General features: G+C 42.9%; 3 protein-coding genes across 8 annotated transcripts; 1 reads left to right on the top strand and 2 right to left on the bottom strand.

The window, feature by feature from the left end:
* Window positions 1-627: 627 nt before the first annotated feature.
* On the top strand, window positions 628-168011 carry PCLO (piccolo presynaptic cytomatrix protein). Its single transcript, XM_063134321.1, has 23 exons — window positions 628-1912; window positions 9704-14735; window positions 15145-17153; window positions 31229-33434; window positions 40886-41022; window positions 59521-59602; window positions 75939-76064; window positions 97513-97621; window positions 98537-98604; window positions 100638-100852; window positions 103852-103902; window positions 106540-106670; window positions 109110-109136; window positions 112349-112442; window positions 117161-117232; window positions 121508-121688; window positions 122298-122492; window positions 123658-123840; window positions 126800-126953; window positions 131593-131660; window positions 161995-162129; window positions 162985-163130; window positions 166869-168011. The coding sequence occupies exons 1-23, from the start codon at window positions 680-682 to the stop codon at window positions 167007-167009; spliced, it is 12795 nt and encodes a 4264-aa protein (XP_062990391.1). The 5' UTR covers window positions 628-679; the 3' UTR covers window positions 167010-168011.
* A 13665-nt stretch (window positions 168012-181676) lies between these two features.
* On the bottom strand, window positions 181677-197197 carry LOC134403822 (poly(U)-specific endoribonuclease-like). Its single transcript, XM_063134316.1, has 7 exons — window positions 197176-197197; window positions 192200-192299; window positions 191715-191826; window positions 189980-190101; window positions 189780-189892; window positions 185770-185923; window positions 181677-182033 (listed from the first exon to the last, which is right to left on the bottom strand). The coding sequence occupies exons 1-7, from the start codon at window positions 197184-197186 to the stop codon at window positions 181770-181772; spliced, it is 876 nt and encodes a 291-aa protein (XP_062990386.1). The 5' UTR covers window positions 197187-197197; the 3' UTR covers window positions 181677-181769.
* A 6466-nt stretch (window positions 197198-203663) lies between these two features.
* A4GALT (alpha 1,4-galactosyltransferase (P1PK blood group)) lies at window positions 203664-244759 on the bottom strand. Of its 6 annotated transcripts, none has more exons than XR_010025838.1 (4): window positions 243997-244015; window positions 234590-234745; window positions 225951-225986; window positions 203664-203888 (listed from the first exon to the last, which is right to left on the bottom strand). XR_010025838.1 is itself a non-coding variant. In XM_063134315.1 (4 exons), exons 1-4 carry the CDS (start codon window positions 244151-244153, stop codon window positions 203785-203787), a joined length of 252 nt encoding a protein of 83 aa, XP_062990385.1. In that variant the 5' UTR covers window positions 244154-244759; the 3' UTR covers window positions 203664-203784. The 6 variants fall into 6 exon arrangements, 4 of the variants coding, with proteins under 4 accessions (XP_062990385.1, XP_062990384.1, XP_062990382.1 ...); XM_063134315.1 differs by lacking the exon at window positions 234590-234745 and adding an exon at window positions 244061-244759; XR_010025837.1 differs by lacking the exon at window positions 203664-203888 and adding an exon at window positions 217926-218934.
* Window positions 244760-288358: the final 43599 nt, after the last annotated feature.

Here is a 288358-nt window from a genome sequence, read left to right on the forward strand (position 1 = left end):
TACCTTTTAAAACCTTTTGACTTTTGTGAGTTACTATGATCAGTAATTAAAAAGAAAATAAACATGGCCTGCCCTAATGATGAGCAACAGGGTTTTTTTCTTTATTAAATCATAAGTTATTACACTCTCCTTTTCAAAATCACACTTTGAAAAGGTTTTCTGTACTGAGGTTTTCGCAGTATGACAATGGAACCAGTTAGCTAGGGAGGTTGTGGTCTCTCCCACACTAGAGGCCTTCAAGAGGCTGCTGGACAACCATAGGTCAGGGATGCTTTAAGGTGGATTCCTGCATTGAGCAGGGGGTTGGACTCGATGGCCTTATAGGACCCTTCCAACTCTGCTATTCTATGATTCTAGTATTCAAATGTATTTGCAATTACTGTACCTATTTCAGTCCAGATAATTAATCAACTACATCTTTTTAATTCACAGAGATTTCTAATTTACATTGCTAAAAATGATTGCCAGGATATATGTATATGTATTTAATTTCAGAGCTAAACAGATTGGAAAAAATTGTAAAGTCAAGAAGCTGTTTACAACCATAAATATAAATATTACTGTTTTAACATAAAATGTATACTTTAATAATATGATGCTATTTGTCATATTATAGGTACAGGAATGGCTGTGCTTAAACTGCCAGACACAAAGAGCACTATCCGGACAGCTTGGAGATATGGACAAAATGACCCCTCCTGTACTTTCGAAATCATCACCCAAACTATCAACTGCTCCTCAGAGCCAGGCTAAACCTGCTGAGTCAACTCACCAACAGAAGACTCCAACAAGACCTGTTCAGACGCTGGAGAAAACAAAAAAAGATCCAGAAATTCAGAAGGAAGATCCAAAGCTTCAACAGGTCAAGTTAGCAAAGGCAATTTCTGCTGATAAAATCCAAGAGAGTGTTCCTAAGGATGATTCAAAGCCTCAGCAAGAAAAGTTGGCAAAAGCAGCATCTTCTGATCAAATTCGAAAAGAAGAGCCAAAACTGACCATGAAGCCATCTGCTGATAAGATTTCAGAAGATATTCGAAAGAAAGAGCCAAAGGCAGATGTGTCAAAAATATCGGATAACATTCAGAAGAAAGATCTAAAATTTCAAGAGATAAAATTGGTCAAAACTCCATCTGCTGATCAGATTCGGAAGGAAGATCCAAAGATCCAGCAGGTGAAATTGGTCAAAACTCCATCTGCTGATCAGATTCGGAAGGAAGAACCAAAGATTCAGCAGGCGAAATTGGCAAAAACAATATCAGCTGATCAAATTCAGAAAGAAGATTCAAAGTTCCAGCAGATGAAATTGGCAAAAACACCATCTGCTGAACAGATTCGGAAGGATGTTCAAAAGGAATATCCAAAACTTCAGCAAGAAAAAATGACAACAGTACTCTCAGATGGTGAAATTAAGAAAGTTGATTCAAAATTTCAGCAGGCAAAACTGGCCAAAATACCATCCACTGATCAAATTCACAAGGAAGACTCAAAACTACTTCAATCAAAAATCGTGAAGGCAACCTCTGCTGATCTTCTTCGAAAGGACGATCGGAAAATTCAGGAGGAAAAACTAGTAAAGGCACCTATGATGGATTTAACTTCTTCCAAGACCAGTAGTGATCAGACACAGTTGGCAAGAACATTGGAGGATGGTACCAAGTTTCCACTCTCACAAGAATTATCCACATTTTCTGAGACCAAACATAAACCAATAGAGGAACAATTTACTGAAGGAAAGCTGGAAGCCAAAGTGCTTCCAGAAAAAAGGAAGCAGGAAAATTTGAAAAAGGAGGATTCAGTAATGGATATTCCAGAAACCATCTCCAAAGATCAAAAATCTCAAAAAGAAGAAATCTCAGCTCTGCCAATATCATTGCCAAAGCCTGATCATGTGGAAATGCTGAGAGAAAAAGCAGTAAGTGTTTTACTTTAAGCACTTTAATTTGCATTTATCTTAGTGAGAGATATGTTAAGTACATGCTTAACTCTTTAATTGAAATAAATGGACAATTAGTTAAAAGTGCTTTAATTTTGTCTGCATTGTGCCCAGTTTCTATAAATGGCTAGTCTTAATTCACACCATCTTTTCTTTTGACATAGAATAGCATAAAATACAAGAATTGGTTTCAGGACTTAGAGTGAAATGTACAAAACATGCACAGCTCTGTAGTTATTTAGTTCATGCATTCACTCTTGCCTTTTTCCAGAACAGCTGTGTTCACTAAAAATAATAAAAACAATGTCAATGTTTTGAACAGTTCTAAAATATCCGGAACTGGCCACTGTCTGCAATCTTGTAGACTATGGGTGGACCTTTGATATTGCCTAGGTAAAAATAACACAATTTTAAAATGCTTGAAGGTGTTGTTACCCTCTGTTATTGGCCATATACAACATCCTATGAGTAAACCTTGATTAAAATTCACAGATTTCTGTTTTCCATTGGCTCAGTTCATACGACATGCTAACCAACAGTGGTTTAAGTAGTCAACTGTTAGTTAAATAGTCAACTGTTGGTTATTGTGTCATCTGTCAAGCAGAAACCACCCCAGAGTTGACTGTTTTCCCAAAATAACCAACGGGGATAACCAACACTCTGCAGAGTTGACTATTCACACAACCGTTGGTTAGCGTGTCGTCTGTCGGGCTCCATGGACTATTTTGCTATGTCAAGTTGAGTATTTTGCCTACCTACAGAGTCCTCAGGCAAGAGCAGCCAAAACAGCACCATCCGCTTTGCTACAGCTGTCAAAACTCGGTTTCGAAATCTGCCTAGCAACAGATGATGACCGCCTCCCTATCCTGTCCTCATTGCGCTCACGAAATGAGCACCTTCTGCCCCCCCCAAAAAAAGCAGTTGACGTTTCACCCACAATCCCTTAGGATAAGTCCACACATGCCACAACTGCCCAGGGAATGGGGGTGGAGCAGGGCTGAGCAGGAAAGGGGGGAGGAACGAGCAGCTGCTTTGCCATGACATCCTACTGTCCCAGTGGCTGCAGCTCCATGCGCATCTTCAAGTGCTCCCTGCAATAAACAAGCAACCCATTGGTGAGTGCATGGAACAGCAACGCCTGCCCCGGATCCACTCTGCATGCACCGCTGCAACCCCCTGTTGTTGGCCTCCACCGATCACAGCTGTCACGTCCTGCTTCCCCTCTTTCCTTTCCCCAAGACACCTCAATTCCCCCTTTCCTCTTCATGCCTCTCCCACACAGTTGCCCACTTGCCCTCTGGATGCCCCAGCCCCTGTCCGCCCCTTGCCCTCTGCGATCTGTCCTTGCACTGTCCCACCAGGCCGGGCAGCCACCCTGATCCCCCCTGCAATCCTCCTTTTCCCCAAGCCCAGCGGAAAGCCCATTCAAATGGCACACATGGGCAAGCCAGCCTCGCACAGCCCCCCACCTTCCCCTGTTCGGTGCTTCCTTCCTGCTCCTTCTCTTCCCTGTCCATTCAAATGGTGCATGTGGGCAAGCAGCGTCTGGCCAGCGTCTGTTGTGTGAAACTTCTGGAAGAACGCATAAAGCTTTGATGGCCCTGCATCCCCACTCTTCTATCAACCCCTTCCCTGCCCCAATGTCCATGGCAACTTCCCACAACTATCTCCAGCTCCCTAATCTGTACTCCTCCACTACTGCAAAGGAGCCCCCCTGCCAGATGACCTGTGTAGCTTCTCACAAACACCCAAGACTGCCACAATCACAAGCATGGATCCCACCACCCAGGACATCTCCGAAAGCCAGACTGAGGAAATGGGAAGACCTACCCTCGGGACAACCCCCACCAAGTGAAGAGGCCTTTGGTTCTCTTGTGGAGACCATCCAGGAGGCCAAGAGTAGGATCAGAGCCTTGCACTGGTCTGAGGTAGCGATGGGCGCCTTCATAGAACTATGGGGCAGCCCCAAGGCCCAGGGCATCATGGCCAGTGCAAGGCATGACAACCTCTACCCCCAGCTCTCCAGACAGATGAAGAAATGTGAATACAGTCACACACCCAAGTAGTGCAAGGACATGGGCTCAAGAAGAAGTTCAAGGTGATCGTCACACACAATAAGAGATGCCGGGTAGAGCCACGCACCATGCCCTTCTACGGTGAGCTGGCATGGCTTTTGAAAGCGTGCCATGATGTCATGCCAGGATACAGCGCAGGCTCACACTCTGGTGTGAGTGGCCCCCCAAGGGGCAGTCCTCAGCTTGGGATGACACCTCCAGTGGCCCCAGCCATGGCAGAAGACCTTCACCCACCCACCCACACTCCTCACCAGTATGCCCCTGGGGAAGGGTGCATCTGACCCATGCCCACCCTTGCCCATGGGCAGGGGCACAGTCAGTAGATCGTCCAGGCCCTCTCTGCTTCCACAGTGACCTTGTGGGGCTTTCAGGTCCCTGGTCTCCTCCAGCAGCACTTTTTCTGCCACCCTCTCATCCAGTACCAACAACCCAACAACTTTCCTCAGTCACTTTCAAGGAGACGGTCAGCCAGGGTCTGTAGGCCCACAGCCCATCTTCCCACAGATTCTGCAGAGGGATGACCTCCCAGGGCCCTCACGCCCACAGCTGCCCCCCACGGATCCCCTGCCATGCCCTCATGGCTACAGCTGGTGCAGAAGGAGAAGTGACCATCTGGAGCACAGGCTGGGGCTCTAGGAGCAGCCTTCTGGGAGGTAGTGTGGGTGGCTTTCCCTCCAGGAGGAGATGGAAGTCTGCCCTGAGATCATCCCTGCCGGCCCTGCACTGCAGGCCACAGTGGCACCCAGGCAGCTCAGCAAGGATGTGGAGCAGGAGAGCACGGGACGCACCCTCCTGGACTTGGACTGGCACATCCTGGACTCCCTTATGCAGACCGTGGCAGTTACACCTGATCTCAGAGATGAAATGGAGTGCATTGTCCTAACTGAGGTGGCTTAGGTCCTGCCCCCTGAGCTGTCACCTTCCTGCGAAGAGCTGCAATGCATCTTTATGCAGCCAAGCAATGACACCTTTGTGGAGTTCACTGGCAAGAAGGGGGACACATTTGCTGATGGGACTGCAAGGCCATGGCCATGGCCAAGGAGATGAAAGACAGTGCACAGCAGCAGGATGAAGAAACGCATGAGCTACAGGCCCTCAAAGACGAGCCGCCTCCGCCGCCTGCTGCCAAGGACCACGCAGCCCCTCCGCGAGATGCCCAGAGGTGTATCCGTATGTGCAACAAGTGCAGACAGGCTGCATGTGGTGAAGGACCTGGTCCAGCCACAGAGGTCACTGGAGGAAGAATCCACGAGCTGTTCACGTGCATGGTGGGCGAAAAGGAGAGCAGATGCATCCTGACAGTCTAGGCGACACGCATGGCTATGCAGAGCATGGACGGCTGTGCTCAGGTGATAAGGGAGTCGGGGGCGTTCCTGTGTGCAGGCCTGCAAGACCAAGGGGAGGCCATGGCCAAGGCGATGGCTGCCATTGACGAATCGTTGAACGAGCCCTTCGGGACCGCATGGCTGCCGTGGACCACCAAATAGAAGCAATCCATTAGCTACAGCCTTCCAAGGAGCCTTTCATCACGGCAGACTGCTGCAAGCTCCCTACATGCCTCCGTATAGATACATGCTACCACAGCACTACCTCCCTCCACCTCCTGGCCCTGCATCTGCTGCCACCACCACCAGGGCCTGCTGCGATGACAGGGGAGAAATGGGAGGGTGCACACCGCCACTCTGGAAGCCTACTTAAGCACACCCACACCATTCCGCAAAACTTGGAAGGTGAGGGTGAGAAAGGGCATGGGCCCAATGTTTCACAGGAGGTGGGCTAGGCCCCCTATTCCCCCTCCACTTGCCTTCTGCTCTATCCTCTCTGCTGAGGTGTACGGCCACCACACCCTGCCCCCTCCACTATTATGCCGCCTGGCCCCTATCTCCCTCCATTGCTGTAGCAACTGCTTTTGGGCAGTGGATCTGGGTGCTTTATTCAAGTGGTCTGTTGGTGTCTAAGCAGGTCTGTTGAGCTGGAAGCTGGTTTTACTCTATTGTTTAAAATGGTGTTTTAAGGTATTTGCTTATTGCTGTTTGTTTGTTTTATCAGTGATTGTAAGCCGCCTTGAGTGCCATTTTTGGCAGAAAGGTGGCATACAAGTCAAATAAATAAATCGATAAACCAAATTTGGGGGATTTGCCAAACAAGATGGAGTAGCTGCTACAGGACCATCACATAGTGATCACCTCCATATAGAGCAGCATTTCTTTGCTCTCAGCTAAACTCCTCTTGAGTGACTGGAACTTTCATCTCAGAGTTGTATATTCCACAGGTGCAAGAATAAAGAGATCACTGCTAACTATCAAAATTCTTTGCTTAGAAAAAGAAGGAGCAATTGCTATGATATTTCAGGACGTGCAATATTCTGGAGATGTTTAATGAAGGTTTAAAAAATTGAAATTGGCTTTTATTAATTCATAAAACAGACAGCATAGCATTATACAGCACAATCATTATACATATTTAATTAAATTAGTTACCCAGCAAAAGCACCCAGCATAACACCACACATCCAAGAATGAGTTAAATATCAAATAGATTAAATAGATTAAATAGTATGTAGGATCTAGTTTCAGATATCTTCCAAATGCCAATGATTTAAAAAGGAGCAAAACAAGAATATATATTAATTTTTATATCATGATTATTTTTCTAGTATTCAATAAAAGGTCTCCGTCCCTCGATAAATGTGGGGATAAATGAAGATAAAATTAACCTAAATCTATTGTTTGGTAAAACAAAAATATACTATATGTATTAATTAGTTATAGGAATCCCTTATTTTACTATTCATGAATTGAGCTGCCATAGACATTATTAGCACGTAGATATTAAATTACAGTTACTGTAATGAATTACTTAATGAACTTTCCCCCTGCCCGGATATGATAGAAACTACATTATAAAATGAACATGTGCTGTTGTATAATTCTCATAGATAAAGAAACAGCTTATCTGTCAGGAGGTAGAGATTTGCATCCAGGTTCAATCCCCAGAAACTCAGGCCTTAGCTAGGCCTAAGGATTATCCCAGGCAAATAGAGGGGTCTTCCCTGCCTGCTCCCGGGAACAGGGATGGTCCCGGGATATAGGGCCTGGTCTAGCTATGGCCTTTGTTTAAAAGGATCTCAAGCAGCAGGGATGGGAAAGACTGAGGCGCTTAGAAAGCATATGCTTGTCAGCATTAGCAATGCCAGGCTGGATAGACCAGTGGTCTGACTCAGTATAAACACTTTTACATGTCCTTCGGTTTATATAGCCGGAAGGAGAAAAAAAACTTTTCCTGAAATATAGGGTTTCTGATGCCAACACTGAGAATTACTTGCACAGAACAGAAAACACAGAGACATATTTCCTCACAGAATATCATTATATGGCCTACTTATTTATTTCACTGAAATAGTTTTAAACCTTTACTGAAACATTTTAAACCTTCATCTCACAGATGACAGGGCAGTGTCAGAAAGAGTGACCTAAGCAGTGCATCAGGACTTTTAAAAGTTTCAGGGAATCTTTACCTGAAGATTCTTTACCTGAGACATCTTTACCTGAGACAATGCAGACATGGGCTACGCATGAGGACAAGCCTGACCCTACTATTAGGCAGAGTGTGGTGGGCACCTAAACTGATGGGTGCTGGGACAGGAGACGGCAGTATCCCCCAGGTGTTCTCCCTGAGCACACACATTCCCCCTCCCTAGGGTGACCATATGAAAAGGAGGACAGGGCTCCTGTCTCTTTAACAGCTGTATTGAAAAGGGAATTTCAGCAAGTATCCTTTATATATATGAGGAACCTGGTGAAATTTCCTCTTCATCACAACAGTTAAAGCTGCAGGTGCCCTGCCCTCTTTTAAATCTGGTCACTCTTGTATAGCTCTCGCAGCTTTAACTGTTGTGATGAAAAGGGAATTTCAGCAGGTTCTCCATATATACAAATGACACCTGCTGAAATTCCCTTTTCTATGCAACTGTTAAAGATACAGGAACCCCGTCCTCCTTTTCATAGGGTCACCCTATCCCTCCCCTGCACCCCCACCCCACCCCCCAGGGCTGCTCCATTTTGCTGAGCTTGTGTCTCCGGGCTGGCAATGCTTGCTTGTTTCTAGACTGAACTAGCTGGTGGGCTCATCTTCTTCCAACAGGCAAGACTTCTGGGAAGGGCCCCAGCCTGAGTGAGCAGACACAGAAGCAGCCAGCTCAGATGAGCGGTCAAGTGCAAGTCCAATCAACTCCTGTCTTATCCTTCATTTCAGGCAATACAATTAATAGCACTTTAATTAAAATTGTTTTAAACAATCCAAATTTATTTAGTTATATTTCCCAACCTATGCCCCTCCCCACATAATAGATTGGGTTACACCAGTGGTTCCCAATTGGTGGTCCGTGGACCCCAGGGGGTCCGCATTACCCACCCAGGGGGTCCGTGGCACCATTCACATATTAGCTCTGCAAGGTCCGTATTTTAATAAAAGAAAATACGCTCAATGTTGAGCCAGATTTGAGATTAAAAGTAGGAAATATTGAACCGGATGTGGAAGGGATTGTTCGGGACAAAAAGGAGCATGATTTCTCCCATCACATTTAGGTTTCGTAGCAGCTAGACATGTCATAATTTGTTCAATTGTAAACTAGATGTTAGAAAAATTAAATTCGTCTTTATATTCCTAACTAAACCATTGTCATTTTTTCATGGTAATATCACAAATATCACAAATTTTATGGTCTGTTGTTTAGTATACCTAAAATCCTTTGCTTATTAGGGGCTACCCCTTATTTTCTCAAAAAAATTGCTTCACACAGGTAACTACCACAAAGCTAACAAAATTTTCAAAAGCAGGGGGTCCATGGCTTGGCATTTTAAACACAAGGGGTTCGCAGTACTTAGCTAATTGGGAACCACTAGGTTACACTACATATCCTTATTTTATTATCACAGTAACCTTTTGTGCTAGGTTAAGCTAAAAGGCAATAGCTTACCCACAACCATCCAGTGAATTTTATTGCTGAAGTGAATTTGACCATGGGTCATAGAATCATAGAATAGCAGAGTTGGAAGGGGCCTACAAGGCCATCGAGTCCAACCCCCTGCTCAATGCAGGAATCCACCCTAAAGCATCCCTGATAGATGGTTGTCCAGCTGCCTCTTGAAGGTCTTCTGTATCCAAGGTGCCTCCTCTGTACTATCCCAGCCTTAACAGATTTACCCATCATTTGATGCAATTTGAATAATTCCTGCTATTTCTAAATAGTCACACCAAAATTTTGCACTTATCGATTGTATCCAACTGGATCTCGTTAAGGCTACAATCCCAATGTGAGTAAGCTCCATTGAGTATAGTGGGACATACTTTCAAACAAGCGTGCATAAGATCGCACTTTAAAACTCTTTTTGAAAGATTTTGAGAATAAATAATTTTCCTATTTTCACTACAAAGTCAGGGCAAAATAATTGCATCGAAATTGTTACAGAAAGCATAATTACATTTAATTGGAAAAGTCATAATATCAGTGGCATTTTGTATTGTTTACGTACCATTAGATAATAAAAGTAGAGAATTTCCCCCATTTCTAGTTTAACATAACTCCTTTGCTTTTATCATAGTCATCACATATGTAAGTATTGTTCTTGGTGGGTAATACTATTATTTAATTACCCTGACATGATGAGTCTTAACGTGTGCATATGTATTTTAGGAGAAAGAAGATGACAAATCAGATACATCAAGCTCGCATCAGCAAAAAAGTCCACAAGGTCTAAGTGACACTGGATACTCGTCTGATGGAATCTCAAGTTCTCTTGGTGAAATTCCCAACCTCATTCAAAGTGATGAAAAGGAAGTGCTGAAAGAAGCTTATAAAAAGGAAACTCTTTCACAGGAAAGTAGCCCAACCAGTCCCTCAGATCTTGCTAAGCTAGAAAGCACTGTTTTGTCAATTTTGGAAGCTCAAGCAAGTACTCTTGCTGAAGAAAAGTCTAGAAGGACCAAAGACCTTTATAGTGTTTATAGTGAAGAGACAAAAGACTCACATAAAACAAAGCCCCTGCCGATCACACCAGAATCTTACAGTTCAGATGAAGAAGATTTGGCAAAACAAAATATTCATGGAAAAGATGCAGGAGCTCCTGAAGAAGGCAGTAAACAAACTGTAGCATCTCGGAAGGGGTACAAACAGCAGGCAGAGCTAACAGAAGATGCATCAACCAGGAGGCAACGTTACGACTCTGTAGAAGATAGCAGTGAAAGTGAGAATTCGCCTGTTCCACAAAGAAAAAGACGGACTAGTGTTGGCTCTTCAAGCAGTGATGAATATAAAGCAGAAGACAGCCCCGGTTCAGGCGATGATGAAGATTTCATTCGAAAACAGATCATGGAGATGAGTGCTGATGAAGATGCTTCAGGTTCTGAAGATGATGAATTCATCAGGAATCAGCTGAAAGAAATCAGTACCAATGAAAGTCAGAAGAAGGAAGAAGTTAAAAGTAAAAAAGGAACTGGTGGAAAACATAAGAGGATGACACGCAAAAGTAGCACAGGCTATGAAGATGATGCTAGCAGACGCCATTCTTGGCATGACGATGACGATGAAACATTTGATGAAAGCCCAGAAACAAAATACAGGGAAACAAAAAGTCAGGACAGTGAAGAAATTTCTGTAACTGGAGGAGGAGGTCTCCGTCGTTTCAAAACTATAGAACTTAACAGTACAATAACGAATAAATATTCTGAGGAATCTGAACAGCCGAAGAGAAGTCTTTATTTTGATGAAGAACCAGAGTTAGAGATGGAGAGTCTCACTGACTCACCAGAGGATAGGTCAAGGGGAGAAGGATCTTCGAGTTTGCATGCCTCCAGTTTCACTCCAGGTACATCTCCTACATCTGTGTCTTCCCTTGATGAAGACAGTGACAGCAGTCCCAGTCACAAAAAAATGGGTGGAGAAAGTAAGCAGCAGCGGAAAGCCAGACATCGGACACATGGTCCTCTTCTTCCAACTATTGAAGATTCTTCTGAAGAAGAGGAACTTAGGGAGGAGGAAGAACTGCTCAAAGAGCAAGAGAAACAGCGTGAACTTGAGCAACAGCAAAGGAAGACCTCTAGCAAAAAATCTAAGAAGGACAAGGATGAGCTTAGAGCCCAGAGAAGAAGAGAACGGCCAAAGACACCACCAAGTAATCTTTCTCCTATTGAGGATGCTTCTCCAACAGAAGAATTGCGCCAGGCAGCAGAAATGGAGGAACTACATCGATCTTCCTGTTCCGAATATTCACCAAGTATTGAGTCAGATCCTGAAGGTTTTGAAATCAGTCCAGAAAAAATCATCGAAGTGCAGAAGGTTTATAAGTTGCCTACAGCTGTCTCTTTATATTCTCCCACAGAAGAGCAGCCTGTTGGCTTTGTCAAAGAAGACAGCAGTCAAAAGAGTTTAAGAAGTGCTGAAGAGGTATATGAAGAAATCCTGCACACCTCCCACAAAGCCAAGCCATTTCCAGATGCAAATGAAAAAGATGAAGTGTTTGAAAAGGAGCCTTTATATGGCGGCATGCTAATAGAAGACTATATTTATGAATCTTTAGTAGAAGATGCTTACAGTGGGGCTATGGAGACGAGCCTCATAACAAAGCAAGATGAGTGTGATGACTTTAGCCAACAGAAAGACAAAGAGAGAAAAACAAAGCCTTCAGATGTGATATATGGAGAACCTATGCAAAAATCTACAGACATACAAAAAGACTATTATAGGATAGAGCCTTTGCATTCAATTATGCCCCAAGAAGACATTGTGTCTAGCTCTTACATCATGCCAGAAAGTCATGAGATAATCGTATTGGATAGTGTGGCACCAGCTTCATGTGATGAAAAGCAGCTGCTGAATGCAGATGCCGCTTATGAGGAACTTATGAAGCGGCAAAGAATGCAGTTGACCCCTGGTTCCAGTCCTACTCAGCCAACTCCTGAGTTGATTTCTGTCTCAGATACGAAGACAAGCACATCTGGAGAGGCTTCACTGACGTCAAGCACTACTTCAGCAGTGTCAGACATATCTTCAGTGAGCTCTGTAGTGTTTCCCATCCCAGATGTTAAAATTACTCAGCACTTTACAACTGAAGAAATAGAAGATGAATATGTCACAGATTATGCCCGGGAGATTGAAGAAATAATTTCTCATGAAACATCCATATTGACGTATTCAGAGGCCTCAGAAAGTGCCACCTCTGTTTTACCATCAGATACATCTTCCCTTACATCATCTACATCTTCAGTTTACACCACTGGTAGTTCCTCGCCTGTGGCTGGACCAGATGGAATGGCTTCAGGTTACATAGAAACAGTGGATGCTATTAGCAAGTTATCAGATTCTGAAGGAACCAGTTCGTTGACCCAGGTTCATATAAGTTCCAGAAAAGAGAACTCTGAACCTACTGTGCTCCCCTCTAAGGAGACACTTGTAGCTAAAAGTGTATCTCACAGGCATCAGGTGGTGGTTCCTCTGCCTGAAATTGACTCCTTTGCGTCAACATCTGTAGAAACAAAGCAGAAGCCCTTTGCTGCCTTGGAAACATTCCCTTCAGAAGATGACCAAGCAAGAACAATTGTGGCGAAGTTTGATGTTGTGAAGGGGCTTTATGAAAATGAACAGGCAAGAGTCCCTGTTAGCATAACGACAAAAGGTTTAACACATGCTATGTCTGACCAGAGATTTACATCTACAGTTTCAGTTTCAGAACCAGCACCAGTATTATCCTCTGTTACTTCTACTATGTCTGTGTTGCCATCTGCAGCTTCTGCAGCTCCCACTATTGCATCCAAAACAACCTCCTTTTTCAGAAGCTCTTCCTTAGACTCTCCTGCTCAGCCATCTGTACCACTACCTCCCCCTCCACCACCACCACCACCACCTCCCCCTCCACCACCTCCACCACCTATTCTGCCTAAGCCAGCTATGTATCCTAAAAAGAAGCCACTGGCTAAGGCTCCAGTAACAACACCTCCCACCCTGGTACCATCTGTCATCAGTGTCAAAACAGTACAGACAACATCTGCCACAAAAACCAGTGCACCACCTGTCACAAAAATATACACTGCAACACCTCCTCCTGTCCCACCCAAACCAGCTTCAATTCCAGCAGGACTCGTGTTCACACACAGACCTGCTGAAGTAATAAAGCCTCCTATTGCTCCCAAACCAGCCATTCCTCAGTTACCAACAACTATCCATAAACTAGCAGAAATACAGCCAAAGCCAGCCGGTTTGCCTTTAACCAGCAGTATGACTTTGAACTTAGTTTCCCCTGCTGAGTACAAGTTGACATCCCCGACATCCCCATTGTCTCCACATTCTAATAAAACTTCCCCAAGGTTGTCCAAATCCTCTCAGGAAACCTATGTTGTTATCACCTTGCCCTCTGAACCTGGAACTCCGACAGAGTCTATTACCAGCCAGGCAATCACCACTTGGCCTTCAGGATCACCCCTTAAGGAACAGGCTCCTCAAATTGTGCAACCCTTTTTCACTCCATCGATGAGTTCTCTGCAAATGCAAAGCATAGCTGATCAAAGCAGGTATGTTCCAAGTGCTTTGCAAACTATTTCTTCTATGCCTATCACTGCACGGCCATTTTTTGAGATAGTCCCTAGTTCAGCAACAGAGTTAATAACAACAGAGGTGGCCAGGACTACAGTGTCTTTGGTCAAAAATGCCGGCTTAGGTAGTGTTTCCATAACTATACCCCCTGAACCGGCACATATAATAGAAACACCCAGATATAGAGAGAATGGAAGATTCCATGTCTTTGGCGATGTTATTGATCTTCGCACCTTGACAAAAATGGACATTGAAAGTACAGACAGCTGTATGGACCTTTCTTCTGCTCCAGCAGATATAAGAAGGCAAATTATGACAAGTGACACTTCTGGGCGGCCAGTAAGCACTGTTCAACCAGCTATCATAAATCTTAGTACTGCATCAACAGCTGATCCCTCCTTAGCTCCAATCTCTGAAACAATTACAATAGTGACTGGTACAACTACTGTAAGTTATTCTACAAGTACAGAAAGTCTTGTAGATCTGGGGCATGCAATGACAACTCCACTGCAGCTAACAACTTCAAAACACTTTGAGCCTGGACCTAGGATAACAGGTAGCCCGGCACTCTCTGCAGACAGAGATGAAGTGCCAATAAATCTGTCGTTTAGTACTCCGGCAAATGCAGTTACATGGGCCACTACAAAGCCTGTTACTGTACCTCCTGTGGGCGTAACCAATGGTTGGACTGATGCGTCCACTGTCCATGAATCAATGGAGAGTGGAGTAGTTGACCTCAGCACCGCAAAATCCCACAGAACTATGGTGGCCGTGGATGAAACAACTTTGGGAACTGTTACCACTGTAATAGAAGACGATGAAAAACCTGTGGACCTGACTGCAGGGAGAAGGGCTGTTTGTTGTGATGTGATTTATAAGTTACCATTTGGCAGGAGCTGTACAGCTCAAGCACCTGCAACAACGTTACCTGAAGATCGTTTTGGTTACAGAGATGACCACTATCAGTATGACCGCTCAGGGACCTATAGTTATAGAGGAATTGGGGGTATGAAACCTTCAATGTCAGATACCAATTTATCAGAAGCTGGACTTTTTCTGTACAAAACCAAGAATACATTTGAGTACCAAGTTGGGGCAACTGATGTAGCAGTAGACTTAACCTCTGGCAGAGTAACGACAGGTCAGTATGACAAGGCATCAGATCTTACTTTGAAATATAGTAATGGTGTTGCTCATCTCATTTCTGGATGAATTACTTTAATTTTATTTTATTTTTCCCTTTTTTGTTATGCTCTGTTGGACAGTGCGGCAAACTATGCTGGGATATACACGTGTATTTTTTTTGTTTTTGTTTCTTCATTTTACATAAATTATTTTGTGCAAAGAGGTGCCTGCATGTGCCTGCATGTTCAGAAAATGCTTTTTTCTTCCCCCTGCGCAGCTAAAGTAGATCATTAAATGAAGACTTGCATGCAGTCCCCCCCTGCTTTTCCACTCATTTAAATCACCCTCATGGGATGGCTTTCAGAATCCACAAACAAGGGCTTTGTTTTCTGGAACTGGACTATAACTCTGCCCTGTAATTTCAGGTGAAATTGTGGATTACTCAAGCAAGATTACTGGTCCTTATCCAGAGACTCGGCAAGTGATTTCTGGCATTGGGATCAGTGCGCCTCAGTATTCCCAAGCAAGAATAGTGTCATCTCTAGGATCTCCATATGGCCTTGGAAGTGTTTTAAGATCATCCAATGGGATTGTTTATTCATCAGTGGCGACTCCAGTCCCATCTACGTTTGCTATCACCACTCAGCCTGGTTCTATTTTCAGCACTTCGGTCAGAGACCTGTCTGCTCTTCATACAGTTGACACAATGCCCTCATTATCAAACTTGCAACAGACCCAGGCACTTCCAAGATCATACAATTTCTTGACAACTGCAGCCTCTGAAAAAGATGGTGCAATTACTGGTATTGACATTGACCCAGGGTTGCAACCTCTCCCTTTAGAAGCTATTACCACTGAGCCAACCAACTTGATGCCTGTCTTCACCACAGCTTCTGAAGCTTTTGTAGATGTAATTGAGGATGAAGCTACACTCCTCATGGCCCCTGAAGAAGGCAAACAACAGCATCTTGATTTAGAACGTGAGTTGCTAGAGCTTGAAAAACTGAAGCAGCAGCGCTTTGCAGAGGAACTGGAGTGGGAACGTCAAGAAATACAGAGGTTCAGAGAACAGGAGCAGTTCATGGTTCAAAAAAAGCTGGAGGAATTGCATTCTATGAAGCACCACCTTCTGTATCAGCAAGAAGAAGAGAGGCAGGCTCAGTTCATGATGAGACAGGAAACGCTAGCTCAGCAGCAACTACACATTGAACAAATCCAGCAGCTTCAACAGCAGCTTCATCAGCACTTAGAAGAGCAAAAAATACACCAGATCTATCAATATAATTATGATCCTTCTGGAACTGTGTCCCCACAAACAACCACAGATCAAGTTATGCTTGAAGGTCAGTATGCTGCAGCCGACAACCAGTTTTGGACTGGTGATGAAGCCACCACCACTGCATCTGCTGTACTGGGGATTGAAATTCCACAGAGCCAAGCCTGGTACACTGTTCAGTCAGATGGTGTTACTCAATACATTCCCAGGCCTGGCATGCTAAGTTCCGTTTCAGAGATGTCTCTCAAAGACATTGATGTGAAAGAAGAAAAACAGCTGAAAAAGAGAAGCTCTATGCCAAAGCTGCGTGGCCAATATGAGGAACTTGGTGAAGCCATGGAAGAAGAGCCTAGGTGTCTTAAAAAGATAGTGGAGAGTGGAGTTCAAACTGATGATGAGGACAATGCAGACATGGGCTACGCAGACAGGAGACGGAGAACTAAAAAGAGTGTTGACACAAGCGTTCAGACGGATGATGAGGACCAAGATGAATGGGATCCTACCAACAGATCAAGGAGGAAGACCCGTGTGGGGAAATATGAAGGTACCACTGAGGTGGAAAAGTCTAAGCCTTTTTCCAAAGTCTCCAGTATTGCGGTGCAGACTGTGGCAGAGATTTCTGTACAAACAGAGCCTGTAGGGACAATAAGGACCCCGTCAGTAAGGGCCCAGTTGGATGCAAAGATAGAAATAATAAAACACATTTCAGCTCCAGAAAAGACATACAAAGGAGGAAGTTTGGGATGTCAGACAGAAACAGATTCAGACACCCAAAGCCCCCCATACAACACAGCCACCTCCCCTCAGAAAGATAAAAAGCGCCCCACACCATTAGAAATCGGTTATTCATCCCATCTCCGACCAGAACCCACACTTCAGGTAGCCCCTTCCCCTCCCAAATCCCCCAAAGTTCTCTATTCTCCCATTTCACCTGTTTCTCCGGCTGCAGTGATAGAGTCAGCCTTTGTACCTTATGAAAAGCCTATTGCTGAAGACATTAGTCCTCAGAAGGTTCTGCACGCTGATGTCACCAAGATTCCTCAGCTGAGCCCAAAGTCTGCCAAGGTGATGCAGCGTTCTTTGTCTGATCCTAAGCCTCTGAGCCCAACAGCCGAAGACCCTTCCAGAGCTCATTTCCAGTACACTGATGGTTTCCTGGTAAGAACTCTTCCTTCTTTAAAGTATGAATTTGTTTCGAGGGACATTCTGCATATCATAATAAGCACTGTTTCATTAACCTGACCTCTGTGTGTGAACAGTTTAATGGGCAATTTTTCATCGAGTGAGTAATTCACATGAAATTACTCACTTCACATTCCCATGATCAAATCCTTCAAAGAGCCAGTGTGGTATAGTGGCTAAAGTGTTTGACTGGGAGACAGGAGATCTGGGTTCTAGTCCCCACTCTCAGCCTTACCTACCTCACAGGGTTGTTGTTGTGAGGATAAAATGGAGAGGAGGATTATGTACGCCACCTTGGGTTCCTTGCAGGAAAAGAGGTGGGATATAAATGCAAAAATGAATTAAATAAATAAAATAATTCTGGAAGAGAAGCTCTGGTATGTTAGAAATCTGATAGGGAACGTTTCTTTTCTTTTTAAGTAGACTTGGAGCTGCAAGGATAGTACAGCACAGTGCTGCTTCAAAATGGAGAGAGAGATGGGCTTAAATGGGAATTAACTGCAAAGTCTATGTAATATGTAAGGCACAATGCTATGCATGTTTAGACAGAAAAAATGCCTACAACTCCCAGCATGCCCCAGCCAGCCATTGCTGGCTGGGGCATGCTGGGAGTTGGCCCTTTTTCTGTCTATGCATGCATAGGATTGTGCCCTTAATGTTGAAAAAGGATTTAGCCATTTAAATTGTTTATATTTATTTTCTTTCTGAAATTCAGCCTCTCCTTCAGTAGCTTCGAATGCAGTAAGATTTCTCTCTGGGAAATGTGGGTATTCACCGGGGAAGAGAACGGTTTCCCCTCACCTTTGCCCTGCCTTTGTGTGTGTGATGATAGGGCAAGTAATTCAGGACAATCTCTAAACATATGCTATGAACTTGACTAATGTTATCACATTCAAGACATAACAGCTGAAAAGAGAGGTTGCAGACTGCCTGCTCTATAGTGGTGCCCTTTTATGGATTTTATGATCTTCCACCTTCTTTTTGATTCACCGTACAGGTGGATAATACTTTATATTACGGCTCTCTTTGCTTCTGGTGTCCCTGCTCATCAGAGTTAAGTAGGGATGTTCATTTCATTTCATTCATTACATTTATAGTACACCACAGCCAAAGCTCTCTGGGTGGTTCACAAAAAAATGGACAAATCAGCAATGGAATGAAATGAGTTCAGATTTCTATGAATCTGACCCACAGATTCTGCAGGCAGTCTCTGCAGACTTACATTCTGGAATTTTATGTAAATATAGTTGTAGAAAAATACGTAAAAACACAAAACCAAAATTCACCAGCCAAAAATGCAGATTTCTTTCATAGGCTAAAGCATGAACAGGCACATTTTGGAAGGGGATGAGATTTGCACATTTTCACAAGTGCGAATTTGCGCAAATTTGCACAATTGGAAAAAGAAAATGATACTGTCAGTGAGGAACAAAAGGCACCTGGTAATTCAGACAGAACAGAATTTACAATCTGCAGGCAGAACAGATTTTCCAAAATCCATACGTCCCCACTGTTAAGTTATGCTCACTTGAGTTTGTTCATTAAGTGAGCTAAAAGGCCATCAAAATAAAGAACAGAAAAACACTTTATTTAGTCATTCACATCAACCATTTATAAACTTATACAGATCAAGTGCCTTAGTATGAGCAAATAAAAATGTAAAACCATTTGAAAAGGGAATATGTTTCAGTAATGCTATATACTATTATTGAAGTTCATCATCTTTACAGTCCATCTGCCTCAAAGTAGTCATGTAGATTTCTGCTGACACTTTTCCAAATCTAGTTACTGATGATGATGATGATGATGATGATGATGATATAATTATTTCTTACCCACCTTTGATGGATCCAAACATAAAATCCTGAGCTAAAACCACACAGGCCAGTTATATATTCTGCTTTAAAAAGTGCCCAGGAAACTGACAAATATGATACAATGGTACATTACAGTAAATAATGAGCTAGAGCCTTCCAGATGCATTGTCTGAGCTCATGGAATATCTAATGGTTTTCATTCCATAACTGCAGATTGTACAGTGAAGAAAAACACAAGTCCAGAGATAATTTTGTAGAATAGATTGTTCTAAAGTCACCTTCTATCAATATGGCTTTATTTCTCACGTGGAGTACTTTAGAATGGACGAGATATTTTTGCTGACAGCTCAAATTGAAATAAACATTAGTGCTAAAGTAACTACAGATTTTCTGCAACCACAAGATTTTAAACTATTACTATTTTGGAATTTGTTCCATCAAACAAATCCTCTCAAGATAATCATCGGTCCCTTGAATAATTTTAACAGCCATTCTTATATGAGCAACTGTTTTAGTTTTTATAACTCTGGTTACTCCTTTCATTAATCCGGTTATGATATTATTAGGGAAATAATTATCTTAGGTTAATATACTTTCCATATTATAGACAGTGATATCTTAGAGACAGTATTTTTTCTAGGGAAGCCTGGTACACTGTCCACACACGATGGGGTTAATTTTGACTTGTTAACATAATTTTCATGTGAACAACTTTCACTTTTTTCATTTATAATTTTATACCAGTGTTTATATTGGCTGAATATTTTGTCGTTATCAAGCCAATGGCAACGCAACAACAGCCACGGTTTGTGTATATACCATTTTGTTGTTAAGATCTCTGGGCATAGTGTGACACTTAAAATAATTATGTTACTGATTCAGGGCATGAATAATTTTCCTTCAATTTGTGAGTTGGAAAGCTTTGCCCAGGTCCAAACACATGGTACTCAGTCCTTTATTTGAAACATGATGCTAAAATGACATTTGATTTGCATATTATGCTGAAGTAATTGGAGCAGAAATATTTTATATCTTAGGAAGCGAGGCTTACAGATACTCTTCCCTGTCTTTTCGTACCAAGGCCAATGTTTGGTTGATTCTGAATGGGACTTTAATTGTGAATATCAAGAAATTAGTGAAAACATTTGACATTCATCCACCATTGCAAAAGTATTAACATTCCTAATCAGCTCATTCAAGTGTCCAAACATCTAATAAAGGCAAGACCATATTGCTTCTTTTTAATGTTATCACTATTAACTGACTCATTAAAAGTAGAGATTCCTCCTAATTATAGCATTTTGCTTCGAACAAAGAAATATGGCTACAGAAGCCATCTGTCTCTTAGACTGGGCTCTATGTAATTAATAATCTTTATACAATTAGTAGCTGAGGAACTATTCTTCTGGGAAACCCAAGTCTCAAGGGAAAGTGCCGAAATCTCTGTTGGCACAGCTGCCACAGTTCAGAAATAGGGCATACTTTTGCTATATTAATATCCTCTGAGAGAATACTTGTTAGGGGAGAGTCCAATTTGGAAACAGGGAAAATATTTAATACTTCCCATTTGGGTGTGTATAAGTGCCCCTGCCCATTCTCCTACCCACTCACACATGCACAACACACAGAGAGAGAGAGAAAATGGAGATTTTTTTTCCCTTACATTCTTCACACGGACAAGGGCTAGCAAATCCTAGAGCAGAGATCAAGTTAAGTGCTTTTAAGTCTCGTTGATTTTGGAGTTGGCAGATATGAGCATATCGTTAACTTTCCCATTGAAATAAGCGGGGCTGCAAAGTCCTTCACTTTGGCTGGACTTTCTTGTATGTGTTTATTTAGATTTCCTCCTCCATCATGATCCTGAATTCATTAGGCAGGTTACAATTCACTACTTGCCCCACACCACCACTTGATGCGGCCACCTTGACGTACTTCATGGGCAGGAGTGGGCCAGCCCTGCTCCATCCAGGCTATGGTTGCCATATTCTGAATCCACAAAACTGGGACAATTTTGGGGGGTGGGGTAGGAGTTTTTTTTAAAAAAAAAAACTGAGCAATATATAAAGGCCTAAGGAAAGCCCAATTTTTGCAAAGCCCAATTTTTTTTCAACTAAAACATCAACAACTGTAAAATCAGACATCTTAAATTCACTGCAACTTCCTTCCAAGTAACAGATTTGAGGCTTGCAACCCAAATCCAAGGAGGTGGATTTTTGAAGGGTGTTTTTGGGGAGGAGTGTCTTTCCCTTCCTTTCTCCCCTCTCTCCTTTCCTCTCCTTCACCCCCTCGTCCCCCACTCACTCACTCACTCCTGTCCCCCACAAAACTCTCTTTCTTCCCCCACAAATAACCCAGCAGCTCCGCCCCGCGCTTACCCTAAAGGTCTGACCACAACCCGCCAAGCTCACCAAACTCCTTTGCATTGCATGGGACTCAGGTAGCCTGAGGAGAGCACGTGCGCCTTTCCTCGCTGTTGTTCCTCTTCTACGCAGCCGCAGGCGCAATAAGGTGAGTCTCGGTGAGTGACTCAGATGAGCCTGTGGAGGAGCGGTGATGCTCTGGAAAAAGTGACGGACTGATGCGTCTTTTTCTCTGCTGCCGCCGCTCCACTAAACAGGCTCAAGGCACCATTTTGGAGGTCAGAATTTCTCCGGCCAGCTGGACCAGTTATCTGGGATTCTTGCCCAGCCGGTCGGGACATTTCAGAATCTCCTGGAAATCGGGACATTCCTGGTTTTCCAGGACATATGGCAACCCTAATCCAGGCCCTCATCTCTAACTGCCTTGTTGACTTTTCTTCTTGTCAACTCAAACTCAGTGGATTGGACCCTAATTCCCCCCTCCCCCAGCAGTTCCCTCCCCCCATCCCCCATTGTTCTGGAAAGCCCCTCCCCACCCTCCAGAAAGGCTTTTAGTGGTGCACAAGCAGCTGAATGGGGAAAGAAGAGACAGTAAACTTTCCTTCCATGAACTTCCTTAAGTTAACTAAGGTTAGAATCCAAGCCAATATGTCCAAAACTGAAATTATCTTCTTTGCATCCACCCAAGCCGCCTTCTGTCCATTAGGCTCTCACATTATTACTATGTATGCAACCTTAATAGGGCATTTGCCTTTAAATGTGACCTAGCAATGTTTAAAATAAATTAAATAAAATTCCATTGACAATGTCACCGTCCACCCTGTAGAATAGGGATGAATAGGGCTTTATCATTGATATTCCTTTGATCCCTATGTTCAGGCCACCACCTTCCTGGACAAGGAATATTCCTTAATAAGAGCGCAGAAATATTCTTCCCCTCCACTCTCGGCAAAAACTCTGCTTCATGCTCTCATTGACTCTCACCTCGACTACTTCAACCTTCATCTTCCATTGTCTCATCTCTATTCAGATCTCTGCTGCAAAACTCTCTCTCTCTCGCTTGTCTGTTTGACCACATGAGGGCCTTCTGTCTTGGTCCCGGGTCCAGCACTCAGTCTTTGTCCTTAATCAAAGCCCCCATTTGGCCTTTCCCAAAATCTCTCCACTTGTATCCCATCACATGACCATTAGTCTTCCAGCACCTCCACTGTCAGCTGCGTGTAGGTCTCCTTTACCTCATATACATCCACCCTTTTTTCCCTTGCTGCCCTAAATCCCTGGAATTGCTTCCCAGAATTCCTCTCTTTCTTTCTTCACATCCCTCCTCAAAATCCAGCTTTTCTATTCGACCTTTGTCACAGATGTTTATACCCCATATCCTACAGTTAATTAAAATAAATGCACATTCTTTTCCTGGCTGCCTCCATTTCTCCTTCCTTCCTCTCTTTCCTCTTTTTTTTCAAATTATAAGCTCCTTTTATACTTTGTAAAGTGTCATGCATATTGATGATAATTAAAATATTTATTCCAAAATCCATACTTTGATTAGTCCAACTCAAAGATCACCATGTAAGCTTCTGGCATCTGCAGATCTCTTCATCAAGCAAAATGTTACAAAAATCACGTTGGCAGGAGTGGGGTTGCAGAATGGGGGTTAAGAAAGACTGGATGTTCTAGTCAGGATATATGCATGGTCAGAGTTTTAAGATGTTATGGAGGAGGAGGAGGAGGAGGAGGTGTTGCAGACATTTAAGTTCGGCTCTGCCAGGTGATGTTTCAGGCTTCAGTGCCACTAGGTCCACTAAGAAGAAGAAAGTAGCAGGCAATTGTAAACCCACCCCTTTTAAGAATAAATCATATAATCATAGAATAGTAGAGTTGGACGGGGCCTATAAGGCCATCAAGTCCAACCCCCTGCTCAATGCAGGAATCCACCTTAAAGCATCCCTGACAGATGGTTGTCCAGCTGCCTCTTGAATGCCTCTAGTATGGGAGAGCCCACAACCTCTCTAGGTAACTGGTTCCATTGTCATACCGCTCTAACAGTCAGGAAGTTTTTCCTGATGTCCAGCCAGAATCTGGCTTCCTGTAACTTGAGCCCGTTATTCCGTGTCCTGCACTCTGGGAGGATCGAGAAGAGATCCTGGCCCTCCTCTGTGTGACAACCTTTTAAGTATTTGAAGAGTGCTATCATGTCTCCCCTCAATCTTCTCTTCTCCAGGCTAACCATGCCCAGTTGTTTCAGGCTTTAAGGTACACAAGACTCTTTGTTATTTTTACTGCAATAAACTAAAATGTCTACCCTCTGGAAATAATTAAAACAAATAGTAATACTTTCAAAAAAAAGCCAACAGCTACATTAAAATGCATTAACTAGATTCCCACACACACACTCGTTAGGATCTCTTTTGAAACTTTATTGCAGGCTTGGTTTAGGATGTAGCTGACAGAGTGGCTTTCAAAGCAGAGGTGAGGTTTAAGTAGAAATGCCCAGATTTTTATGTGATTCCATCTGGCCATAAGGTTACTGTGCCCCACTTCCCTGCAGTTCCACATCACTGTGGGAGTGTGATAACACTCAGCTTACTACATGGCCACAGGATACTGGTGTGGTACATACAATACTTACATGTGGCAAGTTTTTAATATGTTTCCTGTGTGCCTCTTGTAATCCTCCCTTTATTCCTATTAATAGATAACAGTGACACCAGAAGGGTCTCTTGTTTACGCTGCAGAATGTATCGTGAATAAAACACACTATAAGATACATTGGTAGGCAGTCATAATTATTTGATGCTGAAAATGTGTTTGGACATCTAAAAAGAGTTAAGAACAATATTTAATTGTCTTTGGGAGAATTTAGTCATCCTTTGGCAAGTTCTTGCTGAATCTGTGATGACACAAGACAGCTAAAACATGAATAATTGCTGAACAATATTTTGAAGAGCCATGTAGTGGATCTAGAGAAATAACTATGTTCACATGATGAATTAGGAAAAGGGGGTGGAACACGTAAAGAGTTTCACAACCTTAGGAGTTGCTCAAAATTTATCTTAAATAGTGAACTATGAAATGGTAAATGTATGTCCTCCTCTATTGTAATATTGTTTAATCTTTATTTAGGCACTGAAAATAACACAAAAGAGCATTAGAAGTGATAGCTGATACAGTTTGTATTACCATCTTTCTGTGGAATTTTAGTGTATAAACATTTATATCTGTGGGTGCCACAGAATGGTGTTCGTTCTGAGTCTTCCAAAACCCTTTACTTATATTAATCCCTTCAGATATCTCAAATGGGATAGCAGGAGATGGCAAAAAATCCTCCTTTCTTAATTTGCCAAAATCCACATTCAAGGAACTATTTAGTTGGCTACTGTCCAAAATCTGTTCCTCACTCAATAATGTATCTGATAGGTCAATAAGGAAGTTTGGTTGCATCTCTATAGAAACCTCCTGCTTGTACTTCGACTTAAGGGAGAGAATTTTTTGCTTCTTAGTAAAATCAGTTATCTTTGTTTGCTTTGTTCCTATACTGGCTTTTCCATATCTTCTGAGCATATCGTCTCCACAATTACAATTTCTGCTGGCATCCATAGGAAGTGATAGAGACGACAGAGCACTAATATTCATTTCTAAAGGAAGACGTTCCTCCAGTAGCCCTGGGCACCGATTGTTCCTTTTAAATTCAGTCATAGGAGTTATAGACAACGGTGTGGTCCTCTGTATCTGCTGTAAAACCGGCGGAGATAATGTTATGTCCAGAATTTCCCCGTCATTAGAGAAAGGCAATTCCATTATGCTCCTAATTTAAATTAGCTCTGCCCGCTCTTCCTGCTGTATCAGGGCTGCAGCTTCTCCTTACCGCCGTGTGTCTTCACAGTCAGCAGCTTCGATAGATAACACCATCAGATCAAGCACTGTTTGTAGAATGTTTCCCAACAGTGGGGGAGAGGAATGCAGAGGAGTCTGACAACTCCGAGCTGAGCAATTAAACAAATTCCAGAGGCTAGCTTTCCTCCTGTAAAAAGCACTAATAATAATGCCAAGATAAAATCGAACTTCAAACAATAGGGTAAAAGAATAAATAAATGAATTAAGATAAAAAGAGTAAAATTAGGCGAGCTAACAGACTGCGTGTGTGCTGCCTCGCCCAACCGGAACCGGAACCGTCCACAGAATGGTGTTTTCTGGGGGAGGTTTTGATTAAACTTTGGGATACCTCATACGTGCATATGTACATCATTTGATTTCTCATAACTAGATGACTGGAAGCTGAATGTGTGAAAAGCCTCCACTGAAAACCATTACATGTGTGAACTAATCCTTAGGGTTTTTTTATGGAGGTTTGTGTTGCCATAGGACTTGGGGTGATGGTAGGGTGACCATATGGAAAAGAGGACAGGGCTCCTGTATCTTTAACAGTTGCATGGAAAAGGGAATTTCAGCCCGTGTCATTTGTATGCAGGCAGCACCTGGTGAAATTCCCTCTTCATCACAATAGTTAAAGCTGAAAGAGCTATACTAGAGTGAGCAGATACAAAAGAGGACTCCTCCTGCAACTTTAACTGTTGTGATGAAGAGGGAATGTCAAATGTTTTGTTGTTTATTCGTTCAGTCGCTTCCGACTCTTCGTGACTTCATGGACCAGCCCATGCCAGAGCTTTCTGTCGGCTGTCACCACCCCTAGCTCCCCCAAGGTCAAGTCTGTCACCTCCAGAATATCATCCATCCATCTTGCCCTTGGTCGGCCCCTTTTCCTTTTACCTTCAACTTTCCCTAGCATCAGCCTCTTCTCCAGGGTATCCTGTCTTCTCATTATGTTGGCCAAAGTACCTCAGTTTTGCCTTTAATACCATTCCCTCAAGTGAGCAGTCTGGCTTTATTTCCTGGAGTATGGACTGGTTTGATCTTCTTGCAGTCCAAGGCACTCTCAGAATTTTCCTCCAACACCACAGTTCAAAAGCATCTATCTTCCTTCGCTCAGCTTTCTTTACGGTCCAGCTCTCGCAGCCATAGGTTACTACGGGGAATACCATTGCTTTAACTATGCGGACCTTTGTTGTCAGTGTGGTGTCTCTGCTCTTAACTATTTTATCAAGATTTGTCATTGCTCTCCTCCCAAGAAGTAAACATCTGATTTCTTGGCTGCAGTCAGCGTCTGCAGTAATCTTTGCGCCCAGAAATACAAAGTCTGTCACTGCCTCCATTTTCTCCCTCTATTTGCCAGTTATCAATCAAGCTGGTTGCCATAGTCTTGGTTTTTTTGAGGTTTAACTGCAACCCAGCTTTTGCACTTTCTTCTTTCACCTTTGCCACACCTACTGAAATCCCCTGTTCTGTACAACTGTTAAAGATACAGGAGCCCTGTCCTCCTTTTCTAGATGACGGTATCATAGGGTATGAGAACAGAATCCACATAACCAATACTGGAGAAAATGGTGTGCTCTGGATTATCCAGTTGTTTATTTTGGCTAGCAGGTGGGGATGCTTGAGGTTTTCAATTAGTCTGCATTTCCTGAACTAATACATAGATCAGAACCTTTACTTTTCGCTCTTCTTCAAATTAAAACTCCATATTTTAGGATATATTTGTATTTCAGTGTGTGTGTTTAAAAATGGGGAGATTAATGCAGAAACAGGGCAAGATAGAATTAAGAATGATCTATGCAAAATGTATACAGACCAGAAATCAACTGGCCTGTCCATCCCTAGTAGAAGATTCCTGGTCATGGCTTATGGAGCATGTAGATCCTTTCCTGTCCAACCACAGGAAGTATGTCTTCACTAAAGTTGCATGTTTCTTTCTATTCCATTATATCATAAACCCTGACCAGAAAGAAACATGTGATTTTAGAGAAGCCACAACAACCAGACAAAGATTTATACATTATTCGTATTGGAAAGCTGGCCGTTAGCTTTCCATCTGTAATCCATCCATTTCTTTGCTTACTGTTTTGGAATTCTAGGTGAGGGAAAGAGGTTTTTTTTTTATATTTATTTATTTATTACATTTTTATACCACCCAATAGCCGAAGCTCTCTGTTAGTAAAACAATCTAGTTAGTAAAACAGTCCCTTAACAGCTGCAAAAGCCATAAAAACAATAGAAAGAGCAACACAAAGGAAGTGATTAGGCAGGTGCCTAAACTCAAATAAGCAACTCAATATGAAAGACTCCAAAAACCATTATGAGTTATTCTGTGGCCCTTATTAAAGCATTGCCGTTACACAAATGAGAAGCAATGGGATGTGTGAGCATTTTCTATTGCATGACTGGTTCCTGTAATTGGATAGATGCCTTCTGACCTCATCAACGGTTCTATCAACTTGGAGAAGACATAATAAGCAATATTAAGTGTTTCTAGAAAGACTGTATATACTGTATTTCTTCGATTCTAAGACGCACTTTTTTCCCATATAAACATCTCTAAAAACGGGGTACGTCTTAGAATTGCAGGTCAATTATTATTTCTTAGAATCAAAGCATTTTTTCTGTTGGTGGTACTGAAATTAGTGTGCGTCTTACAATCGATGGTGTCTTACAATCGAAGAAATACGGTAATATATGTCAAAAGCTTGTATATCTATAGATAGATAGATAGATAGATTTCTATTATTAGAATGTGTCCATATATGTTGATTTTAAGTTGGCAAACACAAAACAGTGCTAAAGGTTGGGTTTTGTGCATCCCAAAGCCCATTCTCTGATTTCAGAAGGTTTGTCAAAACACTATTGTATCATGAAGGCTAGAAACAGTGTTGCTGTAAAGAAAAAGAAATGTAGAATAGACAAAATAATCTTTAATTGGGTCAAATACCACTGTTTAAAATTTGCAGGCTTTCCAACCAATACAGGATGCTTCATCAAACATTCAGAATGAAAGACAAGATACATGGATAAGGAACAGTTACATATCCAGCTGGCATTTTGTCACAGTTGATCAGAGATAAAATGGTTGAGAAAGCTGGAGTTAACTGGATTAGAATTCAGTTGGGTTGACCCACAGGAGAGAGCACTCCGGTTTTAAATCATTTGGGAATTATCAACATTTATATTGTGCTCAAAGTTCTTCACATACATTATGCTAGCAATTCTTTCAACAGTCCTTAAGATTTAGCAGACTTCTTGCCCCCACATTGTAGATGGGGCTGCGAAGGAGACAAAAAACCTTTTAGTGAGTTCATAGCCAAGATGAGAACTGACTAGTAAGTAGGACAAATTCAGTTTTGTCCCAGATATAAATGGCTCTGGGGTCATTTTTGGAGTGAGAGAAGATATATTTCGGCGATCACTTGAGAAACTGCTTTAAAAATTACTGAAATGCTTTTCTCAAGTTTCATAGATAATTAATAAATATTCTCCTACAATATCAATCAGCATCTCTGTTTCCTATTTCAAACTGGAAAAAGAAGAGAATTGAAAACAGCTAAATGTCCATATAAATTGGCCAGCTAGACTACCTCAAAATGATTGATAATTTGCTTTAGTTACCGCTGCACACTGAGAAAAAAAATAGTTTCTTTGATTTGTTGGTGTAACATAGGGTTTGGGCAAGGGTGATGAGCACTTAAAAGCAACACTAAATTGCATTTATTAAAATGTAAAAACATGCAGAAGTCAATGGAAAGTAGACGAAAGGATTAAACAGAAGGAAAATGGCAGTAAAATGTGATGACAGCTTATTTCAAGATATGTGACAAATGCCATTGCATTAATTATCATGAACTGTTAAGGTTAACTAAGGGGAAAAGAGAAAGATTGTAAGGTTGGTTGTTGTTTTTTCTAATTTACTAATTAACACGACATCAGAATTTGAAAAAATATGTTATTAAGTAATTTATCAGCAAATCTTATTTACGTTGGTATTTGATTTCAAACAATTCTGTTTAGAATTAGCATAGTGATAAATTACCATTGTATTAGAAAGTAGACTTTTTCTAGCATGGGGAAGTGGCAGGAGCAGAAGTCAAGTTACTGGTAGTATTTTCTGAATTCAAGTGCTAATACTGGATTTAAGTGATGCTAATACATCAGCTAAAAATGCAGCCATCTACTGTTAATGAATGCAAAACACATATGTTTCAGTCCCACTATACCTATTTACCCATTAAATTCAATGGGTTTAGTTCTGAGTAGACATAGAATCATAGAATTATAGAAGAGCAGAGTTGGAAGGGGCCTACAAGGCCATTGAGTCCAACCCCCTGCTCAATGCAGGAATCCACCCTAAAGCATCCCTGACAGATGGTTGAATGACTCTAGTGTGGGACAACCTCCCTAGGTAACTGGTTCCATTGTCGTACTGCTCTAACAGTCAGGAAGTTTTTCCTGATGTCCAGCTGGAACCTGGCTTCCTGTAACTTGAGCCCGTTATTCTGTGTCCTACACTCTGGGAGGATCGAGAAGAGATCCTGGCCCTCCTCTGTGTGACAACCTTTTAAGTATTTTAAGAGTGCTATCTTGTCTCTCCTCAATCTTCTCTTCGTCAGGCTAAACATGCTCAGTTCAGTTTAGTTCTGAGTAGACATGCATAGGATTACACTGTAAAGCAAAACGTTAATAACAGTGAAATGAAAATTAGAGGTAGCAAGGGAAGTGGTGCCAGGCTGATGCCCTGGATTTCTCAGGGAGGTAATGACTTGTTTCTTTGGTTGATCAATCTCTTTGAAGTCCAGCGCTCTTGGTTTTAACCTGTTCTTTTTTTACTGTGATGAAGCATATCAGAATGTCTTCATGGTTTTTAGAAGAGATTCTTCATGGACATAATTCTGAGTTTCATCATTACAAAATTCTCAGACCAGTATGCTCTATTTAATGTCAGCAGAGACTCACACACACACACAAAGTAATCGTAAATAAGATTTGTCAGCAAAGGCTTTGATAGTTTATATTTAGAATTATGTAGAACCATGTCCTATTGAAAAATTGCCATTTGCTACTTTCTTTTTTAGATGTTGAAGATTCTTTCTACAATGTTCTCATTTATGCAAAGTGTTTTACAGTTGTTCTGTATTACTCAAGGCCTACATGACATGTGACTCACCAAGTCAAATGCAAACAATCAGTCATATATGGTAGCCCACCAAGACCTCGATGACCTTATAGCATAGGAGCAGCCCTGCTGGACCAAACCAAAAAGCCTTCTAGCCCAGATGCCTCCAGTCCATAAAAAGTTTGAAAGCAATAGCCTTCCCTTGTGACTTGCACCTTGGTACTAGTATGCAGCAATACACCAGTACCCTATCTCTAAACAAGGAGGATCAATTTAACTGTCATGGCTAATAGCCATTGATAGATCTGTCCCCTATGAATTTGTCTTGTTTTCTTTTAAATCAGTCTAGGACAACGATGAAAACCTGTGGCAGTGAATACTATGAATGAATAATGTGTTGTGTGAGAAAGTACTTTATGTAGTCTATACTGAATTGAATGCCAACCAATTTCACTTTGTGACCCTGAGTTCCAGCCTTATGGGAGGGAGAAAAATATCTCCATTTCTTTTTTAAAAATCATTCATAATTTAATGAATATACTGCGTTCCCCTTTAATTGTCTTGTTTTCAAAAATCTAAATACTTCCAAGTGCTTTGGTGTTTTTTTCTTGTAGAGAGCCGCTCCAACATTTCAGTTACTTCGTTTGCCCTTTTCTGCGTTTTTTCTAGCTCTTTTCTTTTTGACCAGAGCTGTACATAGTCCAATTTTGCTGCCTGCTTGGGACCACAAAAACATCAGAATTGTCAAACACCTAGCAGTCTAAAGTGTATGTGAGTGAGTTGCTTTTGGCTTGGTGAATCACAAAATGTGCTGGGCTAAATTGTGCTGGCCCGTTTCTCTAGAATAATCAACCTGTATTTTTTTTTCATGTGCTGCAGACTAAGGGATCTCCAAGTGCAGCAGCATCAGGAATGCAAAAGAAGGTCAAGAGGACTCTGCCCAACCCACCTCCAGAAGATGTTGCAGTAGGAACACAATCTGCCTTCACCACTGTGGGCTCAGTTTCACGTCGAAGGATCTGTAGAAGCAATACCATGGCAAGAGCTAAAATCCTTCAGGATATAGACAGAGAACTGGATCTGGTAGAACGAGAGTCAGCCAAGCTTCGGAAGAAGCAAGCAGAGCTAGATGAGGAAGAGAAAGAAATAGATGCAAAACTTCGGTATCTAGAAATGGGCATCAATCGACGAAAAGAAGCATTGCTAAAAGAAAGAGAAAAGAGAGAGCGTGCCTACCTTCAGGGAGTAGCAGAGGAACGTGATTATATGTCTGACAGTGAAGTCAGCAGCGCCAGGCCTACCAGGATAGAATCTCAGCATGGCTTGGAAAGGCCACGGACTGCACCCCAAACAGAATTTGACCAATTTATACCCCCACAGACCCAACCAGAAACTCAGTTTACAACTCCTACAAGTCCTTATACTCAGTATCAGTACTCTTCGCCTGCCCTTCCTACTCAAGCACCAAGTCAGTACACCCAGCAGTCCCATTACCAGCAGCAGCAGCCTTTATATCAACAGCAGGTTTCTCCTTATCAGACCCAGTCTGCATTCCAAACTGTGGCAACCATGTCCTTCACACCCCAAGCCCAGCCACCGCCAACCCCACAGCCTTCCTATCAGCTCTCATCACAGTTGATGGTGATCCCACAAAAAACCAGGCAAACTTCATTATACCTGGAGCCCAAGATAACAACCAACTATGATGTGATTCGCAATCAGCCTCTCATGATAGCACCTGCATCTTCTGATAACACTTATGCAGTGTCCCATTTAGGTAGTAAATACAGCACCTTGGACTTAAGGTTGGGGCTGGATGAAAGAAGCAGCATGGCCAGTAGTCCCATCTCGAGCATATCTGGTGACTCTTTTTATGCAGACATTGACCATCACGCATCCCGTAATTATGTACTGATTGATGATATTGGGGACCTTGGTAAAGGAACGTCCTCACTTAGCTCTGCTTATGGTCTACATGAGAAGGATCTGAGCAAAACCGATAGGCTTCTTCGAACTACTGAGGCCCGGAGGGTGCAAGAAGTCTCAGATTTCCTCGCACCACTGCAAACATCTTCTCGATTGCACAGCTACATGAAAACTGAGGAAGACCCAATGGAAGATCCTTATGAACTGAAGCTTCTAAAGCATCAGATCAAGCAGGAGTTCCGAAGGGGTGCTGAAAGCTTGGATCACCTGGCAGGCCTTTCACAATATTACCATGCGGATACAAGCTACAGACATTTCCCCAAATCAGAGAAATATAGTATAAGCAGGCTTACCTTAGAGAAACAAGCTGCCAAACAGCTCCCAGCAGCCCTCCTGTACCAGAAGCAGTCAAAACATAAGAAGGCCTTGATAGACCCCAAATTGTCAAAATTTTCACCCATTCAGGAAAGCAGAGACCTGGAGCTTGATTATTCAAGCTACTTAACTTCCAGCACATCATCACTGGGGGGCATAACCTCCAGAGCGAGGCTACTCCAGGATGACATCACATTTGGGCTTCGGAAAAATATCACAGACCAACAGAAGTACATGGGGCCAACACTGACACATTCCCTTGGGACAAGCCTTGGGGCTGCACTGAGTGCAACAATGAGATCCACCTTGCAAGATGATGCTGACAAACCCTACGGCAGTAGCAGCAGATCCAGGCCTTCTTCCCGTCCATCTTCAGTCTATGGGCTTGACTTATCTCTAAAAAGAGATTCTTCAAGCTCTTCTTTAAGACTGAAAGCCCAAGAGGCTGAACCACTGGACGTTTCCTTCAGCCATGCAGCTCCCTCTGGAAGAACTAAACCCACCAGCCTACCTATAAGTCAGAGTAGGGGACGAATCCCAATAGTAGCCCAGAACTCAGAAGAAGAGAGTCCCTTAAGTCCCGTGGGCCAGCCAATGGGAATGGCACGAGCTGCAGCTGGGCCATTGCCACCTATATCTGCAGACACTAGGGATCAGTTTGGATCAAGCCATTCATTGCCTGAAGTCCAACAGCACATGAGGGAAGAGTCACGTGCTCGAGGCTATGACCGGGACATAGCGTTCATCATGGATGACTTCCAGCATGCCATGTCAGACAGTGAAGGTAAACCAGACTTCAGACTGCTTTATCGCTCTCACAACACAAATCCTTATTTCTATGCATGTGTCTAATTTCCTCATCTTTCGGGGACTACTACTACTTCTTTTTTTTCTTTCCGCATTTTGTGTGTGTATATATGTGCGTGTGTATATATATATATGTATATATATTCTTTTCAGTTGGTCGACTGAACTGTATGCTCAGATTCTGGGTGGGTATATATAGATAGACTTGCATGTTCAAGTCATTTTTTTTCCTTTTAGTTTGCGTGTGCATTTTTCTCTATTTCTTGCTCTTTCTACTTTCTTAAAAGCGTTTTGGCTGGGGTTTTCAGAAGCTTTCATTCAGGATTGGTTTATCTTCTTCCAGTATGTTCAGTGGAATACATCTTCACTGAAATCAACTAAGGCTGAAAATACCACCCAAAATATAGTCTTTATAACAATGTGACCCATCCTGTTCCCAATTTATCCTTATAAGAAGCAATCCTCTGTGCAATAAGCTTGTTGAGAAATTTCAGCACCTTAACGTTTCCAAGAGCCATAGAGCACAGTTTACAAATAAAAAACCTTTATGAAAGGTATTCCCTTATATAATTCAATGATAAATTATGATTTTCAATCCTGATAGTAGAAGAAGCAATAGTGTTCTGATGAGGTATTGTATCTTTGGAAACTTCATTATCACACCTTTATAATCACACCTTCGTAAAGTGTATTGTTTTGGTTGTGTATGGACTACTGTACATTAAAAACTATGCTGATATAAACATGTTTCTTGTTCAGATGGACAGAGCAATTAATATCCTCACTAATTACATACATATAATTTTAATCCTATCCATATGTATAAATTACCAAACATGAACCATAACCAGTACTTTTGCCATATAAGTGTATTTGTAAAATGACTGTTTGTGAAGGATGCTACACAATTGGCAAAGTCCTATCTGTTCTTCCAAGTATTGAGAAAAATCTGAGAGGTGGAGGGAGTTAGGAATTTGTAAAATTGAGGAAGAGAACTGCTTTTTTTAAAATCCCAAGTAAATGTACAAATAAATGGTGATGGGAAGTTCACAGGCAAGTGCAAACTCTTGTCTCACACAGATGCACACTAAATTGCATGGTGCAATTATGAAATGCTGCTTTTTCAAAAGCAAAAGAAAATGTTATGCTGATGTTAAATATTAAAGTGTACATTATGTATCAGCATTGTTGGACTTGAGTAAAGTTCTAAATATTTTGAAAACTGTTTTAGAAGCAATTTCAACAAGAACTTTTGAAAGAATGAATTTTACATGTTTCTTACCTGTTTTTTTCTTTGTATGTGCTCTGTTGACTTTTTGTGCTTATTATTCAATAAAAATACAATGCATGCACTGTTCTGTTTGCTAATAGCAGTGATTGCTATAAAACAAATGGTTGTATTAGTCTGGAGTATCATGATAGCTATAATTTCCTAGCATTTTCTTCTTAACTTCAACGTCATTTCTTCAGAAAAAAAATGTTCTTATCTATAAAAATCACTCTGAAGGAGAAAACGCATTGGAAAATGTGATGCAAAGCTACTTTTCATATCTGTGATCTGACCTTTGTTCTATCTCAGAGAAGTATAAAGAGATGAAGTTGAATCCAAAGCAAGCTAGTTGTATTTTGATCCCATTGAGATCAGTGGGATTTAGATTAGCCATGACTATGTTTTTGCATTGTTTTCCATAGGATCTACATAGGATTGCTCTGGTTCCAACTCATGTTCTTTAGATTTGTAACTAGGTTTTGGCTATTTTATTTTTTAAGGTTCTTTTTAAATGATTTTACATTATCTTATGTGAAAAGATGTCTAAAATGCCCATTATGGAAATATCTATTCTCCCAGATTCTGCAGAGATTAAATGTAACTGTTAACAGATGCAGGTCCTCTTTCAAGATGAAGTCCTTATCCCAAAGTAAACCACTTCTCAATATAGTCAAGAAATATTGGAGAGGAATAAGGAGAAAAGAGTTTATGACCACAGTCATATCACACAAAAGTATGAGGGTCGGACTCCATTTTTAACCACACTCCACCCCACCTTTCTCTGTCTCTTTTTTTCTCTCTCTATTTCTGAAAATGTTGAAGTCATGGGGAGGATTTTTTTAATTCCCTCTGTAAGACACCCAGCGTAATTATTTCTTCCATTCCTTATTAAAATTATTGATCTAAAGTATCTTTTACATAAAGATTGACACCTTCAATGCCATCAACAAGCAATCTTCTTCTTCACTGTTTTGTTGGGATTAAGGAGACAGGGCACACTCCAGGCCCTTGGTACACTGCAAGAATATAGTCTGCATATCATATTTATGAGTCTCCAACAACTAGCCCATTTAAACCACGCTTAAGCATCTTTAGATCTCAAGAAGAAGTTCTTCTTGTCTTTACTACATTGGACATCCCAGTTTTCCTCCTTTCCTGAGGTTGTTGAGGCTCTAATACAACTGTTCTTCATTTACAAAATCATATCTGTAGGTAGTCCTGATAGAACAAAGGGGTGAGATAATAGATTGGCTGAAGAAAGAGAGGAATTAAATCAATCTTTGTATGTCTTTTTTCTTCTTTCAAAATTTGCTCAAAATCCCCAACTATATTTCCAAAAGATTTTCTTATGGTATAAGCCAGGGGTGGACAACATGTGGCTCTCCAGATGTTTTGGCCTACAATTCCCATCAGCCTTAGCCAGCATAGCAAATAGTGAGGGATGATGGGAATTGTAGGGCCAAAACATCTGAAGGGCCATAAGTTGCCCACTTCTGTTGGAAGCCATCCATCTGTTGTCCTTCCATGTAAGGTCACCAAGAAGCGTAGCATCTACATATACTTTTTCTGAAACAAAAAAGGAGGAACTTGGACCATTCTTCTCACTTGCATTTGTCAGATATAACAACATGTAGCACCCACTGGAATTTAAGCAACATTTGCTCCTGCAGTCCTTTTCATGAAAAATAAATGTTTACAATAACACCTTTGAAACCATAACTTATATTGTGGGTCTGTTCACACAACATACTCACCCACACACAGTGCGGCTGTTCACACAACATGCTAACCCACACTCAGTGGTTGACTGTGTGTTGTTTTGAACTATGGGTTTTCGTCTTATCTGAACACAGCTAGAGTTGGTTAACCATGAAGTGTGGCTTACTTCCTTGAGAACTCGTGGTTTGATGTTGGGTTGTACTGGGTGGCTAACAAGCCCCACCCTGCATGGTTAACAAGCCACCCTGGCTGCATTCACACAACATGAAAACCCACCCGGCAGAAATAATGCTACGTGATGTAAAGTCTGCAAATCCACAATTGGTCGTGTGAAGTCCAGCATCTATTTCTGTACTTATTATTTATTATTTATTTATTTACTTGGAGTTCATTGTTATCTTCATGGCAGATAGTGGAAAGTGTGTTCATGCTACAGCAGCAGCAGCAGCAGAACTCAAAGGTGATTCCTAGGATGACGCAGTGATAATGTCAGATACATTTTGTGGATACATTTTTAGTAGCAAGTACTGTATACCTTCTTTCAACTCAAGTAATATGATATTATTGATGGTATTGGTTCCTATGATCAAGTTAGGATCTTTTTTTTTAGGGTGCACAACGTGACCCACAGATATTGAAAGCTGTGAAGAAAAACCACGTGTAGGAAAAGGAAGTAATACAACCTTCATAACAGAAACAAAATGATTAACTACAAGTTTACTAGGCTAACATTTTAATAATATGCCATTGTATTTGTTCAGTTTGGTCTCCTGAGTAAATAGTGTCTTTAAGCAGATTAGAGTTTTGGGAGATGTGCGCATTCATCACAAACAAAGGTATCTGAAAAGTATCAAAGATACAGCGTGCCGAAATACTGACCGATTTACTACTAAGCCTTTGTACGAAGAGCCAGGTCATACTGTTCTACACTCCCCACTTTCAGAATGTTTGCAGGATCAATTCACTTATGACCAAAGAGCACTGTATTTAGATTGTAATATCTCTTTATTTACAAGTAGACAAAAGAAAGGGGCCTAAGTCAAGCACCCATGACAGATAGTGCTAGCCTTTAAAGCAGCACCAGTTTCCTGCAGAAATCATGTGTTTGGAACCCCCCAGGGCCTTTGTTTTCAGCTTTGCCACAACTTTTTCTCCTTTACCGGCTTCCAATTTGTTTCATGCCAGCACTTACCCAAGTAAATGAGGTATCTTCAATAGCTAGTAACCGCCAGTCATCAAAACTAGCCAGTATCTTTAGCTAGTAAGCATACAAAGCTCCACAGATAATCACTTCACTTATCACAAGAAGTTAGTATTGTCCAATATATTCATTTTATTGTTACTTTACAAGTGTGACTTTAATTGTGGGGTGTCGAAAGAATGGCACACTCATATACAGCCCTGCAAGCTGTATAGTTAAAGTAACATATGACTAGTTCTCAGCTAAATATGCTTTTCAGCCTAATCTTACACATAGTAAGTGGAAGTAAGCCCCCACCCCCACCCCTGCCATTAAATGTGCATAGAATTGAAGCCTTAGGGAAATCACAGCTGTAACCATAGATTCTCGATCCTCCCAGAGTGCAGGACACGGAATAAAAGGCTCAAGTTAAAGGAAGCCAGATTCCAGGTGGACATCAGGAAAAACTTCCTGACTGTTAGAGCAGTATGACAATGGAATCAGTTACCTAGGGAGGTTGTGGGCTCTCCCACACTAGAGGCATTCAAGAGGCAGCTGGACAACCATCTGTCAGGGATGCTTTAGGGTGGATTCCTGCATTGAGCAAGGGGTTGGACTCGATGGCCTTGTAGGCCCCTTCCAGCTCTGCTATTCTATGATTCTATGATTTCAGATTTCCATTATGATTCAATTAGGAAAAGGCCTGTGAAATTTGACATATGGGGTTTTATGTATTTATTTATTTATTTGTTGCATTTTATACCACCCAATAGCCGAAGCTCTCTGGGCAGTTCACAAAAATTAAAAATATTCAAAGTATAAAACAAACAGTATAAAAGCATAATATAAAATACAATATAGAAGCACAACCATGATAAAAGCAGAAGCAGTGCAGAAATACAATTTTAAAATACAAAGTTAAAACAGCATAAGTTTATAGACTGTTAAAATGCTGAGAGAATAAAAAGGTCTTCACCTGGCATCTGAAAGAATATAGTGTAGCCATCCAAATGGGTGGCCATCACTACATCTTGTGGTAGTGAATTCCATAATTTAATTTAACTATGTGCTGTGTAAAGAAGTCCTTCCTTTTATTTGTCCTGAATCTCCCACCAAACAGCTTCATGGAATGACCCCAATGGGTTCTAGTATTTTGAGAGAGGGAGAAGAATGTCTCTCTGTCCACATTCTCCACACCATGCATAATTTTGCACACCTCTATTGTGTTTCTTTTTTGCCTCCTTTTTTCCAAGCTAAACAATCCCAGTTGCCGTAACCTTCCCTCATAGGAGAGATGCTCCAGCCCCTTAACCATTTTAGTTGCCCTTTTCTGCACTTTTTCCAGCTCTATAATATCTTCTTCTTTTTTTACGTGTGGTGACCAGAACTGTCCACAGTATTCTAAGTGTGGTCACACCTTGATCTTGTATAAAGGCAGTACGATACTGGCAGTTTTATTCTCAATTCCCATTTTTAGTGTTTTTCACTTTGTTGGGATTTGACTTGTATCACTGCTCAGTGAATTGTTTGCTGCTTGAACGGACTCACAAAACTGTTGTCTGGTATACATATCTGTGCATCTCCCTTTATTTTAATGGAATCTATGTTTATTTTGCTTCATTAAAAGATAGCTTATTGGAGCGTATTACATTGCTAAGAATTATATTGTTAAAGCTTAGTAGGTCTTAGCCTGGTCAGTTGCTGGATAGGAGAATGTTCTGGAAAACCATGTAAATCTGTCTAAGCACCCTGTAGGAAGATCACATTTAGAGCAATAACAGTGATAGGGCATATAAACAAACCTTGAAAGCTGCTACTTCTAGTAGTGCTACTTATTTATTTCATTTATATACCACCCCATAGCTGAAGCTCTCTGGGCGGTTTAAAATGTTGAACATTAAAAATCAATATACAAAATTTAAAAGCATCAAAACAGGCAACAGTCAAGAACAATATATATTTAAAACAACTATGAACTCTCAGCCAGGCCTAAATATTAGGCAAAAACAACAACCCACCACTGACTTCTTTGCTTATTAAAACAGCCCTTCATGAACCTTCTCTGCCTAGAAGCAGCTTGTTGGGGTTTAATTGCACATGGCTGCATGTAAGGGTGAAACAAAACACATTTGGAAGGTGGTGGAAGTTATTGAACACACATCAATAATGTGCAAAAATTCTGCTCTGAAAATAAATACCTTAAAATTTAGTGAATTTGTGTTTTTACACTTGCACTTACAATGTATGTGAGTCTTCACCCTTATACTGTAAGTCAGGCAAGTCACACTCCGGAGTAATTTAATATAATCTGTTAAATAGATTTGATTTACAGGACTAGGTTTGAAGAATTGTCTGGTTTAGAAGACTCCAGGTGCATTCAAACAATTCAACAGTGCATCTTGACTAGAGATAGTTTTGCCAGGTTCTCACCCAGAAAGAGCTCCATACAGTCTGCACTCTTATCATAATTTGCCCCAAGGGGACACATCGTGTGCACTCAGCAGCCAAAGAAAGAGAGAATGACCACTGCAAGAGATGGGGGAAGCAGAAGTGATTGGTTGGATCACTTGAAAAACTGGTGATTAGAGCACTTTGAATTATATATTGATTTATATTTCTGCCCTGTGCCACAGGCTCAAAACAGAGACATTATAAAAATAAAAATATTAAAGCCACAAACCAACACACGTAAAGACAGAAAAAAGCTCTACATCTACCAGCATTAAAAAAAATAACTTCTTTACTTAAAAGTTTTGCATCATTTTCAGAAAATGTCCAGAATCAGACTTTGGTGGGCTTGAAAATGGGGAACGCTTCAGAACTTGGAAGCATCTACCAAAAATGGTTCTGTTTTCTGCTGTTATATATATAAGGCACAATAGACGTGCCCCATGCAGACATTAGACACTGTGAAGGAACTGAGGGCAGGGTATAGTCTATAAGGAGGGATGCAAAGTGTTTTGTGAAGTGACCTACTAACAGAAAAATCTCAGAAACCTATGTTGAACAGAATATTTAAGAAACCAAACAAGGCCAACGAATTTCTTATAGCCTTCTGACATAACAGCTCTTAAGGCTATGTCTTCTCTATCGCTTCCTACTAACCTGAGTTTGTCTGCTTCCACTCTTGCCTGCTACTTTTGCTTTAAAATGCATGGCCAATTATTAACTGCTATATGCATGTTGACTGCGCACACCGGACTATTGCTCTTCTCACATCTCTGGCTCAGAACCTATGACGTGTCCTTGGTTTTCAAAGCCTACCACCTGCGCCGGGAAGAAACAGATTGGTTCGACAAGCCCCGGGAGACTCGTTTGGAGAATGGACATGGTTTTGACCGAAGACTGCCAGACAAGCTAGCCCATTCAAGACCACCAAGTCAGCATCAAGACCAAGTAAGAAGGCTATGTTTTAAACCAATGATATACTTTAAGAACATTTTTTATTCATGCTATCTCCCATAGTTCATTATACACAGGCATAGTTCATTATACCACTCAATTTGTCAAAGTGAAGTTTAAGGAAACTCCATTCTCCCTCTCTAATACTCATTGTAAAGGCAAAGGAAAATAGTATAGCTTTAGTGGTTGCCTGAAAGACCTACAACTATAGCAGGACAAATTGAAAGCATTTTGACAGATATAGTTCCAAAAGTTGAACCTTTTCCCCTCCTCCCCACGGTAAAATTAATTGAACTACTGATAATTTGCTGCCTTTTATGGGCATTCTAAACGTGCCATTTTATTTGCAGCAGCTGCTGAAGTCTACCTACTGGTAGAGTCAGTCCTGAACCACAGTGCTATCTTCACAAGCATTGTAGAGTGAGGTAGTATGTAAAAGTCTCTGCAATCCTATAAGCTCCTTGATGAGCACATGTACACCATCCAGAAATTACTCAAGCATAGGGTGACCATATGAAAACGAGGACAGGGCTCCTGTATCTTTAACAGTTGCGTAGAAAAGGGAATTTCAGCAGGTGTAATTTGTATATATGGAGAACCTGGTGAAATTCCCTCTTTATCACAACAGTTAAAGCTGCAGGAGCTATACTAGTGACCAGATATAAAAGAGGGCAGGGCATCTGCAGCTTTAGCTGGTGTGATGAAGAGGACATTTCAGCAGGTTCTCCATATATACAAATGGCACCAGCTGAACTTCCCTTTTCAATGCAACTGTTAAAGATACAGGAGCCCTGTCCTCCTTTTCATATGGTCACCCTACTCAAGCAACTCAAGTAGCTAGGGTTAGTGCTACTCCAAATGATCATGAGATTTGATTTTCACTGCAAAGATTTCCATTTCAGGAGGTTAAAAAATGTACACACACAAAATACTACCCTCCACTCTTATGTAACACCTGTTGGCCGCCATTTTTTTCTCCCAGTCTCCTGATGCTTGGGAAGGAAGGGAATGTATCCCCTTTGCTGAGGTAAGTGAAAGTTCGTCAGAAAAGAAGAGTTAATTTCACAGGGACAAAAATGTTCATGAAATCCCCCCTCCTTTTCGCTAAACAGGTCCATAATCATGAAGAAAATTGCATTTCTGACACTAGCCCTCCTCAGAGGTTTAGAAAGTGTGTAAGCTCTTTATGTGGGGAAGGGAAGTAGGCACAAATAGACTAGCTCCACACATGCCCTCCATCTGCATTTTTATCAACCTTGATTTGTAGAGTATGACTACAGCAGAGAGACATCTCCATCCATCAGGAGCTTTCCATGTGATTCATAGAATCATGGAATCATAGAATAGCAGAGTTGGAAGAGACCTACAAGGCCTGCTCAATGCAGGAATTCACCCTAAAGCAACCCTGACAGATGGTTGTCCAGCTGCCTTTTGAAGACCCTAGTGTGGGAGAGGCCACAACCTCCCTAGATAACTTGTTCCATTGCCGTACTGATTCCATTGTCATACAGATAGCCTCCATAGATAGAGGAACTAAAGTATCAAAGGGGACAAAAATGAAGACAGAGGGCAGAGCTAGCACAATTATACCTGCTTACCCTCCTTGTAGAGCTTATATGCACTCTGAATGGCTAAAGAAGGCTACTTTAACACATTAGTTTTGTACAACATCCCATGGTTGGAAAATCAAGGATGTTGTACAAATTTAATGTGGGAATGTGTCGTACATGCAATTTGTTTCACCATTTGGAAGTTTTTTAGTGAACTGTTGACCTTAGTGAAGAGTCGACTGTTCCAGGCCATAACGTCTATGCAAACTATACGTATGACATACTTGCATAATACATTGTTTACATACAGGAATAACTCAGTGGAGAAGGTCCATGTCTGGAGAATGTAACATGCAAAGCAGCTGGCTCCATAATCATCCTGTGAACTCTAAACTCCCTTGAGAGATACAGAGTAGAATCAGCACTGACCTAAGATGTTGCATTTTATGACCCAAGAATTTTACCACAGAATCTCTTGCAATACCAGAGAGGATGCTGGAATAAACCCTTGACACCAAAAGTTCTCCTGACACACAAATCTAAGGTCACATGGCTGCATCATTGGCACTCCTAAAAATATTGCCATCCCCCCATACTACTGAGCCAATAGGCTCCAGCCTTACTCACCTCTTCACTGGCCACTTCCAGCCAGCTAACCAATCCCATCCCACCTCTGTTTTGTTTTCCACTTGACTCATATGTTCTGAAGTTACTGAGCATGGCCAGTCCTCATTGGGCTTTGTGTGTGTGTGTTGGGGGGGGGGGTGTCTCCTAGATATTTGTTTGTACTTCTGCAAACAGTGGGGCTCCTTCAAGCCTGTTGATACATTCGTCTTCTCTTTGGATCGTGCTTTTTTGATCAGCACTCACCCATGACCTTTGCAAGTAGGGGTACTTCTAAGTGAGAACATAATTTAACTCATGTGGCATCTTTTTTGTTGCATGATATTAGCAAATTCTACTCAGCATATTAAGTTTGTTCAACTTCCACATCATACATCATGCTTCACTCAGTTTCCCAAATGTTGGGTGGGTGGGTGTTTTTTTAGTAATACTGACCCAAATTCTATCCTACACTTACCATCATAGGAAAATGTAAGTACAGTGCTCAGACTATAATAAACTAAAACAAAGTTCCAGTTCAAACATGCAGGAAAAGTACATAATCCTGGGCCAGCCAGTTTAGATTATAGTGATGGGCTGCTTGTTTGAAAACTTTTTAAAAAATGCTTCCTATACATAGGAGGCTAGCGTGACAAAGAGAACAGTTTCAGACTCGCTTTCTTCCTGATGAAATATCCATATATAGGAAATGTGCTTTTGTAAAAAAATTCACCTGCTGCTCAAAGTTGTAAAGCCTTCGGTGAATCAGACCATGTGATTTTTCTGCAAATTTAAAACAGGCCAATAACACCCCTCTTCTTGAAAGAGCTTTTCTTTGGCTTAATTTGTATTCACGATCCCTGTCTGTTAGAATTAGCGCTGTGCCGAAAAATTCTCCCATATATTTTTCTGACCGTTCTCATTCAATATTGTACAAAAGAAGTTGCTTTCGAAAAGACATGCAATGCTGAAGAAAATTTTGGAGAAATTGCCATGGGTTGGTTTTGGGTTTCGTGTTTTTGTGCTTACCTGACTTCGGAGGTGGCCAAGGTGTGTGTGCAAGTGTCCGGCCTTTCATTGTACAATCATCTCTCTGGAAGCCTACAGCTTCCTTGGCTTCCCACATTTTATTTAATCCCACAGGTTTCCCATTATTTTATTTATTTATTTATTTATTTATTGCACTTATATACCGCTCCCATAGCCAGAGCTCTCTGGGCGGTTTACAGAAATTCCCATCAGGTGGTAAATCTCATCAAGAGGTAATTCCTCTCATAGGTCTTGTTCATATTATGAAGTACAGGCAGCCTGCGAGGCTTCAAAGCAATGGAGAAATGTGTAGTAGAAATAAAACACATGCACAGCCCCCTCAGCACTCTCACAGTGATTAGTAAGCTCAAAATGCCACAAAAATACATTATAAGACATCCTGAGAATGAGGCAGAACCATGGAAGCCTCATTCATGGAAGAAGAAAACGTTCAAGATATTGGAGAACAAATTTTGTCACTAGCTCCACCTCTTTCCAAGGCCTAGAAACAACACTGCTCCCTCACATCTGCATTGTGGTGGGTGCAAAATGGTAGGTGGGGGGCAGCCTACACAACTGATGCTGTTGCCACTTGTGGCAGCACAAAAAATCTAAAAAACCCTCTCACAATAAAAGAAACAAGCTGTACTACAACCCCTGCCAATGATAACCCCCTATCTGTTGAGATTTCTCCTTCCCCTGGAGAAATTCATTGAAACTGTCCCACCCCAATTTCTCTGCCCATAAATAGGGTGGGGGATTTCAAGAGGGCACTTGCACACATTTCTAATTAAAATCCTGTAATTAAATCCAGAATTTATTTTCTGTCTATACTAGGCTTTAAACCTCAAATCCAACACACAGTCCCATTTACATCAGTCTGTGCAAGCACCTTCCAGTAAAAGAAATGAATTTGCTCAATAATGTTTGGCCAAGAGCATTCACCAGCCCAGATTTGCCCTGAGGCCGCAATAAATATGCAGTTCAGCAGACATCAGAGCCACCAAATGTCAAGCCACTGACCACTCCAGCCAAAAAGACAACACTGCCGGCAACTTGTCTTCTCATATATTTTCCCCTAAAGCTGTTTAATCTAACAGATCCAACTTGTATTTGAACTAGGGATGTGCTCCGCTTCTAATCGGACCGGCGAATTAGAAGCGGAGCGGGGGGCTTCGCCTGCCCTTAAGGCGGAGGCAAAGAGGATTGGGGGGCCAGCGGAGCGGGGCGAAGAGGATCGAGGTGAAGGCAGATCCTTCACCTCGATCAGGAGCTCCGCCAGAAAGGTAAGTGGGGTTTACCAGGCCCTGCCACTGTCACTGTCGCCCATGCGGCGACAGCGGCAGGGCCCGGTAAAAAAAAAACCCTCCTCTCCCTTACCTGCGTCCATCCGCGGTCCGTCGGCTTCTTCAATTGAGCCCGCGGTTCAACCAGGAAGTCTAGGCCGCACTTGGCCGACATCTAATCACATGGGCCCTAAACTGGGACAGTAAAGTGCAGCTTAGGCTAAAGAAGTGTGGCAGATTATCTAAAAGTGCAGTTGCCTGTCCTTTCTGCAGCATGAGAAACTTCCATAAGATGCTACAGATGAGATGGGCGATATTAAATTAGAGTATATTTGCAATGGACTTGCTGATAAATTCCCATTGTACCCTATTAAACCTCTTGACCATTTGGACTTCCTGTACACTTGAACCATTTCCTATGCTGGAATTTCCTACACAGAGTTTTGTGATAGAGCAAAGTTCCACTCTGACCAGAAACTGGGCTAGAATAACGAGAACCGGTAAAGACAGAAGAACATCCAAAACAGCTGTATCTCCTTTGTTTTCAGGCAGGCCCATTGCTTTCAGTTCCATTCAAGAAATAACATAGGAGTAATTCTAGGATATTTCAGACGGAAGAATGTCAACTTTACATATCTGGAGGCCTTCAGGGCACCAAGGAACTGCCAGTACTGCTGCTCCACATCAAAACCACACCTCTTTAAAAAGACAGAAGAGTAGCTCTACAGTGATGTACACCAGCAGATATAGTGCTGCTATTTATTTATTTATTTATTTATTACATTTATATACCGCCCCATAGCCAAAGCTCTCTAGGTGGTTTACAAAAGTTAAAAACAGTGAACATTAAAACAGTATACAAAATTTTAAACCATCAAAAATATAAAAACTACAGTATAAAACAACAGTATCCATTTAAACAACAACAGTTCTGGGGTTAGGATTCATTCCTTTTAAAAAAGTAAGTTAGATTTTGTGAGCTCTCAAAAGAAATGGAAGAAGCATAGGGGAGATGCAGAACAACAATTTGATGATGATCTCTCTGTTGATGCCCCATATGAAGTGAGTGAACGAAGAATAGCAAATATCTATGTTTAGTCCTATGTAGAGAAGACCTATTGAAATGAATGGGACAAGTAGGTCTTGACTAACTTAAATCTAATTCATTTCAATAGTTATACTCTATCTAGAACTAACATTGGACACTACCCCTAGTGAGGCAGTATGTCCCCCACATGCACACAAACACAGGGTTATTCAAAGAAAATGGTGGTAGGAAAGGCAGATATAATAGCAACCGTTGTCGAGTCAGACCTTTTGCCCTAAGGCCCTAAGGACATTCATTTCCTAGCAGGTCCAAGCACCCCAGAGGGCCTTCTGCACCTGAGCAGCTGATGTCAGGGCCTGTTATTTTTTTACATTTTTAAAAACATTTTAGGGCCCAACACAGAGCAGTGCTGAGCCATGAGGCTGAAGCCACTACCACCTTTCTTCAACCCAGAATGCCTCTAGGCCCCCACTGTAGTATCATAATGTGGCACTTTGTCAGAGGCATTGTGGACAATGTACGATGGTGGCTACAGCAGCAGTAAAGCATGGTGGTCCTCCTCTCAGAGCCAGAGGAACTAGAGAGCAGCATGCCTAGAGTGCCCACCTTGGGCATGTCTACACCAGGGGAGGGGAGGGGGAGGATCTCGCGATATGCTGATTGTGAGATCCTCCCCCTCAGTCCACATGTGGCGTGCAACATCCTGGGAGTAAGGAGGACATCGCGCCCACCATTTTTTTAAAAAGAAAAGGTAAGTGTTTTTTAAAAAAAATCCCCAACCCCGCTCCCCTCCTCACCCCCAATGGGCACGGAGTGCTTGAAGAGCTCCATGCCCTGTGCCCGGTTCCTGGCTCCTCGCATTTACTTGCAAGGAGCCGGGACGAAACTGGGATGGCCGCCCACACATCCTGCAATCTTGGGACGATCCCGAGACTGCAGGAAAAATCAGGCTAAAAGCCATCCCGGTAATCCTGGGGAAATGGAGGAATCATCCCTCCCTGCCCCAGGGATCCCCTGTGTGTCATGTGGACGCACAGGGATGATCCCGGGGTGATCCCCAGGATAAGACATCATCTAGACATGCTCCTTGTTTCCTAGCTCTGAAGAGAGTTTGATAATATGCATGGGCTGTGTCTGGGATCTGAAACGGCCTGTTAAAGCCTGCAGCCTTTATGTCTGGCAGTACTGAATTAAATCAAGGATGGCCTACTTTTGGCTCATCACCCTAATTCATCCCATTTCATCCCATCCCAGCACACCCCTAATAGCCATCTGAGTGCATCCCTATTTACTCAGTACTTGTGGCTGGCTTCTGTCTTTACAGAGGAACAACATTATATACTACTGTGTAATATCAGCATGTAATGCTAAATTTGGACACTCTGAGGTAGAGAAAGTATGTCAGGGAGGGAAATTCCAGGTCCCAATCTATGGGCATGAGAGTCATAACTGCCAAGAGCACCTGTATTTTAATTATTAGCCCTGCTCCTATTCCTTTGACAGGACCCTGAAAAAATCCCAATGTATTAGGTGAAGTTTTTGTCATCACACCTGGAAAATATTTCCTCACTACTTTTCTGTAGGCCAGGTTGCTGTTCAGGGCCAGTATAATGGTGGCAACTTAACTGGAAACCCATTCATTTAGACTAGGGGTAGGTCATCTGTCCCTCCAGATATTGTTGGACTCCAGCTCCCATCAGCCCTGGTTAGCATGGCCAATAGTGAGAGATTATGGGAGTTGCAGTCCAGCAACCTCTGGGGAGCCACAGATCGTCCTGATTTTGACCTCAGTTTAAGGTGCCGTTCTCATGTGTCTATACCTCCTATAAATAGATGAACAGGTTAAAACATTTTAAATTAAAGGCCTGGTTCTAAATTCTCTATGTTCCAAATCACCCATCCCGGCAGTCATCTCTTCCAAATATGCAGAATTATCTTTATGACCCACTGCTGTGTGTATAAATCTTTGACCTTTTTCAGATGATATGTTAAACCATGGGGGTTAATCATTTTGAGCTAAACATTATGGCTTAGGGTATCATATGAGCCATTCCTAACCATGGTGGCTACACAACCATGGTTTACACATGCTCACTAACCATTTATTGCAAAAGGGCCTAGCCATGGCTTATCGTGTTGTCTGATGAACGGGCCTTTTATCAATCTGGAGCGCTAATCCAACTTTAATATTAGAAAAGAACGCTTCTAAAATCAGCCAGCCAGCAAAACAGGTGAAAAGTAGATAAACTGCAGTGTCCAGAAAGTCTCAAATATTCCTTGCAACTGCTCAGATTCTAATCACCACAGATTTAGCGGCTGCAGGAACTTTTCCCTCCCTCCCTCAAACACACGCACACACACCTAGCTTTGGGATGGGGTGTTCCTCACAGCTTGAGAACTATGGGTTAATCTCTCCCCTATTCCTGTTGATAACAGAAAGTGCGCTAAGGAAAGTGTTATGACACTGTTAGAATGAGACAGCTCTTCTGAACGGATGGAATCTACACCTCTCCTTTACTTTTCATTCCGTTCTTCTTTCAGTGGAGAAGCAGCACTCTCATTATGAAAGAGGACAGGCTACTGGGGCTACGATCGATGGACTCCTTAAATGCAATGACAGTGCCCTGAGCAATACAAGGGCTTCAGACCCTTTCTAGGCTGCCTAGGAGCAAGCATTGCTCTCGCTCGCTCTCGCCCTCTCGCTCGCTGTGTGTGTGTGTGTGTGTGTGTGTGTTTGTGTTCCTTTCCTCCAGAAGTAAATTATGTCCTGAATGATCCATTCTCTCCAAATCCATGCAGTGGACAACTTGACGGACTGGTTCCAATTTTGTGATTAAATGAGAGGCTTGTTTCTAAAGACTTAGGCCTAATCTACACCATGTAGGATATTGCACTATGAAAGTGGTATATAAAAGGCAGGAGCCACACTACTGCTTTATAGCGGTATTGAAGTGCACTGACAATTGTTGCGGCCCATTGACACATACCATATACCGCTTTCATACTGCTATATCCTGCTTGGTGTGGCTCCTGCCTTTTATACACCACTTTCATAGTGCAATATCCTGCTTGGTGTGGATGAGCCCCTTCACTACAATATTGACATACACGATTCATGTACAGAATATCCTTTAAGATAGCTGAGGGGAGATAGCTGCAGTGAATTACCGCCCAGAGAGCTTCGGCTATTGGGCGGTATAGAAATTAAATAAATAAATAATGCTTTCCTACACTTTGGAACAAATAATGACCTCCAGTAATTACCACAGTCTCCTCATGGAAACAGAGCAACTCCCAAACGTATTGGAAAATAAGGCTTTTTCTAAACCAGCGGTTATCCTGGGCTGATACCTGGGATTGCTCCTGTGAGTCCAGATGATGCCCAGGGGATTCCAGGCTCAAGGAGGGATCATCCCTCCATGGCCCCGGGATAAAGCCCAACACTTTGGGCCTGCTTTTTCTTGCGGTCTCAGGCTGAGCCCAAGACCACGAGCATGTGGCCCATTTCTGTGGCTTTCCCAGCTCCGCATGATTACTCGCGAGGAGCCGGGAGCCGCCTACGGAGCGCAGCGCAAGCACTGCGCCCATTGGTGCTAGGGTGGAGGGAGCAGGGAAATTTGGTAAAATTAAAAAAAAACCACTTACCTTTGCGCAGGATCGGTGGACCGCTCTAGCCTCTTTAAAAAAAAAAATTAAAATGGTGGGTGCGACGGTTCTCTTGTTGAGGTCGCCTCGCCTGACATGTAAATGAGGGCAGGATCTCATGTTATTCACAACGCGAGATCACCCCTCCTCCATCCTGAAACATGCGGTAGGTCTAGCAAAGGCCTAAATCCTCCTTTCAGATGTTATATACTACTGTATATAATCAATATATTTGACCCATTGGGATAAAACTGATTTTGTTTTATTGTAGTTCAAGGGGAAAATGTAAATATAAAATTTGTTTCTTGAAGAATTCTTCCAATCACTTCTTCATGCATTAGGCATCACAAATTAGAAATATCCATCAAGAATACAAATCTGAGCCAGGATGTTCCAGCCAAGAGCCAAGCCTTGCCTTCTATTGAAATAGAACTTGTTCCTACCCTAAGTAATAATAATAATAATAATAATAATAATAATAATAATAATAATAATAATTTATTTGTTACCCGCCTCTCCCTACGGATTGAGGCGGGGTACAACACAAATGCAAACGCCATAGAATACACATAATTAAAATATTTAAAACTAATACATTATATTATTAAAAGGCATCTTAAAATTCAGCTGGGTAGGTCTGCCGGAACAGATCAGTCTTTATAGCTTTCTTAAAATCCGGAAGACTATTAAATTGATGAATCTCTCCCGGCAGGTCATTCCATAATCTGGGAGCGGCAGAAGAAAAGGTCCTCTGGGTAATGGTTGTTAATCTAGTTTTTGCTGGCTGAAGTAGATTCTTCCCAGAGGACCTGAGTGTGCGGGGTGGATTGTACAGGAGAAGGCGATCCCGCAGGTAGCCTGGACCCAAACCATGTAGGGCTTTAAAGGTGATAACCAACACTGCCCGGAAACTAATTGGCAGCCAGTGAAGAGATTTTAAAACTGGTGGCATATGTATAGGCATACCATGTATTTTTTATACAAAAAACTTTTGATGGAATCTTGCAGAATTTGGGCTGCAGGAATTTTACAATCCATTCCTGCAACACAAACAAAGCTGCCCTGGGGTTTTAGCTTTGGTCGCCTTGGTGGATGATCTTCTCCGGGAACTGGACAGGGGGAGTGTGTCCCTGCTGGTTCTGCTGGACCTCTCAGCGGCGTTCGATACCATCAACCATGGTATCCTTCTGGGCTGCCTTGCTGGGATGGGTCTTGGAGGCACTGTTTTACAGTGGCTCCATTCCTTCCTGGATGGACGGACCCAGAAGGTGGTACTGGGGGACTCCTGTTCGACTCCTTGGCCATTGGCCTGTGGAGTCCCTCAGGGCTCTGTTTTGTCCCCCATGCTATTTAACATATACATGAAACCGTTGGGAGAGGTTATCCAGAGTTCTGGCGTGCGGTGCCACCAGTACGCTGATGACACCCAACTCTACTACTCCTTTCCACCCAATTCCAAGGAAGCAGTTTCTGTGCTAAACCGCTGTTTGTTGGCAGTAATGGATTGGATGAGGGCGAACAAATTGAAGCTTAATCCAGATAAGACAGAGGTGCTCCTGGTCAGTCGAAAGGCAGATCAGGGAATAGGGATTCAGCTTGTGTTGGATGGGGCTACACTCCCCCTGAAGACGCAGGTCCGCAGCTTGGGTGTACTTCTGGATTCAGCCCTGAGCCTGGATGATGCCCAGGTTTCGGCGGTGGCCAGGAGTGCATTTGCACAGTTAAAGCTAGTGCGCCAGCTGCGCCCGTTCCTAGAGATGTCGGACCTGGCCACGGTGACACATGCCTTAGTTACATCCCGATTGGATTACTGTAACGCGCTCTACGTGGGGCTGCCTTTGAAGAGTGTTCGGAAACTCCAGCTGGCTCAAAGAGCTGCAGCCAGGTTGTTGACCGGGGCTGGTTACAGGGAGCATACAACTCCCCTGTTAAAACAGCTCCACTGGCTTCCAGTCTGTTTCCGGGTACAATTCAAAGTGCTGGTTATGACCTATATAGCTCTATATGGTTCGGGTCCAAGTTATTTGAAAGAACGTATTCTCCCTTATGAGCCTGCCTGTGCTTTAAGATCTTCTGGAGAAGCCCTTCTTTCAGTCCCACCTTCTTCACAGGCACGCTTGGTGGGAACATGGGAGAGGACCTTCTCGGTGGCTGCTCCGGTGCTCTGGAACTCTCTTCCCGGGGAAGCTAGGCTGGCTCCCTCCTTGATGGGCTTTCGGAAGCAGGCTAAAACTTTTTTGTTCAAGCAGGCCTTTGGAGAATAATCCAGCCCTCCATCTATGTTAATGTTTTATAATTTTGTTGTGTATTTTTTAATTGTTTATGGTTTTGTTTCCCTCCCCCCCCATGTATATTTTAACCTTTGTAAGGCCGCCTTGAGGCCCAGCATTGGGCAAAAGGCAGGATAATAATAATAATAATAATAATAATAATAATAATAATAATAATAATAATAATAATAATAATAAACCTGAAAGGCAAAATCCTTCTCCTCCATGTTGTACAATGAAAACTAATTATATCTTTTGCACTATTGGAAGCAATCTGTAAAGCAAAAGGCTTATGTGCCGACCAAGATAAGAAGAGTGAAAGATGGCAACAAGATAGTTAAATCTCATCAGTTGTTCTATGAAAGGCTTATCTGATACCACAGCATAAGGACACAAGAGTGTTCCCACAATATATTGCTGTCTTAAAACACAGTGTGGGGCATTCCCTCGAACACCTTAAAGGAAAATCCAAGTGTTCCCATGGTCTCCTGAGTACATTTTTTGCTGAGCTGCATATGTGTATTGCACTTTCTCACATAATGTTTTTGGATAGAGGAGAGAATCACAAGAACACTCTGGGCATGTCTACACCATGCCTTATCGTGGGGATCATCCCAGGATCATCCCACATGACACACGGGATCCCGGGGACAGGGAGGTATGCTTTAGGGTGGATTCCTGAACTGAGCAGGGGGTTGGACTCGATGGCCTTATAGGTCCCTTCCAAATCTACTATTCTATGATTCTATGATCCCTCCATTTCCCCCGGGATAACTGGGACGGCTTTTAGCCTGATTTTTCCCACAGTCTCGGGATCGTCCCGAGAGCGCGGGAGGTATGGGTGGCCGTCCCAGCTCCTCGTGAGTAAATGTGAGGAGGCGGGAACCAGGCACAGAGCTCTTTAGGTGGGTTGGCGGGAGCGGGTTTTTTAAAAAAACAACAACTTACATTTCCGATGGAGTGCACAAATGCTCATCTTCTGTAAAAAAAAGAAAAGAAAAGAAAGAAAAGAAAGAAAGAAAGAAAGAAAGGTGGATGCGACATCCCTCGTTCCTCCCGGGATGTCGTGTGCACCGTCTGCACAAAGGAGACAATCTTGAGATCAGAAAATTGCGAGATCCTCCCCTCTTCCAGAATGCCAGGAGGTGTAGACATGCCCTCAGTTTTCTGCCATTTTTTGACCACTCTCAGAAACATTCTCTATTGTGTAGACTAACTTCATAATGCCAACCACCACTGAAGCACCATTTCCTACAAGCTATAAAAAGATATTATTGATCTCTGGGTACCAATAAACTCCAAAAGCTTATATTTATGCTTATGTACCACAACGATTTATACTGATTGTAAAACACTGCAGGTGAAAGTAATGGAAATATAATAGGCTAAGGCAAGTTCCTATTCTTTTCTTGGCTATGCCTGAATAAATTTGTAGCCTTCATTTTTTAAAAAATGACAAAATAAATTATACAGTAAATTACAATTTATGGAACCTAAAACTGAATTTGCATAAAAATGAATGGTTTTAAACTTACTCACTGCTGGTTTAAGGATAGAATTCCTTGCTTTTTTAAAAAAAAAATCTCTATAAATATTGTATGGAAGGAGAATTTGTGATATTAAAACCCATTTACATTAATATGTTTCAGGCAACACTTGAGAAACAGTTTTACTGAGATGGTTGAGAATTTATATTAAGAGGAAGTTTAACAAAGCAGTACATTCCCAGTGACCTAATGCCTTACTAAAACTAGCCCCTTCCAAAAATCGGGGAGCAGATGGCACAGATTACAAAAAGTTCCTCAAGTGTTTCGTGAATTTTAAAATATAGTAGAGAAGTTAAAAGGGGGTTGCATGGTTCACTGTTCTAAATTGGCCCTTCTCAAAGCCGATTTTCTCCTTTTTTTTTCTTCTTTTTTTTAAAAAAGAGAGGTTATCTAGATTTTGGTCCAAGCATTTGCTTGTGAGGTTTAGTTAGACCATCAGGCTGCTATTGAAACCATAGGAGAAGGGTCATTAAAAAGAAGGCAGCATAGTTTATCATGCTTCATATGAAATTATTTTCAGATATTCTCACATTAGCAATCAATCTCGTTAATGATTTCTCACATTACCCTACGCCTCACATTTTTAAACAGCACAGGGCAGTCTCCAGACTGTTTAAATTAGACTGATGCCTTACACCGTAGTCCCATTGAAATAGGAACAGACACATCTGTCAAGTTTGATTCTGCTCAGTTTCTCATTTTCCCTACATGAAGTGAAATCTGTCTCATTTCCACATCAGTTTGCAGATGTCTTAAAGTGTGCTTGAACATTCATATACATATTCATGTCCATTCATCTATGTGTTACACATTATTGTACACATTTCCAAATAAGCATTTTTGTATGTAGTTTACTGAAAGTAGTTTTCCTTGACATTATGTGGTTTCCCGCACCCTTTCCCCCTAATAAGCACATTTTTGTATATATATTTTCAAATTTGCGAACCACATTGCAAAATTCAGGAAAGTGGAAATATTGCTGTAGCGCTGTGTTCTGGTTCATGCATAGGTTTGGGAAGCACAAATTTTTGGCAGTATCCAATCTTTCCCTTGTGCTGGTGAGAATGACTGCCATCACTATGGGAAGCTAGCAACTGCAAACTAGCCAAAACTAGCATTTCCAGAATAGAACAAATCAGCGAGTTTTCAGAAGGGACCTTTGCTGACCTGCCCCTTTCAGGGAATGCTAGTTTCATCTTGTCTCTGGCGTTGCTGTAAGAAGAGCCAGATTCCCATTGTGCTGGCGGTCATTCCCACCTAGTGGGCCCTGGTGGATTGCCAGCATTTCATACTGTCCTTCATAAATTTGCATTAAAATGCAAACCCAGCTAATTTCTTACCCATCTCTACATACCATTCAGACTGATTTGCTTTAGATTCCTCATAAGTCTCTAGAACGGTTTCAATGGAATCAGCTGTTCTGATAGAGGAGACAAGGTGTAAATAGGGCTCCGTCTTAAGTAGTTGTCTCAGGGAGTTATCATATTTGCCAGACCACTTAATACGGGAGGCTCTGAAATCAACATCATTTAGTGGTGTTGATTCTGTATCTGCATACATTTTTAGATCTCTTAATTTCCAAGTCTAGGGCCAAGGGCAAATGGTCACTCTCTGTACGACAGTCAACCTTAAAGCCAGCCGTGACTGATAACAGATTGTAAGATATCATAACGTAATCAATTGTGGATGCTCCAAAGTTGGATAAAAAAGTAAATTCTCCCAGTCTGTCACCCTCCGTATTCCCATTAACAAGGATCAGATCTAAATTATTAATTATGTTCAAAAGGCAAAAATCAGCATAATTACAGCCATGATCCTTGAAGTACCTGTTTAAAAATAGGTGACCAGGATCAGGTTCAGGGGGCATCATATGAAAACGCGAAAAAAGAGCTTCATCATTTTCACCTGTCCTGGCATTAAAATCACCAGCAACAATAATTGAGGCTTCAGGATAAAGCAGTAGCAAACTATTAATATAATCCTCTAATTTAAGATACATCATTCTAATTTGTGATTGTAATCGATAGACATTAATAATCAGAAGAACATTTAAACCAAATCTAGTTATCAAAGCAGTGGCAAATTGAGAAAGAAGCTTTACATTAGTAATAGAGGCATGTAACTTGTTGAAACAACGATACCCAGTCCACCTTTGTAACGACCGCCTCTTTCACTCGGGGTTGATTTAAGAATAAAGGACCTAAATCCATCCAAAGACAACTCCTCCTGGGACCATGTCTCTTGGAATAGGAGTATATCAAATTTAGTAACATACTCTACAAATGTCAAATCTCTGACTTTGGTAGACCAGCCTGCTATGTTCCAAGATAGCAACTTGATAACATTAACAGATCCAGTTGTAAAATTATCAGCCCTGTCATCTTTCGTAATAGCCACTTCTGAATAAGTTTGGGAATATTCCTTGGTCCCAAGTCAGTATTTATTCTGCCTGACTGATCTACCACACCAAGATTCACCCCACTGATCATAATTAGCTTCCTTAGCATATGCCTGGGTGGGGTCACCATTAAACCACTCACTTGTAAGGGCCAGCCTCCTCTTTTGCCTCTCGTTCACAGTGTCCACCCCATCTCTATACCCTCTGCGCTTCCTCCCATTAAACCTATGTGACCTGTTTCTATCTCTAATCAACACTGGAATTTGATTACCTTGATCATTTCTCATGCTGTCTGAGGCCACAGCTAGACCTAAGGTTTATCCTGGGATCATCCAGGGTTTGCCCCTGCCTGAGCACTGGATCCCCTGTGTGTCACCTAGATGAATAGGTTTGACCCCTGGACAATCCAGGGATAAACCTTAGGTCTAGCTATGCCCTGAGTCAAATTTAATATTGGATACAACAGGTATCCTGCCTTCCAGAGAACCTGTTCCTCGTGCTACAGAGTATAACTCCTGTCTGTTAAAATCTGGTCCCCTTTAGATTGCAAATAGCTCAAATTCAGTTGTCATCCATTACTAAAAGCTTTCATTGTACGGTAAGACTGAAATAAGACACATTGCCAAATTTCTCCTTGCCCCGAAACTATATAAGCATAGAAGCCAACTTTCAAATCAGGGCTTCGCAGCCTTAGACATAACCAGGTTATATTGATTGCAGCCACTATTTCTCCAATGGGGAAGAAAAGATCTGAGACAGCAGTATACTTTAGCAACTATTAAGCTGCTTAGATAAGTAACCATTCATTTCTGCTATTGATATGCCCTGTGCCCTTGAGTTCTATTTCTAGTATTCGTTCAATAGCTTCATTATAAATTGCCCCCGAAATGTAGACATATATTGCAGAGATGGTGGGGCATTTTTGCTGGGATAAAAGCAAACCCTTCGATGGGAATGAGGGCTCCAAAAGAGAGAGTGATGAGTGGAGGAAGCATTGGATTCCCCTGTAACAACTGTTTAACCACCATGGAGTAGTCACAGTTGCTATGTCTGCACAGGGTCATTATGCTAACTATCAGAATGGCTTTATCCCAGCAGGTAAAACCATTCTGAGACAGTTCCAAAGAGTTCTTTTTTCCCCTTGAAGAGGATTCTCTGGAACAAAAAAACTAACCCATAACAAAATGGTTAGTCTTTAAGGTGTCATAAGATTTTTGTTGTTGTTTCTCTCTTCAGTAAAGTCAAGTAATTCTTGCATACTGTAAGTGGTATAGATTCCATTTTTAACTGCCCAACATCCATTGGCCTTTAAACAACCACAGTACGGCAAGCCAGCGTTTTGTGTTTTGTGTTTTTTACATGACTGGTCTTGATACTGGTGATTAGAAACAGAATACATTGATTAATTTATTTTATTTGCAACAGAAGACTTTGAATTTATTTTTATTTTAAAATCTGTCCTCCTTCTCTTCCCACTGAACATCTAAAGTGTTAATAAACAATAATTTAAATATATATAAAATGCATGGATGTAATAAAAATAGGCATAATCATAACAGAATCCACAGCAACAGCAAAATTAGGTCACAGAGTAAACCACAGGAAAACAAAACAAACTCCAAAGGCCCCCCCCATGCCTCCCCCCCCCCAAGCTTACAGCATGGTCAATATTCAGGAGTGAGGAAAACATCCTAGAGGGAAAGTATATGTGACAAAAGAAAAGAAAAGGTTCTATCAAATGTGACTCTGAGTGAGCCTCTTTGGAGGGGGCAGTTTCCTATTGGAAGAGGCAATCCTGCAGAGGGAATTCTTGGTTATAGGCCATTTAGAGCTTTAAGCAGCCACATGAGAACTTTGAATTGGGCCCAGAAGTAAATAAGGAGCCAGTAAAGTTGACAAAGTAGAAGTGACTGAAGCTGGTGTTTTATACCAAAATGTTTCACATTTTAAAATGTGTGTGTGTGTGTGTGTATTTAAAAAGATGTTAAAGCTATAAAAAATTAAATTTTAGCATATATATATATATATATATATATATATACACTGGTTGTCCTAATTGTGTTCATTTGTTTCATTTTTTGAGTGTGAAGTGTTACATGTACATAGTTCTGCATTCCTTTATAGAAGCAAGTTTGGAAGGGGTCTCACCTTGGGGCATTTGCGAAAATCACCATGGGGTTTGAGAACATGCTTCGTTTTAATTTAGCTTGATTGGCCCAGCAGTGCAAGAAGTGTGAAGAGCAGTCTGCTCCGTCACATTGGCTTGTGATGCTTGAAGTTTCCCTGTAACAAGGGATGTAAATATGTCACTGGCCCTATCCATATGATCAGGTTACTTCAAACATTACTGGGAGCAGCTGCAGTGCAATGATTATCATTGTCATGTATAACTCTACTGCTCCTGTATTGAGAGCAGGTGATGCAGGTAATCAATCAGAAACAGATTCAGACTCAGAAGATGCCGAGCCAGTGGGGGAGGAGGTTCACACAGGAGAGGTTTCAGCTAGTAATCTGCCCCCTCCAGAGTCTATCTCTTCAAGGCCAAATTCTATGCCTTCAGGGGACAGGGAGTCAGCTTCCGGGAGTGCATTCAGAAACCTTACTAGATGCTAGGAATCACCAGAAACTAAAACGTTCCACGAGGTTAGCGGCAAAGAGACAGGCGGACAGATTGCATGAGAAATCGCCCACACATCAACCACCTTGAAGTTATAGATATTTGAAAAGCCTTTTCTTTTCTTTGAACGGACAATTGTCTTGCTTAATTTGCATAGTTTTTGCCTAAGGGGGAGTTTCACAGAAAGCGTCTAGTTTGTGTTACAAAAGTGTTTGTTACTTGCAATAAAGCTTTGTAAATTGCCTAGCACTTAGCCTCATTCGTCTCCCAGAGAAAGCTAGAGCAGCTACCATACATGACAATCATGTTGCTGCAAGTAATACAGGTACCAATCCTAACAGGTACCAATTTCAAACCCTGATTTGAAATCAGGGTTGCTGGTGGGGTAGGGAGGTGGGGACACTTCCAAATGTTTACAAGACTATTGCTTTACTCATAAGTTATTATGAAAACAGACATAGTTTGTCTTTAATGAGCCTGCATGTTTTATATTCTTTAGATTAATGGGAAGCCTATCCAATACATCTTTCCCCATGCAAGGCTGAAACTACCAAGGGACCCAAAGGATCACTCAGTTTCAGGTAAAGCAAACAAGAACGTCTGGCTTTATTAGAATATTTGTTATATAGCATGCAAATTAAATATGATATGACCATCTGTCTATATAGTAAGGGATTGTGTTCATCTTGGATAACTGACAACATTCAGTGATAACAGAACATAATGGTATTTATTCGGCACTAGAATGCTTTCTTAAAAATAAGAAAGATGCCACAAGAATGGTGCTACTGAAGAAACAATGTCTGGGTACTGTATATTTGTCTCTGTTCCCTCTTTTCCATTGATTGGAGGCTTAAGGCTACATAATCTGAAGAAATCTAATCTTCTGGGATTTTTGTTTATATGCCTCTACATTACTCTGAAAATAGGTCAAGACTCCTGGGATACTTAAGTGCTCTGGAAAGTAATGAATTCTTCTGGCATCAATCCGATACACACATACCTGGGAGTAAGACGTATTGAGCAGAGTGGCAATTACTTCCAAGTAAACATGAGTAGAATTCCACTGCTATACTATTTAGCAAAGCCGGGGACATAATATGTGGATTACTGATAGTAGATCATAGTCCTTATCAGGAATCATCAGCAAAACTGCTTTGCCCACCCCATAACTCCTCTCATTAGGAAGTGGATGCAGGGCAAATAAAACTGTGACTTCCCCAATCTCCTCGTTATCTCCAGTTGTGATTGGAGATAACAGGAGAATCCCCCTGCATTCTGCACACCCTCCATTGGGATCTCCATTGCATGCAGTTCCAGGGAGGGGTTGAATCTCCCTTGTTGTTAAAGAAAGAGGCCCTAGTTTATCCCAAGCTCTGGTGGCAGTGTCTTTATTCCGTACTTCCTTCTCCACTCACAACAAGTTCCAGGCATATTTGGGGGGGGGCAGGAAAAGAAAGTGGGTAGTGGCATTTAAAATGCAAGTCTGTGTTGTGCAACACCTGCATTAAAAATGCTGAAGCTGATTCTTAGTTATGTGCTCTAGTAAAATGCTATAGCACTTGTTAATAAGTCTGATGCTTCACAATATACTCTCCCACTTTTCTTTCTTTCTTGTGAAAAGAAAGGCTATCGATTTTGAATTAAATGTTTTCTTCTTTGGCAATATACACTATTTGTCTTCTGCCAGAGGCATCTAATTCAAGCCTTCAAGGTTTTCTGGCAGAACAATTGGGATACTTTTTTCCCCCCGCAGCTATACAAAATTATAATGGTGGATGTCAAAACCTGTTCCTGTGCAGAAGTAATTACTGTATTAAATGGAAAGTAACATCATGTTTCCCTGCCTAGCTTAATGTTGTTGTTTTCCCAAGATTTGCTGGCAGAAAACATCAAGAATTCATTCTTCTCATCCAATGCTTTCACCAGTTACTTTTCTTTCTTTATATTTCATGGTGGTTTCAACTTCACATGGCATTTTTCATGTATGCAAACAAGCAAGCAAAAATTAATAAGCAAATAAATAGTTGGGGGGGGGTTTATGTGAAATGTTAGGGGGGTTATAAGAAATCACTTTCTCCTGTATAGTCTGCCCCAGTCTCTACATTCTAAGGGGAAGAGCTTGCTGACCGCACTGAGGTCCTCTGAGGTTCATTTGATTGTGGTGCTCAGTAGGGCCTTCCCAACTGTGGCACCCACCATGTGGAATGATCGCCCCATTGAGAACAGGTGGCCTCTTGGTGCAGGGTGTTTCCTCCAACAACTAAAGAGACACTTATTTACCCAGATGTTCCCCTGACCACTAGCATTGGCCTTAGCTAGACCAGGCTATATCCCAGGTGATACCCGGGATTGTACCTGTGCATCCATATGATGCACAGGGGATCCCGGTATCAGGCAGGGATCAACCCTCCCTGGCCCCAGGATATAGCCTACCCCTTCAAGTCCCCTTTTTCCCATTGTCTTAGGCTGAGACGATGAGCATGTGGCCCGTTTTCACGGCTTTTCCCGGCTCCGCGCGATTACCCACGCAGAGCCGGGAGCCACGCATGGGGCGCAGCACTCCTCAGGAGCACTGTGCCCATAGGGGTTTGGGTGGGGGAGTGGGGAAATCTTTTTTTTTTTTTTTAACACCTCCCTTTAGTCGCTCATGCGCTTGAGCGCAGCCAGCCCTTTAAAACTAAAAAAAAATGGCGGGCACGACGGCTCTCTTCTTGAGCTCATTGCGCCTTGCGTGTAAATGAGGGCGACATCCCGCGATATTCACATCGCGGGATCTCCCCTCCTCCGCCGCGCATTTACCAGTAGGTCTAGCAAAGGCCATTATTAGCCAATCCTGGTTATTTGAATGAGGTTATATTGTTTTCATCATTGATTTATTGATTGGCTTTCATGTATTCTATTATGATTTTATCTTGTCAACCACTTTGGGATTTATTTATTTTTTAAAAAAATGAAAAGCAGTACAGAAATTCTCTGAAATTAATCAATAAAAATGCCTAAGTACTCTTAGGCGCCTACAACTCCCAACATGTCCCAGCCAGCCATGCTGCCTGGGGCATGCTGGGTGCTGTTTTATTTATTTATTTATTTATTTATTTCATTTTTATACCGCCCAATAGCCGAAGCTCTCTGGGCGGTTCACAAAAATTAAAACCATTAAGAACATAATAAAACATCCAACAATCTAAAAACCCAAATACAAAATACAATAGGCTGTAGGCCTTCTTTCTGTCTAAACATGCATAGGAACACACCTGTAATGTATTTAAATTAAGGTGATCTTCATAATTTTAAATAAATTTTAAGAACAAATGTGTCCTTCCTAGCCAGTTCTCTTGAAGCGAAAGGTTGCACTCATTGGTTGGAAGACTGATAACTGGATGCAGCTCTATTTGCGAGTGGAGAAGGAAGTACGGAATAAAGACACAGACACCAGAGCTTGGGATAAACTAGGGCCTCTTTATTTAACAACAAAGGAGATTCAACCCCTCCCTGGAACTGCATGTGAAAAGTGTGGGAACCAATATATCCTAATCTCAGGCTACTTGCCCGGTTTAAGGGCGAGCCACTCTCTTAAGCCAGGAGTTAGGTAACCCGGCCCCTTTCTTATATGACACTTCGAAAGTGTGGGGACACCACCCCACGTCATTCCCACGCAGAGCTGTAAACCCCTGAGTAGATGAGGCAGGAGGATCTCCAAAGGCATACCATATCCAGACACGTGAGCCATGAAACTCATGAGGAGCAGGAGCTCTGGCTATGCCAATCCCCTAAAAGGTGCCAGAGTGGTCACCGTCCCTATTTTGGGATAGCAAATTCCCGCACATCCTGCTGACAAATTGACTTATTTATCTGCCCTCCTTAAAACCTCAAGTATATAGTAGGCAATACCTTAAAAAGGAAAAAAAAATCCTACTCAGCCCTCTCCCCAAAGGGAGCCACTGGCTAAGTAACTGGGAAACCAGTTACTCTGGATGGAGATTGATAAATGGTCTTAGAAGGTCCCCATAAAAGTCCAAGTGCGTAGTCTTGGAGTCATCCTGGACTCCAAGCTAACAGGGAAGCCTAGGTGGCTGCAGTGTCCAGTAGAACATTTTATCAGCTTAGGCTGTTATGCCAGCTGCGATCCTATCTGGAGTAGATGGAAATTGCCTCAGTTATCCATGCACTACTGATGTCCAGGCTGGACAATTGTAATGCACTGCCTCTGTGTCCTTCCAAATCCCAAATCTTCAGGAGTTTTGAGATTTGTATTTGGTCTGCTTCAAGGAAGTCCTGCTTCAATTTTGACATCTCGCGAATCTATCCAAATCAACCAATTTCAGCCCATTTGGCTGGATCGAAAACACACCTCTAAAGCCTATGCATGTAGAGACAGATGTGTACATGTCTTCAAGTAGTATATAGAGCTACACTGTACGTTTGTGTTTTTCAGTGTGAAAAGGGGGCCTTGCCCCTCTCGTGTCTGTTCATTGCACCTTTCAGCAGCTACTCTGGTGACATTTTTGAAAATAAGATCTTCTTTCCAATCAGTCATTCCAGCAGAATGATACCATAACACCACATAGTCAATCAGATTTGCCTACCTGATGGTTTTGTCATTAAGCCAATTCAGAGTGAAGGCCATTACCAAAAAGATGCTCTGACTTTATGTGGCTATCCACTACAGATTGTTGTGAGATAAGAAGCAGAGCCTCAAAAGATAAAAAGGTAATGGACTGGTTGAGGGCTAACAAACTGAGACTCAATCCAGACAAGATGGAGGTACTGTTAGCGGGTGGTTCATCTGTCCGGCGAGGTGATGTTTGCCCTGTCCTGGACGGGGTTGCACTCCCCCTAAAGGATTGGGTCCGTAGTTTGGGGGTGCTCTTGGATCCAGAACTGTCACTTGAGGCACAGGTGAACTCAGTGGCAAAGACTTCTACTGTTACTTTCTACTGTTAGTTTTTCCCTACCCTGTGCCTGCTTACCCTACCCTGTACCTGTTTGCATTCTCTTCCCCTCCTTATTGTTTTACTATGATTTTATTAGATTTTATATGATTTTACTATGATTTATTAGATTGTAAGCCTATGCGGCAGGGTCTTGCTATTTACTGTTTTACTCTGTACAGCACCATGTCCATTGATGGTGCTATATAAATAAATAATAATAATAATAAATAAAGAGCACCTTTTATCAGCTTAGGTTGATATACCAACTACGCCCTTATCTGGACAGAGATAGCCTAGCTACAGTTATCCATGCTCTGATAACCTCTCATTTGGATTACTGCAATGCGTTATACGTGGGGCTGCCTTTGAAAACGGTCCAGAAGCTTCAGCTGGTACAAAACAGGGCAGCACGGTTACTAACAGGGACTGGCCGACAAGACCACATCACGCCAGTCCTTTTCCAGCTTCACTGGCTGCCAGTCCAGGTCCGAGCCTGATTCAAAGTACTGGTATTAACATTTAAAGTCCTAAACGGCTTCAGGCCAGGTTATTTGAAGGAACGCCTCCTCCCATATGTACCTGCCCAGACCTTAAGATCATCTACAGGGGCCCAGGGAAGTGAGGCAGGTGGCTACTAGGAGGAGGGCTTTCTCCGCTGTGGCACCCCAGTTGTGGAATGAACTCCCCAGAGAGGTCCGCCTGGCGCCTACACTGTACTCCTTTCGTCGCCAGCTGAAGACCTTTTTATTCTCTCAGTATTTTAACACCTAATTTTAACTTAAATTTAAATTTTACCATTTTAACTCCGTATTTTAATCTTATATCTATTTTGCTACGTGGTTTTATCCTGGTTGTGCTTTTTATACTGTATTTTGTATTTGTGCTTTTAACCTGTTGGTTGTTTTATTATGGTTTTAATTTTTGTGAACCTCCCAGAGAGCTTCGGCTATTGGGCGGTATAGAAATGTAATAAATAAATAAATAAATAAATAAATAATCTGAGGGGGGAAATAAGCTCATATAGGAGGAGCTGAACTTTAAGGTGTTTGGCTTCCTTAACCTAGCTCTTCTTAGAAGTATTTCTATTCACTGTTTTACCATTTTTGCTGGTCGTAGCAGATTTTAATATTTTACTATTTGCCAATAAATTTAATAAGAATAACAACAGTATCCTTAGCGACCAATGTGGATTGCACAAATTTCAATTTCTGGTATGTTTTTAAAAGTAAATATTAATAGGTTCATTGTTTGAGTGGTGTGGTCAGCTTTGTTCCAGCTAATTTGTTAGAGCTTCTTAGGGAAAACACAAATATATTATTTAAGTATTCTGTAAATTTATTTATTTATTTGTTTATTGCATTTTCATACTGACCAATAGCCAAAGCTCTAAGTTTTAAAAAATAACAATTGCTTGATGAATAGGGACAGAACAGCCAGAGCTGTTCCATGTGTGTTGAGGCATACGAAGTATGATGTATGTACAATCTACTTACTCTTTTAAGTTTCAACATGAGTTTTGGTTTGTATTCTATGAAATCATTTGCCGATGGTAACAGGGGCTTGGTGGTTGAAGATTAGATAGCAAGCATGATAGTTTCATAGCCTGGGGAGCTCAGTTAAAAACATTTTCAATTAATTGCCAGTCCTCAAGCTTTGAAACATCTTTAAAGGATTTTATCTAAAATGTATAAAATTCCCTTTGAAAAGACGTTTCTCCAATAAGAGTTTCCATGATAATCAGTAGGTCAAAGTTAAGAAGAATTTCTGTAGAATTCATTGATGCTTCTGGCTAACTGGGTTTCTAGCAACATGATCAGTAAACTGGAGAAGGGGAGGGAGGGTGGACAAAGATAAGAAGCCTATAATTATCAAAGGAAAAATGTATTTTAAAATTGTGGTTATATTGCATACCCTCCAACACTTCTCAAATGAAAATATTTCCAGAGGGAGAAAGAGGGAAAAGCTTGTGCTGTAATAAATTTATTAGTCATTAAGATGGCATAAGACTCTTCATAGTTTCAAATGAAAATAAGAGACACTAACACGCCTATTCTCATCAAGAATTAGTTTCCTGGTACATATCCTAAAGTTAATTTACCCTGAGAATTAGAATGCTTGATCAAACATTTAATCTCATACTGGGACCTAGTTACAGTTATTCTGAAATATATATTCTAAGAACATAAGAAGAGCCCTGCTGGATCAGACCAGGGGTCCATCTAGTCCAGTATTCTGTTCACGCAGTGGCCAACCAGCTGTCGGCCAGGGACCTACAAAGCAGGACACAACGCAAAAGCACCTTCCCACCCATGTGCCACATCAACTGGTTGGCTTACTGCCTCTGAAACTGGAGGAAACACATAGCCATCAGGACTAGTACCCATTGATAGCCTTCTTCAAGAATTTATCCAACCCCATTTTAAAGCCATTCAAATTGGTGGCCATCACTGCATCTTGTGGTAGCAAATTCCATAGTTTAAATATGCGCTGTGTGAAGAAGGACTTCCTTTTATTTGTTCTGAATCTCCTACTAGTCAGCTTCATGGGATGACCCCGGGTTCTAGAATAACTGTAACTAGGAATGCTCGCAGGTTTCATTCAGATGGTGAACTGACTTGATTCACCCTTCCTAGACTAATATGCAAATCAAAACACAGTTATCAAACTTCTCCAAATTTTGTTACACAGCTCTTGGCTCACAAAACTATGAAAACATACATAAAATACATATATTAGGTTAAAATGCACACAAAACATGATTGATTGATTTTAAGAAATTATAAACTACATCTCTTTCCCAAAAAAAATGGATTTCAGAGCAATATACATGAAACAATAAAAAAAATACAGTATCAAAACATAAGACAATAAAAATACAGGGAGCTTCGGTTATTGGGTGGTATAAAAATGCAATAAATAAATAAATAATAAAAACATTTGTAGTCCTACTATATTATAATACTAGTACAAAAGAAAAGAAAAAACTCACATAGGCAAACTTTTCATCTTTTAACATGATAAATATTTAAAGCATTTTATTATCTATAATCATAATTCTTCCTGACTTTTCATAGTGACATGTTACAAAATCATGTCCGTCTATCCAAAAGTTATTTCTCAATGAACAAACAAAACCATGTATTATGTAACCACCTGGAAGATCTCATTATACTTGGCTTCATTTTGCCTGTTATATAATATCATTTATTCTATTTTTGATTAGTTCATGCACCATCTATGCACAAGAGGGAGGTATCTGCAAGCGTGAGGAAACTACGTGGGGGAGAATATGTAAACTTGCCAAGGAGGAGTGAGTGTGCTCAATAGCCACAGAATGCTTAACCAACTGGGGCGTGGGGGCAACAGAAAAGCAACCGGGAATGGAATAGAATATTCTGAAGAGGGGTAAGGCTGGCAGAGCAGAACACTGAACAGGAGCAGTCTACACTGCAACATTTTGTTCCCGGCCCCACATTGATATGTTAATTTCATAATGCTGATTGATTTTATCTTCCTACTAGCTGTACCCTGCCACGCATCGCTGTGGCTCAGTCTGGTTAAATTGAAAAGAAAGAAAAGACAAAGCGGATGTTTCTAATATGTTTAATTTCACAATGCTTGTGGATATACAATATTTTTAGTTGTTCCATTGTCTGTGTAGATATAGAGATTGTCTGGTTTGCCGACTCTAGAACACGCAACATATAATTGTCCATGTGAGAAGCAATCTGTGTCTAGATCTAAACCGCACAATTCTAAAGATTGGCCCTGAGCTTTGTTGACAGTGATTGCAAACGCCAATCGAATTGGGAATTGCAATCTCTTAAATTGAAATGGCATATCTGTTGGAATCATAGGAATGCGAGGAATGAGGACATCTTCACCTTTGAAAGGTCCTGTCAAGATTGATCTCCAACTATAACAATTGCCACTTCGTCTATAGTTGGAGCATTGAATCTTCGCACATGTTCTCCAGCAGGAGTTTTGTCAGCATGAATAACAATCTTATGTGTATCAGATGGCATCATGTCAATTGCTGTTTTGAACAAATGTACTAAATTGTTTTTTTCGTGAAGTAGCTGTTGCAGTTTTGAAACGATGGACCTTTTTATGCCAGTATAAATTCCGCAGCATGCATTCAATTCATCATTGCCATCACCAATGCAATACATTTGTAGGAATTTATGTTGACTATCTTGAAACGGAAGGAAGGAGCCGGCTTTATGATAAATTTGTCCTTTGACTTTGAAAGTTGGCATAAATGGAGCTGTGATGATTTCTGCGCCGAACGACGTCATTTGAAAGCATGAGTTGTATTTCCTCTGTTGGAATCATAGGAATGCGAGGAATGAGGACATCTTCACCTTTTAAAGGTCCTGTCAAGATTGATCTCCAACTATAACAATTGCCACTTCGTCTATATTTGGAGCATTGAATCTTCGCACATGTTCTCCAGCAGGCGTTTTGTCAGCATGAATAACAATCTTGTGTGTATCAGATGGCATCATGTCAATTGCTGTTTTGAACAAATGTACTAAAAAATTTTTTCCATGAAGTAGCTGTTGCAGTTTTGAAACGACGGACCTTTTTATGCCGGTATAAATTCCGCAGCATGCATTCAATTCATCATTGCCATCACCAATGAAATACATTTGTAGGAATTTATGTTGACTATCTTGAAACAGAAGGAAGGAGCCGGCTTTATGATAAATTTGTCCTTTGACTTTGAAAGTTGGCATAAATGGAGCTGTGATGATTTCTGCACCGAACGACATCATTTGGAAGCATGAGTTGTATTTCCTGATGTTAGATAGGAAATACTTTGATTCTGCGGTATATCCGGCAAGCAAAGTTTGTAATGGCTCTGGTGGTTCTCCAAGTTGAGGCAGTTTAATTTTTCCAGCAGCGCAACACATTCCTTTTGTTTCTCCATTAAATTTAAGAGCCTTGCAATAAGGACACACTTCAGTCATAGTGCCGATGAGAACATGCCTCCTCAAACTATAATCATCAGCTGGGTTGTACCGGAATGCAAGGCTATTGTAATCATGTGATTGTTTACCACGGAGTCGTGTTTGACGCTGATGTGCTGTTTCTCGTTGACGTCTTTCAGCCACTCTCAGCCTGTCGCGTTCATTCTGTTGAGAACAAAGCAGATCTGAAGTTGTAGAACGCGATTGCCGTGCTCGCAACCGTGCATCCTCAAGTCTGGCTGAACGTTGCTTGGCTGGTTCCTTGGCACATATTTGAGGCATTCTTTTTCTTTTTTTCTCATTTGCTGATGCCCGTTCTTCCTCAGTGTGATTTGCAATTTCTCGTCGCAGTGCTTCCGCTCCGCGAGTATGACGACCTAAGTGTGATCTTCTGCGAGGCATTATTTGGATGAAGTAAAGCAGATTGTTTGGTTTTTTAAAAAGGATGTTTTTACGGTGAGAGGGTTAGCGGAAACTCCTGGCAGTTACCTTTCTTCAGAACGTGTAACTGTCACAGGTGTGACATCTATATTCACTCAGCCAATTGTGAGAAAACATGCAAATAGGAGAGGAGTCAGAGGCAGCGGATTGGCCTACTGGTTGGCGATGTCACAATGATCAGCAGGACTGGTTTTGAGGAGGCCTATTTCTTCGATTTTAAGACAAACCTTTGACCCCATATAGAACATAGTTACATAACAACGCTCGCATATTCGAATGCAACGTTGTGTCAAAATTTCAAAGCAATCGGTGAAGAACTTTAGGAGATATAACGTCTGTTTCGAACGGACATTTACATTTTTATTTATATAGATTGCCTGAATGTCAGAATGTTCTTTTCCAAAATTGTGCAAATTCTTGCTGAGGCCAGTAAATGGTATATTAACATACTGTACTTTATACTTCAATCCAACACCTTTCACGTACGCTAATACTGCAATCATTACATCTATTGGCATCGTTATATTAGTTACCTTTACTATCGCTTTTCCACTAACTGCTTCCAATATATCTGTATACTGGAACATTGCCGCTGAATAAGTGTGATGTCAACCTTCTCTACTATGATACTTCATCATATTTTCTTCAGCCCCACAGCATCACATGTTAGTTGGCAAAATCAAATCAAATAGCTCTCAATCAAATTAACACAAGGTGTCATCCTCATATCAATATTCCAAATACATTTCCAGAAATATTTTGACAGTTGTTTATTAAGATCTCTATTCCATGTTTACAATAGATAACTTATTATTTTCTTAATTATCAGTCACCCTTCCAAAACAGTGACCCAATGTGGTATACAATAAATTCCTAATATAATAAAATAAAACATCATAAAACCAGAGTATAAAAATATAGCCCACCACAAAGCATAAAGTCCTGCCTGAAGAGGGAAGTCTTCACTCATACCCCACCATCTGCTGACCAAGAGTGGCCCCTCCAAATCTTAACATAAACACAGAAATGTGTTCAACTGCCATAAATGATGTTTTGCATGAGTTAGAACGCAATCCTATTAAGATAGCAGAGTATCTGATGCAGGGCGTCCAGAATACAGAGATGATTGTTGTCCCTGTGCTCCAGCCACCCTGCATTTTTGCTAGATGGGCAATTTTGCCCATCTAGCCATCTGAAAAGTAGGTAAGGCAGGTCCTTTTAGGGGTCTGTGTAATGCAGCTTTCCCGGTCTCCTCCCCTCCCCGCCCCCAGGATCACCCCCTTTTCCCTGTCTCTGTGCCCTGTTTCCAAGCACAGAGACTTAGCCAGTGTGGAGAGACCTGCACCAGCTACAAGGGAGAGGAGAGCATAGTTTCTTGGCTCCGAGGTCAGAGCCCTGGTTCCGACCTCAGAATCCAGAAACCAACCAATCCTATGACCCCGCATACACAGTCTAGGGTGCATAGGATTGCTCTCCAAATTATTAATCAGGTTCATGTAATTAGATTTTCTTTGGCATTAACTTTAAAAATCACACACACACACACACACACACACACACACACACACACACAGCATCTTCAATCCCAACACATATAATTTGATATTTAAAAAGACTATCAGCTACTCACTGAAAGTTTAGAGTAGTAAGTGGGCATCTTGGTATTTCGTAAGGGTCAGCCCACACATTATCTAGGTGGACTCATGGTGGGTGGCAACTTTTAACTTTCTGTGCATTAATTACTATACTGTAGTATAATTAATTCCAGTTATTATAATTACAGTACAGAGTCTTCAGCATTAGATGTTAGTATGCTTACCTAGGGAGGTTGTGGGCTCTCCCACACTAGAGGCATTCCAGAGGCAGCTGGACAACCATCTGTCAGGGATACTTTAGGGTGGATTCCTGCATTGAGCAGGGGGTTGGACTCAATGGCCTTATAGGCCCCTTCCAACTTTGCTATTCTATGATCCTATGATTCTGTGTTAAAAACAGTATCATAGAAATTGTTAAAGGAGATGAAGATCAATGAGAAGATTAAATATGGATGCTTAAAAACTTTCCAAGCCTTTGTGTTTGATCCAGACTAAGTTAGTCATAGAATCATAGAATAGCAGAGTTGGAAGGAGCCTATAAGGCCATTGAGTCCAACCCCCTGCTCAATGCAGGAATCCATCCCTGACAGATGGTTGTCCAGCTGCCTCTTGAAGGCCTCTAGTGTGGGAGAGACCACAACGTTCATTACGAATCCACGGGAGTTGGGGCAGTCAGTGATTTATGAGGCACCACTCACCATGCTATAGGGAGTGACAGCTTTATATATTCCCTGAATTTGGCATCAACTGAGTCAGCCCATGTAAATTTCCTTTTTCCAAAAAAACCGTACCTGAACTGAAGTTTTTAACGAGCTATGCTATCAGGCCACTGAAGAAGATCACAAGTCGAAACGCTTTTGGCCTTCACTCACAGACATTGTGGAGCAGCTTTATTATTGTATTACTGTTGTCTGGATGCTTATTATCTTTGTGTGTATGCCTCTCAAAAGTATTCCACATTTTATTCTTTATATATGATTGTTTTTGTTATAAGTTTATTGTTTCATTATTTCCTTAACTTCGTAGCCACTCATTGTACTGCTCTAACAGTCAGGAAGTTTTTCCTGATGTCCAGCCAGAGACATGCTTTAGTCCCATTGAAATCAATGAAAATTAAAGTTAGTCAGGACTAATTTGTCTGGGTCCAGCCCTTGACTATGTGGGGAGCTGGTAACATTTAGGGCCTTGCTAGACCTACCTGATAATCCAGTGGGGAGTCGGGGCGAGGCCGCGCTGCAGCTAGCATGCGCCGTTGCCCCTAGCTAGACATAACACGCGACGGGGTAAGGGAAAGCCCTGTCGCGTCAGCCATTTTTTAAAATTAAAGGGGCCATGTGTGCAGGAGCACACCAACGGAAAGGTAAAGCTTTTTTAAAAAAATAAAGGGTTCCCCACTCCCCCTGCCCCTGATTCCCCCACACACAATGTCTGATGCCCCCCCTGCCCGCTCGCTCGCCCGTCCTCCCCCCGCTCGCCATGTCCGCCCCTCGCTTGCCATGTCTGCCCCCCACTCACTTGCCCATCCCCAATCTCCTTGCCCTGGCCCCATTCTTCTTTACCCCCCATCCGCCATGTCTGATGCCCCCCCTGCCCACTCGCCAGCCCCGCTCGCCATGCCCGCCCGATCACCCGCCTGCCATTTCCGATGCCCCCTCCGCACGTCCCCGTCCATGATCTCCCCACCCTGGCTCCGCTCTTCCCCCTCTCATCTCTCCTGCCGGGCCCGCTCTTTCCTCCCTGGCCCCCATCTCCCCGCCCCATGATTTAAAAAAAAAACCCAGCCCGATGGGCACAGTGCTCCTATGGAGTGCTGTGCCCAGTGCGCGGTTTCTCCCAGCTACTCACAAGTAAGCAAGCAGCCGGGAAAAGCCACAGAAGTAGCTAGACCTTCCGCAGCCCCGGGTTGAGCCCGGGGCTGCGGAAAAACTGGGCCACAAGTGGATCCGGTTATCCTGGGTCAAGGGAGGATTTAGCCCAGCCTGACCCCAAGATCCCCTGTGCATCATCTGCATGCACAGCAGGGAGCCCGGGCCTCGCACCGTCTAGCAACGGTCTTAGACTATGGCTACCCAATGAGCTGAGCTTTACCATACACTACAAGAAAGTATAGGGTGTGTAGTAGTGATGTTCATATCTGGTGCACACCCTTCCCTCCACCATATTTAGCATGTGAAGTGGCTACATCACCTTAAGTTCCATAGGCATGGAAGTCTGACTTGTGTGATCTGACTCCATAAAAATGGAAGGGAAGATTGCATGAATCAATGGCTGCATATGACAGCTAGCGCCAGAAGAAAGCACGGAGCAATTACTGTTCGATTATATGCTACAGTGATCATTCTGCTGGGGTTGGGTTGCTAATTCATAAATTGAAATTTAACAATTTTAACTATTATAATAAGGATGGGGAAATCAGCCCTTAAGGTCCTTAGATAAAAGTCTGAATCATCACATTTGTGATGATGGCTTTTATCTCAGGAACTTAAAGGCCAATTCTCCCACCCCCATATAGGGAACATTTTTAATTATAAAGATTGCAGGCTAGTTTAAGCACACATCAATTAATAACATATTGTTACTTAATCTCTTAATGGAATAAAACTAGCATTGCCAATTTTGTACAAGTGAGAGATTTGTGCAATTCTATTTTCCTTTCTGGGACTGTAGGGGAGTTTTACACTGCTCTATTCAACTTCTAAACTTTTCTTTTTTAAAGTGAGAAACATTTAAAAGCCATCTTGGTTTTGCATCTAATCTACTTGACAGCATCCTTTTGCTTGCCAGTGCTTCAGCTTCGCTTGTCAATGAACAAAAGGCAATACAGTTTTCTCTTAAGGCTAAGACAAATTTATTTTATTTATTAAAACATTTGTATCCTGCCCTATATCACTAAGATCGCAGGGCATCATACAGATAAATGTCAGGTGCAAATATGGCATGGAAAGAAGGCTTTAGGATGCCCCAAATACATTTCATGAAAGACATCTTCCCCCCGCCCCTTCCCACAACCCACTTAACTGTTCTGAATTAGCTTTGGCTATCAACGGTATAGAAATATAAATGGTAATAATAAATACTGACTTTCACAGACTTGCAGTGGCCTCTGGGACCCATTTTTGTTTGAAAAATAGTCCTTCCCGCAAGTAAAAATTGATTTGGCTATGTGATGAGGCCACTACAGGCAAATAAAACCAGGTCAGTGAGGGTCAGTAAAGTATCAGGGTGAAAGTATTCAGCTCCATTTCCCCTCAGTCATTCTGTAGCCACAGATTGCGAAATCACTGTTCCTAGAAGAAAGGCTGTTTTCAAACCGTAAAAAATGAAATCGATGCAGCATTTAAATGGTGCTTCACTCTCTGATGTACTATCTAAATGCCAGGCATTTGAGGTCACCTGAATATGTGCTGTGGAGTGCAAACACTTTCACTCACTTTAGCACCAAGTCCATTCACACATTTTGTTTGCTTTTTTAGTGAAGAGCTCCATTTTATTTTAAGTATATACTTAAAAATCTAAGGTGTGATTATGGAGGTGCCTACATTGGGATCATATCAGTGCCACCTTTTTCTTTGCTCAAGGATTTTAACTTGTTGAATTGATCTGCAGATAAATTTATTTGCTGCCTTCTTATATTCTGATAATGTGATTTTATTGCTTTGCTGCTGCATTTCTAATATTTTAATGAAAAAAATAAACACATCACGGTATGGTGAGAGGTTTGCCCACAATTTCACACAAAATTAAAAAGTATCTTTATTTATTTATTTTATTTATTTATTAAATTTATGCCGCCCCATAGCCAAAGCTCTCTGGGCGCTTTTCCCAGTTGTAGGATGTATTCCACACACACTGATGTTATGTTTCTTTTTCTCTCTTTTAAAAAATGTAATGTCCCAGCTGTGTGTTCCTTTCTGCTAGCCCGCAGTTGGCACCAAATTTATAATCGAGTCAGAGAGGTGGTCAGTTTATGTGCCAAAACACATTTGTAGCTTCTATCAGGAGAATAGTAGGAACACTGATTGCACAAATACATCATTTGGCCATCTCCGTTCTAGAAACTTCTATATGGGAGCAATGGTGTTTGCCTTCCCAGTGCTTTGGTGCAAAGTGCCCCCAAATCATCAGACATTTCAGGGTGCAGAGCAACAGTGCAACAATTTGAACCGATGACTGTAATACCTGTCTAAGCAAGCCTGTAATGGCCAACACTTGCATTTGAACCCCCTGATCAATACTAAATGTAAGTTGGATTCTACGGAATTGAAATTCCACTTCAGAAGTGATGGACAGAAGAAACTTAACTACATCAACAGCCTTCTGAAGGGGATTAGGATGATGCAGAAGCACCTCTCCATCAGTAAAGGAGAATTCTGTTGGCAGGAGGACATCCCACCCAGAAGCCCCTGGTACACCTGTCGAAGTGTCCCCAGACATAAATCTACCACCATTGGAAGATTCTAAGACCCTCTTTAGATGACATGCTAAGACATGGCGATTAAGCATTTTGAGCTAAACATTATGGCTTAGCATGTTGTGTGAATCATTCCTAACCATAGTGGCTACAGAACCATAGTTTAAACATATTCACTAACCATTTGCTGCAACTAACTGTGGCTTAGCATGTTGCCTGAACAGGCCCTAAAATAGGGTCTTCTAGGGATGGGGCAGGACAGAAGTGATGTTTGAATTACTGGAGCTAAATCCCCTTTGTCCACTGGGGAGACTTCATGACTGCCCCCACCACCACCAGACTGGACGTAGTGTACGTAAATTCCATCCCTCATTGGAACTAATGGGAGGAAAGAACAGAGAATCGTGCTGGATTGGTAAGTGGGAAACCATCCCCATACACACACTTCCTGCCCTGGCTGGTGAGAGCCAGCAGGCCTTTTAAAAGTAGCTGAGGATTTTGCAACCCTCTATTTTATCCATACATTTTTCATGCGCTTGTATTTTCTTTTCTGAATGCAGGCAACGGACTTGGGATCCGAGTTGTAGGTGGGAAAGAAATTCCTGGAATCCATGGAGAAATTGGTGCTTACATTGCTAAGATCCTACCTGGTGGAAGTGCTGAGCAAACAGGGAAACTTGTGGAAGGTACAGTGATTCCTCTGTGTTTTTCAGTATTCCTCACGAGATGTGCAGAGAGTTCACTTACTCTCAAGACAAAACATAGGAAGACCTGAGAAATCAGTGAAGGGCAAATAGGTAAATCAGCAAAACGAGAGACTGGGGTGGAATCTACACTAATGGTTTAAAACATTAAGGAAGGGTTGTGATAACTTGTTGGGTCACATGACACTATGTTTATAATGTTTTATCATCGATGTATTTACCTTCCTTCTTTCGTGGTATTTTTCCGTTGTTATGTTTAAATAGCATTGCAAGTCTTCTTATGTGCTCCCTTACATCGTTATTGTTTTGTCTTACTAAATTTTCAAGCCTTGATGGTCAGCCAATCACTTTCCTGGGGGCGCAGATACTTCCTTTCGGCGCCTAAAACTAGTTCACTATATGCTCCAAAGGGCTTGAGGGAGGAAATTTAAAAAATCATAAATCAACGATGACCCAATCTGATTAAAATTTGGTATTCTGAAAGTCCTCATTAAGACCTACCACTGTGCCAATTTTGAACTCTTTATCTTTAAAACTGACACAGATGTGAGCATTTGTTTAATTTCCATTAAAAAAATCATAAAAAACAATGGATGACCCAATCTGATTCAAATTTAGTATGCTGAAAGCCCTCCTTAATAGCTATTGTGAACCGCCCAGAGAGCTCCAGCTATTGGGCGGTATAGAAATGTAATAAATAATAAATAATATTACTGTGCTGATTTTGAACTCTTTATCTTTAAAACTGATGCAGATGTAAGCATTTGTTTAATTTCCATTAAAAAATCATAAAAAATCAAGGGGGGTAGGTGGGAGGCGAAGCCAGGAGATCAGGAAGTGGGCAGAGCAAAGAGACCAGCCACAAAGAGGAAGTGCAATCTACAACATTAATACAAACAGTGTGTCCTGCTCTAATCAAGGAATACCAGGAAAGGTTAGTAACGCGACATTACTGGAGTGTGCCCCGTTACGTTTAAAAACAAAACAAATTAAAACGTTTCCAGTGGTAGGAAAAAACGTAATAAGCACTAGTGTAGATCTACCCTGTGTGATGAGATCCAAAGCATGAAAGACCTGAAAAAATAAAGAGAAATGAGTCATGGGAATTTGGTAGTTTCATTTTGCCAAGACAGGGAGCAGATAATGTCTTCTAGGCTATATATCCCAGGGCAATTGGAGAGATTGCAGCTTGGATACGCATTACACTCACCATGTGAAAAGTAGCCCTGTGTAGCCATCTACTGACTGCTAATAATTTTGAAACCTCCCCAGGAGACAAACATAGAAAGCTGATTGTAGCTGTTGGCTGCTTTTCTCCTTCAGTTGTTTATCTATGCTTCTCTCATCAATCCTTAGCAGTTAATGGTCTGTGTTCCTCCATCTCTTAACCTCTAGAGAAAATTAGCTACTAAGGTGAGGCTAAAGAAGCAGAGAAGTGACCATCAGCTTCTCCTTTGGTGTGGGTGTGTGATTTAGATTTTAGATTATTCAACTGTATGAACAACTGGTTGTTTTAGTGGAAAAATTATACCATGAGATACAAGACGTTGCAAGCAACCATAAGCGGTTTCTAGCCCTAAGGCTGAAATATTCTTTTCTTCTACATTTTAAGAATTGGTCCAGGACAAATAAGATTACATCTTGCAGTAGATTAAAGCAACGGTTGATTTGATAAACTCAGAAAAGCACAGAAGATCAGAACCGTATTTGTCACAAGAAATATGTAGGCTTTGAAAGGCGAGAAAGAGTTTGCCCAGAGTCAATACAATACAAGTCAGTTGCTTTAGACTTCATTACTATTTTCACTTGGTTGTTTTTGCAGAAGCTACATACTATTCTGTTATGAATATAATTCAATGTCTTGTTCTATTGTCATAAGAATGTTTTATAAAATTATACTTTTTTTTGGTACCAGGCGAGTATTATTTATTTTCTCTATTTCCCTATGTACCACTTGGCTAAGAAAAAGTCAATATCTTTTGTTTTACTTCAGATCTCAGGACTGAGTCCTGACATAGGCCTTAGCTAGACCTAAGGTTTATCCCGGGGTCATCCCGGGGTCTTCCCTGCCTGCTCCCGGGATATCCTGTGTGTCATTTACATGAACAGGGATGACCCCGGGACGATCCCGGGATAAACCTTAGGTCTAGCTAAGGCCGTAGTTAATGAGTTTCAAGACTAAACCCTTAACCACTGGCTGAGGGTGTAGGGAAGGTTGTGCGGCTCTAAAGATATTTAGTGGGAGAAGGTGACTTTAGCTATGTGTGCAATTGATGTAGGGTAATATCTTGTACTTGGTGTTCCATTGTTAAGTTTGCCAGGAATTGCAATTCACAGCCAGCAGTTAAGAAGAGGTTTTACACCACTGTCTGCTTTCACCAACAAGCCTGAATGATGGTGGGATCTTATATGCTAGGAAAGGTACTAAATGCAATTTGAATGCGGCAGCAACCAACGATCTTTCTCAGTCGTGTGTTTGGTAACCCCCAATCCCACAGTAATAGTAGGCAGGTCCAAACCATTTGTGACCTACCAAAGGGAATGTAGTCCTATCAACCTTGTATGGCAACCCTCTAGTGAAGAAACAAACCTGGTTCTGCTGCCTACCTGTGTAGAACTTCAAAGACGGGGGTCAGGCACCTAGCAAGCTACAACAAGTATACTGCATTGGCTTGATAGGCTACATGTTGTTCAGACCAAGTTCAAGCAAAAGCGTAGGCTTGTTGTTATTTGTGTCAACTTCTTTCTCTCAACCCTAGCTCCCATTTTGTTGTTTGGGTGGCTTAATTTATGACTGCACCAGAATGGTTGGGAGGATTAACTTCCCACTAATCTCTCTGTATTTGTCTTAATGATTTATGGCGCCGCCTGTGCTCACTCTCCATTCTTTTGCTTGCTCTGTATAAACAGGGAAGAGCTAGCTCACAACATATCTCGGAAGTGCAGGCGTGAGTATGAGTCTCAGCAGAATCTGATGATATCACATGGTGTCCCCAACCCAAAAGCAGATTGTATTATAAGTAGTATGGGAAACCCATTTTCTCTCTGGAAGGAGTCTGAGAAGAGCTCTTGCATTGAACTACTACATGATTTAATTAATTTAATACACCCGTTACATGACGTTGTATTGTATCAGTCAAATAATGTTCTCCCCCAGCCCCCATTATTAGTTTAATTTCATTTTTCAGAAACAGAATGAATATTGCTTTTAAAAAGGGGGAAATGTGTTGTCCATCTTTAGATTTAAACTAGGGTGACCATATGAAAAGGAGGACAGGGCTTCTGTATCTTTAACAGTTGTGTAGAAAAGGGAATTTCAACAGGTGTCGTTTGCATGCATGCAGCACCTGGTGGAATTCCCCCTTCATCACAATAGTTAAAGCTGCAGGAGCCCTGTCCTCTTTAGTATCTGGTTGCTGTAGTATAGCTCCTGCAGCTTTAAATGTTGTGATGAAGGGGAAATTTCAGTAGGTGCTGCATGCATACAAATGACACCTGCTGAAATTCTCTTTTCAGCACAACTGTTAAAGATACAGGAGCCCTGTCCTCCTTTTCAAATGGTCACCCTATTTAAACATAAGAAAATATGCCCCAGTCTATCCTCCTCTCATAGCTGCCCAGAAATTAAAGGTAATCCTGCCAAGTTGGGCACACCTGGGGCGAGTTTTCTTATCCAGGGTTTTTAAGAAAAGGAGTGGAGGAACCACTTGGATGCAGTTCAGTTAGGGTGACCATATGAAAAGGAGGACAGGGCTCCTGTATCATTAACAGTTCTATTGAAAAGGGAATTTCTGCAGGTGACTCATTTGTATATATAGGGAACCTGGTGAAATTTCCTCTTCATCACAACAGTTAAAGCTGCAGGTGCCCTGCCCTCTTTTGAATCTGGTCACTCTAGTATAGCTCCTGCAGCTTTAACTGCTGTGATGAAGAGGGAATTTCACCAGGTTCTCCATTTATACAAATGACACCTGCTGAAATTCCCTTTTCTATGCAACTATTAAAGATACAGGAGCCCTGTCCTCCTTTTCATATGGTCACCATAGTTCAGTATGTAAACAGATAATGGTGGGATTTCTTTTCTGTGTAGCCAAAGATGAAGGATGGTATTGCTTGCTTTAATTTTTTATCTCAGCCTGTTCATAATTCTGTTCCTATTACAATGGCCCAGTTTGCACATATCACTAACTCATTGTTTATTTAATCCATACTTTGTTCCCCTATCCAGGGTTTGTCTGGCAGACCACTGAGACAAACCATGGTTTGTTTTCTCAATCCCTGGGTTTGTATCATTTATCCTTCACCTGCTCCCTCCCTGTATCCCAAATGCTTTTGCAGTACTCACATGTACAATGGCAGAGGGAGTTTTACTGCACTTGCCTGCAACCTATGTAGTCCAGCAAATCAACCTATGAACAACCCACAGTTCTGGATTCACACATAACAACCCTTGGTTTAAACAACCCAGATTTCACAACCCAACAAAAAATGATGAATTCTCTTTCTGGATTGCTTGTGGATAACAAACTCTGCTTTACTAATGTGCTTTCATTCACACATCACGGCAACCCAGAATTCAACAAGCCATCCATGGGTTAACATTATGTGCAAATCAGGCCAATATATCTGCTACCAGTATATCCCATCAGCCTTGCATCATATGATACAAGGACCTACTGGTTAGGGTGACCATATGAAAAGGAGGACAGGGCTCCTGTAATACAAAACAGTCGTATTGAAAAGGAAATTTCAGCAGGTGTCATTTGTATATATAGGGAACCTGGTGAAATTTCCTCTTCATCACAACAATTAAAGTTGCAGGTGCCCTGCCCTCTTTTAAATCTGGTCATCCTAGTATAGCTCCTGCACCTTTAACTGCTGTGATGAAGAGGGAATTTCACCAGGTTCTATATATATACAAATGACACCTGCTGAAATTTTCTATGCAACTGTTAAAGATACAGGAGCCCTGTCCTCCTTTTTCATATGGTCACCCTACTACTGGAGAGACTATTCCCCCTCCTTACTGGTTGAAATTATGAATTAATCCAATCTTGGTTGTTCACATATGTAAAACTGATATATCCACTTTTGACATATGTAAGCCTAGTCACTTTACTTTAAAAAAATATATGGGTACTTGTACATGTAAACAACCCAAATAGCACACTTGTGAAGTTCCAGATAATCCTGGATGTCTTGTTGAACATTTGCAAAGCTGGCAACATGACTCCCAGGTATCAAAACATAATATGTTTTATATAGTGTCGGTTGGTGTTTTGGGGAGGTGCTAATAAAATGACACTTTGTCTGTCATTTCAAAATACCATCCAGGACACCCCTTGGGTTGCTTGGAAGTTGGTCAGATTTTCTTATTGAGAAGATCAGTAATGGTGGACATGTTTCCCTCAACACTAGCTTACCAATCTTGCATGGGGTTATTCTGGGGCATGTACGTTGTTCATGCAGGGCAAATTGAAGCCAAAAAGGATGATCTGCTGCGTCACATGCACTGAGTGTACATCGTACCATGCTTTGAAGATCTCATGAAGGGACTCCCTTGCAGACAAATCAGTGGAGAAGTGAAGGTAGAGCATTTGGAAATCACTGCCCTTGCGTATATGAAGGATCCACAACATGGACCCTGGTTCCCAGATATGAACCATCTTTATTGATATAAAAAGCCTGGCCCCAAATATATTGCAGATATTAACCCTTTGGCATTTGAGCAAGAATGGGAGGGAGGCAGAGTTGTAGAAGGTGAACAGGGATCAGTTAACAAGGCCCTCAATGTACAGTGTATTATGAACTATACCACAACACAAAACTTCAGTAGTTGCATTGGCTGTGCAGATACAACATCTTTAATACTAAGAATTCAGAATTTCTGAAAATTTAGAAAACCAAATAAACCCACACAAAATGATTCATTTTGAAGGTTAAAAATACTGTGTTTCTCTCCCACACAAAAGTAGCTGAAGGAAGGTTGACACCTGTTCATAATTTTATGGATTGTTCATGTTTTGGAAGCTCTGTCCATAATAAGAAAGAAACCTGGGCAGTCTGTTGCATGAGTTATTTCTCATAACAACTATACTAATGGACAACAATCAATCTAACATGAATGATGTATCAAAAATGATATATTTGCCCCTTTGATAGCCTGAAATAATCAATACGTCCTCTAACCAGGAAACTTTCTCACAGTGCAATGTTATGTGTACAAAGGAAAAGAGGCATTAGGGACCTGAACTCTATAACATTTGACAATTAAATAATATTTCTGTGATTTACACTGCAATTCTACACATACTTACATGGGAGTAAATCCTACATGGGACCAATTTATGCAGAGGATTGTGCTCCATATAACAGTGAGTATATGCTGACAAAAATAAACCTTTGGGTCCCACTGTCCATAACTTGCAATTTTAAAAGGTGTCAACCTCAAGCCGAAACGAGACCAAGGCCTTAGCTAGACCTAAGGTTTATCCCGGGATCATCCCAGGGTCATCCCTGTTCATGTAAATGACACACAGGATATCCCGGGAGCAGGCAGGGATGACCCCGGGACAATCCCAGGATAAACCTTAGGTCTAGCTAAGGCCCAATACTTCTCATCTGCAAACTCTAGGTGAGAAAGATCTAAGAGAAGCTGATATACAAACCAAACTTGAACATTGTAAAAAAAATGAAGAAGAAGAAGAAGAAGAAGAAGAAGAAGAGGAGGAGGAGGTTGAAAAAATTAGAAGTCAGTTATTTTAGATCTTTCTTTCAAGTTTTATCCATATATTACATTTAAGGCTTATTTGAAAACAACTTTAATCTGTCGATATATTAATCTACAATGACTCAGTTGAGATCTTGCATCTTTCTTGGGAGAATATTGGAGTCATGGTTGCATTGATACAATAATTACTTTTTTTTCTAAATATCTAGCCTCCGACAGATGGAACTAGAAAATGAAAAAGTTTTTTTTTTCATTTTTAACATATACTATGAAATGAACAGCTTATGTAAATTAATGTATTAACAAATATTTCAAACAGCAGATTAAACAGGAATTTCTCTTTAATGCCTTCAATTGTGTTCCATTATGAATCCTGTTGTTATCTCGGCTGCAGTTTTGGAAAGGAAAATTAGTTTCAAAGAAACAGATTAAGAGAAGAAGGAGGAGGAGGAGGGGGAGGAGGAGGAGGATAAAGAAGAAGAAGAAGAAGAAGAAGAAGAAGAAGAAGAAGAAGAAGAAGAAGAAGAAGAAGAAGAAGAAGAAGAAGATCCAAGAAATTCTGTGGGAAAGGCCACATCGTATTTCCTATTTGAAGCACATTCGCTAAATAGTACTAACCCACAGGAAGATATAGATCCTTCTACATGAAGCTTTTATTGTGCGTTCATGATTGCTGTCTCATGGTAGTTTGCAGGTCATTTATATGACTTCCCCCTCCTCCAGGACATCTCCCATGCTTTCCAACCATTATTGCATATATATTTTTTCCTAATGGGGAAAGTCTGGTATTATTTAGTAATGCCAAATGAGAGCCTCATGGAATTTCACAATTCTGCTATACAACAGCACCATTTAATGGTTGTATAATAATACGTACAGAATGGCAGAGAAAGAAAAACCCAAGGGAAAAGCATGTGTAAAGAGCCACTCTTAATCCTGCAAAGAATCCGGAAGCAGAAGCCTCAGTAAAAGATGTAGGATAAAAGCCTCTTGTAGAAATGCGGTAGATGTGTGTTACAACCTGAAATTGATGTACAGCTACATAAATCCTGGTTTATAATTCTTGTTTTCAAAACAAGCACAGCCTATAATTTGCTGTATCAACAATGGTTTGTAGTGAACCAGGAAGAAAGTAATTAAGTGGGGTCATTGAGGAGAGGATTGAGCATTGTTGCAAGCATGTGGGCTCATTCCCATAGTTTTGTGTGAACACAAAACACATAGTTTTGTGTTTTGTGTGAACTGAGCCAAAGAGTTGACACAAATCAGGAAGGTACTTGTTCTTTACAATTCCTTGCCATTTCACAAGGTTTCCCCACGACCACTTTGAACACCCGGGTAATATTCTCAAAACTGGCACATATCTGGAGCATCCTTCTGCCAAATCAGATCACCTCATAATTGTCCTAATGGGGATGGAGGCCTTAGCTAGACCTAAGGTTTATCCTGGGGTCATCCCTGCCTGCTCCCGGGCTATCCTATGTGTCATTTACATGAACAGGGATGACCCCGGGACGATCCTGGGATAAACCTTAGGTTTAGCTAAGGCCGGAGCGTAAACGTTTTACTGTTAGAACTGACTTCATAGGCACTTATTCAGAGAGATAGTAGTAGGGTTTGTAAGAGAACCGCCCAGAGAGCTCCGGCTATTGGGCGGTATAGAAATGTAATAAATAAATAAATAAATAAATAAAGAGAGGGGGAGGATGTTCATTATTAAACCAGTCAAATGGGGGCCTTTGGGTTTTCAATGACATGCAACAAGGGCAAAGGGAATGTGAGTAAAATAAACTGTCATTATCCAAAAGACATGAACAGTGATTGTTTGCATCAGTTGTCACAACGCTGTCACTTTTTTCATAAATCAACAACTGCTTTGCATTTTCATATTGCTGAAAGATGTACGTGTCAAATGCCAGTCTGATCTGCTTTAAATAGGGTATTTGATATTTGTTGTCTTGTGCAATTTTAAGAAGAACAACTCACTGGGGACTTTCTGCCATGTATGGTAGGAGAGGCTTAATGTTTTTTTAAAAGGTGGGGAAATGAATTGGAGTCTTGATTGAAAGAGACTTTCAGAGAGAATGATAATTAATTGTTATTTGTCATTCTGATGATAACTGTAGTCTTCTTAGAAGCACTCCAAGGAACAACGGAATTATTTCTACAGAGAGTTTAATGATGATACGCCCAAGGAACAGCATGTAGCTACTTGACTTGCATAGATGTTGAAAGAGCTACAGAGACTTCTGGATTTATGATGTTCCTGAATAAAATATAACCCTTTTCCTACAGAGATATTTATTAGACCTGAAGTGAATATTCTCAGTGGCCCTTGTTTTCTACCGGTCCACATGCTATAAATTTAATTGCAGTGCAACCTACTTTATTCCATTGGCATGGGAGAGATCTCAAAGGATAACTTTACATAGATAGAAGCACTGTTTACAGTGACTTATAGTAGTGATGGATGGAGGGTATATTTATCATGTCGTCTAGGAGGCTGTCTATATATGTTAAAAGCCCTGTGATAGCTGCGCAGTGGCGCTGCATCAGTTATATGACACAGCAGCCACCTCAAAGACACCACAGCGGCTTTCCTGCAAAGCTCCACATTTAAAAGTCAGGGACTTAGGCTAATCTCACTTCATTTTTGAGGTGGAGGTGTTCCTGGATGGAAGGCAACCCGTGATTGGTCGCCAGAAGCCGAGGCAAAGGGCAGGGAGCAGGCTGGTGAGGCAAATATCTACCGGAAAGCCCATGCTGCCTTCTGCATCAGGATTAGCCACCACTCTGCAGCAGCAAAAGCATGGGATGTGTGTGTGTGTGTGTGTGTGCAAAAGCAGCAACAACCAAGCACCATCAAGGCAGCCCCTGTTTCTGGTATTCAGGGGGTGATTGCCATTGCTTTTATAGCCAAAACAGCACCACCTATTCAAACAGAAGACTAGAGGTTACCCTGAGGTTTGCACAAGTACAAAACAAAATTTTTAGGGGGGGGGGGGAACTAAGCAGAGGAGCCCAAAAACAACCCAATGAGAACAATGGAGGGGCTGGAATTCTGAACAGGGCACATTCCCCAATGCCACATTTTGATTCATGTCCCATTTGCTAACTATAAACCATAATGGTTAACATGAAAACAGATGTTATGGAAATGAAAATGGGATGGTTGTGCCTTACTTATAAGCTTCTCTGGAACACCTGGTTGGCTACTGTTTGGCCACATATATATTTAATTTTATTTATTTCTATACAGTCGAAGAGCCAAAGCTCTCTATCCATACCACAAACCGAAACTAGTTTATTAGTTTCTGGAACGCTCTTCCAGAACATTTGCGAACTACAAGTTCAATCGCAGTTTTTAAAGTTCAGCTAAAAACTTTTCTTTTTTCTAAAGCTTTTAGAACTTGATTTTGATCTGACTTTTATACTGTTAGTTTGGTGCATTCTCTTCCCCTTCTTATTGTTTTATTATGATTTTATTAGAATGTAAGCCTATGCGGTAGGGTTTTGCTATTTTGTTGTTTTACTCTGTACAGCACCATGTACACTGATGGTGCTAAATAAAGAAGAAGAAGAAGAAGAAGAAGAAGAAGAAGAAGAAGAAGAAGAAGAAGAAGAAGTCCATTTTCCATAGGAAACCTGAGAACTGTAATCTTTTGAGGCAGCTAAAGACTTCTAACAATGCAACCTTATACATGTCTCCCTAGAAGTAAGTCCCATTGACTTCAGTGACGCTTATTTCTAGGGAAGTGGGTATAGGATTGCAGTCTAATTCTTCTTTGTTTCTGCTAATTGCTGTAATATAGCAGGAAATTTAAAAACTGGGGGCCTTCCTAGACGAGGGTTTAGCCCGGTGCGAGGCCCAGGCTCCCTGCTGTGCGTGCAGATGACGCACAGGGGATCCCGGGGTCAGGCCGGGCTAAACCCTTCCTTGACCCGAGATAACCAGATCTGCTTGTGGCCCGGTTTTTCCACAGCCCTGGGCTGAGCCTGGGGCTGTGGAAAGTCTAGCTAGTTCCGTGGCTTTTCCCAGCTGCTTGCTTACTCGTGAGTAGCTGGGAGAAGCTGTGCCCATCGGGCTGGGGGGGAAATCATGGGGGGAGATGGGGGCCGGGGGGAAAGAGCGGACCCGGCAGGAGAGATGGGGGGGAAGACCGGAGCCAGGGTGGGGAGATCACGGACAAGGGGTGGAGGGGGCATCGGACATGGCGAGCAAGCGAGCGGGGGGGTGGACAGGTGAGCAGGGGGTGGACATGGTGAGCGGGGGTGGACATGGCGAGCGGGGGTGGACATGGCGAGCGGGGGTGGACATGGCGAGCGGGGGTGGACATGGAAAGCGGGGGGTGGACATGGAGAGCGGGGGTGGACATGGCGAGCGGGGGTGGACATGGAGAGCGGGGGTGGACATGGAGAGCGGGGGTGGACATGGAGAGCGGGGGGGTGGACATGGCGAGCGGGGGTGGACATGGCGAGCGGGGGTGGACATGGCGAGTGGGGGGTGGACATGGAGAGCGGGGGTGGACATGGAGAGCGGGGGTGGACATGGCGAGCGGGGGTGGACATGGAGAGCGGGGGGTGGACATGGAGAGCGGGGGGTGGACATGGCGAGTGGGGGGTGGACATGGTGAGTGGGGGGTGAACATGGCAAGCGGGGGTGGACATGCGAGCGGGAGGTGGACATGCGAGCGGGGGGGTGAACAGGCTAGCGGGGGTGGACATGGTGAGTGGGGGTGGACGTGGCGAGTGGGGGGTGAACATGGCAAGCGGGGTGGACATGCGAGCGGGAGGTGGACATGCGAGCGGGGGGTGAACAGGCTAGCGGGGGTGGACATGGTGAGTGGGGGTGGACGTGGCGAGCGGGGGGTGGACATGGTGAGCAGGGGGTGAACTGGCGAGTGGGGGGCGAGCAAGCAGGGGGGCATCAGACATTGTGTGTGGAGGAAATCAGGGGCAGGGGGGACCGAGGAACCCTTTTAAAAAAAACTACCTTTTCGTTGTTGCGCTCCTGCACACATGGCCCCTTTAACTTCTCTTTAAAAATGCAGGACGTGACAGGGCTTTCCTTTCCCCATTGCATCTGACGTCTGGATAGGCGCGACGGCCCGTGCTAATTGTAGCACGGGCTCGCCGCGCCTGAAGGCCGGATTACCAGGTAGGTCTAGCAAGGCCCTGGGTTGCTTGCAATGATCTACATTTTGTTTCTATGTGTGTTTATTAGGTTCTTCCTTAAAGGGGGAAGGATGTCCACCCCCGCTCTCCACTATGAATATGGAGTTTTCATATGAAAATGAGAATTCTGACTGCAAAAATTGGATTTTGTTGGCTCTGCTTTAAATAATATCAATATAATATCAATATAATAGATGAGGAATGAGTGAAGAAAGCATCTGAGGATAGAAACATGTTGACATACTTTGCTAATAAGCAGCTGCAGTGTTTTTGTGACGTGCCCTATAAATCTTCAGCTGGCTAACTAAACATAAATAAAACATGCATGGAATTAGTGGTGATGGCAATCTCTCCCTTTATTTCCATCCTCTTTCCACCTTCCTGTGTGCTGGCTTTGGGTGCTCATCGATATCAGTGACATGGTTTTAATTTCCATGTAGATCTATATGATCACTGTGCATATATTTATTTATTTTATGTATTCTGATGTTAATGTAGCACCCGGGTGCACAACCATTTTGGACCCAAGGGCCACATCAGGTGGTGTCAGGGGATCACGCAAACTAAGCATTCACACTAAACACACACACACACACACACACACAAGGAAAGAGTTAATTTGCTACTACTGGCAAGAAAAACCCTTCCCTTATCTGTGATCTCTTTCTAGTTTAGATCTAGCAAGCTAACTCCTTCCTTATCTAAGAGCCCCCAAGCAGTGCCACCAGAACCTGCTTGACACATGTGGTCCCTGGGGTGCACTTTTTGCATCCCTACTTTAGCGTTTTGGCAAGTCCATCTGTAAGCAGTAGGCGCTCCACCAGGGTGCACAGATGAGTGTTATGATCTGAATTTGGCTGAATTGTGAGAGGGAATGCATGGAGGAGGGTTCTAAAAAACACACACCATATTGCTTGACTGTAGGGTGGGGAATTATGGAGCTTAAGTTGAATTGCTGAGAGCAGTCTGTTTGTTAAGGTAATGACTCTAGCCAAGTCTATTGGACATCCAGTAACTACTGATTATGGACATATATTAACTTCACCTAACCTACTTCACAAGTTTGTTGTATTGACATAGTATAAAAGGCTTACCCTCTTTAATTTCTGTCTGTCACACAGCTCTGAAAGACTGCCCACTGTTTCTTTGCAAGGGAGAAGGATGGGCACTTCCTAGGGTCCACCCTCTCGTGACATCTTAGGCACCCACCAGCTCTCTCAGCGTCACTATAGCAGTATGGGTGATGAACGCCTAAATAATACTGCTATAATGCCAATTGAAAAGGAACTATCAGAAACCCTGGACCTTGAAACTGCAGTCAATTGTTTTTCAAGAGTGCATAAGAATCACCACAATCATCTTCTTTAGAGGTACAGTGCCCCATGACATTCTGATTAACAAACTAGCTAAAAGTGGGCTAGATGGAACAACTATTAGGTGGATCCACAGTTGGCTACAGAATCGGGCTCAAAGAGTACTTCTCAATGGTACCTTCTCAAACTGGGTGGAGGTAACAAGCGGGGTACCGCAGGGCTCAGTCCTGGGCCCAGTGCTCATAAAGATTTTTATTAATGATTTGGACGAGGAGGTGCAGATGACACAAATTTGCAAATTTATCAAATTTGCAGATGACACAAAATTTGGTGGGATAGCTAATACCCTGGAAGACAGAAACAAAGCTCAAAGTGATCTTGATAGGCTGGAGCGCTGAGCTGAAAACAACAGAATGAAATTAATAGGGATAAATGCCAAGTTCTACACCTAGGAAAAAGAAACCAAATGCAGAGTTACAAGATGGGGGGATACTTGGCTCAGCAATACTACAAGCGAGAAGGATCTTGGAATCGTTGTAGATCACAAACTGAATATGAGCCAACAGTGTGATGCTCCTTTTGCCCGTAGTGACGATGTCAAGTACGTCTCTATGAGGAACCTTTTGGTTTTCAGCAGTGATGTAGTGGTAAATTTTGAAGTGCAGGCACTCCTCATAACAGTCCCCATAGCCACACCTCCAAGGGCAGTCCAGAGATGCAGGCAGCTGTGTTGATCCCGTTCTCGTAGTTTTCATCTCCACTAGGAGCACATCTTATGTAAGGCGAGTAAGTCTTAATTGCCTATTCAAGACCAAGCCATCCCCAAAATACATTACAACAGGGAACAATATATATTCTTGCTGGGAAAATTCACTTCCCAGCTAAGCAAAGAGAGAACAGGGAAGCCTGAGTGGGAATGAAAGATGATGCCAGTGTCACTGCTAATAACAAATCACAGGTGTTGCGTCCCTGTGAGCTCTGGCTCCACCACACCACTGTTCTGCATCAGATCCTGTGTCAGTGCAACAGGCTGGACCACACAACCCCTCCCAGCTTTCTGATTTTCCAGTTGTTTCATTTTGGAATATCTCCTATTGACAGCAGCGACGCAACACAAAATGTCCATGCAGCAGAGCCTGAGCCAAGAAGGCCATTTTTATTATGAGGAACAGACTGTCCATTTTAACGAGCATGTGTACCCGGCTTACATTAATTGTTGTAATAATGGAACATGTTCTCTGTGGATGCGAATGATGAATTGGAGAGGAAGTTAAAGTGTCTGCGGCAGTAATGAGCTCTCATGTGATTCATGCCCAAGAAGTAGACAAAAATAACATTAACACACTGACTTCCATCAGTTTATTTTTAACTCTCAAAAAAAAAAACTTGAAGGAAAGAAAATGTGCTGCAAAGAACCTAGAACTGCATGTGAAATGTTATTGGATCCAGCGCCTCGCTGCCATGATCATGCTGGATAGGGCTCCCTGAAGCTGGGAGTCCATCAATATCTGCCTCTGCCTTAGAATCATAGAATCATAGAATATCAGAGTTGGAAGGGGCCTACAAGGCCATCGAGTCCAACCCCCTGCTCAATGCAGGAATCCACCCTAAAGCATCCCTGACAGATGGTTGTCCAGCTGCCTCTTGAAGTGTGGGAGAGCCCACAGCCTCCCTAGGTAACTGATTCCATTGTCATATTACTCTAACAGTCAGGAAGTTTTTCCTGATGTCCAGCCGGAATCTGGCTTCCTTTAACTTGAGCCTGTTATTCCACGTCCTGCACTCTGGGAGGATCGAGAAGACATCCTGGCCCTCCTCTGTGTGACAACCTTTTAAGTATTTGAAGAGTGCTATCATGTCTCCCCTCAGTCTTCTCTTCTCCAGGCTAAACATGCCCAGTTCTTTCAGTCTCTCTTCATAGGGCTTTGTTTCCAGACCCCTGATCATCCTGGTTGCCCTCCTCTGAATATGCTCCAGCTTGTCTGGAACTACCCCTGTGGCTGTGAGTTGAGGACATAATCAGCAGTAGTGGACATGCAAGGAAATCTGCCATTTTTGATCTTATTGTTGAGGAATACATCAGAAGATTCCAAGGAACACCAGCTCACTCCAGCCATCCTAAAGCATTCCGAGCTCCCATTCAAAATTGTGTACAAAATGTTAGGAGAAATATGTATGAAAATGCATTCAATTTTCCACGTGGACTTTAAAAAAAAATGCCACCTACTGCAGAAAAAAATGGGTCAAACTGAATTTAAGATTGGAAAATGAGAATCTGAAATTCACAGATTTCTCCATGTGTACTTTCCAGACAGCAATAGCTTTCTGCACATTAATTTAAGCAATAAAATACTTTACTTCTGTATTGTATGTACATTCACTTCAGTTGAAGTTAAAACTACTGCTCTCTGCCTTATGCTCAGGCTGAAAATAATACTAATGATTATTGTGTGTTTCTACCAAATGCTACCCATGCAGAGTTTTCAAGTATAATAGCTGCATGAGTTAGGCACTAGTATTATTTTGCATATGACAAATGTACTTTAGTCTTGTACTATTCAGCATCCTAAACACTCCCGTATACTACGATGTAAGGACTTGTGTGTGTTTTTCATAACAGGCATTACGTGTAACTTGATGGTCAAATCTGTGAAGATGAAACATTTAGACTGACAATCTCTCAACAATAATTGTCACGACACAGGCCTCACACACCAGGCCTTGTCGCACACAAAGAGCTCATCTACACCAAGCAAATATTCCACTATGAAAGTGGTATGAAAGCAGTATATAAAAGGCAGGAGCCACACTACTGCTTTATAGTGGTATTGAAGTGCACTGACAACTGTTGGGGCCCACTGACACATACCATATACTGCTTTCATACCACTTTCATAGTGTTATATCCTGCTTGGTGTAGATGTGCCATGGGACCCAACAGTTGTCAGTGCTCTTCAATACCACTATAAAGCAGTAGTGTAGATCCTGCAGTGCGCTTCAATATCACTATAAAGCAGTAGTGTAGATCCTGCAGTGCACTTCAATATCACTATAAAGCAGTAGTGTGGCTCCTTCCTTTTATATACCACTTTCATAGTGGAATATCCTGCTTGGTGTAGATGAGGCCATACCCTCCTCAAGCCAAGCGCCACCACTTGAACAACCTGAGGGTCAGGTAAAACACAACCTTTCCCTCATATGAGAGAGTAAAGGCTAGAATCTGAAAAGGTTTTACTGTGTATGTAATAAGCTGAAGGTTATATACAATAGTAACTGTAGAGCAGGTGATAAACCCAAGCAGACACATGGTTTGAGGTAACAAAACAAAATAAAATGTTTTTTTTTGTTTAACAGATCTTAGTTACTTCAAATTCAAGTCAACCTGCTTAATCTACTAGTTTTAATAAAAGCAGTAATCTCATCTCTTAAAATCTTATCTCCTTTCACTCTCCACACCACTGACAATCCTAACTGACACTCCCAACTCCCAACCAACTAACCTATAATTCTCAAGATCTAGACTCCCCCATTTATACTCCTCCCCCTTTCATAGCATCATCAGCCACACCCACTCAGTCCAACATTCTGCATTCACTAGACATACAAAACAAGACATACCTAAGGGAACAGAACTGTGGGGTAATGCCACAGTCACTCTATCTGGCTAAATGGTTATTCTGAGTTTTCTCCTCTGTAAGATTAAATTTAGCATATTAATTCTTGTAGAACAGTATATAAACATGACAAGTATTGCTTGCAGCTCTTCAGCAATATTATACTTTGGGGTAGTAAGGTTAAGAGAAATAATTTTAGAGTTGTGCTTTAAAAGCTTCTTCTGCATGTCTGTGTAATACCTGTTTTCGTATATTCAGTGCTGTAAGTATAATAGTAAATACTTGCAAGATATGACTTTTTAATCTTAAAAACACAATTATTTCAGATTTGGGAATATCAGCCTAATAATTTCCAGTGCTCACCTTTGTTTTGACTTTATTTTCCCCCCAAGCTATTCCTGCCTTAAAACATTTATGAATTTCTAGCAATGTCTTGTTTACTTTTTGTTCTCCCATTTATTATGTGTACAGGTCCTCAAAATAAACGTAGGATCCATTAGGCAATCCTGTTTTATCTGTGTAAGTGGAAGCAGATCAAGGAGTTGTGCTTTTCTTTTTGTGACAATGCAGTGGGGTTTGGTTTTGCACTGTGGCTTTAATTAGCTAGTTAGGACACAGTTCACCAGGAAGTTCTCCTGCACAAGCACCACAGAAATGAATGGGAACTGCACAAGAGCATGGTACGATTGTGTCCTATATAGGCTGGCCTGGAATAGACCTATTATATTTGTAGCCCCAAGGATTATATCACGACTCCTTGACTCATGCAGCTGTTAAAACAAATGTAAATCCTGCATTAAGGTCATAACTTCTGGTGTGTTTTAATCTATCCATCCACACCTTTGTAAAATTTATGAACACCTTTCAGCCCCAAAACATCCCTCAAGGTAACATACTAATTAAAAAAGGAGAAACAATCATCTTTCATGCCCCATTGAGTTAGAAAAAATAATAATCTTGGTGATCCTAAAGTAACATTATAACAAATTTAATACACAAATTAATAATACACAGTGTGGTGTAGTGGCTAGAGTGTCAGACTGGGAGTCGGGAGATCTGGGTTCTAGTCCCCATTCAGCCATGGAAACCCACTGGGTGAGTTTGGGCCACTCACAGGCCTCTGCTAGACCTACCTTAAAATCCGCGATAGTGGAGGGGAGGGCCCACGATGCAACTATCGCGGGCTGTCACCCTAGTCTGGACATCAGACGTGACGAGCTTCAGGAAAGACCTGTCGTGTCCGCCATTTTTTTTCATAGTTAAAGGGGCGATGCGCACGAACGCTCGTGCACTCAGGTAAGAGGTTTTTTTAAAATTAAATTCATTTTCTTGCTCCCCCCCCTCCCTCGATGGGTGCAGCACTCCTGGGAAGCGCTGTGCCCCGTGCGTGGCTTCTCCAGGCTACACACAAGTAATTGCGCGGAGCCGGGAAAAGCCATGGAATGGGCTGCACGCTCATGATCTCGGGCTCAGCCTGAGACTGTGTGGAAAAATCAGGCTGAAAAGGGTAGGCTATACCCCGGGGCAAGGGAGAGTTGATCCCTCCCTGAGCCCGGGATCCCCTGTGCATCATCTGGATGCACAGGGGCAATCCTGGGTAACAGCCCGGGATATAGCCTGGTCTAGCAATGGCCATAGACTCTCAGCCCACCTCACAGGATTGTTGTTGTGAGGATAAGTTAGAGAGGAGGAGGAGGATTATGTACACCGCCTTGGATTCCTTGCAGGAAAAAAGGCAGGATATAAATGCAATAATAAATAAAATAAATAAATGAAAACTAGAGAAAAATCATCTTTAATATCCCTTTCAGTTAGAAAAAAAATAGTCTCAGTGGGCCTTGGTTCAGAAAATGCCTACTCTCACAGAACGATCAAGTATTTCCACCTTCAGGATATACAAATTGGGCAGAACTGGCCAATATTTTTTAGCAAGGATGCCATAAGGCATAGCTGACTATATAAAGTAGGGCTATCCAGGGCACACAAGTACATATGCTGCCCTTCTTCAGTTCGCCTAAATGTAACTTGCCCAATAATAAGACTTAACATTTGTCTGGCATTTTCAAATGTTCAGTCTGTTTCATGTACATAACCTTACAACAACACTGTAAGGTATTATCCCCAAGTTCCAAATTGTGGGTTCTGGGGACTGACGCTCAAGGAGAGTAGTTTGTCTACAGCCAGCTAGTGAGTTTATGGTGGAAGCTAGATTCGGACTTGATTCGTAGCTCAGTCTCTTAGAGTATAATGCTGACTTCCTGATGTTGACTGGTGGAGTGAGTTAGGGGATGGGAGCTATACCATCAAGGGTGCTCCACCATGGTGACTCTAGTAGTGTTCCCATTGGAGGTAATTGGTGCAAGGCCCTGAAATAAGACGAGATGAGAAGATGAGCTGGGTTTAGATTCGCTGGGTCCAAATCACCCTGTTCGCTGAGATAGGCCCATTCCAGACCTGTTAACTACAGTCTGTACCCCCATTGCTTTCAGTGGGGAGAAAGTTTTAAATCGAGCAATCCACCACGATGAAAAGCCCAGCAAAACTGCCCCCACACATCTTCAGCCCTGGCTGGTGGGAGTCAGCAGAGTTTGGTATGTGGCAGAAGCACTGCCTCTCTGCTCCTCCACAGCTCCACTTAGAATGGTTCTGACTGCTACTACGCTACACCAGCTCTAGTATAATTTAGCCAGGAAGTAGGCAGCAATAAAGCTAAGCAGAACGAGGCAATTATAGAAGTATTACTCTAAACCACAGCAAGGCTCTTGTGCCTTCATGCTCCGGTCCAGGAGTTCTCCTGCTTCCTTCCACTTGTGGCATCTGTCCTGCATGTTGGCCGTCCACGAAAAAGGACATCCTTAAGACCACCCTTACCAGAATCAAGCAGTGGGGGAGGTGGAATTTTCCAGGACGACACCATTTCAAGGGGCAGGGGAGGATTTATAGGCTTGAGTGCTCCCCATGAAAAAAAATCTCCCTGAGTATAGAAACATAGCATATTAGGGAGAAGGCTAAACCAATTTGTTTCCTCCCTGACATGCCACTTTTCTACATGCAGGGATTTCTGTTCATGGAGGGCATTTCCATTGCAACGTTCTCACCTGCAGCCTCAAGGGGTGCAGTCTAGTCAAAAGTATTACCACTTAATTCTTCTGCATGGATGCTCTGAGCCTTAAAGAGTGTCAAGGAAATGATTGCCTGAGTAGGGGAAATGCCATAAAAAGTTGACTGACCACTGTCTCGATTCCAAAAGAAAAAGTCCAGAATCCGTATCATCTTTATGAGGCCAACTGAATAGTCACAAAATACTGTGCAAACTTTCGAACTCTCCAGAATTCTTCATCAGGCATGGTGGTAAACAAAGTAAATTGGGGAGGGGGAGGGGCAAGCAGAGAGGCTCAGGTTCAAGACATGGATTCAGCATTTGGTTACAGTCTTACAATGGAAAGTGGGAGGAAGACTGAAATTGGGCTTTCCCAGGTACTGAGATGGTATCAGGTTGCACCTCTTGCATGTGTTTGTGCTTTGCAGAAGATGTTTTCACTATTATGTTACCGTTTTATGAAGAATACACTTTAAATAACATGCATGCTCAGTTGAGCCATAAAAACTCAACTGCTAAATATTTCTGACACATCAGAAGTCCATAAAACATTATGGTCACATGTGGTTTGATATCCATTCATGGGTGTTTCTCTCCTTCTACAAAACTCAATGTACACCAAACTCATCTTCACCTTCATTCATATATAAAGATTGTCTCTGCAACAGAGTGTGTATGAGTAATACAAACTCTCTCTCTCTCTCTCTCTCTCTCTCTCACACACACACACACACACACAGAGTCACACACTTTTCTGTTTCATGTTCTCCTCACTCATATATTCAAATATGGGCTATACTATCACCAGAATCATGTGATAGTCTAAAATTAGTTTAGACTAGAATGAACCAATCACTCTCAGGCCACAGCTAGACCTAAGGTTTATCCCTGGATCGTCCAGGGGTCAAACCTGTTCATCTAGGTGACACACAGGGGATCCAGTGCTCAGGCAGGGGCGAACCCTGGATGATCCCAGGATAAACATTAGGTCTAGCTATGGCCTCCATTTTTAATGGGCAATATCTCATACCACATGATTCAGAATGTTGTAAAGCTCAGTTCTACATCACCACATGATGTTCCGTCTCTCTGTCTCCTTCCAGTTTCTTCTTATCATAGGGGAATCCATTTCAGGCTCAATGACCCCATATCCCATCCATGCTTCTCAGACCTGCTTTCTACTCACCCCCCATTATCCTGTTCAGTGTTTTGGTGGAAATATTCTGTTCTTGGATAATTCTATGTTGACCTAAATAGGTATGTTGAGCCTAGTAGCCTATATAGGTAAGTTGATGTTTATGCTGGTTGTTGTTGTGGTTGTTAATCTCATCAGTGTGCAGTGAAAAGGCATTGATAATTTAAAGTATTAAAGACCCATTGAAACTGGGCTATTCTGGATCTCTGTTCAAAACTTTTGGTTTAAATATGTTTAAGAACCTTGATCTAAGCAAGGCGATGAAAGAATTGTGTTTCACCTTGTTCTGTTCTGCTGCCCTAGGGATGCAGGTCCTGGAATGGAATGGCATTCCCCTGACTGCCAAAACATATGAAGAAGTCCAGAGTATCATCAGTCAACAGAGTGGGGAAGCAGAAATATGTGTAAGACTGTGAGTTTTTCCCCATCTTTCTGTTTCCATTATTTTTGGCTTTTCATGGCTTTTTTATTCACAATTATTAAGGTGGAACCTTTGCTAAACTGAAACATTTTATACACTTTTAATATAAAAAGGTAAGGAGCTTGACACACGTATTAGAGGAGGATTTCTTTGTTCCTTACGATAAGCTGATTTTAAAAAAGAAGAGTTAAGAGAGACTCTGGGTGCAAGCCACATTCTGTTGAAGTTGATGGCTGTGTTTCCATGGATTTTGATGGCTGTGGATTGCAACCTCTGCTTTCCGTTTGATGTCAACTTTTGTGTGTGGGGAGGGGAGGGCGATATACAAATTCTGTTTGTGATTGGAAACCCCTTCCGTGAGTTTGGAAGGGTGATTAAATGTAAGGGTAAAAACAAACATTCATAATCCTTTGATGAAAGAATAGTGTGGTCTTGTATTACACTTAGAACAAGGGAGTTCTGAGTTCAAATTTCAGGGGAGTCATAGATTCCTTGAGCAATATTCAGCACGCAGCTATGACTTAAGCTTAATGATCTGCAAGATGGGAAGAAGAAGAATGCACAGGACTGCTGTGAATGAAAGATAACTGGTTGTAAGGCACTTTGTCAGTGCTGTAAAAATTATAGGTAACCAAATAGTACATAGAAACTATAAATCATCTAAGCGTTGTGGAAAGTGTATGTATTTCAATGTAAACCTGCATTTATTCCATTAAAGTTTTCACCTTAAAAGTGTCATTTTTCTCAGCTCTTCAACAGCATCGCAAACATGTCTCAGCCAAGAAGGGACCATGCTTGGGAGCTGTTTTCTACCATAATTCATGTCTCATTTATATACTCTAATAAAGCCATAAGGGTGTATCAAAAGAGTTCCTTTTGTCTCAGGCTTGTCAATGCTTCCTTTAGGGATCTCAGCATGCTGTCAGATGGTGAAAATCCACAACATCTAGATTTGCTTGAGCCAGGAAAGCCTGGTAAGTGAAAACCATTTGCTTTTCAATGACTCGGGCCACAAATGTAAATTTATTCTAATTATTAACTACAGTAAAAGGCAATCAATATGACCAACAAGATCTTATGGGGAAAGTTACAAATGTGGAGCTTTTTAGATTATATATATATGGCAAAAAAGTAGGGGTGTGCACGGACCCCCCGATCGGCCCCGCGGGCTGATCCAAAAATTTCAGATCGGCCCGCGCCGCTCTGCCCATAGTCTGCTCCTCTTCGCCGCGGAGCTCCGGCTCCGAATCAGAGCTCTGCAGTAGAGGGGAGTGGTGCCAGGTAAGGGCCCCCTCCCTCCTCTCCCTTACCTGCAGAGCCCGGTAAGGGACCAAGGGGGAGGGGGGCCTTACCTGTGTCCGTCTGCGGTCCCTCGGGTTCTTCAATTGAGCCCGTGGCTCAACCAGGAAGTCTGGGCCACAAGTGCGGCCTAGACTTCCTGGTTGAGCCGCGGGCTCAAGTGAAGAAGCCGAGGGACCATGGACAGATGCAGGTAAGGGAGAGGAGGGAGGGGGGTTTATGGGCCCTGCCGCTGTCGCCACATGGGCGACAGCAACAGCGGCAGGGCCCGGTAAACCCCACTTACCTTTCTTGCGGAGCTCCGGATCGAGGTGAAGGATCCGCCTTCACCTCGATCCTCTTCGCAATGCTCCGCCGGCCCCCCAATCCTCTTCGCACCCCGCTCCGCTTCTAATTCATCGGTCCAATTAGAAGCGGAGCACATCCCTACAAAAAAGCATGAACATGACAGAGGGGTATAAAATTATGCATAAGGTAGAGCAAGAAGCTGGGGTCATCTGATGAAACCGAATGGTGGGAGATTCAAGACAGAGAAAAGGAAATGCTTCTTCACACAGCACATAGTTCACCTATGGAACTCAGTACCACAAGATGTAGTGATGGCCATCAACTTGGACAGATTTAAAAAGGGATTAGACAAATTCATGGAGTATCAGTGGCTACTAAGTGGATCTGTTATTTGCTGTGGTCCATTATCAAACAAACAATTTAGTGCAATAACAGCACTGAACATCTTAAATTCATGTGTTTTAATTTAATATTTTTAAAAAGCTAAGAAAAATAAAATAAGAAGGGCCCATATGCTCTTGATTATTATTAGGGCTGTGCCCAAAGCGGATTGGGGTGATTCAGACCTCTCTAAAACAGATCTGAGGCAGATTGGGAGAGGTCCAAATCTATCTGAGGTGGATTCGATTGGTCCAAATCGATTCGGATCGATTTGGAAATTCGGACATTTTTTTTCAATACCAGCACTTTGAATCGGGCCCAGACCTGGACTGGCAGCCAATGAAGTTGTAAAAGGACTGGCGTAATGTGACCTCACCGGCCAGTCCCTGTTAGTAAACGGGCTGCCCTGTTTTGTACCAGCTGAAGCTTCCGGACCGTTTTCAAAGGCAGCCCCACGTATAACGCATTGCAGTAATCCAAATGAGAGGTTATCAGAGCATGGATAACTGTAGCTAGGCTATCTCTGTCCAGATAAGGGCGTAGTTGGTATATCAACCTAAGCTGATAAGGTGCTCTTTGCCACTGAGTTCACCTGTGCCTCAAGTGACAGTTCTGGATCTAAGAGCACCCCCAAACTATGGACCCGATCCTTTAGGGAGAGTGCAACCCCGTCCAGGACAGGGCAAACAATACATTGCATTTATCACATGTGATAAATGCAAACATCCTCTAGTTCAAGGTAAAAAAACATTGGTGAGTGGCAGATCAGTTGCTGAATGTTCATGGTAAGGGGTATTGTCTGTCAATAAAACATTGCCAACACCTTAATACCAGTAGCCTAGTGTCTTTAAAATTATTTAACCATTACATGTTTAAAATGGCTTGGATCCATAGGGCAGTTGCTGTTGATCTTTTGAGGTTGTTTGATCCCCATTTTGCTTCAATGATTGGGAATGTTATTAGTATGAATTGTCTTCTTTCTTTTTTGCCCCGTGCTATCATAGTTGCGAAAACTGAATACAAAATCTTTTGCTTGCAGTGGATAAAACAAAGTCCCCGGGTGTTGATCCTAAGCAATTGGCAGCAGAGCTGCAAAAGGTTTCTCTGCAACAGGCCCCATTAATTGCTTCCTCAGCCATGGAAAAGGGGTCCCATGCACATTCTGGCACTGCGTCCGCCACCTCTAGTTCCATTCCTAGCCCCGGTCAGCCCGGGTCTCCCTCAGTCAGCAAGAAACGGCACAGTAGCAGCAAGGTATGAATTTATTTTGTTTTTCATTGATTTATATTTTTCCATGTATGGATCCGAAACAGGATATATGCATATGTATATAGAGATAATAAGTAGTGTAACAATAAGAAAATAACACTGGAGGTCTAAAATTGCATGAGAGGATTAAGGCCATAGCTAGACCTAAGGTTTATCCCTGGATCGTCCAGGGGTCAAACCTGTTCATCTAGGTGACACACAGGGGATCCAGTGCTCAGGCAGGGGCAAACCCTGGATGATCCCAGGATAAACCTTAGGTCTAACTGTGGCCTAAGAGATGCCCAATGACCCATTAAGAGCTTCTATGTGGTTTTGCTGCATGAAAGCATGTTACTTTGTAGCTTCGTTGGCTTTGCTTCTTCTTGGTTATGAGTTACCACTCATGGAACCTGTTTGGGGTTCCCTTGTACTTTTGAATTTGAGCATCAAAGTGGGGCTGTCATCCACAAAATGCATGCAGGTTTCATCCCGGCCTTAAGTACTGAAAGTGCTTCAAGGGGAGAAGAACATTAATTTGACAAAGCTTCAACGTCTGCAGAAAGAACGGAACAAAAGCCAGCAAATTACACAGCACAGAAGGGAGTCAACCTTTTGGTGCAAAGTACCAACCACATCCTGTGCATGCCTGTTTCTTCTTTTATCATTTGATGAATGATCATGTTGCAACCCACATTGTATTAGGTGCCTAATTATAAATGTCCTTTGAGAGCAATTAGTTGCTCGTTGCCACTTGCAAAAGAACAGGTGGCACTTTTAATTAAAGTAGGCATCCTTAAACTACTTCCTCTAGAGTGGTCTTTTTGATGCCTGCCATTTTAAGGGTTGTAGCTTTGAAGTCATATTCAGTCCCACTGAGTCGATCTCTTCCACCCCACCCACCTCAGAATAAAATTGCTGTTTTTCTGCTCCTGCTTCTCAATTATACTAGCCTTTCAAAATATGTTTACTTCTAGATTGACATTCTTTTTTTATGTGGTCTAGATAGGCTTGATGTGATCAGCTGTCATTTGGCCTTTACCTGGCTAGGAATGAAGTTGAGTTGAAAAGATATACAAGTATAACTTAAAACAAGATGGAAGGGGGGAGTGGGTTGGTGTATAACCAACCCACTAAGAAAGGGCTGTGCAAAAATGTCATACAAGCCAAAACCTAAATTGAATAGCCCCACTTTGGAAGTATTCAGAGCACTTTGAATTAATCGAATCCAGAGTAGTCCAAGGGAAAGAGGATTTTGGAACCACTGATTCTGAAGTGTGTTTTGCTTTTGCTTCTGGCCAATTTGTTCTATTTTTGGACTTCCAACAAGCATTTCCAAGCTCTCCATAAATGGAAAACAGCAGAGAGGGGAAAGGCAGAGGACTAAGAGCTTTTACTTCTGGTTGTAATGCTTTTGAGAAGGATGTAGAAGGAATTATATCAGACGAATTCTGTGACTTGGGCGCAAGAAAACAACAAAAACATTTTTTAAAGTCTCATTGCTTTTATTCATAATATCCAAATGCTGCACCTATCCTTCTGATATTTTGCAGGGAACTTACCTACGAACACTTCTTTGTTTTATGTCCTGTTCACACCAATTTTCTAAAAAATGACAGCGAAAAACATATACATATACATATACAAAATACATATACACAGACACAGACACACACCTCTCAACATTTAAAGGCACCTTACACACACACACACACACACACTGCACCTATCTGTCTGTGATTTGGAAAGCTTCATTCCTTCAGGAGGGGCTGCTGTGCCTTTGAATGCCATCAAATTCTGCCCAAATTTTAAAATGTTATTTATTTTCTCTTTATACCCAAAGGGAAAGTTGTCCAAAGCTTCAGAAATTGAGGTGAGCCAAGGCTCCAGTCAGATTTCAGGTGAAGGCAAATGTTAGACTGAGGCACTGAGACGAGGCACCCCACTATCCAAAGTAATGAGACCATTTCTGAAGCCATACTCCCCCTCACCAAATAAATAATACATGTATTTCCATGTACAGGTCAATAAAACCAGCAGAGATTTGCGCTTCAGTTATGGACACTGACATTCAATGCCATTTCATTTCAATATTTGAGACCATTTCACAATTGTTCTGCAATGACAGTTAGCATCTGAAAGTATTTGGCTGCTGACATGCAGTGGTATTTAGGCTGGGATTCAAAGAACTGTACAAGTAATTCTACAACCCGAGGGGCTTTGGACCTATGCTTCTCAAACATCAGCTGTCCATGCCATTTAGTAAACCACTTTCAAATCTGAAGAGACTTTTAAAAGCAGTTTGGGATATGACATTATGGGGAGTGTCCACCATGCAAGGAAGAAGAGTAAAAAATCTCACATCACATTCCTAAGCCCTTGGATGCATGCAAAGTATTCTGGGGTCAGTTAGAAACAAACTCAGCCCATGTTGTTAACTGCCTGGGAGAAGAGAAAAGTCTTAACCTGGCACAGAAAAGATAACAATGTTGGTGCCAGGCGAGCCTCATCGGGGAGATCATTCCATAATTGGGGGGCCACCACTGAAAAGGCCCTCTCCCTTGTTCCCATCCTCCAAACTTCTCTCAGATAGGCACTCAGAGGAGGACCTTAGATGTAGAGCACACTGGGCGGGTAGGTTTTTGTCGGGAGAGGCGTTCCGTCAGGTATTGTGGTCCCAAGCTATGTAAGGCTTTGTAGGTCAAAACCAGCACCTTGAATTGGGCTCGGAAACGTATAGGCAGCCAATGCAAGCTTTTGACTTGTGTCCAATAAGATGCCAACGAATCTACAAAAGTTGAATTTCGATGTAAAGTATTACGTTCAAATTTTTTTTGGTAAATTTCATATTTTTGTCAACTTTCAAATTTTTGTACCGCCAAAATCAGTGCAATCATAGCCCCGTCACAATCCAAGATTCATTCTTAGGGAGATTATCAAAATTCATTCATTCCTACTGACAGTTTATACCTGTATCTCTGTGTTCTGTTTTGTTTTTAATATGGCAGCCTACTGAAGTGGCAAAGTCTGGTTCCCATCCAATAACTGGAGAAATTCAGGTAGTCTAATATTACATGTCGGCATTTGTTTTTGTATGAATGTGTTATGTGAAAGATGACTACATGTGTAACATAATTTTTGTTTGTGGGCCACCTTGTGCTGCGTAGAAGCCCGCGCAAGATAACGGCCAAAATTGCGCAATTTGTAAATCAATGCGAAATATAGATTTATTTATTTATTTATTTATTAAAAACTGTTCATTATAGCTAGTAGAACCACTGATAGCTGATATGAATCAAACTGCTGTTTCTTGAGGAAAGGAAAAGTTGGGAATTATTTTTAAATTCATAGTGTACTATCCAACAGTGCATGTGTATGTAAATTATTGTGTGATTTTTCCAATATAGAGTTCCATCTTTCCTATGCTATGATGCAACTAAAAGTATGATCCAGTCATGGGGAAGAGTGAGCATCTGCCGCCCATACAATTATTCCAATGACATAGTTGCATTCTGCTGATTTTATTACGATTGATAGTTCCATTGCTGTAGGTATTTGCAGTGGGAATAACCCCGTTGGTTTTAGTGTCTGGGATACAAAGAACTGCACAACTAGTTCTATTATACACCAGCCGCATCATGATGGCAAACCAGTTTTGAAACCTTATGATATGATGCAGAGATCTGCTGCTCAAAGAGAACAGAGTCAAAACTCCACGCTGGACATGTCCATTCCTTAAGCATGTTGGGGAGTTTTGAAGGGTAACGATGCAATTCTATGTACATCTCTTTGGAAGTAAGTCCCATTGAGTTCAGTAGGATTTACTCCCAGCTAAGTGCATCTAGAATTCCAAAGTAAAGGTAGCTTTTTGGGGTCTCAGGGCCTTGCTAGACCTATCAGTTAATCCAGAGAGGAGAAGGAGCGAGGCCGCGCTGCAGCTAGCGCAGGTCGTCACCCTTTTCTACACGTAAGATGCAATGGGGTAAGGGAAAGCCCCGTCGCGTCCTCCATTATTTAAAAAACTTAAAGGGGCCATGTGCGCAGGAGCGCACCAACGATAAGGTAAGTCTTTTTTTAAAAAAAATAGGGTTCCCCGCTCCCCCCTGCCCCGATTTCCCCCCCACAATGTATGATGCCCCCCACTCACCCCCTTGCTTGCCCATTTATTTATTTATTTATTTATTTATTACATTTTTATACCGCCCAATAGCCGAAGCCCATCCGTCTGCTCGCCCACCCACTCACCCCCTCGCTCGCTACCCTCGCTCACCCATCTGTCCACTCGCCCACCCACTCACCCCCTCACTCGCTCACCCCCCTCACTCGCCCATCCATCCGCTCGCCCCCCACTCGCCCCCTCGCTCGCTCACCCGCTTGCTCGCCCGTCCACCCCCCCGCACGGCATGTCCACACAACCCCGCTTGCCATGTCCACCCCCCCGCTTGCCATGTCCACCCCCCCACTCACCTGTCCACCCCCGCTCGCTCGCCCACTCGCCATGTCCGATGCCCCCTCTGCCCACCTGTCCGTGATCTCACCCCCCACCCCAATGGGCACAGCTTCTCCCGGCTACTCACGAGTAAGCAAGCAGCTGGGAAAAGCCACGGAACTAACTAGACCTTCCGCAGCCCTGGGCTCAGCCCGGGGCTGCAGAAAAGCTGGGCCACAAGCGAATCCAGTTATCCCAGGTCAAGGGAGGGTTAAGCCCGGCCTGACCCTGGGATCCCCTTTGCGTCGTCTGCATGCACAGCAGGGAGCCCGGGCCTTGCACCAGGCTAAACCCTCGTCTAGGAAGGCCCTCAGTCATAGGCTTGGATCTAAAAGTGGATGAGTGGAAGACCCCTGTCACGATTGAGCTTTCCTGATTTCTCCCACCCACTACAGCCTCCTGCACATCCCACCAAAATCTGCTCCTGAGGGTCAAGGGAGTGGCATGTGATGGAGCATAGAGAGGTGCCCTGAGCAGGCTGTAAGGGAATGGGAAAATCAGAATTTGGTGGGACTGCCTTGCATAAGTGGAGACACAAGCAGGCAGGCAGGCAGGCAGGCAGGCAGGCAGGCAGGCAGGCAGAAAGATGTGTTAAAGCGGGTGGGGAACCTTTTTTTCTGCAAAGGGACGCCTTTTCCACGGGGTAATCTGTTGGGAGCCAGATGCCAGTGGTGGGCAAGACTGCAGGTAGTAGTGAGTGAGCCCAAAGGTGGGTGGGGGTCTCTCTCTTTCTCTCTCTCTCTCTCTCTCTCTCTCTGTGTGTGTGTGTTTCGGTCCCTCCTTGTCTTCTTTCTGCAACCCCATCCTCCCTCTTCTCCCTCTTCCTATCCACCCAGCAAGCTGTTTGGGAAAGGACAGCTCTTTCTTGTCAAAGCTCTGAACTTGCTGATTGCAGAGGGATTTTAATGTTAAGCTGAAGGATGCAGGCTGCCCAGCAATGCATTAAAGTGACAAAATCTTTGTGTCAACACAACCTACCACATGCCTACACACATAGTGCAAATTATTTGTTAAACTTGGGGGGGGGGATATATGCCTCAATTTTCCTTCTCTGGAGGTAAAGGTTATGAGACTCTTTTTAAAAAGCTGCATTAGTGAATTTTAGTGTCGGACCGTGGTAAAATGGTATATTCAAAATATCAGTTTACAGTGGCATTATTTTGATAAATCGGAGGAAATGGTTGACACCAACTAATGTTCTCCTTAGCTTCAAATCAACTATGACAAGCACCTTGGTAATTTGATCATTCACATTCTTCAAGCAAGAAACCTTGCTCCCCGTGACAACAATGGCTATTCTGACCCTTTCGTTAAAGTCTATCTTCTACCAGGAAGAGGGTAAGTGGAGGGGAAATTTCCACCACTGGCAACCATTAGAGCAACAGGTTTCAGATTTCTACCTTCAAGAAGCACTTTCCACATGAGCTGGTCTGCATGCTCATTTCCCATGGGCCTTACTGTCACCCTTTAATTTATTTATTTATTTATTTATTCATTACATTTTTATACCGCCCAATAGCCAAAGCTCTCTGGGCGGTTCGCAAAAATTAAAACCGTAATAAAACAACCAACAGGTTAAAAACACAAATACCAACTACTTTTAAAAAAATGGTGAGCAAGCTGTCTTTCAGAACAGCTTGTTTGCCTGTACTAATCTTCTCCAACAGAAGTTTGAAAACTGCTGCAAAGTATATACATACAGACTTTAAGAATTAAGCCATGCAATTTCAGAGGACAATGAGAAAATCACAAATATTTAAGGAATATTAGGACTCATCTACACCGAGCAGGATATTCCACTATGAAAGTGGTATATAAAAGGCAGGAGCCACACTACTGCTTTATAGCAGTATTGAAGTGCACTGACAACCGTTGGGGCCCATTGACACAGACCATATGCCGCTTCCATACCGCTATATCCTGCTTGGTGTGGCCCCTGCCTTTTATATACCGCTTTCATAGTGCAATATGGTGTATATGAGCCCTTAGACTGGGATTGCTGGGAACAAGGGGAGGCTCTAACTTAACCTCACAGTCCTAAGTAAGATTATTGTTTCTTTGCTGATAATAGTTAGGTTTGCTAGAAGGGGTGGTGAGAGTGGTGTTTATTTATTTATTTATTTATTTAAAATAATTTATTTTATTATTAAAGTGTTAAAGACTCCCTTCCCCTACCTATAATGATGAAGAACACTGGAGGAAGGAAGAGGGTGTTTGAATGAGTGAGCATGAATATGTATGGGTGTATGTATGTATGAGATTGCGTTTCTATGTGTGGGCCTGAGTATGCGCATGTGAAAGTGTGTGTGTGTGCGTGCGCGCACATGTGAGTGAGTGCAAATCTGTGCGTACAGAGGTGGAGCCTCTGATCCGCCACCCATCACTGCAAAAGGTTGCACTCCCCTGCCGTAGCTCAATCAAACCAGGAACAAACTGTAGATAATAATAATAATAATAATAATAATAATAATAATAATAATAATAATAATAATAATAATTTATTTCTTACTCGCCTCTCCACTTCGATTGAGGCGGGGAACAACAGTGAATATAAAACACGTTAAAACTGATTAAAAACATAGCATACATGATTAAAACATCCTAAAAACATCCTAAAATTTCACTGGCTAGGCCTGCCGGAAGAGATCAGTCTTTATTGCTTTTTGAAATGCTAAAAGACTGTCAAGTTGACGAATCTCCTCCGGCAGGCTATTCCAGTCTGGGAGCAGCAGAAGAGAAGGTCCTCTGGGTAATACCCGTCAGCCTAGTTTTGGTTGACTGAAGTAGATTCTTCCCAGAGGACTTGAGTGTGTGGGGCGGATTGTATGGGAGAAGGCAATCCTGCAGGTAGCCTGGACCCAAACCATGTAGGGCTTTAAAGGTAATAACCAACACTTTATAATTTGCCCGGAAACTAATTGGCAGCCAGTGAAGAGATTTTAAAATTGGTGTAATGTGGTCACCCCTAGGTGTACCAGTGACCAACAAGTGCAGCGTTCTGCAGACAACTTAACAAACTCTATAACAGCCCTGAGGAAGAGCGCAGTTTGTGTTCGAAACGCGTAGGCGGCACCTTGGCACTGTAAATAAACTTTTGTAAATATTTCGTTTTGAAGATTGCCTGGTTCTACCTTTGCCTTTGGCTTCTTTTTACTGTACCAGTGACCAGCCTGGCTGCTATATTTTGGACTAAGGCCGTAGCTAGACCTAAGGTTTATCCCAGGATCATCCGGGGTTCATCCCTGCCTGAGCGCTGGATGCCCTGTGTGGCACTTAGATGAACAGGTTTGACCCCAGGACAATCCTGGGATAAACCTTAGGTCTAGCTACGGCCTAATTGAAGTTTCTAGACTAGGCACAAAGGTAGCCCTATGTAGAGTACATTGCAGTTTTTGAACTACCTGTACTGTGAACAAACGAAAGTTTCCTATAGTTGGACATGACTAGAAACTGTTCAACGCCATTAACAGAAGCTGTAAACATCCTCCCTGCATGTGTGAAGGAAGAGAGAAGAAGAGGCTCATAGTTACAATGCAATGGTCTAGCCTTATTTCTAAATTTTTGGTCTAGGTTACTAATAGTGATTGCTGAGTATTTTTCCATCTTGATCTACCTAGGCTACTTATTGCTTCTATTTCTCATAATTCTGATATTTGACCTCATTTTGTGCTGCATGAACTGTTTAAAATCTCTTCTTTTTCCTGGTTTTCTCCTCTTCTGCTTCCTTAATCGTCCCATCACTCTTCAATGCATTGTTTCTTCACTGGGTCCTTGCAGCCAAGTTATGGTTGTCCAGAATGCAAGGTAAAGTGCACTGTCTTTCTATTGACTCAGTCTCTGTCTCAGGCTTCTATGCATGGAACAGATAATATATCCCATACTTGTAACTATAGATTTTCCTAGAATTCCAGGAACTTATGAAGTAGGTGACAAAAATGTATTTCCTTCAAGGATGATTTTGCTACTCATGGAAATGAAACGGAAAAATCCAAAATAGGCAACAAATTAGTGCAGTAGCATCTACAGAGGGAAGACATTAGTACGCCAGTTATTATTTCAAGGATTGCAGTTTCTCCTTCCTTTCAAATATGCAGAAATAGTGCACCGTGGACCTGTCTTAATGGCAAAACCCTCCTGAGAAATGTTGTGAATCTTATCTACACTCTCTTGGCTCCTTTTGACGTAGCTCAGATGATTCACCTGAGGAAAGAACTCCAGATTTGCTTTAAAATTCACTGAAGGCAAAATGCAGTGATCGTCTAGAGATGAGTAGAACCTCATCGTAAGGGATTTGAAAGACCCCATTGACTTCTCCAGACACTCTTCAGAGATTTTGCCTAAGAAAGAATCCCAAACTTGTTTTGATTTTTTTTTCTTTTGGTGGAATTTCAAAAGCCTGCTTCTGTTATGCTGATACAAATATTGACCGGTGCTCCCTTTAGACAAGGCTCATTGCAATCACTTACCCTATTTCTCCGATTCTAAGACACACTTTCCCCCCCCCCCCCATATAAACATCTCTAAAAATGGAGTGCATCTTAGAATCGCGGGTGTGTCTTAGGGGTTGTTTTTTTCTGTTGGTGGTACTGAAATTAGTGTGTGTCTTACAATCGATGACGTCTTTCAGGGCCTTGCTAGACCTACCTCATAATCCAGTGGGGAGTCGGGGTGAGGTCACGCTGCAGCTAGTGCAGGCCATTGCCCCTAGCTAGACGTAACATGCAACGGGGTAAGGGAAAGCCCCGTCGCGTCCTCCATTTTTTTATTATTAAAGGGCCATGTGCGAAGCAGCGCACCAATGGAAAGGTAAGGCTTTTTTTAAAAAAATAAAGGATTCCCCGCTCCCCCTGCTCCTGATTTCCCCCCCACAATGTCTGATGCCCCCTGCCTGCTCGCTCGCCCATCCTCCCCCGCTTGCCTTGTCTGCCCCCCGCTCGCTCACCCATCCCCGCTCGCCATGTCCGTCCCCCGCTCGCTCACCCGTCCCCGCTCACCATGTCCACCCCCGCTCGCTCACCTGTCCCCAATCTCCTTGCCCTGGCCCCATTCTTCTTCCCCCCGGTCCACCATGTCTGATGCCCCCCCAGCCCACTCGCCAGCCCACTCACCATGCCCACCCGATCACCCGTCCACCATGTCCGATGCCCCCTCCACAAGCCCCCCGTCCGTGATCTCCCCACCCTGGCTCCGCTCTTCCCCCCATCTCTCCTGCCGGGTCCGCTCTTTCCCCCCGGCCCCCATCTCCCCCCCCGTGATTCCCCCCCAGCCCAATGGGGGGTGCGTGGCTTCTCCCAGCTACTCACGAGTGAGCGAGCAGCTGGGAAAAGCCACGGAAGTAGCTAGACCTTCCGCAGCTCCAGGCTCAGCCTGGGGCTGCGGATAAGCTGGGCCACAAGCGGATCCGGTTATCCCAGGTCAAGGGAGGATTTAGCCCGGCCTGACCCCGGGATCCCCTGTGCGTCGTCTGCACGCACAGCAGGGAGCCCAAGCCTCGCACCGGGCTAAGTCCTCATCTAGCAACAGCTACAATCGAAAAAATACGGTATTACTGCAGCTAATGAGTGCATATACTTGCCAGCTAATGCACATATGCAAATCATTGAGGAGAATTTTCACTTTGTACTCCACTTTAAACTGAAGATTTCCATTTTGCTTTCTTTTTGTTGTGGTGGTCGTGGTGGTCGTGGTGGTCGTGGTTTTTGCTCCAGCATTTGATTGATCTTTTCTTGTTCCTACTCTTTGTCATTCGCATTATGTATCTTATCTCATTGCTAGACAAATTGTGATTTTCACTCAACTGATAGTAATTGTAATGTCAGTGGGGCATATTACATTTGAACTGTCATAGGTAGCATGGATGGCACCATTTGGCTTTAATTGTTTGCCAAACATAGAAATCTGGTGAGTGGCCATCTGGTGTATCATATCTGCTTCCATTTTCCTGTTCTCAATGCAGTTATGACATCCTCCCTAAGAGAGTGCTGTTGCTGGAGCAAAGTTGTCCTACCAGAGAGCACTCTATTTGCCAAATGAGAAGAGATATGAGCTTCAGAATGGCCAATTCCACCCTTTAAAGGGGAGTCCTGAAAACAATGAAAATCTGCCAAAGATAACATTTAAAAAATCTATCCTAAAATATGATTATGGTAAAAATGGGGGCAGGGGGAGAACACCCAATACATCTATTGGTATTCAACTTTCTTTAAAATGATTGTGCTCAAGGTTTAACCTATTTGGGCTCTGAAAATGTCATCACTTCTTGGCATTTTCTTACCTAAGGTTTATTATATTAAAACGACCTTGTTGCATGATATCTGATTAGTTTAAAGTGGTGTTGCGGTGCAGTGTGTGGTCTGGTATCAACATCCTGTGGTGGCAAAGGAATTTGTAGAGGTTTGTCATTTGTTCAGCTTTCAAGACACAATAAAGTACGTTACAAATCAGATAATTCAACAAAACCTCTGAAATGGCCTATAGAAAAACAACGCAGCCTGGTTTCCACTCCGGCTTTAAAAGATCGATATTAAATTAGTGTTTCTATCATTAAAAGCATAGTGCTTGTATCAGAGCTTTCCCTTTCATGGTTTTCAGGGATAACTCTCCTATGATTAAAGACGATAAAATAATACAATGGATTAAACCCATCTCAGCCTGATAGCTGGAAGGAAGTTTTTCAAGAAAACAATTCATCACCATTCACTATTATAATGAGAACTGCTTCCGTAACCAGACAGAAGCAATTTGTAAATACAACACAGATATTTGTGTTGTTGTCAGTCAGCTGAGAAGTTTTTTTAGTAGGCAGGATTCAAATGTGTAATTTTCCATTCTGAATTGGGAGGATATTCAGAAGAAGGTCATCGTTTACCCTGAAGCAGTTTGACTGTCATTTTACTGTGCTGGCCTGAATGATTGGTTTATTTATTTTTATCAGATTCATTGAAAATGTTTCTGCACTGGAACAGGTGGAGACAAGTAGAAGTAATGACATGTTCTGTTCCTTTGTTCCACATCAGTGTCGAGAACAAGAGGAGGACGAAGTATGTGCAGAAAAGCTTGAATCCTGAATGGAACCAGACAGTCATTTATAAAAATATCTCCATGGAGCAGGTGTGTGACTATAAGGGATATTCCATTCCAGGTGTGGACAAATCATGCTCAGGATCAATTCAAGAAACTGAACGTTCTGTAATAATGCCCCACATTTCCAAGAGATTTTCTGTTGGTCCAACTTCTCTTTCCGAAGCATTCTGATGGCATAGTCAGGAGAACTACAGTCTGAAAGCTGAGGTGGAGAGGAAGATAGTGCATTTAATATAGGGAACCACAGAGATCTTATATCTTTGTGCAACATCAGTGCTCAAGTAGGGCATTGTCAGGATGGGGCCTGATCTCCCTGGTGCAGATTACAAATCAGACTCGGAGGCTAAAGAAGGAGAAGACCAGCCAAGACAGGAAGCGGGGGAGGAAATTCTCAAAGACTTTCCAGGAGTCAAGGAGGAATCTCCCAGGATCATATCAAGCAGGAGGCCCAGGTTCAGACATCATCTTCTCCCTTCTCTCCCCACCCCTACTCCCCACCACTGGGAATTCAATCTTCGTTGGAGGGGGAGGGAGCATCAGAACTGACAGATCTCAAAGTCTGCCGCAGGGTCAAGCAGGCGGAGTTGAGAGGAGGACCACCAGACTAGCCACACAGCAGAAGTTGCAGCTTGAAGACCCTCCCCAAAGGAGGTCTTCAGTGAAAGCCTGTTGGGCTTTGTTTGACTAATTAAGCTTTGAGGATAGCTCCTAGCATTCAGACTTCCTTCAGGTGTAAAGAGGTGTCTATTTGCTGAATAGAGGTTTTGTGGATTGTACAACAGACTGCTTCATTGTCTCACATCATAGTTGGAGGCCTTGGAATCACCACAGGCATTGACAGTGTACCCCTATCAATAACCACTAAGAAGTAAACCCCATTGAGTTCAATAAGGCTCACCATAGGATTGCTCTGTAAAACTAATCTAATCATTGCCAGATTTTTTTGTGACCCTAAATAGTTTGGGCAAAATCGTATTACCATACCATACCATACATCTTTATTGCGATCGATAGATCCATGAAAAAACAAGAATCAAACATGAAACGTCAGACAGTTAGAGCTATTGTCCACTTTCGTCTAATACACAGAGAGCTCTAATCCTGGCCGCCACTGTGAGAAATTTAGCAACAGCCAAAGTTACTTTTGAGGACTTATCTTCCAACAGAAACTTAACATAAAATTTGTCTGAACTGGAGCGCCCATAGATCGGCCACCCTTAATAAAGCTTCAGTCAGTTCAGCAGCAGTAATACATTTTTTCTTTACTAAAGGGGGAATGTTTATACCGTCTGCCATCAAAGTGTTTAATGCCAAGTCTGCAGCCCAGCTTTTATATGCCTCCAACATCTGGATAGGGGGATTAACATCTGAGATAGATAGGCTACAGACAAGGTTTTTGAAGACCCTTCTTCGACTCCCAAAGTGTGTCCCTAATTCTGTACTTTTGTTGGAAACCGGGGAAAGCTCTCTTTCGCTTAGGACTTGGTGGTCTGCCTTAAAATTTTGGATGGAAGTTAATCTTTTTGGAAGGGGCTCAGGTCTGCTTCCATGTCTGGCTCAGGACTACTATGTGAACAGCTGGTCCAAGCTTCTTGCCAGGAAGGCAGCTTCAAAATCTTATTGATTTCACAGAAAGAAATCTAAGCATGTGCTTATCATGAAACCAAAAGAAGTTAATTTTTTCCAGATTTTGGATAGATCAGGTACTTAGTTTTCTGACTTCACTATACAAAGGCATTTGTTGGAAAGTAAATCTATGTCAGCTTTACAAGTTGTTCAATATCTGGTAATAAATGAATGATTGAATGGGGGAAAGTAAAATATCTACCATCTGTATGTGTGTAGTGGAAAGATGATTACTGAAGTAAAAAATTATATATGTGTAGGTTCCGTTTTGACCGGATGTTCTCATGGGGCCAGCATGGCAGTCCATGTGTAGCATGGGATCTGACCTCTGAAATATCATCCAAACAGTCCCAGTATCATTTTCGGATCTTGCTCCTTTTTCTCCTTGTAACTATATTCTTCTGAAATTAGTTTTAATATGAATGAATTTTAATAAGATTTAATATATCTAGGACAAAGTAATTTAACTCATTAAAGAACAATTGAGCCAATTGACTGCAGATGTTATCCAACAATAATAAAGTCTTTAAAACATTATTTTATAAAAAGTTTAAAAGAGAGCACAGAGTATTATATAATTACAAAATTACTGGCTTTTAGAAAACTTCAGAATTCTTTACCTCCCAGCAGCATTTCAGGGGACTATCCCATATTTTATTTATTTATTAAAGGATTAATAAAGTTCCCTACATCCACAAAATCACAGGGCAGTATACACAACACCAAAAAGAAACAAATCCAATCTAAAAACTATACACACTGAAACACTTTTTTTTTTGCTTGACACAGAGACCCATCATTCCCACACCAACTGCAATAGATCCAATGATGAATTTACAATAATAGATCCACTTGTGAGTGGTCAGGGTGCCCCAGTCGAAGTGCTCTGAGCTTGGGCTGAATCCCTTTCCAACGGGAAATATACTATTTCAAAGAATCCAAAGGCAAAGTACGTTAAACATTTCCTTTGGAGGCATTCTTCTGTCCTGAGACTGTGGTCCCTGGTGCTTTTTATTTCAGCTTGCTGACCTAGGGTGGAAGGAGCCCCACAGCTTCTGCACTGTCTGAGAAGTAGGACAAGGTGGGGTGGGAGCCAGTCATTCAACCGAGGGGAAACATTCAACTGAGGCTGACTAACTTTTGAAGAAAAATCTGATTTGGATGCCATTAAGTACTGGGGAGAAGGGTACTTATTATATTACTTATTTATCTCATTTATATCCTGACTTTCTTCCCTTTTATTTTATCGCCATAACAACCTGAAATTGGCCCAATGTTATCCCGATAGCTTCATGGCTGTGTGGGAATTCAATCCGGGCCTCCCAGTCCATGTCCAACATTTCAGTCACTATGACGTATCAGGTCTCAAGATAAATGGTAGGGATGTGCTCCGCTTCTAATCGGACCAGCGAATTAGAAGCGGAGCGGGGTGCTTTGCCTCCCCTTAAGGCGGAGGTGAAGAGGATTGGGGGGCCGGCAGAGCGTGGCGTAGAGGATCGAGATGAAGGCGGATCCTTTGCCTCGATCCAGAGCTCCGACAGAAAGGTAAGTGGGGTTTACCGGGCCCTGCCGCTGTCGCTGTCGCCCATGCGACGACAGCAGCAGGGCCTGGTAAACCCCCCTCCTCTCCCTTACCTGCCTCCGTCCGCGGTCCGTCGGCTTCTTCAATTGAGCCTGCGGTTCAACCAGGAAGTCTAGGCCGCACTTGCGGCCCAGACTACCTGGTTGAACCGCGGGCTCAATTGAAGAAGCTGACGGACTGCGGACAGAGGCAGGTAAGGCCCCCCTCCCCCTTGGTCCCTTTTCAGGCTCTGCCGCCATCGCCACACAGGTGGCGACAGCAGCAGGGCCCGGTAATCCCCCCGCCCTCCTTTCCCGGCCTTACCTGGTGCCACTCCCCTCCACTGCGGAGCTCCGATTCGGAGCCGGAGCTCCGCGGCGAAGAGGAGCGGAGCGAAGCGGGCCAATCCAAAATTTTCGGATCGGCCCGCAGGGCGGAGCGGGGGGTTCGTGCACACCCCTAATAAATGGCTGTTTACCAAGTGGTACATATAACCATTTGATAAGTTGACTAGCCATGCCTTGTGTCAAAAGTTTTTTTTTTTTTAACGTTAGGACCCTGTTGTTTCTTTTTCTAAAGAAAGACATGTAGCCAGTTCTCACCATGTTAGTTAAAAACATTGTTAAGACAACATGTAGTTTGGCCCTGTGCTGTGTTGCCCAATGGTGAGGAGAATCAATGGTACCTCTCCTCTGTCTCCCCGGATTTCTGATTAGGTGCAAAAATGTGGTAAAAATACAGTGACAATGTTCTCACTACCTGATATAACAATAAAGATGTCCAGGTTTCCAACTATTAAGCACAACATGTCAAATTATCTCTTAGCAAATGTTTAGCCATGTGGGCGATCATTTTGTTCAAAGTGTTATATCTTTAAGTTACAAGAACAGAAGAAAATATGCAAGATAGCAAATCTTTTGTGATGCATATGACTAGGAATGCACAAGTCATTTAATGAAGCAGTATTCGGAACAGATCAAACGACAATCGTTATCTTTTTCACAAATGCTATGTAATGCACACAATGTGCTGATTCATTCCGGACGTCTGAGGAATCCTGTTAAGCTTCACATCAAGAGGAGTTGATATGCTATCCTCAGACGTAAAATAAAGTGGGAAGGAGATCTCTGAAGCACTGTCTGAAATGTTCTTTTAAACTTACTCAGCCATGCCTTACTGTGAATACCAATGCATTTTGACTTTGCCTAGAACACAGTAAAAACTACTCACTGGTGCTGAGCGCTGCAGGAAGACAGATAGATGCTATCAACTTTTTAAAAGTCACAGGGTGGACTTTACATTGGGAGCACAGCCAATCTTGAGCAAATAGCTCTTCCAAGTTCCACAGAACCTAGGCTGAGCTCATCTGTCTTGATATCAAATTTCAGCTTTACCTGTAATGAATTTTCCAAGTCCAAGGTTGATATGGGGGGACAATAATTGCCTGGCTGTCATATTGGGAAAAAAACCAGGGGCAACAAATAGAGCATGTTTTATGGATTGGATGCCAAATTCATGATGGGGGCTGAAATTAATTATCTCTTGATTTTAACTGCAGCTGAAGAAGAAAACCCTGGAAGTTACAGTCTGGGACTATGATAGATTCTCCTCCAATGACTTCCTTGGCGAGGTGAGTTCCCCATTTTTATTGCTTCACTGCCTTCCTACACCTGACTTGATAGTCAACTAAGGGTAGATTCCCATGATACATTTTTCATCCAGAGAGTAATTCTAGTATTTCCTAGCTGCATGCTACTGTGGAGAAAGATGGGAGATCAGATATATTTGGCAGCAGTGCCTATGAAATATCTCCAGTTGCTGCTATTGTGAGAACTGGTGCTCAGTCCAGACATCATGCTAAACAAAGGCCTTAGCTAGACCTAAGGTTTATCCCGGGATCGCCCCGGGGTCATCCCTGTTCATGTAAATGACACACAGGTGATCCTGGGAGCAGGCAGGGACCACCCCGGGACGATCCTGGGATAAACCTTAGGTCTAGCTAAGGCCAAAGTTGAATGGAACTTAACTATGGGTTGGTGTACTAGTTAAATTGACACCTTGGTTTGTGATTAGATGGCAAATCAGAATTGGAAACTATGGTAACCCTGGCTTGGTGGGATGCTTGCATTGACAAACGGTAGATATGGCTGTCATTCCCTCTCCCTCACTTTCCCTTATGCCTGCAATGTTCTCGAAAACCACCCTTTTCTGAGAAGCTTTTGCCTTAACCCTTTAATCCTCTCCACCTACAAAAGCTAATCCTAAACGTATGTAGCTACACCCAGGCTTATTCCTCCCTGTTATATTTTCCTCCCGCTTTCTTCTCCTTCCACTGATGTCTCCTTCTCTGTCAAAATTTAGTTTAAAAACTCAAATAGGGACATGTTGTCTTGCTTCTGTTACTTGTAAATGCTATTGTGTATTAATGGAGCAGCAATAATATTGATTATTACTCCAGTCAAGGAAGCTCGTAGTCTTGGCTTTATATTTGACTCCTCACTCTCCTTTATTCCTCATATTGAGGCAGTAGCTAAATCCTGTCATTTTTTTCCTGTATAATATTGCCAGGATTCGATCATTTTTGTCTGTCTCTTCTGCCAAGACTCTTGTTCATGCATTGGTTATTTTTCGGTTGGACTACTGCAACCTTCTTCTCACTGGCCTTCCTTCTTCTCACATCAGTTTGTTGGTTTCTATTCACCACTCTGCTGCTAAGATCATCTTCTTGGCTCGCCGCTCTGACAATGTTACTCTACTTCTGAAATCTCTTCATTGGCTTCCAATTCACTTCAGAATCCAATATAAACTTCTCCTATTGACATACAAAGCTTTTCACTGTCTAGCTCCTTCCTATCTTTCCTCTCTCATCTCACACTATTCCCCCACTCGTGCTCTTCGCTCCTCTGATGCCATGTTTCTTACCTGCCCAAGGGTCTCTACTTCCTTGTTTGGCTTCGTCCATTTTCTTCCGCTGCCCCTTACGCCTGGAACGCTCTTCCAGAACATTTGCAAACTACAAGATCAATTGCAGTTTTTAAAGCTCAGCTAAAAACTTTTCTTTTTTCTAAAGCTTTTAAAACTTGATTTTGATCTGACTTTTATACTGTTAGTTTTACTCTACCCTGTGCCTGTTTGGTGCATTCTCTTCCCCTTCTTATTGTTTTATTATGATTTTATTAGAATGTAAGCCTATGCGGCAGGGTTTTGCTATTTTATTGTTTTACTCTGTACAGCACCATTTACACTGATGATGCTATATAAATAAATAATAATAATGATGATGATGATGATGATGAAGGTGACAATGACAGGAGAAACAACAACCCATTGGTCTCCAAATAACCACCAGCACTTGGTCTCCAAACAGCAGCCTTGATCAATAAGGCCAAATATCAGGGGAAATTGGAAAGGAAGAAAAGAAAGATGATTTTAGCTCTCCACCAATTTTTTTTTTCTAGAACTGCCTTTGTCATTGTAGAGTTTACAGACCATATTTCTCAGAGCCTATTAGCATTCTCCATGGTTTTCACCAGAGAAACTCCATTGTTTTGACCAGAGATACATGTGATTAGTCAGACCAGGATCAGATTCCTTACATCATTAGATATTTATTAAATAACTAGCTGTACCCGGCCACGCGTTGCTGTGGCTCAGTCTGGTTAGATGGAAAAGAAAGAAAAGAGAAAGTGCACATTTCTAATATGTTTAATTTCACAATGCTTGTGGGTATACAATATTTTTTGTTGTTCCATTGTCTGTGCAGATATAGAGATTGTCTGGTTTGCCGACTCTAGAACACGCAACATATAATTGTCCATGTGAGAACCAATCCGTGTCTAGATGTAAACGGCACAATTCTAAAGATTGGCCCTGAGCTTTGTTGATGGTGATTGCAAACGCCAATCTTTGCAGCTGGACACGCATATTTGTAGTTAATTTTAACGTCTTTACGTGTCGCCACAAAGTAGAGTATTTCAGGCAAGCATTTATTTCGTCCGCTGGTGTCGAGCGAGGAATTACAGGTAATGTTTGCCTGAAATCTCCTGCAAGCAATATTAATGCATTCCCAAATGGTCTGATGTTTCCACGCAAATCTTGCAATGATCGATCCAGAGCCTCGAGCGATTTTTTGTGCGCCATTGTGCATTCATCCCAAACCATAAGTTTGCATTTCTGCAATACTTTTCCCATGCCGGATGCTTTGGAAATGTTGCACGTGGGAGTTTCAATGAATTGCATGTTCAATGGCAATTTGAAAGTGGAATGAGCAGTTCTTCCACCTGGTAGCAATGGCGCACCTATTCCAGATGATGCAAGAGCTAAGGCTATGTCATTTTGGGATCGAATTGCTGCCAGAAGCAATGTAATTAGGAACGTTTTACCAGTTCCTCCTGGCGCATCTAAGAAGAACATTTCTCCAACCCCATTATTGACAGTTTGCATTATTTGATTGTAAATGTCATTTTGCTCAAGCGTTAGCTTAGGAATATTTGATTGCACATACGACAAAAGATCACCCATGTTGTAATTTTGTTCACGACGCAATTCTACATCGAACGAAGCAGGAGCAGATCGATTCGGTGATGGCATTCCCAATTGATTGAGAACTTTGTTCGCGATTTCTAAGCACAAATCTTCAATCATTATCAACGCTTCGTTGTAGATTTCTGCTGTGAAATCCATGTTCATATTTGAATTTTCCTTGCGTATTCGACGGAAAATATCTTCAGCCATGTGCGATTTATATTTCTCCCATAACTCTGTTGGAGATGAAGGAGAGCAGGCGGTCAATATGATTGCAAACAATGCACGAATTTGATTTGGATGTGACGTGTTGTACGCATCATTAATACATACATCCCAGTGTTGTTCGTTCTCCAATAAATTCAGAGCTTGACATGCACTGCGGAAAGTGGCATGTGTAACTCCGTTGACAATTCTCAATTGCTGGAAAGACGTTGGACCGGGCACATTTACCAACAGCATGCGAAGAAAGAAGCATTCATCTTGATTGGGATGCATGGTGTACAGCCTGCCTATCGTAGTGTCTTTGAATATGCCAGGTTGTCCGTTGACTCGCTCTCCTCATTTGCGTCATTCAAATGATTTTCTACTCACATTCCATGTGTAATACGTAGGCACTTCCGAATACAGCAGTGTTTTTGCAAACGCGTCATTTTGACATAACGTGAAGAAAGCAGTTAACGTTGTAGCCAGTGGATTCAGGGCTATTTGTTGCACATTTGCAGCTGTGAAATAAACGTGTTGTCCATTTTCTAGATGTACTGCTAAGTGAACAACAGCTGGACTTTGTTCATGTATGGGAAATGAAAGAATTCGCCATACAGCTTCATTGCTGCTTATGTATCTTCCAGCCTGACCAGCATGTGTTGCTTTTACATCCAACAGATGGCGCTGTTTTTCCAAAAAAGCATGTTTTTACCTGTCACAGGTGTGGTGAGGAGGTTAGTGGGTTTTGGCCCCTCTGCTAGGCCGGAATCTCCTGGCAATTACCTTTCTTCAGAACTTGGAACTTCCATAGAAGGCCGCAGTTCCGAGAAACATCGCTAGATGGTGCCAAATAGGAGAGAACATGGAAATAGGAGAGAAGGCAGAGGCAGTGGATTGGCCTACTGGTTGGTGATGTCACAATGACTTCTCTCCTATTTGCATATGTGGCTTGGAGGAGGCCTCTGGGCTTTTATATACCCTATTTCTTCGATTCTAAGACACACTTTTGTCCCCATCTATAATATAGTTACATAAAAACACGCGCGTATTCGATTGCAACGTTGTGTCAAAATTTCAAAGCAATCGGTGAAGAACTTTCGGAGATTTAAGATTAGGAACAAATGAACATTTACATTTTTATTTATATAGATTTGCTCTCTGTTTCACCATATAGGTATTAATTGAGCTATCTAGTGCCTCTCAACTGGACAATACTCCACGGTGGTATGCTCTGAAGGAACAGAGTGAAAGCATTGATCATGGGAAATCCCATTCTGGACAGAGCAGCCAGCAGACCCCAAAACCATCTGTCATCAAGAGCAGAAGTCATGGGATTTTCCCTGACCCATCAAAGGGTAGGAAACTATTAGTATGTGTATTCATGTATCCTTCTTCACAAGCTATCACCACCCCATGCCACCATGCTGTGCATTTCTCCTCCCCTGCTTCTGACAGCCAATTATGTGAGACAACATAATGCATGTCTTATTATGTGAATACCCCCACCTCACATAATTGGCTGACAGTGGCAGGAGAGGAGAAATGGGGGCAAAGAGTCTCAGAGTGGCAGCAGTTCCATGTCTTCTGTAATTTCCAATACTGTCCTACTAGAAAAAGAGGACTGTTTATTGCTTTAACAACTGCCCACCCCCACTTCCCGTTAATCCTCCCAATTTATTGGACTGACGCCATTTGCTGAGTGCGAACACCTGCCACAGAACCATCAAGCTGAGGCGGAGCATTGTTTCTGAGCCATTTAAGTCCTTCTAGCCCCTTAGAGATATCAGCAGACCCACTACAGGGCAGTGGGACATCCCACTAGAGGTGTCCCTAAAGGGGGCAACACCAAAGAGGATGTGCCCTTTGGTCTGCCCCTTGGGGACACCAGGAGGACAAGGGTGCTATTCTTTCTTTCTCCTTTTCTGCCTGTGCAGGGTATTAAGTGTTATGTTTCCGCCTACCAGACATGCAGGTGCCCACCATTGAGAAGTCCCACAGCAGTCCAGGAAGCTCCAAATCTTCTTCTGAAGGACACCTGCGTTCTCATGGACCATCCCGCAGCCAAAGCAAAACCAGCGTCACTCAAACCCACCTTGAAGACGCTGGGGCAGCCATCGCCGCTGCTGAAGCAGCTGTCCAACAGCTCCGCCTTCAACCAAGTAAAAGACGCAAATAAAATTCCTCAGCATGGCAGCTTAATGTTCATCTGTTGCCTTTCCTTTTCTCCTGACCCCTCTTTGCTGTCCTTTCCCTGCTGGCCTTTTCTTTCTGCTCTTGGCACACCGTGTGTTCCACCTGTTCCGTGTTCTTTCTGTATGTCTGTGTGTAAATACATAGAAATGCAATATAGTCTTCCTATTTAGAAATCCTCTTTTATTTACATAGAATGCCTTGAAACTGGCTGTTTCTCTACTTCTGTCTCCATTTGTTCAATAGTCTACAGTTCTGCACATCTGGTGGGAAAATTGTGTTGTGTGTTTTTGCTTCAGTGCCACTAAATACCTCAGCCCTAATCCAAACTTCATATAGTTGGTTTCCAGCCTCCCAGTAAGATTACACAGTTTACCTACAAAAGCAGGTTGCTAACATTAGACAGCAAATGAGAAAGATCAATATATATTGGACAGCACCACAATTTGGGACTCCAAAGCCTTAAGGCCATAAGAGTTTCCTTAAACTGGCTTAGTTTGTACTTGTAGATGTTTCTACTCTTTTGGCAGGATTATTAAAAGCAACAACCTTGAGATGTTTTCTTAAACCATAGCATTATTGTAGTACATACAAACAATACAATATAGGCTGTTACTGAGGAAATTAGATATTGGTAATGTTAACAACTATATCATTAGCTTGACTGGAGTCTGCATTATAACAGGGGTGGATTTGGGTGTGTGTTTTTTGTTAGACTGTGAAGAGGTTTAAGAATTACAACTCTTCCATAAACCTCCATGTGTAAATCATCCTCTCACAGAAATTACAGGTTGAGGATTTAGTCACTGGCAAATTAATATAATTCAACCGTGGTATCATTGTGTTTGTCTTCATGATTATTTGGTGTGTCATACAGTCCCCACTGTGTAATGTAGAAAGCAGGAATAAAACCTCCTTCGCCTTCTTCATCCTTTTTTTTAAAATTAAAAAGAAACAGCCAGTTTTAATTACCCTTTAATGCTGTGCATGTGATGTCTCTTTGGTGTTCAAAGACACGTACCTATTTAAATACAGAAAAGAAAATTCCCCACTTCTGTTTGCATGACTAACATTTAAGCTGGTTCCATCTGAGGATACATACTCTGGGTTTCCATTTCACCCACACTGCCACAGCAGCACATAAAAGCGGTCAGTCTAATTATGCAAGGAAGCAGCACAGACACAGCATAGCAGGAGTCCTCTCAATTCAAAGAACTCAGTCTGACAATCTGCCTCCACCAGCCAGTGACAACAAAGACCAAAGCCAACTAGCCCTCAGAAAAGTGATGTCCGATGGACCAGTCAAACCTGAAGGAGGTGAGCAGAAAGACATGGCCAAGAAGATAGCCTTAACCAAATGCCTTCTTGCCATGTCTGCTAATTCATTGCACATCGAAGTTATTTCTTCAGCCCCTCTCTGCAATGTTCAGTTTTATTGAAAAATCCTGTCTCAATCTTATGGCTAATTTGCAAGCCCCTATTTTGAAAGGCTGTGCTAAGTCTAAATTATAGAAAGTTCTGATATAGGGAAACTCCGTGGTCTCTAAAAATTGGATTAACTGTGCTCACATTGCCTACTAAATGGCATGCTTTCAACCTGATCTGCTGGGGCATGACCAAACCATTCTTTTTGTATGATTACAGCCTATCGTGGCACACTGGAATTTCAACTTGGACACAGCATTGTTGTTGTTGTTATCATTTGCACATTTATTATGTCTTCATATCTGAGAAATTGAGTTCAGGGTCTGGAGGAATCCACAGCAGGAAAAAAGAATAAAAAGAAAGTGTTCATATGACACATAACTGTCAAGAGTTTTCTAGCTTGTCTCAGAAAGAGTCTAGGTCTTTACTGTAGGTTTTGTGGTATGTTTAAGAATAGTTCATTGGAAGCTGAAGACAGAGGCCATAGCTAGACCTAAGGTTTATCCCTGGATCGTCCAGGGGTCAAACCTGTTCATCTAGGTGACACACAGGGGAACCAGTGCTCAGGCAGGGGTGAACCCTGGATGATCCCAGGATAAACCTTAGGTCTAACTGTGGGCAGAGACTAGTATTCCATGGAAGCAAATGCTGAAAAGGATAATATCTACTCTAATTTTTATTTCAGTGAGGCATTTCAGGCATAGTAATTTGGAGCAGTTGGAAGGATGACTGGTGTCTTTCTTGTTCCTACCTCTTCTCTATCATGTCTGAAGGAGAAGTGTGTTTTTTTCTCTGTCCAACCCAGGAAGATACTCAAGCTGCCTGCTATGTGTTTACATTGGGAGCTTGTATATCTCCTCAGACTAGAAGATTCAAAAATTCTCTTTTGGACATGACAATGAAACCCAGGGAGCAGAAAGCACAAGTTGACCATGCTCCCTCTGCCCTCCACTTGTTATCCCATCAAAAACAGCTCTGAGAGTTGACTGTGAAGGATAATGCATTGTGCCTCAGCAGAGCTCCAGGTATGAAGCCGAAGTTGGGATAGGCTTTATGCTGGATCAGATGACCACTTGATATACCTGATTCCTATGAGCCCTTTACAGGCTCCACATCAATTACGTCAGGTGGAGAGACAGCAGAGCTGTTGCACAAAACTGCTGTTGTGTCTCCTGCCAGTCCCACACCCATACATTAAGAGAAGGTCTACAGAGGGAAAGTTGGCCAGACATGTCCAATGGGAGTTTCTTCTCATGGGGAAAATGCACATGCGTTTGACTTGCTTCCCCTTGCAGGACTTCCTCCCCATATGGATAGTGTGGGGGCAGGACCAGTAGGGGATATAACTGTCTCTCGACATGATGATGCATGGAAAGAATAAATACCGAACAAGGCTATGAGGATATACTGATTCACACTTAACCTCTCTCCCATTGGTAGCTATTACATTCTTACATACTGAAGAGGCTAACCTGTGATAGAAGCTTCAGACCATTTGGTGATACGGTATTGGTTGCAATACCATGTGGAAAAGTTAGGAACATAGGAAGCTGCTTTATACTGAGTCAGACCATTGGTCTATCTAACCCAGTATTGGTGACACTGACTGGCAGCAGCTCACCGGGGTTTTAGGCAGGATTCCTTCCTTGCTCTATCTGGAGAAGCCAGAGAGCAAACCTGGGACCTTCTGCATGCAAAGAATGTACTCTATCACACAGACATCAATAATCTTTAGCTGTCTCTTGCCTCTGCTTTTCCTGGTTTGAGTGCTGCAACATTTCAGTGCTCTTGCTTCCACTATTTACTCTCCTACCTTTCTAAGCTGACATGCAATTTCATGAAATTGCTCAGATGCTACATCTGATGATTCCCATTTGGAAAATGTATCACACTGTGACCTGAACCTTTGGAAACATATGAAAAAGAGTTGTTTGCATAGCTTTGGCGCATCGCAGCCCTCCTCTGTGATATAAACCATAGATGAAATATAAAACCACAGCTGGAGCACACGTTTTGGTTTGGTTTTAAAAATCATTTAATTCTTTCAAATTGAATTTTAAAAGTAATCATGGTGGAGATTATGCCATGGTCAGATTTCCTTTCTGAATAATGCCCAACTTGTTTTAGTCTTTGGTGGTGTTGTATTGTCCGGGACAATTGTATAGTTTAAATGTACACTAAAGCAGTGCCTTGTTGACAAGAGTTATGTCGTATGATGTTGTGTTTTCACAATGTTTCTCAATTTGCTTGAAATGAAAAAATCGGAGACCTCAAAATAAGGAGGAATGTACATTTATTGGGGGTGGGGGTTAGATACATTTTCCACTGAATTCAGAACAATTGGAGTGGTACTGTTTCCCTAGGCTGATTTTTAGAATAAAGCAATTACCAACAGATTTTCCAAACTTTTAATAACAGTTAATAAATATATTCAAATAGTTATGTGGTGTTCTGGAGAAGATGCAGCCTGTATAGGAAATGCAGTGATGGCTGACAGACTTTTTGTTTTTGTTTTGTTTTAAAATATGTACTCTTTCTCAAAAGCTGTTTGGTGATAAAATGTTTGAGCTCTCTGCCAAAATTAGTCAGGTTTGGTTCTACAGTGCCATTATTATTGGCTAATGTTTCAGTTTCCTAACAATTCTGACAAAATCAGAATGATAAAGATGGAGCATCATGAGTTTGACTTGGTGCCATGTGACAAAATAGCAAACATTCACAGCAAAAAAGTAAAATGTTTTGTGGAGATATTATTTAGTTCTTGCCTCATGAATAGCTGGGTGCTATTGAAATTGCTTACACTGATGTCTTTATAGCCTGTTTAGTAATTCATCATTCCTACTCTGTACAGCAAGGCCTACCAACCATCGACCAGGAGAAAGTTCAGTCTCCTCCACTGGTTCATCAGCCAGTACCTTTGGCAGTGGATACAGTATGGATAGTGAAGGAAGTAGCAGCAGCAGTGCCACCACAGGGGACAATAATCTCTTTCCCATTCCAAGAATGTAAGACTTCTAAAATTATTTAATATGTTTTTATTAACTATAGAAAGACAAATGATGGGATTAGTTACTTTAACCCTAAAAAAAGCTGAGTTATACCGTCCCTCCTGTCCCAATACATACTTATATGCAACCCTGTCCTATGCATGTTTACTCAGCGGTAACTCAGCGGCCGTAAAGTTGCAATCCTACTCACATTTCCCTGGTTGTAAACCCCACTGAACACAGTGGGATTTTCAAATACACATATGGGATTGCGCTGTTCTTCCCAGGTAAGTGTGGAGGCAAGGATTGCAGACTATGTTCCTCGCCTTCTTTCTGCTTGCTTATTTATTGATGCTTTGAACTCCTGTACCAATTTCCCAATGTTAAAGCCATCCTAAATAAGCAAAAGCTCAACAACAACGATTCTGACAGTGACAATAAACACCTTTGTCAGCAGTGCCATGGTAGATGTTAACCCAAAAAACAGTTTGTGAAAATAATTGTGAACTGCTATGGGTTCAAAAATTCATTCAATGAATTTTTATTTATTTATTTATTACATTTTTATACCGCCCAATAGCCGAAGCTCTCTGGACGGTTCACAAAAATTAAAACCATAATAAAACAACCAACAGGTTAAAAGCACAATTACAAAATACAGTATAAAAAGCACAACCAGGATAAAACCACGCAACAAAATTGATATAAGATTAAAATACAGAGTTAGAACAGTAAAATTTAAATTTAAGTTAAAATTAAGTGTTAAAATACTGAGAGAATAAAAAGGTCTTCAGCTGGTGATGAAAGGAGTACAGTGTAGGTGCCAGGCGGACCTCTCTGGGGAGCTCATTCCACAGCCGGGGTGCCACAGCCGAGAAGGCCCTCCTCCTGGTAGCCACCTGCCTCACTTCCTTTGGCAGGGGCTCACAGAAAAGGGCCCCTGTAGATGTTCTTAAGGTCCGGGCAGGTACAAATGAAAAATGAAGTATGAGATTCTTTTCCCATATAAAATGTATTAATGATTTTTTAAAAAAAACAGACTGTTTAAGTTTTTATTGTATTTTATTTTGGAGTTTGTTTGTTTGTTTTAAACCACCCTTTAACCTCAGCTGAGGGACAATATTGAAATCTTATAATAAAATAGGTAGGATCTACACTACTGCTTTAAAGCACTTTATAACAGTTTTGACAACTGTTGGGGGCCAGGACACACTCCATATACTGTTTTCAAAACTGTTTTAAAGCGCTTTAAAGCAGTAAAGATGGATGAAACAGGAAGATTTTAGCCAACAATATAAATCTGTACAACAAAGAAGCCTGGTGAACCTCCCCAGCTAACATATTCCACACACTTGGCACAGTACAGTGTGTTTACTACATTTCTATGCCATCCAGTAACAGTTCACAAAAGAAAAGGGGTCTGTTTCATGCAGCTCTCAAAACGAATCTCCAGCAGTTGAAGACCTCTGAGCAGCATCTTCTGACTGTTAGAGCAGTACGACAATGGAACCAGTTACCTAGGGAGGTTGTGGGCTCTCCCACACTAGAGGCCTTCAAGAGGCAGCTGGACAACCATCTGTCAGGGATGCTTTAGGGTGGATTCCTGCATTGAGCTTGGGGTTGGACTCGATGGCCTTGTAGGCCCCTTCCAACTCTGCTATTCTATGATTCTATAAGAAGATCTACAGACAAGGAACTTCCCAGGGGAAGAGGCTTTCCCCTAAGTCAGGGGTGAAAACCTCAGGCCCACGGGCCAAATCCGATCCTCCAGGGTTCCCCAGAAGAGCCATTCTCCCTTCTCTAGACCCAAGCCACTTTTCCTGGACCAATGGTTGTTTGGTGGTTTGCCGGGATTTTCACCATTCTAAAAGATTGAAATGCCTCTCCTAACATGTAATCCAGTAGAGTGAAGAGGAGAGGGGCGAAAGAGTTTGTGGGTGTGGGGACTGCTTTCAGACAGGCAACAGCTTGAGAGAGCTCTCTGTCCCCTCCCCGCCCTCATCTCCAACTCAAAAACTGGCTAGCATCCAGATATTAGGCTGATGATTGTGTGGACGACCTAGTATCAAACATTAAACATCTTAAAACAAATGGCCCCGGCTGCCTAATAAATGTGCTATTTGGGGGCCATGAGAAATGCCACAGTGTCGTCTTACTCCCAAAGGAAGCTGTTGCAGGGGTCAGAAGCAAATCTCAGACTAAACCATGCCCAAGAAGTATTGTCCCAATTGAGACAATAGTAAAAGGAGTTGCGGTCGCAGTGTTGGATTCACTTTCCCAGTATAGACAATTTTCCCTGGCAAAATCTTTCTCTTCGATGTGTGTTTTTGCAGCTCCTCCATTTGGTTTTGAAGAGCTGTTTCTAACCTCTTTGCCGCAGGTTCTGATGCAAAGTTGCAGAACCCAAGAACCAAATCCAGTCCTCCAGTGGTTCCAATCTGGCCCTCTGGTGTCCCCCAGAAAGTTCTTCCCCTTGCCTCACCCCCTTCCTCTTGACCACTAGTTGTTTGATAGTTCAATTGTGCAGTTTCCAAATTTTAAAATGTTTAAATGCCTCTTCTAAAGCTGAGTTACTGGAAGCAAGAACTTTAAATTAAAACAAGCTGGTGTGGGGGTGGGGGTGGGGGTGGGTGTTGTCCATGCCACCTTTGCCTTGGCCCTTCCCACCCCTGAAATGCGGACCCTGAGAGCTTCTCCAAAATGAATTTGGCCCTCAGGTTGAAAGAGGTTTTGTACCCTTGTTCTAAAGTTTATAAAAGGAACAAGCCCAAAACCCGGCCTCAGGAGATTCTCTTCCAGACACACTCAAACAATGCATTAATTCTTTCTTGGCTTGCTATATAAGAGCAGCACTTTATTCTGCTATGGCAGTCAGAGATAAAAAAGAAATCCTTCATCTTATTCTTCTACGTTTCCTCTTCAATAATTCTGGAAGAAAATTATTGCTGCAAAGTTCCATTTGATTAAAAAACATCATTGACTCTTTTTGCCTATCGATCAGAACAGATTATTCCTTAAAGTTTTTTTTTTAAAAAAAAAAAAAAAGTTTTAATCATACTTTACAATTTAGGAGTGTAATTATTTTCTTTTAATCCCTAATAACGTAATATAGCTTCAGGAAGTTTTAGAGGACGCGTATTCTAAAATATTTGGATTAAGGTCATCTGGTTATCTTTATACAGAAAGATAATTGAACTTCACACACTGGTGGGGATATGAAAATTGAGCAGGTACTTCCACAACAGATAAAATGCTGAAACTTTGTACACCTCGGGCAGAATCCAATCAGGCATTTATGCGCCTGCCAATTCCTTTTTGCCCGGCAATTCCCTATTACACATGGAGGGTCCCGCAGATTGCACTGTGCAAGTGGGTCCCATCGTTTATGCAAGGGAGATTTAGTGCTTTCATTTCTGGAAGGAGGCAGGTTGATGGAGTTCCCTTATACAAGCCCCACATTTCTGCCTTCTTCCAGAAATGAGCATTTCCGCTCATTTCAGGTTGGCCTAGAAGCGCTGTATCGACATTACGCAAGTGGTGGCGGCCAATTGTGAAACAGAATTGGCGGAGTATAAGAGAATCATCGGAGGTGCAAGCTTCCCATGGGATTCTGCCCTGAAATAAGACATGTTTATACCTCTGATCCAAAACTTGTGACATGAAGGCCCAATTCAGGCTTTTAGTCCGACATTAACATCCTTCTCACGGTGGGGTGCAGTCCTAAGGTTTTAGTGCAAGCATACCCAGCACCACACCAATGGCAGGTATTTGTCCAAAATGTGTGATTCTTCTGCCTACTGATGAGGGTGGAGGTAAAATGGATGTCTGGTGAATTGTTCGTGTGTGTATATTCTATGCACAAATGCCAAGCTTGCACGTAAGACAATGTGTGTGGCGTAAGCCCACGCACAATCAAAGCCTGCTCCCGCACTCTACCACATGAATATAATAATTGAGAATGGTATATAATTCTTGCAAATAAATTAAAAAATGTCTTTATGGCTTTCTCCCTTTCCCCTCTTGTCACAGTCCTCTGCACCACCCTAAAAACTGCTCTTGGGGGTTTCTCAGCCCTCAAGAGCAGATTTTGAGGGGACGCAGGGAGCTGTGAGGGGAGGGGGGATTGCCCCCTTCCACTTCCACTGATGGTACTGCTCCCATCAGCAGAATGACATTAGTTACAACCTATTACTGACAAGCTGAATGTTTTAAACAGCTGAAAGTCTACTTCATAATGCAAGGTGTGAGATTTCTCCATTTCCCTTCACACGGAAGCTATTTTCTTTGCATGAAAGCATCAAGCTGCAGCTGATGGATCTCCTCTGTATGTGAAAGCTGGCTTCATGCAGCAAATGTAAACTGCCCAGAGAGCCCTGGCTATGGGGGCAGTATATAAGTGTAATTAATTAATTAATTAATTAAATGCCAATCTGCATGTGGAAATGCATATGCAGGTGTGTAGAGGGGTGTGTTTTCGTTCTGCGGAAATCCCCCTTGCCTGATGATGAAAACCTTCATCATGGCTTGCGGAGTCCAGGGAATGAATTTTTCAATGTGCATAAACCTGTAAACGTCTTCGTTGTTCACTATATCTGTACATTGCAGCATTCACAGTGGAGAACTTTGTTAATAGCTGCTCAACTGAATTTTTCAACAGAGGAAAGATGAACCAGAATGGGCAAGATCCAGTGAAGCAGTCAGGAGTGGGATTAACCGAGGCTGAAGGTAACCCTGTCTTAAAAGTTCATAGAAATTATTTGTTGACATTTCCATGCTATGCAGAAGCGCCGAAAATATTATTTTAAAAACTTAGCTCTGTTTACTCGGCGGTTGTTTCCTGACGTTGCTCCTAGGAGTGACAGCAGTGAGAATTACAAGTTCTGAAACCAAAGGTCGCTCATTAAAGAGATACTTCCTTTAGTGGGAATTGTACACAATCGTTACTATTTCTGCTCCATCCAGGGAAATGCTGCAATGCATGCTCACATACACACCTCCTTTGAGAACCCTGCCAGATGTGCCCCACCCTGTAGAATGAGCCCTCAAATTAATAACCCCAAGAGATGGAGCTGCGCTATCCAGTGTTAAGGGAGCTAGACAGGTTTTGCCGCAACCACAAGCTGGTTCTAAGTGCAACATTTTTCTTTTCCCACTTTGAATGAATAGCAGCCATTCACTATATAGAAGAAAGCAAATTCAATTATTCAAGGATGCTATTGGATTTGGGGGTTAAATCGGTTCCCTGTCCTGGATATTCCAAGTTTCTGGAATGATAAGAAAATGTGAGAGCCTGTGTTTTATTATGCAAACATTTCCAGGTTTAATTCTTGGCATTTTCAACATAATCACATAATACAGCGGGACAAGATCTTTGCCTATGAACTCAAAAACCCACTTTCGTTCAGAATAGATAAGCCTGGGTCAAATATTCCTGGCAGGTTCAAAAAAATCATAAATTTGCCATTTCTGAGATGTGTCCCAGACTATGATCAGTTGACTTTGTTCTCAAAGAAAGATTGAAAACTGAGCCTTTTTCAACCTTCCGCAACCTGGTGCTCTCCAGATGTTTTGAACTGAAATTCCCAGCAATCTAAATGATCAGCAATGTCGGCTGGGGTTGATGAGACTTGAAGTCCAAACCATCTAGAGGTCACCATGTTGGGGACACCTACCCTACGTGTATAGGGCAAACCCACCCCTTCATTTGCCTGACTCCCCTACCAGCCCATTTTTAATCATGCTCAAATGTGACACTGGAGTGCAATAAAATATTGAGGATTAGCTTCTAAACAAAAATAACAATGCAGAAATAATGTATGATGTGTACTTCCATGTGCACTGATTTCTGTATATATAAGAGCACCTTTGTGCTTTGAAGTAGTAGCCGTTTGTAACACTATGCCTACAAAAAATGAAGGCAAATTTAAGGTTGGTATCAGTTTTGAGGTGAGATGGGATGGTAATTAACATGGTCTCAGTTTTTGAATTATTATTCCTGGAGATATATTTGATTCATTTTACCCATGCAGAGTTAATGATGCTTTAAATCATTGGTTCAGCCAACCCAGGAGAAATAGAGGACAGTGACCCATGTACGTGGGGAAAGTATGTGTATCAAACTTGTGTATTGTCACCTACTATAAATACTGGCAGAATCTCAGTTGCTCCAGAAGCCAAAATACATCTTGCATAAATTACAGCTGTCTCTCCTGGATTAATAAATCCATACTACTATAAAGATCAGGGTTGAATGGACCATTTCTTGTTGTACACATTACAGCCTTCTCAGCATCCTCCAGTTATTAGTGGCAAGATGTTTGGATAAGCCTAAAATGGCACGTAGTTTCTGGCAGAACCCTTATTGATTTTGACAGGTTTCTTCAGTGCTTCATGGAAAAATCTACCCTTACAAAACCTCTGTCAAGTTTAGCTTTATGTGAAATCAGGTGACAACTTTAGAATATAGGCACCAAATAGATTTTGTATTCCAACCAAAAGATGTTCCCAGATGTGCCCTACCTGGTAGAATGAGCCCCCAAAATAATAACCCCAAGAGATGGAGCTGGCTACTAATACATTAACAAAACAGGTTCAGAGCTCAGGATAACTTGTTCACACAGACTTTCGTTTTCTTCAATATGGGGGGGGGGATTGTAACTTAAGTCATGTTTCTTCATCGTGGTCTCTGTGCATCACACATATGGGCACTGCGCCTGTGCGGAGGCTGAACTCGGAAAAAAACTTCCATAGCTAAGAATCTTGGCGGGAACCCCTCCCCCGCCACTCTGTGCGTATGTCCGAGGGGTTTCCGCCTAGTCCCTCAGTTCTTCGACCGCCATCGTGGCTGTATCGTCGGTAAATCTGCAACACAAAGAAATAGCTAAGATTAGATTCCATTCCAAAGTTTTCAAATAAAGGACAAGAGGATCAGGAATGTTTCTTCTATTGTGAACTGCGATCTTAGATCGCCGCCTTAGGGCGCATGGCCCTCCGGGCCCCGTTTAAAAAGTGCACGCGCTGTGGAAGCAAACTCCCACCCTCGGACGGCCATAGCTTGTGCCTCCTCTGCTTAGGGGAAGGACACAAGGTCGAAGCGTGCGTGGCTTGCCAAGCATTCTCGGAACAGACGAGAAAACATCGAGCAGACAAGCTGCAGGCAGAGCTCTGGAGCAGAGCATTAAAAGCGGTGGACAGCCCAGCCATGACGGCACCAACCGCTCCCGCTACACAACAAATGTTGCAAGCCCCTACTCCCATTTCACCCACGAGATCAGGGAGGGAAGAAAGTACCCCACTGACTCCAGGGAGAGTATTAGCAACATCGTTAGCAAAGAAGTTGTCGAAAAAAGCTAGACAACCAAAGACAACGAAGTCAAAAAAGAGAAAGAGCAAACACTCAGGAGATCAACTTGCAAAGAGCAAAAGAATTAGACAAACAGCCACACCGCCAGGTACTCCACCATCCACGTCGACGGCGCCACCGGCGTCGGTACCAATAGCGCCTCCAATGTCGACACCAAGAGTCGATACCGTAGCGCGCACGTCGACGTTGGAGGGCGAGATCCGGGACTCCCCACCCAGGCAAGGACAACATCTCAGCCCATTACCAGCTGCAACAAACTCACGCTCGCCCAGAATCTCCAGACTGCAATCACTGGACGAGACCAGAGCAAGGGAAACACATAGCCCTCCAGAGTCTATACGCTCTGCGGGAAGTCGGTACCGACGAGAAGACGAACGTCACCATCCCTATCCACGGTACCGACCCTGCTCCCCGCATGATGACTGGGACAGGTGATCCCGTCACCCCCTGCCCCCAAGACCGCCCCAATACTGGGACGACTGGCAGGACGAGCAATATCGCTATAGGTATCAATTCTATGACAGACCAACAGCGACACCTACTGGTCGCCCAGCACAAGAACATACATTTCTACCTCCAGCCCCACCGCCGATGTCGAGGCCAATCCTATCGACATCGAGGTGCGGACCGGAGCAGACTTCTCAACCGGAAGCAACCATCTCTCGACCACCGACGTGGGATCCGATGCCAGCCCCAAGCCAACAACACGATGCCGACAACCAAGATCCACCACAACTACCAACGTCGCCAGGTTCCGTCAATAGCCTCACCAGACACAATTGTAGGACCTAACGAACCCATTTCCCCTTCGGAAGACCTAGGACATTTCGCAGATCAGATACAGAGAATGGCACAATCTTTAGGCATGGAAACACACCAGCCAATTCAAAGACTAACAGACCCAGTATTTGATGTGATTCACACGGAAGCTACCGCACCAGTGGCAATCCCATTTTCTCCAACGCTACTACAGACAGTACAGCAATCATGGAAAAACCCAGCGTCTATGGCTCCAACCTCAAAACGCCTGGACAATATGTACAGGATCCTGGAAAAGGATGTGGAATTTCTTTTCACACACACCCCTCCTAACTCAATCATTGTAGAAGTGACTCAGAGTCGCACTCGGAGAGCGCACTCAGCTCCAGTAGATAAGGAAGGACGAAAACTTGACCTGATGGGACGCAGAGCGTATTCCTCAGCAGCACTTAGCTTAAAAGTTTCAAACTACCAAGCGACCATGGGACGCTACCAACTTTTCCTGTGGGAAAAGATGGGAACTCTCTGCGACCATCTTCCTGACGACTATAGAGAACTAGCTATATTTAGTTGGTTTTAATTTTTGTGAACCGCCCAGAGAGCTTCGGCTATTGGGCGGTATAAAAATGTAATAAATAAATAAATAAATAAATAGCTCATGTATTCCAAGCAGAAGCCACTAGGTTGGCAAGACAAGAAATACACACAGCTAGGCACCAAGCGGACTGCGGCACCAAGGCAATGGTCGGTGCCATCGCCTTAAGGAGGCACGCGTGGTTGAGATCCGCAGGCTTATCGCAAGGATCAAGATCTCGCATAGAAGACCTCCCATTCGATGGAATAGGGCTGTTCAACGCTAAAACCGACGAAGAGATGGACACAGTCCAAAGAGCAAAGACAACTGCGAAGAAAATGGGCATCGGGCCAGCACAACAACCCAAGCCCAGACGCTGGTATCGTCAACAAACCTTTGACCCTAACAGATACCAGCCGAACCGAACAGCGTTCAGAACACAGCAGCAGCAGCAGCAGCAGCAACCAGAACAACAGAACAGACGTCAGTTCCCAGGATCATCAAGACCTCGTTACCAACGCAGGAAGTTTGGCAACGACAAACGACGCCTTTGACTCAGGGATAACCAACTCACGACACCAACCCAAAATGACCCCATTCGGAGGCAGACTCACTACAGAGATGCAAGCATGGAAACAGATAACCACAGACAAGTGGGTATTAAACATCATACAAAATGGCTATCGCCTACAATTCGATTCCATGCCTCCATCAGGAATAGTGAGAATAACACCTCCCTCCCACACCCTGAAAGTAGAAGTCGCCTCCTTACTGCAAAAAGGAGCAATAAAACCAGTCCCACTCGAGCAAAGAAATCAAGGCTTCTACTCACGCTACTTCACCATCCCGAAAAGAGATGGAGGGCTCCGCCCTATCTTAGACCTTCGGGATGTAAATTCGTTCATAACACCCAAAAAATTCAGGATGATATCCCTAACCACGATCCTCCCCCTACTAAACAAGGATGCATGGTTTGCCTCCATAGATTTAAAAGACGCGTATTTTCATATAGACATTCACGAACATAGCCAAAAATTCCTACGTTTCGCAATTGGAAGGAAGGCATTTCAATTCACCGTCCTTCCCTTCGGGCTGTCCACAGCGCCACATGTATTCACAAAATGCATGGCAGTGGTGTGCGCGCATCTAAGGAAACAAGGCATCCATGTGCACCTGTACCTGGACGACTGGTTGTTGGTGAGCCATTCGAAAGCGAGTTTACTCCAAGACATAGAACAAGCCTTATATCTGCTACGCAACTTGGGGTTCATAATAAACGAAGAGAAATCCAAGTTAGACCCAACGAGATCTATCCTCTTCATTGGAGCAATACTGCTCGCCCCATCCGGTCAAGTGTTCCTGCCAAAAGAAAAAGCACAAACCATCATCACACTGTCACTCAAAATTATACACCAGAGATATGTCTATGCCCACGACCTCCAAAGACTTTGGGGGTTCATGGCATCAACTGTTTTAATCATACCATTCGCACGACTCAAGATGAGACACCTACAACTCTGGTTTACAAGGACTCTGAAACCATGGCACGACGCAAGATCCCTCAAGCTAAGGTTGCCACAAGGAGTCAAGAGATCACTTCAGTGGTGGACACGACAAAGGAACCTATCAAAAGGAATCCCTTTCGGAATCTCCACACCGTCAAAGACAATAACCACGGATGCGTCCAAATCCGGGCGGGGAGGACACTGCGGACCCCTCAGAGTGCAGGGCGCATGGACGCCCAAGGAGAGAGCAGCGCATAGCAACCTGCTAGAACTCCGGGCAGTTCAGAAAACACTGAAGGCGTTCAAGGTGCATCTCCAAGGGCACCACGTGAAAGTCACCTCGGACAACACAACCGCTATATATTATATAAACAAACAGGGAGGAACAAAATCCCTCCCACTAACGAGACTTACTCTGATTATATGGGAATGGTGTATCCACCGCAAGATATCCTTAACAGCAATACACATTCCAGGGAAAAGCAATCATCTAGCAGACCTCCTCAGCAGACAAACCACCACAACCCACGAGTGGGAGATCCACCCAACAGTCCTAGCAGACATCATTGCGAGGTGGGGACAACCCAAGATCGACCTGTTTGCCACACAAGACAACAGGATCTGCAAACTGTTTTGCAGCAGAGGAGGAATTGGACGGGAATCGATGGGGGACGCCTTCATGAACACGTGGTCCAACCACCTCTACTTCATATTTCCCCCGTTCCCGCTCATCACCAGGGTCTTAGCAAAGATAGCAGTGGACGACACAGATGGCATTCTGCTAACACCGTGGTGGCCCAGACAGGGCTGGCTCACAACTCTCCTACACAGATCGCACCACAATTTTTATCTGCTACCAACAAGGAGGGACCTACTCAGTCAGAACCAGGGTCAGATACAGCACCCAGACCTGGACAGTCTCCATCTCACAGCATGGAGAATACAACCTCAGTAACAGAAGCCACCTTAAGGAAGATTCAGGACATTATGGAGGCATCCAGAAAACCTTCAACACGAGCATCATATAAAAGGAAGTGGGCGTCTTTCACACAATTTGCGAGAGAAGAGGGTTTCATTCCCACAGACTGCTCAGTTCAGCAACTCCTGTCATTTTTGTTGCGTTTAGTTGACAAGGGGCTGCAAGTTTCGTCAATTAAGGTTCACCTAGCTGCTATTTCAGTGTTTCACAAGCAGGTGGAAGGACACACCCTTTTCTCGCACCCCAATGTAAAACAATTCCTAAAAGGACTGCAAAATCTGATCCCTCCAATGCGGGCACCATGCCCCGCATGGAGCCTCTCAGTACTGTTGAATCAGCTAACTCAAAAGCCTTTTGAACCGCTGGCCACAATCAATTTACAGCTACTTACATGGAAAGTAGTTTTCTTGGTGGCAATCACCTTGGCCAGAAGAGCCAGTGAGCTATGCGCACTTCGCATAGATGAGCCTTGCCTCATTTTTCACAGAGATAAGGTAGTACTCAGGCCTGACATGCACTTCCTGCCCAAGGTGGTGTCTACGTTCCATCTCAACCAGGACATCATTTTACCAGCATTCTTTCCATCCCCAGTGACACAACTAGAAAAAACACTGCACATGCTTGACGTAAGACGAGCATTAGCCTTTTACAAAGCAAGAACGGAACAATTCCGTCGTAGCAATCACCTTTTTGTATGCTATGGCCAAGGCAAAAAGGGCCTACCTGTATCGCAGCAAAGACTATCCTCTTGGTTAGTGCAGACCATCCAGTTAGCCTATAAACTAGCAAGACTGGAACCTCCAAAGGCAGTAAAAGGCCACTCAACGAGAGCAATGGCTACTTCATCTGCTTTTCAAAGAGGAGTATCAATTCAAGACATTTGCAGAACGGCCACATGGTCAAGGCCGACGACGTTTGTAAGACATTACAAACTTGACATTCGGGCTCGAAGAGACTGGCACCTTCGGCAGAGCCGTGCTCTCGTCAATCTGCAATTAACATAGACACCTACCCACCACCGGTAAGTGAGCTCGCTAATCGCCCATATGTGTGATGCACAGAGACCACGATGAAGAAGAACAGGTTGCTTACCTGTAACTGTGGTTCTTCGAGTGGTCATCCGTGCAGTCACACAACCCACCCACCTACCCCGCTAGGTGGAAACACATTTTCTCTATATCCTTCATGAATTTGAAGTCGTGTATACACTTCAAAACTATCCCTCCTACAGAGGCCGCGACAGGTCTCATTCGAACTGAGGGACTAGGCGGGAACCCCTCGGACATGCGCACAGAGTGGCGGGGGAGGGGTTCCCGCCAAGATTCTTCGCTATGGAAGTTTTTTTCCGAGGTCAGCCTCCACGAAGGCGCCGAGCCCATATGTGTGACTGCACAGATGACCACTCGAAGACGACAGTTACAGCTAAGCAACCTGTTCTTTTGTTTGTTTGTTTGACTTAAACATCCCCCGGTTAAAGGAATATACTGCAGCAGCCTTCCCTACATTGTTGCCTTCTAGCTGTTTTGGACTTCAACGCCCATCAGCCCCAATCGGCATAGCCAATGGTCAGGAATCCTGGAATAAAAAGTACAGAAGGCTGCACTACAACACTGCAAGCATGTCAAACTAACGTTCCTTAACACACACACACATACCTATCTCACAAGATCATAATCACAACTGCTTTATTAGGCTTTTCTTATTTTCTCAATAAGAACATAAGAACATAAGCAGTGCCCTGATGCTGGATGAGACCAAGAGTCCATCCAGTCCAGCACTCTGTTCGCACAGTGGCCAGCCAGCCATCGGCCAGGGATGAACAAGCAGGACATGGTGCAACAGCACTCTCCCACCCATGTTCCCCAGCAAATGGTGAGGAACCAACCACATCCTTCATTGCACCCATTTCTCATCCCAAGTGTGATGCCACCAGCTTTGCCCCTCTTATAGAATCATGGAATCACAGAATAGTAGAATTGGAAGGGACCTATAAAGCCATCGAGTCCAACCCCCTGCTCAGTGCTCAATTCTTCCCTCCCTTTAAAATCACCTTGCAGCTAGAACCTCTTTGGACTCTTTGTATGCCATCCCATGGAGTTCCTCTTGTAGATACGGATCCGTCCTTATAAACACACACAAACACACACACGGTGCCAGCTTTCAAGAGTGTCTGCATCCACTACAGTATAGAATTTGAAATAATATAGAATTTGCCATAATGTAGAATTTGAAATTTAAAGAATATGCCAGACCATTTATGCTTTGCTTCTGCCCTCTTGCAATTTGTTTGCGAGGATCACTGAGATTAGGATGTGTGATGGCACAGGTTTGTAGCTTGTACCATTAGAGGAAAGGGAAGTGAATAAACTAGCCATCAAAGCTCCTCCTTCTTTTGTACTCATTGCTGCCAAAAAATCGTTCTTTAACCTCTGGAAGTTACTTATTGAGCCTGCCAACTTTCTTACTGGGTAGTGTAGTAAGACAATTAGGCTCAAAATAAGTAACAGGGTCTTTGGATTTTACTAAAGTTTTTTTTAAAAATGCAGCAATTTAGAAGTTATTGTTTAATATTTCCAGGGGGATGGGTGAAGACTTAATTTCAAAACAGTTTTAACAGTTAACACAAGAACAATGAGATATGAAAATAACTTAGGCTGCTAGATGGTGAGCTACATTAACATCTATACAATCTACTGTCTCTAAAATAAATCTGATGTACAGTAAAAATTCCAATTTCTTTTTAAATCATGTCCTACCTTATAAGTATCATTTTAATCAATACAGCATTATAGTTACTAACCATACAAGCATTGATTTGAGAGGAATGGATATTGATCCAAGACTTTGCAGAGAAAACTGGCCATCTTGAAGTCTCTAACAGCACAAACGACAATGGTGATTGAATATCTATTTTTAGTTTCAAAGTCATGTCCAAAAGTGCACAAAGCCAGAGATTGCAAAAAACCTTGAAAGACCTTCTTTAGATGTCCTATAAATCAATATATCATGTCCTTTAAAACAGCAGGTGATGACACTTGTATAGTCCTATTGTCTCATCATCAGATGGCTTGAGTAAAAGCAAATTAATATAGGCTGGAGTGCTTAAAGTGGACTTTCTTCTGAGTAAACGGGCCTTGCTAGACCTACCTTAAAATCTGGTGGTGAGGAGGGGCCAGCCCATGCTAGAAGTAGCGCAGGCTGTTGCTCCTATCCACACGTCAGGCGCGACGGGGTAAAGGAAAGCCCCGTCGTGTCCTCCATTTTGTTTCACTCTTAAAGGGCTGGGTGCACAGGAGCGCACCAGCGGCAAAGGTAGGCGTTTTTGTTTTTAAAAACAGGGTTCCCAGCTCCCCCCATGCCCCTGATTTCCCCACCCTGGCCGCGATTCCCCCCCACGATCTCCGATTCCCCTTGTGATCTCCGATTCCCCCCACCCTGCCCTGATCTTCTCCCCCTGGCTCCGAGCTTCCCCACTCCACCCCTGCCCAATCTTCCCCCCTGCCCCCCATCCCCCCGGCTCTGTTTTCCCCCTGGCTCTGATTTTTCCCCCATCCCCCCCAGCTCCATTTTCCCCCTGGCTCTGATTTTGCCCCCTCGCTCCAATTTCCCCCCCCCCTCGATCTCCCCACCCTGCCCTGATGGCCGCAGTGCTCCTGTGGAGTCCTGCGCCCCGTCCGCCGCTTTTCCCAGCTACTCGTGAGTAAATGCGTTAACCGGAAAAAGCGGCGGACTGGTCTACATGCCCACGGTCTTGGGCTCAGCCCGAGACCACGGGAAATACCGGGCCAAAAGCGGTGCCGGTTATCCCGGGCCAAGGGAGGGTTACCCCTGCCTGAGCCCGGGATCCCCTGTGCATCATTTAGATGCACAGGGGCGAGCCCGGGGCTCGCACGAGGCTAACCCATCATCTAGCAACGGCCGAGGTAGCATAATGCAGACTTCTGCCAGCACTGAAATGGCTTCATATAGGTAGGCAAACAAACCCATAGACCAGAACAGGCATCCATCCTCTCTGCTATTATTCCTGCACCTGCTACAGCATAGAGAATTGTTCTCTAAACTTCCATATTTACTAGGCCAGCTACCAGTTTTTAGATTTGCTCATGACTTGAGAGCATAGCTACCACAGCAGTAACACTGAGGCATTTTAAACTTAATACAGGGAATAATAATGGGCATATTATTCACAAATTGGCTTTATCACATAACTGTAACATGGCACACAGTTTGCGTGGGGCTTTACAGGGTATTTAGCGGAACGATTAATCCAGCCCAGATGTTTTGTATACAAAGGTTTTGTATACAAAAGTTGTGAAGCAGTAGTTAGAAAACAGAAGCATATTATCGCAGTATCCTCTCCCTCACTGCTCCCATAGCTACTTTAACATATTTTCCCTTTATCAACATAAACTCATGTTTGGTGCTGTCCCATACAGGGTCACATCTGCTGTCTAGGCCTCATGGCAACCTCAGATGAATCAATGTCAAAATATGTAAGGGAAAAAAATATCCGTGAGGTTGATCTCTGTCACTGAATAATTGATTTTGTGCTGAGAGAGAGGGATGCAGAAGAATAGAAAGCAGGCAATAGAGGTGCTTAAGTGCAGCTGAGCCACTTTATGCATTGGCTTGTACAGGCTGTGTTTCCTTTCTGACAGTGTAGGCTGGTGGCTCCAATGTCAGTGGGGTGGTGAATCCACTCTGGGTTTCAGTCAGAACCAGTCAGAATTCTACAGGTCCTTTAGAGTTCCAACTGGTTCTGTCTGAAACCCAGCGACAGCCTCCACTGCTTTCTGATATATTGCTTTTAATTGCAAAGACATACGCTATGCATTAAAAAGTAACTGAGGAGGAATCAGCCACAAACCAATGGATTCTTAGGCCCTTTCTACACCTAAGGATTATCCCAGGGAAACGGGGGAATCATCCCTGCCTGTTCCCAGGATCCCCTGTGTGTCATTTGGATGCACAGGAATGATCCCAGGACAATCCCGGGGCAGGGGGGGGGGAGGAAGGCAGGTGTAGAAACAGCCTTAGTAACTCTGAAGACCCATGAAGTCAGAACACTCAAAATCTATTTTTTAAAATTTCTCCTGTCCTGCCTTTACTTGCTGGCTTGACTGTCTTCCTAGTCCATCCACCTCAAATTGATCTCCCCAAGCTTCTTACACCAGGACACTTGGCAATCATCCCTCACAATTAAGGAGCATTTTACCTTTGCCAACAAAACAAAAATGCTGCCATTGCTGGTATTCACAGGGCCAGGTCATACATTCCAATGCTCTCTCCAGAGCAGTCCCAAGGAATGCAGATGCATGGGGGGTAGCAGCAAGCATATTTTTTCTGTTGCCTGCTGTGAATGTTTGCTGGGTCCTGTATTTGTAGAAGCACCACCTGGCTAGGAAGAAGCAGCCTTGGTAAGGTGCAAAGGTGTTTGGTTACTTTTCAGGAACTGATAGTATTTCAGTTCTACGTAGCACCTATCTCAATACCTGCTTCTTCAGCTTGCATACTTGTAAGTATAGGGTGACCCTATGAAAAGGAGGACAGGGCTCCTGTATCTTTAACAGTTGCATAGAAAAGGGAATTTCAGCAGGTGTCATTTGTATATATGGGGAACCTGGTGAAATCCCCTCTTCATCACAACAGTTAAAGCTGCAGGAACTATACTAGAGTGACCAGATACAAAAGAGGGCAGGGCACCTGCAGCTTTAACTGGTGTGATGAAGAGGGAATTTCACCAGGTTCCCCATATATACAAATGACACCTGCTGAAATTTACTTTTCAATACAACTGTTAAAGATACAGGAGCCCTGTCCTCCTTTTCATATGGTCACCCTAATTTATATTCTACCTTTTCTCCTTCAAGGAACCCAAGGCCGTGTACATAATCCTCTTCCTCTCCGTGTATCCACAGGTAATTGTCTGGATATATATACACACACACACCAATAAAATTCTATGAATGAAGGAAAGCGAGGGAACCATAGAGGCCTCATCTGAAAGCACGCTATAAGTAAGCTAGGGTGACCATATGAAAAGGCGGACAGGGCTCCTGTATCTTTAACAGTAAAGTGGAAAAGGGAATTTCAGCAGGTGTCAATTGAAGAGGGTGAAATTCCCTTTTCATCACAACAGTTAAAGCTACACTAGCTATAGTAGAGTGGCCAGATACAAAAGAGGACAGGGCTTCTGCAGCTTTAACTGTTGTGATGAAGAGGGAATTTCACCCTCTTCAATTGACACCTGCTGAAATTCCCTTTCCTACATTACTGTTAAAGCTACAGGAGCCCTGTCCTCCTTTTCATATGGTCACCCTATAAGTAGGCAAATGTAACAAGAATATTGTATGTCTTAGAATTCTCCCCTCAGGAGGAAACAGAGCCTGTAAAAGTTCCCTGAAATTTCATATCAGTCGGGAAAAGGATAATATACAGCTTGTGAATAACCCATTTTTTGTGTATTTTCTTCAGGACCAGAGAGTTTTGTTTGCCCCTTGGTGAACTTCTTCTCTGAGGACTGTCAGTAGTATATGATTTTAAGATCAGGACTTATTTCAAAAATAACCAGTTTCTGACATGTTGTTTGTACAAATGGAAGAAAGCTTGTACATTGCTCCGTCATCGGTATTCTCCTTATCCATTTTTCCTCCAGATTTCTCCAGGAAATACTATATGGCTCCATTTTTTCCTCTAACTCTACACACTTTGCTGTATTTTGGTTCCACTTTTGCTTCTCATAGCATTTCAGTAAAAGAAGAATCACATGACGGACTTTATTAACTATTTGAACTTGCCATTTGGAATGGCGCTGCGCAAGGCATTAGTTCCTGACCTGAAACCAACCATTTAAATTTAATTTTGGTGCCTTTAACCTCATAAATGAAGATATGAGCTCAAGAACTAATCTTTCATTAACTTACTTAGCAAGAAGATACTCGGCTGATTCACACCACATTTCAATGGTTTAAGGTCTTGGGATTCTATTAGCACCAAGACATCCGTTTATGGCTGATGTTCTGAATGCTGTAAACCCTTTGCAGTTGTTTAACATGTACAGGGAAATGTTTATTTTAAATAATGTGCTGAATTCTGCTCCCTATTTTCAGGAACTTTTTCTATGAAAGAGGCATCATTTTTTCTGCCTCTTTTGCAGGGAGGGGGAGAATTTCAGTTGCTGAGGGATTTTCTTTCATTATTATTATTATTATTATTATTATTATTATTATTATTATTATTAAAAACACCTCTGGCACTTGGAGGAGCCTGGTAGTTTTTCCTGTATGCCTACTGGAGACCATGTGATCTCTCCCTCTCCAGTAGGCATTCAGGATGAACTCCTGGGGTCCTTCAAGTGCCCAGGAGTTTTGCAAAGATAATAGACAGTGGTTCTGAGAGTTCTTCTGCCAACTCCTTTATTACTCTAGGATGCAGTTCATCGGGCCCTGGAGATTTGAACTCATTCAAAGAAATTAGGTGTTCCTTGACCATTTATTTATTTATTTATTTATTTAAAACATTTGTATCCCACCCTATATCATTAAGATCACAGGGCGGCATACAGATTATCAATCTCAAAATGCAATCCTGCCCCTTCAGCTTGTATTTCACTTTTTCCAGGGGGGTCATAGACCCACTTTTTGGAGAAGACTGAGCCACAGTAGGAATTGAGCACTTCGTCCTTTCCTTTGTCATCTGTTATCAATTCGCCATTCTCATTAAGCAGCTGAACCACCATTTCTTTCCTCTTTTACTCTTAACGTATCTGAAGAAAGCCTTCAGATTTATTACAGAAGTTTATAAAATGGTAGCTTCCCGCTTGTAAAGGGCGGAAGAAGCAGCAGATGTTGACAACATCATGAAAAGGACCCACAAACTCCCATGAGTGACCAGTCATGAGAGTGCAATAAATCGCTCGTGTGGAGAAATGGGTTGTAGTTCCAAATGAATAGAAGATGTAGGGTATCTTGCAACACAGCTTAGTTACTACACACAGCAGGATTCCCCAGATAATCCGAGCTCCACGGAAAGTGTGCATTCAGATGATACACATTAATTTCTGCAAGGCCGCGTAAAATGTCTCCCATGTACCAATAAGAACAGTCATGAGTGAAGGGTCATAAAGAGAAGGATTATAAAACTCTGGGTGCTTCCAGATGGACGCTCCTAGTGCTTCCAGAAAGGTGGCATTGTGTGGCTAATACATCCTTCTTGCTTTACGGATTATCTGTGGTAAGAGAACGTAAGAACATCAGAAGTGCCCTGATGCAGGAACAGACCAAGGGTCCATCTAGTCCAGCACTCTGTTCACACAGTGGCCAACCAGCCATCGGCCAGGGACCAACAAGCAGGACATGGTGCAACAGCACCCTCCCACCCATATTCCCCAGCAACAATAAAAGATGGAAGAAACGGTGGGAAAATACGGGAGAGTTACAAATTGAGGATTTATTTATTTATTTATTGGATTTATAGGGTGACCATATGAAAAGGAGGACAGGGCTCCTGTATAGAAAAGGGAATTTCAGCAGGTGTCATTTGTATGCATGCAGCACGTGGTGAAATTCCCTCTTCATCACAACAGTTAAAGCTGCAGGAGCTATACTAGAGTGACCAGATACAAAAGAGGGCAGGGCACCTCATATATACAAATAACACCTGCTGAAATTTCCTTTTCAATACAACTGTTAAAGATACAGGAGCCCTGTCCTCCTTTTCATATGGTCACCCAAATTTATATTCTACCTTTTCTCCTTCAAGGAACCCAAGGCGGTGTACATAATCCTCTTCCTCTCCGTTTATCCACATGTAATTGTCTGGATATATACACACACACACACCAATAAAATTCTATGAATGAAGGAAAGCAGGGGAACCATAAAGGCCTCACCTGAAAGCACGCTATAAGTAAGCCAAGAAAATGGAACATCCAAATAGCCAAAAACCTTTTATCCTCTGCCCCCCCCCCTTTACCCAAATTGATCAAATCAATGCTGCAGCACCCAATTTTAGGAATTGGGGCCAAACCTCATGCGTAGTAAAAACTAACATACATGATTAACAATTCTCTACAGGAAGAAAGATTTTCCACTCTCCTCTGCCCCCTGCAGCAAAACTCCATCCCAGATCCTGTTTTCATGTAGCAACGCTAAGTTGTTGATACGGCTACTGCTATATTTAAAGCCTTTCCCCCTGAAGCACCCTTTCTTTCTTGTTGACAGTAAAATGGATGGTCTCTGAAAGGAGCTTTTTGTTGCTACTGTTTTCATTTCCAGACAGTAGGGGCGGGTGGGGTGGGGGAGTGCAGAACAGATTTAATCTCCTTTTTGAGTTTGCCGGCATATAGGAGCTAAAAATGTACAAGCAAGAAGCCTAAAGCAGTGGAAGGGAGCAAGGGGGCGAATATTCCAAAAACACAACTTCTGTGAGCTAGAAACAAAAAGCTTTGACCATCAAGCAGATTTAAAAAAAAAAAAAAAGATTTGGAAAATGGCGTTTTTATTTTAATGAGAGGTAATAAATTTAAGTTGGGGCTTTAGAGCTAAGCAGTACTGCATAATAGTCACGATGCATGGTGATATCTTAGGACAAGGCGTTTAAGCACAATCAAGTTGGTTAGCCCACATGCGAAACGGGAGGCACGCAGACACACACAAGCACAGCTCTTTGCACGTGGGCAGGGATGGGTTGGCGGTAGGCGAAGCGAAGTAAACAGCGGTGGCCTGGATTCCCTTTTTTATTTGCAGTTTTATTGATTTTTTTTTTCATTAGCAAAAGCAATCCTGTTGAATTTGGGATTAACTGTCGGGAGTAGCTTTTTCACCGGCAGAAAGTAATAGCCCCACTTTATGGGTGTTAATACTATATTTCTTGCTATGCAGATTTATTGTTCGTGGTTGCTAGTTGGATGCACTCTATAGCCTACTACTCTGAGGGGATCTTGAATTAATCCATGCTCTGCACTAAATTGTACCACACACGTTTTGTATTTGGGGGGCTTTTTGCCCCACTGTATGAAACACACACGTGCACACACAAATGTACTCATAAATAGGTTGCAGAGGTTTTATCATGCGTGTAAGTAAGCTGCCATGCACTATGCAGGAAAGGCAGGACAGAAACGTTCTAAATAAATAAATAAACCTCCCTCCTTCTAGTCCACGTTGTGTATCTGTATGGCCCATGAAAGCTGGTACCACAGGATTCTTGGCTGGTTTTTCCGCAATGAAAAGGGCAGCATTAATAGGGGCAAGGAGGAGGTGAAGGCATCTTGCCCAAGTAACCCCCCCTCAAAAAAAACCCCGCCCTCTAGAACTGGAATTTATTTCTCCATACAACAGTACTAGGGTGACCATATGAAAAGGAGGACAGGGCTCCTGTATCTTTAACAGTTGTATTGAAAAGGGAATTTCTGCAGGTGTCATTTGTATATATGGAGAACCTGGTGAAATTTCCTCTTCATCACCACAGTTAAAGCTGCAGGTACCCTGCGCTCTTTTAAATCTGGTCACTCTAGTATAGCTCCTGCAGCTTTAACTGCTGTGATGAAGAGGAAATTTCACCAGGTTTCCCATATATACAAATGACACCTGCTGAAATTCCCTTTTCTATGCAACTGTTAAAGATACAGGAGCCCTGTACTCCTTTTCATAGGGTCACCCTACCCCAGAAAAGAGGATTATTGAAAGGCAGAGAATATTTTAAAAAAATCCTCTAGGTGTGTGACTATTTCTTTTTAAAATAAAAACTAGCGCTTTTAACTTCTTTTCTTATTTCTTCTTGGTTTCGTGTGTGTGTGTGTGTGTGTGTGTGTGTGTATGAACACACACGCACATGTGCACTGAGCTCTGTGCGCAGGCAGATACATTTTTTTTTAAGTTCACAATGATTCAGGATGAAACTGATCTAAATTTGAAGCTGCTATACAGTTCTCCAGGCAGATGTGATGATTAAGTGACAGAACATGAATCTGGATGACTTCAGTGTTTTGCTTGTCTTCTTCTCCCCACCCGAAAATTTTTAAGGGTTTTTTGTGTGTTTCAGTATAGGTGAGAACAAGACAAATTTGAGAGACCTTTAATATTAGGAATGTGCTTAATTTTTTGTTGGATTTAAAGGGAGCTTTTTAAGCCACAAAGAGGCTTGAGGGGAATCCGCACGTCGTACCGAGACCGCTTCTAAGCGACCCCAGTGCGACGTGAAAGCGATCGTGTAACTTGCCTTTGGAAGAGCCGAGGAAGAGACGTCCTTGCCGCCGCCACCCACAGACCTCCTCGCCAACCGGCGAGGAGAGCTCAGCTGAAGAAGGCGGGGTGGAGAGCGGAAGAAGCTCTCCACCCCGCCTTCTTCCCCCGAGCTCTCCATCCCAGCTAGCGAGGAGGTCTGTGGGTGGTGGCGGCGGCAAGGACGTCTCTTCCTCGGCTCTTCCAAAGGCAAGTTACACGATCGCTTTCACGTCGCACTGGGGTCGCTTAGAAGCGGTCTCGGTACAACATGCGGATTCCCCCTTAATGAGGCTTGAGTAGGATTGCCAACTGTTTGGTTTTAGGCTGTCCCAGCTGCATTGTTTGACTTCTGGTCAAGAAAGAAGGAAGCAACATTTTTCTTCCCATCCAGTTCCCCCTTTCCCCACCCCGGTTTTTTTAAAAAAATCTTAAAATATTTTAATTTTAAAACAGCAACAACAACATTGTTTCTTTTTCCCGTGCATGCATTGCAATCCTACACGTACTGGCTAGTGGTTGGCCTTCCCAGAAGCTGGGGGCCTTGCAGCACCATGCTGCATGGGTGAAATTCACGCTCATGGAATTTGACAGGACAATACTGTCCTCCAGGTGTTTCTCTTTGGATTTTTACACATTTTGAATGAATTCCCCAAACATCATAAAATCTGTGAAATGCTGCTATCATTTATAATCAGTTCTAACATAATGCGGTGACTTATGATGGGCCTGAAGCCATGATTTCAAATGCAAAGGAGCCAGATGCAAAGGAGCACAGAGCTCTTGTTCCTTGAGTAGTTGTTTAGGAGGGAGAATTTCAAAAGCCTCCAGATTATTAGCACAAAGTCTGAATAAGCACCAGCCACCTGGGCTTGTGTCTGTCATCAAAGTAGATAATGGACAGTTGGTTATGCAATCTCCTGGCAATGCTTGCAGAGTTCTCTTTGTACCTGACCAGGTTCATTCTCATGTCTGTATGTGTGTGTTAGGCCTAATCTACACCGAGCAGTCTATTGCACTATGAAAGCGGTATGAAAGCAGTATATAAAAGGCAGGAGCCACACCAAGCAGGATATAGCGGTATGAAAGTGGTATATAGTATGTGTCAATAAGCCCCAACAGTTGTCAGTGCATTTCAATACCACTATAAAGCAGTAGTGTGGCTCCTGCCTTTTATATACCGCTTTCATAGTGCAATATTCTGCTTGGTGTAGATTAGGCCTAAGATAGGGTGACCATATGAAAAGGAAGACAGGGCTCCTGTATCTTTAACAGTTGTATTGAAAAGGGAAGTTCAGAAGGTGTCATTTGTATATATGGAGAACCTGTTGAAATTCCCTCTTCATCACAACAGTTAAAGCTGCAGGTGCCCTGCCCTCTTTTAAATCTGGTCACTCTAGAATAGCTCCTGCAGCTTTAACTGTTGTGATGAAGAGGAAATTTCCCCAGGTTTCCCATATATACAAATGACACCTGCTGCAATTCCCTTTTCTATGCAACTGTTAAAGATACAGCAGCTCTGTCCTCCTTTTCATATTGTCACCCTACCTAAGACCCAGAACAGAAACAGATAATTAAAAACAAGGGCCAAACTACATGTGACATAGATGGCATCTTTGCACTTAATGTGCAGGTTTTTAAAAAGGCAAATAACATCAGCTGGGAGGGCTGATAAATGATCAGGAATATAGTAGGTGCGGAGTGGAAATTTAAACCTTTTCTCTGGTCTTGTGGTCTTGTGGTTTATACTGTTAGTTTTACCCTACCCTGTGCCTGCTTACCCTACCCTGTGCCTGTTTGCCTTCTCTTCCCCTCCTTATTGTTTTACTATGATTTTATTAGATTGTAAGCCTATGCAGCAGAGTCTTGCTATTTACTGTTTTACTCTGTACAGCACCATGTACATTGATGGTGCTATATAAATAAATAAATAAATAAATAAATAATAATAATAATAAGGAAAATCTCTCTTCTGAAATGGTGATTTGCCTTATGGGGAAACTCCCCATTGGCACTAGCCTCAGAGGATGAGATTTCATCAACACCATGGCAGGGGAGATGAAAGGAATGCAGAGAGAGGGTGAGGAAGGAGGAAATACGAGAGGGAGAGAGCGATGCAGATTTCAGATTATTTGGATGCAGATTTTTCTCTCAGAATATGTATTTTAAATCCGTATTTTGATCAATTTAAACTACAAAAAACTATGACACAACAGAGATCTGCGAAATGAGAAGATTATGGCTAATTTTCAGTCTGCACAGTGGTCCGACAGGAGCAGATCAGGACATTTTGTGTAGGAGTTGGCAAAGATTGTATAGTTCATGCATCCCTACTTTTTTTTTCACACACAGTCTGCCGGGACACCACCTTATTGAACTCCCTTCAAGCTTGAATCATTTTTGTTGTGTTCCCATAATGAATACAAATGGAGAAGGAAGGGAGAGGGATAATGGCAAAATCGTGACATGAGACCTGTTAGCAAGTCAAAGAGTCCTACGGGTAGGCTGTCAGGCTGGAAACAAGCAAGAAAAAGAAAGACAGTTTGCTCACCGGTGTAAATTATCGGTGGGATTTGGGTCAGGAGGTTCAATCAATCGATGGTCTTAAGGATAAAATTGCACAAGAGCAGCAGGGCCGGTACCAGACTATTTTGCGCCCTAGGCAGGTGAGCTGCTTTCACCCACTCCCACCCCCACCCCAGCGTACCTGGGCATGGGGTGCCATTTCGCCCACCAAGCCGAAGCGAAGCCAGGACGCTGGGGCGGGGGGCGGCTTTGGAACAGCATACCCAGCTGGAAGCTGCTCTGGGAGAGCGACTTCCGGGCGCGCCATTCCGAAGCCGCCTCCCCGCCCCCCTACCACAGCGTTCTGGCTTGACTTTGGCGCCCCCCCCCCCCCAGCCGAAGCGAAGCCAGGATGCTGGGGCAGGCAGGCAGCTTTGGAACTGCGCGCCCGGAAGCTGCCCTCTCAGAGCCATTGTGGGAGAGCGGCTTCCGGGTGCGGCATTCGGCATCCCCTTACCTTGGCGCTCTAGGCAGCCACCTGAGTGGCCTCTATGGTAGCACCAGCCCTGCACAACAGTAGGAATGATTGAGCCATAATGTCTTCATTCTTGTCTTTCCAGATTTCTTTCTTTCAGAAATATCGTTATTACATTATTAGATAGAAGTCAGATTAGCAGGCATGTTATTTACATAAGATTTCATGGGATAAGTATAAGAAAATATATATATTAGGTATGGATAACAAGACTGTTACATTCTGAAAAACAATTTTTTGCATTCTTCTGATCTCCAAAGTGCCACGCACGAGGCCACAGAAAAACCAGCACACTTCATGTCCATTTACCGGGTTTGGGCAAGGTTTATAACTGAGCCAGTTTGGAGTCAGAGCTGGCCCAAGTCATTTTTCTGCCTGAAGTGGAAACCCGAATTATGCCACCAGGGCCCCCACATTGAAAAGTCCTGCTGCGCCATTCAGACACCAATTCCTGCCTTTGCCTTTTCCCTTCTCTGCCTCCCCCCACTCTAAGGCGCCGCTACAGCACAGCTCTGCTCCCGGTCACGTGGTGTGTCTTTTTAAGTACATCTTCAACATGCACATTTGCCAACAAATCATTTTCATACTACCTTTTTTAAAATAAAGCCGCTCACTTTCAAAAGAAAATAATTTTCACTTTTTCAAAATTCCAGCACATGTTAGCAAAGTTGTGACACAGCCAGTTATTGGCGAATCCATGTGATCATTTTATTTTATTTTTCACGTGCTAGTCAGCAGCATCCTGAAACGCAGTTGTTAAAACACATCCAGGGCATGCCATAGTCCAGTACCAACTGAAAATAGTGGCACTGTTTTGTGCTGGATGAGAGACAAAACATAGTTCATTGGTATTACTTATGTATGTATTTTTTAACATGTGTGAACAGAGTACTGGACCAGATGGACCTTTGGTCTGATCCAGCATGGTGCTTCTTATATTCTTTTAAAAAGTCTATGGATTGAAGGTTTGAACCCTTAAAATAGGACTTATAGAGGAACAGTAAAAATATATATATATATTTTCGGTGCAAGAAACCAATATGCTAACTGAAGTTTTGGAAAGCTAAATTTCATGGCTTGATGAGCTCTGCTATAATTAAGTATCATGACAATGTGGTTTGTCATGTTACTTTGCTCCCCCAAGCGGATAAAGAGAAGATTGCATTTAAGTTTGCATTAATTCCTAGGGGAATTTTCTGAGACAGTCATCATGAAGCTACAATATGCTTTTTCAGTTAAGTATACATGTAGGTGGCCACTTATGCATAGCCAAAAAAAAAAAAAAAATTGAGGACACAGCAGATGGGCAAATTCAAGGCCTCTGCTCTCTGTTCTTATGGTTCTTTATCTTTAAACTGGACATGAGCTGGAGACCCCTTAATATAGAGGATGGTGTCAAATAGAGAATTCCCCTCTGACAGCTATTCAAATGGAGCAAAGGGTAGGCAACACAACTTTAAGTCAGACATTATGATTTATGCCATGGACAACCATCTGTCAGGTATGCTTTAAGGTGGATTCCTGCATTGAGCAGGGAGGGGGTTGGACTCGGTGGCCTTATAGGCCCCTTCCAATTCTATGATTCTATAAAATTTATAATTTATGCCATGACAGGTGTGTGACAGATGAGTTTCCAGTATCAGGCGCATATTCAATACATGCCAGCAGCCTGCATTCACAGAAAGACAATAATATGTACCAACTGCCTCCTATTTACTAAGTACAGCCCCCTCTTCCTGGTCCCTTATTAAAACGTCATCCCTATTTTGGCTTTTAATAAATAAAGCACATAAAACTTACACAATTGCTAAAAGCCTGGGAGAATAAATTTTGCCAGTTGCCCCAAATGACAGTAAAGTAGGTGCCAGATAAAATGACCCTGGGACAAGTACCCCAAAATCAAGGTGCCACAACTGGAAAGGCTAATTTAGAAGGAAAAACAGTTTCCCTAGTGAAGGGCCCCAGTGGACAATCCCAGTGACTGGTATGGGCAAAGACAATCTAATGAGTACCTAGATGTATTGCTGTGGTATAGGTCCTTTAAGGCAAACACCAACATTTTGAATTGGCTCAGGAACAGTCTGGGAGCCAATGAAACTGTTTCAGTACATGTAAAAGATGACCACCACCATCCCCACACACACACACACACACACACACACAAAATGCCAAGTCACAGGCCATAGCTAGACCTAAGGTTTATCCCAGGATCATTCCGGGTTCGTCCCTGCCTGAGCACTAGATGCCCTGTGTGGCACTTAGATGAACAGGTTTGACCCCAGGACAATCCTGGGATAAACCTTAGGTCTAGCTACAGCCTCAGTTAACAACCTGAGCCTATAGTCTAAATTAACTGCAGTTTCTAAAGTGTCTTCAAAAAGCATCCGCACATACAATAAATTATAATAATCTAATCTAGAGATTAACAGAACATGGATAAATGCATCCAGGTGCTCTTTGTACCAGGAGGGCTACACCTAGCATACTATTCTAAGGCAACACTCTGGAACTTAAGCCACTTGGGCCTGCAGTTACCCCAGACTGAAAACCTGATTCTTCGAGAGAATATGTCTAGAATGGGTTGAAATCACTTTGCTGGCCAGACAAGTCACCCATCCATCTTTTCAGGACTGAGCTTGAGTTAGTTGGCCTGCAATGGAACAACGATCAGTTCAGATTTTGATGAATCCATCCCACAGATTCCACAGCAGGCCAGCTTTTCCCCCGTTTGGTGGGTTTTGCAGACTTGTGGACTGTTTTTCTAACCTTCGGGAATTTTGTGCAAATTTCATCATAGAAAACTATGCAGTTCCCCATCGTCTAAAGTGTGAAACTGTGAATTCTGGAGGAATTTGCACATTTGGGGGGGACTGCACATTTTCACACATGGAAATTAGCGCAAATTTGCATTTGTAAAGATGTGCAATTGTGCAAATTGGAATGTAGTATTGTAGCAATACTACAAACGACAAGGATCTTGGAATTGTTGTAGATCGCAAGCTGAATATGAGCCAACAGTGCGATATGGCTGCAAGAAAGGCAAATGCTATTTTGGGCTGCATTAATAGAAGTATAGCTTCCAAATCATGTGAGGTACTGGTTCCTCTCTATTCGGCCCTGGTTAGGCCTCATCTAGAGTATTGCATCCAGTTCTGGGCTCCACAATTCAAGAAGGATGCAGACAAGCTGGAGCGTGTTCAGAGGAGGGCAACCAGGATGGGATGATCGGGGGTCTGGAACAGAGCCTTATGAAGAGAGACTGAAAGAACTGGGCATGTTTAGCCTGGAGTAGAGAAGATTGAGGGGAGACATGATAGCACTCTTCAAATACTTCAAAGGTTGTCACACAGAGGAGGGCCAGGATCTCTTCTCAATCCTCCCAGAGTAATGGGCTCAAGTTACAGGAAGCCAGATTCCGGCTGGACATCAGGAAAAACTTCCTGACTGTTAGAGCAGTACGACAATGGAATCAGTTACCTAGGGAGGTTGTGGGCTCTCCCACACTAGAGGCCTTCAAGAGGCAGCTGGACAACCATCTGTCAGGGATGCTTTAGGATGGATTCCTGCCTTGAGCAGGGGGTTGGACTCAATGGCCTTGTAGGCCCCTTCCAACTCTGCTATTCTATGATTCTGGGATTCTATGGAATCGATAATGGAATGAAACACAGATAGAATGGGTTTTTCTCAGTCTGTACATCTATAGTTGGCCGTCATCCAGTCCTACTACTCCCAGAAACCTGTTTAGCAGGTGCCACTACTTGGACTCTGATGTAAATGAGAAGAGGAGCTGGTTGTCATCAGCAACAGGACAAACTAGCATCCTTTAGCATTAATGCTGTGGGGATGGTCGGGAGTCCCGCACCACCACCCTCTAAAGGCGACTTTCCGGGCAGGAACAGAATCCCTGACATACTATGCCTCCAATTCTGAACTCTCAGAGCCTATCCAGAAAAATGCTATGGCTGAAGCACTACAGAATTGGAAGGAAGATAAGCTCTGGTTTCAGGAGAAGGAATGAAATTAGATTATGGTCCATTTGCACTCCTTGTGATAAATGGGGATTGTGAGTCACTTGATGGCAGATAATATAGTTAGTGGAAATCCCACATAGTCCCTCTACATGATAGTAATCTATCCCGTGTTTTTTGTCTTAAGTGAGAGTTTCCCGATGCTGGAATCCCAATGACAGGTTTAATTCAACACAGAAACAATATGCCAAGGCAGTCATTGGGTTGTATGAATTATGCTTGCAGAGGGTTTCAATATAGGTTCTCTAATGTCAAGGATGAAAATTAAGGGTAATTTCCTATGTTATCCTGATGGACCAAACCATGGAAACTTCGCAGTTTCTGGAGTGGTTAAATCAGCCAGAACCATGTGGATCAGGCATTAGCCTACAAAGGCCTAAATGTGTGGAGAGGCCTATGGGTTCACAGAGGCAATCATTTCACCAGAAAACCATACAGTGGCATGGACCTAAGCCTGCAATCATATGCATACTTGCTTGGGAATGATCCCCATTGAACTTGGTGGGATTCACTTCTGAGTTAACATGTATAGGATTGGTAAGGAATAGGTGGTGCCTTTTCCACCAACATTCAGGCCGTAGCTAGACCTAAATTTTATCCCAGGATTGTCCTGGGGTCAAACCTGTTCATCTAAGTGCCACACAGGGCATCCAGCGCTCAGGCAGGGATGAACTTAGGATAAAACTTAGGTCTAGCTACAGCCTCAGTGAAGAAACTAAGAGAACGGATGGCGTAATTTGACATCTGATGGCTCTTTTGCATTCCCTAGAATTATCATAGAGCCTTTTTTCAGAGGTTCTTCTTTCACTTTTATTTTTAATATATAAATATATTTTGAGAATTTAATTAATTATTTAATAAAATTATTTTCTTACAAAAATATACCGCCCCAAAAGTAATAAAAAAACAAGATGAATATAAGACTGAAAATCGTCAATTATCAACCATGAAACTTCTCCAACACTCAAAGTCAATAAGGCTTACTTCACCAATTTTACATATTCAGCCTCATTTTTATGCTTCTTAAATTTTCTCTTAATGCAATAACCAATGATTTGCATTCATTAGATGCAAAGATCTAATGAATGCAAATCATGCAATATTTAAGTTGCATGCTCATTTTGGTTCTTTCTTGTAGTTCCTGGAGGTAGTATTTATAATTTAAAAATATGACAGTTGGGCACCTTTCATGGAGATTTTCAACTGGTTGGGTGATAAAACATAAGAAGAGTCATATTGGATCAGACCAAGGGTCTATCTAGTCCAGCACTCTGTTCACACAGTGGCCAACCAGGTGTTGACTAGCAACCCACAAGCAGGACAAGGGTGTAACAGCACCCTCCTGCCCATGATCCCTAACAAATGGTGTATATAGGTCTACTGCCTCTGATACCGGAGGTACCACATAGACATGAGGACTAGTAGCCATTGTCAACCTTCTCCTCCAGGAATTTATCCAACCCAATTTTAAAGCCATCCAAATTGGTGGCCATCACTACATCTTCTGGTAGTGAATTCCACAGTTTAACTCTGTGCTATGTGAAGAAGTATTTCCTTTTATCTGTCCTGAATCTCCCACCAATCAGCTTCATGGGATGACCCTGGGGTCTAGTATTATGAGAGCGGAAGGAAAATGTCTCGCTTTCTACGTTCTCCACACCACGCATAATTTTGTTCACCTCTATCATATCTCCACTCAGCCTCCTTTTATCCAAGCTGAACCATCTCAGCTGTTGTAACCTTTCCTCACAGGGGAGATGCTCCAGCCCCTTAATCATTTTCTGCACTTTTCCCCATGATAGCTGTATCACATACCCTCAACAAGTATTGTTGTAAGGATGAGATTCCTGTCTTTCCCCATAATTGCACCACTATGGCTGCTGTTAATAAATATAAACAGTTGATTTACCAGAAATGTACTAGTGATTAATGAACTGTGCATCTGGCTTCAGGTAAAACCCAAACTGAGCCGGATCTACACTACTGCTTTAAAGCACTTTATAACAGTTTTGTTAACTGTATATGGAGTGGCCACAACAGTTGTCAAAATGGTTATAAAGCACTTTAAAATGCTTTAAAGCAGTAGTGTAGATCCTGCCATGGTCTTTGAATTCTGTCTTCAGATCTGATTCAAAACCCATGAAGAAATCCATCATTTAAACTCTCCCAGGGGTTGGGTGGGGAGGGGACGAGAGTGTAAATTCTGAAGAGAATATTATTTTTGTTTAGAATAGCTGCTATATTACTCTGAGATCTAGAACAGCAAATCACATTAATCCAAAGGCATGGCGCCCTTCATGTTTACTTTATGGCATTATTGGGGAAGGTAATAGAAGCAATAAATTGTGGCTGGTACTAGGACGTGTTTGCTTAAAGTGTATTTAAACATTAGTCACATATCACCAAATAAATATCTTTCAGCAAATTGTGGAAATGATCCATTGCTTTGCATTTGCCAGCTAATGCCCAAGGAGTCTGGTGTCCTCATGAGGTACAAGTGATCGATCTGCCTTTCTTATGAATTACTTTAACTGATATTAGCTGCATTTAAAATGGATTCCGATTGCAGAATATTTTCTCATCCTTCTAAGGGTTGATTTACTGTATTACAGTCAGATCTCCTTCCCCTCAATTCAATTTCATTCTTACTCTGTTCTCTCTAAATAATGTTATATGCCAGACGCATTCATCTGGAACCATTACAAAACAGTAATACGTGTATTCATTTTTAAAGTTCCTTTTGGTCTTTATTAAGGGTGCAGCTACGAGCTTTTCTACATGAGGCTTTTAACCTGCCACTTTACTGAGGCTTCTGCTTCCAGATTCTCACACAGCACATAGTTAAATTATGGAACTCACTAGCACAAGATGTAGTGATGGCCACCAATTTGGATGGCTTCAAAAGGGGGTTGGATAAATTCCTGGAGGCAAAGGCTATCAATGGCTACTAGCCCTGATGGTTGTGTGCTATCTCCAGTATTCGAGGCAATAAGCCTGTGTGCACCAGTTGCTGGGGAACATGGGTGGGAGGGTGCTGTTGCACCATGTCCTGCTTGTTCATCCCTGGCCGATGGCTGGTTGGCCACTGTGTGAACCGAGTGCTGGACTAGATGGACCCTTGGTCTGATCCAGCATCAGGGCGCTTCTTATGTTCTTATGTTCTTATTCTTTGTGGGATTAAGATCAGCTCCTGGAGTCTTCTTTCTCTGCTTTTCTATATGTTCCATTACACAACCACTATGTAGCACTGTAATCAGCAGAATTGTGGGAATACACTAGGGTTTTATGCCGCCCATTCAAAATATAACAAACTTCCTTTGTTGGATAAAAAACCTTAAAATGGTTGCAAAACATGGGAAAGGCGCTTGAGGAGGATGACATCTTATAAAGAATCCACAAACTACAGTGAATGGGGGGAATCCCAAGCAAACAATAAATGCCTCAAGTAGAAAGGCTCTATGTGTAATATGGGAAATCTATGATTTCCCATGGATTTTTTAAAATAATAATAATGCAATAGTAGACACAGGAAATGCCCGAATTAGATTGGAACTATAGTGTTGGGAAAGAGGGTTTTAATGCCATTTTTTTTCAATTAAAATCACACTGTGAAAACTACTATTTGCCCTTTGGAGAACCTGTATGTTTCCTCCATAGAACAAATAGCAGCTTTTTGACAGATTTTCTTCAGGAAAATGGTACAGAATGAAGGAAACACTGCTATTAAAATTAATTTTTTAAATTGTAGGAAATCTTCATTATGGATTTCCCATGTCACGTCGAATTTGTCTTTTAGCCGGAAAGTAATGCTAAGTAAGCCAGTGTGGTGTAGTGGCTAAGGTGTTGGACTGGGAGTCGGGAGATCCAAGTTCCAGTCCCTACTTGGCCATGGAAACCCACTGGGTGACTTTGGGCCAGCCACAGACTCTCAGCCCAACCTACCTCACAGGGTTGTTGTTGTGAGGAAAAAGTGGAGCGGAGGAGGATTATGTACGTCGCCTTGGGTTCCTTGGAGGAAAAAAGGCGGGATATAAAAGTAATAAATAAGTAGTCCATTTCAATTCTTATAGTTCATTTCTCTTTTAGAGACACCTCAAAACCAGTGGGGATAAGTACTAAGGCATCGGGGCTCTCTGGGTAGAGTAATTGAGGAGGCAAAGTTGAAAAGCCATGCAGGGCTTATTTTTATGCATTCAAATAAGGGATCGCTGGGAATTATGGGAGTTGCTGTCCAACACTTCACTAAACATGGACCAGTATGGTGAAACCAGTTTTAGACTGGCTTAGCGAGGGATGATACAGATGAGAAGGGGCAGACAGGTAGTAGATTCAGTTGGAAGCTGGAAGTGCAAAGCTATATATTGATCAAAGTTTTCTCCCTATCACTGTAGTTTAACTACTATGGTTGAATGTGGTGTGATTGACTAAAATAGTCTTTCTAATCACTATTTATTCACTAAGGATGCAAGCCACCAATGATGTGTTTTTGTTTTGCTCCCTCACGAAGTTCCTTCCTCACAGTGGGCATTCGATAACTTACTACATGGGATGGTGGTCTTCCATAACCACCAAGTGGTTACACTTACCATCAACACCCATCCACCCATCAGCTTCTCAGGATATTGAAGTGGCTGCGTAAAGTGGTAATTCTAGATATAACCACACATGACTCCCAAATATCTGAAACTTTCCCGATTACTGCTTGGTGGGAAAGCAAAGAAGCTGTGCCTTCCTCCCCACCCCCTTCCCTTTCACATAAACAGCCCAGCACTGTGAAAACCACTTTCATGTGATGCCATTCCAAGTTGCAGGAGAATGCCTGTGAATAGCACAGTGCTACTGTGTGATCAGGGTCCATTACACTGGTCCTTCCCATGTGGTAAGCATCCCCGTCAAGAGAGAGGGTTCCATTGAGGTGTAAAAGGTCCAAGCACTTCGCCCTGCCACTCATGTGATTGTATTATTCACACAGACACACATCTCTGCATTACTGGACCACACACTATGGCTCCCACACTGATAGGGGACCTTTATCAGTGAAGAAATGGAAGCTGTTTTTCAGTCAGTTGGGCAGCCGCTGCCAATTTCTGCCCTAAAGTTATTTTGGGCCACATCCTGTGCTGATCAACACTCAACACTTTGGGCCTAAGTACATATGATTCAGTTGTCTATCCTCTGGTAACCTCTAAATCACATTACTGCAATGCACTCTACAGCCCTTTCTACGCATGTTTGGCAATAAGAAAGTACCCTGGGCACTGCCACAAAATGGCTGCATGCCATGGGCAGTGTGGCAAATGACAAGTGACCTGCCCAAAAGACTCTGCCTCTGCAATGCAGGTTGGGGGCTGAGATCCAACACACTAAACAAATCCTTTGACCTCACAGTTTTCAGCACCAACCAACGTCTACCTTCACAGAAGGGTTTTTGTTGTATGTTTTTGTTTGTTTGTTTTTTGTTTGTTTTTACTATGTAACGTGAAAGTACTACCTTTCTAGATAATCTTCCAATAATACAATCATCCAGAATCTGTAACATGAATTTATTCTTTCACTATAACTGATATGATCCCCCTTATTCTTTTATAGGTAAAACCCAGGTGATGGGTGAAATCAAGATTGCTTTAAAGAAGGAAATGAAGACTGATGGAGAACAGCTAATAGTGGAGATCCTTCAGTGCAGAAATATCACCTATAAGTTTAAGTCTCCAGATCACTTACCAGGTATCAATCATAAACAAGCATTTTAATGCCGAATTTAAAAATAGCGATGTGATTCATAATCACACGGTTGGATCCAGATTTAGTGCAGAAATATCACCTATTAGTTTAAGTCTCCAGATCACTTACCAGGTATCAATCATAAACAAGCATTTTAATGCCGAATTTAAAAATAGTGATGTGATTCATAATCACACGGTTGGATCCAGATTTAGACATGATTCAGATTCAGATTCAAACTCACTGAAATCAAGACCACTAATTAATCATGACTTTGGCTCCACTGATTTAAATTGGTCTTCTCTCAGCATGACTAAATCTGGATCCAGAACTGTCAGAATGACAGACCTGTATCCAGCCCCAGGTAAATAAAATCATCCACAGATTACAATGGGCGCAATTAGGCCTACCTTAATAGGGTGGAAGGATTCTGCTTACTGAACAGGTCTTAAGTATCCTTATCCTCCTCCCAGTCCCCACACGCCACCCCCAAATCTACTTTGGACGTGCCTCCGAACCTCTTTGTAATGTAACGTAAGCTCCTATGGAATGTGTGTTCCAAGTTGAAGTACCTCTAATTCATTTTCTTTCTGGAAAATATGTGGCTTTCTTCATCTTCCCTTCATCTCTTGTATGTAAGATTGATAAACAATTTCATTTGATGAATCCCGTAGCAATCAGGACAGGTTTTGCTTTCATTGCTGTTGTTATCAATTAAGTGCTGATTTAAGTGTGCAGGAATCACTTCAGATCTAAATAGAGGGGAACGGCAGAGAGAATGACTTTAACGCCAAATTTTGAACAGTAAATGCACCTAATGGGATCCTGTATGATAGGATGAACTATTTGTTTGAACAGATCTGTATGTAAAGCTGTACGTAGTCAACCTCGCAACTCAGAAGAGAGTGATTAAGAAGAAAACAAGAGTATGCAGGCATGACCGAGAACCTTCATTCAATGAAACGTTTAGATTCAGTTTGAGTCCTACCGGACACTCTCTCCAGGTAATACTCCTCCTTAATGCAAACTGACTGTTGTGCTTCCTGTGTTGGCATTTGTGGAGGGCCAAATTAGACACTCCATGGAAGTTTACCAGAGGTTCCCAAATTTGCTACCCCCAGGGCCCGCTTGAGAGAAGCTGAAAATGACCACAAAATGGTGACAGATGGAGTTTGAGTTTGGCATAATCAGCTGTTTTATATTGATACCTAATCCCTCTTTGAAAACACTAAATTCTTTGCCACAGCTATTTCCTTGTACCAGGGAGTTTCATAATTCAACCTCCCTTAAGTACAGACATTGGCTCTGGAGGTATCATTACTCAGTGTCCCCATTTTGGGAAGAATTTGTTGACGCAGAGGTTCTAAGTCTGGGTTTTTGACATGGAGCCCATGGGCACCAATTTGCCCCTGGCTCCCAGGCTCATCTGATTTTAAGATTATTCCTTAATATTATTTTAAATTGTTCTTTTTAACTGGGAGAATCTGAAAGCCAAAGTGCTTCAAAATCTTTTGTTTGGGTTCCAAAGAATGGTTTTGTCGTTTGGAGCTCAGTCAACACTTCTGCCTTGTTCTTTGGCCTAGTTACTTTTCTGTTAGTCTCACCAGTTTGCCTTCGTAAATGGGTGTTTTGTGATTGGCCATGCCCACTATGGCAGCCATTTTATTCATGAGCAAGCCCCTCCGTGGCAGCCATGTTGTGAGGGTGCCCATGACATTCTCAAAATTCCAGATGTGTCCACTGACCCAAAAAGGTTAAAGACCCCTGCTCTTAATAGATAGATAGATAGATAGATAGATAGATAGATAGATAGATAGATAGATAGATAGAGATAGATAGATAGATTGCTTTTCTCCTCCTCTCACACGCCTCCCAAAGTCTTTTTACTCGTCTCCTGTCGTTCCTTCTCTCCTTCATCTTTCATATATCCCTAGTATCCTATCTCCAACTGCCAGTTTCTTTCACCGCTTCCTCCCTCTGCTTTTACGTTAACTTCTTCCTATGACAGCTTTCCTCACTTATCCTATTCTTCTTTACTCTCAGTCATTGTTTTTAATTATTACCATTATCTTTTTAAACTATTAGCTGCCACACTTGACTATACAATGTGCATAGTATGGCCATGTAGCAGAGTGGTCAAGCAAAGAGACAATGGGCAGTCTGCAGCGCTGGAACCCACCTGAAGGTTGCTGAGACCCACTGTAGTGTCTCACCCCACAGTTTCAGAAACACTGTGTTAGACATTCCATGAGCAATCTCCCAATGTCGTGTGTTTAGTTTGTTCTTTTATCGGCAGGAAGCTGTCAGTTTCAACAGAGGGGCAGCAGGGGGCACCCCTTAGCTTAACCCTTTCTCTTCCCACCTGTCTGCAGAAAACCACACTCCCCAAGCTGCTGTTCTCCCCACCCCACCCCGAAAGATATGGGAAACCAATATATTTTCCCTTCATGGGGATGGGGAAATGTTGGAGGAGCATTTTGTGCAGAAAATTGACAGGAAAGAAAAAGCCTTTCCTTCCTGTTCTCCCAGTCTTAATTGCAACCTCTAATGCTGCTTTTCAGTTAAAAAAAAACACTGGGAGACTGTTTACTCTTGTTCTGGGTATTCTTCTTAGATATAGGCATTGCCAAGTAAGTAGAGTAGTGGTATTTCTTCGGCTGCCTTTTTCCATTATGGTGTTTTACATCTTTAGAGGAAGATTTCTTTTATAGATGAAAACCCAGAATAGTTGTGTCATGGTTCTGTCTCTTGTCAAGTCAGAAGCTTGACTGAAACATCCCTTTGGTAAGAAAAATGTGCCCATTTTGGCTTCTGATTGAATGGTGTCATGTAGTACTAGGGCATGGTGGATCCATGGCCTAGGTTTATGCTACGCTGCCATGCTAATTCTGCATACATAGGCAGTGGAGGCCTGGTTCAAATAATAATAATAATAATAATAATAATAATAATAAATGTATTTCTTACCCGCCTCTCCTTTTAGATCGAGGCGGGGAACAACATTAGAACAGGAATCAATACATCTTAAAAATTCATGATTTAACATTGATCTGGATAGGCCTGCCGGAAAAGGATGGTGTCCATGTGGAACCTACATGGGTGAGGGTTTTCTTTTTTGTTGAGGGCAGACATCATCATATTTAAACCAGTGTCCTTCAGCATACAGAATATTCTTAGCCTGGAGAGTATTACCTGCTCTTCAAGTGTCAAAATATAGTGCTGTAGGCATAGAAGTAGGCAAGGAATTAAGTCAGCAGCAAAGAGAGAATTAATAAAGTGGCAAGCTCTTCGAAACAGGAGTCTTTGATGGGATGTTCGCCATAAAGTAGATCAAGAAAGTTCGTAGTTTGGGGGTACTCTTAGACCCATTTCTGTCATTGGAGGCTCAAGTAGCCGCCACGGCTCGGAGTGCCTTTTACCATCTTCGGTTGGTTCGCCAACTACGGCCTCTCCTGGACAGGGATAGTTTGACCACGGTGGTACAGGCATTGGTAACCTCAAGATTGGATTACTGCAATGCGCTCTATGTGGGGCTGCCCTTGAAGCTGCTTCGGAAGCTGGAGGTAGTGCAGAATGCTGCAGCTCGGCTGTTGTCTGGAGCTGCCTCTTTCCAGCATGTAACTCCTCTGCTGAGGGAGCTGCACTAGCTGCCTATTCGCTACCGGGCCAGGTTTAAAGTTCTTGCACTTGTGTACAAAGCCCTAAACAACTTGGGACCAGGATACCTGAGAGAGCGCCTTCTCCCTTACCAACCTGCCTGGTCACTGAGGTCATCCGAGGGCCTGCTCGTGAGGGAAGAGCCTTCAGCATGGTGGCGCCCCTCCTGTGGAATTCCCTGCCTTTGGAGGTCAGGCAGGCACCAACCTTGTACTCCTTTCAGCGCCTCCTGAAAACATCTTTATTCCAAGAAGCCTTTCTTTAACATGCAGCCTTGGATTACTGTTATTGCTTCTTTTAAATTTTGTTTTAACTGTTTTATTCTGTTTTCATTTTCATTTTATCTTGTACACCGCTCCGAAATTTTTCAATGGGGAGCGGTATATAAATATTCTAAATAAATAAATAAATAAATAAATAAGAAAGGGCAAATGTTTGATCAGTGCCACAAGGCCTATAAGCAGCTTCCTAATGGAGGCCCCGTTTTCGACTGTGGGAAACCCAGGTTCACATTCCTGCTCAACCAGGAAGCCCCCAGCTGAGCTTTGAGCAAACCACTATCCTTCAGGATTCTAGTGAGGGTTGGGTGGGAATGTTGCCACATTGAGGTCATAAGACTGAGAAAGGGCAGAGAGATAAATGTAACAAACCAATTACCACTTCACCTTGACTTATTTAATAGATGCAAATACAGATATATTGTATAGCTCTTTCTTACTCTCTAAGGCGGTAGTTTTCAAGCTGTTTCTGGAGAACCCTGGCCTTCTTTGGAAGCTTCTCAGGAGTTCTTAATAAGAAAGGCAGCTTGTCCATTGCTATAATTTCCCCCCTTGTAACGTACAACCACAATAGACGTGCTTGATGTGTTCTATATGGCACACCATCAGTTCTTGTGGAGCACACTGTCAGGCACATGGAACGTTGTCAGTTCACATGGTGCACCAGTCTCCGGAGGTGTGGGCTATGCCCCACTTGAACTAACTGTGCACCAGAATCTCTCTGGCAAAGGTAAAAAGTCTGAAACAAAGGTGAAAAGTGATTAACATAATAGCAAATATCTATCTAACCATCTGCTCTGTTCCCAGATTCTCCTTGTTTCCAATGGAGGAAAGTTTATGAAGAAGACCTTGATTGGTGAGGCCTATATCTGGCTTGACAAAGTGGACCTCAGGAAAAGAATAGTAAACTGGCACAAACTTTTGGTCAGCTCAACACAAACACATTGAGCGAAGCTGTCTTCTTTGTGCCTTTGCAGAGAATCTACTTACGTGATTCCAAGACTCTCCTTTGATATTGTGTTTAGCTAGGCCTTCAGAATATGAAGTAGAGGGGAAAAACCAAGTTCTGGGCTACTTAGCACACTTTCATGAGGGCTAGTCAATAAGTTTTGCTGTATTTTTAAAAAAAAATCAGCAAAGAAAAACCCCAACCACTCTAAGCCCAGAAGTTAAGATAAGTCTGCTTGAAAAAGGAAGAGTGAACTCTGAGGGCTTGGTGATGTTAGAATCTTTGTGGCTATGAAGCAAAAGAACAGCACCCATGTCCTGGACGGGCGGTGTTAATGCAGACCATTTGGATGCTGCTAGAGGCAGAGTCTGTGAGAGAGCTACCTGGTTCTTGGTGCAATCAGAAGGGAGATCATTTTATGCAAAAGCACCTAAGGTGACTTTCCAGTTCTCACTTATTAGAAGACTCAACTGTGTTCTTCTGCACCTCAGAATATCTGACTATTTGCTTTAGTAAGATCTTGCCCCAGGAGGCAAATGGTAGAATATTTTATTTTATTTTATATGGTGGCAATGTTTCTATTGTGCATTATTTTTACTTTATTAACTATATGCTTTGGACTGTAAGTTCAGAATGATAATCTCTGTTCTCCATGTTATTAACGTAAAATTGCCATCTTGGAATGTAAAAGTGCAGAAAGCACATGAATTGTCATTTTGGAAAAGGTGAAGAAATTGGGGGGGGGGGGCAATTGGCACCATATCATGAAAAGAGAAATGACACCAGTTGTGTGTAAGAAACTGCAGTTCAGCCTACTTGTTTTGAGTCAGTAGTTTAAAGAAATTGAGTTGATTCAAAGGGCTTTCGAGCACTAAGAGGGGTATTGTTGCCTCACTACCTATCTGTCTTGCCTTTGTGAACTTCAAGGGATTGATGTTTCAAAATGTCTAGCATGAAGTAGCTCATACATTAGATCCACAATGCAAATGTCTCCCTGGTCATTTGGGCATTCTAAATCCGTCAAAATACTTGACACCAAGAAGAAGTGACACAATATATCTCACAGTTTGTGTGGTGGTGTTTTACAGACTTCTTCTATGCACGAAGTAGCACACGTTCTGTTCACACATGGTGTTCCATTTAGCAAAATAAAAGTACCAGAAGAAGGATTTCAGCAACGTGGCATTCTAAGGCCAAATCTTACTTATAAAATGAAGGATCCATTCCTGGAGATTTCTAACCTTCTAGCATTCATTGCCATGGCCTCAAATCTTTCTGGAGGCATCAAAAATAAGCTATGTTTATGGCTTCCATATAGACTTCCTAAAACAAAACTGGATACACCATTGTTGGCCCCTTGCTATACTGATTGCTTTATGTTCTTGTAATAGAAAATGGGCAACTCATGACACTATCCCAAACCATTCCTTGAAACAGAAATATCAAAACTTCCAGTGACAACCAGTATCTCGAATAAATAATACCCAACAAGAAGAACATACATTTTGGGGGTTTTAAAAGCAGGGCTCATCTGCATAATTTTGTTCTTAGGAAAGTCAAAGAAACCTCTGGAAAAGTACTAAATAAAAATAATGACGTTAAACAGAAAGTTGGAATCCCCATGAATAACTTCTTGCTTTTATTTTAATCAGTGAACCCTTTATCAGAGGGAGAAAGCCCCAAAACTAGAAAATGTGTACAAGAAAGGAAGAAAATAAATTTTATGTTTACACAGGCAATACATCTTGAGACAATATATGGTCATGGTAGAGCTTCACTGATCCAATTTTACCTTCTAATACACTGCATAATTCATTTTATTCCCTGCAGTAAACTATTTAATCATTGGGAGGAGATAGTGGATATGAATGTAGATTTAACACAGGAGTTGTAACTCAGATTTTTTCTACCTATTCCCCAGTAATGATGTCAATTTTAGCCCAATTCTTGGGTGCCATTACACTGCCCTATCTCAGAATTGCTGAGTTACATGGAAATTGTCTGCTGCTTCATACCATGTCCGCCTTACTCAGAGTCAAAGCAAAAAAAAAGATGTCTCACATAGGCGTTGGATCTGTGTTTTCTAGAAGCTTCAAATTCAATTACTAAGCAAAGTATGTTTTTTTTAAAAAAAAATGGTGAGATGTGCAATTTTGTGCAAACAGCTGGCAATTTTGTTCTTGCTAAGATTCATAACGAAGGCAGTGAATCTTACCATGGTTGCCATGGGGACTTGAAGCACTAAATGAAAGGCTTACTAGTAAGCCTATAATTGTCACTCTTAATTGATCAAGCTAGGCTGCTGTTGCAATATACTGCTATGTGGAATGGGTAAAGAATTCAGGAGCAAAGGACTACTTCATGTTAACTGCAGATCTTTACTTACAGTTATTTACTTGCTTTTTTTCTTAGTACTGTTGTCATGGCTTCAACTGACCCTCGTTCACCACCTCTTACAGTCACCAGGCCTTAGTTCCAGGGCAGAAAAATAGTGTGCTAAGCCTTTGGAATCATGGGTGTGTCAATAACCATGCTCAGATGAATGTATGATGTTTGTGGGACTTTGTGCTTCTTAGGGAATGGTGGCTTCTATTCGCAATGGGATATTCAACCCCAGGAGGGTCAGAATTTCCTTTCCTTTCCTACTTATCATCTGTCACAAAGAGCTAGTGAAAGTGTGGTCCGTCCACTAGATCACATTTGCATCAGTGCTGAGTCTAGAAGATGCCTCCAAAGTGTGCCAAGTTTCTTTTGACCAAATGTCTGGGTTGTACTGGAATCATTCTATGCAATGATGAATCACATTTAATGTAGTTTTCTTTTTATTAATGAAAACAACAAAACCCTTCTTGTGGAAATTATTTTTTTAAAGGGGGGAAATCAAACAGGGACTTTGGGTATTTAAGAAAATGTATAGATATTTCTGCATCTTTGTTTTCCTCCTTGATTTTTTGGGGAAAAAATGTTTTGTTTCGTTTCTTCTGTGAGACAGAAGTGCTTAAATATGGCAAAACCTCTTAACTTGGGATGAATGGTTGTGGGTTTCTTTGGAAACATAGAATGTTGATGGCACAATGCGCTTTATTTAGATATATCTGACACGTCTACTGAGCTGAAGATGAAAGCTTATATTATACAAAAGCTGCGCTGTACAGGGAAAATGAGCTTGAAATATGAGTTAAAGCACAGAATGTGTGTTTACTGAAAAATGATGGGTCATTTCTCTAAAGGGGTCATTTCTCTTCTTCATTTTTCCGAGCCATCAGCCAGTTCTTGATTTCCTTTTCTTGAACCAAACAAGGCATGTGAGTTCCTGTGATGGATGTTGATCTATTTTGTTGTTATCATACGCCTATTAAAGGGATAGTATCCAGGAGCAATATAAATTGTTACTTAATTATTGCCCACCTCCCCTACCTCCATCCCAAACTTATATCACTCTTGTTTAATGCAGATCAGGGTAAATAGGGTACCTCATTGCGAGCACATAGGAGACATTTCTGTACAAATGGAAATCAGGAACGTCCATTGTCAGTCCAGTTAGTTTTCTAGTTACCTAATTGTTGAAATAGTTTAATGGTTCTGGGCCAGTGGGATGGGGAGGGTGAGTAGTACTGTAGCTGGTAACCAGCTGATATTGGCTTCTTTCTATTAGGATGAAGAAGTAAAATGTAAACATCTCTTATATTGTACGTAAGCTAGTATGCTCAATACAGAATTATTTAATTAGCATTTAGTTTCCTGAAGATTTCATACAGATGTTAATAGTATATTTTTTATCTTTTTATTTCAGTCATACCCGACGCTATATTAAGTGCTTTATTTTCATTGCTGCAGTGTCCAACGTTCCACAATTCTACATATGTACATACGTTGATGTATATGTGAGGGGGAATAAATGATCTGACTATTTAAGTGGTAAAGAAACTGAAAGGAAATTCAGTGTACATATATCCACTGACATTGCATTCAGAGACTGCTCATGCATTCCTGGCCAGTTTGCAATGCAGACTCAAGCTCTTGAGCTAGAAGTTGCTAGCTGAGACTAAAATAAAATCTGGATACTCTCTCTTTAAACCATAAATTGCATTTTTGATGTTTTCTTTTGACGAAATAATAAACACAGTAATGAGGTTTTAAATTATACATATATAGCATAAAACTCAGAACAGGCGATCTGAAGAAAATGGTTTTCTTAATTTGTTACCTTCTTGTAAATATGCATTTTTGTATGGGGGAACAAAAAATGAGTTTGGATTCCAATTCCCATCTGGCCTTCCAAGCATGTCAGTGTCAATACAAGTTGACTGTACCTTGTATAGATGTTAAGTGGCGTGCCCAGGTGCTCAGCAGTCACTGACTAGCATGTGTGCCATCATCCTATCAGACAAGCATATCTGAAAGGGGTGGGGGAGAACACCTGCCCTGGGAATAAAAACTAAAACGCAACAACCACCAATAGTAGTCTTTGGAGAGATTTAATATTTCCACAATGAATGTTGCATGCGTCAATGGTGGTTTCTTAATCTTCCTTTTTCACTTGAATGAATAATGAATTATTTGATTTTTGCCTTCCAATCCTCCAAGAAGAAGAAAATACAAACCACGTTCTAAAAGTTGTACAAAATGAAACCAACAAAAATAGTATGACAAATTGTACAAAGAGAAAAATGCTTGTAAATCAGTCTCAATTTTCACTCTGTGTATAAAAATCCATGTCATGGTTTTGTGATTGTATACAGGACGTATCTTGAGAACTTATGCAAATTGTGTTGTATAAAGGCTATTAAACCCAGTCTAGCTAATAAATATTTAAAATATCTAGTTTGGGGTTCTTTCCCACCATTGAACACACACTGGACATTGACTAAAGCATTAACTGTGGGACAAAAATGAAGAAAGAGAAACCTTCAAAGTAGAATGTCAAACTGGTTTATAGTTGGAAGAATTTCACTTTTATGGTTCTGGCTCTGTGGAATAGAAAGGAACCGCAAGTTTTGCAGTAGTTCCAAAAAAAAACCTTAGGACCTCTCAAAGTTGGAGGGGACCACAATGAGGATTAGCTCTAATTACTGGCCCTGGAATGTTGGCTGGTGGTTGGAGGGGGGGACCCAAAAAACCCGGATGGTGGAGTGGTGGAACATCGTATCCTGGCTAATTGTCCCAAACCCTGAACAGGATCCTCCACGCCAGGTCACATTTGCAACAATTAATTCCACAGCTAAATTCTGACTAAGCAGTTATGATAACAGTGCAATCAAATGCATGTTTAGACAGGGGGAAAGTCCTACAACTACCAGCATACCTGGCTGGGGGATGCTGGGAGTTGCAGGGCGTTTTTCTGCCTAAACATGCATAGGATTGAGGCCTAAAGTGTTGAGCCAGACACAACACTACAAAATCGTGTGGGGAACAGCCTCCTGGGGTCAAGGTTGTATGAGCTGAGAAGAGCCAGGGTTTATTTCAGGGAGTTCTCCATTTCCTGATTCACTCATAGGAAGGTCCTTTACTAGGGCATTCTAAGAATTGCTTTTTCTCCCCTGTGTAAACATGCATAAGATTTTGCACCCAAAGAAAATTAAAGCGTCCACCACAGTCACATGATGTGCATTCTAGTTATACCTTAATCAAGGCTAGATCTACACTTCTCCTTTATAGTGGTATTGAAGGGCAGTGATAACTGTTGGGCACATTACACATTCCATATACTACTGCTTTCATAGTGTTATTTCCTGCTAATCACTCCACATTATCCAAAATGTCATTATGTGTCATACGATGCATAGATGCACAAGAGGAATATAGCATTACTATGATGGCGTCGTAATGATTTGACACAAGGTATAGAGCTGGCCCAGGTGTGTGAGTTCCTGTACCATTGAGATATCAGGTACGATAGGTCGCAAATCAGGAACTCCAACGACAAAACCCAGGAGTTTGTCTCTCTGTGGTTGCTTGCCTAGGCCTGCTCTCGGGTGTGTTGCAGATGGCCAGGGCATGGAACTACAGCTACTGACTTGGCAGGAATAAGGTGATACATGGAGCCAATAGGGTTCTACCTGGTTCCATAAAGTTAGTCCAGAATTGGTAACTTTATGGCTCCAAGTCTATGCATTGTGGCTATGACTGTCCATCCATCCTCACTTGCCTTCAAGCCACCCCCACCCCCACCTTAACGTTGGCCGTTCAGGTCCAGGGAGAACAAGTCTCAATCTGAACAGCAAGTCCACCAAAATTAGCGGGATATACCGCATGGATAGAATCAGGTTCTATATGGTAATCCTTCTATTAGAAGTTCTTTGGCCTTGTGCAAATTCCTATGATCAGAAAACAAGGGGGTTGTTTAGGGTGACCATATGAAAAGGAGGATAGGGCTCCTGTATCTTTAACAGTTGTATTGAAAAGGGAATTTCAGCAGGTGCCATTTGTATATATGGGGAACCTGGGGAAATTTCCTCTTCATCATAACAGTTAAAGCTGCATTTAAATCTGGTCACTCTAGTATAGCTCCTGCAGCTTTAACTGCTGTGACGAAAAGGGAATTTCACCAGGTTCTCCATATATACAAATATCACCTGCTGAAGTTCCCTTTTCTTTGCAACTGTTAAAAGATACAGGAGGCCTGTCCTCCTTTTCATATGGTCACCCTAGGGTTGTTGGAATTTTAAAGTCCTCAGGTTGTGGCCTTGCTTGGCTGCAGCCGGCCTGGCCCTCAGCTTTGCCCTGTGATTTGTTGGTCCACAGGTTCATAAGACATGAAAGCTTTGTCAGTGGTTCACCAATCGCTGTACTGAGACCCACAAGGGGTGAAAAGTGATTGTCCACAAGGTGGAAATGGCTGAGTACAAAACAATTTGTTGGTCAGTGGATCACTGGTAAGTCCCATTATTAAAAAGAAAGCTTTGTGGTGCATTAAAGTGGGAGAATTACAATACAGTAAAATGCCCATCCCTCTTCCGCTGTTCAGTACCTGTGGCTAACAAACCCCTGAAGGAGTTTCTAAGAACTCACCCACTAGACGATGCACACATCTGCTGCACCAACCAGCCAATAGATGATCTGTATCAGACTGAAGGAGGGCCAACATATATGTGTGTGTATAGAGAGAGTCCTCCATGGGGACTAGTACCCTGATTAATATAAAGGCTTTAATCAACTGGATGATTGTTGCTAGGATTGAAATAGTAAGTACAAGACAACAGACGGGGCCGTGTGTTGCTGATTGGCAAAATAAAATATAGAAAGTCTTGTTCTTGATGAAATTGACACATGGTTTATTATACTAAGTAGAACTTGTTTGTTGCTTTGTATGCTTTAAAAATGTTTCTTTCAAAATACTCAGTTTTTAAAATATAGTACAACATGTGATCACGGAATGTGAATGGATGTAAAAATATTTTATAACAGAGATCTAAGAATATATATTGACATATAATAAAAACAAAACCTACATGGACACCCTCACCCCAACCCAAGCATAGGCAGCAACTGTTACTTGTTAACATTCTTTCTGGAATTTTCTATTCCTAATCTCAAGAACAAACTTCAGGAGGTTTGTGTTCCATCAGCACTGGACCTACCTTTCCAAGATTGTCTCTTTATGACTTGAGATGGGAGCACCTCATGATTGCATGATACCTTAGAAGATGATCTCATTGTAGAAGGCATGTATGCACACACTATGGTAGGAATTTATAGGTTTGAGTTGGGCCTCCAGGAAGTATGATAGGGAGATGCCTAATTTTCTGGGGATATTGATAGTTTTGAGGTGGGCATTTTTAAAGCTCTACATGGTTTGGGCCCAGGCTACCTGCGGGATCGCCTTCTCCCGTACAGTCCGCCCCGTACACTCAGGTCCTCTGGGAAGAATTTACTCCAGACCACAAAAACAAGGCTGACAACTATTACCCAGAGGACCTTTTCTTCTGCCACTCCCAGTTTGTGGAATGGCTTGGCGGGAGAGATTCGTCAACTTAACAGTCTTCCAGAATTTAAGAAAGCCATAAAGACTGATCTCTTCCGGCAGGCCTACCCAGCTGAGTTTTAAGATGCCTTTTTTAATGGTGTGCTGCTGTTAATGATGCACTGGTTTTAAATGTTTGAATTAGTTTTATGTACTTTATGTTGTTTTTAATTGTGTTGTACGCCGCCTCGATCCATAGGGAGAGGTGGGTAACAAATAAATAAATTATTATTATTATTATTATTATTATTATTATTATTATTATTATTATATGTTGAGAGTTAGAAGCTAGCAATGGGTGGTATTTCTCCTTTAAGTTCAGTCTTCACCTGATGCTCTATCAATAAGCCAATACTAACTTCTCTGGAATTTTTGGAAGTACTACTCCAGTCATGAATTTCTACATTTCAGAAACATTAAATAGTATCTCTTTTTCTCCTAGAAGCCCTTAACCTCATTTTCAACCGGAAAAAAACCAGACTAGCAACATTATTCCCCTGTAGCAGTGAAATTCATTCTGCACCAAGCAATGTGCACACCTTTCAATTTATGTGATCCTAAGATTTATTGAGGCTTATTATATGGGCAGTCATCAAAAATTCTGTTTACATCAACCATAGCATAAGATTTTGTTTATTATTAACATATGTGCTGCCTTACTTGCTAGAAAGTCATCAAAGGGGCAATAAACAATTTTAAACAATAAAACCTTAAAACAGTAACAATAATATTAAAAAGAGGAAAACGTGGAACCATTTTACAAACTGCATAGCTTAAAAGCTTAAATTAAAAAGATGCATCTTTACACCCTTTACAGCCAATGGTACTTGTAGACGGAGCACATTCTACAGGTTGTAATAAATAAGACAGGGAAACGGTCATAAGGGGGCTGAGGCCACTGCGGTAGCTTTCATATATGGCCCTGTTACTTACAAATGGAGTCAGCCCTCCTTTCTGCCATGGTTCTGTCACTTTCCTTCGTAAAAAATCAACAACTGGATCTGTTCACAGCAGATTCTGAGAAGCCCATTGCCTTCTTTGCAGAGACCAACATTTGTATTATTATTTTTTACTAGCACTTCGGTCCAGCACAAGGCTGCCCAACCTCAGGGCCCTGAGCAGAATGGAATGAAAATCAAACATGCAGTAGGTTTTCAGAAGGAAAAACCCTGTGTCAATCCAATAACATTACTGAGGTTTGTTTTGAAGTCCTTGCAGGCTTCTTTTTCTACTTTGATTTTAGGCTGGAGCTTAACAGGTGTTTTTGTTTTTTGCTGCACAAAATAAGTCTTTGCAGCTTTCACAGGAGGAAGAATACGGAATGCTCCGTTGACAATCTTGTCCCTACACCAGCTGCACTCCCACACAGCAGCCATGAACAACCACTCTCATGTGTGACACAGGACATAGAAGTGAAGACACAACCACTCAACTGCTCCTGAATAAATTGGGTTGATCTCTTCCTCACCATAGCCACCATGTAACACCAACTGAGAAGGTTCTTTTCCTGAAACAGCAGGAATGGTCTAGAAGGATATCATGGCTGATTATATTGAAAACTGCTGAAAGGTGCTGGAGAACCCAGCATACGTTATCCACCAGGGTGACCAAAGCATGTTCCATTCCCAAACCAGGCCCAAAGCTGGAATTGACAGATCTAAATAATCAGTGTTATCCAAGACTGCATGGAGCTGGAAGGCACCTCTCAAGAACGGTAAAAGTGTTACTGGGTAAAAAATATTCGATATAGAATGGTCCAAGCTTGATTTACTCAATAAAGGTCATGTTACTGTCTCCTCCATTTTATCCAAGTCTCAACAGTTGTGAGCAATTTGAACGGAAAACTTGTCATAATGGCTTTCAAGGGTTCCAAAAATTTATCCCCTGGGTCTGTATGAAGACAACACATCATTCCCCAAAAGAGCTGCATTAGCTAGCATTATGTAGATACAATGATGGTGGTGAAGTACATTCTCTTGACCACCATCACTGCCACAAGTTAGGCTTTAAAAAGGGCTCTAGCCTGTGTTTAATCATGTTTACCTCAAGTCTTCTGCCGTTTGCCCTCTACTCATTGACCCAACGGCTTCATTGCCCTCAACTGCTCAGAATTAAAGCTGTGCACGGCCCCCCCAATTGGCCTCAAAGGCCATTTCAGAGCCCCTGAAACAGCCCCGAATCGACTCTGGGTGCGTCAGGGGTTGCCCACCTTGCTTTGGTGCCAAAGCTGAGGCAAGATTCCAGGGGCCCGAGGCAACTGCGCAGCCGGCACCCAGGAAAGCTGGTAGCAAGGCCAGCCATGAGTTCATTGGACTCACCTCCCTCTCCTTGTTCTCCCCACCCACTGCATCGCAGCTGTCGCCCGCCATGTTTCCTGGTTGCAGCGCTGCCATCGCCACCCGCTGCATCGCTCACTGCAACCAGGAAACGTGCCTCACTTGAGAATCAGGCCGCGATTTCAAGATATCGCAGGGGCTCTGTTAGTTTGTGGCCATAGAGGTACGAAACAGAGCCCCCGCAATATCTTGAAATCGTGGCCTGGTTTTCAGGCACAGCACTCCTCTTGGTTGTGGCAGGTAATGCAGCAATGCGGTGGTAGTGATGGATGCAGCAAGCGGCGATGGTGGCGGCACAGCATGTGGTGATGGTGGTGGGAATACAGTGCAGCAGGTGAGCAGGGGGAAAGTGGGGAGAGGGTGGTGAGTGCCATGGACTCATGGCCGGCCTTGTGCCGGCTTTTTTGGGACAGTGGGAGGGAGGGCCCAGCACACTCCGAAGTGGCCTGAGGCAGCCCGAAGCTTTGGTACCTTGGGTGCCTTGGGCTGACCCAGAACTGACTCAGAACCGAGGCAAGGTAGGCCAAATCAGCCCACCTCAGTTTCAGGGATTCGGCGCAAGGCGGTGCACAGCCCTAATCAGAATTCAAAGAAGCTGGTAACAATTTGAGAAAGACATTCTGTTGCTAAGAAGATCTTTGCAAACACCTTCCTACAATCCCCTGGAGGCAGCCTTGAAAAGATACAGGCCGAAATGTGTCGGGCTTTTCAACCTACAAATAAAAAGTTGAGCATCCTGAGAATTTGTTTTCACCTCACTGAAGTCACAGTGGGAGGTGGGGGCAGGGTTTTGTTGTTTTTTGCTGGTTTTCACCACCGTGGTTATTTTGATTTCCCTCTCTCCATTGACGCAACAGGACCAGAGAATTTACACCACCAGCTATAGGCCATGCCTTCTGAAATGCTTCCGGGGCGGGGGGGGGGGACTAAGAAAGCTTAGGATCTTATGGATCCTCTGGCGCCCTTGGCCCATCCCCAACCTGCTGCCTTTCCAACCTTGCAACCATAGAGCCACCAACAGAAGAGCAGCGGCAGCAATGGGCCAATTCTATTGCCGCAGCACAGAGACGTCTGCCAACAGTCCTTCTCTGCCTGCAAAGAGAAACGGATCTCTGATGTCCCAGGGACCCTAAGATTGCAGCCTCATTGGAATTTTCCATTCCAGTGATTTGAATGGATGAAACTGAGGACCTTTTTTTGCTTTTAATTTGTTTAAACATAGGGTTTGTATCCCACAACCAGGCTTTGTGTCCCACAACTTTTCTGGGGCTTCTGCTTCCGGATTCTTTGTGGGATTTGGATCAGCCCTCTATACACATTTCCTTTTCCCCAGGGATTTCCTTTATCTGCGAGTTCTGTTTCATTATACAGCCGTCGGCAGTGCTGTGTTATAAACTGAGAACACATTCTGGATCAGGGCCAAGAGTTGTTTTTTCCTCAAAATAAAGGTGACCAGACTAAGCATGCTGGTTTAAACATGTGAATAATTCACATGTAGTTTGGCTTTATTTCTAGGCCAAGCACATTAAATGAATTTCTTTCTCTCTTTTTATTATTATTATTTATTATTTATTACATTTATATACCGCCCATAGCCGAAGCTCTCTGGGCAGTTTACAAATTGTGTGCTTGTGAAGGCAATCGGTAGGTACATAGATCTATGAACTAAAAAATTATAGAAAATCTTGATTATAGTTTAGGTCTGACCTCTGATCCATTCACAGCTGGCTCTACCTGCAGGGATTCAAAGCGATGTTCAGAGCTGCTGTTTTTCGTAGTCCAGACGAGTCAGACACTTCAGGATGTGATCGTTCCTGCCAGTCCACAAGCTGTGGGTGTGTGGGCTGTGCAGTTCTTTGCATGGATAGTTTCCCCAAGCTGAGTACGGTGGTACGCGGCATAAGTTTTCCCCCGGCGGTGGCCATCTTTAATCTCATGATGGAGGAACTAGACATGCAGCTACCATTTTCAGCAGCAGCAACATCACATTTATCGTAACACTTCGCTCGGCCTTAGGCGGCTCTACAACTCTGTCTCTTCTTGAGTGCAGAGAGGTGCATACACTGCTTCTCTGTTAGTTCCGGGAACATTCAAGGAAGTTGTGAATATGATCCCAAGGAACCAAACAAAGGCCTTTTCTACACCAGCCTTTTTAAGAAGGCCAGACCCCCGCTGGAGATATACTGCAAAAGAAAGATGCTGGATCACCTCTGGTCACCTGAAGACAGTGTATCCTTCTCTTCAGACAGCCAGAAAAAGTGGTAATTTGCAAGCCTGCTCTCATTAAGGTTCAAACACATGTGGAAAAAGCATTAAGAAACATCTTCTGCATCCCGGTCTCAATATGGCCCCAATTAATTGGAACTGGGTACCTCCAGTTTGACACTAGGGCTGTTGCTCATGACTAGCCGGGAGAAGCTGAGCGCTGTGCCCATTGGGCCGGGGGGGGGGATCACAAGGGGGAGGGAGAGTGGGGCCGGGGGGGGAGAGCGGACCCAGCAGGAGAGATGGGGGGAAGAGCAGAGCCAGCGGACATCAGGAGAATTGCGGTCCAGGGGCGATGGGGGGGACATTGGACATGGCGGGCTGGCAGGGGATCGGACATGGCAGGTGGGTGGGTGGATTGGACATGACGGGCAGGAGGCAGGCGGGCGGGGGGGATCAGACATCGCGGGGGTAAATGGGGGGCAGAGGGGGAGCGAGGAACCCTGTCTTTTTTTAAAAAAAGAACATACTTTTGTTGTTGGTGCGCTCCTGCGCACTTGGCCCCTTCAAGGCAGAAAAAAATGGCTGACACAACGGGGATTCACTTTACCCCATCGTGTCGACGTGTGGACAGAAGTGACAGCCCGTGCTACTTCTAGCGTGGGCTGGCCCCTCCACACGCCAGGATTTAAAGGTAGGTCTAGCAAGGCCCTAGGCCTATCAAATGACTATGGGTAGGCAATTAAAGAGATGTCATTTTTTCTGTGTGCGTTGAAATATCTGTGTAAGAAAAATGCATGTATATTATACCATACAATGGGTTTCAGTAATGGGAAACCTGTATACATGTTAGCCAGGAAGACTAGCATGCTACTGTGAAAATGATGTGATGCACTAACTGGAACCCAAGCAACACTTCCCTTTAGGAAGTAGTTTTTAAACTTTCCACATGTACATACACACCTTTACATTTGCCTTCTGAGGAACCCCATATCAGACAAACACCCACCATTACAGCCTTCCGTCTGAAGAACTCTTGGTAAGCATTCAAGGAACCCTTAGAGTTCCCCTGGGAAACAGCTGAAATGCACTGCTAGAAGCCATAAAGGCAAAGGGTCTGGTAAAGAGGCGGGCTGAAAGGAGGTTGAAAGTGCTGATTATGGCTTGTAGAATTTCACTAATCAATAGTTTCCCTCAGAATTACAGATTCCCTCAAACCACTAAGAATAGGCTAGAGATGAGAAAAAGAAGAGGCCCAGAGGAAGGGCTGGGGAAAATGCCACAGAAGCAAAAGACAAGAGCTGTGTGAAGTGTAGGAATGGAGAGGACGGACAGGAGAGACCTGCACTAAAGGCTAAACAGTAAGGCCGTGGCTAGACCCAGCGATATCCTGGGGATTGTCCTGGGATTATCCCCGTGTGTCCACTTGATGCACAGGGGATCCCGGGAGCAGGGAGGGATGATTCCTCCCTTGCCCCAGGATATTGCCATACCCTTTTTTACCACAGTCTTGGGATGATCGCAAGACCGCGGGATGTGTGGCCGGATGTCGAAGTTTGTCCCAGCTCCTTGCTAGTAAACGCGAGGAGCCAGGAACTGCACATGGGGCACTGAGCTCTCAGGAGCTCTGGGCCCATTGGGGGTGGGTGGGGGAGCGGGAGGTTTTTTTTCCTTTAAAAAACTAACCTCTTGCGCACGAGCGCTCATACGCTCTTCCCCATTTGAAAAAAAAACCAAAATGGCGGGCATGACATCCTCTTCCTCCTGGGACATCTGCGTGTAGATGAGGGGAACCATCTCGCGATCATAAAATCGCGAGACCATACCCCAACAGCTCCCTCATCTAGCTGAGGCCTAAGACCACAGAGGAGCGAATAAGGCAACGGGGAAAGGGTCGAAAAGTGGCAGATGGATTTGTACCAGCCATGCACATCTTTAAACGTAGGTCTCACATAAGGACAGATTTGTTTCTCAGAGAAGAAAGGTGTTTAATCAATAAAAAGGGAAATATGACACATATCTTTCAGGTCACGGGTGGGCAACTTGTGGCCCTCCAGATATGTGGGCTTACAATTATCAGCATACCTAATGGTGAGGGTTCATGGAAACGGTAGGCCAAAGCCATAAGTTGGAGGGCCATAAGTTGCCCACCCTTTGTCGGGTGGGGTGGGGGAAACTCTTGTTCAATGCAAACACATAGAAGTATAAATTCAAGCATGGTAAACTAGAAAAAAACACCATTCTCTTCAGGATTTTCAGTACAAATCTTCATTGTTACTGCTGAGGAGGACCGGATACGCTGTCCCTATGCATGATCCGTGGCGGTAGACGACAATCTCCAATTCATATTCCTCGATTCTCACTCTTTGACGTGTCACTCTTTGATTTGATTGCAGGAAAACGATGGTATAAAGGGCAAATTCAAACTCAGGGCTGACACCAATAAAAGTACTCCCCACAGGCTTTACCAGGCCCTTCCAGCTGAACTGAAGGCTTAAAACCTGGTCGTCCTCATCAGGCTGAAAACAAACGCACAAAACATTAGAAAGAGAGAGAAAGAGAGAGAAAGAGAGAGAGAGACGGCTATTCGGCAGTATAAAAATGTAATAAATAAATAAATAAATAAATAAATAAATAAATAAATAAATAAATAAATAAGAGAGAGTAATTTTGAACTCTGACTGAGGGCTTTTCTACATGAAACTTTTAACCCACCACTTTACTGAAGCTTCTGATTCCGGATACTTTGTAGGATTAAGATTGAGTCCTTTTAAACATGTTTTTTTTTCTGGGGCAGATCTTTCCCTTCCTTTCCTTATGTTCCATTACACAAGCGCTAGAGAGGCTGTGGTCTTGCTCAGTTACACTAGGCTTTATCCCACCAGTCACAAATAATACAAATTTTTTCTAATCAGGAAAAAAAAAACTTGACATCCAAGGTCCTCCTTCAGGTGCCTACTCTGAGGGAAGCTCGGAGGACGGCAACAAGAGAGCGGGCCTTTTCTGTGGTGGCCCCCCAATTGTGGAACAATCTCCCTGACGAGGCCTGCCTGGCGCCGACATTGTTATCTTTTCGGTGCCAGATCAAGACTTTTCTCTTCTCCCAGGCATTTAGCAATATGTAATTAGCCTGGGTTTGTTTTTGTATGTTTTTGTGGTTTTAAATTGTATGTTTTTGTGGTTTTACATTTTTGTATATTGTTTTTAAGTGTTTTTATCCTGTGTAAACCACCCAGAGATCCTTGGCTATGGGTCGGTATACAAATGTAAATAATAGTAATAATAATATGTTTGCAAAGCAGGGAGAGACCCTGGAAGATGCCATTGCGTAAAGTGCAAACTACTATAAGCACACAATAGGGTTTTCATGTAGAAATCAAACCAAGGACACTTCTGTGGTATGAAAGGGGTACAGATGATGCAGCTTGTCAGATACAGGCTTTGTACCAAGTAGTTAGATTTATTAGGAAATGCTTTGAGAATGTCAGATGTTCCTTGCAAGCTTATCTCTGTAAGCAGTTCCCATGGGAGTAGTTGGTTCACTCTTTTGCTTCGGCCTTGAAGTAGCTGGTTCTCTGGGAACTTCAAAGTGTTTTGGAAAAGTCCCAAGCGGAGATAGAATCCAAAGCAGGAGGGCCATAAGTTGCATCGGAAAGTCAGGCGTTGCGTCAAGAGATGAAACCTAGCAACGCTTTTTCAGCTTTGCGCCAGCCTTTAAGGCCTATTCAAAGACACTTGACAGACAGGTCCTCTGACCTGTAAACCATGCCCACGTGCCAAGAGGGCGGGATGTTACAACCCACTTCGAAGAGCGGCCCCTACCTTTTCCAAAACACTCTGAAGTTCCCAGAGAACCAGCTGCTTCAAGGCCGAGGCAAATGAGTGAACCAGCTACTCCCATGAGAACTGCTTACAGAGATAACCTTGCAAAGAACATTTGACATTCTCAAAGCATTTCCTAATAAATCTAACCACTAGGTACAAGGTCTATACCTGACACAGCTGTAGTTTGAGCAGGGCAATGGAGCCCTTTTCCTGAATGCACAAGTGCATTCAGATGGAAAAGATAGCAGCGGTGGGGAGACATGCCAGGAGGTTTTTAAATGGCCTCTTCTCACTTCAGACCAGAAGAATGAGTAATGAAGACTTTACAGTAAATCTCTGAAGAAAAGTGTCAGGAGTGGGGGAAAGGATTTGCCTGTGGCATTTTTTCAAAAGAATCCAAGAATTACAGATGGACTGCAGTGGAGGGAAAGCTTCAGAGGAGGGCAACCAGGATGATCAGGGGTCTGGAAACAAAGCCCTATGAAGAGAGACTGAAAGAACTGGGCATGTTTAGCCTGGAGAAGAGAAGATGGAGTGGAGACATGATAGCACTCTTCAGATACTTAAAAGGTTGTCACACAGAGGAGGGCCAGGATCTCTTCTCGATCATCCCAGAGTGCAGGACACGGAATAACGGGCTCAAGTTAAAGGAAGCCAGATTCCAGCTGGACATCAGGAAAAACTTCCTGACTGTTAGAGCAGTACGACAATGGAATCAGTTGCCTGGTGAGGTTGTGGTCTCTCCCACACTAGAGGCATTCAAGAGGCAGCTGGACAACCATCTGTCGGGGATGCTTTAGGGTGGATTCCTGCATTGAGCAGGGGGTTGGACTCGATGGCCTTGTAGATGCCTTCCAACTCTGCTACTCTATGATTCTATTTCCTCCAAGCTATGGTCCCAATCAAACTTCCCAATCCCACCCCTCAACAGGTGTCCTTTGTATGCATGCAGCAGCACCTGGTGAAATTCCCTCTTCATCATCACAGTTAAAGCTGCAGGAGCTATACTAGAGTGACCAAATAGAAAAGAGGGCAAGGCTCCTGCAGCTTTAACTGCTGTGATGAAGAGGGAATTTTACTAGGTGCTGCATGCATACAAATGACACCTGCTCAAATTCCCTTTTCTATAAAACTGTAAAAGATACAGGTGCCCTGTCCTCCTTTCCACATGGTCACACTATCCGTCCATCTCCATAAATAATACATCCTTGGTAAAAAAATAGGATAACTAAAGTTATTTCTATGATCATTTAGTGAAAGATTCATAGCTTCTGATCTCAACCTTTCACTTTTGGGGGCATGGATTACAAAAAATGGAAAGTTGACATGAATTTTTTTCAAGTTAATTTGTGTGGGGGGTGGGGGGTGTTTTCAAAGGGGAATCAGTTGATTTCTCTTGAGACAAAGACAGAGGTAGCTAATGCAAGTGAGGACCAGGACCCAATCTACATGGGGAATTCACTGTGGTGCTACTGCACCTCACACACAGGCACAACACATGATGTTACCCCCAATCAGTATCAATCCTAGTTTTTCTTGCCATAAAGACCACATTTTTGCAACAGCCGAGCCTCATACAAGGTTATCCTTTTATCCTTCAAAGTCCTAAATAGCTTGGGACCAGCAGACCTAGCAGACCACCTTCCCTTATATACACCCGGATGACAGCTATGATCGTCAGATGAGGTCCTAGTGGCCATTCCAAAAAGGAACGGAATGCCGCCATGAGGAATCCTGATGTCGAGCCTTCTCTGTGGTGGCACCCACCCTCTGGAAAAACCTCCCTCGTGCGGTTTGGGAGGTGGGAAACGTAACATCTTTTAAACACCTCCTGAAAACATACCTTTATACACAAGCTTTCCCTGGTTTTAACATAGCTGATTTTTATATTGATCGTTTAAACTTTTAATGTTTTTTTACATTTATCTATACTTGTTTTACGGTTTTTAATTGTGCACTGCCCAGAGAGCTTTGGCTAATGGGCAAGTATTAAAAATGCAATAAATAAATAATACATAAAAAAACGCATTTTTGCAAAGTCATTTTGTGATGCATTTTCTCTTTAAGGCGGCTTCCCTGGGTTTTGGAACTCAGTGTGTCTCGAACTTGCGGTATTGGAAGTGGAGTGGCTTCAGTGACAGTTGGGTCAGTGGTGCTGCCATGAGGAATGGAGGAACGGAAAGTTGCCTTCAGGAAAGGGCGGACAGGAGCTAACCCCTTCCTTGCTGGGTCCACCCCCCTTGGTAAAACAGCAGCACCGGTCCCCAGTGAACTAAAGAATGAATGCAAAGCTGCTTCCCTTTACTACAAGCAATTACAGAATAGCATGGCGGGGGCACACACACACACAAATGTATATAAAACATACAATTATGTCTTTATTATATACACATGCAGCTCATATATAAAATAGATTTTCTATTCTCTTACCCTGCTTTTTTTTTTCCTGGCCACATAGCCCTTGTAATCAATGTGCTTCAGTTTTTCTTCAAGATAAAACTGCACCCAGTTATGTAGACCCAAGACTTCATGCCCTCGTTTAGTTTCCCCAACAAACACGTGTTCGAATCCACAGGAGTCAGGTCTGTATAGGAAACCAGGTTTTAAAATCTAGTTAAAATAAAATTTAGCCGCTAATAATTTATTTAATGCAACATTAAAAAAAAATAAAGAACATTTATTAAGCTCATATCAACTCTCTTGGTAGAAGTTAAGACATAATGATAAAACCCCAAACAACTTTTAATAAGGTTGGGAAGAAGGATTGTACTGTGAAAGATTGAGTTGTGAATCAGAGGGCCTTTCTACATAAAGCATGTATTGGGCGCTTACGATTCTTCACTTATGGTAGTTTACAAGTGCTTTATACGATATTGTCATCCTCCAGAGTCTCCCCCCTGCTTTGCAAGCATTGTAATATGTGTGTGTTTTCTAACAAGGAAAGTCTGTGGTCCTGTTCTGAAGACACCTTAAACCATGGCTTTAATCACAGTGAATAAAGCTTTTTTGCCTTAGGCAGGATCTACACTACTGCTTATAACGGTTTATAAGGGTTATGACAACTGTTCAGGCCCACAACACATTACATATACCGTTTTTCATACCGTTTTTAAAGTGTTATATCCTGCTTGGTGTAGGTCACTGTGGTTAGAGCCGTGGTTTAAGGTGTCTTCTGAACAGGCCTCTGAATGGTGCATCAGACCCTGGTGTATTTACACAATTCCACTTGTACTACAGTGCCACCTAATGGTTGTGTAATGGAACATATAGAAAGGCAGAGAAAGAAAAAATCCAGGGGGGAAAATCACGTGTAAAGGAGCTGTTCTTGATCCCACAAAGAATCTGCAAGAAGCCTCAGAAAAGTGGCAGGTTAAATGCCTCGTGTAGAAAAGCCCAGCTTCAATTTATGCTTCTTCCTAGTGAACTCACTAGATGACCTTAGGCAAATGGCACTCTCTTAGCCTTAGCCCCAGATCTGAATTATGGGAAGAAAAATATTAACCCATCTTAGAGGTTGTTCTGTGGATCACCAAATGGGTGCAAAGTGCATTCATTCAAATAATAAGTGTATTAACATTTCCATGGCACAAATCCCACCAAGAAATGTGCAATGCCCTTTGCAAGGAACTTAGGGTCTTGCTAGACCTACCTTTGAATCCAGCCTTCAGGCGCGGCAAGCCCGTGCTACAATTAGCACGGGCCATCACGCCTATCCAGACATCAGACACGACGGGGAAAGGAAAGCCCCGTTGCGTCCTGCATTTTTTAAAAATAGTTAAAGGGGCCATGTGTGCAGGAGCGCACCAACAAAAAGGAAAGTGGGTTTTTTTTAAAAAATAAAGGATTCCCCGCTCCCCCCCTGCCCCCGATTTCTCCCTACACAATGTCTGATGCCCCCCACTTCCCCCCGCCCACTTGCTCGCCCCCTGCTCATTCCCTCATCCCTTCGCTTGCTCGCTCAACCCCCCCCCGCTCGCTCGCCTGCTCACCACCCCTGCTCACCATGTCCAATGCCCCCTCCACCACCACCAGGCCACGATCTCCCCACCCTGGTTCCGCTCTTTGCCCCATCTCTCCTGCAGGGTCCGCTCTTTCCCCCCTGGACCCCATCACTCCCCCCCCCGGCCAGATGGGCACAGCTTCTCCTGGCTACTCGTGAGTAAGCGAGCTGCAGGGAAAAGCTGCGGAACCAGCTAGATTTTCCACTGCCCCGGGCTCAGCCCCAGGCTGCAGAAAAACCAGACCACAGGTGGATCCGGTTATCCCAGGTCAAGGGAGGGTTTAGCCCAGCCTGACCCCGGGATCCCCTGTGCATCATCTGCACACACAGCAGGGAGCCCAGGCCTCGCACTGGGCTTCTCCCATGTATTCCAACTTTCCTCCAAGCAGATTAAGAAAACATCTTTGGAGCTATCCCATGTTTGCCCCACTATAACCCTAGGAAGTTTATTGGCCTCAGGGCCAAACTAGATACCCTATTTCTTCGATTCTAAGACACACTTTTTTCCCATATAAACATCTCTAAAAATGGGGTGCGTCTTAGAATCGCCGGTGCATCTTAGGGTTTTTTTTTCTGTTGGTGGTACTGAAACTAGTGTGCGTCTTACAATTGATGGCATCTTAGAATCGAAGAAATACGGTAGGTTAGTAAATACGTCTGAATTTATCATGCACATTTTTAAGAAGTCTTTTATCCCCCTCAGCTGGCACAGCATGAGGGGGAGAAACAGTCGTTGCGGTGAGGAGGAGGGGAATAAAGGCCTCATGTGTTGCACAAATGGGCCATGTGAGGCAAGGGTGGGGCCAAGCCTATAAAAGCTGGTCCCGCCCCCTTTCTCAGCCTCACATGCAGTTCCAGGGAGGGGTTGAATCTCCTTTGTTAAATAAAGAGGCCCTGGTTTATCACAAGCTCTGGTGTCTGTGTCTTTATTCCGTATTTCCTTCTCCACTCACAACACAAAGAGTTGATGGGGGAGCTGATAATTATAATTATAATCAGCTCAGGGCTGGCATCAAGAATAGGCATGGTTGGGCACCTGCCGAGGCATTTGGGGTAACTTTTGCCCTGCCCACTGACAAGGGCCCCCTAAACTTGCTCCTCCTCTTTACCATGACAACAACTTGCTCACCAGCCTCTCCCTCTGGCTCAGCCAAGGGGGGTGGACAGAACGGCAAACAGCAGGTGCCTCTACCTATGCGCTTCCTGACTCTCTGCCTGTCAAGCAAGCAAATTGTAGCAATGACGAGAAAGATGCTGAGGAGCAAGTGCAGGGAACCCACTTGGGGCGTGTCTTGCACATGGGCCCTGGAGCCAGCAATGATTCAGATCACAGCAGGAAAGGAGGGGGAGTTCAACCCTTTTCTCCCCAACCATGGTCTTTAGAATAATCCCTTCTCTGAATCTGATTTTTGCATTGGAAGGAAAATAACCTCCCCATCTGTTGTGATCAACATTAAAAACAAATCAACCAACAAGGGAGAGGGCCTTTTCAGTGGTGGCCCCCCAATTATGGAATGATCCCCCCAATGAGGCTCGGCTAGCACCAACATTGTTATCTTTTTTGGTGCCAGGTCAAGACTTCTCTCTTCTCCCAGGCAGTTAACAACATAGGCTGAGGTGTTGTTGTTTTTAACTCACCCTAGAATAGTTGTTTTAAATGGATATTGTTGTTTTTATGCTTTTGATAGTTTTAAAATTTTGTATATTTGTTTTTAATGTTCACTGTTTTAAATTTTTGTAAACCGCCCAGAGAGCTTCGGCTATGGGGCGGTGTATAAATGTAATAAATAAATAAATCCTGATTAATTATCAGTCACCCCATCTTTATCGCATGTGGTTTGGCCCTCAGAGGCTGTCCCTTATCCTTCAGTCTCCCTAATCCAAGTCCAATACTCTAACCACTACACCACATTGGCTGCATGACCTGGATTTGTACATAACCTGGTCTTGTACATTCATCTTGTGTCCTTGTGACACCCGTATTCTCACACCAAGTACCACTGGCTTTGGGAAGCCCACAAGCATTGTGCAAAGGCAATAGCCTCTCTGTCCCATTGTCGTTCCAGCAGCTGACATACACAACGCTTTAAGCAAGTTGTTGTGTCTCAGCCTGGCCTCCTCTACAAGGTCACTCTAGCAGAGGGTAAGAATTTAGAAGACTGTTGGACACCAGAAAGTGCCACATGCCTAGTTAATAGTAATACAGAACTGGCAATATTTTTAATACAGCAAAACCTTTGGAAGCAGTGTATGCAAGTTTTTGAATTACACAGAATTCTTCAGCATGCCAAACTAGGAAATGTACCCTTGCATGTTATGGATTTTCTTACTGTTTTGATTAAAGCTTCCATGTTTGGATGGATACATATACTGTGTATTACACGCTTCAAGCTAATGTACAGCTATTTAAAAAAAGAAAAAGAAAAAAGATCAACCATACCCTTTTCCTCCTTGCCGAGAGTAGAGGTGGAACCAAATAGCATAGAGCTGGGACTTGAAATCCTTAAGGTCTGGTTTTGTCCACTTTTTTTTAACTAAATATTGATGAGTAAGCTGAAACAGATGAAATAAAAATGAATTGAGTTCACACCTTGCAATCTATCAGATTTATAACAAGTTGAAAAGGGCTGCTACACTCACTTTCATCACTTCAGTTTCTAAAACTGCATCGAGAAAACGGTTATTTTCAGTTATTTCCTCTGGAGTCACCAGCTCTGCCGTACCAGTTGATGTCTCATAGTTGTCCAACAATGAAATAAAAGCTAAAAGAGAAAGGAAAATGTTCACATTAACTCAATAAGTAGAAGGATATACGGGTTTCATTTACATCCCTTATTGTGACCTGGGTTCAAGCCACTTACACAAGGTAGAAAGTTCCCCTGTAGAGTGCTACTGGCAGCAGAAAGAAAAGATGCCTGGCTTATGAATGCAGACTATAAACCAGAGGAGGGAAACCTTTTCAGTCCAAAGGCCAAATTCCAATCTGGGAAGTCTTGGGGGCTGCATTCCATCTGTGGGCCAAAGGAAGAGTGGGAGGGGGGATATTTTCTTCACTGATTTTAAGCCTACTCAAAGGTAGGCAGGACAAGCCTCTGCATGTCTACTCAGAAGTAAGCAGGACTGAATTACTCAGCAGCACTCAAACAGTATTTCAAATAGGAAGCCTCTGCATGACTACTCAGAAACAAGCAGGAAGACAAGCTTCTGCAGAACAAGACTCAGAAGTAAGTAGGGCTGAATCAGCATCTCCCCTGGCCCAGCCCTCTTCTCCGAGCAGGAAAAAGCTCTTATCTCTGCAGCTCATTGAAGGTAAGAGCTTTTCCCCGCTGAGCACTTAGAAAGACAGTCTTTTTCAGTACTGCCCAGGGAAAAGCTCTTGCACAGGAGTAGCTCCACTTAAAAGCAGAAAATAAATACAAATAGAAATCGTAGACCAGGAACCAATCACTACTCATCAGAAAGATATTTCACTTGCTCCTCTTGTAGGACTTTTATGTACAACACTTCGGTAGTCTGGGCTGACAGGTTAGCATCTATTGTACAAAAACTCTATATTTCAAGAACATTTTGTTATTTATAAGTAGCTCGGTTTTATTTCACTTTTTTTTTAATTGCTGAAATCTTTTCAGTGTTTTTGCCACCCTGCACATCAGCTGGTTTATTCTTCCTCCTTAAAATAATGACATTTTGCTTTTGGTGGGAAAATAAGATTTTGTGTGAAGCATTGTTTGATCTGCTGACTGGATTCAAACATTAAGCCAACTTGAAACTTTGGACATCTTTCATAATGGGCAAATCTCATGAGTCCCAGCAAAAACACACATCTATCTATTAAAAGAATTTATTTAAAATTAATAGCTACAAACTATTATGACTTCAGCGGTTCCCCTCATTCTCTTATGGGCATTGTTATACAACAAACACGTTAGATTCATATACCACTTTAATTGTCATGGCTTTCCCCAAAGAATCTTTAGTTTGGGAAGGATCTAAAAGCTCCAACCTTGGATAAATGGCTGATTAAAATATTGGATATATTATTTATGGTAAAAATTACAAACTTGATCAGAGTGAGATGGTTATATGGTTCTTTTGTTGAAAAATGGACCTTTTTTATTATTTTCTGGTCCAATAAAGTGCAAGAGAGTGCTAATCCACATTCCCTATTAGGGATATTACGAGGCAGTATAGACTACATTTTATATCTGATATTTTTTTGACTTGTAAAATGAAATGTGAATGATTTCCTAATTATTTATATGATCGAGTACTTGTAAAATAAACAAACAAACAGACAAACGTATGAAAAAACAGCATTAAATATATCTTTCGTAGGAAACAATGATATAAATGCAACTCAAGGAAGAGATCCTACCTGAATAGGTTTTTGTGTTCTTCAAACGTTGCTCGTTGACATTGCAAAACAGAGATTCTGATGCATTGTCTCTGGCAACATTACTGCCCTGCTGAACAAATCCCGCCTTGCCCTGATGACAAAACAAAGAGCTATCACAGATGTAGAATGGCTGAAGGTACGTAATACTGCAGTTCAAGGCAAGCAAGTTTGGTTCCTTAAGCCTTCTGGAAAATAAATTGCCAGGCAGGGAAGAAGGGCATTACCATTTTTAGTGGAAGGCCCATATTGAGCATAATGTATATTTTATTTATTATTTTATGTATTATAGGTATTGGACACCTGATAAAACTAATTCTCTAGGCTGAACTAGTTCTTTAGTTCTGCCATTAATTATTAAGTTATACATAATTTCTGGTGAAGTCTATAGATAACAAATCAATTTCATAGTGGTCTTTAATCAATTGATGTAGTTTTACCCTGGAGGTTAAGAATATGATTGATACCTGTAAGGAAATTGTGTAGTCTTTTCCAGGCACAAAGCGATTAACATCTGCATCCCAAAGCTCATTGAATAGCTGGGAGAGTTCCTGATTCAAAGTCTGCCTTAAAAAAAACAGGGATACACCAATATGAAAAATAACCAAATCTAGCTCTCTGGACTTCCCCAGATGGCCATGCCACTTTCCCTGACTACTGATTATTTGGTGGTTTCTCTGCTTTTCCATGATTTTCCCGATTAGAAGTTGAAATGCCGCTCCTAAGGTTTAGTTATTGGCAATAAGAGCTTTAAGCTAAAATATTCTGGTATTTGGGGTATCTTTTGCTCCGCCCCTTTAACCTTCGCCCAACCCCCTGGAATGCTGCCCTTGACAGCTTTCCAAAATTGGATTTATCCTTGGGCTGAAAGAGGTTGGATACCTGTCTTAAAGCCACAGTACTCCACGGACCATCAGACAGCCTGCCTTCATGAGGGGAACAACTGTCCAGTTCTCCAGGCCTGGCCCACTCTTTCTCCACCCAAAAGCAGTGCCATGTGGACAATGAACCACCAGGCATCATTATGGTTTTATTAGAATGTAAGCCTATGCGGCAGGGTCTTGCTATTTACTGTTTTACTCTGTACAGCACCATGTACATTGATGGTGCTATATAAATAAATAAATAAATAAATAAATAAATAAATAATAAGGACACCCTTCAAGAGCAGGGGGAAAGCCTAAATCACCATTTTCAAATGTTGGCAAGGTACAGTTGATATCAGACAGCATCAAACATAGCATTGATGGAACACTTCTTCAATGAACCCAAACGCAGATGATGTTTCCTATGGGGAGAAAATGTTGCTGCCACTTCCTTCTTCAAGTCTAAAATAAAGAAGTATTCTAAGCGCACCCTGTTATGTCTGTCAATCACAGCCACCCACTTCTCTTGCTTCACTGCTTTGGACATGCAAACTACACTTTGCCAGATGCATATGCAAACACTCCTGCACCTGCGAAAGCCAGCTCAGAGACTCCTATGAGTCCAAAATATAGAGATTGGAAAGAGTCAGAGATGTGGCCACCAACTTGGCAGAGTGATTAATGTATTCCCCAACCTAGTGCCCGCCAGATGTTTTGGACTACAATTCCCATCAGCATCAGCTAACTGGGCTAATGGTGAGGGATCATGGGAGTTGACATCCAAAATACCTGGAGGGCACCAGGAATCATACAATAGCAGAGTTGGAAGGGACCTACAAGGCCATCAAGTCCAACCCCCTGCTCAATGCAGGAATCCACCCTAAAGCATCCCTGACAGATGGTTGTCAAGCTGCATAGAATCATAGAATGCTAGGGACTTATCCTGGGACTTTGGCGTGCAAAGCACTGAACTATAGTTCTTCCCAAAGATCTGACCTCTCTTTTCCTGGTGTAAAGGCTTCATCTGGGAATTAAACCCAGGACCTCTCTCACCCAAAACACCAGTTATGCCGTGAGGCTTAGAAAACAGACACAACACAAGAATTTAAAGGAAAAGCCTTTTTCCACTCACATGGGCTTGTTCCTCAATCTCCAGATCATTTGAAGATTGGGAATGTACCACAAGCTCATGAAATCTGGCATATTCATCAAACATATCCTTCTAAAGTATATTTGCTGCAGAGACTAGAACAGTCTTGGGGTACAATTCTCCTAATAGCTATTTGAGGAATTATGGGAGTTATACTCCAACACAAAGTTGGGAAAGACTGGTCAAGAAGATCCCATCTTATGTGGTAACATTCTTTCAAATACAATCTCTTCGCCACCCTAGGATGAACAGAAGACGTTCTTTCAGACAAACATGTGAAAGTGTTTTAAACCTATGAGTTGTTGTTTTGTGGAAACAGTCCCATGACTATTTAAGTCATACATATATGTGATTGCTTTGTGAATACAGAGCTTCATCAGCTGAGCATTTTATCGCACGTTCGTTACTGGCCAATCAGTTTTATGACGGTCTTTTCCCACTCCTTCTGGTCTTCTTTCCATCAAAAAATAAGACCCTGGTAAATCCAATTTATTTATTTTTGGGAAGCGAAACATGCCATTTCCTGCTGTATGCGGGAAAAGCAGCGCAATAAAAACACCCACTGGGTGGGCCACACGGTCATTGTTTTCTTCCTCTTTCTTCCCCATGTAAGGGAAGTAGTAGTATTGTGGGACAGAAGTGGAGGAAAGCGATGGTAGGGAAACACGATTCCCTCCCCCATCTGATGACACACACATATTCTTTTTCTTGCTATTAATTTTTTACTGATATCCCTTGTTGTTGTTTATTCGTTCAGTCGTTTCCGACTCTTCGTGACTTCATGGACCAGCCCACGCCAGAGCTTTCTGTCGGCCGTTGCCACCCCTAGCTCCCCCAAGGTCAAGTCTGTCACCTCCAGAATATCATCCATCCATACTGATATCCCTACAGTAGAATTTTTACCCCACTTCTAGACTATAATTACAATTAGCCTAAGGAATTAGAGGGGGTCACCCAATGTCTTACTACTACCTTTAACAATGAACAAAACTCCCAAGCTCAGGATAATGTGTACACAAAGGCATGGGGCTGGCTAATTGCCCTCTATAATTGTTTGTCTTCTACAAATATTTAAATACTTCCATTCATTTACAGTATTGTACACTGCCTTGGTCCAATAGTTTGGAGAAGCCAGAACAAGAAGTTCCCCCACAGAAACAATGAGACCTTGTGCAAATTTGTCCTGGCACAAACCCAGATTTTGGCAAGCCAAGTTGCAAAGCTTAGAAATACAAACAACAAAAGAATAAGCTTGATATGCCTACAAATTATTATCATTTAGACATAAAATTATTATTTATAAACATGTGTGATGCCTCAATAATAATCACACTTGTCAGAAATTTGCTGAGCCAGTTGTTGGTTGTGTAGTAAAGCAACAGAGGTGGTCATGATGGGTTGTCATTACATGTGAACATTGTGTATTGTTATACTGACTCACTTCCTGGTAGTTATTCCTCAAGCCTTTCCTCTACATCTCTAAGTTATTCTTCCTGTCTGTTATCCCAACTCTCATACCAAGTTCCAAATACATTGATACAACCATGGGGCCGAGTTGTTGTTTTTAAGTGAATGCTTCTTATTTCAAAATACGTACATAGACATAATAGTTCAGAATACCTTGTGTTGGATCCAGATTTGGTGATGCTTGGAGCCACTGAAGTCAATGGGACTTAACTTAGTTATGACTAACTTGTCCCATTGAATTCAGTGGGTCTACTTAAAAATAGCATATGAAATGTGTCCTGGACCCCAACAGTTGTCAATACTATTATAAACCAGTAGTATAGATCCTGTCTAGGTTTGCAAATCCAACCCCTTGAATTCAGCACACACAGCAAAACAGATGGTCAGCAAATTTATATTATCATTTATCTTGATTATTTTTAATTGTCAACCAAGGCCTGAAGTTTAACGACATTTTCTTGTAAAAAGAACAGACTGCATTTCCACTCTCTAGAATAGCACAAATTAGGGCTTTTTTAAAAAAAGGTTAGTCGTACTTTTGTTTCTTCTTTTCCAACAAAGCAAAATAAACAGATTGAGAATGGGGAATTCCATTATTGTCTTAAAACAAGTTACCGTCCAATCCGATTTTTTTTAAAAGTATTACAGTAGCAACAGCAGCAGCAAAATCATACAAGGCTTTATTGAACACTCTTTCAAAGGAATGTCCATGGGGCATTTTACCTCTATTGTTTTTCCACATGGTTAGGTCTACAGTTTCAGTTGGGGATTGTCTTTCAAGACTAGAACACAAGAGTCTTACCAAATTGGATTGTGGTCCAATTCCTTAAGCCTTCCAGATAAAACCTAACGTTTGCAGAATAAGACAATAAGACAATTTTGTGAACCGCCCAGAGAGCTTCGGCTATTGGGCGGTATAAAAATGTAATAAATAAATAAATAAATAAATAAATAGGCCAAACTTTGTATGCAGACTGGTCTCCTGTAACTGTTACTGGCATATGAGTAATCTCTGATGCAAGGTTGATCTCCATAACCAATACTGCAAATTATGCAATAAATCCTAACTTATCAGTACAAGATGACACTCCCCTTTTTATATGTTACTAATGTTACTGTGGGTTGTAATATTTGCAAAACAGAGCAGAAGAGTTCATAGAACGAAAACAACCCTTTGTCATTGGTAAAAAAAAATTTGTCAAAGTATTAGGGGAAAGCTCCCTTCCCTGTCTCATAAACGCATAGAACAGGTTCTCACTGGAAAATTCCTGCCGCACCATACACATCTGAAGGTGGCTGGTGGAATCTCATGTTAAAACTACAAAACCTTTATTTCAAAATAGATTTGGAAGGGGTGGGGGGTGAACCCTGGGTTTGCACCTTCTGACATATTAAAATTCTTTCTAGCACCTGTCAGAACTCTTGGTCTTTGCTGTTTCAGACACGTGTACAAATTCTAAATAAACTCTATCCATACTTATTATCCTTCATAGCTACCTTAATCAAGGATGGAGGATTATTGTTTAAAGTAAACAACAGCGAATGTTTTCTGTGCATAGATTTTAATCTCTCAGTTCAGTCCTGTTGAGTTCCTTAGTAACCGTAACAATTAATAGAACTAGACTGTGAATAAAACTGCCCTTGCCTAAGGAGTGGACAACCAAACTTCAGTTTAACTGCTTTCAACATGTAGCAATTAAATAAACCTTTCATTAAATCCGTACAATGCAAAGGTTGAGAATGCTTCATCTATTTACTATTGCAACTTTATTGCCACTTATTACAGATAAAGCAATGATGAAATAGTGGCAACTTCTCATTGTTAAGAATGCTTGTTAAGTAACAAGCGAGCAAAGGGCATTGAATAAATCTGCCTTTCACACAGCGTCCTGGGTCAAACATACAGCTGTTCATGCTTAACTGCAGCAGCATAAAGCCAAAATGTACAATTTTCTCTTACCTTTCTGCCATGTTGACCAATTGCTGCCCCCTTACCCAAAGGCAAACACTCTTAACTGAGCAAAAAGTCCCAATGCAACTTCAAAGCTCCTCCTTAAACAACCTTGGCCCCACCTCCAACCTGGTCACCAAGAGCTGTGTTTCAGTGTGATAAGCAGAATAGGCAGGTAGCAGAGAGAGAGATCTTGTAAACAAAAGGGACGTACTGGAAGAATCCTAGGGTGGGGCTAACAGGGATACCTTTGTCTTAATAGCATGTGGTTTGTCACCTGTTCCCTCTAAACTGCAGCATATCAACAAGGAAGCACAGCTACTGCAAAGATCTCATTTTCAGCCCCAGGGCATTATTATTTCTTCTTCTTCTTCTATTCAAATGTGTGTCTTTAAGGGGCTATATTTTGAGCTAATTCTTTTGCCCTAAAAATAGAAATACAAGGTTCTATTTACTTCTTTTACTGAGGCCCCAATGAAAACAAGGTGTATTTGATATGCTGGAGGGAGGCGGTAATTTATTGTAAATTTCTTCTACTTCACAGAAAAGGAAGTTCAATATATATGTTGCATGGGAAGGAAGTTTCTTCCTGTCTCTCAGAGGTCGACTTGTCTTGATAGTGAGAATCTGGAAATCATTACAATTACAAAAAGAAAGAGAAACAGGTTTGCATAGCACAAGTTTTGCATAGAGAGTAGAAAGCGGTGACAGCGATTAGCAATTGCTGCAAAAGCTGTTTGTGGTTTTAATTATTACTGACTTTCTTGTGTGGCTAACATGGATGCTTAAAGGGTTTTCAAACTTACAATTTAATTGAGGAAGCATCACTAGAACAATATGCTGAATATGTTCTGAAATGTAGAACGTATAAAAACTTGAGTTGCTTCATTCTTAATTCTGAAAACAAACAGTTTTCCCTCTAAAGAATCCAACATTTCCCTATTTTCTTTCAAATGCTAGCCTGTGAGAGGTGAAAGTCTTGGTTAGCCAGATGTGTAGTCAGAAAGTGGCCCCCAGACTGGGAGAAACATGTTTAAATATACCGTTGTCTCCAGCTCAGGTGGGCTGAAAATAACTCTGAGGTGTTTGTCTTCCTTTATGGCTCTTGTCTTGGACCATTTGAAACTAATTGGTATAAAAGCATCTTCCTGCATTGTATATTAAAGGAAAGAGCTTGTTCCCTGTGCTGGGCAGATTACCATTGGTGGACCACCTGCAGGGCCACCGTCAAGGGCAGGCGTGGTTGGGACCACATCTCAGCAGGGGCCCATGGAGAACACACCCTGGAGTTGTTCTTCCTCTTCACCATTGCAACCATTTTGTTCACCTTCTTGCTCTGGCTCAAACAACAGTAGTGGTGAGGAGGGGCCGTAGATGCCCCTGCCGCCTTGTTCGCTGGCTGGTTGCCTGCCAAGCAAGCAAGTGAAAGTGATGGTGAGAAAGAGGAGGAGGAAGAGGAGGAGGAGGAGCAATAGAGGCTGATGACAGTGATGCTGAGAAGGTCAATGATGATTCACTGATGGAGAGGGTCCATTGAGGGTGTGTTGCCCAAGGCCCCACCAAAACTTGGAGCCAGTACTGACCACTTGGCAGCTGGGCCCCCAATGATGGCAGTGGTGGTGGTGCTATTCTGACCTGAGAGCCCTGCCCTTGAACTCACCAGCCTGCCATTTTCTTTATGCCACTGTCTGCCACCACTATCTATTCTGCAGCAAGGACTGGAGCAGCCTGGCAGCAGGGCCACTTGTAACTCCAGGTGATGCACCCAAATTCCCTAGCATCCCTGGCTTACTTATGTCAACCAGAATGCATGTAGGGGTGAAGTGGACACAATTAAGATGGGGGGGCAGAGAACTCAGGCACCACTTGCATTTTGCCATCGTAAAACGGTGAGGCTCCTAGCAAGGGGTGAGCAGGTACACTGGCTCCTAACATGTTCAATGGAGTGCCATCTGTTGTTTCTTCCAAGCTGGCCCAGGTCCCTTATCTGGGATAGGGGGCAGAAGTGGTTTTACTGCAGACGGGAATGTGAGCAGCCATGACTGGACTAGAGGGCAAAGTCATATGTGAGTGCTTAGCGTGGCTTGGCTTGGCTTGTTTAAGCATGTCTAGATCTCCTAGGTTCTGAAAGCATCTTTCTGGAGAGCACCTGCTGGTTGCATGATCCACAAAGCCAGGCTCTGGTGGGTGCATAGTCTCCCTGACAGAAGGGTCTTGCACTTGCTAGAGGAAGGTGAAGAGCTTTGAAGAAGCAGAGGCACCTCTTGTTCTTTTGTGTTCAAAGACCATGTAATGTCTTGTGGCATCTTGAAAACTCACAAATTATGCAACCTATGCTCATCTTGTGTGGGACTGACAATTTGCACTGCAATTGCAGGGGGGAAGCCCTCCTAACTTCCCCCCTCCTATGTCAATGATCCTGTTTTGTGTTTGTAATTACGTTTATGTTAACACTTTAAGATTGCAGGCCCCATTGCAGTCAATGGGACTTCTGAGTAGACATGTATAATGTTGCACTGTTCAACTTGCTTAATTCTATCACAGTGAAGATTTATCATGAACAGCAGTAAAATACTAATGGCTCTGTAAGCACCTTAATTTAAGGCTGCAATCCTATATCCATTTATCTGAGAGTAAGCTTTATTGAAATCAATGGTACTTATTTCTGAGGTTTCTTTGAGCAATTTTCTTTGGGTCCCTGATTGGGATTTCTGTTCTCTCCACACTGAGGCAGTATGCATTCAGGAGATAGTTGGATAAAGGGAGGGAAAGATAGGGCGACCATATGAAAAGGAGGACTGGGCTCCTGTATCTTTAACAGTTGTACAGAAAAGGGAATTTGAGCAGCTGTCATTTGTATGCATACAGCACCTGGTGAACTTCCCTCTTCATCACAACAGTTAAAGACACAGGAACCCTGCCCTATTGACCAGTTACAAAAGAGGGCAGGGCTCTTGCAGTTTGAATTGTTGTGATGAAGAGGGAATTTCACCAGGTGTTGCATGCATACAAATTACACCTGCTCAAATTCCCTTTTCTATACAACTATTAAAGATACAGGAACCCTGTCCTCCTTTTCATATGGTCACCCTAGGAAAGATCCTTGTCTAGCATTGTGATAGTTTCTCATTGATAAATGAGAAGCTGAAACAGCCTAAGGGGTGGTAGTGAGAAGTGAATGCAACAAGCCTTTAGTCCATTTTATTCCATGGCTAATTTTTGCAGGTTAATATTATTTTATACTCTTTCTGAATGCCTGGTTGCTGGATTGTTGTACTAGATTTTTCTCCACTTGTCAACTGCTTCATTTGTTCAGTGGTAGCAGTATGCTGAATCTGTGAGTATAGATATGAGAAAGGTGAAGGAGAAAGAGAATTATTCATGGGAGGCTCAGAAGAAGGTAACAAGGGAAAGGGCCTTTTCAGTGGTGGCTCCTAAACTGTGGAATATGCTCCCCACAGAGGTCTGCCTGGTTCCAACATTGTCATCTTTGTGGCAACAGGTCAAGACTGTCCTCTACTTCCAGGCATTTGACGACATATGATAGGACATCTATGTCTGTTGTTGACATCCAGACAGCAATGGCCATCGTTGCTGGGAGTCGTTCCAACATGATCTACAAAAGTATTATTACCTTCCCAGGTAAGGTCCCCCTTGTACTTAACTTCTGTCACCTCGTATGAGCTGAGACGGCTTATGACTCAGTGCAAACTGAATTCACTCCAGCTGATGGAGATGAGCGCACGCTATAAGGTAGGGATGTGCTCCGCTTCTCCTCAGACCGGAGAAGCAGAAGCGGATCGGGGGGCTTCGCCTCTGCCATGCGGTGACGGCGGCAGAGCCAGGTAAGGGGGCAAGGGGGAGAGGGATCTTACCTGCATCCGTGCGCGGTCCCACGCTGCTTCAACTAAGCCCGAGGACTCAAACAGGAAGACTAGGCCGCAACTGCAGCCTGGTCTTCCTGTTTGAGTCCCCGGGCTCAGTTGAAGCAGCCGTGGGTCTGCAGACGGACACAGGTAAGGGAGAGGAGGGAGGGGGGTTTACCTGGCCTTGCCGCCACCGCCCGTGTGGCGACGGCGGCAGAGCCAGGTAAGGAGGCAAGGGGGAGAGGGATCTTACCTGCATCCGTGCGCGGTCCCGCGGCTGCTTCAACTGAGCCCGAAGACTCAAACAGGAAGACTAGGCCGCAACTGCAGCCTGGTCTTCCTGTTTGAGTCCTCGGGCTCAGTTGAAGCAGCCACGGGTCCGCGGACAGATGCAGGTAAGGGGGAAGAGGGAGGGGGTTTACCTGGCCCTGCAGCCGCAGCCGCCCATGCGGTGATGGTGGCAGAGCCAGGTAAGGGGGAGGGGGTTCTTATCTGCGTCCATCATGGCCTGTCGCCACCTTCACTAGAGCCCGCGGCTCAACCAGGAAGTGTAGGCCGCAATTGGGGCCTACATTTCCTGGTTGAGCCACAGGCTCTAGTGAAGCTGGGGTGGGCCGGGACAGACACAGGTAAGGGGGAGGAAGGAGGGGGGCCTTACCTGGTGCCACTCCCCACCACTGCGGAGCTCCGATTCGGAGCCGGAGCTCCGCAGCGGAGCGGAGCGGACCCTAGGCCGATCGAGGCAGGGCAGAGTGGGCCCAATCCACAATTTGCAGATCGGGCGCGAAGAGGATCAGGGGGTCCGTGCACATCCCTACTATAAGCCCCACCACAGTGCAAAAGCAGATTGCCCAGCCGGCTGTCTTAAGGCAGAGCACATGGTACACTTCCTAGCAGAGGGTCCATTGTACGCAGAGCTGAGGAAACAATATCTTGAGCCCTTGATTGTTGGGTTCAATTATATCTCCTCTGCAAGCATAGCTCTAACACTACTGGCAGGTACAGACTATTACACATCATAACTGCAGGTGAGAAAACCAGTGAGACACAGTAGCTCCTGCTAGCACAGCAACTGTTTCCAGCTCCTGACAAAGGACGATACAGCCGAAACGTTGTGCAGAGCATTTTTGGATTTAAAGAATAAAATAGTTTTTAACACGTTTATCAAGCACCAGAGTTGATTTCTCTTTTTAGTATCCACGCTTATTGGTGCGGTTTTTTCCCTACATCGGCATACCGGTTTTAGATAGTACTAAGGAAAAACAACAGAATGAGCATTACAATAATAAAATGAACAAGAATTTCAGTGATGTCTTCTGGAAACATGTATTTTAGAAACATTAATGAGTTGATAATGACACAGTTTTGAAAGACCTGCATCTGTAATTGACACACAAGTCAAAGAAGCAGCTAAAAACAACACATTTGGATTTCTGGCTTGTGAAGTAGGGATCATAGTGCCAATTTTAGCCTTTTCCCAATTCCCATAAATACCACTTGAGGGCACCAGTCTACCACTCTTATTTTGTGGGATCTGAACTAAGTCTGCAATAACTTAGGCACTGTGGGGGCCCAGGACACACTCCATATTTAGTTTGCAAACTGTTTTCAAAGAGTCATATACTGCTTGGTATAGATCTGCCTGCATTAAGTTTACTTGGGGTTTTTATTTTTAATGATCTGTCTCTAAGTGATAGAATGAATTATAATTCTGTGTCTTTTTAAAATGGGAGTAATTGGGCTGACTTTAAAAGGAACAGATTTCCTGAATGGTATCTCGCCACACCAGGCTACACTTTCACCAGCAACACAGATGGCGATTGTCAGAACACACAAGAATCAGAGGGCGGGAAGGGACCTTGCAGAACAGATGATGTGTCATGTCACTGTGGAAAATGACAGGATCCTCTGGGTAATGTAGGGTGACCATATAAAAAGGAGGACAGGGCTCCTGTATCTTTAACAGTTGCATAGAAAAGGGAATTTCAACAGGTGTCATTTGTATATATGGGGAACCTGGTGAAATCCCCTCTTCATCGCAACAGTTAAGGCTGCAGGAGCTATGCTAGAGTGACCGGATTTAAAAGAGGGCAGGGCACCTTCAGCTTTAGCTGTTGTGAGGAAGAGGAAATTTCACCAGGTTCTCCAGGTGAAATTTGTATAGAGGTGAAGACACCTCCTGCTGTCTTCACCTCTATACATAGCCCAGCAAGGAGTAGGACACCCCAGGGAGCAAGAGTGCCTGTTTCTCCAACATCCACCCCAAATAGAAGAGGAGCGTTCCTGGGCAGGCCTTAGCGAAGGCACAAGTGCTCCATTAAGTTTTCTCCCTAGCCAGCTAGTTCTCAGAGTCTGTGTTGTAGGTGATGACTACCTTTTTTTTCTTTCAGGGGAGGGGGTTGAAGAAATTTCTATATCACATGTCCTGCTGTATATAAGGCAAATTTGTATTCTGGTTGTAAAAAAACAACTACCCACTAAAGTAGCAACACTTTGTTTCCCACATTGTCACAGTTGGTCTTGGTACATTAACCACTCATAGAAGAGTTGATTAGAAAATAAATGCTTTATAATAACTTTTTCTAAAGTGTCCTTTTTTACAAAAAAAAATTAAAAATAGAAATACATAACAACTTTGAAGAGATTCAGAAATTTATTTTTAAAGATAATTCTTTTTTATTATTATTTACAGGTAAACAAAGAATTCCCATTGTTTTCTAAAAAAAATGTTTAAAACAACAAGCTCTAACTATTAGCCATCTCTGCCACTTTCCTTCTTCTCCTGCTGGCAGTAGGACCTCTTAATGGAGGCCACACCTTTTTCGAGTTGTGTGATTTTCCTCTCCAGGCCCTGCACTGCAAGGAGAAAACAGAAAATGACTTTAACCTATTAGAAAACATTTCTAAGATGAAAGCAAACTGCAGGTCTATGGCACACTTATTGGACTTCTTAATTGAGGTCTGAAGTCCAAGAATGGCTGCCAGGACGTCACTGCTGGCAGCCCCTTTTGTTGGTGCACTGTTACCAGTGCTCCACCCCCACCCACTGACCCGTCCTAGATGTTTCTGGAGTCTCCTGACACCCTCCTGGGCTACATCTAAATGGGCTCTTTAAATCGGCTTACCTCCACATTTTCCCATTGTTCGACACATGATGCAGTCTCAGAGTCGCTGCAGTGCTGATCTATAGCCCTGAAAATGTGCTGATTCATACTTCCAATTATACCATGACTTTTTCAAAACTTTCACAATTGTCCTGCTTTATCTTTATGTGTCAAGAGGGGGGAGAGAAAATTTGGCTTTGAAATGTGGCCTTTGGGGGCAGGACAAAGTGATGTCACCTCTTGCCCATTTTCCAGCAAATCTCTACCTCTCAGTTCCTACACCTCTCTCATACCTGCCCGTCTGCTGCCTCCGCCCATTCCAACTCCAACACCACCCCACTCCCAGTTGGTCTGATGCAGCTTACTCCCAAGTAAATGGGAAAAGGTGCTCGTCTGCTGCCTAGTCCCTTTCCCCACTCACTTTTACAATGTATTATTATTATTATTATTGTTATTTATTTATATAGCACCATCAGTGTACAGTGTATTACAATGAAAACAAAGACGGAGGGGTGAACGGGCAGCGAGAGATCAGGGGGGATCTACACTACTGCTTTAAAATGCTTTAAAGCGCTTTATAACAGTTTTGACAACTGTTGGGGCCCAGGGGGGATCTACACTACTGCTTTTAAAGCGCTTTGAAAACGTTTTGAAAACTGTATATACAGTGTGTCCTGGGCCCCAACAGTTTAGAAGCTATCAAGTTGCCAAGTTAGGTGTCTTTATCTTTAAAAATGACAGAGATAAATGCATTTTTGTAAATGGGGGGTTTGAGGGTAAAATCTTAAAAATAATCCTAAAAATCAGTGGATGCATGTATGTGCTTCAAAATTGACATGCATCAAGCCCTGCTTGGGTTCTATCATGTTGCAAAGTTACATTTGTGTATCTTGAAAAATGAGGAAGTTATAGCACTTTGAAATGGCTGGAACTCACATTTTTAAAAATTCATTGCAAAAAAATCGATGGACAGATCTGTCTAAAATTGGACACACATAAGCATCTCCAAGGTATCTGTAAGCTCACCAAATTTCATTTTTCTATCATTAAAAATAAAGTAGTTACAGGTGTTTCTTTCAGACAATGCATGTCAATGGAAAAAGTGTGTCCGAATAGCGTTTCGGAGGGCCGAATTTTTATTCAGATTCGGATCCAAAATGAAATGTGGGCCCATTTAGGAAGGTCCAAAATGGGGTCCGAAACAAAACGGAGGGTCCGTGCACAGCTCTACCAAAATTACATTTACCCTGCCTGGCTTGCTGTATGAATGTAAATTCTATTATGATCAGTGAGGTGCTCAACAGCAATCAAATGGGTGGGTGGGTGTGGCTCTGGCTTGCATTCAAACAAATGAATTTGCACTATGGAGTGAAGTGGGAAAGTGGTCTGCTATTGTAAAATATTTTCTTTTCAAAAACTCACTTGCAAGCCATCTGTCAAGCCAGCTGGGTCTCCCTGACCATCACTAGAGTTCTAATAGGGAGTCATAATAGGGGGAGTAACCGTTTGTGGGAGGAGGGGGCAGAGTGCTCCTCCAGAGCAGAGAAGAAGGCCACCTTGACTGCCTTGGATTTTGTCCTGCGAGCTCTACTCCTTTCAGGATCACAACTGGCTCCCTCATCTGCGTACGTTGTCACTACAGAAGGGGTGTAAGTTCTGCAACTATCTAGAAGAGGATTTTCAATCCATCGAGCATCATTCCAGACTTTCAGCACAAAGTTCTCCCACTCAATCAGTGCTTGCGGGACGAACCCAATAACGGCAGAATGCCTGTGGCTTTCTGAGATGACCAGAAAAATTGGACAGGCATTGCCCTGAAATTGACTAGCATATTGCCTTCAGATGGACTTTACAATGGATGTTTGGCACACACACACACACACACACACACACACACATACACACACTGTGCTTGCTAACTCTCCAGCTGCAACAGTGCCCGAAAAGCATTAGTTAATTAATTCAGGGCGAGGGCATAAAAGTATAAGACCATTTTGTCAGTCATGGATGCAGGCTCCACCTTTCCTTGAGAAAAGAAAGAAAGGTTCGAGAACCTACTGAAAATTGCAAGAATGCACATGTGCAAATCGAGCAAGGATTGGGGAAGGAAAAAGGGCTCAGTTGTGGGTGTGTGGTTCACAAGAGCTGTTGTCTCCAATAGGCTCCAACTCAGACCAATGGGAGAGTTATCCAAGGAAGAGATGAAGTGGAGGAAGGTAGTGTGATCCGATGAGACGATGTATTCCAGAGAAAATGATATTTTGAGGGGAATAGTGTGGCACAAGACATAAAAAAGCAGCAAGAAGTACTACATCTGCAAGTCTCTTTTACAACATCATAAGCTTGGTGTAGATGTGGCCCTAGTTTAGGGCAGGATGCAACCCAATACTGGCTCCCAAGCTGTTAGTTGTAGGCCAATGCCACAGAGGTAATTGGGGTTCAGAGTCTTGACTAAGGATGAACAGACAGAAAATGGTGCAGTCGAGATTGAAGGCTAGATATTAGTCTCATTAATGTCAACTTTGGAGTAATTTGGAATCCTCCCCCATTGAGCCAGAGCTCAATAGTTAATGCTTCTTCTTTATATGTCTTTACACCATGCTGGCAGGGGCTGATGGGAGTTGAAGTCCAAAGCATGGATGGAACCAGGTTGGACAAGGCTGTTCTAGGGACTTTGGAGTAACTCTGTCCACTCAGGCCTACCATTGGCACTCTTTGCGTTGACTATAAAGGCATCCAGGTCAGGTTGGGACTTTGTTAGGTCTGTCTACTGTGCATGACTTTGGCCTGTTGAACCCTCAAGACAGTTTGCTGCTTGAAGCAGAGCCCAACTGGCACCCTCCCCTGGTTCTCTTAGAGCCTACACTTTCAAAGGTGTTGCTGCACAACTCAGACACCAGTTCCTGCCTTCATCTGTTCCATTTCCACGGTGCTTTTTCACACTGCTGTTTGACAGAACCAGACCTTGTGAATCAGACTCTGTTGCTGCCTCTTGGTTCTCACTCAGCATTGAGAGAGAACCAGCAATGGCATTGTTCTCCATATCCATACTTTTGTATTTTTAAAAAAAACACCACAAGTCTCTCTGAGTCTCTCCCCAAAGACACAAATCCTGTAAGACTGCCTTACAACTTCATTGTTGTCAAGGAAGTGGGGAGGGTGAATTACTAGCAATGTAATAGTAATAGATAGGACTAGGCTTACAATTAGGAAGAATGATGTGGCCACATCAGGCAGCTGATTTGGGTTTCCTGAAAGGGCAACAAGTGCTTAGTTGATTAATTTTACTTGTATTTTTCCTGCCAGTGGAGAGGTGCTTGTGGGTTTTCTTTAGTTTTGATTTTACCTCAGGTGCCAGACTTACTTGACTGGCCTTGAATATTATACAACTTGCTTTGAGGTTCCACCTCAACAAAATGTTTTAGGGTGTTGTATCTTCCTGCCAGGAAAGTATCTGCAACCAGACAGGAAGGGCGTTTGACTCATCAACTGTGAAATAGGAGTTCACGAAGTTTGTGAAAAAGGAGTTCATGGACTTTGCAAAACTCTTTGCAAAAGAGTTCCACGAATGCGTTGTGCAAGTTTTCACTTTGGAGGATGCTGGACACAGATACTTATGCCTGAATCCCTTTTTCAAAGAGAATGCCTGAAGAACTACACATAGGTAGGACAAGAAATGACGCTCCAGGGCTATCTGACAAATCAAAATGAACATGTCATCATGTACCAAAGACTTCTTAAAGAACTGAAATGTAAAATTGTGCTTCTAAGAAAAATATAAAGTGCAATCAGAATGACGAAGGTGAAAGAAGAAAGTGCAAAAGCTGGGTTGCAGTTAAACCTCAAAAAAACCAAGATTATGGCAACCAGCTTGATTGATAACTGGCAAATAGAGGGAGAAAACGTGGAGGCAGTGACAGACTTTGCATTTCTGGGCGCAAAGATTACTGCAGACGCTGACCGCAGCCAGGAAATCAGAAGACCTTTACTTCTTGGGAGGAGAGCAATGACAAATCTTGATAAAATAGTTAAGAGCAGAGACACCACACTGACAACAAAGGTCCGCATAGTTAAAGCAATGGTATTCCCTGTAGTAACCTATGGCTGCGAGAGCTGGACCATAAGGAAGGCTGAGCGAAGGAAGATAGATGCTTTTGAACTGTGGTGTTGGAGGAAAATTCTGAGAGTGCCTTGGACTGCAAGAAGATCAAACCAGTCCATACTCCAGGAAATAAAGCCAGACTGCTCACTTGAGGGAATGATACTAAAGGCAAAACTGAAGTACTTTGGCCACATAATGAGAAGACAGGACACCCTGGAGAAGATGCTGATGCTAGGGAAAGTGGAAGGTAAAAGGAAGAGGGGCCGACCAAGGGCAAGATGGATGGATGATATTCTGGAGATGATGGACTCGACCTTGGGGGAGCTGGGGGTGGCAACGGCCGACAGAAAGCTCTGGCGTGGGCTGGTCCATGAAGTCACGAAGAGTCGGAAGCAACAACAATCAGAATGCATGTTACCCTTACTGCAGAATTGGAAAGTCAGCCAGTAAAGGCATGGTTTGCATGTAAAAACTGCCCATGGGTTGTTGGGAATGCATGGGAGTGAGCGAGCCTTCTGTTTTCCAACCACTTGCTGCTTCTGCTTCATTTCTGCTATGGTAAACAACTCAGGTTCCTGGGTTGTTCTCTGTGATGTCTGACCCTGGCACTCTGGGTTACTAAAGGAGAAACAGCCCAGAGTTTGAACCCATGATTTGTTGTTGAGTTAAAACTCTGCATTGTTTCTCCCTCAACAACCTAGAGCGCCTGGTTTGGATGTCACGGAGCAGAATCGTGGAATGTTTATCCTCCAACAACTTGTGGAGGTTATGAATATAGTGATGAAGGGGGACAAAGCTAACACACTCATTCACACAAATCTAAATCTGGGGAGATTAGGCCGGTAAAGGAATGAACAACAACATCACTTCTGTCAAAGACAATTCTGCCTCTACAACCTTTTAGAATTATTTCAGGGTGCCAACAAAGGCAAGCAATTCTGTAGACTTTGAGCATTTATGTGAGACTTGTATTGCATGAATGTGATTAGTCAATCACAGAAGTTAGTCCCGACATCATCAACCCATCTAAACCCAGTGATGGTGGCTGGCTGAGACGGTGTGCAACCATGCTGAGACCTTTGTAAACCACCCTAGTCACCGTCCTCCTGCCAGGTTTGGACGTCCTGACAACCCACTCCTGGCGAAGATTATTATGCTAATGAGGCAGCTTGTGACTGACAGGGGCAGGCAGGGAAAATAAGCTGCTCTTAATCAAGTTGTAGGGGATAGGGGGAAATCAAAGGTCCCCCAAATTGCCCAGATGTTGTGGCCATGAAGTCTGCAGCTGTATACCTAATCTCAAAAGGAAGATTTGCAGACGGAATGAATTAGTCCACCTTCCCCATCCTGGTGCCCTCCAGATGTTTTGGGTTTCAACTTTTATCAGTCTGTGCCAGCAAGGCAAATGGTCAGGAATTCTGGGAGTTGTAGACCAGATCATCTAGACGTCACCAAGTTGGGGAAGCTTGAATTCATCATTGGTAGGTGTGGTAGTAGGTACGGTCTGAGATTACATCCAACAATGCATTCTGGGAGAGAGAAGCAATGGCTGCGCTCCATTTCTGCAAAGATAATGGCCAGCTGTAACTCAGATCGGCCACTTGCTTTGGCTAAAACACACAGGCCTACAGCAGAATTACAGAAAATCATGACATGGCTGTTCCTAATAAAGACAGTGGCCATCAATGCATTTTTCCCATGAACCAGCACATCTATCTTCATTTATGCATAAAAATATAAGTTTGGTTTGTGTATGAGTCTTTGCAGAAAGACTACTATGTTGTCCTTTATTTTTATCCTCTGCCTTACAAGGAACCTATGTATTCCGACCTGTGCAAGAGATAGATATACATTACTTAACCGTTGTGAAGTTTTGAAGGGAAACTGACCATTGCCTCCTTGTCCCAATGTTGATCTTTACAACAGGAGATCTTGGCACAAAGCATAGGGCTAATCCAATCAAGCCTTCAAAGTGTTCCTCCACTATTGCAATCTTAATCTACTGGGGAGGGTTTAGCACATGTCTTCATTCAGAAATATGTCTTGCAAAATGTATACTTGAAACATCCACCCTGAAGAAAGCTTGCCAACAGTTAGCAAACACTGGTTAGTCTATAGTATTTTGACATTACAACATGTGACTCTCCAAGCCCAACACATTTTGACCTGCCAGGAGCCACGGTTGGGCCACCAGGCATGGTTTCCTTTGACGTGGGAAATTATAAGTTGCGCTAGTCACAATTTGGGCAATCATCAGTTGCTTCCAATTTTCAGTTCCTCCTGTTTCCCATGCCCCCACCCTGAGCTGAAAAGATTTTTTAAATCCAAATAAAAATAAAAGGTACAAACAATATTATTTTCCTCTTCATAAACATTTTAAAGTAGAAAATGGCCATTCTGCCATGCCCGGCATCGCCTGAGCGTAGGGAGGCATTTGTGGGCGTGGCGAGAGAAGACGCGCCCAGCCATGAGTGGCTGGGGCTGGTATGGTGCCACACAAGGGGAGGGGGCGGAGAGCCCATAAATAAGGGGTTCTCCCCCCCTTCCCCGTCTTTGCTGCACAGCTGTTGAACTTCTGTCTGAGCAGCCAGCTGGTGCAGCAGAGAGGGTGCGGCTCTCGCGGCGACAGAGGACAGGATGCGGGGATCGGGGGTTGCGACGTCGTTGAACGGTGCAACCGATCATTGGCCTGACGGCGTCAGGTTTCGGAAAGGGGTGATTCCAGCCCCTGCCTTGGTGCAGTCACCCCACAGTCAACCCCTTTTTGTCCCTTGCATGTGGGAGGGTGGGGACTCACCCATTTAGTGGGCACTCCTGCGCTTCAGGTAGGGGATCCCTGGGGCGGCAGCTTGTGTCAGCGGGGCGTGCCCGGCTTCCAGGGCCCTCCTGGAACCGCCGCGGCCTGCTGGGGTAGTGCGGGTGGGTCTCTTCAGCCCACGCTGTCCCGGACCCTAACAGTGGCGGCGCTGGTGTTAGGCAGGTGGCGCTAGTTTCGTTCAGTGGAGGGCGGGGTGAGGACGTGGCAAGGAGCTTCAGAGGAGCAACTTGGTCTCCCGGCTTCCAGGGAGGCCTAGTGATGCCGCCTGTGCGGCTGTCAGGGCCAGAGCGCAGCTGGGGGGCATCCTTGCCAAGCAAGGGTCCCGTGCCTGTTTTAGGGCCTTCAGCTCTTCCCCTCCTTGGCTGTTTGTAGCGGGCGTGTGGGTGGCCTACCAAACGCTTGCTGGCTGTGGGCGTGTGGGTGTGGCCAGGCCTAGTTATTATTATTATTATTATTATTATTATTATTATTATTATTTATTTATATAGCACCATCAATGTACATGGTGCTGTACAGAGTAAAACAGTAAATAGCAAGACTCTGCCGCATAGGCTTACAATCTAACAAAATCATAGTAAAACAATAAGGAGGGGAAGAGAATGCAAACAGGCACAGGGTAGGGTAAGCAGGCACAGGGTAGGGTAAAACTAACAGTATAAAGTCTGCACAACATCAAGTTTTAAAAGCTTTAGGAAAAAGAAAAGTTTTTAGTTGAGCTTTAAAAGCTGCGATTGAACTTGTAGTTCTCAAATGTTCTGGAAGAGCGTTCCAGGCATAAGGGGCAGCAGAAGAAAATGGACGGAGCCGAGCAAGGGAAGTAGAGGCCCTTGGGCAGGCGAGAAACATGGCATCAGAGGAGCGAAGAGCACGAGCAGGGCAATAGTGTGAGATGAGAGAGGAGAGATAGGAAGATGAGAGAGGAGAGATAGTTTGCATTTTGGGGGATTCTACATTTCTTGTGCAGTTTGCTTGAAGCCAGCATAATTTTGAGCACAATTTTACTCATTTTTTATACATTTAAATCATAAAGCTTGAGAAAGGAACAAGTTTACAGTTCAATCATATACAGATAGATATATATAGTCCCCCCCCTCTTTTCTCCTTTTCTTTCCTCTTTCTTTTTCTTCTCCTTTTATGCAGCAGTAACTTAAAGATTGTTGGGTACAACCTCTGTACAGGTTAAAGAGTCACGTGGGCAATTGGTTAGACAATTCCTGAATTCAAGGACAGCCTGTGCTTATTCTGTTCTGTTGCAATTGTTTAATACTGCCGGGTAATTGCTTACTAATTTAGCCTAATTGAACTCATTTGCTGGCAGCAACAGTTATTGAATAATTTTGGATTGTTAATTGGAAGCACAAGCTGTCTTTATGCCACCAAAGAAAGGAGTTGGTGGCCCCAAGGGCAAAGGGAGGGCAGCTAGACAACAAACGAAGCGTGCCAGGATTACAAATGACTCTTCGGAAGATGAATTGGACCCAAATATTGCCGCTTTGCTGGCCAGGGTTCAGGCAATGGAGAAGGAAAGGGGAATGAACCTGCCCCCTTTGCGGCCTCACCTACCAATGGGTGGGGGTTCACATCATCAAACTTGCAAACAAGCACAAGATAACTTATTGTTGTCACTTTCCAATAGGTTAGATGTTATGGAAGCTTCTTCTAACAGGGCTGTCATGGAGCACCAACCAGAAGGCCAAGGGAGCCAGCAGGAGTCAACTCTGTGTCCTCCCACAATGATGCAGGGATCAGCTGCAGTCAGTATTCCCATACCTCAACCAGGTACTCCACAAACACTACATACTACCAGCAGCACAGTGTCACAACCCTCATGCAAATTTACACTTCCTCCAATGCCTCCCTGGGGGTGGTACCCCTGGTTAGCAGAGGCTGCTTGGTCACAAGGGGGAAGTACAGGAGGGTCAGTATTGGCAATGCAGCCTTCAGCTGTGGTGGCTCCAGGTTTGGACCCGACCCAACCTCCATTAACAGTACCCCCCGCAACACCAGCTTTGGTCTCTGATATTGCAGGGGCATCCATTGGGAGTTCACTTCAGTCTAATCCAACAATTAGCACAGGTGCTGGAGAATTAGTAAATAGCACAGCTGCAAGCACAGCTGGCACTCCTATACCTCCAGCCATAACACCTGAATCTGGGGGTGCTTCAAGTGAAGCATCCAGTTCACAAATACCTCAACCAGGCGAGGCTTGCACTATGGTTTGGAGTGGCCCAGCAGGGGAGATTGCTTTGGGAAGCGCTGCTCAACAGCAAATTATTAAAGATCCTTTTGTGGGCGCTGATAGGCGAGCCTTACCTAAAGGAAGTTCAGCTACTCTCCTTGATTATCACCTGCTGCCAGCCACACGTGAGAACATCCTTAGAGGGGAATACATTGACCTCTTTTTTTTGCTCTATAGAGAGCTTGACATCAAGGAGAAGGACAGGATCGGGGGGAAAGAGTTTGAAAGACTAAATAGGAGAAAGGTTACCAGGACCTGGGCCAATTGGCTCCCAGGATATCATCTACATGGGAATAATTCAACAACAGTTCCCAGAGAGAGAGTATATTCTCACAAAATACCTAGATGTTATTTATAGGGCATACACGGAGTATGAAGGGGACCCTGGCTAGTTTACGATGAGTCGTTCCGTAAAAAAGCAGCTTTTGATCATTCTTTGTACTGGGATGTGAGGGACCAAGATCTCTGGCTGCAGTTCATGACCCCGGCCAGACCGGGTGTCGGGGAACGAGCAGACAGTGGACACATCATTTACAAACAACAGTCCGCCTCCAAAGTTAAAGGGAGCACGGGGCAGGGGGTTCAATCCCGCCCGCATTGCTGGGAATACAGTGGGCGTGGTACCTGTTCTAAAACGGTCTGTAATTCTGGCACAATTGTGCCATCTGTGACGGATCACACCCTTCATCTCAATGCCATAAGGCCAGAGGTGGGAGAGGTAACCACGAGGATGGTCAAAGAGGGCAGAAACCAGGTGAACTCCAGCAACAGCCTCCTCCTAAAGGGCCCCAGCCCAGTTAAGTTAGCCTCCTTAAAACGTTTGTTGGCTTTGTATCCTTGTAGGCATGATGCTAAGTTTTTAGAGTTAGGGTTTTCTGAAGGATTTTGTATACCATTTGAGGGCCCAAGGACCGCATCCATTGCCAAGAATCAACCATCTGTCTTGTCAATGGAGGCTCTAGTTAGGGAGAAAATACGCAAGGAATTACTCTCAGGTAGAGTGGTTGGCCCATTTGTGCAACCACCCATATACAATCTGAAAGTTTCACCCCTAGGAATAGTGCCAAAGAAATGCCCAGGGGAATTCAGGTTAATTCATAACCTCTCTTTCCCTAGAGGAGATTCCGTGAATGACCACATTCTGGAGAATCTGAGTTCTGTTAGATATGCATCATTTGACACAGCAGTCCAGATCATTCGCCGGAATGGCCCAGGGGCTTTAATGGGGAAATGCGACATCAAGTCTGCTTTCCGCATTATACCCATTCATCCTGATGATTTCAATTTATTAGGTTTTGCTTTCGGTGTGCATGGGTGGTGCAATATCTTGCGCCACCTTTGAGAAGTTTAGCTCGTTTTTAGAATGGGCATTGAATACCAAAACGGGTTTAGATGACACCATTCATTACCTGGATTATTTTTTATTTACGGGCCTGGCTAACTCAAATCAATGTTATTTCTTTATGCACTAATTTAAAGCTTTAACGGAGGAACTGGGAGTTCCTCTAGCACACGAAAAGACAGAAGGCCCATTGGTCAACATCACATTTTTAGGAATCGAAATTGATTCCGTCAATCAGTATTGTAGATTGCCTATTGAAAAGTTGGTTGCCCTTTGTACATGTCTGACAAGATTGCTGCAAGCCAAAAAGGTGACTTGGTGGGGCATCTCAACTTTGCCTGTCGGGTCATAGCTCCAGGACGTGCCTTTTTGCATCGCCTATGTGATGCTATGAAAGGACTGACTCGTCCAAATCATCACATATGGGTCATGAAAGCAATAAATGAGGACCTGGATATATGGCTTCAGTTCTTAAGCAATTATAATGGGGTCTTGTTTTGGAGGAGCGAACTGCTTCTGGAGGCGGAGTTGCAAATTCATTCAGATGCATCCAGATCCTTAGGTTTTGGAATAATCTGGGGTGTTAGGTGGTGTGCGGAATGGTGGCCAGCGGAATGGCAGACTTCTCCTATTTGTAGAGACCTAACATTCTTAGAATTATTTCCCATTTATGTAGCTGACCATATTTGGACCAAGGAGCTGGCCAATTCCATTGTACACTTCTGGTGTGATAACCAAGCCACCGTTCAAGTAGTCAACACTTTAACATCCAAAAACCCCAGGGTGATGAGTTTGCTGCAAGTCTTTACCTTGCATTGTTTATATCACAACATTTTATTTAAAGCCAGACACATTCCCGGCTTAGATAACTCAATCACTGACGTTTTATCGCATCACCAGATGCAGCGATTCCGGGAGTTGGCACCTCAGGCCCAACAGTGTCCAGAGACCATGCCCCTCAGCCTGTGGGAGATTGGAGGCTTGAAGTTGAAAGGGCAATGTGGCAATCGCTAGCTCCCAGTACAAAGAAGGCCTACTTGAGAGCAGGTAGGGAATTTGAAGCCTTTAGGGAAGAGAAGGGGATGCCAAATAAATGGCCAATCCCTACAGACATGCTACTACAGTTTTGTGTATTCTCTAGACAGAAGAGTATTTCTTCAAAAACTATTGCGGATAAGTTAGCTGCATTGGCTTCTATGGCGAAATTATGGGGGACCTTGGATAACACTTCTGACTTTAGAATACGGTGTGCTCTCAAGGGATGGGCCAGAAAATCACCAAAGGTAGTGGATCATAGAGCCCCAATTACTCCAAACATTTTAATAGGACTCAGAGCACAGTGGCAACGTATTTGTAACTCCCCATTTTAAGAAACCCTTTTTCATGCAGCTTCCTTAACTGTGTTTTTTAGAGCATTTAGGGTTTTGGAACATTTTCTTTCATCTAAATTTGATCGTTCAAATCAGGCTTTTCAGGTTGCTGACATTCAGATATCTCCTCAATCGGTGCTCTTACATCTTCGGCTGTCCAAAACAGATCAGGAAGGGGTAGGAACCCATATTTCATTATCCAAGGCTAGCATGGAAGAATTGTGCCCTGTGAGGGCTTTGTCCAAATATTTGACCATTCGAGGGGACAGGCCTGGCCCTTTGTTTTGTCATCACGATAATGCACCCTTAACTAAATTCCAATTTTGGGCGGTGTCTAAGAAGGCCTTGTTAGCCTTGGGCTTGCACAATGTAAAGTTTGGCACCTATTCGTTTCGGATAGGGGCAGCATCAACGGCAGCTGCCATAAGCTTTTCCACTGACAGGATTCAGGCAATTGGAAGGTGGCGGTCTAAAGCCTTCAAATCGTACGTCAGAAAGTTGCATGACTAAAGGTCACGGGTTGCCAAATTATTAATTTCTACATGTTTGTCCTAGATCACTGGAGAGGCCGTGCCCCAGTTCGAGTGCTTTTATGCGGTCACAGCAAGGTCTTTTGAGCCAGCAGGAGGGCTGCCAGTTCAACCTTTGGAACTCAGTTGGGTATGTGCCGGCAAGCCAGCATTCAATGGATGGGCAGACACGGCATGCGCACCTTATTCCAGCAGGTGGTGAGTGCCCTGCCCCAGGTTCTTGTTATACACCTAGGTGGAAATGATCTGGGGTTGCTGAAAGGCAAAGCCCTCAGCTTGCAGGCAGTGACTGATTTCCAGGTTATATGGCAACACTGGCCTGGAGTTGTTATTGTGTGGTCTTGTGTGCTGCCCAGATTTGTCTGGCGCAATGGCCAGAACCACGGGGCTATGGAAAGAGCCCGTAAGAAGGTAAACATGGCAATCTTCGGAGAAATGGCCAAACATGGGGATTTCAGCATTCGGCATCCTGATATTCAGTTAAGTAGGAGGGAGCTATATAGGCAAGATGGTGTGCATTTGTCTGACGCAGGTAATGACATTTTCTTGAGAGATTTGCAAAGGGAACTCACCCAAATAATTTTAGCTAGGTTTGGGGGGGAGAGCATCTAACCAAGTTGCTTAATGTTCTCTGTGGCGCTAGGTACAGGCATCCACAGTGGTGGGGGAATGGTGAGCATTCACTTGGCACTGTTCACAGTGACTGGTAAGTCCGAGGCTCCCAGCTTTGAGCCCCATGGCCTACCTGGGAGATACAACGTACCTTTGGGGCCAACTCTACTCACCCAATCAGAGCTGGACGGCGTGAGTTAGGGTGTGACAAAGGAAGGTTCCCCAACCCCACAAGGGGCAGGCCCGGGGGAAGGCGAAAGATGCAGCGCCTACCCTTGGGCCGTGAATGGCTCACCCAACTTCAGGGGCCTGGCAACAGGTCATATTGGATGCCCATTAGGATTCATTCCCTCTTGCAGATCATATAATAAATGTGGCCCTGTTTAAATCCGGCTGTAAAGTTGTTTCGTCTCTTATTTATTGTCGCATCTTCTTATTCTCGACCTTCGCCCCCACAATAGCCAGTTTTCATTGGCTCAGAGGTCTATTTGTCAAAAAGATTTGAACTGGGAAAGGCAATAGTTGGTGTTAATTCAGAAATTAATAGTTTCAAGACATGCCTTTTAAAAATGACTACATTGGTGGTGGTTTTTAAATCTTCCTGCTTTTCACATAAACATGTCTTTGTGAGATATGTGCCCCTCCCTCCATCACAGTCCAGTGTGTCACCTTTCTCAGAAGCTGGAATCCTGTGGATGGACCACAGCGCCATTTAGGAAGGGCAAGACCAAGGGTCTTGGCACCAAACTATGACTCATGGTTGTAACCAGTACAAATTGCTATTATATTTATTTATTTATTACATTTATATACCACCCCACAGCTGAAGCTCTCTGGGCGGTTCACAAAAGTTAAAACAGTAAACATTAAAAAGTATACAAAATTTAAAAACCATCAGAAACATAAAAACAACAGTATAAAAACAAGAGTATCCATTTTAAAAAACAACAGTTCTGGGGTCCGTTAAAAAACAAACTTAGCGTTGTTAGATGCTGTTAAATGCCTGGGAGAAGAGAAAAGTCTTGACCTGGTGCCTGAAAGATAACAGTGTTGGCGCCAGGTGAGCCTCATCAGGGAGATCATTCCACAGTCGAGGGGCCATCTCTGAAAAGGCCCTCTCCCTTGTTGCCATCCTCCAAGCTTCCCTCGGAGTAGGCACTCGGAGGAGGATCTTAGATGTTGAGCACAGTGTACGGGTAGGTAGGTTCATGTCGGGAGAGGCGTTCCATAAGGTATTGCGGTCCCAAGCCATGTAGGGCTTTATAGCACCTTGAATTGGGCTTGGAAACATATAGGCAGCCAATGCAAGCGGGCCAGAATCAGTGTTATATGCTCAAACTTCACTGTTCCAGCTATCAATCTGGACGCTGCATTCTGCACAAGCTGCAGCTTCCGAACCGTCTTCAAAGGCTGCCCCATGTAGAGGGCATTGCAGTAATCTAATTTAGAGGTTACCAGAGTATGGACAACTGAAGCTAGGTTATCCCTGTCCAGATAGGGGCGTAGCTGGGCCACCAACCGGAGTTGGTAAAAAGCACTCTGTGCCACCGGATTCCACCTGAGCCTCAAGTGACAGAGATGGTTCTAGGAGAACCCCCAAGCTACGAACCTGCTCCTTCAGGGGGAGTGCAACCCAATCCAGAACCGGTTGAACACCCGCCATCCAGTCAGAAGAACCACCCACCAGCAGCGTCTCAGTCTTGTCTGGATTGAGTTTCAGTTTATTAGCCCTCATCCAGTCCATTGTCGCTGCCAGGCACCAGTTCAGCACATCCACAGCCTCACCTGATAAAGATGAAAAGGAGAAGCAGAGTTGCATGTAATCAGCGTACTGATGACAATGCACTCCAAAACTCTGGATGACCGCACACAACAGTTTCATGTACATGTTAAACAGCATGGGTGACAAGACTGACCCCTGCGGAACCCTGTACTGGAGAGCCCACGGGGCCGAGCAATGTTCCTCAAGCACCACCTTCTGAAGCCGACCCGCCAATAGGAGTGGAACCACTGCAATGCAGTGCTTCCCACTCCCAACTCAGCCAGATGTTCCAGAAGGATACCATGGTCAATGGTATCGAAAGCCGCTGAGAGATCAAGGAGAACCACACTCCCACTGTCTTTCTCCCGACATAGGTCATCATACAGGGCGACCACGGCTGTTTCTATGCCAAAACTAGGCCTGAAATCCAACTGAAATGGATCCAGATAATCAGTCTCAGCCAAGAGTGTTTGGAGCTGGCCCGCAACCACCCACTCAAGGACCTTGCCCAGGAATGGAACGTTTGCCACTGGCCTGTAGTTCCTAAGATTTTTCTGGGTCCAAGGAAATTTTCTTCAGTAATGGTCTCACTACCGCCTCTTTCAGACGGCCTGGGACCACTCCCTCTTGCAGTGAGGCATTAATCACTTCCTTGGCCCAGCCAGCTGTTCCATCCCTCCTAGCTTTTATTAGCCAAGAGGGGCAAGGGTCCAGTACAGGGGTGATTGCACAGACTTCTCCAATCACCTTGTCAACATCCTCGAGCTGTACCCACTGAAACTCATCCAAGAAAACTGGACAAGCCTGTACTCTGGATACCTCACTAGATTCACCTGCTATAACACTGGAACCTAAATCCTGACGGATGCAAAAGATTTTATTCTGGAAGTGCCTAGCAAATTTATTAGAGTGGGCCTCAGATTCCTTCAGGACATTCCATAAATAAAATTTCTTCCGCAGGAGATACTGAAAATTCTTTATCCTCTATGTGGCTCCATAGCAGTGACAAAATGCCACCAGCACCATAAGGTGGGTTAAACAATTTAACTAAAAATAAATAAATAAAAAAGTGCCATGGTGTGTCTTCAGAGCACAGGTATGTCAGATAAGAGGCCCAAGTTACCAGTGGCCTTGACCATCCTGGCTCTCTGCCAAAACCTGTTAAATATAGATATTATACAGTAAATTATGCCAATAAAAATGTTCTGTGTTCTGGCTGCTTTCCTTTTTTTTCATAATAATAACTTCAGACCACATGCATAGAACAGTTCCCCTACTATATGTTATTCAGATATCTGGGCAATGCCACGGGTATATTTTGAAAACATATTCTTAGGTTTGCATCTTTTTTAGCTGGTAGAAAGGGTGTTGTGTGTCCTGATTGTTTTTGAAGTTTAGACAGCTGCTCCGGCCAAGGCATGATGGGAGGTGTAGGCTTTTCCGGTAAAACAAAAAAGGTGGTTTATCACCAAGCTCTAATTTAAAATACAATTCTTATTAACACAATTTCCCATTTATTCTAATAAAACAATTTACTAACTGAACCAAACTAAAAAAAAAACCAAGATGAATGCAGAGATTTTTATTTATTTATCAAATAAATGTTATAAACATTATTCATGGACCCTAGCAACACCAGGATATCAGCTAGTCTAACATATAAAGAACATACAAAACATACAAAAAACATTAATTGGTGCCATAGGGGGAGAGAGGAAAGAATTGTTTTTAGTATATACCACACATAATGTTTACACCTACCTACCTAGCTTTATATGCGCAAACATTTATCAAGTGGGGCTGACTGACTTTTATCATTCCCAAATAGAATCAACAGAGCACACACTGAAATACATAAGAGATTCAATTATAACATTGCTCTTTTGGTGTGTACACACATATGGACAAACAAATAAGGCATACTTACAGTGAAACATTTCATTCAAACCTCAACTGTAGCATATTATACAACAAGCCTAGGGTAAAGAGTCTCAAAGGAAACTCAGTTTATATGGCCAATATCAGCCTAGGAATCATCATTAACAGCTGTATTGTCAAAGTAGAAAATGAAAAGAAACTGTAACGGACAAAACCCTTCTAAGGCACCCATGGTACCTGGGTCAATTGCGGAAGGGCCAATTTAACAAGTATAATCAAAACCACAATGAACAACTAGACAAGATCAGATAATATATAGTAGTGTGGGCTTTCCTACACTAGAGGCATTCAAGAGGCAGCTGGACAACCATCTGTCAGGTATGCTATAAGGTGGGTTCCTGCATTGAGCAGGGGGTTGGACGTGATGCCCTTATAGGCCCCTTCCAACTCCACTATTCTATGATTCCCCAAATCCCCTTAATATTCATCTTTTTCTTTAATTTTCTTGTATATTTCCCTTCTTTGCCACTGCTTTAGTACAGTACCATTTTCACTTCAAATTACTGTATTCTTTTCTCCCTTGTTTAATCATATGGGTGATCCCAAACAATCAGGGCTCACAGTGAACAGGATTGTGTCACAGAGGTACCTAACTGATCTTGCCAGCTGAGAATGAGGGCAAGGCTGTCTACATCACTGATTTGGGAGAGCTCAGCTAGTCTCCAATTTCTTTAAATGAGCGATTTATAGCACGCTTGCGATTGACCACTCACTGAAGTTCATGGGTCATTCTTTTTTTTTTCAATTTTTTTATTATTGAAACAACAAACACAAATCAAAATCACTTAATACAAAGACATTATAATACCTTACTATCATATATTCGATGTTAACCTATTAAACATAATATAATAAACATAACAGTGCTCCCCCCACCTCGGGATCACATTCTTGTTTCCAAAAACTCATAGTTTCATCTGTTGGTGGATCCCCCCTTCCTTTAGAAAATACAAACTCCAGGAACTTTTTCCATATACTCTCAAAATCATTCGTTTTTACTATGCCTTTTTTCATTTTTATATTACATGTCAATTTATCGTTTATAGCAATGTCCCACACTTCTTTATACCATTCTTCAATACAATAATCTCCTGTAGTTTTCCAATTCCTAGTTACTATCAACCTCGCAGCTGTCAGCAGGTTCGTTATCAATTCTTTCATTTCTTTATTACATTTAAGATCATCATGCAGTGAGAGTAATGCAATCCTTGGTGTAACTTCTACTTTAAATCCCACAATCTGTTCAATCTCATAAAACACCATCTTCCATAACTTTTGCACATGTATACAATCCCACCACATATGTAAATACGTTCCCTTTTCACCACAACCCCTCCAACAATCTGCTGAAAGCTGTTTATTAATCTTATTTAATCTAACCGGAGTTAAATACCACCTCCATACAAGTTTATAGTAATTCTCCTTTATTCTTACTGACATATTTCTCAACACTCTCTGTCTCCATAGTCCATCCCACCTCTGTTGTCCTATTTGTATCTTCAAATCAGTCTCCCAAACCATTTTCCCAGCACTATCCAGCCCTCCTTTCTCAACTAATATATTATATATTTGACTCACTAACCCCTTTATCCCTATATTTTGTCCCTTATCTATTTCTTTTTGTTCAATTAATTCCTCAAATTTCGTCCTCTCTTTACATTCTCCATTTTCTCTTACCCAATTTTTAGTCCATTGTTCTAATTGAAAATAATTTAACCACGTTAATTCCAAATCTCTCAGAACTTCTTCCAACCTCTCTCTTGTATTCATCCCCCTTAACCACTCTCCTAATTTCATTTTATTTATTTCTTTTAAAACTTTACTTAACCTCTTCTTTAAATTTTCAGGAAATTTCTTTAACATTATCACCGGTGTTAAGGGGGAATTACTTGAAAACAATTCCTTTTTATAATTATTCCAAAGTTCCCAATGGAACTTCAAAAATTGGTTATCTAAATCATTAAGCCATTTACCCTTCCCTTTTTCCTTAAAAAACACATTTTGCAATTTCAACTCAATGTTCCCTAACATATTTTCCTCCATCCAATTTAAGTCCCCTACCCCTATAATTGCTTCAACAACATGTCTTAACCTATTAGCTAGATAGAGATGCTAGAAGCAGAGCAATGGTAAGGAAAGACAATTTCCCCCTGTTTGAAAGTACTCACTGGCTGAGTTCGGTTGACATATTAGGCAACGGAGGGTGTAATAGCACACTCATTGCGCATTATTCTCCTAGTACACCCCCACAACATGTGTGTCCCATCCCCGTCCCCGTCCCCCCCGGTCATGCAGCTGAAAGTCCTGGTGTCCTTCTGGGCTGCCGGTGCTCCAACTTCCCTCCTTCAGTCTTCCTGGCTGCATCCCATCAGCCATTGTGAGTTCTGCCAGCTGTATAGGAGCAGCTGGGGTGTTTTGGCTGCTCCTGCTGGAGAACTCTATGACCAATAGAATAGTGCATTCAATGGAGGGTGGGGGAGCCCTCCACATGACATCTTAATCAATTGATTATTTGATCAGCAACGGAGAAGCCAGTTGTTTTTCTCCGTTGCTTAAAATAGCAAAATAGAGTACTGTCGGTTGTGTGTGCATTGTGTGTCCCACACACACACAACACAATAAACAACTCAACTGACAGTTGCCTCCTTCCCCACCCCCTCCACACCCCGGTTGATTATCAGGTTGTCTGAACCCAGCCACTGTCTCTCTGAAAATCCTCTTGGCCCCTTTCAAAGCACAGCCTGAAAAACCAGCATCACAAGTAATAAGACACCTTAAGAGAAGCAGGAGAAGATTCTGACATGAACACTAAAATATTTGTAAAGCACATGTGATTTCAGCTGAAGGGTCCATTACCATTTTAAGACTGAGGGAAAATAGCAAACACTGTTCTGTAACACCATGGCCTCCAGATATGCCTTACTCCCCTTTAAAAGTGGGGTGTTCTTATAACACCCAGAGTGAGGTTGATTGCACAACACATTGCAAATGTTGGTTGTCCCTCGTAAACTGTTCTCATCTTAAATGGATGGACCTGGCGGAGTGTATCACCATTCAACTGCTCTTTGAAACATTGAGTTGGCAACCCATCCACTTAACAGCAGGTGCTGTGGCTTCTAGGTCAGAATGCTGTCCAAGGGCACTTAGCCACATCTGAAAACTTTGGTTGACTTTCATTTGTATCCATAAAGGAGCTGTTAGGCCATGTTGCTATCCTGATAGGTCTTCTTTAGGCTGTAGGTAGAAGGGCAGTGTTGAGAATACAGTTGAGCTAGTAAGGTTTTCGAGGTGATATCAAAATGGGCGCCTTGACTTTTTTTATTCCAAACATGCACTGCATAGGTGTTTTTAAACAGATTAGGAATCTCCGAAGCACTCACTACTTCAAAATACTTTTTCCAGTCCTGCCAGCAGATGGGATAAAAGGCTTCTCGTGGGAGAATCGTGATGCCCCTACAATTTAGGCTGCTCTGGAGACTAGTGATGGAACACCAGCTCTTAAATATGCGAGTGAAGAGCTGTGGGCCTTGATGGCCCCAGATCCATCTGCTGTAATCTGCCACAAAATCCTGCATGCAAAGCTCTATAAATCTGTGTTTTGGCTCAAATGAGAGGAAGGCCCCATTCAGTAGATATTTGGATTGTGTACCAAGTGCATTTGTGAGGTTATTTAAGTTCTTGAGGGTGATGAAGTCGGTGTCTAAGTAGATGCCACCAAATTTCCACATGATGGCTATTCGGCAGGCATCTGAAAGGATGGGCAAGAAAAATGGTTCCCACCTCTGCTGAGCCCTGGAATACCAGTCAGCCAGGGGAGTGTCCAAGAAAAGGTCATTCAGATCCAATTGTTTGAACTCAATGTTATGGAAGCAGCTAAGCAAGGAAATGCCCAAATGTTTGGGCAAAGTAGGATTGTGCTTTGCCAAGCCTTTCATAAGGACAAGAATTCTGGACTCTGGGTGAATCCTAGCTGCTGATTCAACAGAACACATAAACAGGAAGTTGGGATTGGTTCGTTCAGATGTCTCCAGAAAATATATGTCCTTGGGTGATTGAGAAGACCATCTGGAAATCAGAATGGGGGGGAAAGGAGGACACTGAACCTCTGTAGGCAAAGGGTATACTGGGCGATTGTTATTGGCATTCTGGGTGATTCTCCAGTAGAACATGATGTAGATAAAGGACATGAACTTAAACATGATGACAAATACAGCCCAGTGTTTGTGGTTTGAAATCACCCTGATTAGTTTCAGCATACAGGCAGGCACCTTGCACATCATCTCACAAGTAAATGATGAACTGTCAGGAAAACCAGAATGAGCTGCAAAATAATAATAATAATAATAATAATAATAATAATAATAATAATAATGATAGCAACAACAACATGATTAATACATAATGGTACGTAAGGAAATGGCAACATATATTATTAGTCATGATAACAATGGAAATGGATTTTCTCCCCCAAATTATCCACAATTCTCTGAATTTTTAAGCTGAATATTATCAGATATTTGTTGAGTGATTGACTATATGTAAAAATTTTGACATGAGAGAAGACATAGTAGAGTGTAGTAGAAACTGGGACTAGGGCGACCCAAGTTCAAATCTTTAGTCAACCAGGACGCTCATTGGTTGACCCTTGGGCCATTCAACATTATCAGCCCAGTCTACCTTTCAGGATGGTTGTGATGATAAATGAGGGAGAGAGCCATGTATGCCAGTTTGAACTTCTTGGAGGAAACTTGGAATATAAAAGTAATAAATGAAATCCCTGTTAGCTGATATGCTATGGTTATTAGTTTGCCAAAACAAAAATCAATATGTGTCAACATACCTGAACCACCTGACATTTTAGATACATATTTCACAGTTTAAACATGCTCACGGTTTAAACATGCCCACAATCCAGCTGCCCACAACACCAAACATTGTGTCCATAATTTCAAGGCGTGATATTGTTTATTGATAATATTGCTGATACTGTTAGAGTAAAAAAAAATCTTATGTACTTTATTTATTTATTATTGTTATTATTTATTTATTTATTTATTACATTTTTATACTGCCCAATAGCCGAAGCTCTCTAATTCTGTACCTGTATATTTGTTGTTCTGTTTGCTTGTCTTTAATTCTAAATAAAGAAAAAAAAGGTGGGGGAAGGTTGCCATTAATTTTTATAAAAGAAAAAGGAACAATACAAATCTAAAATTCTATTACACTTTACAAAAAAATCGTGTATATGTTTAGTCAGCAGTAAATCCCACTGAGTTCAGTGGGACTTACTCCTAGGTGAGTGGGTATAGGTTGCAACTTTAATTAAGAACATAAGAAGTGCCAAGCTTGGTCAGACCGAGGGTCCATCTAGTCCAGCACTCTTTTCACACAGTGGCCAACCAGCCATCGGCCAGGGATGAACAAGCAGGACATGGTGCAACAGCACCCTCCCACCCATGTTCCCCAGCAACTGGTGCACGCAGGCTTACTGCCTCAGATACTGGAGATTGCACACAACCATCAGGGCTAGTAGCCATGGATAGCCTTCGCCTCCAGGAATTTATCCAACCCCCTTTTAAAGCCATCCAAATTGGTGGCCAACACTCCATCTTGCAAGTTCCATAATTTAACTCTGCGCTGTGTGAAGAAGTACTTTTTTTTATTTGTCCTGGATCTCCCACCAATCAGCTTCATGGGATGACCCCAATGGGTTCTAGTATTTTGAGAGAGGGAGAAAAATGTCTCCCTGTCCACATTCTCCACACCATGCATAATTTTGTACACCTCTGTCATGTCTCCCCTCAGCCTCCTTTTCTCCAAGCTAAACAATCCCAGTTGATGTATCCTTCCCTCATAGGGAAGATGCTCCAGCCCCTTAATTACAAAAGAAGATTCTTCTGAGGTCTCATGGGGGTATGTTTCTGACAGATAATAAGGAAAGATGTTTAAAGAGGGTGTGTGTTTTTTCAAGTGGGTCTCTCTCTTATTAGGAATTAGGGATGTGCTCCGCTTCTAATCGGACCGGAGAAGCAGGAGTGGAGCGGGGGGCTTCACCTGCCCTTAAGGCGGAGGCGAAGAGGATTGGGGGGCTGGCGGAGCATGGCGAAGAGGATCAAGGTGAAGGCGGATCCTTTGCCTCGATCCGGAGCTCCGCCGGAAAGGTAAGTGGGGTTTACCGGGCCCTGCCGCTGTCGCTGTCGCCCATGTGGCGACAGCGGCAGGGCCCGATAACACCCCCCCACCCTCCTCTCCCTTACCTGCCTCCGTCCGCGGTCCGTCAGCGTCTTCAATTTTGTTTTGAAGCTGGTAAGAGCTTTTTAATTCTCCAACCGGCCACACCGGAAAAGTCAATTATCTACTTTTAAAAGGGCATAAATCTCAAAAGAACACGATGGAAAAAGACTATGAATGTTAATTGTTGGGGTTGCTGATAACAGTGTAGGGTTGAAATGACTTTAAAGTGAGATATTTGAAGCGGCTGGAGATACGTCTCTGTGGAAAGTGAAACCAACTGCTACGGCAGTTAATGGTTTGTTTTGTTAGAGACGTGGACTTGATTTATGGTGAATCTCACTTTTATTGGAAAGCGAAGAGTTGTAAAACACTGGCTCTATAGAGTGAAAATAACCCAGGCACAGATTGAATGACGGACGGTGTGCTAAATTGAGATCAAGGGGGGGGGGACTGCAGTTTGGAAGCGTTTGCAGCGTTTGGTGGGGAGACAGCTGTTTGCTGCTTCGGGACTGTGTTTAGGCTTGTTTCGGTCTCCCCCAGTGAATGCTGTTTTGATGTGTGGTAGAATTCCCCCCGCCAGAGAAGAAAGAGTGATTAAGTACTGAAAAGCACAGAGAGATAAAAATTAGTCCACCGAGAAGGGGGGCCGGGTGTCAAGGAGGAGATTCATGCCCTATGTCGGATATAAAAAGAAAGATTAAAAAGGAAATTGCAAAAGTTAAGTGGATAAAAAAACTACCCAGTAATCATAACCTCCCCCATTTGGAAGAATTGGCTTCAGAAGGAGAGCAGGAAGGAACAGACACAGAAGAGAAAATGGCCGAAGGTGGAAAATCTGCTGGCAGCCAGCCAGCTACTTTAGCTGAAATCAAGAGTGTTATTGCAGAAAACAATGCAATCATTTTTTAAAAAATGAATCAGCAAACAGAAACGTTAAATAAACGAATGACTGTGTTAGCTGATAAAATTACGCAGAATGTCAAGGCTATAAAGGATTTGGAGGCAGGAGCAGACCTGATCGAGAAGAGACAGGAGGCTTTTGAAAAATCGTCTAATGTGCAATTCCAGGACCACGAATTACGGCTGATAGCCTTAGAAGATCAAAATCGTCGTTCATCACTTCGCATAAAACATTTAATTCAAACACAAGGAGAAAATTTGCGAGATTTAATCTTGAAGTGGTTTAAAGAGATGATGCCTGATTTGCAATTAGAGGACTGCGAGTTGGACCGCGTCCATAGAGTGGGTGGGGGCAAAATTACAAAGGAGCTACCAGAGATATTTTGGTGAAATTTGGCAACTATTATAAAAAAGAGCAAGTTATGAAGAAACTGAGATCCATGGCCCAGCTACAGTATAAAGGCAAATCAGTGCAAATTTACAACGATCTTTGTCAACACACACTGAATTGGAGATGCAGTGTTAAACCAATAACTGAAATATTAGAGGGGGGGAAAATTACATATTCGTGGGGTTATCCTGTTTTCTTAAGATTTACATATGGTAGGGGGGAGCACAGAGTAACTTCTTTGGATCAGGGTAAGGAGTTGTTGAAGAGTTTGGGGCTGTATGAGGAAGCAAGTGTGACGGAAACAGTTGGGGGGGAGATGAGGCTGGGGCATCTGGGATGTAATAGAATTGTTAACTGGATTATGAGATAATTGTAGATAGAAATGTTAAACATAGAGACCTTGCCGGCCAGGCGCAGCACTGCCTCCCCCCTCCCCCTAAAGTAGATGGCTGGAGTGTTAGACTTACGGGGATTTGGGGGGGGGAAGAGGTGGGGGGAGGGGAGGGGGAGGGGGATGGTATGGGTTAGAATAAGGGGATTGAGGGTTTTGTTATGGTGTTTGTGTTTTTATGTATGTGATTTTGAGTTTCAGAGCACAAGGGATCGGAAGAGACATCAAAAGGGTGAATATGGATAAAAAAATAAAAGTATCAACACTTAATGTTAAAGGTTTGGGGGCAGTCGTGAAAAGGAGGAGAATAGAACAAATGTTTAATAAGGAAGCATCTGACATTATAATGATGCAAGAAATACATCAAGGGTTCGAGAATGCAAATATGATAAGGATCAAGTGGCTAGCTTATTATGAAAAATCATTGGGGACTTCAAAAAAATGGAGTGGCCACTTTGATTTTAAAAAAAAGTGGATTTATATTAGAAACCATAAAAAGGATGATAGTGGTAGATATCTTATGATAAAAGGTAAAATTGAAGGAAAGGTATATACATTAATTAACGTTTATGCCCCAAATGAGAGACATAGAGAGTTTTTTATAAAATTATTTAAAGAAATAGAAGAATTCAAGGAGGGGTATGTTATCTTAGCTGGAGATTTTAATATGGTTATGGATAATAGATGGGACAGGTCAAACCCCACTAATGTTGAAAAGAGGAATGATATTACTATATTGAATAAATTAGTAAAAGAAAATGATTATGTGGATTCTTGGCGCCTACTTAATGGGGCTAAGCCTGGGTTCTCATATTATTCCCCAGTTCATCATACATACTCCAGGATAGATCATATATTTGTCTCAAAAGATTTTGCAACTAAGATTTGTAAAATGGAAATGGGGGTAATAAAGGTAACTGACTACGCATTGTTAAGTTTAGAATTTGCAATTAAGAAGAATTATAAAGAGGCATACAGGTGGAAAATGAACACAAAAATATTGAAATATAATAAAGTGGTAGAAAAAATTCAGAGAGAATTGTCAGAGTCCTGGGAAATCAATGAAAAGGGAGGAACAGCTGGGTTAGTCGTTTGGGACACCATGAAGGCTGTAGTAAGAGGAATTTGTATTAGAGAAATGTGCAACTTAAAAAGACAACAGCATGCAGAGCAGGAGAAGCTAGAGATAGAAATTAGAAGTTTGGAGGAAGAATATTGGCAGGGAAAAAATAAATATAAATTATTAGAAATACAAGCTAAGAAGAAACAATTAGAAAATTTAAATTTAGAGGAGGTTCAAAAAAATTTAATGTACATGAAAAGGGAGTATTTTGAAAACAGCAATAAGAATTCTAGATTGCTTGCCAGACTCACACAAAAGGAAAAAGCGAGAAACGGGATAGGAGCATTGAAGGATAATCAAGGGAATTATTGTTATACAATGAAGGATAAAATAAAAAAAATTCAGAATTTTTATCAGGAATTATATAAGGGTAAAGAAATTCAAAAAAAGAAGTTAGAGGATTATATAGGAAGGTATATAAAGAAGGGATTAAAAATAGCACATAAAGAGCTAATGGAGAAGGTAATAATTCAAAGAGAAGTTGAAGATGTAATTGATAATTTGAAAGTGGGTAAATCACCGGGAGCAGATGGTTTAGGACCAGAATATTATAAAGTTTTTAAGGACTTATTAGTTCCGAAATTATTGAAACTTTATAATGCTATATTATCAGGAGAGAAGATACCAGAATCATGGGAACATTCATTGATAATATTAATTCCAAAACCAGACAAAGATTTGACTATCCCCGATTCATATAGACCTATCTCACTAATAAATCAGGATGCTAATTTTTTTTCATCTATTTTGGCTAAACGGTTAAATAAATTTATATCAGAGTATATAGGAGAAGATCAATGTGGATTTGTGGCGGGGAGGCAGATGCATAGTTTAGTGGGAAGAGTTTTAAATGTAATACACGCGATAAAAAAATCAAAGATCAAGGCAGGAATTTTGGCATTGGATATTTTTAAGGCTTTTGATTGTGTGAGCTGGCAGGCATTAAAGATTATTTTAGATAAAATGGGATTTGGAAACAAATTTAAAACTATAATAGAACAGTTATATTCCCAAAATACAGCTGTAGTGGTGGTAAACGATGGACTCACTGAAAAGATACGACTAGCCAGAGGTACAAGACAAGGATGTCCGCTCTCGCCGGTCCTGTTTGTAATGGTTATGGAAGTATTGGCGAATGCAATAAGAGAAGATGGAGAAATAGAAGGAATTGGAGATGTAAGGGAAATAAAATTGAATATGTTTGCGGATGATACCCTACTGACTATTAAGAATCCAATAAGAAAAATAGATAGAATTAAACAACAATTGAGAGAATTTGAAGAAGTTACAGGATTAAGAATAAATTGGTCCAAATCAGAGATGATTTTGTTTAATCATACTAAGAAGGAAGAAAAGGAATGGGAACATAAGGGAATTGAAATGAGAGTTAAGGAACAGATTAGATATTTGGGAATTAAAATTACAAAAAACCTAGATAATTTGGAAAAAGAGAACTTAACGAGGTTAAAAAAAGAGGTATTAGAAAAATTGGGAAAATATAAAAGATTAAATTTATCTTGTTTGGAAGAAAAGCATTAATAAAAATGAAGATTTTAGCTAAGATTAATTTTGTGTTTAGGATGTTACCAATAAAAATTTCAGAAGTTGAGATAAAAAGTTGGCAAAATATTATTAACAAATATTGTAACGAAGATAAGAAAGCGAGGGTAAATAAGAATAAATGGTATTTAAGCCAAAAAAAGAGAGGATTGGGTCTCCCAAATATAAAATTATACTATGTAGCAAATAGGTTAAGACATATTGTAGAAGCAATTATAGGAGTAGGAGATTTAGATTGGATTATTATTATTATTATTATTATTATTTATTTATATAGCACCATCAATGTACATGGTGCTGTACAGATAACACAGTACATAGCAAGACCCTGCCGCATAGGCTTACAATCTAATAAGTTGTAGTTAACAATAAAGAGGGAGGGAGAATGCAAACAGGCACAGGGAAGTGTAAACAGGCACCGGGTAGGGTAAAGCTAATAGTATAGAGTCAGAACAAACTCAATATTTGAAGGCTATAGGGAAAAGAAAAGTTTTTAGCTGAGTTTTAAAAGCAGTGATTGAGTTTGTAGTTCTCAAGTGTTCTGGAAGAGCGTTCCAGGCGTAAGGGGCAGCAGAAGAAAAAGGACGAAGCCGAGTAAGGGAAGTGGAGGTCCTTGGGCAGGCGAGAAGCATGGCATCAGAGGAGCGGAGAGCCCGAGCGGGGCGATAGTGTGAGATGAGAGAGGAGAGATAGGGAGGAGCTAGACCGTGAAGAGCCTTGAAGGTCAGCAGGAGAAGTTTATATTGGATTCTGGAGTGAATTGGAAGCCAATGAAGAGATTTCAGAAGTGGAGTGACATGGTCAGAGCGGCGGGCCAGGAAGATGATCTTAGCGGCAGAGTGGTGGACAGAGACCAGCGGACTGATGTGAGACGAAGGAAGGCCAGAGAGAAGAAGGTTGCAGTAGTCCAGCCGAGAGAAACTACATGTAATGTAGAGATGAGTTTGGAAAATGTTTTTTTTTAAGGAAGGAGGGAGGAAGTGGGTTGAAAGTATAGATAATCCACTCCTGAGGTCTCAATGGGAAATTTGGAGTAAATTTTAAGGGAAGCTGCTTCCGAGCAACTCTCCCTTGTCACCGGTAATAATGTTAAAGAACTTCCCAGAGGAACTGAAGGGTAGATTAAGCAAAATATTAAAAGAGAAAAATAAAATGAAATTAAAGGATTGGTTAAGAGATATAAATACAAGAGAAGATATGGAAGAGTTGTTAAAGCAGAAAAAATTATCTTGGTTAGAGTATAGGCAACTAGAACAATGGAATAAAAAGTGGATTAAAGAAAATAGAGTTTGTAGAGATATGACAAAGTTTGAGGAGTTAATAGTAAATAAGGAAAAAGGTAAAGGAGGAAGTATAGTCTTAAAAGGGTTAATGAGCGAAATATATAAAATATTGTTAGAAAAGGAGCTAATGGATAGCTCAGGAAAAATGGTTTGGGAGACAGATTTGAAAGTACAAATAGGACAACAGAGCTGGGAGGGACTGTGGAAACAAAGAGTGTTGAGAAGTATGTCAGTGAGAATAAAAGAGAATTATTTTAAAATTTTGTGGAGGTGGTACCTAACCCCGATTAGATTGAATAAGATAAATGATCAGCATTCAGCAAACTGTTGGAGAGGTTGTGGGGAAAAAGGAACGTATTTATATATGTGGTGGGAATGCAAATATGTACAAAGATTATGGAAGATGGTGTTTTTTGAAATTGAAGAAATAGTGGGAATGAAAATAGAACAAACACCAAATATTGCATTACTGTCACTATTTGAAGACTTAAAATGTGGAAAAGAAATTAAAGAATTGATATCGAGTTTGCTGACTGCAGCACGATTGATGGTAGCTAGGAACTGGAAGATTCAGGGGGAATATTCTATTGAAGAGTGGTATAGAGAAGTTTGGGATATAGCTATTAATGATAAATTGACTTGTGATATTAAGTGGAGGAAAGGTATAACGAAAATAAATGAATTTGAAGCAATTTGGAAACAATTCCTAATATTTGTGTTTTCTAAGGGAAGTGGGAAACCGCCAGTGGAAGAAAGCATGAGATTTTGGAAGCAGGAATAGATCCCGAGGTGGAGGGTGCACTTATATGTTAAGAAAGATTATATTTGTAATGATAGGATAGGTTATAGTTAATATCTACTCAATATATATGTAATCAACATTTATTCAAAATGTATGAAGTATGTTGTGTTGTTGTTTCTTTTTTGTAAGATGTTTATTTTATGTGTCAAAATAAAAAAAATAATTAATAATAATAATAAAAAAAAAACCTCAGGCACAAGAGTCCCATCCTAAGGACTGGCAACTCCCTGCCACCTGAGTATTTTTTTTCTTTTTTTAATAGGACAAACAGCCTTGAGGAAGTCAGGGAAATAGATAGCCGGAGAAACAGGAAACCTCCTGAACCCTGATGTATCTTTTCATTTTTAGTTTACCATTTTCTGATATATATGGGCTAACAGTTATGATGTTACCAGTATACTGAGCTTTCTAATGTAGCATCAGCATTATTGTTCTTGTTATTATTACAATTTAAAAATATTTAGGGTGCCATCTTTTTCCTTTTTAGACAGGAAAAAGTCCTACAACTCCCATCATCCCCAGACAGCCAGATATAGCAAGAGTTGGGGGGGGTGTTCCTGTCTCTCCAGCTATCTATTTATTTAGATTCCAATATTAATTATTTAAGTGCTAACATACTTTAAACCCAGTATTTGCACTAATAAAATAAGAAATGTATTAAGCTGATAAACGATAAGTATATACACATTTATTTCTAAAGTTTTCCTTCAATTGATGTTAAATTAGATAAATTCGAACATGATGAAATTGAACCCTTAGGTAGCAAAAGTCACCCTATGAGATCACAATGATTGTGTTTTACACTTCACAAGTGGTTCCCAACATGTTAAATAGATAATGGTGTGTTTCTCCCGAAGAACTATTGAATGGGAGGTGGATTTATTTTCTTTTAAATTTTGACAAGTGTGCACATGGACAGATGCTACAAACCACACTCCAGTCTTCCTGCACTTTTAGGAGCACTGGAAAGAGAAGGTAACGTTTATACATACACCTTGTTGTCTATGGACAATGTCCTTTTATCATTCCTATAAAATACTGCCCCCATTTCTTTACCTCTTGAGATGATACCTTCTTAAACTGTTAGTATGCACACATGTGCACTATGCAGTTCTTCAGGTTTCAAGGATCACCAGATCAGTCTATTTCTGGTTCACGTCTGTTTCGCATTTGTTCACTCTTAGATCAATTCCGTTCCATTTCCTCATTAATCTGTGTGGGGAAATGCACACAAAAAAATGAATTTAAATGTGCATTTTATACGTGTTTTGTTACCTGCTTGTTCGTTTATTTATTTATTTTATTTATACCCTGCTTTTTTTCCCAAAACATGGCACTCGGGGCAGCTATGTTTTCGAACCAAGAATGGCATCACAAAATTAGGAGAACTGCAAAATTCAAACCTTAATGTGTATTAATCCACACATTCATCCAGAAGCTGCAAATCTGGTCAGTTTGCCTTGAAATATAGACCACACAAAATTCTCACACATCCCTCATTTCTGTTCCCCTGCTCCTCTGGTTTTTAACTTTGGTTCCCTTCCAGTGGGGTAGATAACCACTCCCATCATCCTCATCTGAAGAGCACCGGTTGGGGAAGTCTTTGCTAGAGGCTAAATGAGGAGAGTGAGGGTGCATCTTGACTCCACTACACATGTGTATGTACTGTTGGATCCTACATTGTATCTGGTTTTTCTTTTTCCACTATTTTTACAATTATCTGGAGACCTGAAGAAAATGAGGAGTCAGCAGAACGTGCAATTCCCTTAAATGTCAAGGTCTCAGCTGGACACTTATTGAATTATTTAATTATTGTATGGAAGCATTTTTCTGCAATTAATCAATTAGTGATTGCATCATTGTACAGGACTGCCTATATAAGTAGCTGTGTTTTTCATGCTTTTTATTCCTTCATCTTACCCCATCTTGATGTATGATGCTATGTATTGATCGTCTGTGAGTATTTGTATATGTGCTGCCATAACTAAATTATTTCAACTGTCAGTAAAGGATTTGCTTTTAACTTACAAAGAATCCTTTGCCTCATTGAGTCTTTGCTGCGTCCTAAACTGAGAGCCGCTGCTACTTCTGCTCAACTCTGGTTCAGAGTGTGATTTTCCAACATGTACTTGGGCACAGAATACCAGCACAGTGCTTCTGTTTCACCCCCAGCCTCACATTGCTGAATATTGTTGAATTGCAGTTATTCTATCATATGATTATAAGATTGGAATGGTCAGCTGGAAAGGGTTAATGGAAGCCTATGCACTTCTGGAGACTGCCTTAATAGTCCCCCCCAGTCCACCCCAAAAAAGAAAATGTGCTAAATTGGCTGATTGTCCTCAATAGCTGGTCTTCCACCAACCTTCTGAAGGGCAAGGAAATACCTGTGAGAGATAACGCTCTGCCCTTCCAGTTGATGTGATCTCAATATCTGTGTAAAGATGTAAGGACAAATAATAGATGACAGTGACCAAATGTGAGCCAGACATGAACAGACACAGAGAACTGAGTTGGGCATGTGGAGAGGCAGAATAGCTGCTTTGTGGGAGCTGTGGAATTTGGCAGTCCATGGTGTGCTTCCACCTACCCTCAGCTGACCTGTACATTCGTAAATAATACTGCAAAACACCAGGCAGCCTTCAGCTATCTCCTTCCAAAGGGAACCAAACCTGGGTAAGCCCTGCATCCCTGGAACCTCTCATTACTCGGAAAAGCGGACTGATTGGAACAATACAAAGAACCAAATCCATTATAAGGTTTACAATGGATAGTGTGTCACTGTGTGTCCGTGGGTGTGTAACATAGTTTGACCATGATTATTTATTTATTTGTGATATTTATATACCACTAAATATAATGAAATCTATGCACTGGTGATCGCCAGAGAACTTTGCATGATGTTACTCTGGTTTTGCAAATAAAATATTTGTGTGATGCATATAAATATGTCAAGCAATTCCACTCTTTCTGTAGATGGCTCATTTTGCCTTAATTTGCACCGAAGCCAGTACAAGAATTCAGTCTTGTTTAGTCTATTGACATTTTGAACATAAGAAGTGCCCTGATGCTGGATCAGACCAAGGGTCCATCTAGTCCAGCATTCTGTTCACACAGTGGCCAACCAGCCATCGGCCAGAGATGAACAAGCAGGACATGGTGCAATAGCACCCTCCCACTCACGTTCCCCAGTGACTGGTGCACACAGGGTTACTGCCTCGAATACTGGAGATAGCACACAACCATCAGGGCTAGTAGCCATTGATAGCCTTCACCTCCAGGAATTTATCCAACCCCCTTTTAAAGCCCTTCGAATTGGTGGCCATCACTACATCTTGTGGTAGTGAGTTCTATAATTTAACTATGCGCTGTGTGAAGAAGTCCTTCCAATCATTTCCGCGAAGCATTTCCTTTTACAAATCTGAGATAACTTTTATTCTAACACAATATTATAAAATACGTGTATTCATTTCCTCTGTATTTTATGGCTACACCCATGTGGATTATAGCCCCTGGCATCATGGTTCAGTTATTTTCATTGCTCCTCATATGGCATTGTTCAGCTTCCCTCTAATAATGGCTTCTCTGGGATCACTCAACAGTCATATTTCTTCCACAAAACACTCCACCATCCCCAACCACACTGGTACCTGTTGAAACTGCCCTTCAATCTCCAGGGTGCATCGTAGAAAGACATTTTCTTTTTGAAATTCCTGGTCTATATTTGCACAGACACTATAATACTAATTCTGTGTGTGCCTGCCGTATCTCCCATGTGTACAAAAGCAGACCTTACTCCACATGGTGGGAGTTTCCTCCTTATCTAGGAGGACTAGATTCCATAAGGTCCCAGCTGAACCTTCTGATAAGCCCTAGAAAGTCATTTCTTAAACAGGGTTCTTCATACTCCCTACTGGGAGTAGGGGAAGGGGAGGTGGAATGGTTTGAGAAGCAAGAATAATATCTCCTTCAGCGAATACCAATGCAAAAATGTCTGGTTCTCTGCAGTCTCCTCCCCGGTCTCCTGTAATACTACTTTCACTCCTTGGTTCTTTCTATCAGTCAGCCCCTTGCCCAGCTGCTTTCCTGTTTATTATTGTTTATTATTGAGCTGTATCCAATGGTGGCTTTGTGAGATTGGAAGGCGCTTCTCTTCACACCATGCCGGGCACCCAATTTTCACCAACCCCAACCCACCCACCCGATGCACCTCAGACCTCCATGTCTTCCCTGCAAGAGCTGTTCCTGAGAGTTGGGGGGTCTTCAGATCAGTATGGAACACAGCAGAGGGCTGCAGCAGCTCTGGGAAAATCAAGTGGTTCTTCTTCCATGGGGAGCAGGGCTTTCTGATAGTGCAAAGCAACCACCAGTGCAACCCAATGGGGTTTTGCTTTGTTGCAATATCCTCTATACCTGATCATTCTTTTACATTTGTTATGCCAAAGTGTACTTTTATTTGTTCCCCTTTGTTGAAAAATAACTCCATTATTTATTTATTTTAAATGGGGTGGGGGAAAGAAGGAAGGAAGCCTTAGGGCAGGAATCAGCATCCTGGTATCTTCCAGATGTTTTGGACTACAGCTCCCATAAGCCTCAGCCAACAAAGCTAATGACCAGGGATTCTGGGAGTTTGTCTTACAAAAATCTGGAGGGCACCAGGTTGCTTATCCCACCTGAGTGTCTTTAATACCTTCCTTGACTCTGCTCATTGGCCACGCTGGCATCCTCCTGGGTGTTCCTCGCCCTCTTTTTTTAAACTTTCGGCCAGAGGAGGTGGGGGTGGGTCAGGCTTTGCAGTTCAGCACCATGGGGGGGTGGAGAGGGGGTGAACCCTTTCCCCCCATGCCATAGTCATGACAAAGATGACTATGCTATGACCTGTTTTAAGTTTGTATTTTAAATTTGTATTTCTGCACTGCTGCTGATTTTATCCCGGTTGTGCTTTTATATTGTATTTTATATCATGTTTTTATACTGTTAGTCTTATACTTTGAATGGTTTTAATTTCTGTGAACTGCCCAGGGAGCTTCGGCTATTAGGTGGTATAAAAGTGCAATAAATAAACAAATGAATAAAGATCTCTCCCTGAAAGATGCTCCTTGGATTCATCAGAATTGCAGTGTCTGAGAAAAGGCTCAACTTCACCCCAACAACCCACCCACCCTGGTCCCAGTTCTGACAGCCCAGCCCAGCCCCTCACCTTCTCCTTACCGTAAGGAATTATCAACACAAGTTATTTCCATGTAGTTAGACCCTAAGATGCACTGAGAGAGTGCCACAGACTGCTTTGTTTAGCCAGCACCACCGTCAGTGCCATCTTAATGCATGAGCACACTGGGCAGTTGCCCAGGGGCCCCACGCTAATCTATGCACAGACCACACAAACCACAAAGACCTTGATCATGGTGACCTTTTAAATGAATGTGAGCATCTCAAGCAATACATCGTTCTTGATGAAAATTGTGATACTCTCCCTGCATTGTACAGAAAAATAATTTTGAATAACTTGACATCTGTGTTTCCCAATGTTGAAACTGCACTCAGAGTGTTCATGTGCATGATGGTGACCAACTGCGCAAGAGAACGTTCATTTTCAAGACTGACACTTATAAAAAAATCAGCTTCGCAGCACAATGGGGCAGCAGCGTTTGAACTGGCTTTCACTCATGTGTATGGCAAATGACATCCTGAAGACCATTGACTTCAAGCCAATTATAAAGGAATTCTCTGCAAAGAAATTTCTCAAATGTTTGTGTTGAACAATGGATCAATAATAAATAACTCATAGTAATTTCATACTGTGCGCCTGTGCCATCTCCGTCAGTATGACTTACCAACTAATAAATACCATTTTTATGTTGATTTTTTCGTTTTTCAAGTTCAAGGCTCATGTTACATTGTCCAAACGTTTGTATTGATTAATTTTTGCTGTACGGCACAGGTTTTTTAATGTCAAAACACTGATTTTGTTGGAGGTACCTGCCACGACACAGGCTCTGAACACCAGACCTTACCACTACCACCACTTCTTATGGGGCAATACAGGCTCTGAACACCAGACCCGGCCGAGGCTACTCCCTGCTCAAGCCAAGCACCAGCGCTTGATACGCCTGAGGCAAGGGATAAAACCCACCTTCCTCCAAACTATGTGGAGAAAGCGGTTTAAATTGGAGAATGGATTTTAATATATATAATAATGTGCTGTGAGTTATATCTGCTGAGGTGAATGATTGTCAGAGTGGGTGCTGAATGTGTAAACTTAAGATGATAAATGCCAAACAGACACGTGGGATTTTTGTGGTAGTTTTAAAACAAACAATCAAAATTTATTTTTAAAAGTTCATAAGCTTTGTTTCAAATAACAACATTTAAAAACCTTTTTGAAACCTTCCATACAATCCTGTCACTCTCACATTCGCGCTTTCCTTTTTCTCACACAATCACTCTTGAACTTTCTTTATTATCAGTATTGATTAATATACTTCCACTACGTGCACACCACACTCTAAAGACACCACTCACTACACTGACTCTCAAATTTCCCAAAACTTAAGTACCATAAATACAGAGAGCACTACAGACTCAAAGAGTACCTAACAAGTCTCCCTGAAAAGCTCCCTGAAAAGAAACTCTCAATCCCCTCGGTCATGCCCTTATATATCACTCCTCCCCACTCCCAAGACATTCTAACTCTGCCCACTCAGGCCAACATTCTAAAAACCACAGACTTACAAACTGCAGACATACATTTGGAATTGACTTGTGGGGTGTAACGCCACAGTACCAATAAATATAAGTTTATTTTATTGATCATTTACATTTTTATTCCTGTGAGTGGTTGTGTAGGCAGGGCCCAGTGCACTGCTTTGCCCGGGGGCCTATAATGCTGTTAAGACAGCCCTGGCTATCCGACTCCAAACACATTGGAATGAATCAAACGTGTTTTGATTCTGGCACTTTTAGGTTTCATCTCTTCTTATAATGGCCACTGTCCAGAGTGCTGGACTAGATAGACCTCAAGCCTCGTCTTTTGTTTCCTTTGACATGCAGAGCACCCCCATTCCCTGATATTTCTACAACCATCCCATGCTGGTGCACTCTGTTCCACCAGATTTCAGATAGGCCTATTATATTTATGACCTCTTTAAAAACAAACCCTCTATCATGGCTGGGAGCCTTCTAACATTCGCATGTAAAAACATATACCATGCATTACTGTCCAAGTGTCCTTTTGATGTGCCCTTTTTTCCTATGATCCATTGGTCTTTTGCAAATGGCTGATATTTTATCTGAAATAATTACACTATCATCTCTTAAGGATGAGCTGTTATGAACCAGATGCTCCCCAACTCCTGCCAGTTGTGCCCCCTAAGAAGTCTGTTTATATGCTGTGGAGGCGGGTGACTTTAATTTTAAGTACAAAAGAATGTAAGGAATCTGAAGCATCTGTTTAACAAACAAGTAGCAACGGTAAGAACAGACCACGGAACAACGGACTGGTTTAAGATTGGGAAAGGCGTACGGCAGGGTTGTATACTCTCACCTTACCTATTCAACTTGTACGCAGAACACAACATGTGAAGTGCTGGGCTTCACAAATCCAAGGCTGGAGTTAAAATCACAGGAAGAAACATTAACAATCTCAGATATGCAGATGACACCACTTTGATGGCTGAAAGCGAGGAGGAGCTGAGGAGCCTTATGACGAAGGTGAAAGAAGAAAGTGCAAAAGCAGGGTTGCAGTTAAACCTCAAAAAAACCAAGATTATGGCAACCAGCTTGATTGATAACTGACAAATAGAGGGAGAAAACGTGGAGGCAGTGTATCTTCCTGCCAGGAAAGTATCTACACAGTATTACAAAACACTATGACCAAGTTATGCTCTAGAAGGTTATGCTCAAGACAGGAACTGCAACCAGACAGGAAGGGCGGTTGATTCATCAGCTGATAAAGATGTGAAATAGGGGTTCACGAAGTTTGTGAAAAAGGAGTTCATGGACTTTGCAAAAGAGTTCCACGAATGCGTTGTGCAAGTTTTCACTTTGGAGGATGCTGGACACAGATACTTATGCCTGAATCCCTTTTTCAAAGAGAATGCCTGAAGAACTACACATAGGTAGGACAAGAAATGACGCTCCAGGGCTATCTGACAAATCAAAATGAACATGTCATCATGTACCAAAGACTTCTTAAAGAACTCAAATGTAAAATTGTGCTTCTAAGAAAAATATAAAGTGCAATCAGAATGACGAAGGTGAAAGAAGAAAGTGCAAAAGTTGGGTTGCAGTTAAACCTCAAAAAAACCAAGATTATGGCAACCAGCTTGATTGATAACTGGCAAATAGAGGGAGAAAACGTGGAGGCAGTGACAGACTTTGTATTTCTGGGCGCAAAGATTACTGCAGACGCTGACCGCAGCCAGGAAATCAGAAGACGTTTACTTCTTGGGAGGAGAGCAATGACAAATCTTGATAAAATAGTTAAGAGCAGAGACACCACACTGACAACAAAGGTCCGTATAGTTAAAGCAATGGTATTCCCTGTAGTAACCTATGGCTGTGAGAGCTGGACCATTAGGAAGGCTGAGCGAAGGAAGATAGATGCTTTTGAACTGTGGTGCTGGAGGAAAATTCTGAGAGTGCCTTGGACTGCAAGAAGATCAAACCAGTCCATACTCCAGGAAATAAAGCCAGACTGCTCACTTGAGGGAATGGTATTAAAGGCAAAACTGAAGTACTTTGGCCACATAATGAGAAGACAGGATACCCTGGAGAAGAGGCTGATGCTAGGGAAAGTGGAAGGTAAAAGGAAGAGGGGCCGACCAAGGGAAAGATGGAGGGATGATATTCTGGAGGTGACAGAATTGACCTTGGGGGAGCTAGGGGTGGCAATGGCTGACAGAAAGCTCTGGCGTGGGCTGGTCCATGAAGTCACGAAGAGTTGGAAGCGACTGAATGAATAAACAACAACAAGAATGTAAGAAGTGCCCTGCTGGATCAGACCAAGGGTCCATCTAGTCTAGCAAACTGTTCACACAGTGGCCAACCAGCCATCAACCAGGGATGAACAAGCAGGACATGGTGCAACAGCACCCTCCCACCCATGTTCCCCAGCAAGTGGTGCACACAGGCTTATTGCCTCGAATACTGGAGATAGCACACAACCATCAGGGTTAGTAGCCGTTGATAGCCGTTACCTCCAGGAATTTATCCAACCCCCTTTTAAAGCCCTCCAAATTGGTGGCCATCACTACATCGTGTGGAAGTGAGTTCCATAATTTAACTATGTGCTGTGTGAAGAAGTCCTTCCTGTTATTTGTCCTGGATCTCCCACCAACCAGCTTCATGGGAGGACCCCATCGGGTTCTAGTATTTTGAGAGAGGGAGAAAAAGGTCTCCATATCCACATTCCCTATCCACATTTTGGTGGGGCTGTGAATCCATTCTGGGTTTCAGTCAGAATCAGCCAGAGCTATAAAGAAGCTGTCAAAAGTGCTGAATTCTGTGGGTTCAGCACCTTGGATAGCTCATTTAATGTTCTGGCTGGTTCTAAGCCAAACCAAGAATGGAGACACATCCCCAATGAAATCAGAGTCACCAGCCTCCACTGGTCACAGCATCTTTGAAGCTAAGCACCAGCAGTCTAATTACATTGCAGTTCAAGCGGAGCCCAAATCTTTTATACAGACTAAGCTGGTCTGAAGTTCTCACAGCGGCTCACAAATTGAAACCTCTCATCTCATCCATGCATGGAGACCACACAGCTCTGCTTGGTCTAGTTGGCCCTGGACATGGAACATGGACATTGCTCTGGAGGTTCTGGACTTCAACTTCCTACCTATTTTCTTGTCCTCCAGAATCGTTAGTACAACTGGATTTCTTAGAGTCACGAATGCTGGCACGGGCTCCTTAAAGACAAATTTATTCTGGCCTAGGCTTGAGTTTGCCCGATGCATGAAGTATTATTGAGAATTTCAGGTTATTTAAATTATACAGTATATGTGGTGGAAGGAAAAGACTGTAAACAGTGCTGTCAGAGGGAAATTACATGCAGGAACTACTGACAGTGACAATCGCTTTAAGAGTGGCCATTGACAAAGCAGTTGATGCTGATAACACAAATGTCCTGCCATGTAGGGCACGGAAAGGAATCCAATTAACATGAGTAGTTTTGGTTTTTTAATAATAATAATAATAATAACCTTTATCCTCTTGATGAATCTATTGATGAATTGTAACTCAGCTGTCTCTCACTCTAATTGCCCTTTGAAGTAGGGCTGTGCACCACCTCAGATCCGAACCCCGAATCCAAAGTGGATCACGGTGGTTCAGTCCCTTCTGAACCGGATCTAAGGTGGTTCGGGTGAAGGCCAAGGCAGCCCAAAGCTGAAGCCAATTGGCTTCAAAGCTTCAGTCCACCTCTGCACTTCAGACCCGCACCCGCCCCCCATCAGTCTCCTTACCTGCTGCCTCCATCACGGCGGCAGAGAGCAGACGCAGGTAAGTGGGGAAGCGGGGGGGGGCTTGCCTGGTGCCTCCGCCTGGTGCCTGCTTTGAAGTTAGTTTGGTCCAGAATGGGAGGCTGAAATATTCTCCCACTGGTTTTTGAATATTGCTCATTTGCCATTCCTCATGTTAGCATTGCATTCTGTGGCGGAACCCGAAACCACGGGTTCCTGTGTGGTTCGCTGAGTGGTGGTCAAAGACTCTCAAGACACAATTTCTCTCTCCTTAGAAGGTTTATTACGAGCAGGTGGCGCTGCAAGGTGGCAGTCTGAGGAAACTGCCCAATAATTTCAGGAAATGTCAACATATTTATAGAGTCAATTCCACTTAGATACCATGGCAGAACTTTCTCACCAATCATAATACAGTTCTGAAAATGCAACAACCAATAAGAAGCTAAGCATTTAGGCATGTACAGAGTATGAGTGCTTCTCTGACTAGAAGATATCACAGTTACAGAAAAACAGAAAAACATCTCTATCTGTTATTTTCTTGGTTATCTTTCCTTGCAGGCATCCTCCACCCTCTGACTGCCGGGGTGGACAACGCCTATGTTGTCACATAGTTTCTGCATCAACTTAACTCTAAAAGCAAAAGCAATTGCAGCATTAAAACAAGGTTTAAAGGAACAGGAAGCCATGAACTTTATGAACTATAGCTAAGGATGATAGGCCATTTTCTCATACCTATGGGCATAGCAAAAGAACCAGCTAAAATTCCGCAACAATTCTAAACCAACAGAAGTGTCCCATTCTTAGTGAGGAAGGTCCTGCACCCAAGCATTGGATTACAGACTTCTACAAAAGAAAGACTGTGGGTGGAAGGTTTATGTCTATGGGATGGAAATGATACAGGGGATACATTAGGTTTCCCTTTGCTTTCAGCACTTGGTGGTTGTGGGGATCTCCCTTAACTACAACCAACCCCAGGATGGTTTCTCTACTGGCAAACACTGCCTTTTGTTTCCCCATGGGCAGGGATGATTTCCTTATGTGCAATTACTATCCTGTTTCCCTATGAGCAGAGCCTCATGTGGCGCAGAGCGGTAAAGCAGCAGTTTCTGCAGCCGAAACTCTCCCCACGGCCTGAGATCAATCCCAGCGGAAGCTGGTTCTCAAGCAGCCGGCTCGGGTCGACTCAACCTTCCATCCTCCCGAGGTCAGTAAAATGAGTACCCGGGGGAAAGGTAATCATGGCCGGGGAAGGCAACAGCAAACCACCCCGCTATAAGGCCTGCCAAGAAAACGTCAGCGAAAGCTGGCGTCCCTCCAAGAGTCAGTAATGACTCAGTGCTTGCACGAGAGGTTCCTTTCCTTTCCTTCTTCCCTATGAGCAAGCATGATTTTCCTACGGGGAGGTAATTTTTTCCTATCCTATGTTTCCCTATGGGCAACTATGGTTTCTCTATGGGCAAGTACACATTCCCTATGGGCAAGTACTGACATTTGTTTTAGTATCTGTCCTATGAAGAGAGACTGAAAGAACTGGGCATGTTTAGCCTGGAGAAGAGAAGACTGAGGGGAGACATGATAGCACTCTTCAAATACTTAAAAGGTTGTCACACAGAGGAGGGCCAGGATCTCTTCTCGGTCCTCCCAGAGTGCAGGACACGGAATAACGGGCTCAAGTTAAAGGAAGCCAGATTCCAGCTGGACATCAGGAAAAACCTCCTGACTGTTAGAGCAGTACGACAATGGAATCAGTTACCTAGGGAGGTTGTGGGCTCTCCCACACTAGAGTCATTCAAGAGGCAGCTGGACAACCATCTGTCAGGGATGCTTTAGGGTGGATTGCTGCATTGAGCAGGGGGTTGGACTCAATGGCCTTGTAGGCCCCTTCCAACTCTGCTATTCTATGATTCTATGAAATCTCCCACCAATAACCTTCATGGGAGCCATGGTCCCTAAATACACAGAGTACCAGAGAAAACTACAAACAAATTCACACACACCTTCAAGCTAGTTATTGGAGTGAGACTCACTGCACTCAATGGATTTTACTTCTGAGTAGACATGCCTTGGATTGAACTGAACATCAAGCACCAGCAGTGATCAAATAGGGTGACCATATGAAAAGGAGGACAGGGCTCCTGTATCTTCAACAGTTGTATTTAAAAGGGAATTTCAACAGTCAGTTGTCATTTGTAAGCATGCAGCACCTGGTGAATTTCCGTCTTCATCAAAACAGTTAAAGCTGCCCTCTTGACCAGATACAAAAGAGGGCACGGCTTCTAAAAAAACATGTTAAACATGCTAGAACAGCTTGCAAATGAGGTTAAAACAATTCGCAGCAGTTTAAATCAACCTCCAAGTCAAGAGATCAAATAATTCAACAGATTAAATGCCTGCTAGAATAAAAATGTCTTAAATGAGTGGCAAAAAGTAAAGAGAGAAGGAACTAAACAGACAGCCATCTTGTGGCAAGGTCTATCAGGTTCCTCTTTGCCTTTTGGCATCTCAAATGATGCTTCTACCATGTCCTTGAAGGTCTGAGCTGCTTACCTCTTGGGGCATATCTACATGAAGGGTTTGCCCCGAGTGGCTTTGCAGTAGCGGCACATCATCTACATGACGCAGCCGCCATTGCAAAGCCATCCGGGGGCAAACCCTGGAAACTCTGCTCCAAAAATCTCAGGCACTTGCCCTCACTTTTTTGGCAGCAGAGCCCATGGCGACCCCTGATTGGTAGCCATAGGCAGGCCCTCACCTGTAAAAGTAAAAAAAGTAAAAAATGGGGAGGGGGAGGAGAGGAATGGGGCTGTTCCTCCCCCCTTTTTAATTTTGTTATCGGTATCTCTGCAGCTGCGCAGATACAGATAATAAAAATAAAAAGAAATGGGGGGAAGGAACAGGCAGCCAGAAGAAGGAGAGGAGAAGTAGTTTGACCTGAGTTCCTGCCCCCTCTCCTTACGTCTTCCCTCTGGCTGCCTGTTCCTCCCCCACCCCATTTATTTTTATTTTTATTATGTGTATCTGTGCAGCTGCAGAGATACCGATAACAAAATTAAAAGGGGGAAACGGCCCCTTCCTCTCTCCCTCTTGTTGTTGTTTTTACTTTTAAACACTGGGGAAGTTTGCACTTGCCTTCCTTCTCGTGCAGGTGTCAAGAAGGAACACAAGTGCGGGCACAAGGTGCCTTGTGGCACCAATGCACCACCATAAAGATGAGGGCCTGCCTTCATTCTCAGGGTGTTTTATATTTTTTGTGGCGTTTTTGAGCTCATCTCAGTACTGGGAGGCAGCTGAGGGTGTTCTGTGTGTGTGCGTGTGTTCTTTCTATTAAAATATCTCCATTGCTCTCCATTGCTCCACAGCCTCCCTTCTTCATGAGGGCTAATAAACTGAAACTCAATCCAGACAAGACTGAGATGCTGTTAGTAGGTGATTCCGCTGACAGGATGGGGAGGGTGTTCTACCAGTTCTGGATTGGATTGCACTCACCCTGAAGGAACAGGTTTGTAGCTTGGGGGTTCTTTTAGATCCATCATTGTCACTTGAGGCTCAGGTGACCTCAGTGGCACGGAGTGCCTTTTACAAACTCCAGTTGGTGGCCCAGCTACGCCCCTATCTGGACAGGGATAACCTGGCTTCAGTTGTCCATGCTCTGGTAACCTCCAAGTTACATTACTGCAATGCATTCTACGTAGGGCTGCCTTTGAAGACAGTTCGGAAGCTGCAGCTCATGCAAAATGCAGCGGCCAGATTGATTTCAGGAACCAGAAGGTTTGACCATATAACACCTGCTCTGGTCCGCTTGCACTGGCTGCCTGTATGTTTCCAAGCCCAATTCAAGGTGCTGATTTTGACCTATAAAGCCTTACACAGCTTGGGACCACAATACCTGATGGAACACCTCTCCTGATGTGAATATACCCGGTCACTACGTTCAACATCTAAGGTCCTCCTCCAGGTGCCTCCTCCGAGAAAGGCTTGGAGTGTGGCAACGAGGGACAGGGCCTTTTTGGTGGTGGCCCCCAGACTCTGGAACTATCTCCCTGACGAGGCTCGCCTGGCGCCAACGCTGCTATCTTTCCGGCGCCAGGTTAAGACTTTCCTCTTTGCCCAGGCATACGGCAGCACATCCTAATCACCCACATGTTTAGTTTTTTTAACGGTTTTTAATGCTTTATTTATTTATTTATCATATTTATACCCCGCTCCTCAGCCAAAAAAGGCTCTCAGAGCAGCTTACACTTAGCAAAAAAGACAAAATGTGTGTATGTTCTGTGTTTTAGAATTTTAAATTTTGTATACTCTTTTTTATCTTAATTTTAGAATTTCTGTAAACCGCCCAGAGAGCCCTGGCTATGGCAGCGGTATGTAAGTGTAATAAATAAATAAATAAACCTGAAAAAGCCCTATGCTTTTCCCCCTGGACGTTAACCAAAACACAGGAATCTGAGGAGGCTACACACTGATGGAGGGATGATTGTACAATGAAAGACAGCGCACTCGTGCTCAGTCACCTCCTAAGTTAGCTAAGCACAAGAAACCTGAATCCAACCCTGTAGAATTTCTCCATCAAAAAATCTTTTCTGTTGAACGTCTTTTTGAATGCAATTTCTTTTTCTTACCAAACTGTTTTAGTTTGGTGAACCCTCCAGAGAGCTTCAGCTATTGGGCATCATAGGAATGAAATAAAAGGATAAATAAATAAACTGAATGAAAACGGTCGAACAAAATGCGGGAGAAATTTTCAACACATTACTCGTTTTAGTCCAGGAGACAGAAAGGTATACATGCAAAACTCATGACAGTGCCCATACCCATAAGGGCCCATCTTAGCTTCCTAACTGGCTTTCATCTTTTTCTTTTAAAAGCCATGCATTTTATTTTATTTTTAATGGTGAGGTACAGGGGATGTTGGTTTATAAGCTTGCTGTCATGCTGTTGAGGGAAAGCAGGAACACAAGTAGCCCCGCCCCTCTCATTCCATTGCTGAACTCACCTGGCAGGAGTAGAAGACACATATTAAAGACAATAACTTTAGGAGATGAGAGACATATTGACCAGGAGAAGAAGATGGCTGCTGCTGGGGACTTTGGAGAAGCTTCTCCCCCCCCCCCCTGTGGATCTGATTGATCCATGAACGAGGCTAACCATGTCGGGGAGGAGAGAGGGGGAGAGGAGTATGGATGGTGGGGGGGAGGGGGAGGGGGGTCAGGAAGAGGGGGGGAGGGGATGTAGGACACTATTTGGGACCAACAAATACTATTAAATTTTATCAACAACAATATGGAGAGTAGATTAAGAGTTACATCACTGAATGTTAAAGGGCTAGGGACAACAATTAAACGGAAAAGAATAGAAACACTACTGAATAGAGACAAGGCTGATATTGTATTCCTGCAAGAAACACATCCAATTAAAGAAGGGATTAATGAGCTTAAGTTAAGGTGGGCGAATATTTATGAGAAAGCATAGGGAACGTTAAAGTCTAGAGGGGTAGCTGTTATAATATCAAAGAAATGTGGTCTTCATGATATAGAGATAAAAAAAGATGAAAAGGGAAGATTTATAATCATTCGGGGGAAGATAGCAGATGAATATTATACACTGGTGAATGTTTACGCCCCAAATGAAAACCAAGCAACCTTTTATTGTAGAGTGTTTAAAGAAATGGAAAATATACAAAAGGGTCATATAATAATGGTGGGGGATTTCAACATGGTAATGGATAAAAATAAGGATAAATCGAACCCCACCATAGAAGAAAGGGGTAAAAATATAACAAGTTTGAATAAATGGATGAAAAGGAAAGAAATGGTAGATGTTTGGAGAGAGATTAAGGGGGAGGAGAGAAGATACACATTTTACTCATCGGTACATAAGACCTACTCTAGGATAGACTACCTTTTTATATCAAAGAGCTTATTATCAAAAGTAATAGATACAGTGATAGGGGTCATTAAAGTGACAGACCATGCACTGATTAATATGGATATAAAAATTAAAAAAGAGTATAAAGTAGTTAAAAGATGGAGATTAGACACTAGGATTTTTAAATCTAAGCAAACAATAGGGAAAATTGAGAAAGAAATGCAAGATATATGGGAAATTAATATTAAAGGGCAATCGACCCATGCAATAGTTTGGGACACTATGAAGGCGGTGATGAGAGGGATCGGTATCAGGGAGTCATCTAAATTAAAAAGACAACAGGAAGATGCTAGGAAAAATTTAGAGGCGAATATTATAGAGTTAGAAGGAAAATATATAAAAAAGAAGGATAAATATATTGGAGCACAGTTACAGGCAAAAAAGAAGGAATTGGAGAGTTTAGAAATAGGGAAAGTGCAGAGGAATCTGATTTATTTAAAAAGAGAATATTTTGAATACAGTAATAAAAATTCTAAAATGTTGGCCAGATCCACACAATAAAAAAAAATTAAGAACCAAATTGGGGCAATAAAAGACAATACAGGTAAAATGCATAATTTAATGAGAGAGAAATTACAAGTCTTCCAAAATTTTTACCAAAAGTTATATACATCAAATAAGAGGCCTTTAAAGGAGATCAAAGATTATATTGAGAAAAATTGGAAAATAAAGATACAGGATACAGATAGAGAGGTTATGGAACAGCCGGTTACAGAAAACGAAATAGAGGGAATAATTGATGATTTAAAAGTAGGGAAATCACCTGGAACGGATGGATTGGGTCCAGAATATTATAAAATATTTTAAAAAATGTTGATACCAAAATTGAAGATGTTATATAATCAAATAATAAACGGAGAAAAGGCCCCACCATCATGGGAACAGTCTATAATCATTTTAATTCCAAAACCGGATAAAGATTTAACAGACCCGGGATCTTATAGACCTATATCCTTATTAAATCAAGATGCTAAAATATTGACAGCAATAATGGCAAGAAGGTTGAATAAATTTATGTTTAAATATATTAAAAAGGATCAATGTGGATTTGTATCAGGAAGACAGATGTCAGATTTAAGTGGTAGAGTATTGAATACAATAAATAACATAAAGAAAAATAATTTGCAGGCGGGTATAATAGCCTTGGATATTTTTAAGGCCTTTGATTGCGTGGAATGGCCAGCACTAAAAATGTTAATAGATACTATAGGATTTGGAGAGAAATTTAAGGGATTGATAAATCAGTTATATTCGCAAAATATAGCAGAAGTAATAGTGAATGATGGTATTACAGAACAAATTTCCTTAGCCCGAGGCACTAGACAGGGGTGTCCCCTTTCCCCAATATTATTCGCAATTGTTATAGAAGTACTAGCAAATGCAATAAGAGAGGATGAAAGTATAAAAGGGATAGGGATAAGAGAAGAAATTAAGATCAGTTTGTTTGCAGACGATACCTTATTAACTATTCAAAAGCCGCTGGAGAAAATGGAGAAAGTACAAAAGCATTTGAAGGAGTTTGGGGAACTGACAGGGTTACAAATAAATTGGTCCAAATCAGAGCTGATGTTGTTTAATTATAAAGAGGAGGGAGAACAGGAATTAGTTAGGAAGAAATGGAATATGAAAGTTAAAAATAAAATAAAATACCTAGGGATATATATAACAGGGGATGCAGGAAAGTTAGAAGAAGAAAATTATAATAGATTAAGGCAGGATATTAAAATAAAATTAGAGGAGTATCGGAAAATAAGACTGTCATGGTTTCGTAGGATAGCATTAATTAAAATGAAGATATTACCTAAAATTAATTTTTTATTTAGAATGTTGCCAATTAGAATATCGGATACAGAGTTAAAGAAGTGGCAAATAATGTTGAATAATTTCTGCAATGGAGATAAAAAGGCTAGGGTCAACAAGAGAGTTTGGTATAAACAACAGAAGACAGGAGATACTAGGTCTCCCAAATCTAAAAGGATATTATATAGCTAATCAAATAAGATATGTGGTGGAGGGTATTCTGGGAGTAGGTGAAAGGACTTGGTTGGAAACTGAAACACAAGAATTAGAAATGGAATTAGAAAATATTTGTTTTAATAGGATTACTAAGGAATTTCTACAAAGAATAGGGAATCCTTTATTAAAGAATATTATGGAAATTTGGGCTAAAAATAGAATAAAATTAATACCTGCCATTTCCCCATTAACTCCAGTGGTAATGATGGAGGATTTTCCAGTAAATTTAAAAAAGGTGGTAGGGAAGGTATTAAAGGAACGGAATATAAATAGGTTGGAAAGGGTGGTTAAAATAGAGGAGTTAGATCAAATTAAAGAAATTTTGATGGGGGGAAAGTTGTCATGGTTTAACTATATGCAGTTAGAACAATGGGTAAAGAAATGGATAAAAGAAAATAAACAACCTAGAGAGTATACGAGTTTTGAAAAAATGATAGTACAAAGACAAGAGAAAGAAGGGAATTTGATCACAAAGGGAATAACGAGTGAAATATATAGAATATTGATGGCAAGAGAGGATCAGGAAGATAGTTATAAATTGGTATGGGAAAATGATATTAAATTTCAAATAAGTAACCAGAGATGGGATAAGATATGGGAAACACGGAATTTGAAAACCTTATCAGTAAGGATAAAAGAAAATTTTTATAAATTGGTATGGCGGTGGTACCTGACACCAGTTAAACTAAATCAAATCAAGAAGAAATATTCAATATTATGTTGGAGAGGATGCCAGGAGGTGGGCACTTATGTTCATATGTGGTGGACATGTAAATGTGTACAAAACTTTTGGCAATTGGTGTATAAAGAGATAAAAGAGATAACTGGAATAAGTTTAGAGTTATCCCCGAGCGTAGCACTGTTGTCCATATACGATGGGGTGAACTGCACACAACCTATTAAGGATTTGATTACGAACTTATTAACAGCAGCAAGATTAATAATAGCTAGGAAATGGAAGATACAAAGTGAGTATCAGATTGAGGAATGGTATAAAGAACTATGGGAGATAGCCATCAATGATAAATTAACATGTAATATTAAAATAGAAAAAGGAAGATGTAATTATAATGAAATTGAGATCATATGGAAACCATTTTTGGAATTTGTTTTGTTAAGAGGGAAAGGATGTACACCTGTACAAGAAATATTACAATTTTGGGAACAGGGATGAAGGCGTAGTTGGTCCTGGTGATGGTTGCACTGTTGTTTTATTTAATGTAATGTAACTAATAATAATAATAATAAAAAATAATTTAAAAACAAACAAACAATCCCAGCGTTCGAGGGGGAGACTAAGGCAGAGGCACCCTCAGAGCTTTGAGCTCTTAGCATCTTGTGGGTTTTGGCGTTCGTGGGGAGAGGAGCTAGTTAGGAGGTGCTGCTGCTGTGTTTGGAGATAGATTTAGGATTTAGCTTGGCTTGTGTGTGTGTGTTTCTTTGCTTCTTTCTGACTTTTTGCTTAGTTTGCTCTGTGTTTTTCCCTTACTTTGATTTAATATAAACTTTATTTTTAAATTTTGGAGTGTTTGTTTGGTTGGTTGGTTGGTTGGTTGTTCCCCCCACCCTTCCCTCTCTTAAAGCCTGACTGTGTTTCATCTTCCTTCTTCCTTCTATATACAAAAAAATACAAAAAAATACCAAAAAGAATTTATTCTCTATTTCTTCTCTCTGTTACTTGGACTGTGTGTGTGACTGTGTTATTGTGTGAGTGTGCTGTGTTCACTGTTTGTGAAGTGCAACAGCCACAGATTGAGCATTACAAATCCTGTTTGGGCAAAGCATACACACTTCTTGTCCCATTTCCCTACATATAGTATTAGTAATATTCTTATACATATTATTATTAGTATTAGTATTGGGAGGGCTTCCAAGATGGCGTCGTGAACACAAGTGTTTGTTTTAGCTCTGGGGCTGCCTGCTCTAAATTTTATTCTGAGAGACAGCTCTTTTTATGGTTTGTTTTACTTAGACCCTTATTTACTCCCACACCTCTATTCTTGCAAGTGGTCATGACAGCTGTGAGCTGGGTGCATTCAAAGGTTTTTTTTAACAGCGATATGTGAATCGCCTTCAGATTTTAATCCTTCCTGGCTTTTAAACTTTTATCCATTGTTGCACAACTGGAATCCCTTTTTTGCATATTGGCTTGGATAAGACCTGCAACATGGGATGGGCAAAAAATGCACTAGATCCAGGACCAGCCTGGCAGCTCATCAACAGACGAAAGCTTCCAAACAACCCAGGATTGACGATATGCTGTCTCGCAAAGGAAGCGTGAGTAACAGAAGCCCAATTCTTACCTCGAATAACTTTTCAGTCCTGGGCCCAGACAGCCTGGAATCTCCTTCTTTGGGAACAGATTCTTTTCAGGGAGATAACCTCCCGGAGATGAGTGACTCCCCTGTAAGAGACTTTTCCCATGCCGGCAAAGGGAATTTGCCCCACCCTCTCTGAGAATCTTCTCTGGATTTTGTCACTAATCATTGTCTGCTGACTGCAAAGACAGTGATAGCTATTTTTGACCATTTAATTAAAATTGAAAATGAACTCACTCAACTTAGGCATTCTCTCAGTGCCTCTTCAATGGAACACCTGATTTATTCTTCCAGCCCTACAACCCAGACGTCCCTCTCTATTCCAGGGAGGGATAAGTAAATTAAAATCAATGGAGATAATTGTGGGAAGACTCTGGGGCAAACCTTAAAAACCCGAAGGAGTATAATTAAAGACAGAGGAGAGCATCACAGTAGAATTCTTCAAATAACCCAAGTCGTACTTCAAATAACTGGAAATAAGCTAAACATGGGGCGGTGGAGGTCATTTGGGGCTATAACTCACTCCTTGAGTCTGCTATTACGAACCCGCCCCAAATACATCGACCTAGTTAAAGTAGAATGGCTACCCTGCACACACCCTCATAAGAGAGTGTTGCTTAACTTTAAAAAATCTAACATCCCGAGTATGCTGTTAAAAATGAAAGACTCATTAGCCTTCTTTCAAATATTTTTAACCACAGTTTTTTACGACCCAACCCCTCATTATCTAATTACAAAGAAAACCAAACCAGCTGCTGTCATGCAAAGCCGTGTTATCTCCGAGCACCTGGAAGATAAATCACAATCCATCGTCCACAGGCATCTTCAACTTGATCAATCACCTCTGGCTTCAGATACTGAGATGTACAATGCCGACGCTGAAGAGCAGAATACTATTTTCCCTGGATCCGGCTCGCAGGCTGATCCCACTGCTAAGCTAGATGTGCTGAAAGGAATGCTTACAGATGCCTACTCTTCTGCAGAATCATTACTTACACTGCTGCCTATTACTGAGAGCAGTCAGTTAAAGGCAATTAGCATGACTGAAGAACCTGTAAACCTTACATCGATGCAAAAAGAGAGAACTGGGTCCCCGGTAAGCCCTAATGGCGAAGCTAGACCCCTTGTGGATAGACACTCTGCCACAAAGTGGCTTGATGAGTAGGAACAACCAAATATACCAACACAGGACGATAGGCAGATGGACACCGGGGACTCCCTTCTTCATTGCCCAGCACCCATGCAGCTCAGCTTGGTAGAGCAAACTACACCTAACCGAATACGGCCCGATGGTTGCCTAGACTATGAAATAGATTTGCGCTCTGCATGCAGTATGACTCAAACTCATCACATCTATCATCCTTGGCTCAAGAATTACAAACAGCCCTCCAGAGAGAAACTTTTGCACAAGCCAATCTCAACTGGATGGATTATTCGCAATCTAAATTGCATCTAAGCTCAGGGACACATGTGGAGACTACAGGCCCAATAAAGACATCCGGTAACTCCACGTTAGATGATTCTATTAACATAAATATTGGGGCAAAGGAAGGGCTACCCAATATGATGCCTGGTGACTGACAATTACACGCAGGTTGCAGGTTATCCCTCCTATCGTGGAACATCGCAGGCTGGGGTGCCAAGAATATGGATCGGACATTCATTGAGTTTCTCACCAAATATGATATTTTGTTCTTACAAGAGACCTGGATGCTGGGAGACTTTCATATAAACGGCTACCACTCATACACAATTAACGCCCTGCCTAGTCAGAGAGGTGGCAGACCCAGTGGGGGTCTGGGCCTGTTCACTTCCACGAAACTCCAAGCTAACATCCAGATGATACCTTCATACAAGGAGTGGGTTATGGCAGTGGTATTATGTTTTCAACAGAGTGCCTTACTATGTATTAATGTTTATATACCCCCACAGCGTCTGCATGTACAAATCAAACAACTATGGTTAGAATTGGAACAATCTGTGGAGCATTGTTTGGATCTTTATCCTTACTTCTTTCCTGTAGTCTTCCCACGGGACCCTTAAAGGCAGAAAGTAGGCACCCCCCAGTACCCTTGGTGGCCAACGGGCCTCGAAGGATCAAATGGAATGGTCAAGTGAGTTAAAGAGTTTCTAATTGGTATAATTCACCAGATTGTAAACAGTTAACCAGAGCAATCTCCGAGATAAACATGGACTCAGATTCTGACACACAAGAGACAATGTCTCTATACAAACTACTCATCCATAACCTTCAGGGGTTTGTTGTAAAGAAGCATTCCAGCTCCCTTTCATCAGGTCCTCCATCTAAAAACTGGTTTGACCAAGACTGTAAAAGGGCCAAGGGGATATTAATGGACTCTTATAACAAATATAGGGAGAAGCCTTCAACTATTACTAGGCAAATTATGCTACAAACCAAAAGGGAGTACAAAACCCTTCTGAGGAAGAAGAAACGAGCAGCAATAGCTCAAACCTGGCAACAACTGATTAAGGCCGCCCAAGCCAAAGACACGTCAGTATTTTGGCGAATTACTGCCAGTCATCCGGATCCAGGCCTTTCGCGGTTAACCTGCTGTGTCCCCATGACGGACTGGGAGACACAGATCTGGATGAATATCCCTCCTCATTAGAGTTATTTGATGACCAGCTAGAGTATTGGCCTCCAGTCTCTGTAACAGAAACCAAACAACTTATAGAACAGCTAAAAACGGGTAAGGCCCCAGGGAATCACTCTATCCCGGAGGAGCTAATTAAGGCCAACCCAGAATGGTGGTCCACCATACTAGTATCACTGTTTACTTACATAGATAGAACAACATACATCCCCAAAGACTGGGCAGAGGCAATTATAATTCCAATCTATAAAAAAGGGGCTAGGAATGACCCAGCAAACTATAGACCTATTAGTCTTCTGAATACCATTAGTAAATTATACGCAAGATATCTGTGTACAAAACTGTGCGACTGGATGGAGGAAGAAAGCATACTTGAGGATGAACAAGCAGGATTTAGGACAGGTAGATCTACTTTAGATCACTGCCTAATTCTGCAACATTTGGCAGAAAAATACACCCATAGCAGTAGCTCCCGGCTATATGCAGCCTTTGTAGATTTTAAAGTGGCATTCGACTCAATCCCAAGATCCAATTTATGGGAAAAACTTAAAAACTCCACAATTGATAAATGCTTACTACGGTTGATGGCTAAATTATATAGTAACACAAGCCTTAGAGTAAGATTTAACAGAGAAGGTCAGCTCTCCAACCCAATTACAGCAAATAGGGGGGTCAAGCAAGGATGCGTTCTGGCCCCACATCTGTTTAACATATATATAAACTCCTTGATCCAAAGGCTCCAAGCTTTAGATATACATGCCCCAAAAATAGCAACTAAGAGACTACCCATACTGCTGTATGCAGATGATGCAGTCATTCTCTCCTTGTCTCAAATAGGCCTTAGAAGAGCCTTAAAGGCCCTTGCCCTACATTGTAAGGAGGACCGATTACAAATCAATTACTCTAAATCAAAGATTATGATGTTTGCCAATAGCAACAAGATCCACAGATGGTACATAGATAACAACGAGATAGAACAAGTCTCTTGTTTTAAATATCTAGGTGTTGTTTTCCAAGCTTCTAGAAGGAAAACAGCACAGATGAATTATATCTCCTCACTTGCCAAGAAAAGTTCAGCAGCCATTCTGAGGTTCTTTCGTACACGAGGAGGAAATTTTATTCCAGCTGCAATTAAACTGTTTGTGGCAAAATCGAGAGCACAGCTCTTGTATGGAGCACAATTGGGACCATTTTTCAACTTAGCCATATATGAGAAAATACAATCGGGCTTCTTAAGGTCATTATTTCTGACACCAAGAAGTGTCTCCAATGCGACATTACGAATGGAGAGTGGATTAATTAGAATTGAAGCTAATGTGTGGCAAATTACTATATTTACCTAGCTTAGACTTAAGCTGACCCCAGCGGGGCTGCTTCCCCTAATTTTACAAGACAATTATCAGATGACATGGTGGAATATTATCAAAGAGAAATTATGCACATATGGGCTCTCTACAGAACATCTACTAGCCATAGGCTTAGAAAAAGCCAAAGACCTTGTTAAGCAGCGTATTTGGGATATTGAACTGCAAAACGATCTAAGCCAAATCCTATATATTTACCGTTCTCCTCAAGATATACAGGGCGGTGGCCCTGCGGCCTATCTGAGCTCCCTTACATATTATAAATACAGGTGGGTGTTTACTAGGGCTCGCTATAATGTTCTCCCTTCCAAGTTCACAGAAGGCAGATATCAAGGAATTCCAGTCCCCCAAAGGTTATGCCCATGTGATTCAGGTGAGATAGAGACATCCTCTCATGCGCTTTTACACTGCTCGTTCTACTCAGAGGCCCGGTCAGGCTTAATCCATCCTCTACTACAGAACTTTCCAGGTAACACCGAAGAATTTTATGCCAAGTTTCTCCTTGCCGATAGAAACCCCTCAGTTACTTATAAGGTTGATAAGTTCTGCCACTTGGCTATGAGGACACGTCATAACCTATTAACCTCAGAGGACTGTTAAATCTCTGGGAGATGGGAACTAAGGATCTGTACTACTTTGTATGGTTGTTGTTGCTGAATTAATGTTGTGCTGGTCTTGGACCATAATAAAGTGATTGATTGATTATTATATTCTTATACATAATATTATAATTAGTATTAGGGTGGCATCTGGGAGGGGCCCGCTTCAGTTTTTTTTGTCTGTCAAACCGTCGGAGAACAGCCCATGTCTGCAAATGGGGTGTTGGATTTTCATAAATTCCCCAAAAAACAGGGGATGATGGGACTGCCTTGAGTCTTGGCATGCATGTGTATCCCTGGATAAGCTGTCATAGTGGTGAGTTTGAGGTTTCTAACGTGCAAATTGACGGAGCTATCAAAAGGGGTGTGAATGGGGTGCCTGATTTTCATAAATTCCCCAAAAATCAGGGGATGATGGGACTGCCTTGAGTCTTGGCATGCATGTGTATCCCTGGATAAGCTGTCATGGTGGTGAGTTTGAGGTTTCTAACATGCAAATTGACGGAGATATTGAAAGGGGTGTGAATGGGGTGCCTGATTTTCATAAATTCCCCAAAAATCAGGGGATGATGGGACTGCCTTGAAACTTGGCGTCCATGTGGACACATGGATAAGCTATCATGATGGTGAGTTTGAGGTTTCTAACGTGCAAATTGACAGAGCTATCGAAAGGGGTGTGAATTAGGGTTATGGGTGGTGCGTTAGAGGTTAGAGCCCCGCCAAAAATCAGGGGATGATGGGATTGCCTTGAGTCTTGGCGTCCATGTGGACACATGGATAAGCTTTCATGGTGGTGAGTTTGAGGTTTTTAACGTGCAAATTGACGGAGCTATCGAAAGGGGTGTGAATGGGGTGCCCAATTTTCAAAAATTCGCCAAAAATCAGGGGATGGTGGGATTCCCTTGAAACTTGGCATGCATGTGTATACATCCATGAGGTGTCATGGTGCCAAACGTGAGGTTTTTAACTTTAACAGAAAAAAAGTTGTATACTTCTTTAGCTTTCAATGCAAGCCTATGGGGGAAAACGGAGCTCCGATCCGGATCCGGAGCTCCGCAGCGGAGCGCAGCGGACATAGGTGGAGCGGGGGCGGAGCGAAGCGGCCCGATCCGCAAAATGCAGATCTGGAAGAGAAGCGGAGCGGGGGGTCCTTGCACACCCCTACTAAACAGCACACAACTGCACCCAAAACTGATTACAGCCAAGACAGTGGGGTAAAAGGTAGAGGTGTGCTCCGCTCCAATTAGAATTGGAGAATCAGAAGCGAATTGGCCTGCTCCACGAAGTAGAAGCGGACCATGGACCCTTAGAAGCACGGCGAAGAGAAGTGGCCATAGGCAGAGCGCTTCTCTTTTCGCGGAGCGCTCCGACCGCCATTTTGGAAAATTTCGCCCATAGGATTGCACTGCGGAAAAGAATAGGGGACAACTGCCCACTTCAAAATTTTTATCTGTCAAAATGTCAGAGCAATTCCCATGTTTGAAAATGGGGTGTCCAATTTCAAATTTTCCCCCAAAATCAGGGGATGATGGGATTTGCTTGAAACTTGGCATGAATGTGGATCTAGATGGCATCTGTGAGGGTGCCTGCTTCCAAGTTTTTATCTGTCAAAAAATGTCGGAGAACAGTCCATGTCTGAAAATGGGATGTCCAATTTTCAAAAATTCCCCAAAAATCAGGGGATGATGGGATTGGCTTGAGGCTTGGCAAGCATGTATGGATAAGCTATCATGGTGCCGAGTTTGAGGTTTTACTTTCTAACATGAAAATTGACGGAGATATAGAAAAGGGGTGTTTGAATTGCGGTTAGGGGTGCTGAGTTGGAGGTTAAAGCCGCCCCCATCAGGGGATGATGGAATCTGCTTGAAACTTGCCATGAATGCGGATGTGCCTGCTTCCAAGTTTTTATCTGTCAAAATGTCAGAGTAAATCCCATGTCTGAAAATGGGGTGTCCGATTTTCATAAATTCCCCAAAAATCAGGGGATGATGGGATTGGCTTGAGTCTTGGCTTGCATGTGTATCCATGGATAAGCTATCATGGTGCCAAGTTTGAGGTTTCTAACATGAAAATTGACGTAGTTCTAGCATGGGACTTGATTTGGGTGAGTTAAAAGGTTAAAGCCCTGCCAAAAATCAGGGGATGATGGGATTTGCTTGAAACTTGGCATTAATGTGGATCTAGATGGCATCTGTGAGGGTGCCTGCTTCAAAAAAAATTATCTGTCAAAATGTCAGAGAACAGTCCATGTCTGAAAACGGGGTGTCCGATTTTCATAAATTCCCCAAAAATCAGGGGATGATGGGATTGGCTTGAGTCTTGGCATGCATATGTATCCATGGATAAGCTATCATGGTGCTGAGTTTGAGGTTTCTAACATGAAAATTGATAGAGATATCGAAAGGGGTGTGAATTGGGGTTATGGGTGGTGCATTAGCTGTTAAAGCCCCACCAAAAATCAGGGGATGATGGGATTTGCTTGAAACTTGGCATGATTGTGGATCTAGATGGCACCTGTGAGGGTGCCCACTTCAAAAAAAAATTATCTTTCAAAATGTCGGAGAACAGTCCATGTCTGAAAATGGGGTGTCCAATTTTCAAAAATTCCCCCCAAATCAGGGGACGCTTGGATTGGCTTGAGGCTTGGCATGCATGTGTATACTTCCATGAGGTGTCATGGTGCCAAACTTGAGGTTTCTAACTTTAACAGAAAAAAAGTTGTGGACTTTTTTGGATTTCAATGCAAGCCTATGGGGGAAAGCGGAGCTCCGATCCGGATCTGGAGCTCCGCAGCGGAGCGGAGCGGACTATAGGCGGAGCGGGGCGGAGTGAAGCGGCCCGATCCGCAAATTGCTAGTAAAAGGACTTAATATAATGTGTGAGCACAAAAGGAGGCACTCCGTTCCCACCTATAGGAGAGATGCGAACTCACCACTCAACGATCTGTCCAGCTTGGAAGACAATCAAAGATGTTTTGGAGCACAGGAACAATTTAAGAATTGCTTCACCTTTTCTCCCATGGCACATGCTCATTAGTGGTGTAATTATAGCAAGGTGCTGAGGAAGCTGTGGCGAATCAGGTGTAAAATCCGGAGTCCTGTTATCGTGCTCAGCATTTCAATGCCAAATACATGAACCTGTTTTGGTACTTTATTCTGTCATGTATATATGTATACTAATGTTATATGATTTTATATATCTCCATTTGTTATAATTTCTTCTGTGCTCACACATTATATTAAGTCCTTTTACCCCACTGTCTTGTCTGTAATCCGTTTTTGTGCAGTTGTGTGCTGTTCCACATTTGTTCTTCTTTGGTTTTTGCAACTGCTGTCTCTTTTTTTGGACTACAACTTCCACCATCCCCATCCACCATGACCTTGCTGACTGGGGATGATGGGGGGTGTAATCCAAAGTATCTGGAGAGCACCAGGTTGCTAGAGGCTGTACCAAGTTTTGCCTTGGCCTGACTAGGCCAACCCTGTACCTAATGTGGAGGAAGTGTCTTCCAGCTTCAGTGTGTTATTTAAAGCTCCATCACACCTGCTGCCTTTGCTTCTCCGTGGACACTCAGTTACTTCCTGTTTCCAAACAGGAAGTAAACAAGGTGCACGAAGGCCATTCAGTCCCTCGTTGTGAACACACTGCTTCTCCCACACATAGCGAGAGAGAGCAGCAACTTCGGTTTTAAAAATATTTCAGCGTTTTTCTGGTTTTTCTTGCAGCGCAAGGAAGACCAGAAGGGGTGGAAGGCGTGCGAGAGACAGACGACATCATGTGAGCTCCCTCCGAGGAATCCGTGAGTGCCCAGTAATGATCCAATAAAACGATCATCAGATGGAGCTCTTAGAGTGTGCATGTTTAAACAGAAAAAAGTCCTAATTATTATTATTATTATTATTTATTATTATTATTTATTTATATAGCACCATCAATGTACATGGTGCTGTACAGATAACACAGTACATAGCAAGACCCTGCCGCGTAGGCTTACAATCTAATAAGTTGTAGTAAACAATAAAGAGGGAAGGAGAATGCAAACAGGCACAGGGAAGTGTAAACAGGCACAGGGTAGGGCAAAACCAACAGTGTAAAGTCAGAACAAACTCAATATTTGAAGGCTATAGGGAAAAGAAAAGTTTTGAGCTGAGTCTTAAAAGCAGTGATTGAGTTTGTAGTTCTCAAGTGTTCTGGAAGAGCGTTCCAGGCGTAAGGGGCAGCAGAAGAAAAAGGACGAAGCCGAGTAAGGGAAGTGGAGGTCCTTGGGCAGGCGAGAAGCATGGCATCAGAGGAGCGGAGAGCCCGAGCGGGGCGATAGTGTGAGATGAGAGAGGAGAGATAGGCAGGGGCTAGGCAGTGAAGAGCTTTGAAGGTCAGTAGGAGAAGTTTATATTGGATTCTGAAGTGAATTGGAAGCCAATGAAGAGATTTCAGAAGTGGAGTGACATGGTCGGAGCGGCGGGCCAAGAAGATGATCTTAGCGGCAGAGTGGTGGACAGAGACCAGCGGACTGATGTGAGACGAAGGAAGGCCAGAGAGAAGAAGGTTGCAGTAGTCCAACCGAGAGATAACCAGTGCGTGAACGAGAGTCTTGGCAGAAGAGACAGACAAAAATGGTCGAATCCTGGCAATATTATACAGGAAGAAACGACAGGATTTAGCTACTGCCTCGATGTGAGGAGTAAAGGAGAGCGAGGAGTCAAATATAAAGCCAAGACTACGAGCTTCCTTGACCGGAGTAAGCGTGACATCGTTGACAGTAAGGGAGAATGAGAGGTGAGGAGAAGGTTTAGGAGGAAATCTAATAATATTGGGCAAACATAGATTTTCTAATGGAAATTGGCAGCAGGGTAAGAGCTGTACAGGGCATTCTGCCAATGTTCTTTTTATCATAAGTAACAAATAGTTTCAGTTTCTCTTACAGAATAATTAAAAAAATGTATTTTCCAATAATAATTATTTACGCACACAAACACATGTTGCAATTTCTGGTTTTAATCACTTTCCTCACCCTCTTTGTTACTTTGGAAACAGTTTAAAGTATTGTTAGTGTTCCTTTTCAGCTGGGCCTATGGTTACCAATAGTTCAACTGGTCCCTGCACCTTGGCTTTTAATGGCAGCTTGTCCTGCCACAATTTGAAACGTGACCTCAGTCACTTCCATGCCTTGCTAATCCCTGCAGCACATCAAATGGCTGGTAAAGGCACAGTTGGAGAAGCTGATTGTAAAGTTGGCAACCCTAATTTTGGACACTATGCTAGAGCATTCCTTTGAGGATAATTTCTTGGTGAGTAGATCTATGCTCCATGGTTATTTGGCTATGCAAACCCTCTTCCTGTTCCATGTTGCAAAAGAACCAGAGTGAGTTCATGTTGGGACTCCAAGAGGGGAGGATGCTGGCCCCTGGCCCCGAGGCCTTGTGTCATGTGAGTCTGTTTTATGTCAAAGGTATCTCTGCCACCTCCAGGCAAGCTACCTCCAGATCAAGGTCATGCTGGAAGTTGGGCTGGTGTGAATCATGCTAATGCTCCTTCCACCATCCTTTCTGGCACTGGAGGCAAATACCTATCAGTGGCAAAACCTATGGTGGTTCATAAGTTATGGTGGAACAATACACAGAAAAGCTGGTGAATCATTATTCCAAGCATAACACACACACCCGGTTCAAACCACAACATGCCCTGGCAAGTGATGGAGGTCAAGAGCTCATTGGAATGCACACATGACTAGCTCACAAATCGGAGCACTCCGGCTGTTGACTGATAGGTCCCCTGTGGTTGAATAATCACATGTGCCTCCCAATGGGTTCCTGACTTCCTGCCCTTCATCACTTGCCACACAGGATGAAGACTGGGCCCCTTGGTTTGAAAGGGGGCTGGCATTAGGGTTGAAAAAAAGCATTCTGAACTTCTGTGTGTTCAGTTCAACCACAGCTCACAAACCACAACAGGTTTCACTGCTGCTTCCACAAGTCTGGTTAGAAAAGTTGCTTCACTCCTGTCTTCCCTCAGCACTATCAGATTCAATATATAGTTGTGGGAAGTCCAACACAGTCACATTTGACTTCAAAGGAGGAAACTTTCAGGGGTATGCAAAGTTGGTCTTCTCCACCTCGAAATTCAAGCCAGAGCTCCATTGAGGCAATTCTCTGCCCTGATTTCAAAATGGCTCCCCTTATTCAGATTACCTGTCACAGAACTGCCTCTTTTCGGATAACTACTCTAGTCAATGGAAATTAATCAAATGCTTACCACTCCCCCATTTTTAAAGATAAAGAGATGAAACTTTGCACAATGATAGCTTTTAATGAGGGCTTTAGCTATGCCAGGTTTGAATCAGATTGATTCATGTCTTTATTTTTAAGGAATTTTTAGCTTCCCCCCCCAAACCATTATCCCCCTTAAACACACACACACACACACACGTTAATCCACCCCTGCACAATTATGGAGGGAGCTTTTATCCTTTACTTTGCTGACGTAGAGGTCCACTGCTACTCCAGCCTTCTCCAACCTCGTGCCCTCCAGATCCATTGGACAGAGCCCCACCCCCTCTGCACTGGAAGCCCAGCCAGCCAACAGGAGTAATAGTTTAGCTGAAATAAAGAGCCTGCCTGTGCCTGACTCAGGTGTAGAAGCTTTCTGACTCATGATGCCTGCCAGCCCAGCAGCACTTTCACATTGTGGAAATATGGATGATTGACTTCTATGAGAAATGCGATCCCTCTCCCCACACTTGCCAGAATCAGCAGACAGTTAGTGTTTCCCACTCCCCCAAACACTGCGATTGGAGGAGAACATGGTCATGGACAGTGCTGTGGCAGTTCCTAATTGGTTAGCCACAGATGTCAATATCAAAGTTACCCCTCACCCCACTCAGCGACTTTCAAATATGGAGATATTCAATTGAGACACACACACACAGCATTGACACCTGAAAAACAGTCGGATAATTTCAAAGACATTAGAAGCTCCAGTTGGCCACGTCTGCACTATGATATTAATCTATGGTTTTGGAAGTGGCCAATCTCTGCTCTGGAAGATCGAAAGCACCACAGATGTTCACGGTTACCAGATAATTCTGGGGCGGAGTGCACATCCCTAGAAACTTCTCTAAAATGAGGGAACTAGTGAAAAAAGAGTTGAAAGAGGGGTTAAAAGGGTTAAACCCTTGCAAAATGCATGGAGCTGACTCAAAAAAACAATAATAGAAGTTCAACTAAAATGTATTCCACAGGTTAGGAAAGGTAGTACCAAGTCCAACAAGTCACCAGCATGGTTAACAAGCAGTGTCAAGGAAGCTATTGGAGAAAAGAGGGCTTCCTTCAGAAAACGGAAGTCTTGCTCAAGTGAGGAAAATAAAAGGGAGACTGAGGAACTGAGGCAAACAGTGGGGACAATTTATTTATTTATTTATTACATTTTTATACCACCCAATAGCCGAAGCTCTCTGGGCGCTTCACAAAAATTAAAACCATAAGAAAACAACCAACAAAAGATGAAGTGCTCAACCTTATTGACAAATTGAAAGCAAATAAATCACCAGGCCCAGATGGTATCCATCCTAAAGTTCTCAAAGAATTCAACTATGAAATTGTGGAGCTTCTAACAAAATATGCAACATGTCTCTAAGCTCAGCTTCTGTACCAGAAGACTGGAAGGTGGCCAATATAACACCAATTTTTAAAAAGGGATCCAGGGGGGATCTGGGAAATTACAGGCCAGTTTGCTTGACATCCGTTCCAGGTAAATTGGTTGAAAGCATTATTAAAGACAACAACAACAACAATAAATTTATTTATTTATTTCCTGCCTCTCCCTCTGGATTGAGGAAGGGAACAACACTAAATAAAATATAATACATAAAATTAGTTAATATAGCATATAAAACCAATACAATATTAAAATAACAATCACAGCATCTTAAAATTCTTAGATATAAAATTCATCTGGATAGGCCTGCCAGAAGAGACTAGTCTTTACAGCTGTCTAAAACTCAGAGAGAGCATTAAGTTGACAGTTCTTCTCCAGCAGGCCATTCCACAGTCTGGAGGCAGACGAAGAAAAGATCCTCTGGGAAGCTGATGTCAGCCTAGTCTTGGCTGACTGAAGTAAGTTCTCCCCAGAGGACCTGAGTGTGCGGGGCGGACTGTATGGGAGAAGGCGATCCCGCAGGTAACCTTGATCCAAACCATGTAGGGCTTTAAAGGTGATAACCAACACTTTATACTTCGCCCGGAAACTAATTGGCAGCCAGTGAAGAGATTTTAAAACTGGTGTAATGTGGTCACGCTTAGGTGTACCAGTGACCAGCCTGGCTGCCATATTTTGAACTAGTTGAAGTTTCTGGACTAGGCACAATGGTAGCCCTATGTAGAGTGCATTGCAGAAGTCAAGGCTCAAAGTTACCAGTGCATGCACTACCATCTTTAGATCTTCCAACTCTAGGAAGGGGCGCAGCTGTAAATAGTGGGGTCCCACAGGGACCTGAGCTGGCAATGATCTAACAAGAAAAATATCTTGGGGTTGTGGTGGACAGTTCAATGAAAATGTTGACCCAGTGGTGCGTCTGTAAGATTAAATAGATACTGAGAAATAAATTTATTTTTCTTAAAGTAGGTCTACCACAGGGAGAACTTTGAGTGCTAGAGCAAACCTGCATCTCGGCTGGCATCACACTCAAGGAGCCAGTCACAAAGGGGGGGGCTGTGTGTGTCCCAGGACTAAATGTCCTCTAAGAAGAGCAGAGAGTACATTTGCAGAATATGGTACAACATATTTGCCCACTGGTTCCCCAAATAGGAGGCTAGTAAAAACAAAGTTACAGTATATCATTTTGTTATCTTATAGGTGATATTAAAGGGTTGTGATCACCTTACCTGGCTGTCCTCTTCAGACTGAAGCAAAGCCTGACGTTTTGTGTCTTGCTTCTTGAAAGATCTGCAAGAAGCTGGAATTTCTTAAGCATGTTTTGCCTTTTAGTCTATTGCAATCAAGTTGGCACATTCCTTCTCTTAAGAGAACTTCTTCTTTTGATTCTTTTTCCTTTTTTTGTTAACATCAAAATACCCCGAATGTTAAGGGTTGGTGAAATGACTGGATGAGGAACTGATCAATTATCTGAAAACCACCTAATGTACAATTTCTACTGATTTGAGCAATTAAAACTATTAGGAAATATGCATCTGGATTTTCAAAAAAGGAAGCAATGAAGGCCAAACCGATGGGCGGAGAAGTAACAGTGAGCAAACACAATTTTCCCCTGTGTGATGGCGCTCTGAGACTCATCACACAAGGGAAAATCGTGTTTGCTTACCGTCACTTCTCTGACTGTGCGTTTGTCCCTCATTACTTCCTCTTTTGAAAGAAGAAGTAAACAACTTGCACATGGCCCATTCAGTGGGCTGTTTTGTTCCCGCTGCTTCTCCTGCCAACAGCAGGAAATAGCAGCAACTTCCTTCTTTAAAAATAAGTCAGACTTACTGGGGTGTGTATTTTTCAGGTGAAGAAGGCTAGAAGTGGCGGGAGGCATGCAGGAGGCAGGCAATCTCATGAGAGGGACCCATGAAAATCCCTGAGTGCCCAGAACGAGCATGCAATAAAACCAAGAATTTTTACTCATCTCATTGTGCTCAGAGATGACTGTTGGCCTGAGGAAGAAGCCACCACCATGTTTTTCCTTGTCCCTGCAGAAAACAAAAACTACAACTCCCAGCATGCTTTGCCACTGTGCCCGACTTGCCCAATGGGACTCCTGCTGCCATGGCTCATGGGAAGTAAAGTCTGGCCAAGCCAGTCCTTGCTGCACTGTGCAAGTTGTGCCCATAAGTAGACCATGAGGGAGCAGACTGGCTGACTGCAACCTCCTTCCCTACCAACTCCTGACGGTGCCTAGCAACCAAGGCAGGCAGCCAGCCAGCCCCAGGTGCTCTCCCTTCAGGCCCAGGATGGCAAGCCGCTTCCAGATGATGGCTGCCAAAGCCCAATAAATCTTCCCTCCTGCCCAAAGCATGCTGGGATTTGTAGGTTTAAGCCTAGGTCATTGAATAACATATTAATCTTTGAACACCAACTGAGGTGTTGTGGAAGACAACTGGAGAGCACTGACCTTAGAAATCACAATGACCACCAAAAGCTGGTAAGTCTGGCCTCCCACCCAAGGCATGCTGGGAGTTCCATCACCTCTACCCACATTCAAGTGTAGTGCAGGGAAAGTTGCACCAGCTGGCATGTATGGTTGGACTGTTAATTAGTACTGAAGACAGTATGATAAATTATTCAGTGTCTAATTATGTATGTCATTATTAGCAATGACATAATAAGCTATCCCTGGGACCTTGGCAAGTGTGCATGCATCCAATATTTATCAAATACTTGTCACGCACTAAAAAACCTATGAACAATAAAGGCAAATGCCACTACATAGAACTATTCCTTTTATCTTCAAGCTGAGTCAATGAGAGTTTCTTCCTAGACATTGTCTGCAAACACTTGATACAGCTGTCAGTCATTCTGGTTGATTCAATCTGCTATAATACAATCAACTTGGTCTGAATTCCTCATGGGTTCTTCCCATGGAAAGATGTGTCTCCTTAGGGTGAAATTCCCTCTTCATCACAACAGTTAAAGCTGTAGGAGCTATACTAGAGTGACGAGATTTAAAAGAGGGCAGGGCACCTGCAGCTTTAACTGTTGTGATGCAGAGGAAACTTCACCAGGTTCTCCGTATATACAAATGACACCTGCCGGAATTCCCTTTTCAATACAACTGTTAAAGATACAGGAGCCCTGTCCTTCTTTCCATATGGTCACCCTAGTCTCCTAGAGCCACATTGGTGGAACCTACTGTGGTGGAAATTAGAATGTGAGCCTAAACCTGTTCTCATAAGCAGGTATGGGACAGAGCTAAGCAAGTTCCCTTGAACTTGCCAAACATGCCAAAGACTACCGAAATGTTATAACTGTAGACAGAAGGGCATATAAACAGGGCTGTCTTAACAGCATTATAGGCAAAGCAATGCACTGGGCCCTGCCTACACAACCACTCACAAGAATAAAAATGTAAATTATAGATAAAATAAACATATTTATCAGTTCCTCTAACAAAATCAGTGTTTTGACATTTAAAAAAAACATGCTGTACAGCAAAGATTAATCAATACAAATGTTTGGACAATATTACATGAGCCTTGAACTTGAAAAACAAAAATTAGTGTTAAATTCTGGTCTGTGCATAGATTACCATGGGGCCCCTATGCTCGTGGGGGCCCCGGGCAACTGCCCAGCGTGCCCATGCGTTAAGACAGCACTGCATATAGCAAGCTAGTATGAAGATCAACCACAGTGACCACGGTAGAGGCTCTGCGTGAAAGCACTGAAATGGATGAGATGGGACCAAAACAACTGAACGGACTGACCCCAATAATGAGGAGGCCAAGGAGGTGTAAGTTGCACCACCAGCTTGTTACTGACAACCAAGATGTGGAGCAGGGCCTGTGCTACCTTTAGGCCAACTAGGCAGCCGCCTAGGGCGCAGACCTCAGAGGGGCACAGTGCTGACCTTTAAGGGTCCTTCGGCCCATGGGGACCCACTCAGCAAGTCCGCTTGGCAGGCGGGGAGCCTCCACTGGAGCCGGGAGTGGCATGCTGGACAGGCAGAGAAGGTACTGCACTGGCACTCACAAGCACACACACCTCCGTGGCTTAATACGCGCCACTCTTGCCAAGGTGTCCTCCAAACTTCTGCCTCTCAACCATCTCTTTTCCCCTCTTCTCCCCACATTGGATTCTAGGGAAGAATCCTGCGGACCTTTAAGGGCAATTTTTTGGGGTGGGTGTGCAAGTAGCTTCCCTTGCCTAGGGCGCAAAGTAGTCTGGCACTGGCCCTGATTCATTGAAGTGCAAGAGTCTCTCAGTAACTTCCTTGAAGAAAGGTTCAGCATCAACGATGACCTCATAAATAATGCAAAACCACTTTGTGACACATTGGGAGAAGACGTGGATGTCACAGAATTGGGAATGGAATATGAAGACATATTGGACATTGAGTGTGCTGCGAGTGTGTGCACCATAGCTTTGAGAGACAAGGTCAAGATCTTTCCAGGGTCACCGAATTACAAGAATGTCACTACAATCCTCACCCACGAGGATGTGGGCAAGGATCATAGTGCTGATGTTGAAAGGCTCATAAGCGCAAGTGTTGCACTCAAAAGTAAAAGTAGGACTTGACTCTCTGTGTAAACAGAGAACTTATTTATTATTTATTTATTTATTTATTTATTTATTTATTTATTTATTACATTTTTATACCGCCCAATAGCCGAAGCTCTCTGGGCGGTTCACAAAAATTAAAATCATCATAAAACAACCAACAAGTTAAAAATACAAATACAAAATACAATATAAAAAGCACAACCAGGATAAAACCACGCAGCAAAATTGATATAAGGTTAAAATACAGAGTTAAAACAGTATAATTTAAATTTAAGTTAAAATTAAGTGTTAAAATACTGAGTGAATAAAAAGGTCTTCAGCTGGCGACGAAAGGAGTACAGTGTAGGCGCCAGGCGGACCTCTCTGGGGAGCTCATTCCACAACCGGGGTGCCACAGCGGAGAAAGCCCTCCTCCTAGTAGCCACCTGCCTCACTTCCTTTGGCAGGGGCTCACGGAGAAGGGCCCCTGTAGATGATCTTAAGGTCCGGGTAGGTACATATGGGAGGAGGCGTTCCTTCAAATAACCTGGCCCCAAACCGTTTAGGGCTTTAAATGTCAATACCAGCACTTTGAATCAGGCCCGGACCTGGACTGGCAGCCAATGAAGTTGTAAAAGGACTGGCGTAATGTGATCTCGCCAGCCAGTCCCTGTTAGTAAACGGGCTGCCCTGTTTTGTACCAGCTGAAGCTTCCGGACCGTTTTCAAAGGCAGCCCCACGTATAACGCATTGCAGTAATCCAAACGAGAGGTTATCAGAGCATGGATAACTGTAGCTAGGCTATCACTGTCCAGATAAGGGCGCAGTTGGTATATCAGCCTAAGCTGATAAAAGGTGCTCTTTGCCACTGAGTTCACCTGTGCCTCAAGTGACAGTTCTGGATCCAAGAGCACCCCCAAACTACGGACCCGATCCTTTAGGGAGAGTGCAACCCCGTCCAGGACAGGGCAAACATCACCTCGCCGGACAAATGAACCACCCGCTAACAGTACCTCCGTCTTGTCTGGATTGAGTCTCAGTTTGTTAGCCCTCATCCAGTCCATTACCGTGCCCAGGCACTGGTTCAGAACAGTCACTGCCTCACCTGGGTTTGATGAAAAGGAAAGGTAGAGCTGGGTGTCATCCGCATATTGATGACACCTCAGTCCACATCTCCGGATAACCTCCCCCAGCGGCTTCATGTATATGTTAAACAGCATAGGGGATAAAATAGAGCCCTGCGGAACCCCATGGCTTAGGAGCCACGGCACAGAGCAATAATCCCCCAGCACCACCTTCTGGAATCGGCCATCCAAGTAGGAGCGGAACCACTGCAACGCAGTACCTCCAACTCCCAGTTCAGACAACCTATCCAGAAGGATACCATGGTCGATGGTATCGAAGGCCGCTGAGAGGTCCAGGAGAACCAACAGGGTCGCACTCCCCCTGTCTCTCTCCCGACAGAGGTCATCCCACAGGGCGACCAAGGCAGTTTCTGTTCCAAAACCAGGCCTGAAACCCGATTGAAATGGATCTAGATAATCCGTTTCATTCAAGAGTGCCTGGAATTGTCCTGCAACCACCCGCTCAAGCACCTTGCCCAGGAAAGGGATATTAGCCACCGGCCTGTAGTTGTTTACATCTTCCGGGTCCAGATTAGGCTTCTTCAGGAATGGTCTAATTACCGCCTCTTTTAAAGAGGCCGGCACCACTCCCTCTCTCAAGGAGGCATTTACAACCTCCTGGACCCAGCCGGCGATCCCCTCCTTATTTGATGTAATGAGCCACGAGGGGCAAGGGTCAAGCACACAGGTGGTCGACCGGACTTGGCCAAGCACCTTGTCCACATCCTCGGGCCTCAATAACTGAAACTCATCCAATAAAACTGAGCCGGACGGCGCTCTGAACGCCTCTACTAGTGGTGCTGCATTAAGTGTGGTGTCCAATTCATGACGAATCTGAGCGACTTTATCTTCAAAGTGCCGTGCAAGCTTTAATGAATATAAACTTCTATCTTTATATTCATTAAAACATGTCACCACTGGTCGAATGGGATTCCAGACAAGCTGTTTTGCATTGGCTGCAGAAGAAAGAATACAAGACCAGCCTAAAGCACCAGAACAGGAGTACTTTAAGGGTATTTACAAGGGTGTGACAAAGCATTACCTGCCTAAAGATGGAAGGTGAAGAAGAGGAGGTTCTGCCCAAAAAGAAAAAGGGTTGTTTTGTAGAATGGTTTGGGCATTTGCTTTATGAGAACTGAGCACATTCTACCCTTATACAATTTGAGTTACATACCACCCAGGGCCGGTGCTACCATAGAGGCCACTCAGGCGGCTGCCTAGAGTGCCAAGCTAAGAGGGGAGCCGGGCACAGCGCAGCACTCCTGCGCGTTGGCTGTGAGCCGGGCCAGCCCAAGGATTCAGCTGGGCCTGGGTGGGCGAGATGGTGCCCTGCGCCCGCCCAGCCGAAGCGAAGCCAGGGACGCTGGGGTGGAGGTGGGGCGGCTCCACGTTCGGACTTCCGGAATGCGCCCAGAAGAGAGAGAGAATGTATGGGTGAATGGGCTGCATGAGGTCTTTGAGTGAATGCATGTGTTCATGCGTGTTTGTTTGGAGTGAGTGATGCTGAGTGTGTGTGCACACGCGTGTGAGTTGGGGGGGATGATTTGGAGGTGATATTCCTATTAAATAATGCATTTTAGACCCATAGATGTTCCTTTCCAATTTGTTTGCTATAATTGGCATGATGTATTTCTTGCACTTTAAAATAAATTTAGCAGTTTCAAGTTTGGTGCATCTTACTTTTTCCAGGAAACATATGTTCTTAAAAATCAAAGTTGGCATTTTGGGGGTGGGGTGAAAGTAGCTCACCTTGCCTAGGGCGCAAAATAGTCTGGCACCGGCCCTGATGCCACCCCTAACTTTGTCTATTGTTAAGTTCTTAATAAACGCATACATATAACACATAGCTTGTCTCTTATTATTTTTTCACCACTTTTTCCAACTGCACATTATCATGCGAGAGCCGTGTCCTTACTCTTCCCGCCTGCTTCCTCTTGATGCGAGGCAGCCTCTCTAGAATGGGTCCTCTAGCCTCCCAGAGAGTCAGCAGTGGGTGTGGGTGTGGGTGTGTGGGTGTGCGCGCGTGTGCATGCTCTCACGTGAGAGCCGTGTCCTTACTCTTCCCGCCTGCTTCCTATTGATGCGAGGCAGCCTCTCTAGAATGGGCCCTTTGGCCTCCCGGAGAGTCAGCAGAGTGTGTGCGTGCATGCTCTCTCGCTCTCGCTCTCTCACATGAGAGCTTCTTGCTCTTCCCGTGCTTTCTCTTGATACGAGGCAGCCTCTCTAGAATGGGCCCTAGGGCACAGACCTCAGAGGGGCGCAGTGCTGACCTTTAAGGGTCCTTTGGCCCATGGGGACCCACTCAGCAAGTCCGCTTGGCAGGCGGGGAGCCTCCACTGGAGCCGGGAGTGGCATGCCACGGGCTAGCTGGACAGGCAGAGAAGGTACTGCACTGGCACTCACAAGCACACCCCCCCCGTGGCTTAATACGCGCCACTCTTGCCAAGGTGTCCTCCAAACTTCTGCCTCTCAACCATCTCTTTTCCCCTCTTCTCCCCACATTGGATTCTAGGGAAGAATCCTGCGGACCTTTAAGGGCAATTTTTTGGGGTGGGTGTGCAAGTAGCTTCCCTTGCCTAGGGCGCAAAGTAGTCTGGCACTGGCCCTGATTCATTGAAGTGCAAGAGTCTCTCAGTAACTTCCTTGAAGAAAGGTTCAGCATCAACGATGACCTCATAAATAATGCAAAACCACTTTGTGACACATTGGGAGAAGACGTGGATGTCACAGAATTGGGAATGGAATATGAAGACATATTGGACATTGAGTGTGCTGCGAGTGTGTGCACCATAGCTTTGAGAGACATAGGCCATGTAAGAAATGAAGGGGTTAATTGAACTCTAAGCTGCCCTTTGTGTTTTCTGTAGACCCTGCAGGAGGAAGTGGCTGACTCACACATTCCAGAGAGATGTGGAATGGCAGGGAAGGGGGATGGGATTAGGTAAAGGTATCCTGTTTAGCCCACTCCTCTCACACAGGTTTTGTAAATGTATCCCACTCCTCTCACACAGGTTGTGTAAATGTATTCCACTCCCCTTTTTCTTTGTGCATCCCACCCCCTTCATTCCACTCCCCTTTTTCCATTGTCAGCTGACCCTATGTGAATAAAAGTGGTGTGCAAGCTCCGATCAGGGTCCGACCCGGTTCGAGTCGCACCTCAGTATACTGATACGTGGTGTCCTCTGCAGTGCTTTTTCTACGCTCGTCTTTCGTACCTAAGGTCAGGGACAAGAACCTGCCATATTTCTAACAGGCCAGATCTACACGTCGTTGTGAAGTCGCTTCCGTGTGCGGTTTTTTAAGACGCACCTAAATGAAGTGCTTCTTTCTTTGCTGTCTCTGGCGCTTTTTCTTTCGTTTCCTTTTGCTGGAGTGGTTCACACTCCTCTAAATTGCTATCCCTTCCGGATGCTTGTGGTGGGGGTGGGGGGACCGGCATTGCTGAGCTGAAAGCCAGCTCAACACATTCCTGAGCATGCAATTACTTGCTAATGAGAGTGAGTGGGGAATAACAATGAGTCGTTTCTACCTTGGCAACCGAAAAGCCCCAGTGGAAAGGCAGAGGCTTCAATTACAATTTTCCTTTCATTCTTCTTCTATATTTTTACAGTGAAACAGCATGGCTTTGCTATTAAAAATGGTTGTTCTCATTTTATATTGTGAAAGCTGACTGGAGAAAAGACAAAAGAGAGATTTTCTACATATTTGTGCATTCTGGATGGTATATTGTGACGTTCTCCCTTGCTTCCCCCCCCCCCCCCCGCTTTTTAAAAAATTCCTCAACGTCGATTCCTCAAATCCCGGAAAGGCAACAAAAAGTCTGGGCGGAGCGGGACGGTGAGGAAACAGCGAAGAAATGGTGCACAGGTTGGAAGAAGGAATGCATTAAATTCACTTAAAACGGAGTAAGTAACAGCGCTCAAAAGCAAGGCTGTGTGTCTCGAGGAGCTTTTGGGCACACTCGAGGCGCACGGAAGCGACTTCAATACAACGTGTAGATCTCCCCATGGTCAAGATCTTTCCAGGGTCACCGAATTACAAGAATGTCACTACAATCCTCACCCACGAGGATGTGGGCAAGGATCATAGTGCTGATGTTGAAAGGCTCATAAGCGCAAGTGTTGCACTCAAAAGTAAAAGTAGGACTTGACTCTCTGTGTAAACAGAGAACTTCTATCTTTATATTCATTAAAACATGTCACCACTGGTCGAATGGGATTCCAGACAAGCTGTTTTGCATTGGCTGCAGAAGAAAGAATACAAGACCAGCCTAAAGCACCAGAACAGGAATACTTTAAGGGTATTTACAAGGGTGTGACAAAGCATTACCAGCCTAAAGATGGAAGGTGAAGAAGAGGAGGTTCTGCCCCAAAAGAAAAAGGGTTGTTTTGTAGAATGGTTTGGGCATTTGCTTTATGAGAACTGAGCACATTCTACCCTTATACAATTTGAGTTACATACCACCCAGGGCCGGTGCTACCATAGAGGCCACTCAGGCGGCTGCCTAGAGTGCCAAGCTAAGAGGGGAGCCGGGCACAGCGCAGCACTCCTGCGCGTTGGCTGTGAGCCGGGCCAGCCCAAGGATTCAGCTGGGCCTGGGTGGGCGAGATGGTGCCCTGCGCCCACCCAGCCGAAGCGAAGCCAGGGACGCTGGGGTGGAGGTGGGGCGGCTCCACGTTCGGACTTCCGGAATGCGCCCAGAAGAGAGAGAGAATGTATGGGTGAATGGGCTGCATGAGGTCTTTGAGTGAATGCATGTGTTCATGCGTGTTTGTTTGGAGTGAGTGATGCTGAGTGTGTGTGCACACGCGTGTGAGTTGGGGGGGATGATTTGGAGGTGATATTCCTATTAAATAATGCATTTTAGACCCATAGATGTTCCTTTCCAATTTGTTTGCTATAATTGGCATGATGTATTTCTTGCACTTTAAAATAAATTTAGCAGTTTCAAGTTTGGTGCATCTTACTTTTTCCAGGAAACATATGTTCTTAAAAATCAAAGTTGGCATTTTGGGGGTGGGGTGAAAGTAGCTCACCTTGCCTAGGGCGCAAAATAGTCTGGCACCGGCCCTGATGCCACCCCTGACTTTGTCTATTGTTAAGTTCTTAATAAACGCATACATATAACACATAGCTTGTCTCTTATTATTTTTTCACCATTTTTTCCAACTGCACATTATCAGATTTCCAACTGCACATATTTTTTCCAGCTGCACATTTTGTGTCTAACTGCACACTAAACAAACCCTGTGACCACCATACCAAAGTCCCAGAATGAGTCAACTGGAGTTAATAGACACCCTCAGTAATCCCTTAAGAAATCCTATACCACATTCTGTTATTTGTGTGTCCATTCCCTAACTTGAATAGCCTTACAACTTCATATTTTTTTAAAAAAAAATGGCACATACAAGCCAGTGCTCCAGTTTGTGATTGTGTTTGTTCGTTTGTTTTTGCCACAATGGGGGGGGGGGGCTGGGCACCAGCTTCGCTGCGCCAGGGGTTCACTCCAGCCTGGGTTGGGCTGCAGATCTGGACTTCTTTCTGTCCACTGGAGCATTGTTTTTTAATGCCTGGGCCCTCCCCGGCTTGACCCAGCCCCTTTTACCTCATGCCTTCGCACTTTTGCTCATGAAGCAGAGGACACACGGGAGATTTTTTGCTGTGTCCCCTCTTCCTATCTGCATGCAGACCGTGGCTTTGCCTAGGCTGGGTCCGGCCTGCACTCTCCAAACGCGAGCGCGGCCCCGCCCTGGCGCCTTGGCTGAGGGATTAGAATGGGCCCTCTGGCCTCCCGGAGAGTCAGCAGTGTGTGTGTGTGTGTGTGTATCCTTGCTCAACATGCCATGCAGTGTTTAATAAATAAGGATCCAGGCAATTGATGGGCCTGCTCTGTGTGTGGGAGGGGGTGCCACCATTTCATGGGCAACCCTGCCTGCCCAGCAGACAGGGGGGAAAGGGAACTGATGCAGCAACATCCATTTGTTCAGTGTTGACCTGCTGCCCCTCTTTAGAGTCTTGTGGTATAATGGGTTAAATTCATTGAATAATAGAGTTGGAGGGGCCCATAAGGCCATCAAGTCCAACCCTACTTCAGTTTCATTTCAGCCAAGCATTTGTATTTATATCCACTTATTTATTGTATTTTTATACTTCCCAATAGCTGAACAGCCATATTAAATAATAATAACAAAAGTATTATTATTATTATTAATAATAATAATAATAATAATAATAATAATAATAATAGATTTACCCTGACATTTGAGACCATGGAAAGCTGCAGCATTTCAGTCTTAATAATAAGGAATGGGGTAGACTATTGGTCTGAATCCATATAAGGCTGCTCCCCAATAATAAATAAATGTAAGGCAGTGTGGTGTAGTGGTTAGAATGTTAAATTGGGGACTTGTCTTTCGGAATGGACTCTGACCATGATAAACTGCCACCTTTCAGAGTAAATGGAAGGGTTGGGTGGACCATTGGTGTTATATAGGCTGCCTCCTTATAATAGGCAAATGAGAGGCTGTGTGGTGTAGTGGTTAGAATGTCACATTGGGGACTTGCTCCTCGGAGTAAACTGAAGCCATGATGACCTGTCACCTTAAGGCTGCCTCACAATAATAAATGGGTGGCAGTGTGGTGTAGTGGTTAGAATCCATTCCTCTCGGTAGACTGAGGCAATGATGAGCTACCACCTTCGGTGTTAATTATGACGAGCCAGGTGAATCACCTGTCTGACTCACAAGAAAGCTGCCTCCCAATAATAAATAATTGAGAGATAGTGTGGTATAGTGGTTAGAATGTTCAGATTGAGGACTTTCTCCTCCGGGTGAACTCAGGCCATGATGAATTGCTGCCTTTCAGGGTCATCTTGAGGGGCCGGGTGAACCATTGGTCTGACCCAATACTGCGCTGTTTCCCAACAATAAATGAGAGGCAGTGTCATATAGTGGTTAGAGCATTTAGACGTGGACTTAGCAGCTGTAGGTTTGTAGCCACATAGATATGAATTAAGTCACTGCCTGGCTTTGGGCCAGTCACTGGCTTTTCACTTACTTTATCGAAGAGGATGGAGTTCCTAGACGGAAAGTAAGTGGGCTGTATCCATGCCTGTTATATTTAGGTGAACTGGGCATAACTATTTGCATGGGATTGAGAAGGCAAGAGGTTTTTCCTACCCCCTGCACACCACACTAGTGATGTTTTTAGGATGTTTTAAGGATGTTTAAATCATGTATGCTATGTTTTTAATCAGTTTTTGATGTGTTTTATATTCTCTGTTGTTCCCCGCCTCGATCCAAGTGGAAAGGCAGCTCATCAAGTCCTTCCAAGGGTCAGGAATCAGATTTCAGCTTGAATATACCAATAGCCTTGTATCAGGTGGCTGCATTTCTCTTGTCCATTTGTTCTCAAACCCAGTGAAGCGGAGACCTCATGGGTAGAGCCAATACGGCAGGATGCCCAATGGAGGTGGTCTGCTGCTGGTACCCTTCAGTGCTGTTTCACCATGGGCCTACACTTTTCATGTTGTGGCTGATAGGGATGGGGCCTTTAAACACAAGATGGCTTTCAATTTCAAATTCAAGTGGGATGTGAAGGGGCCCGAGTATGGTTTCAATTCATGATGCCCACTTGGTCCTCTGCCTGGGTGGACTCCACCAGGACACAGTTTTTCTTGAAGGGTGTACCAGGACAGGAATTAAGTTAAGGATGTAACAGTCCAGCACTGTTTTAGGTCCAATCCTTACTGCCCCCCCCTTTTAAAGTATTCCCATGGGTTTAGACTAGGCATGTGCTCCGCTCCGATTAGAAGCGTAGAAGCAGGAGCGAATTGGCCTGCTCCGCCTTGCCCAGAGGCGGAGTAGAAGCGGACCATGGACCCCTAGAAGCAAGGCGAAGAGAAGCGCCCATTTTCAGAGCACTTCTCTTTCCGCGGACTGATCTGATCGCCATTTTGAAACATTTCGCCCATAGGATTGCATTGTGGAAAAGAAAAGGGGATAACTATGTTGTTTTTGAAGCTATCTTTCTGAAACTTCTTGTGCTTAGAGAGTCGTGGATGGGGGTCATTTTGAGCCTACTCTCAGCTCTCTGCGTGGTGTGGTTCGCTTGCTAGAATTTTTTTTAAAACCGGCGGGAAAATACCTTTACCGAAGGGCTGAGGGGCAGAGTCAACTCCCGGTCATGATCACATGATCCCAAAGTTGGAGGAGGGGATAGGCAAAATGGGTAACTTGGGATTCTGGGAACTTCTCTTTCTTAGTCTGAACGGACTTTTCCCAGTGTTTTTTTAAAACAGTAGCCCCACCAAATGCACAAACACAACCTGAAATCATATACTAAGCCAATAATAAGAGAGCACTGCTACCCACCCTAACTTTGGGGAACAACTGAAAAGATGTGGTGCAAGGGGATGAGCTCCCCTAGGGCATGCCATGTGGACGTGCCCTCACTCTCTCCTGTACTTGGAGGGCCATCAGAGCCCTCCAAAGAGAGTAACCCGGTGGAGCAATGCCTTTCATGAGTTGAAGTGAGAGTGTTACTTCTTAAGACTGGTCACTACTAGGACCAGTCAAATTGGCAGATGCTTCCCCCTCCCTTAGGCACGTCCCCCTCTTACTGGTAAAAGACAGATATAGCCTTTTTAAAAAAGTTCTTCTTGTTGTTTATTCAGCAACACTGCTGCTTTTAATTCCACCCCTCCTTCGTTTATTTATTTATTTATTTCCATTTTATATGCATTACTGGCTTATCCTTGGCTCACTTCCTTATGCCCCCAGAAATGTCTGCTGCCTGCCTGCCTTCCCTCTCTCCTCCCCTGCCCGCCTCGCAGGGATGGTTTGTGACTGGCTTTGACTCAGGGGAGAAGTCCTTCCTGCACTCACTTGGAGTTTTGGAAGTTCCAAATCCATTTTTCAAGTGTGGAAGAAGATTCATATTAGGTTGATGATCTCTACTCCCCAATTCATGGCATCTTGGGATTTCCTTTGAAATGGCCCCATTGAGCTGTCTGCAGGTTTAAGCCCCGCCAAAAATCAGGGGATGATGGGACTGCCTTGTACCTTGGCATGATTGTGGGTCTAGATGGCATCTGTGAGTGTGCCCACTTCCCTTTTTTTATCTGTCCAAATGTCAGAGAACAGTCCACGTCTGCAAATGGGGTGCCCGATTTTCATAAATTCCCCAAAAATCAGGGGATGATGCGACTGCTTTAAGTCTTGGCATGCGTGTGTATCCCTGGATAAGCTGTCATGGTGGTGAGTTTGAGGTTTCTAACGTGCAAATTGACGGAGCTATCGAAAAGGGTGTGAATGGGGTGTTGGATTTTCATAAATTCCCCAAAAATCAGGGGATGATGGGACTGCCTTGAGTCTTGGTGTGCGTGTGTATACATCCATGAGGTGTCATGGTGCCAAACTTGAGGTTTCTAACTTTAACAGAAAAAAAGTTGAATACTTTTTTAGCTTAATGCAAGCCTATGGGGGGGGGGAACGGAGCTCCGATCCAGATCCGGAGCTCCGCAGCAGAGCGGAGCGGACATAGGCGGAGCGGGGGCGGAGCGAAGCGGCCCGATCTGCAAATTGCAGATCTGGAAGAGAAGCGGAGCGGGGAGTCCGTGCACACCCCTAGTTTAGACGCTAAGACTGCTCCTGGTGAGCAGGTTTAATCTTTGAGGGATATTAACACTGGTTGAGCCTTTTAGTAAATATTGCATGATGCCAGTATCTGGCCAGTTCTCTTCATCACTGTGCACACATTTTGGCTTAGCATCAGATAGAAGCCAGGCTTTGATCCAAATTTGTATTAGCCTATGTTCATTTTGGCCTGACAACTGGCCACTATTCACATAGTGAATCTTGGGAATGGGGCTGGTCTGGGACTAGAGGCTTGGTAGCCCTCAATTAATCTATGGGATAATAAAGTAGCTGATACCTGGTCATGCAGCCAGATGTCCAATTGTCTGTAGTGGCCTTTGGTACAAGATCCTATCTCCGCTGTGATTGGGATCTCGGAGATGTGAGTTTCTGAAGCCATTCGGACCATGGCCCTCTGCACGTGGCCATTCTTCCAGTGAACAGGTATATATTTCAACTTTTTCAGAAGCTGACAGAGGAGCTTCATCCTAGTCAACCATCTGCTTATATTCTTGTTGACCTTACATCACCGGGGGTCTATCCATTTGAATCGTTTGAGCTAAGCTGGCTGGCCCGTTCGTTTTGCCATGACGTAAGAGGTTTGCAGGCAGAATGGTAAACTCCATGCTTGAGGGATGCCGAAAAGGGTGGTGGGATTGGTCTCTCAATCATTCTGATGCTCAGCCAACCACTGAACAGTACTGGCTAGAGGGGCTGAGGGGCCATGGTAATGCCAGCCTTGAGCGAGGGGACGTCTTGGAGCAGTCAGACCTTAAATTTCATGCTCCATTGCAAGGAAATTGGGTTTCTGTCAATGACAGGGAGGGGCTGCCCCTTAACCAGCACCATTTTACAGTAGCCAGGAAGCCGTGTCACACATCAGGCTAGGGACCTGGCTAAAACGCCGTGGTTACACTCACTGGAGTATGCTCACTTGCAGTTGACCCTACTTCTCCTTTCGGGGGAAGAAGAACATGGGTTGCTATTTACCAAAGGAGGGGGTTGCCCCTTATCTGGGACCATTTGAGTAGCCAAGCTCATCCTTCAGACATTAGCTGCATGGAACTGGCTAGAAGTGCCATGGTAACACTCATATAGTTGAGTGATGGTATATGCCCATTACAGTGGTGACCCTACTTTGCCATAGGGGGAAAGAACATGGGCTGCTATTCATCAAGAAGGGGCTGCCCCTTATTCTGTACCATGTTTCATAGTAGCCAAGAAGACTTCAGACATTGGCCCATGAAACTATTAATGACACCCATCCAGATGGGGCCACTGATTTGCAGCAGGATTGGGAGAAGACAAGACTTCAGCCATAGTTGGATGGCAGTCTTGGGCATTCTTAAGTGCACTCTCTGAGACAAAGATGGTGCAACTGTATGTTTAATGTTCATAATTGTGTCTTTGCAGAGGAGACCACCGCCCATGAGGGCTCTATCAGCAGATATGGCGTGGCATCGGGGCCAGCCATAGAGCGACATGAGCAACTGTTGGCATACAGTTAGGCTCAGCATTTGGCCTCCATCCAGCAAGGTGGCAGGCAAGGTATGCTGTGGTGGTGTTGAAAGTTCGGGGCCTGCTGCTGAGTGACACGAGCAACTGTTGGCACACAGTTGGGTCTCAGTCCAGATGCCTTCGCCCAATGGGTTGGTCGGTGAGCCTTGAGAGGCGGAGGTCCCTTCCATACCATTTATGCAGAGAATGTTCAGCTCGCCGCCGCAGGTTGGTGATCCACCTGGGGGCAATGACCTTGGGCTTCTGAACGAGAAGGCCCTGATATTGCAAGCAAGACTAGACGTAGATTATACGTGGAGATGTTGGCCAGATACGTGGATCGTATGGTCAAATATGCTGCCTCGACGCCATTGGCGTGAGGGATGGGAAGCCCAAGGTTTAAATAGGGCTGTTAAGTGTAAACAGAGAGATTAGATGGACCCTACAGGGTCAACAGGGTTGGGTTATTCCCAACCCAGTTATTTGCCTTCCAGACAAGAGCTTTATAGGCCAGACAGAGTTTATCTCTCCGATGCAGGGAGTGATATTTTCCTGCAAGATCTGCATGTGGCTTTGCGGGACTTCATCCCGGGTTGGTGGGGGAAGGGCACCTAAGCCGAGGCTTGGTGCCCTTCATTGGCAGGGATATGTGCGGGAATTGGCTATATTAGATAGGGACGGTGAGCACTCTGGCACCTTTATGGTGATTGGCATAGCCGGAGGACCTGCTCCTTGGGGGCTATGCAGCTCCAGTGCCAGGATATGGTATGCCTTTGGAGACCATCCTGTCTTCACCTACTTGCTGTCCCTTATGGCAGTGGGCGGGGGTGTCGTAGGGTGGTCTCCCCACACTTACAAAGTGTCACATAAGGAAGGAGCCGGATTTCCCGACTCCTTGCTTTGGAGAGTGGCTCGCCCATAAGCCAGGCAAGTGGCCTGAGATAAGGACTTAATTCCCGCATTTTCACATGCAGATCCAGGGAGGGATGAATCTATCTCATTATTAATAAAGAGGCCCTAGTTTAACCCAAGCTCTTGTGTCCGTGTCTTTATTCTATGCTTCCACTTCCTCTCGCAAATCCAGTATCCGCCCAGCCCAAAGGCTTGGGAGGAGGCGGGCTGTTGCGAGGGGGAGGAGCAGAATGAAGGCATCTGCTGTGGCATGAAACACAGACCATGTGGTGTAGGGCGGGGCTGTGCCTATAAAAGACAACCTGCCCGAGGCATCGGCCTCTTTCCATTTTGGCTCCCACCCTTCTTCTAGTATGGGATTAGCCAGTCGCTTCCTTTGCAGGGGGGGGCTGAGTAGGAATTTTTCCCATTCTGATGGTTTTGCCTACTTCATACTGGAAGTCTTATGTGAGAGGGTAAGTAAGTAGGTTGATTTGTGGCAGGGATATGTGCGGGTTGTTTGGTGCTTGGACATAGGGTCATTCTTAGACCATTTTTTATTATATTAAAGGACCATGTGCGCAGGAGCGCACCAATGGAAACCTAAGGCTTTTTTAAAAAAAATAAAGGGTTCCCCGCTCCCCCTGCCCCCAATTTCCCCCCCAATGTCTGATGCCCCCCTGCCCGCTCGCTCACCCATCCTCTCCCTGCTCACTCACCCGTCCCCAATCTCCTTGCCCTGGCCCCTGCCTGCTCGCCAGCCCACTCACCATGCCCGCCTGATCACTCTCCTGCCATGTCCGATGCCCCCTCCGGGCACCTTGGGCCTTGTTAGACCTACCTGATAATCCGGTGGGGAGTCGGGGCGAGGCCGCGCTGCAGCTAGCACAGGCCACCGCCCCTAGCTAGATGTAACACGCGACGGGGTAAGGGAAAGCCCTGTCGCGTCGGCCATTTTTTAATTATTATTAAAGTGCCATGTGCGCAGGAGCGCACCAATGGAAACCTAAGGCTTTTTTTTAAAAAAATAAAGGGTTCCCCGCTCCCCCTGCCCCCAATTTCCCCCCCCAAGGTCTGATGCCCCCCCTGCCCACTCGCTCACCCGTCCTCTCCCCTATCTAATATAGCCAAGTCCCGCACCCACATGTGGTCACACCTCAAAGAGCTGCTGCAGCATAAAGGCTAATGAAAATGGTGGGTTTGGAAGTCCCTGATTCAAGTGTCACCCACCCACCCCGCCCTGAACTCACTCTGTCGCAGCCTCGGCCCAAACCTGGAATCTGGAGATAATTACCAGTCTGCCTTGCAGTGCTGTTGCAATGATTATTGAGGTTTTGTGATCTGTAACAAACAATTTAAAAGAATGCTAAGGACGTGATTAAAATCCTTCTCAATCAATGGGAATATGCTATGAACCACACTATTATTATGTGTTCAGCAGAAATTAATTCTTTCCTCAGTGTTACAAGCACCCAATTTCAGAGGCTGATGAGATCCTTAAAGAAAGCATCCATTAGGTAAATCACCCCCAATCAACTTGCTTACCTGGCAGGGATTCCTAGGTGCCGGACCAGTGACTCCTTTCCATGCAGCATTAATTCTGTTGCTAATTTACTGCCCGCGGTAAAGATGTCATTCCAGGTCAGTCTTCGCTCCAAGTTCATCATTTATCAATATGCTCACTTGCTCTTCATTTGTACAGAACCATTCAGAGAAGGAAAAAGCAGCAATTTCGTTTGGATGGCTGACAACACAGTGTCATATTACATTTTCCTAGAAAATGTCACTAACTATCAGGAGGTTTTTTTTAAAAAGCATTTAATTGCTCCCAACAAAACCCTTTCAGCGGTATTCAGTGATGAATTTGGTGCTGAGAATATGAACGCTGATGCCACAATACATTGTGTTAAGTCTTTAAGGTGCCTCCAGACACCGTTGCGAGAGGAAGAGGAAGCATAGAATAAAGACACGGACACTGGAGCTGCATAGCCCCCGAGGAGCAGGTCCAGGGCTGAACCCTCGCTTACTCCCGGCTACTCGCGAGTAAGCGAGCAGCCGGGAAAAGCCATGGAAATAGCTAGACCTTCCACAGCTCCCCGTCCCCGATCTCCTTGCCCTGGCCCCTGCCTGCTCGCCAGCCCGCTCACCATGCCCGCCTGATCACTCGCCCACCATGTCCGATGCCCCCTCCGTGCACCCCCCATCCATGATCTCCCCACCCTGGCTCCGCTCTTCCCCCCATCTCTCCTGCCAGGTCCGCTCTTTCCCCCCAGCCCCCATCTCCCCCCCCCGTGATTCCCCCCCCCGGCCCAATGAGCACAGCGCTCCTATGGAGTGCTGTGCCCAGTGCACGGTTTCTCCCAGCTACTTGCGAGTAAGCGAGCAGCCGGAAAAAGCCATGGAAGTAGCTAGACCTTCCGCAGCCCTGGGCTCAGCCCGGGGCTGCGGAAAAACCGGGCCACAAGCGGATCCGGTTATCCCAGGTCAAGGGAGGATTTAGCCCGGCCTGACTCCGGGATCCCCTGTGCATCATCTGCACGCACAGCAGGGAGCCTGAGCCTCGCACCAGGCTAAGTCCTTGTCTAGCAACGGCCCTTATCAGCACTTAGCAATGGCAGGTCACCAGTAGGGCAAGATTCCTGAAATATCGCACAATTCTTGAATTCTCTTTGATGGTAGTTTCTGGTGGGTTTTATTTCTTACTGCATTTTTGGCAACTTTTAAAATGGTGGAATAAACCTTTTTTAAAAAGCTGAGAGAAGCACTGGTGGTGGACAGTGTCATGAAAAGGACCTGCAAACATCTGTGAGCACACGATAAATGTCTCATGTAAAAATGCCCTCATATGCCTTTCCATTGTAGGTAATGCCCACTGGTCTTTCTAAGCAGTGGATCACAGAAAAATGCTATGCTAGAAGGAGAAGGTTCTGTCACAGTTGCCATGTTTTCAGTGGTGCAAGAGCTTGAGTGAATACTAGAATACTGGTTCTACTTTTCTCCACCATCTAGAGAAGAGGGGTGAGGAACCTCAGGACTGGGGTGTGGTGTGTGAGGTTACCCACATGGCCATACCTCCTTCCTCTGGCACCACCCACTTTTCCTCCAACCAACTCTTGTTTGGTGGTTTTCTAGCTTCTGTACATTTTCTCACCCCCCAATCTGCCAGTCACATTTTTCACCAACTTCAGTTCCCAGATACTCTTCAAGGACATCCCTATGTAGAGCATGTTATGTAGAGCGCACTACTTTTCTCGCATCTGAAATGTTTGTTCGAGCAATGTTGTCACCGATGGAAAATATACCAGTGGTACAACTGATTCCTTTGGCCAACATTTAATTCAATTAGAAATTTAAAAAACTGTGTGTGTCTGATCTCTGTGGAAAGCCACATAATGGATTTGTTGGCATCCATTCACCAGTGTGAGTGTTTAGATGGTGCCAGACACTTTGGGATGACAGTAGATAAGCTTGCGATGCATTAGGACTCTGTAGTTGTAAAATCTACAGTGTTCCCTTGGGGGTGGGGTGTTGGAGGAGGGAGACAGTTGGTACCCTAGGAACTAAAGTAGCTGAGCTTTGTGAGGAATCAAATGGGGCAGGAATTACCATGGGGAAGGCTTCTGTCAACCATATGCAATGGTCAGTTCAGGACCTAAGTTTGTCCCAGAGGGACCTTTGCAGGAGAAGATAAACTTTTCAGCAACTGTTTTGTAACCAGCACCTTTATCTTTTCTTTTGGAATTAGCAGGACACTGAAGATCATTGGAACTGTCTTCTTGGCAAAATATGCATTCTGTCCAATTTGTTTCACTTTGGTCGGGTCCTGGGCCTGATGTGAATGTACCTTGTAAAGTAACCTGTTGGTACGTTTTTCCATTGTAAACTTCTTCATTGTGATCTAATCTAGGGTGACCCTATGAAAAGGAGGACAGGGCTCCTGTATCTTTAACAGTTGAATAGAAAAGGGAATTTCATTTGTATGCATGCAGCACCTGGTGAAATTCCTTCTTCATCACAGCAGTTAAAGCTGCAGGAGCTATACTAGAGTGACCAGATTTAAAAGAGGGCAGGGCACCTGCAGCTTTAACTGGTGTGATGAAGAGGAAATTTCACCAGGTTCCCCATATATACAAATGACACCTGCTGAAATTCCCTTTTCAATACAACTGTTAAAGATACAGGAGCC

Source organism: Elgaria multicarinata, chromosome 9 (assembly GCF_023053635.1).
Source record: "Elgaria multicarinata webbii isolate HBS135686 ecotype San Diego chromosome 9, rElgMul1.1.pri, whole genome shotgun sequence".
NCBI lineage: Eukaryota > Metazoa > Chordata > Lepidosauria > Squamata > Anguidae > Elgaria > Elgaria multicarinata.

What these genes read in the sequence shown, in the direction of transcription:
- PCLO (XM_063134321.1), top strand. Translation starts at nt 680, where the DNA reads ATGGACAAAATGACCCCTCCTGTACTTTCGAAATCATCACCCAAACTA. An exon ending in AACAGGGAAACTTGTGGAAG is followed by an intron (nt 76,065 to 97,512) that starts GTACAGTGATTC and finishes CTGCTGCCCTAG; the next exon opens with GGATGCAGGTCCTGGAATGG. An exon ending in CCAATGACTTCCTTGGCGAG is followed by an intron (nt 117,233 to 121,507) that starts GTGAGTTCCCCA and finishes TTCACCATATAG; the next exon opens with GTATTAATTGAGCTATCTAG.
- LOC134403822 (XM_063134316.1), bottom strand. An exon ending in ACTACACAATTTCCTTACAG is followed by an intron (nt 191,827 to 192,199) that starts GTATCAATCATA and finishes TTTTGTCATCAG; the next exon opens with GGCAAGGCGGGATTTGTTCA. An exon ending in CCAGGAAAAAAAAAAGCAGG is followed by an intron (nt 182,034 to 185,769) that starts GTAAGAGAATAG and finishes GTTTGTTTTCAG; the next exon opens with CCTGATGAGGACGACCAGGT.
- A4GALT (XM_063134312.1), bottom strand. Translation starts at nt 244,153, where the DNA reads ATGAGCAATATTCAAAAACCAGTGGGAGAATATTTCAGCCTCCCATTC. An exon ending in ACAGAACAACAAATATACAG is followed by an intron (nt 225,171 to 225,950) that starts GTACAGAATTAG and finishes ATTATTTTGCAG; the next exon opens with CTCATTCTGGTTTTCCTGAC.